The following is a 288358-nucleotide window of genomic DNA, read 5'->3' as shown; positions in this document are numbered from 1 at the left end:
AAGGTGGTGTAATGTGAAGTCTTAGACATGGTCTCAGTATATTCTAAGTATTCAATAATGATAGAAACTGACATTTAAAAAATACATATAATTTTGTTCAAGATTGCACAGAAAATTTCACAGTGCATGGATCTGAGCTCAACTGTAGTGAACACCCAGGGTGACAGTGGTGTGATCTTCCCTGGGTGCTGGCAAGGAAGGAGTACACAGTTAGTGAATTTAAAACTATCATTACACTGAATAAGTATGGGTCTGCTTTTTATTACCTTCAAGCTTAGAGAATTGCAAACAATTTCAGTGATAAAATACTCCTCCCCCAAATACCTTTTGAATTTCTACAATTCTGGTTGTGGGTACTGTTGAGTTTTAATAATACATTTAAAAATGTATAAAACTGCAGTTGCCTTTGACCACATTATAAAGCAAAGACAGTCCCCTGGATCAGAATCAGCTGGGCATAGTTTTTTTTTTTAATTGTAAACAAATGGGGTACAACTTGTTTCTCTGTTTCTATGTGAATTAGAGGCATACCATTTGTGTAATCATACATTTACATAGGATAATAGTGTTTGATTCATTCTGTTCTTTTTTCCTTACCCCCCACTCCTCCCACCCCTCTTTTCCCTCTATATAGTCCCTCTTTCCTCCATTCTCACCTCCCTCCCACCCCCATTATGTGTCATCATCTGCTTATCAGCAGGATCATTTGTCCTTTGGTTTTTTGAGATTGGCTTATCTCACTTAGCATGATATTCTCCAATTTCATCCATTTGCCTGCAAATGCCATAATTTTATCATTCTTTATGGCTGAGTAATATTCCATTGTAGATATACATATATATCACAGTTTCTTTATCCATTCATCAATTGAGGGACATCTAGGTTGGTTCCACAATCTGGCTATTGTGAATTGAGCAGCTATGAACACTGATGTGGCTGCATCTCTGTAGTATGCTGATTTTAAGTCCTTTGGGTATAGGCCAAGGAGTGGGATAGCTGGGTAAAATGGTGGTTCCATTCCAAGTTTTCTAAGGACTCTCCACACTGCTTTCCAGAGTGGCTGCACTAATTTTCAGCCCCACCAGCAATGTATGAGTGTACCTTTTTCCCCACATCCTCGCCAACACCTATTGTTGCTTATATTCTTGATAATCGCCATTCTAGTTGGGGTGAGATGGAATGTTAGGGTAGTTTTGATTTGCATTTCTCTTATTACTAGAGATGTTGAACATTTTTTCATATATCAATTGCTTGTAGATCTTCTTCTGTGAAGTGTCTGTTCATTTCCCTATAGTAACAAAAACAGCATGGTATTGGCACCAAAATAGACAGGTAGATCAATGGTACAGAATAGAGGACATGGACACAAACCCAAATAAACACAGTTTTCACAAACTAGACAAAGGTACCAAAAACATGCAATGGAGAAAAGATAGCCTTTTCAACAAATGGTGCTGGGAAAACTGGAAATCCATATGCAACAGAACGAAACTAAACCCCTGTCTCTCACCCTGCACAAAAATCAACTCACAATGGATCAAGGACCTTGGAATCAGACCAGAGACCCTGCATCTCATAGAAGAAAAAGTAGGTCCAAATCTTCAACATGTTGGCTTAGGATCAGACTTCCTTAACATGACTCCCATAGCACAAGAAATAAAAGCAAGAATCAATAACTGGGATAGATTCAAACTAAAAAGCTTTCTCTCAGCAAAGGAAACTATCAGTAATGTGAAGAGAGAGCCTACAGAGTGGGAAAAAATCTTTGCCACTCATACTTCAGATAGAGCGCTAATTTCCAGAATCTATAAAGAGCTCAAAAAACTCTACACCAAGAATACAAATAATCCAATCAACAAATGGGCTAAGGATATGAACAGACGCTTCACAGAAGATCTACAAGCAATCAACAAATGGGCATGGTTTTTAAATGATCACTCTAGCCACCCTTTCTTCCTATTTTAAAATCTCAACAAACATTCTAAATGAATACACAGGGTAACAGAATTGAAGTGACTCCTTTATCTTTTCAATCATTGTGCATTTATTGTTTATTCTAAATCTATCATTTAAACAAAGGAATATATATTTCCATAGGAGTTGAAAACATGAACAGCACCCAATGTATGCTCAACTAATTCTGAACCATTAGAAAACTGTAAGGATTTCTCTGAATTAACTTCCATGTTGGCAAAATGTTTGTTATGGAATAAGTAATAAAATAGGTTAGCTTTGAATTGCTTACTGCAAATATTTTTTTTCATACAAAGTGTCAAAGAAATTATCTGCTCCTAGTATCAAACACACCAGGGTACCTACCAGACTGCAAGTCTGTCAGACTCCCATGCTTGTGAGAATGTTTCCACTATTCCATCCTAACCCCTCTCCTGCGTCTACTTCTTTATCCTGGAAACCTGACACTCTTACCAGTGGAATCAGTTATTTGGATTAAATTGTGTCCATCTGAAGACTCACAGAATTATATCCTTTCCCCTAAGATGAATAACACATTAGTGCTTAGTGGCCGTGGATTGTTCTAGAGATTTGTGCTCTCTGTAGTAGAGAACTCTAGATGAGGCATTAGCATAGTGGATGTGGGAAAAACCATTGTGCACAGGAGTCAGTGTTTCTATTAGGCAATAGAAACAGGCATCAGGGTACCTGAAGTAAACGGGACACTTAAATCAAATGAAATTGAGATGGACTGGGTTATGAAACACAATGGTTCAAATGACGCTTGTGATGGGACAGTAAGACTTCGTGGACTGCCATTTGGTTGCAGCAAAGAGAAAACAGATCAGTTCTTTCAAGGGTTGGAAATCATGGCAAATGGGATAACATTGACAATGGACTACCAGAGGAGAAGTACAGGGGAAAACCATGCAATTCGCATCAGAGGAGATAGCAGAAAATGCTCTGGGTAAACACAAGGAAAGAATAGGGCACAGGTATATTGAGATCTTCAAAAGTAGCAGGAGTGAAGTCAAAGGATTTTATAACCCACAAAGAGGATTGCTGAGACAGTGATGGGCACCATATTATAGATCAATAGAAGGAAGTGGTGGTTATTATGGAGCTGGGCATGGAAGTATGTATGACAGAATGTGACGAGGAGCTGATGGATATGATGGTGGCTATGGAGGTTTTGATGACTATGTGGCTATAATGATGGCTATGGAAATGATGGCTTTGATGACAATGAGAGATGGAAGAGGTAGGGGAGGTCATGGCTATGGTGGAGCTGGTGATGCAAGTTCAGGTTTTCATGGTGGTCATTTTATACATATGAGCGGATTGCCTTTCACACAACTGAAACTGATATTGCTAATTTCTTCTCACAAAGAAGTACGAGTTCATATTGATATTGGAGCTGATGACAGAGCAGCAGGAGAAGCAGATGTAGAGTTTGTGACACAGGAAGATGCAGTAGCTGCCATTTTTAAAGATAAAAATAACATGCAACTTTGATACATTAATTGAACTCTTCTTAAATTCTACTCCTGGAGGTGGCTCTGGAATGGGAGGCTCTGGAATGGGAGATTCTGGAATGGGAAGCTCTGGCAGAGATGGAATGGATAATCAAGGAGAATATGGATCTGTTGGAAGAATGGGAATGGGGAACAATTATATTGTAGGATGTGGTACTCCTGATAGCTTGGGTGGTTATGGTTGTGCTGGTAGAGGCAATGGAGGTTACTATGGGCAAGATAGCATGAGTGGAAGCAGATGGCGTGGGACGTACTGAAAATGCAATCACCAACATACAAGTCCTAACAATGGCATCTGGTCTACTAGACTTTCTTACAGATTTAATTTCTTTTGTATTTTAAGAATTTTATGACTGAAGAAGTGTGTTTTCAAAATATTATTTTGTAAAGCAACAGATTGTGTTGAGAAAATCTGTTTTCTATAGGTTTTATTTGTTGCATACTTTGATTTAAAAATAAATTTTTATATTAAAAAATAATAAAATAAAACAGTAGATGTGGAGAGAGGAAAGAGCAGGATTAAGAATAAGGGAACTGGTAACCTGGGAGGAATGATGGAGAATTTGATCCAAGAAAAGAGGAAAATCCAGAAAGGAGAGTGGCTGACAGGGTAAAGTTGGGAGGTGGCATCAACAATGAAGTTCTTCCACTTCAGTTTTGCCCAAGGCAGAAGAGTATAAAATTGTTCTTTGTGTTCGGCCGAGTTGGAGAAATTCCAAGGAAAAAAATCCTCACAGTTTTGATACTAATTATAGCAGATGATGGGTGTTTTTGGAAAAGCTCTTTGGAAGGAGAATTTGAGTGAAATAGGCAAAATATTGACTGACAAGATTGTGGTATTGAGGCAGAGATCCTATGATCCCTACTTGTGGAATCCTGTGTGTGTGCCTGGTCTTCCAAGTAATTGGATTTTAGGAGTTGATGGAGATCAAATGAAGGATCACTGCAGAGTTCATAGACCAGATCTAGAGAAAGTCAGTGTACTCTTGTGATGGCCACTGCCACCAGCACTCTGAACTATTTCACAACACAAACACTTAAGCCAATCAGCTAGTCAGTTACCTAGTTGCCTTGTATTGTTGTACATTGACTTTGCCTTGGGTGCTGTCCTTCACTTGGAATGCAGTTATAAATGCAATCCTTCTCATCAAGATTAGAGTCTAGCAATGGTGAAAAACCTCAAACAAATGATCATATATGCAGTAACAAATCAAATGACTTCAAGAGGCAAAGTTCTATGAAGGAAAGTGCAGGGTTTCACCTCATGGGTATCTGATGGGGTGAGGATCAGAGGCCTACCTGACCAGCCTGTGATTAGATGTAACAACTTAGAATTCAACCATGGCAAATATTTTTTGTTTTTTTAGTGGTTCTGGGGATTGAATTCAGGGGCACTCTACCACTGAGCTACATCTCAGTCATTTTTATTTTATTTACTTTTTAAATTTTAAGACAGGGTTTTACTAAGCTGCCAAGGCTGGCCTCAAATTTGTGATCATCCTCCTGCCTCAGTCCCCTGAGTAGCTGGGATTACAGGCATGCACCACCATGTGCAGTTCAACTGCAGCAAATCAAAAGTAACATGAGGCTAGGACTAACAAGGTGGGATCATACATCCCCAAATGAAACCCCTAACATTTGCCACAGGAGGCTCTGTGAAGCTATTTGGCACACTCAGATTAAGTTATATTTAGAAGCGACTTATATAACTTTGTCCTACAGATTGCAACATTTCTGGATAGAAAATATATGTCGAAGTTGCATATAGGCAGTTAATACACATGGATAGCAGTATGTACAGTGGAAAGCCAACAGGGTAAAACATGACTACTAAATAAAATTGCACTAGCCTATGGATGCTAGGACGAGTTAAATGCACTTATAGTGAATGAAGATACAAAGAAGAAACAGACGTACTCGGTAAGACTCATAAATTCAGAAAAAGCCTTACCATACGGGATGTTATTCTAGGAGGAAGGTAGAGGATGCCAAACAATCTGGATTAAAAATCTAGTATTTAAAAATATGGCAACCTCCTGGGGCTCTGATGCAGTCACTCCTAGACTAAGTGACCCACCGTGCTTCTCCTCTTCCTCCGGGCAACCCCCCGGGTGTTCAGAAGCGGTTGCTCTGAGTCCAAACAGCTCACCACGCAGCTCCTCCTCAGGCAGCAGCCCGGAGCCCCAGTGGTTGTTCCGAGACCAAGCGCTGTGCTGAGCCGCCTCCTCTATGATGATCCCAGTTGTCTGTGTTTACCGCTCCAGCGGGGGGAGGGGTGTCTCGCCGAGCAACTCTACTTCACAAATTCCCTGTGTTCCGGGGCTACCGCCCCATCCGGGACGCCTCCCCAACGGGAGAGACTCACCCGGCAGCTTTGAGTTGGTCCCAAGTCCCTCACTATCTCCTCTTTTGAATCCTGCATCCTGGAGCAGCGTGAAATGCAGCCACCCTCTAGGCCGCCATCTTGAAACCCAAAGAAATTAAAGGGATACGAATAGGAAAAGAAGAACTCAAACTATCCCTGTTCGCTGATGACACGATTATATATTTAGAGGAATCTTGAAATTCCACCAGAAAACTGTTAGATCTCATAAGTGAATTCAGTAAAGTAGTGGGATATAAGATCAATGCACATAAATCTAAGGCATTTCTATACATAAGCGATGAATCTTCAGAAAGAGAAATTAGGAAAACTACCCCATTCACAATAGCTTCAAAAAAAATAAAATACTTGAGAATCAATCTCACAAAAGAGGTAAAAGATCTCTACAATGAGAACTACAGAACACTAAAGAAAGAAATTAAAGAAAACCTCAGAAGATGGAAAGATCTCCCATGTTCTTGGATAGGAAGAATTAATATTGTCAAAATGGCCATACTACCAAAAGTGCTATACAGATTCAATGCAATTCCAATTAAAATCCCAATGATGTACCTTACAGAAATAGAGCAAGCAATTATGAAATTCATCTGGAAGAATAAAAACCCAGAATAGCTAAAGCAATCCTTGGCAGAAAGAGTGAAGCAGGGGGTATCGCAATACCAGATCTTCAACTCTACTACAAAGCAATAGTAACAAAAACGGCATGGTATTGGTACCAAAATAGAAAGGTGGATCAATGGTACAGAATAGAGGACACGGACACAAACCCAAATAAATACAATTTTCTCATACTAGACAAAGGGGCCAAAAATATGCAATGGAGAAAAGATAGCCTCTTCAACAAATGGTGCTGGGAGAATTGGAAATCCATATGCAACAGAATGAAACTAAACCCATATCTCTCACCATGCACAAAACTAAACTCAAAATGGATTAAGGATCTCGGAATCAGACCAGAGACCTTGCATCTTATAGAAGAAAAAGTAGGTCCAGAGCTTCAACATGTCGGCTTAGGACCAGACTTCCTCAACAGGACTCCAATAGCACAAGAAATAAAAGCAAGAATTAATAACTGGGATAGATTCAAACTAAAAAGCTTTCTCTCAGCAAAGGAAACTATCAGCAATGCGAAGAAAGAGCCTACAGAGTGGGAGAAAATCTTTGCCAATCATACTTCAGATAGAGCACTAATCTCCAGAATCTATAAAGAACTCAAAAAACTCTACACCAAGAATACAAATAATCCAGTTGACAAATGGGCTAAGGAAATGAATAGACACTTCACAGAAGAAGATCTACAAGCAATCAACAAACATATGGAAAAATGTTCAACATCTCTAGTAATAAGAGAAATGCAAATCAAAACCACCCTAAGATTCCATCTCACCCCAATTAGAATGGCGATTATCAAGAATACAAGCAACAACAGGTATTGGCGAGGATGTGGGGTGAAAGGTACACTCATATATTGCTGGTGGGGCTGAAAATTAGTGCAGCCACTCTGGAAAGCAGTGTGGAGAGTCCTTAGAAAACTTGGAATGGAACCACCATTTTACCCAGCTATCCCACTCCTTGGCCTATACCCAAAGGATTTAAAATCAGCATACTACAGAGATACAGCCACATCAATGTTCATAGCTGCTCAGTTCACAATAGCCACATTGTGGAACCAACCTAGATGTCCTTCAATTGATGAATGGATAAAGAAAATGTGGTATATATATACAATGGAATATTACTCTGCCATAAAGAATGATAAAATTATGGCATTTGCAGGCAAATGGATGAAACTGGAGAATATCATGCTAAGTGAGATAAGCCAATCTCAAAAAACCAAAGGAAGAATGATATCGCTAATAAGTGGATGAGGACACATAATGGGGGGTGGGAAGTGTTAGTGTTAGGGTTAGAGTTAGGTTTAGGGAGGGGGGCAAGAATGGAGGAAGGAAGGACTGTATAGAGGGAAAAGAGGGGTGGGAGGGGTGGGGGGAAGGGAAAAAAATAACAGAATGAATCAAACATTACCCTATGTAAATTTATGATTACACAAATGGTATGCCTTTACACCATGTACAAATAGAGAAACAACATGTATCCCATTTGTGTACAATAATAAAAAAAATTAAAAAATAAAAAAAAATATGATACAACAAACTCAGCAAATAGACAATATGCTAGTAGATGGGAATTATGGTTTAGATATTAGGCACCACCCAAAAGCTCATGTGTAAGACAATGCAAGAAACTCAAGAGATGAAACGATTGGGTTATGAGTCTTGACCCAATGGATGCATTGATCCCCTGAGAGGGATTAACTGGGTAGTAACTGTAAGCAGGTCGGATGTGACTAGAGGAAGTGGGTCCCTGGGAGTGTGCCTTTGGGGTGTTTTGGTATTTTGTCTTCATTGAGCAAATCTCTCTCTGTCTGCCTCTGTGGTGGGTATCCTGAGCAGCTTTCTTCCACCACACTCTACTACCATGATGATGGCTCATCTTGGGCTCCAAAGAATGGAGTCATTCATCTATGCACTGAGACCTCTGAAACCATGAGACCCAGAATGAACTTTTCCTCCTCTAATTCTTGTCAGGTCTGACTAAAACAGCAGGGTGGGTAAAAGGTTGTTCTAGAGCTCAAGAAGGACTAATAAGTAAACTCATTCAGATGGAAACAGAGGTAGCTAGAGGAAGTTGGTCAGAAATGTGGGTATCAAAGCCCAAGGAATAAATTTACAGGAAAGTTATGCTTTCCTAAATATCTGGCAAATCACAAATGGTGATGTACTTTACATAGGTGCCAATGCTAAGATTCCTCATCTAAATAAAAATAAGATTGACTTGAGTGTTGCCTGTAGATTCAATGATATCTAATGAATGGTAGAAAATGATAGTTCTATCTCCAGAAACCCATAGATCTGTCATATTGATGCTCAGTTTTTATTGCTTTTCATGCTTTGGAATGATTCCCATTATTATTAGTTTACTTTTTAATTATAGAAGTCTCCCTATTTTAGTGTTCATAGTTTCTGAGAACCAAGACCCTGGTTCATAGTTTTAGATCCAGTTTTTCACATAATCTTTGGAGCAGAATAGGCATTGAGATAAGTATTTAAATAATGAATAAATAAAATGATATCAAAACTGATATTTGAGAAACAAGCCAGTTTGGCTGGACAATGAAGAAAGCACATACCAGACAAATGATACAGAGTAGAAAGAGACCAGTTCACGTTCTTCCAACTGAGGGAACTTTGCCTATGGAATAAGATCCCCACTGCAGTTTTTTTCCATAAAATTTTTGTTGAACAACTACTATGTAATGCCTAACAATGTGCTTGATATTAGAGTTTCAGGGAGCTTAAATATATATGATTTTACTATTAATATAATCATATTTGAGCATTGTAGTTTATGAAGATGTATCTAATCAGATTCATTTTTCCATATTTTTATGGGTACATTTAGTTACACATAATGGTAGGATTTTTTGTTATATTTTCATACATGCACAAAATATAACAATGTAATTTGACCAATATCATTTCCAACCATTTCCCCTTTTCCTCCCCTTCACTCTCCCCTGGTCCCTTTCCTCTATTCTAGTAAACTCCCTTCAATTTTCATGAGATCTTCCCCCACCTTTTTTTTCCTTTATCCTGTAGCTTCTACATATGAGAGAAAACATGACCCTTGACCATATGAGTTTGGCTTAATTTCCTTAACATAATGTTCTCAAATTCCATCCATCTCCTGCAAATGCCATAATTTCATTTTTCTGAATAAAATTCCATTGTGTATATTCCACATTCTCTTTATCCATTTTTCTGTGGATGGACACCTCTATTGGTTCCATAGTTTAGCTATTATGCATTGTGCTGCTATAAACATGGGTATGCATGTATCACTATAGTATGCTGACTTTAATTCATTAGGATAAATTCCAAGGAATGGTATACTGGGTCTTATGGTGGTTCCATGCCTAGTCTTTTGAGTAATCTCTACAATGATTTCCATATGGGTTGTACCAATTTAAAATTCCACCAGCAGTGTAAAAGTGCTCCTTTCTCTCCATAATCTCTACAGAATTTATTTGCATTCTTGATGGATGCAGTCTAACTGGAATGAGGTGAAATCTCAGGGTAGTTTTGGTTTGTATTTCCCTAATTGCCAATGATGTTGAGCAATTTTTCATATATTTTTAGGATGTTTGTATTTCTTCTTTTGAGAAGGGTCTGTTTAGTTCATTTGCCCATTTATTAATCAGATTACTTGGTATTTGGTATTAAGGTTTTTGAGTTCTATTTGTTATATGTTCTAGATATTAATCCTCTGTTAGAGGAGTAACTAGCAAAAATCTTCTCCCATTCTGTAGGTTCTCTTTGCACTTCTTATTTGCTTCCTTTGCTGTGCAGAAGATTTTTAATTTGATGTTATTCCATTTATTGACTCTTGACATTATTTTCTGAGCTTTAGGAATCCTATCAAGAAAGTTGTTACAAATTATGATATTTTGGAGTGTTAACCCTATGTTTTTTCTGGGAGTTGCACAGTTCCTGGTCTAATTCCTAGGTCTTTGATCCACTTTGAGCTGGTTTTTGTGCATTTTGAGAGAGAAGGGTATAGTCTCACAAACAGTTTTCCCAGCACCATTTGTTTAAAAGCAGGCTGTCTTTTCTCAAATGTATGTTTTTGACACCTTTGTGGAGGATCAGATGATTGTTTCTGTGTAGGTTTGTCTCTGTGTCTTCTATTCTGCACCACTGGTCTATATATCTGTTTTTGTGTTGTTACTATGCAGTTTTTGTTACTATAGTTCTGTTTTGTTACTATAGTACTATAGTAGTATAATTTGAAGTCAAATGTCACCTGATACCTCCAGCATTGTTTTTGTTTTGTTTTGTTTTGTTTTTGACTTGGAATTGCTTTGGCTATTCTGGGTCTTTTGTTCTTCCAAGTGAATTTTAAGACTATTCGTTTTCTAGTTATCTAAAGAATGTGATTGGTAGTTTAATGGGGATTGCATTGAAAGGGAATATTTTATTGATATTATGATCGTTTTAACAATATTAATTCTGTCTATTCATGAACATGGGAGGTCTTTCCATCTTCTTGTGGGTATTGGAGTTCTCTAGAGGAATAGAACCAACAGATGTATGTATGTATATATATATATATATATATATATATATATATATATATATATATACACACATATATGTGATTATCAAAAGGGTATTTACTAGATTGGCTTACATGATCAGAAGTTGGATAGTCCCACAATTGTCATCTGAAGGCCAGAGAATTGGAGGAATCAGTAACTGCACAGTCCAAGAAGCTGAAGTCTCAGAACAAGATGGATCAATGATGCAGCCCCACTCTGGGACCAAAGTCGTGGAAACTCTCTTAAAGAGCCACTGGGCATAATCTACTTTGAAAGAGTGAGGGAGCTAGAGTCTGTCCTCAGGTGATCACAGCAGTAATCACTACCGATTGAAGAAGAATCAAGCTTGCATCCACTGCTGTGTCCTTGTTCTTCTAACTTTTGTTCCATCCAAGCTTCCAACCTATTGGACAGTGCTGCCCACACTTAGAGTGGGTTGCCACTTCAGTTCGCTGTCCCACATGCCAATCATTCCTAAAAATGCCCTCATCAACACACCCAGAAGACTCTTCATCATAGGCATATCTTAATCCAATCAAGTTGACAATTCAGATTAACCATTAAATTGTGTCTTCTTTGATTCTTTTCCTACAGTATTCTATCATTTTCATTGTAGAGGGTCTTTCACCTCCTTGGTTACATTTATTGCTAGGTTTTATTTTGTTTTCGTTTTTGAAGCTATCATAAATGGAATTGATTTCCTGATTTCTTTCTCAGAAGATTCATTACTGGTATATAGGAAAGCTGTTGAGTTTTGAATGTTAATTTTATAACCTGCTACTTTGCTGAATTTGTATATTAGCTTTAGCAGTCTTTTGGTGAAACTTTTTGGATCTTCTGTTTATAAGCTCAGTTATCTGAAAAGAGTGATAATTCAACTCTTTCCTTTCCTCTTTTTATTCCTTTTATTTCCTTTTCTTGCCTAATTGCTCAGGCTAGAATTTCTAGTACTACATTTAATAGGAGTGGTGAGAGTGAACATCCTTATTTTTCTTTTTTTTTTTAATTAATTAATTATTTATTTATTTGGTACCAGGGATGGGACTCAGGAGCACTCAACTACTGAGCCATGTCCTCAACCCTATTTTGTATTTTATTTAGAGACAGGGTCTCACTGAGTTTCTTAGTGCCTCACTTTTGCTGAGGCTGGCTTTGATCTTGCAATCCTCCTGCTTCAGCCTCCCAAGCCACTGGAATTATAGGCGTGCACCACTATGCCCAGCCAACATCCTTATCTTGTTCCAGATTTTAAAAGAAATGTTTTCAGTCTTTCCCCACCCCCACACTGCAGTTCTAAGGCTGAACATGCCCACCTGCCCAGGAAATGAATAAAACAATAGATATCTTACTTTCCAGAAATAGGTTGAACCCTATAGAAAACTAAAGAAAACTCAGGAGTTTAGTTTTGGACATGATAAGTTCAGGATCACCTATTCTCCATTCAGGTGGAGTATTAACTAGGCAGTTGGATATATAGTCGAATTCAAAAGAGAGAATGAGGATTGAACTAAAATTCAAGAAGACAAACGATATTTACTTTAGCTGAATTATAAGTTGTGGGAAAGGAAGCAGTGGAAGATAAGACTGGAAATGTAGTTTAGGGATAATCTGTTCAAGGATTTCAAGTCAAGAATACATTCTAAGGCTTTCAGATGAGGATAATGACAAATAGCTTCCTGGCTAAAGCAGAGCAGATATGAGGGTCAGTGCTCATGATTGAGAATGAGTATCTAAGCCCTAGGCAAGATACTTCCTCACTGGCAAGTTCAAGCTTAATGATGCCTCGATGCCTACAGACCTGCCAATTCCCTTCTACTCTGAAAGGAAAAAGAAGGGAGACAGCAGGCAGGTGAGGTAATAACCAATGCCCAGACGCCCTGACTGTTCTACCTCCTGGTTCCAAGGGACCAGATGTGAAATGAAACATGTAAAAATACACAGCAAGTGATCTTTACAGGGGTATTTAGATCTATTTTCTCAACCATGGATGAGGAACTAAGGGACATGAATACCATTTGGTGTGCCTGCCACTATGACCAAACACCAAGAAGTATGAATGACACAAACACTGGAATCCAGAACTTTCTTTGCTTTAGTCATGGATCAGAAGCAGTATTGGGCAACCAGGTCACCAAAATTCTTCTGCAGTGGTAGGCTCATCTGCAGAGCAGCAGCAAAATGTGCCCTGTCCCCTTAGGAGAACCTCCTGGCATGACTATTTATTAAGCTTTTTCTGCCTGCCAGATCCTGTGCTAAAAACTTTAAATACAGGATCCCTTTTAAAATCTGTAACAAATATTTTTGGGTGGCAGAGCCAGTGGAGACATAACAACTTATTGTCAAGACTCCATAATTGAACTCAAGGAGTATTTTCTAAAGGAAGAACTATAAATTTAAACTTTATAATGACAAAATTTTTCCATTAAAAACTTCTGTGTTTAAATTCTGTTGGAAAAATCCAATTCTACTACTGATTTGTAGTTTTGACCCATAAACCTACAGTTTGCTTAAGAATCCCCTAGGGATATGAAACAAAAAGCTATGCATTTGAAAGATTCAGGGAAATAATTAATCATAATCCTAAAGATACATGAATGTTATTTCACGAGGTTTTGGACTGCTTCTTCTTCATATGGGGTATGGAAAGACTGCATGCTTTCCTTTTTCAATTACCTAGGAATGCTAAGTAGTCTTTCTTTGACTCAATATGCTATACCACTGAAATACTTATTTTTATTTCACATAGTACATAATATTGAATATAATATAATACTGAATAAGCAATATTTTTACCCAAGAACTTTCTCTTCTGTCTGTATATAGTAGCATTGTTATAACAAAGAAGAAACCTACTGCTTTGGTCATTTGTGGTTCGTGACAGGACAGGGGCATCTCTTTTGCAGGTTTTTAATGTTTTAGAAATATGTAGAATTTTACCAGGTATGGCGGTACACACCTGTAATCCCAGCAACTTGGAAGCCTGAAGCAGGAGAATCACAAGTTTGAGTCCAGCCTCAGCAATTTAGTGAAAACCTATCTCAAAATAAAAAAGGGGAGATGATGATGTGACTCAGTGGTAAAGCACCCCTGGGTTCAATCCCCAGTACAAAAAAAAAAAAGGAAGAAAAAAGAAAGAAAATTTAATTTTGAATCCAGTCTCTAAAGGATCCATGAGCCTGCAAAATTATAAGTAATGTGTATTTGTTATGTATGTGGTTTTTTTTGTTTTGTTTTTTTTGTATCAGGGATTGAACCCAAGAGTGCTTACCTACTGAGCCACTTCCCCAGCACGTTTTTATATTTTATTAGACACAGGATCTCACGTAGGGCCTCACTAAATTCCTGTGGCTGGCTTCGAACTTGAGATCCTCCTGCCTCAACCTCTAGAGCCACTGGGATTACAGGCACGTACCATCGCGCCCAGCTCCTATGTACATTTTTCTAGAGTGGGTCAATAGATTTCATATGACTCTTAAAGATGGTCTTGACTCAATGAGTGCTTAAGATCACTACTGTAGAATTTTCTAGAAGCATGACTAACCAAACGCATGCACCGAAGAGACTTTACTGTAGCAATTTTTTTTGGTAAATGTGGTGATGCATACCTTCTTCTTGAGAGTATGAAATGAATCACATGGCTCATGTTCATGATTCACATGTTTCTCTCTCTCTGAGGTTCTCTATTTCTTTATCATCAATATCCTATCTTCACCTTCATATCATAAGAGAATGCTGACTTTGTTGAGATTTAGAGTAGGGGTGGTGGTTTTGTTACCAAAAGCTTGGTTCTTGTCCCTGATGTCAATCCAATAATGAGGACAATTTTTTTTGTTTGTTATTTTTAAACACATATGACAGTACAGTGTATTTGAACACATTTTATATATACATGGATTACAACTTAATCTAATTAGATCCCATTCTTTTTTTTTCATAATAGTGACAAAACTTTTATTTTCCATATTTTATGCATAATGATATACTTAAAATAAATTCTCTTACTTGGTTCAAACATCAATCCATCTTTATTTGAGTAAAATAAAATTCAAAGGGAATAAGTTAGTTGCCCAAAATCACATAGTGAATTCGAGTTTGGAGAAAAACCCAGGCATGTCTAATTTTAAAATCCATATTTGCAATCTATTTCGCATATTCTTTTAAATTAAGTTTTCATTTTAAATATAACAAAATATTCATAAAAACTGATTTTACATCCAATATAGCAAAAATTCAGAGTTCATTTGTATTTTGCATATTTTAGTAAATTGTTAACTTTTTTATTATTATTATTTAGCTTTTAATTTTTTACAGATTGCATTTTGATTCATTGTACACAAATGGGGTACATCATTTTGTTTCTATGGTTGTACACGATGTAGATTCATACCATTCATGCAATCATACATGTACATAGGGTAATGATGTCCGCCTCATTCCACCATTTTTCATAACCCCCTCCCTCTCATTTCCTTCTACATATTCTAAAGTTCTCCCATTATTCTCTCATTCCCCACCCCCCCCCACCCCCATTATATATCATTCTCCACTTACCAGGGAAACATTCAGCCTTTGGTTTTTTGGGCTTGGCTTATTTCACTTAGCATGATATTCTCCAATTCCATCCATTTATTTGCAAATGCCATAAAATTATTCTTTATGGCTGAGTAGTATTCCATTGCGTATATATACCACAGTTTCTTTATCCTTTCATCTGTTGAAAGGCATCTAGGTTGGTTCCACAATCTAGCTATTGTGAACTGAGCTGTTATAAACATTGATGTGGCTCTGTTACTGAAGTTTGCTGATTTTAGGTCCTTTGGGTATAAACCAAGGAGTGGGATAACTGGGTCAAAAGGTAGGTCCATTCCAAGTTTTCTGAGGATTCTCCATACTGCTTTCCAGAGTAGCTGCACCAATTTGCAACTCCACCAGCAATTAAAAGTGTGCCTTTTTCCTCACATCCATGACAACATTTATTATTGTTTGTGTTTTTGATAGTAGCCATTCCAATTGGAGTAAGATGAAATCTTAGAGTTGCTTTAATTTGCATTTCTCTAATTACTAGAGATGTTGAACACTTTTTCATATATTTATTAAATGCCTGTGTGTCTTCTTCTGTAAAGGGTCTGTCCAGTTCCTTGGACCATTTATTGATTGAGTTCTTTGTAATTTTGGTGTAAAGTTTTGTAAGTTCTTTATAAATTTTGGAGATAAGTGCTCTATCTGCAGTGTGTGTGGAAAAGATTTTCTCCCACTCTGTAGGCTCTCTCTTCACGTTCTTGATTGTATCCTTTACTGAGAAAAAGCTTTTTAGTTTGAGTCCATCCCATTTATTGATTCTTGCTTTGATTTCTTGTGCTTTGGGAGTCTTGTTGAGGAAGTCTGATCCTAAGCCAACATGATGAAGATTCGGGCCTACTTTGTCTTCTGTTAGGTGCAGGGTCTCTGGTCTAATTCCTATGTCTTTGATTCATTTTGAGTTGAGTTTTGTGCAGGGTGAGAGATAGAGGTTTAATTTCATTTTACTGCATATGGATTTCCAATTTTCCCAGCACCTTTGTTGAATAGGCTATCTTTTCTCTATTGTATGTTTTTGACTCCTTTGTCTAATATGAGGTGACTGTCTTGGTGTGGTTTTGTCTCTGTGTCTTCTATTCTGTACCATTGGTCTTCATATTTGTTTTGGTGCCAATACCACGTTGTTTTTGTTACTATTGCTCTGTAGTATAGTTTAATGTCTGGTGTTGTGATACCCCCTGTTTCACTTTTTCTACTCGGGATTGTTTGGCTATTCGAGGTCTCTTGTTCTTCCAGATGAAGTTCATGATTGCTTTCTCTATTTCTATGAGGAATGTCATTGGGATTTTAATTGGAATTGCATTGAATCTGTATAGTACCTTTGGTAGTATGGCCATTTTGACAATGTTAATTCTGCCTATCCAAGAACAAGGGAGATCTTTCCATCTTCTAAGGTTTTCTTCAATTTCTTTCTTTGGTGTTCTGTAGTTTTCATTTTTTCATACTGTCTATATATTCTCCTCTAGCAGTGAAGATCAGAGATACTGAAGTTCCCCCGCTGTAGGCTTATTATGACCCTGCAGTTTTCCACTACCTCTCTTTTGAAGGGGAGATCAATACAAATAGCACCAATACAAAGAAAATGTAGCCCTGAACCAGATAGCCTGTATAAAGACTTTAACATTTTTAAAATAAACAAGATAAGTTCAATTACTATTTACAGTATTTCAAGTTGTGAACAAGAGGATGAGGAAGGGTGTAGGATGTGAGTGAGTAAATAGAGGTACCTGTCAAAGGGCCTCCAGTCTCCTGTAGGTGTCCCAGGAAGGGAGCCGCCCTTACAAAGATGGTGGCCTCGCCCTCAGGAATAATTCAAAATGCCTGCACCAGCCTTCAAAGAAGCTGGGGAGCCCCAGTGAGGGTGCACTGAGTCAGCATGGAGGCAGGCACAGTAGCGGGGCAGGCGGCCAGGCTCAGCTACCGGCCTCCGACTTCGGTGTGGGGGGACTGGCTCAGCGATTGGGTCCTACTTTGGTGTGTAGATCCCATTCTTGCGGTTGTACCTGATGCAGAGTTTCACTGGTAGTGTATTCACATAGGAACATAGGAAAGTTATGGAGGATATGGCTTTGAGAAAAAGAAAAAGAAGTTTTATTGTTTTGGTAGCAGAGGAGAAGCAAGGGGAGTCCTGTCCAAGAGGCTATGATTCTGCCCATGAGAGGAAGCAGGGGGTTTTTAAGAGAAGATTCAAAGACTGCATTCCACGCATTCTCTGGAGTTGCATGCAATTCACTTGTTAATTTGGGAGACATTTCTTTGGTCTCCTGGACCATCCCCAAGTCTGAAGTACTTCATTCCTGTGGTGGGTGTATGCTAAGGGACAGATAACTCAGCCTGGGTTGGGGAAGAAAGGTAATCCTGCCCACTCTCACTCCATTATGGAGGAGGAGAGATTATGGAGGGAGAGGGAGCAAGGAAGAGAAAGAAACATATTCATTTTAAAAATCAGTTACAGTGGCAGAGCAGCAAGGGCTACACTCAAAGCATAATGTGGAACACTGTTACAGTTTGATTTTTCTCCCAGAAGAAAGGATGAATTTCTCCTACACAGTTGCTCTTACTTTCTAGTCTCCCTTTAATATCAGAAAGAATTTGTTACATTACTAACCAAGTGTTTTAGTCAGCTTTTTCACTACTATGACTAAAATATCTAACCAGAACAATTTTAAAGGAGGAAAAGTTTATTTGAGGGTTCACAGTTCCAGAGGTCTTAGTTCATAAAAGGTGGGCTCCATTCCTTGGGGTTTGAGGTGAGGCAGAACATCATGGTGGAAGAGTATGGCAGAGGGAAGCAGCTCACATGGTGATCAGAAAGCAGAGAAAGAGGTCTCCACTTGCCAGATACAAATATATACCCCAAACCATGCCCCAATTCCCACCTCCTCCAGCCATACCCTACCATTTCAGTTACAACTCAGTTAATCCCAAACAAGGGATCAATTCACTGATTGGGTTAAGACCCTTACAATCCAATCATTTCTTCTCTCAACGTTCTTTCATTGTCTCACATGTGAGCTTTTGGGGGACACCTCACATCCAAACCATAACAACAAGCTAAATAAATGTGTTTGTACATGAAAGTGTATGAATTGCATATATGGCCAATAATGTTGAAAAAAATGCCTGCAGTTTAGCATTCAGTATATAATCTAATCATGTAAGCCTCAAATATCTACTGACTCCATCTTTGCATGGTTTCACACTGAGAGAAATTTAGTTCTGAATCTAAAGATAATCCAAATGAAATTTAAATTTTTATTAAAGTCTGTCAGAAAACGCTAAATGGGAAATAATGAAAAACAAAAATTGTTTGACATTGTCTTTTCCCATCACATTAACTTTTATTATCTCTTGTACATGATACCTGCTCCAAAGTACTTCTTTTCTCCCTACTCCAAGCTCTTCAAGATTTCCCCCCAATTCAGTCTTCCTAGGCTCCAATAACTCCTCTCTGTCTTAATTCTACATTTTGTGAATCAATTTACTCTATTTTTCTTTCTTTTCTCTGTTTTGTAACTACTCCATTTCTTCCCCAGTCCCCTAACCCCTTTAAAAGTTGATCCAGCAAACAAGAGACCTTTCTTGGGCAGGATTGGGGTTGGGGAAAATATTTTACATTTGCAATTCATTTCTTTTGTCTCTGAAACTGGTGGAAAGAAAAATAGCACATTTGTTTGAAATCTAAACATAAATTTAGATTTTATCTTTCTTGATTAACTTGTTCGATTAAACTGTTCACCCTTGATTTAATTTGTCAAAAGGATCTGTTTATACATGTTAGTCAACACATACTTGCTTTGGATTATCCTCAAAAGTTAATGCACTGCATATAACACACACACACACACACACACATACACACACACACACAGAGATTTTAATTGACCTGATCTTTCAATTTAAGTTTTTTTGGTGAAGAATCTGATCCAGGAAGGAAAAACTTTAAACCCCAGGCAAGTGGAGAACTAATTTGCATAAAAGCATCTCTGCACCAGTGAAAATTTGGCACATTCTAAATCCTGAAAGTGCTAAGTTTCTCTTTTATTTCACTATTAAAATCTGGAAAACAAACCTCCAGGGGAAACATCATGATGGGGCACGTGGAGTAAAGCACAGTGGGGAGCTTAAGTCCTCTGTCTTTGTTCCCACAGCAGGGGAGTCTTACATGCTACCTGTGGACAGGCACATAGATTGCAGAATGTGCCATGCCATGCTCTCAGAAACCAAAAATCCCAGGAATGATTCTGCTGAAACCTACTGGGTTTTAAAAGGTAGGAGAACAACACAGATCTGCAAATATTCCTTGAAATTTTCCATTAGTAGTAAAAACTTGAACTCCAACATTGAAGTACAAGGTCCCCACTTAGGGCAGGAAGTTTATCAGACCAGAAACAATAGTCACCCATTATAAACAGATCCACCACGGATCTGTCAACAGTGACTTAACAGAGATCCTGCCTTGGGACACAGAAGTACCAGACAAGGAGTTGAGAGGAAGCTCTTTTTCTGGCTCTGTCATCAATTACTTGTGTGACCTTGACCTTGAAGAGACCTTCCAGGCCTAATATTCTCTGATATGAGCACTTTCATAATCCATGATTTGGAGCCAATGTAAATGTGAATACTTTATCTAAGCAAGTGCACAATAAAGGTATTTCCTGGTTCTAGAACTTGGTTTTTATCATTTGTAAAATGAGTGGGAGCAGCTTAACATGTACTAGTTTTTACAAAGAAAACACAATGTGAGAAACTTTTAAAAACAAAAACGAAAATTCTACCCTCAAGAGGATTCCAACCTAACTATCAAGAAAATATTCATAAATGCAAGCAATAAAATAATCTACAGATAGGAATTTGACAACCTAATATATTTTAATATTAGCGAGTGTCTGACTTTGAAACAATACTAATAGCAATATATAAAAGCTAAACTGTGTAGAAAAATAGTGTAAAAGATGGTAATCCTTCAATTTTTGCTTGGCTCCCTACTCCCCCTACTGTGCATTGGGTCCTAACTTTTGTAAGTAAATACCACAACTTCCATTTGCTTGTACTTCTTAGCACTGCAATCAAATTTTGGGCTTAGGGAAACATCAGTTGCCCATTTCAGTGGTTTATCTTAGTAAGGTGTCAATCCTGCTACTTGTGTTGAAGTTATTTTGGTTCCTTTGACTTGTACTGTAACAGTGGTTCACTTTATGTGTTGAATATAACACATACTGCTCTGCCAATGCAATTTATTTTTTAAATAGACATGTTTCTTTCTCATCCTCTCTCCATGCTCCCAATCCCTAATCTCAGGGGAAACAGGATTACTTTTCTTCCCCGTTTTAGGCAGATTAATCTGTCCTTGAGTACACAACCATCATAGGAATGAAGTAATCCAGACTTTGGAGAAGGTACCAGAAGATCTCAGAAATGACTCTCCCAAATTAAAAAGTGAATTACAACTCCAACAGAGAACACATGGAATGCCATGCAACAAGTGAAAGGTTGACCAAGTCATAACATATTCATAGCACGTAATACTACTCAGCAATAAAATAAGAATGAACTGTTGATGCCTGCAACAGCTTGTAAGAACTTCAAGAGAGATACAGGGAACACAGGCACTACACTGAGGGATCATGTAATTTGATCTCCTTGTGTAAGTGATATTTTAGTTCGGGCTTATTTTCCTTTGCACTCCCAAAACCCAACAAAGTACTTAGCTGGTCTACTGAATGAACGAATGAGGTACTGTTGCCTAAAGCTCAGTCCTTGTCCCCGATGCCAATCAATAACAAGCATACAGTTTTGAGAAAAAGGAAAAAAGTTTATTGCTTTGCTAGCAAAGGAGAAACCCAGGGATCTCCTGTCCCAATGGTTGTGATTCTGCCCATCAGCAAGAACAGGGGGCTCCTAAAGAGGTATTTCAAAGGGTTCCATTCAATGTGTTCTCTGTTTTAGTTGTAATTAACTTTTTAATTTGGGAGAGTCATTTCTGAGATCTTCTGGTACCTTCCCCAAAGTCTGGATCACTTCATTCCTATGGTGGGTGTGTACTCAAGGACAGATTAATTTACCTAAAATGAGGAAGAAAGGTAATTCTGTTTCCCCTGAGATTAGGGGTTGGAAGAGATTAGGGAGAAGCATGGAGAGAGGAAAAGAAAGAAACATGTCTATTTAAAAAATAAGTTTCAGTGACAGAGCAGCAAGGGCTACATTCAACATAATGAGTGGACTACCGTTATAGGGTTTTTAATTTTAATGAAGTCTAATATGTCATTTTTTTCTTTTAAGGATTCTGCTTTTGGTATCATCTATTGTATCTCTTCACTTAGCCCTAGATCCTAAAGATGCTTTCCAGTTTTTTTCCCAAAGAGTTTTATAGTTTTGTAATTTACATTTAAATCCATGGTCTATTTCTGAATTTATATTTATATATAATGTAAAGTTTAGGTAGAGTTTGAAAGTACCCAGAAACCACTCCAGACATGGGAACTCATGCAAGAGATTTTATTAAATGGACAGGCAGAGTGTCTGCCTGCAGGGTGAGAGAGAGAGAGAGAGAGAGAGAGAGAGAGAGAGAGAGAGAGAATATGAAAGTGAGGAGGGGAGAGAGAGAGAGAATGAAAGTGAGGAGGGGAGAGAGAGAGAGAGAGAGAAAGAGAGAGAGAGAGAGAGAGAGAGAGAGAGAGAGAGAGAGCAAGAGCGAGAGTGAGGGAGGGAGGGAGAGAAAGAATGGCGGTGAAGCCATTTTTAATTAATCAAATTCTATTAACGGACCAATGGCTGGCGAGGAGGTTCACAGGCTAACAATCTGGGTTGTAAAGTGGTATGGGGGAGGAAGAATAATTGTGGCAGCAAAATAGCACATCTGATACCGATATTCCTCCCTTTTTGTTTTTATAGATACCGGGGGTGGGATGATGGTCTTTCTTCTGTAACTTTTTCCTGTTGATTAGGTTCAAAGAGTCTCATTCTACCAGTAGAGGGAAGGCTGGACCAGGCTGGCCATGATGGCGATGAGATCAAAGAAGCCCTCAAAGTGGTAGGGCCAAATCCAGTTGAAGAGATAGAGGTGTGGTAGACACCCAGCACAAACAGGTAGTGGCTTGTGATGGTCTCCACCTCACCAGTCTTGCTCACCATGAACAGCTGTGGCAAGATGGTCACTGACTCCAGGTGCATAGAGAAGGTACAGAGGATCTCCAGAGGGGTGAAGTTGTGGTTGACCAGGAATGCCAGGATGGCCAGGGGAAGACAAGGAACTCCACCCGGAACATATCATGGTTCCCATTGTAAGTGGCTTTGAAGTTGCTGTTAATCGTCCAGACCCTGGTGAAAGAGGAAACTATATAGACCACCTTTATGCATGTGTTGTAAAGTGAGATGCAGTTGGTGAAGAGCTCCAGGTAGTGGGCAGTGAACACCACAGCAAACAGGACCTGGCTCTTCCCTGAAATCCGGGCACAGAAGTGGGACTTCCAGATTTTAAGCAGTAGCAAGATGATGGCTAGAAGGTGGGAGAGGTCTCCCAGGAAACAGAAGAGATTCATGACTGTGGGAACTCTGGCAGGGCTGAGCTGGAGGGAGGCAGGCTGGCAGGGGCGGCCACCTGGGGCTCTGCGGCTGCTGCTCTGGTCGGCAGTGGGCAGAGGGTCAGGAGAGGGACTCTCCAGTAGGTTCCACTCTGGGAAGGGGGCTCTATGAGAGGGAGCCAAGGTTGGAGCTGGTGGCCGAACTAGAGCAGGGAAAAGGGAGGAGGAGGAGGAGGAGGGATTAGGAGGGGGAGAAGAATCCAAAAGGAGGTGTGTGGGTTTGCAGGAAGAGCAAAGATCAGGTTTAGTGAGCAAGAATGAGAAGGCTTGAAGATAATGTATCCCTTTCCATCTGCCTGCTCACTCACAGAAGTTGTATGCCATTACGTGGCCATTTTGGATTGATTATCTAAAGGATAAGTTTTGGTGGTTTTAGGTCGGGGGTCAGGTAAAGGGGTTTAAGATCGACTAGTAGACACCCCAGGGTGAATCTGCCGGAATGGAGGACCCAGATCCCATGGTAGAAACTGATACAGCTGAGTTAGTGTCCAAGGCATCCTGAGGTCACAGACTAGCTGGCTGAAGATGAGAAGGCATGGCAGTGATGGGGGTCGTCACCTGACCATCAGTGTGTGCCAGGCAAAAATCGAGAGAGTTGAGGTCCTAATGTCAGGATTTTTGAGAGAGAGCAAAGAGGAGCCTCAACCCTGAGAGAAAATCTCTACCATAAGGATCGGGGACCCACCCATCAGATAAGGTCAACTAAGAGGGCCAGCCGTAACTGTAAAAGTCATGGCTGTGGGCACCCCTACTCCTCAATAGTCTCCAGGTCACTGGACGATCAACAGTCATATCTCAGGTCAGCAGAGGAGTGTTTAAGTCAACCTAGTGGAAAACTAACCAATTTGAAGCCAGATGTGGAACCGAGTGTCCAGGTGAATGGAAGGTGAGATAAGCCTCTGGAGGAGGTCTGGGGCATCAGATGGGATTCCACTTACCTAAGTGGTGGTAGAAGAGCCCATCCGAGTCATGGCACCAATGAAAGCACCCAGAAACCACTCTGGATCCGGGAATTCAAGCAAGAGATTTATTAAGCAGACAGGCAGAGTGAGAGAGAGAGAGAGAGAGAGAGAGAGCGTGCACAAGAGTGAAAGCAAGGAAGAGAGAGAGAAAGAATGGCAGTGGAGCCATTCTTAAGTAGTCTAATTTTGCAGGCTAATAACGATGGACCAATGGCTGGTGAGGAGGTTCACGGGCTAACAATCTGGACCAATTACTGGCTAGGAAGTTCACAGGCTAACAATCTGGGTTGTAAAGTGGTGTTGGGGAGGGAAAATAAAGGCAGCAGCAAAATAGCAGATCTGATGCCAATAGAGTTCATTTTTTGTTTGTGTGTACCAGCAATATCCAGTTGTTTTAGCACAATTTGTTGAAAATAAAACTGGAGTTTTGAGATGAAACTAGATTCTTTGCCTCACCAATTTCTTTCTGGGTTCTTGTCTCACAAATTTGAAGAATAAAATGCATGGCCAATAATGGAAGGGAAGAGTAAACAGAATAGGATTTTATTTAAGTGAAAAGAGATAGCAATGTGATTTGCTGGTGGAGTTGCAAATCGGTGCAGCCACTCTGGAAAGCAGTGTGGAGAATCCTCAGAAAACTTGGAATGGAACCACCTTTTGACCCACTTATCCCACTCTTCGGTTTATGCCCAAAGGACTTAAAATTAGAATACTACAGTAACACAGTCACATCAATGTTTATAGCAGCTCAATTCACAGTAGCTAGATTGTGGAACCAAACTGGATGCCCTTCAACAGATGAAAGGATAAAGAAACTCTGGTATATATATACAATGGAATATTATTCAGCCACAAAGAAGAATAATATTATGACATTTGCAAATAAATGGATGGAGTTGGAGAATATCATGCTAAGTGAAATAAGCCAAGCCCCCAAAACCAAAGGCCAAATCTTTTCCCTGATAAGTGGATGATGATATATAATGGGGGTGGCAGGGTGGGGAGTGAGAGAAGAATGGAGGAACTTTAGATTATGTAGAAGGAAATTAGAGGGAGGTGTGGTATGAAAAATGGAGGAATGAGACAGACATCATTACCCTATGTACATGTATGATTACACCAATGGTATGAATCTACACTGTGTACAACCATAGAAACAATTTACATTTGTATACAATGAAATAAAATGCAGTCTGTAAAGAATTTTTTTTTAAATAAATAATTAAAAAAAAAGAGATAGCAATGTGGGAGCGGATTTGATAGCAGGAAAATCCATTTTCATGTGCTGGCCTAAGAGCTTATATAGTTTTGAGGGGTATGAGCACTGATCAAAATCTATGTTAAACAAGCATTGGAAAAGTACCAAAGTCATTGGCTATGTTCTTTAGCCTTTGAGTTTTAATCCTTCCTGTAACTTCCATCTGGTTCACACCAACCTTCCATTTCCAGCTCTAGGACAAAGGAATTGGCTGGAATGTTTCCAAAGGTATTAGAGTTTCTACAGGTTAATCTAGTATGGTCTTTGCATTTGAATTACACCTTAACTGGGGCCCATTATTCTGATTGCCTGTCATCTATTCTGATTTGAAAAGACAATAAACTTTCTCCAGAGTTTTCTTACATCAGCAATCAACATATGGAAAATAGACTGGCATGAAAGCTGTGGTCCAGGCCCTCACAGAGCTCACAGCTCCAGAGAGAAACAACAATCATAGCAGCTTAAGACAAAAGTTAAGAGAGGATCTACTCAGAGTAACGGGGAAGCTGAGGAGGCTCTACTCCAGTGACTGGGTTCCTGTTCACATTCCTGCATCCCCCTGTGGCGAAGTGCCTGGGCCCTAAGGTCTACTTACAGGTCTAACCAGTTGCATTGGAACAATGGACCCTGAACTATACTCCCAGATTTTTACCTCAGATCTCTGCACCTTCCCCTGCAGGGCAACTAGACCCTCATTCTAGGTCCACTTCAGCCAACCCAGATTCTGTATTCCAATGCATATACCTGTACTTTCTCCAGTTTTGTTTGGAGTTTCCTACTCAGATCAGGAATAACAGGATTGAGTGACAGTGCTCTGCAGTCTCCAGCAAATTGGTATCATGCAAGTGTTGGTGTTGCCAAAAGCTTGGTCCTTGTCCCTGATGCCAATCCAATAATGAGGACATGGTTTTGAGAAAAAGGAAAAAGAAGGTTTTATTGCTTTTCTAGCAAAGGAGAAACACAGGGGACTCCCGTCCCAAAGGTTGTGATTCTGCCTATCAGCAGGAACCAGGGGTGATTCAGAGAAAATGAGATTATGAAGGAAAAATCAGGAAGAAGATCAGGGAAAAGAAGATCAGGGAGGAAAAGGTTAGGGGAAAAAAGATCAGGGAAGTCAGGGAAAAGAAGACTGGGGGGGAAAAAAACAAAACATGTCCATTTCAAAGCAATAACAAGGGATGTAGTCAAAGCATCAAGTGAACCCCTGTTACATCTGGGCTCAGAAAATGATACCTCACAGTATGACACTTTGGCATGCTGAGTACTTTGAACTAAAAGACATCAAAAAATGTCAGAAGCAAAGTCCCTCTCTGACCTTCTCCTGTTATTCTTTCTGCTGTTCTTCTTTCTCCTGCAAGGCAGAACATGGAAATCAGAATTCCTCTCCTGCAAGGTGTGTTACAGACATTAGAACCCCTCTCTCCCAAAGGCAGTCATAAAACCTACAGCTATTACTCTAAAGTTTCTCCCACCCTTCGAAGAGTTAGCCATAAAGAAATTCTCTCACCTACCTTGTTTTATAGATCATAGGAGCCTCATTCCAGAAAGGGTCTTGCCTTGTACCTGAAAGGAAGGAATGTCACATAGAAAGACCCAGAAGAATCCTAACAGACAGGTCTTGCTGGTTTCCCTTCTCAGCCTATTGCATGAGGTCAGATTCTTTCTGTTCAGTCACATTTCTACACGGCTCTCCATTCTTCATTGAATGGACAGTTTTGCCTGGGTCTTTTGAATCTTCATTTCTGAAGGCTCCTGTGTTTTGTTTTTTGTTTTTGTACCAGGAATTGAACTCAGGGGCACTTAACCACTTAGTCATGTCCATATCCCCAGCCTTTTTTATTTACTTATTTTTTATTTTCAGACAACATCTTGCTAAATTGCTGAAGGCCTCAGTAAGTTGCTGAGGTTGGCTTCGAACTTGCAATCCTCCTGCCTCAGCTTCCCTAGCCACTGGGATTATAGGCCTGCACCACCTGGCTCCTGTGTCATTTAAAACTGATCAAATAAATCTTTTATGCTTTTCTCTAGATAACCTGACTTTTGTAATATGGTGTTGTCTGTGACCCTTATGAATGGGAGTAAGGAAAGGTAACATTACATCTTTCTGCCCTGACACACGCAACCACTCAGCTTTATTCTAACTCTGGATTAAAGAGAAAGTGGGTAGAGAGAAGAATGGATGGAATTCTTGCTACAGTGACACCCTATTCCATTTGAGCATTGGTCCTCAATGCATAAAGTATATATTAATAATAATACAAATAATAGTAGCAATAAATGATAATCCATTATGTGGCCTACATATCTGGAGTGCTGGTCTTTCATGGGTAAGTGGGTTAGCCACAGAATTGCTCCACTTCCCCATCTGAGGATTTCTCAGGCACTGATCACATTTAGCAATCTTTGCTTAACTATCTATGGTCTGAACTCTGAATCAGTGTATGAAGAAAACTCATCCTTGTACAAACAACTTAATGGTGTTGCTGGCATGGGGTAGTTTCTTTTCTATGGTGATAGTGTCTACTAGAAACCAAAGCACATTTTTTTTCCTTCTGTGCTAATAGCTAGAAATGTGATTCATCAATTAAGGACTGAAAACACTGGCCCCTTTCATAAATCCAAATGCTCAGATGTTATTCAACTAAAGCCATCCTATTCTGTAGCAGGCTTGGCATATAGTCAAGACTTGAAAGGAAAAATTCTAAGCATGACCTGTTAGCACTAAAGAACTTTCTCTTTCTGTAAAATGTATTAATTAATGAAGTTCTTCTATCTTGGGATGTCTGTTAATTAGTCATAAACTGAAGAGATGATCCCTGTTAAAGTAACACTAAGTACTGCAACACATACATGTTAAAATATTAACAGCAGAATAAAATTGAAATGTGTTTCTTACTCACTCAAATGTGTGTTCCTACACAATGATTGATTCTGTTCTAAGTAGTAATTAAAGAATCCAGGTTCCTTCCATCTTAGAGCTCCTCCATCTTCAATATTGGCTTTCAAGATTGTTAACTTGCAGAAAGAGCACAGAGGATGCCAATTGGGTTTTCTAGTGTAAAGGTCCACAAGTAGCTCACAGTCTTTTGGCCAGAACCTAATCTCATGACCACACTAATTCTAAGGGTGCTGGGAAATGTCATAAAACTGTGCCCAGGGGTAAGATTAACAGGTTTCATGAACACCTTCTAGAATCTGCTATTGTCCCTGAAGTTAATGCACATGGGTGGTCTAAAACTAAATATGAAATGTGCAAAAATTTGAGATCTTCCAGGATATACAGTCCATAGAGAGTATCTTGCTGAAAGTGATGATAAAAATTAGTGTTAAGTTGTTGATGTTGTAAGTTCCTGATGAACTTGTGAGCTTACCACCAAAATTTTTTAATATTGCTTTTTTAAACTTTTCTTTGTTTATGTTTTTCATTATCTTTTTTGACAGTGATAAATATTTAAAAAATTTTTTTCATACATGTACATAGGGTAATATTGTCTGTCTCAATCTTCTGTCCTTCTTCTATCATTCTTCCCTACCCACCCTCAACTATGGATCAGCATCCACTTATCAGAGAAAACATTCAGTCTTTGGTTTTTTGGGGATTGGCTTTTTTGGTTTTTTGGTTTTTGGGGGATTGTTGATATCCTTTCTTTGGAAATAAAGTAATGATGAGTGGTAATGACTATAATTCACATATATTCACTGAGAATTAATACATTGTCCAGGAATTAAGCAATTCTTTGCCTAGAGAGGCAATGTATAGTGTATTTGCTCCAAATGCAGCCTGGAATTATACCTGAGTTTAAATTATGTCATATGCTAACTGCATTAATTAAGACTCTTTACTTGTAAGTAATAGAGACTAACAAGTAGTTTATGCTAAAAAAGGGAAATTGTCATAAGGATAGAGAGGTTTTATGTGAAATTTAAAGGTATAAATAGAGTAGGGCTCAAGAAAGGACAGAAACTAGGAGCCGGAAGGTCATCATGGCTGTCGTCACCTCTGCTACTCACTTTGGGGTAGCTTCATCATTTTCTCTGACTGCTACACTTCTCCAACCACGCTATTGGAATCTGCCTCCTAAGGTTTTCAAGTTTACATGTTTCAGCCATAAGCAGGGACTTGTAACTTCTGAATCCCATTTTCAAATTTCTAGGAAAAAGAATATGATTGTTTCAACTTGAATAATATGTTCATCACTGGTCCCGAATGATAATGACAGTGGAGACACATTCTGTCTAAAATTAGTTTCCAGAGGCCACCTCCCATAAATGTGGAGTTGGTTCCCAGAAAAGAGACAGCAAGAGAGAATTCTGTTAACAAATGTCTTATCTCTCTGGGCCTCAGTTTCCTCATCTGTAAAATGAAGATAATGCCACCCAACCCAAAGAGGTATTTTGAGGATTAAATGAGACAAGGTGTATAAAGTCTAGTATAGTGCCTGGCAGAAAGAAGATATTCAATAAGTTATTAATGAATGCATGCATATAAACCAATATCTTATCACTTCATTTATCAGAGGCTGTAAGCTCAAGACATAAACCTGGATGAACAGATAGAAGCTTCAATATGGAGAAAATTAGATTTTTATTAGAGCATTTTAATTCTGCCTAAATTTGATTTCAATCCCATTCTTCCCACTTTCCCTCCCCTTCTACCTCCCCCTATTCTCCTTCCTCTACTTTACTGATCTTCCTTTTGCTCATTTATTTATTTATTTTTGGTTGATACTTTCTACATATACATAAGGGTGAAATTCCTTGTGGTATATTAATATGTGCATATAATGTGATTTTTGTTAAATTCTTTCCATATTTCCTCCCCTTTCCCATCCCTTCTTTCTCCCTTCCTCCCTCTCAATCTCTCCTACTCTACTGATCTTCCCTATGTTTTTGTGATATTCAATTCTGCCATTCACCCCCCATACCACCATAATTAGATTTATGTAACTGCAAGTTTTCATGCCGCAGTCCTGAAAACCTGAGTTATGCATGAATGATGAAAATATTAGGGTCTAAAGCCCTAATATACATTTTCAGGCATGCTAACTTCCACATATTAACTTTTAAAAAGCATTCATGGAAGTGCAGATATCCCTATTATCAATAGAAAACTATTGTTGTTAGCTCATATGACTTAATATACAACAGGTCAAGCAGAAGAGGTTTTATATAAAGAATTAACTCCCAGGCTTTCACCTGCTACTGAGTAGGAAGTTTATGACCAGAGATTGTCCTTAATGCCATATTTATTATTCTAAACCTCCTTGCAAACCAAACAGAGTTACAGGGGGAATCCATCAAACCCTATGCCAAACACTTATAGATTAACCTGTAGCCAGCCTAGGTTTTTCCATGGTTCCATCTACCATCTCTTATGGAAAACCAAAGACAAGATCCTTCAAAGCTCTCCAAGTTTTGCCCACAGATATTTCTGAGTTATCTCTGCAGTATTTTCCTATTCATCATGGAGTATCAATGTGGAAAACATATTCCTCTCAGGAAATACCCACTATGCATCTCTCTTTCATGAAACCAACATCTCTAAAGTTCACTTTTCAAAACATAAAAGAGAGAAGGCTGCCAAGCAAATGGTTTCATTGCTATTCCAATGCCAAAGGAACCGGGGCTATTGCTCTCACTCATCCTTATCCTTTGCTGTCAATCTCCCCCATAGAGAGCCCCTATCACATTACTGACACAATCATCACTATGTGAGATGAATGCATAAATGAGAGAAAAGAGGACGACAGATTCCAAATAATACATGTAGATATTTCCCCCTCAAGGACATAGTAAAAAAGTGGTTAATAGGCTTACAATAAAAAATGTTTAAATTACTAAGAAAAAGCATAAGAGTATAAATATGGATATTTGAAACAAATTATCAGTTTATAGAAAAGAAATTGTGAGTAGTCAATAAAAATATAAAAATATTATCACTCAGTTACAAGGAAAGTACAAATTAAGATTTTAATATAGTATTATTTTATTGTTTCCTATTTAATTAAAAAATAGTGAAACTTAGAGCATCATTGTTTTTTGGAGTGAAAAGAAGAACATTTTGTATACCATTGGTGAGAATATAAATTGCTATAACTTTGGAGGGAGTAACAGGATAGCATGTTTTAAAAATTTTAATGCAAATATGCATATTTTTCCTTTTTAGAAAATCATTTTATTTTAATTTTATTTTTAGTTGATAAGTAATAACTATATATGTTTATAGAGTACAATGTAATGTTTTGACACATGTACACATTGTGAAATGATACAATTCACTTAATTTGCATACCCATCACCTCAAATATTTATTTTTTTCTTTGTGATAAGAACACTTAACATTCTCTCTCATAGCTATTTTGCCAATACACAATCCATTATTATTAACTCTAATCATCTTGATGTAAAATAGAACACCAGAATCTATTCCTCCTGACAGCTTTGTACCCATTCACAATCATCTTTCCTTTCTCTACCCCAACCCCTGCCTCCGACAACCACTATTGTATTTTCTATTTCTATGAGTTCAACTTTTTTAGCTTCAAATGTGGATATATTGTAAATCAACACTTCCACTCCTAAGATTTTTGTCATTCATCAGTAAAAGCATGTAAGCCTGCTAATATTGTTTTTAACAGAAAACAATTAAAAATTTGCCATTTCTAATGGTTGAATGGAGGAATAAATTTTATCCAACTTTACTGAGGAATATATGCAGCCATTAAAGGAAAAGGGTAGATCTATCTGTATTGTCTGGGAAAGATTTATAGGACAAAATTTTAAGTAAGTCATAGAGCAATTATTTATGGTATGATTCTATTAGCAGTAATGACCTTATTGGACCATGAAATCAGAATCACAAAACTATGTAATTTTCTTTATTTTTCTGTGACTGAAATTCAGTCCTATCTTGAGTCACCATTCTGCCTGAGGATAAAATGGAATGCTGGTCAATTCAGAGTAAATTCAGTCCACAAGATTTTCCACCCTCCTCTCCTCTTCTCTGTCTTCTCTGAAGGAGGGTATAAGGACAGTCAAGGCTTTAATGTAAGTAAAGGAGGCAGATACAAGGCAACTGGTCCTTAGCCATCGTTGGCTACTGTGTCCTTCCTGCTCTGTGCTCAGGTCTTCAGGTCTGTCAATAGAAAGCATCACCAACAGACTAGGTCACTTGGAAGACAGAACCTCAGACAATGAAGACAAAATATTTAATCTTGAAAGCAAAGTTGACCAAACATAGAAGATGGTAAGAAATCATGAATGGAACCTCCAAGAATTAAGAGATATCATGTAAAGGAGGCAGATACAAGGCAACTGGTCCTTAGCCATCATTGGCTACTGTGTCCTTCCTGCTCTGTGCTCAGGTCTTCAAGTCTGTCAATAGAAAGCATCGCCAACAGACTAGGTCACTTGGAAGACAGAACCTCAGACAATGAAGACAAATATTTAATCTTGAAAACAAAGTCGACCAAACATAGAAGATAGTAAGAAATCATGAATGGAACCTCCAAGAATTAAGAGATATCACGAAAAGTCCAAACTTAAGAATTATTGAGACTGAGGGGGGAACAGTGTTAAAAACCAAAGGCATGAACAACCTATTCAATGAAATTATATCAGAAAATTTCCCAAAACTGAAGAATGAAATGGAAAATCAAATTCAAGAGGCTTACAGAACACCAAATGCACAAAATTACAACAGATTCACACCAAGGCACATTATAATGAAAATGCCTAACATTCAAAGTAAAGATATAATTGAAAAGACTGTGAGAGAAAAGCATCAGATTACATATAAGGAGAAAACAATATGGATATCAGTAGATTTCTCAGTCCAGATCCTAAAAGCTAGAAGAACCTGGAACAGCATATTTCAAGCTCTGAAAGAACATGAATGCTAACCAAGAATCTTATACCCAGCAAAACTAACCTTCAGATCTGAAGATGAAATAAAATCCTTCCATGATAAGCAAAAGCTAAAAGAATTTACAAATAGAAAGCCTGCACTACAGAACATTCTCAGCAAAATATTCTATGAGGAGGAAATGAAAAACAACAATGTAAATCAGCAAAGGGAGGAACTACCCTAAAGGAAAAGTCAATCAGAGGAGAAACCAAGACAAGTTAAAAACTGATAATAAACCAAAATGACCAGGAATACAAATCATATCTCATTAATAACCCTAAATGTTAATGGCCTAAACTCATTTATCAAAAGACATAGACTGTCAGATTAGATTAAAAAGAAAGACCCAACAATATGCTGCCTTCAAGAGACTCATCTTATAGAAGAAGACATCAACAGACTAAAGGTGAAAGAATGGGAAAAATATACCACCCATACGGACTTAGTAAAAAAGCTGAAGTTTCCATCCTCATATCAAATAGAGTAGACTCCAAGTCAAAGTTAGTCAGAAGGGATAAAGAAGGACATTTCATACTGCTTAAGGGAACCATAAATCAGAAAGACATAATGATGATAAATACATCCATGTACGTCAAACAAATCCTTCTCAATTCCAGGAATCAAATAGACCACAACACAATAATACTGGGCAACTTTAACACACCACTGTCACCACTGGATAGATCTTCCAAACAAAAACTGAACAAAGAAACCATAGAACTGAATAACACAATCAATAACTTAGACTTAACAGACATATATAGAATATTGCATCCATCAAGGAGTGAATACACTTATTCTCAGAACACATGGATCCTTCTCTAAAGCAGACCATATGTTATGCCACAAAGCAGCCTTTAGTAAATACAAAAAAATAGATAATACCTTGTATTTTATCATAGCATAATGGAACAAAATTAGAAATCAATGATAGAAACCAGAAACTACTCCAACACCTGGAGACTAAATAATATGCTATTGAATGATGCATGGATAACAGAAGACATCAGGGAGGAGATTAAAAAATTCTTAGAGGTAAATGAGAATGATACAACATATCAAAATCTCTGGGACACTATGAAAGCAATACTCAGAGGAAAATTCATTGCATGGTGTGCATTCAAAAAAAAAATAAAAAGTCAACAACTAAATGACCTAACACTACATGTCAAAACCAAAGAGAAAGAAGAAGAGAACAACACCAAAAGTAGTCAAAAACAGGAAATAATTAAAACCAGAGCTGAAATCAATAAAATGGAAACAAACAGTTCAAAAAATTGACAAAACAAAAAGTTGGTTCTTTGAAAAAGTACAAAATTGATAAACCCTTAACCACACTAATGAAGAGGGGAGAGAAAACTCAAATTACTAAAATTCATTATGAAAAAGGAAATATCATGACAGACATCACTGAAATACATACTATAATTAGAAGTTACTTTGAAAATCTATACTCCAATGAAATAGAAAATCTCAAAGCCATAGACAAATTTCTAGAGATATATGATCCTCCCAAACTGAATCAGGAGGACATACTTAAGTTAAACAGATTAATTTCAACAATGAAATAGAAGACACCACCAAAAGCCTACCAACCAAGAAAAGCCCAGGACCAGATGGATTCTCAGTTGAATTCTACAAGACCTTCAACGAAGAAATAATACCAATACTCCTCAAAGTATTCCATGAAATAGAAAAGGAGGGAACCCTTCCAAACTCATTTTACAAAGTTAGTATCACCCTGATACCAAAAGCAAACAAAGACACATCAAAGAAAGAAAACTTCAGGCCAATATCCCTGATGAACATAGTTGCAAAAATTCTTTAAAAAATCTGGCAAATCACATACAAAAACATATTAAAAAGATAGTGCATCATGATCAAGTGGGGTTCATCCCAGAGATGCAAGTTTGGTTCAATATCTAGAAATCAATAAATGTAATTCATCACATCAATAGACTTAAGGTTAAGAATCATATGATTATTTCAATATATGCAGAAAAAGCATTTGATAAAATACAGCACCCCTTCATGCTCAAAACATTAGTAAAAATAGGGATAGTAGGAACATACCTCAACATTGTAAAGGCTATCTATTCTAAGCCCAAGGCCAATTTCATTCTTAATAGAGAAAAACTGAAAGTGTTCCCTCTAAAAACTGAAACAAGACAGGTATACCCTCTTTCACCACTTCTATTCAACACTGTCCTTGAAACACTAGTCAGAAAACTTCTAGAACTCATAAATGAATTCTGCAAAGTAGCAGGACACAAAATCAACACTTAGAAATCTAATGCATTTCTATTCATAAGTGATCAATCCTGTGAAAGAGAAATTAGAAAAAGTACCCCATTCACAATAGCCTCAAAAAAAAAAAAAAGAAAAAAACTTGGGAATCAATCTAACAAAAGAGGCGAAAGACCTCTACAATGAAAAACTACAGAATGCTAAAGAAAGAAATTAAAGAAAATCTTAGAAGACAGAAAGCTCTCCCATGTTCTTGGATAGGCAGGTATTAATATTGTCAAAATGGCCATACTACCAAAAGCACTATATAGATTCAATGCAATTCCAATTAAAATCCCAATGATGTTCATTATAGAAATAGAGAAAGCAATCATGAAATTCATTTGGAAGAATAAGAGATCCAGAATAGCCAAAGCAATCCTATGTAGGAAGAGTGAAGCAGGAGGTATCACAATACCAGACCTTAAACTATACTACAGAGCAACAGTAACAAAACCAGCATGGTATTGGTTCCAAAATAGACAAGTAGACCAGAATAGAAGACACAAAGACAAACCCACATAAATACAGTTACCTCATACTAGACAAATATGCCAAAAACATACAATGGAGAAAAGAAAGTCTCTTCAACAAATGGTGCTGGGAAAACTGGAAATTCATGTGCAGCAAAATGAAATTAAACTCCTATCTCTCACTCTGCACAAAACTCAACTCAAAATGAATCAAAGACCTAGGAATTAGACCAGAGACCCTGCACCAAACAGAAGAAAAGGTAGGCCCAAATCTTCATCATGTGGGCTTAGGACCAGACTTCCTTAACAAGACTCCTAGAGTGCAAGAAAAAGAAGCAAGAATCAATAAATAGGATGAATTCAAACTAAAAAGCTTTTTCTCAGCAAAGGAAACAATCAAGAATGTGAAGAGAGAGCCTACAGAGTGGGAGAAAATCCTTTTCACACGCACTTCAAATAGAGTACCAATCTCCAGAGTTTATAAAGAACTCAAAAAATTTTACACCAAAAGTACAAATAATCCAATCAATAAATGGGCTAAGGAACTGGGCAGTTACTTCACAGAAGAGGATATACTTGCAATCAACAAATATATAAGAAGTGTTCATCATCTCTAGTAATTAGAGAAATGCAATCAAAAACACCTTGAGATTTGATCTCACTCCAATTAGAATGACTGCTATCAAGAACAGAAGCAATAATAAGTGCTGGCAAGGATGTTGGGGAAAAGGCACACTCATACATGACTGGTAGAGTTGCAAATTGGTGCAGCTACTCTGGAAAGCAGTGTGGATATACCTCATAAAAGTTGGAGTGGACCCACCTTTTGACCCAGTTATCCCACTCCTTGCTTTATACCCAAAGGACTTAAAATCAGTATACTACAGTAATGCAGTCACATCAATGTTTATAACTGCTCATTTCACAACAGCTAGATTGTGGAACCAAACTAGATGCCCTTCAATAGATGAATAGATAAAGAAACTGTGGTATACCTATACAATAGAATACCTCTCAGCCATAAAGAAGAATGAAGTTATGGCATTTGTAGGTAAATGGATGGAGTTGGAGAATATCATGCTAAGTAAAATAAGCCAATCCCAAAGTTCGAATATTTTCTCTGATAAGTGGATGCTAATACATAATGGAAGGGGGGAAAAGGGAAGGGAAGAATGTAGGAATGTTGGATTGTGTAGAAAGAAATGAGGAGAGGGAAGGGGGCAGGGCAAGGAAAGGTAATGGAATGAGACAAACATCATTACCTTATGTACATGTATGATTACACAAATGGTGTGACTCTACATCATATACAACCAGAGAAATGAAACGTTGTACTCCATTTGTATAAATGAATCAAAATGCAGTCTGTAAAAATAAAAAAAGAAGAAAAAAGAATCAATACAGAATGGGAGAAAATCTTTACCACACATCTCAGATACAGCACTAATCTCCAGGATATATAAAGAACTCAAAAAACTTAACACCAAAAAACCAAATAACCCAATTAATAAATGACTAAGGAACTGAACAGACACTTCACAGGAAAAGATATACGATCAACAAATATAAGAAAAAATGTTCAATATCTCTAGCAATTAAAGAAATGCAAATCAAAACTAGTCTAAGATTTCATCTCACTCTAGTCAATTATCAAAATATGAGTAATAATAACTGTTGACAAGAATGTGGGGATAAAGGTGCACTCATACATTGATGGTGTCACTCCAAATTGGTGCAACCACTCTGTAATGCAGTATGGAGATTACTCAGAAAACTTTAAATGGAACCATCATTTGACTCAGCTATTCCATTCCTTGGTTTATACCAAAGGACTTAAAATCAGCATACTACAGTGATGCAGTCACATCAATGTTTATACTCAATTCACAATAGCTAGACTATGGAACCAATCTATGTGCCCTTCAACAGATGAATGGGTAAAGAAAATGTGTTGTATATACACAATGGAATATAATTCAGCCTTAAAGAAGAAAGAAATTATGGCATTTGCAGGTAAATGAACGGAGCTGGAGAATATCATGCTAAGTTGAAATAAGTCAATCCCCAAAACACCAAAGGCTAAAAATTTTCTCTGATATGAAGATGCTAATTCACAATAAAGAGGGGGTACTAGGTAAGAACGGAGGTACTTTGGATTAGGTAGAGGGGAGTGAAGAGAGGGGATGGGGTATGGGGATAGGAAGAATAGTGGAGTGAATTGAACAATATTACCCTATGTGCACATATGATTACATGACGGGTGTGATTCTACATCATGTACAACCAAAAGAATGAGAAGTTGTACTCCATTTTTGTATGATGTGTCAAAATGCATTCCACTGTCATGTATAACTAATTATAACAAATTTTTTAAAAAATTAAGAAAGAAAGAAAGAAAGAAAGAAAGAAAGAAAGAAAGAAAAGAAGGTGGCATTTGTGAAAAGACCCCTCTCCAAGAACCAAATCACGATGGTATTGTGATCTCAGGCTTCCAGGCTTTGGAACTGTGGGAATCACTGTGTTATTTAAGCCATTCAGTCCATGGTATTTTTTTTTTAATAGCAACATGAGCTGACTTAGGTGCCAAAGCATGCAGAACTTGAGGGGCCAAGAACCCTTGAGGAAAGAAGGAAAGTGCAAAAACGTGAGCCCTTGGGGCATTTGTCAAGTCCCAGTCAGCCCCAAAGCTCAGTCTCTGATAGAAGACTGAGTTGCCTCGGTGAGATTTTCCCAGTGTCATACACTCAAAAACCAAGAGTTTAGGGTCTTCTAAAGCAGATGGACACTAGATATTCTAGATCCTCAGTTGGGGAACATAAGTGAACTCGAAGTGAGGACATAAGTGAACAAGAAGTGAGGAAGTTCTTTTTAAAAAGGACAAATTTAGGAATCCCATTTCTTACTTTCTCCTAGGACATTATCTCAGGAATTTGTATCTTTTTTGTTGTAGTCAAAATTCATTTTGAAAGTGTTCTTCCAAATCAGTTGTTCAGGTTTTGTAGGCAAAAATCGCATTCTGTTGATCCTCTTCTTATTTCTGCTATAATAGTCTTACTCTGGATAACCAGTGTCAACGTTGTCTGGATAGAGGAAGGTGCCAGGCTTAAAGACGAAAAAATTAATTGCACAAGTATGCAAATCCCTGTGCATCAGATCGAAATGATAAAGCTCACAATGCAAAGCTCTTGGAGGAACAGAGATAATAGATGTGAAGTATCTAACTCAATGCCTGTGAGACTGCACTAAATTATTATTCTCAAAACTCCTTTTTCACTGGTTCTGTGGGAGTAAAGATAAGAAAGTGTCTTTCCAAACTCAACCAAGTATGTGTTTGAAAGGCAGGACACTAGAGTTGATTCCAAAGCTTTACTTCAACACTGCCATTTGAAATTTTGGACAGTCACCTAACCTATAAGCATTGTTTTCTGGAAGCAGAGCCTTTGAAGTTACAGCAGTGTTGAACACAGCTGGAGCTTTGTCAAAGAATCAGGGAGACTTAGAATAGAAGTTCCTCATTCTCACCATGGCCTCAGACCTTAGGGGTTCTAGAAAGTGAAGCTTTAGGTTCAAAAACAATTTCAGATTTGCATAAACTGAAAGAAGCTTATCACATCAGATATAATAAAAGGTCAAGTTTCTTTAGGCCAAAATAATATCAACTCTGTGTTAACAGGGCTTAGCTCATGCTCATCAGTAGCTTTGATTTCTTGTCAATGACATCATTGGAATTTCTAGGAAACAGTGAGTGGGTGAGCCATGGTTTTACAGACACCCATTTGGTGGTTTCAGTACTCTGATGAAACATGTTCAGAACAGTCATGACCCTGGACACCAGTGTAGAACAATAGCTAGAGTTAGGCCACAGAGAGCTGACTTAATGTTTCCTTCATTATTTTAATTAGTGCCCCAATCACCATGATGTAATTCATACAATTATGTAATTCATAATCCTAAATAAAAATGACATTATTGGTAGTTATACAAAAACTGCCCCCCAAAAAGTATGAACTTTTTCCTAATAAATGCCATTTACTTGGGTAACACTTTTTTTGTTTTGCTTTCAAAAATGGAATTCACAGAAGGAAGAAGTCTTTGGATGTGTGTCAAGATTGGGAACTCACTTGCTTGAAGCCCAGTTCAAGACCTTGGAAATTCTGATAGGACAGATGTACTGAGCAAAACTTGGAGGGTGAAGTGGCAAATGAACTAGACCTTGGAGACATTGGTGAGTAAAGCGTGCTCCAGGAGCAGGTAACTGCTTGAACAAAAGCAAGGGACACCTAGAGAAGCAAGTCTCAGTTACAAAGTGGGAGAGACAGCATCAGGGCATTCCCTGAGCTCTTGCCTCAAATAAGAAACCCCATGAAATCCATTTCAACATGCCCTTTCTCACTGAATCTAAGTTACAGACATGGTGAAAGATGACTATGTATTTGTTAATGCCAAGGCAAATAAAGGAGTCTATTTCTTATTCCACAAGGATATTTTTATTAAATATATTTCTTGATCTTCTTCTGACTATTTTAAGGCATTCACTACTTCAATAAAAATTAAAGCTATACCTACAAAAACACCAATATAAAGGAATAAAATAAACACCTTTTTGCACTGTTGGTGGGATTGTGAATTAGTGCAACCACTATGGAAATTAATTTAAAGGTTCCTCAAAAGATTAGGTGTGGAACCACCATAACCCAGCTATACCACTCTTCAGTATTTATCCCAAAGAATTAAAGTCACTACAGTGATACATGCATGCCCATGATTATAGCAGCACAATTCACAATAGCCAAACTATGGAACCAGCCTAGTTAATCAAAAGATGTATGTATAAAGATAATGTGGTATATATACACAATGGCGTTTTATCCACCATACAGAAAAATGAAATTACATCATTTGCAGGAAAATGAACGGAATTGAGACCATTATGTTAAACAAAGTAAGCCAAAGACAGGTCAAAGGTCATATGTTTTCTCTCATATGTGGAAGCTAAAGAGGAAATAGGGGTCAAAAAGTTTGGGGGTGATCACATAAAAAGCAAAGGGAGCTGGGCACTGTAGTGCACACCTGTAATCCCAGTGACTGGGGAGGCTGAGGCAGGAGGATTGGAGTTCAGAGCCAGCCTCAGCAAAAGTGAGGCGCTAAGGAACTCAGCAAGATCCTGTCTCTAAATAAAATGCAAAATAGGGCTAGGGATGTGACTCAGTGCCAAGTGCCCCTGAGTTTAATCCCCCATATCCAACCCCCACAAAAAAGCAAGGGAGATCAGCAAAGGAAAGGGTCCCTGGATGGGAGCAGAGGAGGGAAGGGGAAGTGTTAGAGAATTATATTGGTCAAATTAGATTGTTATATTGTGTGCATATATACAAATACATAACAACAAATCTCACTATCAAGTACATCTATAGTACACCAATAAAAATGTGGAGGAAACAAAAGAAAACAAAGGAAAAAATAATACATAAATTGCTTATATATCATTTATTTATTTTTCAGCTTTCAAACACCTTATATCCAAAGCACTATTGTTTACATATGCTCAAAGATATAAACAAGTTGTAATCTCATTGCGATAGATAAACTTGGGTTAAGTATATCTGGTGTTAAGATTTGGCTTTTGGATTTCTTTCTAAGATTTTATTGAATCCTAAAAACCAAGAAACAGTTAATTCCTTTATGAAGATCATTGTTGTCTATGATTTTTGAGAAAACCTGCATTGCCTTCCATTTGGCACCTATAGTTTTAAAGTTGAAGCATATATGTTCACCTTTTCTGCTTCACCAATATTAGTATTTGGATGAATGCTGTACTTTCTAGGTACTGTCCTTCTGAGCCAGGCAGGGTTACAAACAAATCTACTTTGAACTCCCCAGTGAACCATGATTGTCTGGGGAAGGCTATGTGGTCCAGGATCCCAGGCACTGTCAGGATATCCAGGGCAGAGGTATCCAGGGTTTTCATGTCTCTGCCAATAACAATAGAGAGCCCACAGGATTCATGCCTGGCATGGATGATTGGATGAATCAGGCATGAGATATATACATTAGGAAAACTTAATGAAAACCCAGTTTCTTGCGCTAAGTAATCTTCCCTAATGCCCTCGTTGGTGTTAAGGCTTAGACATGAAGTATCCCACAAAGATTCATGTGTTGGATGCTTTGTTCCCAATGTTGTTCTAAGGCAGGGATTTGGGGAAGTTACTGGATCATGAGAGCTCTGGCCTCATCAGTGGATACTCCATTGACTGATTCATAATTTGATGGCATTAGTGGGAGGTGGTAGAAACTGGAGGAGGGACCCAGTTGGAGAAAGTAGGTCACTAGGGGCAAGCCCTAGAAGGATGCAAATCATCCTTGGCCCCTTCCTCTCACTGTCTCTGTTCTCCAGCTTCCATGAGGTGAGCACCTTTCCTAAACCACTCTGCTATGATGTTCTACTTCACCTCAGGCCCCAAAATGGAATTAACTGACCATGAACTGAAACATCTGAAACTGTGAGCTTCCCTCTGGAATCTAGCCTTTTTAAGTTTCTCTTATGAGATATTTTGTCATAAGATCCTGATACAGTATTAATGGAATTAAGTACTAACACCTCCAAATTAGACAATAGAGTTCACTTTCTTCCTTATGATTCATGAATTGATCCAAGCCTACTAGGATGACACCTCTACACAATGAGAGAATCAGACAGGTAGTTGCAAAACAGCCTTTCAAATTTATGTGTGTCATTGACTTAAACAATATATCTTCTTGTGGCTAAAATTATCACTCAGAGGGAAAACATCTGGTCCATGAGCTTCAACTAGATGCCTGTGCTCCAAACTTGCTCAATCTTTGAATTTCATGTATTACTACTCTTGTCAATCCTTCCTTTTACTAAATTCTCTCTGTCCTCCAAATCCCTTTCTCCATATCCCTACCATGATTTAGGGAAAAGAAAACATAATAGGTTAATTACACCCAAAATCAGAGAAATGGTATATCTGGGCAAATTATTTTTCTAGTTAAATGAAGGTTCAATGAATCTTTGGGGGGTTTTACACCTTGTTGAAGATGGATTCATTCCTTCTTATTTTTGCCTTCTAGTAACTAAAAGTGATCAAATTAAAAATGAATCCTCACTTTGCAGACATATAGCTATAGGGGTAAGAGGGAAAGGAGTTTGGGTAGAGCAAAATTGAATTCAGCCTTACTATATTATTTTTTTCTTATTGATTTTGATATTACCCTATTTCATTAGTGTTTCTGTTTCCCTAAAAGGTCAAATACTGTAAAAATTACTAAATAAGGGCTTCTAAATACTGATATTTTAGCTTACTGAATATCACATGAATGATCTGCACTGGCTTACCACGAAACTCTTCCTTTGAGCCTGTCTTGTCCCCACAGTTCCTATTAATCCATTCCCAGAAGGCCAGTTTACCAAATGTACACAAGATGCCAAACTACAGAGCTGACATGCTAGATAACACAGTCAGCATTACAAAGATTGCAACTAAACTGAAACCATTAATTGAAATGAGTAAAATTATAATTAAGAGGTATGAAAGAGAAGAGAGGTACGAAGTTTCAAATTTTCCTATAATCTCAAGAAAAGCAACAGTTTAAGTAGACAACTGCCTCTTTGTAGTTCACCTGACCTTCAGATTTCCCCTAATAATGACTCGGTGTAACCAGCAGCATGACAGAACTCTTACAAAGCTGAAGTTACATGAATCTGCATTACTAGAATTTTGGTGGATTGGATTAGGTAATGGTTTTAAAGTATTTTCCTTATCAGTTCACATCTGGAGTTGGTGGTCAGGCAAGTAGACAAGAAAATCTACTATTAAAGAACTTCTTGTTCTCACTCTTTCTACTTAAGTGATTGACATTTCATCCCATCTGATAGATTAGGCTTCCATGGATATTTGTCCCAAACTTCCAGTCCCTTCCTAATATGATGTTCACTGAGAACATGTATCAGCGTGCTTCCCGTTAAATGGTGCTTTTTTTATTAAGAAAAAAAGGAGCAAATTGGAGATCTAATTTTAGAAAGGATAAACGATCATCTAACGTTAGTGTAACTGGTTTATTGACTGTTCTGACTGCCATGGGTTACTAGAGGAGACACCATCTGATCGTTCCTTTCACTGTGTTCAGTTACACTTGGTCATCTCTGCCCTCCACTATCTTCGAGAAAATTGCAGGCAGATCTGAAAACTTTAAAGTCATTTTGAGGTAATAGTTTGGTGAAGAATAATTTAAAGTTCCAATCTCATGTTTATTTCAAATATTCTTCCCCAAATTTGGGCCTGTTTCACATGGAGTGGGAATCTGAGTAGCAGTGAGGATGAGAAATTTGTTCCCTCCTTCCCATGCTCATCCCACTAAATCTGGCCCCACCTGGCTAGAGGAGGAAAGGAAGACAAGGAATGTAGTGGGTTGAATTATAACCTCCCTCAAAATGTGCCTTAATCCCTGAAATTTGTGATTGTAAGCTTATTTGAAGAAAGAGAAAGAAAGAAAGAAAGGATTTTGCAGATGAAATTAAGTTAAAGATCTTGAGTTGAGGTTACCCTGGATTATCCAACTGAGCTCTACATCCGGTAACCTCTCATTATAAGAAACACCAGAGAAAAGGAAGAGGCCATGCGACCACGGAGACCTACAGAAGTGATGCAGTCACAAGCTAAGGAACACCTAGAATCAACAGAAGCTGGAAGAGGCAAGGAACAGATTGTCTTCCGGAGCTTTCAGAGGGACAGCTCTCCTGCTGACACCTTGAGGATGTATTTCTGGTCTCTAGAACCGAAAAAAAAAAATAGGTTTCTGACTTTTAAGTTGCCAAGTTTATAGCAGTTTGTTATAGTGGCCCTAGGAAACTAATGTAAGGGGCCAAAGGGCAAAAAGCCTTTTGATTTAGATTGTGTTCTTTGCAGTTCTCTCATGACTGTCAATGCCCTTTGTGTGGTTGAATGCAACAGCATGTTTTCTTGGAACCCTAGAGGTTTGGGGGTCGAATTGGTCTGACTTGGGTGAAAAGCTCCCTGGTTGACCTCTTGTGGTTCCAGTGGGGGTGATAAACCCCCACAATCTATTAATTTTGTAGTCCTCTTCCTTAAACAGGGTGAGGACTACTTAGGTCCTCATAAGTGCCACACCCTCAAATTGCTCAGCTTCTTTCCATGGTATTCCCTTGGCCTTTAAGAATCTGCCCTTATCCTGGTCATAGTGGAGAGTGGTAGGTCACCCCATCAAGAGGCAGATCACGCTCCTCTCCCATCACTGCCTACTCCAGTCAGCCTCTCCTTTCAGAATTGCCCACCTTCCAGGCTCTCTCCCGAGCTGCCTTATGGTTGTCTGTCCTGACAACTCCAAGTTGGACAGCTCAATAAGCATCTAGCTGGAGACTGAGACACTAGTCTAGACATTAGTCTGCTCTCTTATGGTGGTCTGCATCTCCATGCGTGGGTGTTGCCTTGGAGCCTTCTTTTTCTGTCCACCAACTCTCCCCAGTAATGGGCTGTAGGTTCTGCTAATGGGGTGGAAGTGGGAGATGGTGGATCCCTTTGTCTACTCCTTACAGCACTGGAGATCCAGTTTCTTAATAGAATATGGGAAAACAGCTATGGGCCTTACCTTTGGACTTAGGGTAAAACCCTGACCTAATAAGAAAATTCCATTCTATATACTGTCATATACTATAGAACAGTAAGCCAGATTTTAAATTGCAAACATATTGTTCCAATTGGATACATTTTCTATTAATTCTTATCTACTATCCATCACTTTTCATTTGGGTCTGGGGTTTTTATCTTCTTGGCTTGGTTAGAACTTGTTGGGAATTATGAATAAAATTTTTAAATCCACAAAGTAGAGTCTATTAATTGCCATGAGTCATCTATGATAGCTCTAGTGCTTGGTATCTGAATTATTTATCAGATTTTTAAACTCTCCTTTCTTATTTAAACTCTCCTTTCCTCTCAAAAATGAGAAAATAATCTGTAACATGATGCTTCTTAAAATAAGAGGGGAAAAATAATGTGATCAGTCTGTTTTAATCATAAGAAAAGGTTTTCTTCCTCAAAGGAGAGGGTTCTTCATTTCATCTGGTATCCAGCCAGCACAGGGCTGCTGAGTGACTTCTGGTATCTAGAAAGTTTGTCCCATGGAGCAAAGTTTCTATTCTTAGTACTATCATAAATTTATTATAAAACTTAGATGATTTCTAAGGTCAAGTTTAGGCCTACTGTTAACCTCTGCTTCCTTTAGTCCCTACTTCTAATTCTAATCTATCCTGTAAACTTTCTTCGTTTATTACGGTTTTCCTGGAAGACAGGCATTCTCCCTCTCTGCATTCAAACTAGGCTTACCAGGTCTAACAGAGACAAATATCAGACAATTGTAACTAGGTTCAAGTTTCTCTTCAAAAGGCTCCAAGTCCCCATGTAAATCAGCGATGTACCCAGACAGCCATGCAAATGCTCCAGAGCACCCTGTCATATTTAAGACCTTTGTCTGCCAAGAGAGAATACACAGGATCTCTGAACATGGAAGAAGTTATGTGATCAACAGTCTCGGCCAAGATACCCTGCCACATATCTTTACAAATATTTGCTTTCATAAGATGTATGTGACAGATGGCGGAGTTGGAGTTTCTTTATGAATCACAAGTATTGAAGTTTAGTTGGAAGCAATCTAAAACTCTTGTAATTATAGAGCATATGAAATTACATAATTCTAAAGTTGGGCGGGATATTAGAAATCTTGCAGGTAAGTTCACTCACACCTCAGTTTGCTAAATCAACCTCCCCCACCTATCAAATGCCAGGACCTTAGCTCACCCCAACTTTGAGCACATCTAAGAGTTCAACTAGCAGAGGCAGGTTTTATAATATGAGCCAGACCCATGGTTCCTCTGTTCACCTTCTGCTCACTGCGACTGTGGCCATCTGTTTAGTGCCCATCACTACTGAAACTCTGCTCAGATCTCAGCTGTAATTTCTGAAGCCCTCTTGGATAGCTGCTTGAAACTTGACTGTTTCTACCTATCTCTGCATTTCTGTGGATTCCCTTTGTTTCTCTCCTAATGTGGCAGAGGAAGGTTGAAATAAAGTCTAGAACTCCTCTTACCGTGGGTTTTTTTTTTTTTTTTTTTTTTTTTTTTTTTGTATTTACCACACCCTTGGAAGAATGGCACTAGCCTCTACTGATTTAGCTATTGCATCTCTCACTTTCTCAGAGCACACAAAGGGCCCTGGCCAAAGTAGATTCCAGGACAAGTTGAGCCAGATTAGTGGAGCCCAGGGGACTGTCACGTGACTCCCATAGTACCTAAACTGATATGTGTATGTGTCTGTGTGTCTGTAACCATTTAAATATCTGCCTCAAAATAAAAAATAACTGGAATGTAGATCAGTGGTAAAGTGGGTAAAATTCCCACTACAAAAAAAAAAAAAATCGACTACACTCAATGAACATTCAACCTTTCAACCTCTACCTCTAGGCATTATTTGCCTTCAAGATATATCAATATTTCACATTTAGCCTTTGAAAATTCAGTCAAATGAAATTTAACCAATGTTTATTCAGCAATTATTACATGCCCAGAATTGTTCTGTGGGAATACAGAGGAAGTATTGAAGTGGTAATACTTAATATTTATTGAAGATTTATTATGTGCCAGGTAGTACTTAATACTCATAACCACCCTATGAGCTAAATACTATTATTTTCACCCCCTTTAATTGATAAAACTGAGTTTCAGAAATATTAAGTAATACCCCAGGATCACCCAACTTTTGAGTGGCAGAACTAGGATCCAAACCCAGATTATCTGACTCCAAAGAGAAAATTCTCAGGTACTTGAAGTTTATGTTGGCAGAAATCTAAGATGACAACATTGACTTATATCCCTTATTTTTTTATACAAATTAAAGTGTTAAATAGCATACTGATGGAGCTCAAGTCTCAAAACCTGTTTTGAAATAGCAGCCTCAAGCATGTTAAAAATACAAAAGGGAAAAATAAATGAGATCTGATTTTGATGCCTGAAAAGCATAAAGGTCTCTCTCCAGTCCACATCACTTGTGTGCTGCTTGATTAGTGCCCACTTCTACCCTTTGTAAGTCACTCATTTAGATTTGAGACCAAGCCCCCAGTTCAAGCTGAAGAGAACTAAATACACCTGCTCTTAAGAGCACAGGTATTCCTAATAGTAAGGTGAAGTACCTGTGGTGAGCAATTGGCCATGACCTGGAGCAGAGATATTGGCTTTGTGGTTTCCCAGCCCAGTGAATGCCTGAGCTGTGGGCTGCCTGATGGCACAGAGAACATCCATTACAATAGTAAACTACACAAGCCAAGCTCAAGATCTGGGAACCCACAAAGGAAACAAATTACATCTCTTTGGAGAAAAGCTCAGTGAATCAGGCAAAGAGATTTTAGGCTGAATGCCAGCTAAGAGGAGGAGGTCCATTGGCTAAATCTTGTGAGAAGGAAAACAAAACCCAATTGAAGTGATAACGAGCTGAAGAGAACCCAAGTTCACTAGGAATAGCCTGTTTTAATCTCACCAATTATGCAGAGAGAAAACACACTTTAAAAACACTTAAAATGAATAAAACCCAAACATCAATGAGAAACTCAGGATTCCTACAGATTGCTGATGAGTTTTTTTTCCCACTAAGAAACAAGACTGTCAGCAGGGAAAACTTTTCTCCCCCGTTATGGAAGTGTGTCGGGACTGTTGCAAAGTCAATTAGGAAACTGGAGGATATGCTCATTACAGTTTAACAAGCTCGAGCCAGGGGAAGGAGCCAGGGGAGCAGCCGGTGGCCTGGGTCAGCTGGTCCAGGAGATGCTGAATGGGCCAGATGGGCAAATCACACCATGGACAAAGAGCCCTCCCCTCATCCCGCTGGGCCACTGCCCTGACCTCCAAACAAACTCGGAGGGCACAAATTTGTTCCCCCTTATCAGCTGCTGAGCTCAGCAGCTGCTGCCATGAGTTTCTGTTTCCGAGTCCTGCCTTTTTCCAACAGTTGCCTTTTTGTCTAACTTTTGTGTAAGGAAGGAGGAGGCAGAGGGTTCCCGAGCATAATGGAGAAATGGCGGAGTGGCTGTCAGAGGACCAAGAGCTTGTATAGAGTTTCAAGCGGGGCAGAAAATAGATTTTTAAAATAATCTCTGGGAAATCTGGAGGCCTAGAAAACACACAAAAAGTAGTGGTTATTAGTTTTTTCCCTGTCACTGTGATCAAGGACAACATTTTCTTCTTGAAACTCCTATTGCAGTGTAGAAGTGGGGGCGTGTATTAAATGGATTACAAATTGTTTGTGCCTAAACTAGCCATGAAAATAAGGGCTAGCCTGTCGACCAGCCTGGGAAAGAAAGTAGGTCTGAAGACAATTAGATGCAGGACTAAATGAGAATCAGGCAGGGAGTCTGGTGAGAAATGCAATATATTGTATTTTTTTTAAATCTGGAAGCAATTGTTTGGTAAACCAACTGCTTGAATAGAATGCTGAACGAGTTTGTAAACAACATTTCACAGTGTTTTTGTAACAACAGTGTGCAGAGATGGCTAAGCCTCTATTAGAAATGTGGTTATTTTAAATATAGTCTTTTCTTGTTAAAAATAGGTATTAAAATTATGACGATGAAACAGATGAACAGAGAAATAGAATGTGATGACACAGAAAAATAAGGAACATGTTTTCTTCTGCTACCCAACAAAATTGCTCTTTCATTTCCCTTTGTGGTATTTTTGGAATGTGAGAGAAGTGTCTATTCTCAGTGAATAGAAAGGATGAAGTCAAGAAGCCAGGGTATAAGGGAACAGGGTAAGGGCGGCAAGGAGGTGGGGAGAGGGATAAGAGGAAGAATCAGTTACCCTGGAAACCGCTCAGAATAAGGAGATCAGAGGGAAAGGAAGCAGAGGCTTTGAGTCCCCACTGTCTCCTCCATGTCTGTTTCACCTCAAGTTCACTATGCCACTGTGTCCTCCCATAGCCAGGTCATCAAACTCAATCAGTAGGCATTCATTGCACACACCCTGTGCAAAGCTGTCATGCAGGACACAAAGCTGAAGAGTGACATTGAGGGTGTGAAGACATAGCTGGAAATCAGAGGAACACTGTTCATCCGAGGCTCTCCATGCAGCAGGTCTGGCTAGGCACTTCACAAGCATGAGCTCTCAGTATCCAGGGGCCACCAAGGTGTCTGGAGTCCCGTGTAAATCCTAGTCCACTTCAGGCAATTTAACTTCTCCAGTTTTGTTTTCTCATTTGTAAAATAGGGATAATAATTGTACTAACTCATATCAGGCTGGGTTAAGTACAGAAAACAGAACCACATGAGGCATATCTCAACAGAAGGAAATTAATTGAAAGAATTAACTTCATACATGCTAGAGGGGTGAATGAGAAGTGAATGCTGAGGCCACCACAAGTAGTCACCAAAAGAAGCAGCTCCCAAAATTCCACCTCTATCTCACACCCTGCACAAAACTCAAATTGAAATGGATCAAAGACTTAAGAATTGGACCAGAAAACTTATAACTGCTAGAATAAAACATAGGGTCAACACTCCATCATGAGGTGCTGGCACCAACTTCCTTAACAAGACCCCCAAAGTGCAAGAAATAAAACCAAGAATCAAAAAATGGGATGCCATTAAATTAAAAAGCTTCTGCAGAGCAAAGGTAATGAGTAAGACCTTGAAGAGAGAACCTACGGAATGGGAGAAAATCTTGGCCAACTACCCTTTCAATAGGGGATTAATATCCAGAATACACAAAGTACTCAAAAAACTTAATAGCAAAAAACAAAATAACCCAATCAATAAATGGATAAAAGAGCTAAACAGAAACTTCTCAAAAGAAAAAACACGGGGCGATCCAAGATGGCGGACTAGAGGGTGACTACATCTCCATTTGCTCCAGAATCCAGGAGTCAAGAAGGGGAGGCATTGACAGGCTCGGACTAAAATAGAGCCATGGAGCCAGCCACAAGTCCCCGAGCCAACAGAGAGCTTCGATCCACAAGCAGCCTCTGGGATCAGGGCAGGGCAGCCAGAGACGTCTCCAGGCGGCCCTGCCCCCTCTGGCCACAAGCTCTTTCCACTGGGCGATCCAAGATAGTGGACTAGAGGGTGACTGCATCTCCAGTTGCTCCAGAACCCAGGAGTCAAGAAGGGGAGTCATTGAGAGACTCAGACCAAAATAGAGTCTTGGCCTGGGTGGCAGGCCCGGATAGAGGTGGCTTATTGGAGCAGGGCAGAGCAGCTAGAGTCTTCCACAGGCAGCCCTGCACACTCCGGCGGTGGGCCCCTCCCACACAGCCAGCTTCTCCAGCTTCTCGGAGCAGGCCCCCCAGTGAGAGTCTTTCTGATCAGAACAAGCTCCAAGTCCCGGAGCCAGCGCGGCGTGCTCCGGCCCACAAGCGGCTTCAGGGACCAGGACAGGGCAGCCAGGGACTTCCCAAAGCAGCCCGGCCCCCTGTGGCGGGAGGCGCCTTTCAAGGCTAACTTCTCGGAGCAGACCGCCCAGTGAGAGCCTTTCTACACAGAGCCAGCCACAAGTCCCCGAGCCAACATAGAGCTTCGATCTGCAAGCAGCCTCTGGGATCAGGGCAGGGCAGCCAGAGACGTCTCCAGGCGGCCCTGCCCCCTCTGGCCGCAAGCTCTTTCCACGGGGCAATCCAAGATGGCAGACTAGAGGGTGACTGCATCTCCAGTCGCTCCAGAACCCAGGAGTCAAGAAGGGGAGGCATTGAGAGACTCGAATTAAAATAGAGCCACGGGTGAGTCTCGCCCACCGGGTAAATCTCGGCCTGGGTGGCAGGCCTGGATAGAGGTGGCTTATCGGAGCAGGGCAGGGCAGCTAGAGTCCTCCACAGGCAGCCCTGCGCACTCTGGCAGTGGGCCCCTCCCACACGGCCAGCTGCGTGGTGCAGGCCCCCAGTGAGAGCCTTTCCGCACAGAGCCAACTCCAAGCCCTGGAACCAGTAGGGGGCTAGGGGCAGCTTTCTTCAGAAGCACTGCATTATCAAGTTCCTCCAAGACTTCAGGCTACTGAAGGCTGGGAGGTGATACACTGGAAATCTACAGGGACACTATAAGCCAATAGAGGAAATCTGCAATATCTCAGGGTCCCACTGACATCTGACCAATATGAGAAAACAAGGGAAGAAAATGTCCCAAATGAACCTAGATACTATGTCAATAAAACCCAATGACAGCACAGCAGAAGATTGTCAGAAAGGGAGTTCAGAATGTACATAATTAAAATAATCAGGGAAGCAAATGAGGAGATGAAAGAGCAAATGCAGGCATTGAAGGAGGAGATGAAAGAGCAAATGCAGGCATTAAATGATTGCACCAATCAACAGTTAAAAGACCAAATACGGGAAGCAAGAGATCATTTCAATAAAGAGTTAGAGATACTGAAAAAAAAAAAAACTGAAATCCTTGAAATGAAGGAAACAATAAACCAAGTTAAAAACTCCATAGAAAGCATAACCAATAGGATAGAACACCTGGAAGACAGAACCTCAGACATTGAAGACAAAATATTTAATCTTGAAAACAAAGTTAGCCAAACAGAGAAGATGGTAAGAAATCATGAACAGAATCTACAAGAATTATGGGATATCATGAAAAGGCCAAATTTAAGAATTTGGGATTGAGGAAGGCTTAGAGAAACAAACCAAAGGAATGAACAATCTATTCAATGAAATAATATCAGAAAATTTCCCAAATCTGAAGAACGAAATGGAAAATCAAGTTCAAGAGGCTTATAGGACTCCAAATACACAAAACTACAACAGACCCACACCAAGGCACATTATTATGAAAATACCTAACATACAAAATAAAGTCAGAATTTTAAAGGCCACGAGAGAAAAGAATCAAATTACATTCAGAGAGAAACCAATAAGAATATCAGCAGATTTTTCAATACAGACCCTAAAAGTTAGAAGGGCCTGGAATAATATTTACCAAGCCCTGAAAGAAAACGGATGCCAATCAAGAATCTTATAGCCAGCAAAATTTACTTTCAGATTTGACGACGAAATAAGATCCTTCCATGATAAACAAAAGCTAAAGGAATTTACAAAAAGAGAGCCAGCAATGCAGATCATTCTCAGCAAAATATTCCATGAGGAAGAGGTGAAAAACAACAATGCAAATCAGCAACGGGAGGAACTCGCCTAAAGGAATAGTCAAATAAAGGAGAAACCAAATCATGTCAAAAAACAAAAATGAGTCAAATGACTGGGAATACAAATCATATCACAATAATAACCCTGAATGTTAATGGCCTCAACTCATCAAACAAAAGACATAGACTGGAAGACTGGATTAAAAAGAAAAATCCAACAATATGCTGCCTGCAAGAGACTCATCTCATAGAAAGAGACACCCATAGACTAAAGGTGAAAGGATGGGAAAAAACATACCATGCACACGGACACAGCAAAAAAGCTGGAGTATCCATCCTCATTTCAGATAATATGGACTTCAAGCCAAAACTAGTCAGAAGGGATAAAGAAGGACATTACATGCTGCTTAAGGGAAGCATAAATCAGCAGGACATAACAATCATAAATATCTATGCCCCGAACATTGGCTCATCCACGTACGTTAAACAAATCCTTCTCAATTCCAGAAATCAAATAGACCACAACACAATAATACTAGGCGATTTTAACACGTCTCTCTCACCACTGGATAGATCTTCCAAACAAAAATTGAATAAAGAAACCATAGATCTCAATAACACAATCAACAATTTAGACTTAACAGACATATATAGAATATACCATCCAACAAAGAACGAATACACTTTCTTCTCAGCAGCACATGGATCCTTCTCTAAAATAGACCATATTTTATGCCACAAAGCTACTGTTAGCAAATACAAGAAGATAGAGATACTACCTTGTACTCTATCAGATCAAAATGGATTGAAATTAGAAATAAATGACAGAATAAAAAACAGAAACTTCTCCAATATCTGGAGATTAAATAATACACTATTATATGATGAATGGATAACAGAAGACATCAGGAGGGAAATAAATAAATTCTTAGAAGTAAATGAGAACAAAGAAACATCATATCAAAATCTCTGGGACACTATGAAAGCAGTACTTAGAGGAAGATTTATTTCATGGGGCACATTCAACAAAGGAAGTAGAAATCAACAAATAAACGACTTAACACTACAGTTCAAAGCCCTAGAAAAAGAAGAGCAGACCAACACCAAAAGTAGTAGAAGACAGGAAATAGTTAAAATCAGAGCCAAAATCAACAAAATTGAAACAAAAGAAACAATCAGAAAAATTAACAAAATAAATAGTTGGTCTTTGAAAAAATAAACAAAATTGATAAACCCTTAGCCACACTAACAAAGAGAAAGAGGGAGAAAACTCAAATTACTAAAATTCGGAATGAACAAGGAAATATCACAACAGACACGAGTGAAATACAAAACATAATTAGAAGCTATTTTGAAAATCTATACTCCAACAAAACAGAAAACCTCGAAGACATCAGCAAATTTCTAGAGACATATGAATTACCTAAACTGAATGAGGAGGACATACACAACTTAAATAAATAAATTTCAAACAATGAAATAGAAGAGGTCATCAAAAGCCTACCAACAAAGAAAAGTTCAGGACCAGATGGGTTCTCAGCCAAGTTCTACAAAACCTTTAAAGAAGAGCTCATTCCAATACTCCTCAAAGTATTCCATGAAATAGAAGAGGAGGGAACCCTCCCAAACTCGTTCTATGAAGCCAATATCACCCTAATACCTAAACCAGACAGAGACACATCGAGGAAAGAAAATTTCAGACCAATATCCTTAATGAACATCGACGCAAAAATTCTCAACAAAATTTTAGCAAATCGCATACAAAAATATATTAAAAAGATAGTGCACCACGATCAAGTGGGTTTCATCCCAGGGATACAAGGTTGGTTCAACATCCGGAAATCAATAAATGTCATTCACCATATCAACAGACTTAAAGTTAAGAATCACATGATTATTTCAATAGATGCAGAAAAAGCATTCGATAAAATACAGCATCCCTTCATGCTCAGAACACTAGAAAAAATTGGGATAGTGGGAACATTCCTTAACATTATAAAGGCCATCTACGCTAAGCCCATGGCCAATATCATTCTAAATGGTGAAAAACTGAAAGCGTTCCCCCTAAAAACTGGAACAAGGCAGGGATGCCCTCTTTCACCACTCTATTCAACATTGTCCTTGAGACCCTAACCAGAGCAATTAGACAAACCAAAGAAATTAAAGGGATACGAATTGGAAAAGAAGAACTCAAACTATCCCTGTTCGCTGATGACATGATTATATATTTAGAGGAACCTGGAAATTCCACCAGAAAACTTTTAGAACTCATAAGTGAATTCAGTAAAGTAACAGGTTACAAGATCAATGCTCATAAATCTAATGCATTTTTATACATAAGTGATGAATCTTCAGAAAGAGAAGTTAGGAAAATTACCCCATTCACAATAGCATCGAAAAAAATAAAATACTTGGGAATCAATCTCACAAAAGAGGTGAAAGACCTCTACAATGAGAACTACAGAACACTAAAGAAAGAAATTCAAGAAAACCTTAGAAGATGGAAAGATCTCCCATGTTCCTGGATAGGCAGAATTAATATAGTCAAAATGGCCATACTACCTAAAGTGCTATACAGATTCAATGCAATTCCAATTAAAATCCCAATGATGTACCTTGCAGAAATAGAGCAAGCAATTATGAAATTCATCTGGAAGAATAAAAAACCCAGAATAGCTAAAGCAATCCTCAGTAGAAAGAGCAAAGCAGGGGGTATCGCAATACCAGATCTTCAACTATACTACAAAGCAATAGTAACAAAAACAGCATAGTTTTGTTACCAAAAGAGACAGGTAGATCAATGGTACAGAATAGAGGACATGGACACAAACCCAAAGAAATACAATTTTCTCATACTAGACAAAGGGGCCAAAAATATGCAATGGAGAAAAGATAGCCTCTTCAACAAATGGTGCTGGGAAAACTGGAAAACCATATGCAATAGAATGAAATTAAACCCCTATCTCTCACCCTGCACAAAACTCAACTCAAAATGGATCAAGGACCTCGGAATCAGACCAGAGGCCCTGCATCTTATAGAAGAAAAAGTAGGTCCAAATCTTCAACTTGTTGGCTTAGGATCAGACTTCCTTAACAGGACTCCCATAGCACAAGAAATAAAAGCAAGAATCAACAACTGGGATAGATTCAAACTAAAAAGCTTTCTCTCAGCAAAGGAAACTCTCAGTAATGTGAAGAGAGAGCCTACAGAGTGGGAGAATATCTTTGCCAACCATACTTCAGATAGAGCACTAATTTCCAGAATCTATAAAGAACTCAAAAAACTCTACACCAATAATGCAAATAATCCAATTGACAAATGGGCTAAGGAAATGAATAGACACTTCACAGAAGAAGATCTGCAAGCAATCAACAAACATATGAAAATATGTTCAACATCTCTAGTAATAAGAGAAATGCAAATCAAAACTACCCTAAGATTTCATCTCACCCCAATTAGAATGGCGATTATCAAGAACACAAGCAACAATAGGTGTTGGAGAGGATGTGGGGAAAAAGGAACACTCATACATTGCTGGTGGGGTTGCAAATTAGTGCAGCCACTCTGGAAAGCAGTATGGAGATTCCTCAGAAAGCTTGGAATGTACCCACCATTTGTCCCAGCTATCCCACTCCTTGGCCTATACCCAAAAAACTTAAAATCAGCATACTACAGAGATACAGTCACATCAATGTTCATTGCTGCTCAATTCACCATAGCCAGATTGTGGAACCAACCTAGATGCCCTTCAGTTGATGAATGGATAAAGAAACTGTGGCAATGGAATATTACTCCGCAATGAAGAATGATAAAATTATGGCATTTGCAGGCAAATGGATGAAATTTGAGAATATCATGCTAAGTGAGGTAAACCAATCTCAAAAAACTAAAGGAGGAATGATCTCGCTGATAAGCGGATGAGGACATATAATGGGGGGTGGGAGGTGTTAGCATTAGAGTTAGGGTTAGGTTTAGGGTTAGGGATAAGGAGGGTGGTAAGAATGAAGTTAGGACTGTATAGAGGGAAAAGAGGGGTGGGAGGGGTGGGGGGAAGGGAAAAAAATAATGAATCAAACATCATTGCCCTATGAAAATTTATGATTACACAAATGGTATGCCTTGACTCCATGTACAAATAGAGAAACAACATGTATCCCATTTGTATACAATAATAAAAAAAAAGTGAAAAAAAAAAAACAAAAAAACACTACAGGCCAACAAATATATGAAAAAAATGTTCAATACCTCTAGCAATCAGGGAAATGCAAATAAAAATGACACTAAGATTTCATCCCACTCCAGTCAAAATGGCAATGTTCAAGAATACAAACAACAATAAATACAAACCAGATTGTGGGCAGAAAGGAACGCTTGTACATTGTTGGTAGAACTGCAGACTAATATGACACTCTAGAAAGCTGTATGGAGAGTCCTTAAAAAACTAGGATGGAACCACCATGTGACCCAGCTATCCCACTTTTGCGTATTTTCCCCAAAGATCTAAAATCAGCATACTGCAATGACATAGCCACATCAATGTTTATAGCAGCATAATATACAACAGCTAAATTATGGAATCAATCCAGATGCCTGTCAATAGATGAATGCATTAAGAAATTCTGATATAGATATAGATATAGATATAGATATATGAACACACACAATGGAGTTCTACTCAGCCATTAAAAATAAAGAAATTATGGCATTTGCTGGTAAATAGATGGAAATGGAGAATATGCTAAGTGAAATTAGCCAAACTCAGAAACTCAAAGGTCCAGTGTTTTCTCTTATATGTGAAAGCTAGAGTAAAATAAAGGAAAGGGGGATGGAAGAGTAGGAAAACATAAAGAACCAATCAAATGCAAATTAATAGATGAGTGAAAGGAAGTCTAGTAGAGTAGAGGAAGGAGAATGGGAGATGAGAGGGAAGATGGGAGGGAAAAGGGGGAATCATGAATGGAAATTGATTTCCACGCATGTCTGAGTTTGTCAGGATGAACCCAACTACTATGTATAATCATGGGGCTCTAATTTAAAAAAAAATTACCTATGTCATTGCTGGGGTAGTGTATTTGAATAATATATCAATGAACCTACATTACTATGTTTCTCCCTGTTCCCTTTATTGATAAGTTGGTGTTCTATAAGTTGGCTAAATTTTATTCCTTGATGTAATTACTTATTATTAAAAGAAACATATGTACTTAATTTAAAAAAAAAAAAAAGCAGCAGCTCCCATCTCATAGGCTAGAGGAACAAGGGAAGAGATGGGATCATCAGAAACTGGACATATGCACAAGAGACTTGCTGCTAAGTCTTCAGGGACCTGGTGAGGCTGGTTTTAGCATGTAGAAGAATATTGCAGACTGGGACCAATGGCTGATGCTGGGCAAAGAGCTGTTGCTGGGGTGATATGGAACAGAATCACCAGCTAGCAAGCAAACAAACAAAAAAGGGAAATCTCTCCTCTCCAGCTTTCAATCTTCCTCTATAGCTCCCTGTTGACAGAATTTAATAAGAAATCTGTAGCCAAAAGGACTAGTTTGTATGGTCCAAGCACTAGCCATAAGTTGAAGTATAAAAGTGTAGATCTCAAATTGAGAAAAATCATTTAACATCCAACTCAGTGTTTATAGAAAAATACAAGGTGAAGTGAGTTAGTATATGCTCCTTGACTGATGATGAAGTTATGTCCTGATAAGCCCATTGTGAGTTACAATGCAACGTATGCTGAAAATGCATTTAATACACCTAAACTACAGAACATCATAGCTTAGCAACACAAGACCCTGAAGAGTATCAGTTGTTTACTCTTGTGGTCACATGGCTGACTGGAAACTGCAGCTCACTGCTGCTGCCCAGCATGGCAAGAGAGTGTCCTGCAGCACCTCGCTTGCTTGGGAAAAGATCAATATTTGGAGTGCAGTTTCTACTGAAATAAAATATCTACATCATAAAGTTGAAAATTTTAAGTTGAGGACCATCTTTTTATAAAGTGCTTAGAACAGTGTCTGGCATAGGGGTGAGTGCATTATAATACGTTTTAAACAAATAAGTACACCAAAAAACCAATGTGGGAAGTAATATTAGGTTCTCAGTTTTGTCCATGAGGATGGTGAGGATTAAAGAAATCACATAAAATGCTCACTCATAGTCACATGAGTTAGTCACTGATGGAGTCCTGACCTTATGAATCCAAAACTGCTTACTTCCATGAGCCTCTGTGAGTAGTAGGTACAATAGGTAGCTATTCAAATCTATGTATTCACAATGGAAAGCAAAGGAATTAAATACACTTGGAATATGGAACCTCTGACCAGAGAGGATGGAATGAGGTTCTTTCCCTGATACCCCAAGAAGCAGCATTACAACAATGACAGAAGTCAGTAGATGGGATGTGAAAGGAGAGGAGCCAAGAGAAATTATAGAGATTCATTTGTTTTATCTAGTGCTGAACCAGACCACCAGGTTGGCTGGCTAAGAAGTCAGAGTTGTACAAAGTTGGAAAAAGTTCTACTATGTTTCCATGGTATTAAACTTCGTTTTTGGAATCCTATGTTCAGCTCTAAAAGTAGGGAAGTTGCCTTGAAACCAGAGATGGAAACCACACATGCCAATAATAGCTTCTAGTTTCTGAGCATCTACTACATGCCAAGCACTTTAATGTAAAATAAGTATTGGATCTGGAATTCTAGTTACTAGTCCCTAAAAACCATTCTACCCTTCTTCCTTTTAGCAATAGTCCCCCCTACCAAGATTTAGTAGAACATATACATGTTTTTTCTGCTACAGACAATAGTTTCCAGCCTTCCTTGTAGCTTAATGAGACCACGTGACTTAGTTTTCACCAACAGAATGTGAGTAGAAGCACTGTATACAACTTCCATGTCACCTACTTAAGAGAAATTTCTTTCCTGCATTTCCTTGTTTCCCCTTTCCAAAACTGGTGGAAATGAGATGCTCATGAGCTTCTGTGTAGAGCATGGGAACAGCTAGAGAAGAGCACAGCAGTGAGAAAAGAAGAGCCTGGGTCCTAGGACACCTATGCAGGCCTGAAAAGCCACCTCACCTTCTGTCACTGCACCTGGTGGACCTGTCTTTAGCATTTTCTTGAAATCAAAGAACAAACACATACAAAGAAAAACAATATTGTTAGAATGATGCCTGGCTTAGGGAATATAGACCACAATGAGACATGCAAGAGATTCATAGGCAAGCTGTACAATTTTAGTGATTGATGCTGTAAAAACAATATTTGTTGACTGAAACCTTTATGGTTAACATTCTAGTTGCTAGCTAAGTTTCAAATGACTGAGGTTACCTACTAAATGTCCCCAAGGTGAGGAAAAGTTCATTACATTAAGCAAGGGCAGATTGTTTAGCAGTTTCTGTGAACTGCTATGGGCCAGGTACCAAAGGTGGAAACACACACAATCTCTGCCCTCAAGATGTTTGTAAACTGGTGGAAAGATATGCAAATATGTGAAGCATTAAAAGGAATTAGTTAGTACTCTTGGTTGTAGGCAATCAAAAATCTGACTTGAACTGGTTTAAGAATTTTTTTTAAAGATCATTTACAGTCTAAATACACAGTCCAAGAGCAACCCTGACTTCAGGCATTTAAACTCCCTGGATGGGTACTGGAAAGCTATAATTTCACCCCTGCCTCTATCCCTCCACTAAGTGATTTTGATTCTGTTTTGGAAAGCACAGTTTTATAGAGATCATTTAAGTTACGAAGAGGAGATTGGACCAGAGAGAGCAGAGACTAAAGAAGACAATCATGCCCAAGAAGATGGGGGAATCCTGAACCCAGATGGGAGCTACCTAGACCAAGCACATTATGTACCATGATGTCTGCTTTGTACTTAAAGTATATGACAGGTGGGTTTTGAAGGGAGGTCATTTAACATTTACCTGGCAGTCTGCCTGAGGGTTCATAATCCTTATGAAAGAGGCTATCACTCCCCTTCTTCATATAACAACTATTTATTTTGCAATTATATGCTAGGCACTGAGTTAGGCAGTGAGGATAAATAGGTTTACAAGCAAAGAGCCTCTCCCAGAGAAGTTTATATTCTGGGAAGACCGACAATAAGCATCAGAAAAACTATTTGTTCACAAACTGTTAAGTTCTGTGAAGAGAAAAACCTCTTCACTATTTATCCCCCAGTGGAAGTCAACCTTGGATGAAGTAGGGGAAATGTATTCAGTTTGACAAATCGGTGGAGACCTAAGGGATGGGAATGAGCAATTGTTTGGAAGACTATAGTATGAGCATTTCATCTAAAGGCAACAATAGCAACTGCAAAATCCCTGAGGTAGAGTGAACTGAGTAGGGAGGAGAATCAGGGAGGAGCAAGGGAAAATAGAGCTCAATGAGAGGAAAAGTAGAGTGGGCTGAGCTTGAAGTTGGCAAGAGTGCGGCTGCGGGATAACCAGTAGGCCGCCAAAAGATTTGCATGTTATTCTAAATGCTATGAAGTATTTGCTTAAAAAGGAATCTCCCCACTACTGTGTGGAGAAAATATAAAAGCAGGTCTAGATGGGCATCAAGGTTTGGGGTGACCCCCAACAATCCATGACAGGCTTCATGTGGTCCCTGAGTCCATCCTGTACAAGTGATGTCCAATAGAACTTTTTGCAAAGATGGAAATGTTCTCTTGGTACAAACAAGGGGCTCTTGAACACTAGAAATGCGGCCAGTGTGACTGAGAAACTGGATTTTAAATTTTATTCTATTTTATCTAATTTATTTAAATTTATACACCCTCATGGGGCTGTGTCTATTGCATTGGATAGCACAAGGCAACACTGAGCACTGTATGACACCTGAGGGTTTCTACTCGGAATCCTAAAGCCAGGGCCTTCTCAAATGGTGGGAGGGAAGCGCGTATGTTGATCCCTGGATGCTAACCGATCTGTGCGTTCAGTCTTGTCAGGAATGGAGAGTCTCAGTCAGGGGCCACACTGAGCTTCAATCTTGTTACTAGGGAGGCAAGTGCACACGGTTATGAGGAGCTCCACGCACGTTCTCAGGGGAAGCCTGGCACTGTGAAGGAAGGTTTCGGGAAGGCTCTTTCCTGAACGCACCAGCCCCGCGACCGCTCGGTCCAGCCATTGGTGGGAGAGGAACAACGGACCGCAGCGCCTCGCCCCGCCTGCACCGCAGTAGGGCCCGATAGACACTAGCTTCACTAGCAGCGCAGGTGAGCCGGAGAAGGAGGAGACGGAGGCAGATCATCCTGCAGGTTTGAGCATACAGGGACCCCTAGCTGCACAGTCGCCTCTGCTTCCCTGGGGCGGGGGCGGGGATGGCGCGGGCTGTCACCCGCAAGGGATCTGCTTGCTTTGCTTGCTTTCGCTTTGCCTTCGGTTAGGCCTGGCACACCGCAAGCAAGCACAGAGCAGAGCTAGTGGCTGCTGAGGAGGGTGAGGGTTGGCGTTTTTAACCTTTAGAGAGTCCCTTCACGCTCCCAGAGGACGCGTGCCTGGCTCAGGCCGGTTGCTCTGCTGACGTGTGGGTACTGACTGGCTAGAAAGCACCCCTGACCTTGGTCTCTTCTTGGTGCCAGGTCCGCGCAAGGACAATGGGCGCCGCGCTGGGCACCGGCGCGCGGCTGGCTCTCCTGCCCGGCAGGGCCTTCGGCGCCCTCCCGCGCTGGACACTTTCCACACCGGCCCGAGGCTGCCACTCCAAACCCGGCCCGGCGCGCCCCGTGCCCCTGAAGAAGCGCGGATACGATGTCACCAGGAACCCGCATCTCAACAAGGTAACGGTCTGGGTCTGGAAGGGTAGGACGACCGTGCGATCCTGTGGCTGGAGGAAAAGGGCGCCCCGCCCCCTCGGCCTGGAAAGGATCCTACAAGCGCCCTTCCAGTGGTTTTCTGTTTTTGCCCTGCAGTAGCTTGAGGTATCGGTTTGTTTTTTTCGTTTCCCTCCTTCCCTCTTCTGCAAGGAAAAAGGTGATGGATAATGCCGGGAGTTTAATATCTTCAGCAAAAACAATATAGATCCAGTTAAGATCTTCGTGGTCAGAGTGACTTGGGGTCAGGAGGCTCCCTGATGTTTTCTAATCCTGTTGATGTTGAACAGTTCATTTAACCTCTGTGAACCGGTTTCCTTATCTGTCAAAGAGATATAATTGACTTAGAAAGGCTTAAGGAGAAAACAGGCAGAGTTCTTAGCACAGTACCTGGCACCTAGAAGAGAATAAAAGTCAGCTAAGGTTATGATTATTATTCTGGGGAAAAGATTAATTTGAGAGTGGGGACAGGAAGGTCTAGAATTATAAAATTTTAGAGTTTAAGAAGCATCTGAGATCCCAGTTCAAACCTCTTCTTTAACAGAAAATGGGACAAAGGGAACATGCCCAAGGTCACCACCTAGTCAGTTCTGGCTCTGCCACTGGAATCCAGGTCTTTAATGCTTTGATCAAGTTCATCCTACTGCTAATGCCAGTGCATTAACCTAAGAGCACACTTGTTTGTGTGTGGAGATAGATTGAGTATCTTTGGTTCAGAGGATCAAGTTGAGAGGTAGATTTGAGGCCTTTCCTCTACCTCCCCACCGGGGCAATTCATCAGCTTTTTTTTTTTTTTTTTTTTTTTTTTTTTTTTTTTTTGGGTGCTGGGGATCGAACCCAGGGCCTTGTGCTTACAAGGTAAGCACTCTACCGACTGAGTTATCTCCCCAGCCCCCATCAGCTTTTTGAAGACTGTTTTCTCCAGTCTGAAATGATCATGGCAGACTCGCCACACTTACTTCACTTGGTTATTGTGACAATTGAATGAATTACTGAATTTGAAGTCATATTTTAATGACTATATGAAGTGTCCAATAAATAATTTCTACAAAAGAAAAATGTTAATAATTGCTTTGACTCAGGATTGTGACTTAAGTGAGGTAATCTGTGCACTAAAGTCGTTTTTGAGAAGTAGAAATAACTATATAATGCTAAGTTTTGTGATTGTTTCCTGAAGAATTTTTAGAAGAAGCTAAGGAAAAAAATCTTTCTCTCAACCTCTACCTCTCACACTGACCTCCTGCTCTCCTCCAAAGAGCCCTTACATACTATTTCCCAAAGTATTTAAGGTGTTTGTATCTGTTTAATTACTTTGGTATTACGTGTTAGAAAATGCAAATTTACTTAAGCAAACGAAAATCTCCTTTAACTAAGAAAAGAAAGTCTAGAGGAAGGGCTGAGGGTGCAGGCAAGGCTTGAGTGAGAGTTGAGACGCATTCCTGAAGATGTAGTTTCTCTCTGGCTCACTGTCCTACCTCTGCAATGTCAGCTTCATTGTCGGGCTACATGCAATGGAGTTTCCTCCTCAATACTAACACAGTGCCCTGTCTACCATTCTCACACAGCACCACCCATGGACGCTCCCGTGAAAGAAAAAAAAAAAAAAGAACTTTCTCTGAAGCCTCAGAAATGAAGCTCTTATAGATCCGATTGGATTCTCTTCCCATTCCCAAACCAATCATCAGCAACTTAAACCAGTTGGAGCCCATTCCAAGAGTTGAAGACAGGGTAGGACCACCTACACCAATTAGCTTAGATTAAAGGGGCTGTAGTTTCCCTACAGTAAATTGATTATTTTAATCAGAGGGAGAAAGGGTGGATTCCGGAGAGAGCAGAACATTAAGTTTCCACTCTAGGATCCAACCATTATGACACAATTGCCTTAGAAGTATGGACATCTTACCAACCAGCACTTATTGCCTTGTGGATAGTTGAGAAAATAAAAGAAGAACTTGAATGACTTTTTAAGCTCCAGGTTTTGGGCCCCTAAAAACATACTTGTCCCTGATGTCAATTATTTCCTGTCTAAGTAATATAGTTGGAATGTGATCCATAAATGTATGGGACCTGATCTTTTGTGATGTTAAATAATGTTTTTATAGATCCCTGAAGTTAGTTGTTGATGCAGCTCTGGGGTGAAGAGGGTATCTAGGGTTCTACTAAAAACTTGTGGGCACCTCCTTTCACTGGTTTCTGGAAATAAAGGAAAGCAGCCCAGGCAGCCTTTTCTTCCCACTGGAATGCTTTCCTCTGGTTGTCCTGACCACCTCCAGTGCTCACAATCTCCAAGAAAGATTTGAGGCTTCCTGCATGCTGAGGTCAAATAGAGCTGAGGAAACAAAAGAGAAGGGAAGCTTCTAAAGGGTCTTTGGTGCTGTGGTTAGTGGGCAGTTGTGTGGGTAGATATTTCTCCCCTAGAATATGAGCTATTCCAGGCAAGGATTGAGTTTCATGCACCTATGACAGTGTAGTTCCTAAAGGATCTAGTAGTTAACATTAAATTCTTGGAACGTTTAGCTGAGTTGCATCTTTCATTGACAGATTAGTACAGGCATTTAAGTTGAAGCTCAAGGGAAAGAGGGTGGTCATGAGGTGGAATTCTCTGAGAAAAGATGAGCTACTAACCAGGGCAAGCATTGCTACTGCCATGTGTAATCACTGGGTTCTGGAACCAGCTCTTTTGTGTCCTGGCTGTGTGGTCTGTGATGAATCTCATAAACTCCTCTGCTTCTGTTATGCCCTTGCCATGAGGATCCTAGGCAATAACCCCAGTGAAATCACTTTTAAAAGTGTAATGTATTAAATATTAGGTATTTGTGCAAATGATTCCCAGAATTGAGGTTAGAAGGGTCCTTAGGGGTGATCTAGTTTGGAATTGCTTTGACTACAGGGTCACAAACTGTGGGATAGAATGTTAGCTTAGTAGGACTACCAGTAATTCATTTTTAATAAGAAATGGATCAGAATAAAATAGAAAAAGAGTGAATGCATTAAAGTTAATAAAACAGGTATGTTATCAGATCACCATGTAGAATGTCTATTTTTACTGTGGACTAAAGTAAAAAATAAGGTGGGGGAATTGGAAGCCATTGTTTTCATCCAACATTATCATTTTCAGAAGAAAAGACAGTCTAGAGACTCAAAGGACTCTACAGAGACCTTCTTTGATTGTAGAAGTGGGCAGAGGCAGAACATCTCTGAAATTTCAGTCCATCATGTTGGCAGTTCACATCTGCTCTGGCTGATTCATGTATAGTTCTATTGATGACAAAATTGGTACTAGATGATTCTAAGTTCCCTCCAAGGGACCAGAGTTTCTAAATGATGCAAATTCATCCTAAGTCAACTTCTAATTCCTATTTTTTTCAAACTAACATCTCACTTTTTGTAAAATGCAAGTTTTGTTTTCCATGTAGATTGTGACAGCAGAGTAGATTCTTGACATCAGCCATATTTTGCATACTTAAATAGGCAACTGACAACCCTATTTTGTAAATGTCTCTTCATAGGCGGATGTCATCAAAATGCTTCTGGCCTCAGCTTACCTCTTCTTTTATCTTTTTTTCGCTTTTTTTTTTTTTCAGAGCTGGACATTGAACACAGGGCCTCACATATGCTTAGTGAGTGTGTGTATAGCACTGAGCTATAACCCTAGCCTCACTTATATCTTCTTTTAGGAAGGGCTATCCTATTTCCCACTGCTCAAGCTAGATTTGAGTCCCTAGCATTTGTCTTATCACTCTGTTTCCTTTGGAGCACAATACTGTCATGGCTGACTGGTTTCTGGTTTCTCTTCCACCAGATCTTGAGCATGTTGAGGACAGAGACTGACTTGTCATGTGATGTTCTCTCTGCCTGACTTGAGGCACTCAGTAAATATTTGCTCTTTATCTCCATCAAGTTGTGGCCCTTTTCCTCTCAACCTCATTAGCATCAACGTCACTACCTCACAGCCCAATGCTCATTGCCTAGATAATGCCCATTTTGGAGGAAATGCACCTAATTTGCCCCAATTTTTCAGACTTTCAGTCATTTTTCCAGAGGATCATTTATTTCCCAGAGTGCACTAGCCTCCACCTTTGACTCCCATACCATCACTGACCTATCACCTACTTCTCTGCCTTTTTTTTTTTTTTTAATCTCTTGAGTTTGATGTTCAGGAAAATAATGAATGAAAATGGTGAGGGTCAAATCATGTGATTGTGAACCAGCACATTTCATGCAGTGAATCCTCAGATACTTCTGAGCACAGCAGATGACAGCCCTTCTACATGGAATAGATGCATTTTGATCAGGGAATGTGTGCAGACTTAGAGGCCAACAAAGCAGCTTTGGCTGCACATCTGAGGTGACAGGTTTCAGCTGAATCCCTTCTGCATTCAGTGGTGGTTTGTTAGACTCCCACACAGCAGAACTTTTCTTTGAATGAACTATGTATTTTTGTTCCATGGCAGCTTAGAACTTGATATTGCCTCATTTGGGTGAGGGGAATCTGTCAACACAGACTTGGCTCACCCATCATTCAAGAGATGGTGATGTTTCGTGGGGAATTAGAAGTTTATTAGTGATACCATTTTCTGCCCCCAAGGCACATAACATAGTGTGTGTCCCTGCAATCTCCACTTCAAATATGGTTTAGAATTGGTCCCCGATTAACTGAGAAACAATAGGTTATTAAGTAAACATAAGTTACATATGCAGTAATTTACTCTAGATCTGAACCTCTTGTGCAGTGAGTGACTTGGGACATTGAAGCTCAAATACCATTCAGATATTTTAGGAAAAATTGAGCAGAAGCATGTTGGAATTAAATCCTTTCCTGTTAAACTATCCTAGTTTCATGGGATTGGTAAGCATTTGGTGTTGGGCCTTTGTTCTTGGAACAATTAAACGAACTTGTATTAGACTAAAAGTCAGGCAATTCTAACAAACTGAACCCCAAATACTGAGAATTGAACAAGATGGGATGAATGTCTCTCCTATAAAAAAGTCAGGATAGGCAGTCACAAGTTGACATGGGGTTTGATTTTATTGCTTTGTCATCCTCACTGTGCATTTTATGCTTTGTAGTCTCAGATGACTGCTCTCACCTCCACTGCAGATACTAACAGGAGTCAGCAGGAAGGAGAAACACCTTTGTAAAGGGCATCATTCAGAAGCCATAAATATCACTTCCACTCACATCTAGTTGATCAAAACTTTGCCATGTGCACACTTAGCTACAACAGAACCTGGGAAATGTAACCTTTGGCAGGGCACCCATGTTTCCAACCAAATATTCTATACCATTAAAGAAAGGGAGAATGGATATCTGGGAATACTGACCCAAAATTTTGTCCCAAAACTTGCCTTCTTTTGCTCTGTCAGCTTTACCTAACCTTTAAAATCCATCTGTTTCTCTACATCCCCAGACTTGTTCATACCCTTATCATCTCATATTTACCTATGCAAGGATCTCCTAGTTGGTCTCGCAATTTCCAGTCTTTTTCAATCCACTCCTGTCTCTGTCAACCACACCCTGAGTGGCTAAGACCTTGGACATAGCCCTGACCACTCTCTTTGTATCAGATACCCTATCCAATCCACCAGAAAATCCTCTTGCTCCATCCTCACACTAAATTTGAACCCAACCCCTGTCACTGCAGGTTCCACCTGTTTCAAGTTACCAACATCTCTCTGCTGTATGAGTGCAGCAGCTCTCAGCTGGTCTCCTTGCTTCCACTTTTCTCCTCTCATTTATGATCAACACAAAAGCATGGTCATCAGTTTATATTGTATATTGTTAAACAGGCAAGTTCATGATCATTATGAAGACTTGAGAAATGTTGGCTTGTGTTTATGAAAGCTTAATTCATAAAATCATGTCTCTTTCTTTGCAAAACCTTTCAGAGACAAAGACTATAATGCCTGACATGATTTGGTTCTCTTTGATCTCATCTTTTGCTATTAATCTGCCTCACCCACTGCTCCCACAGCACTGGTCTCCTCACTGTTCCTCAGATTCTCTAGGACAGCTCTTACCTAGAGCCTCTGTGCTGGTCAATCCCTCTTTCCAGAACACACTTCCCTGCATAGCCACAAGTGGCTCCCTCCTTCCTTTCTTCCAGGCTTCTCACTTTCTCAGTGAGACCCACTCTGACCATTCTATATGAAGTTGATCCCCTTAATGTGTTCCCCTCCCCCCATATTTGACACTTTCTAACTTACTATTTAATTCACTTATTTCTGTTCTTTATATTATTGTTCATATTTCCTCAGTATAATGTAAGCTCCATTTAGGCAGAAATTTTCGTCTATTTGTTCATTGATCTGTGCGAGGTATTTAGTTAGCACTCAGTTAACAGATAGTAAATGAGTGAGTCATTCAGAGAAATCCGCTGAGTCTCTCTGTTCTCATCCCTTTCCTTCATCTCTCCTTGTACCAAAACCCTCTTATTTCACTCTAGTGTCTCTCCTCCCCTAACACTCCCATTGGTGGTCCTGCCGACATGCCCGTTTAGGATGTGAACAAATCACACATTAACCCTTTTTGTGCCTAAGGGTCTATCATAGAATGAAGTGCTGGGCTGGGGACAGCAAATGAAATGTTCGTTCTGTGTATTTCCACATTTACTAGCATTAAACAGAGCCCAGGGAAGAAAGAGTTTCTATTCAGAAGACAAAAATGGTACCTTGGAATGAGAGATGGATGAAGACAATTATTAAGGCCCATGAAAAAACACAAAGGGATGTCTAGGGAGTGGACCAGGGGTTGGGGGCCCTGGTTTCTGTCAGCACCTTCAAATTTCTAGAACTCCCACCGTTCAATTTGACTTCTTGGAGTCTCTATTCCTGCTCTGAACACCTCCAGTTCCCCTGTCTCACAGGAGTCCTGATAAAGATAAGGGAAATCGAACCAGAGAAAGCCTCATCTCCCAGGGTCTGAAAGTTGAGCAAGTCTGGGAAGTGCCAGGAACTCTGGGGTGAGATTTGCTGCTCCTGGATCCTGAAGTTGATACTCAGAAAGTATTTTCTCATAAACATGTTGCTATAAATAGTTGAATTGTTCTCCAGAGAAAGTGTATTATGTGTTAAATAAGCATTTGTGTGATCATTATGAAGACTTCAGAAATGTTGGCTTATATCAATGACTGCTTAATTTAAAATGCAAAATACTAAATGGAATCTGTACCCATATGTGTTACTATAAAAAGATGTAACTGGAAAAATGGTTTGGAAGTAAATGTATGAAAATGATTGTGTAAAGGCAGAGGGATTATGAGCAATTTATTTCCCCTTCATATAATTTTCTTTAATGTTCCATTATCTTTTAAATTTTAGGTCACAGTTTTTGTTATGAGTTCAGTTGCTAGACAGAGTGAATAACATTGAGCTTTTGGAAGTTGACCCATCTGTGATACATGGGCGGAAATCTCTCTGAAGTAATCTTACTTCGGGCTTTTATAACTAGCCATCTTCTAGAAGCAGATACATTTAGATGCATATTATAACAAAATGTTAACACAGGAACCTGCTGCCAGTTCTAAAAGCAGCTGTAAATGGCAATATCTAGATTATGTATACAGCAACTCTGGAGGGCAAATCCTGTATAGAAATACATATTGTCTGACTCCAACCTGAACCACCTGGCATCTTACATTGGTCCAAGTCTGAGCCATATATAGAGTTTCTTTGGATGATTTTTCAGGCTTAATAGCTTCCCCCATTCAGTTTCTCTTGGTTGTCTTTGGCCTTTGTAGGTTCTAGGGTTTCTGACTTTATTTTATTTTGCATTTTTGTCAGTTCTACCAAATATTTATTTTCTTATCTGCTTTCTTTTTTCCAAATGCCAGTCTTATGGGGGAGTAAGGGCAAGTTCTTTTGAATTGTATGCCAATTGCAAAAGGATCACTAATGTGCAGCACTTTTGTTAGTAAAGACGTGGATTACCGTCAGCTTTAAAAACCTTCACTTTGATGTGTAGAAAGCACTTTGGGAAATCCTTTGGGTTGGTGTCCAACTGCCTTTCTGATGCAGAACACAAAACATGCTGTATGATCTTGTGATGAAAATCCGACGGACGTCCTACACTCGGGGGTGCCGAGGTCAGTGGTTAAAAGCATTCATTCTTTTCATACTCAGAGGGTTGCCAGGCAGCATGGTTAAAACACAGCTCCTACCAAAAGGACCCAGGAAAGAGTAAAATACACCCAGTCATTTGAGGAGAGGGTTTTTTGATGGAAAGATCATCAGCTTTTGAGGAACCTCAATAAGAGGAAATCAAAGCTGCATTTGCTTTTAAAAGTGGTCACTGAAAACTAGCAGAGATGATAGGGGATACAGTTGAATGATTAGCAACTTGAGAATATTATTTTTTAAAGCATTTAATCTCATTCTGTATTGTTGTTTAGTAGTGAGCTGCATGAAACCCATAACAGGAATGGTCCTGAAACATACTCCCCTGTGGGGTGGAATTCTGGAGAAAACAGGCTCAGTCGAGTCCTTTGTTTTGTTCTGTTTAGCTTTGCTCTCTCAGAAAACAGAAGGAGGGAGTCCACATCTCTAGAGATTAGCCTCTTTTCTGAGTTGTGGGGTTGCCCAAGTGACCTCAAAAGTAGTACCAGGTGTATAGTAGAGCTAGTCTCCAGTCACTGCTCGCAGTCTCCATGCCCTTTCTCTAAGGTTTTGAAAGAGGTATTGAGGATTCCGACCTAAATCCCTATTATTCTGAATTTTCTTTGATGGTGTTTTGGAGGGAATTCAAATAATATACAGAGTGCCAGGTATTGTTCTTAGTAATCAAAATGCATTAAACCATTTAATACAATACCACAACCTTTGGAGGTAAGCACTGTTATTATTCTTTTGTTTAAATGAGAAAACTGAGGCATGAGGAGGATAGCTCACTTGCCTGTGGTCATGCAGCCCATAATGGTGGAGCTGGATCTTGAGCCCAGGCCATCTGGGTTTAGGATCCAAACCAAACTACCATTTCCAGTGTGCAAGGAGGGAGGCTAGAGATTAGCCTCTTTTGTGAATTGTGGAGCTGCATGAAGTCCAATGTACTTTGGCCTTTCTAGGATAGTAACTAGGGTATTCCCTGCACCTGGCTGTGGGTATCTATTATTATCACTTCCACTGGTTCTGCTAAAATCAGAGTATCATGGAGTTGGAGGAAACTTTAAAGATTAAGGACACTTTCAGCTTACCTTTTAAATAGGTGTAATGCTCTCAATACTCATTTGTTTACATATTAAACTTACCAGTAGACATTTGCTGAGTTCATATTTCATTTTGGGCAGCAGAGACCTCATAGTAAACACAGGACTTCTTCTGCCTTTGAGGACCTTAGTGTAAGAGAAGTGTTATGAGGACCAGTGAGCAAGGAGGCAATTTCAAGGCAGTGTGTAGGTGTAATGAGAGGGTCATTCATATGAGTAAAGAAGAATGGAAAAGAAGTGCAGATACATTTCTAATGGCAGTGTTTTCAGAGCCTGGATGAATGGAAGAGTTAGAGTTGGCAGATGAATGTGGCAGAGAAGCTATTAGATCACGAGCAAGAATGATATTCCAAGAATAACCACCCATTAATTTTGTGATTAAATGTACATAAATTGAGCAATAGAGCTCTACAAATAGAGTTAATGTCTCCCATACTTGTATGTGATTTTTCATTTTCTTCTTTTCCTTGATTTTATGTTGCATAAGCCAGAGAATGTCGTTCACACTGAGCCTCTCATATCAAAATCTTCAGTATGCCTCAGGACTTAGCATCTCCAAGGTCACCTCTGCCACCATGTGCTCTTCAATAGTGCCACATAGAAGCAACTTGTTCATCATCTGCACTCCTTTGGTGTGTATAAGTAGTCATGTTTCTTCTCCACACTTGGTCTCAGTGGACATGTGTTAATGTGTGTGTCTGTCTCCATCACTGTGTCATCTTCAGATCCAGGAGACTCTCAGATGCTGCAAAGCCAGCACAATGCTTTCCTCATAGTATCCCCTCAATAAAAATGAGCTATATGAATTACTTCCACATTCCCTCCTCCTTCACCAACCAGAAACTATGAAGATCAGTGACACACAACTGCCATCTGCCTTCCCTTCTGAAAAGATGGTGAAAAACTTGATCTGAAAATATAAATTATTTTTAGATCTCTCCATGCACTTGGAGAATTTCAAATTCCAAGAGAAATCTTTCATTCCGGCCATATAAATTTTGGAAATACATTTCTTTAAAAGAGTTTTCTGCTCTGAAGCTGGGCCAGGTGCACCTTACCTAAAGAATAGCATCTTTATAATGAGATTATTTATTCTTATCCTGGGGCTGTTTTCAAAACATTGAATTTGGACCTGCTGTAACTAGCAACAGGTTAAATGATTTTGAGGTTGAAGGAGAGTAGTCAGCTAGAATCAGTTGTGTATGAGTACCCAAGAGGCATGGCCAATGACCAAGTACTGGGCAGCAGAACACACTGCCTGAAATATAAGGATTTAGAATCAGAAAAGCCTATGCTTCCTGCTTTGGTTTGGATGTGGTTTAAATGTATCCTTCAAGAGTTCATGTGTTGACATTTGCTCTCCATTATTATTAAGAGAGTGGAAATTTAATCCAACTATGTTTTTCAGAGTTGGGGCTCAGTGGACATGAGGTTTTGGAGGTGGTTAGGATTAGACAAGGTCATTGGGGGGAACCCAATAATTGAATATTGGTGACTGTGTAAGAAAAGAGAGAGAGAGACCAGAGGACACACACACACACACACACACACACACACACACACACACATCCATACAGATTCCCTGTCTCTTGCTGCATGATGCCCTGTGCTACCTTGGGACTCTGCCAACAAGGAGGCCATCACCAGATATTACCTCTTAATCTTAGACCAGACCATGAGCTAAAATAAAACTAATACAGTTCTCATATCAGCTCTGTCATTCACTAGATGTGGGATCTTGGGAAGGTCACTTCATTTCTCTGAGCCTCAGTTTCCTCATCTGTGAATGAGGATGATAATAAAATATGCCTATTTGACAGGTTGCTATAATAATTCAATAGTATTGTAAGTGTTCAATTAATTCTCAGTTAATCCACATATCTAAAGCTTTTGCTCCATTTTGAAACCCTGTGTGGGCTGCAAAAGTCACAGCACAGCAGTGTTTGACCTGATCCATGCCCACTTAGAGTATGCAGGAGTGGGGAAGACTGAAGGATCAACCTCATTTCCAAAGGCAGGGACAACATCTGATTTTGGCAGACTTTACTGGAGAGGAGTGAGTCAGGGAAGAAGCAGGCTGAATGGAGACTTCATTGATAATTTCTCTCTACTCATAGAGTTCAAAGTCTGGATAATGTAAGCATTTGTCTGAAAGAACCTTAAGTAATCTCTAGGAGCAGAAGTTCAAGGGTCATTTCAAGAGCTGTTGCTTCTGGAAGTTGAAGCTGGTGTAGAAGATAGTGGCTGCCATCAGGAATCTTGGAACTTTGTCCCAATGTTCTAGAACACTCTAACCAAGGTTTAAAAAACTACTCTAAAAAATAAATCCAAATGTATCCATCTCTCCCTCTCTTTCTCTCTTCACACCTCCCTGCCATCACTATAGCACCCCCTGTCTCATGAGATTATGATAACAAAACAGCAAGATAAGGAAATGTCTGTTATGATAAGTTAGCATGAAAGTTATGGCATTGCTTCGGATTAATCTTAGTGGGTCCTTTCTGGGCCAACTTCCCCAACTAGTAGTCAGACTGTGCAGGGAATTTTAAGATAGTTCTGTGATCTCCATACACTCTACTGTGAGTAATTAATATACTTGCACATGCAATCTTAAATGAACATTTCTTCTCCACTGGATGAGAAAAAGATGAGCATTCCCCCAAAAAACTTAGAGGCCATCTTTTTTTTTTGGGCAGATAATGTCCTAGCATTTGACCACCATATTATAGTAAGACTTTAGAGGCCCAGAGGAGTGGACATTCTTTATGCCCAGGAAATGAACAGTGGGTGGGGACTCTGATTGTATTTGCCTCTTATACCTGCTGCCTTTGAAAAGCACCACTTTGCCTGCCATTCTGATATAGTGCTTAGAATCAACCTCAGTGGATTAGACAGAAGTTCTTTTGAGTCTTTCCATAGAAAGGCAGAGACAATGTTTCAATATTAAACATTGTCATATATTATAAACCTGAGTACCTGCAACATAACTCCTGCCATCACTTCTGTGTCCATCTCTGATGAATGGACATGTTCCCAATTCCCACTTACATTTTAAGTTTCCGTTTATTCCTTGTGGTGACATGATCTCAAAGACAGTCTACACACTGTTTGACAGAAAGCTCAGCTCTCATGTCATAGACTCCTTTCTTATCTCTTTTATTTTTGGTCTCTCCTGGTTCACAGTTATTTGTTTGGTGACAAATCACTTGAGATCACAAGGACAGTGAATAACAGTGCAGTTGCTGCCTTCATGAAACTCAAGTAGACAAGGTTGGTGTGCAGAAAAACTATTAACAGCCATTTTTAGAAACAGCTTTGAAATCCACCCATCAGAGCTGAAAGATTTCCCCTGACCTCACACTCTAAGAGCTGGTGGCAACTTCTCCTCATGTCTGCAGAGCCTCAGGAGCTGCCTGGCCATGCCTGTGGGAGATGATGGCCTGTGTGCCAGTGGAACAGCTGACCAGGTGGTGCCAACTGGGGGACTGCCCAGCAGAGGAACAGTTCCTCAGTAACCACTAGTTATCTCCAGTACCAGCCTCACCTTCAAGGCTAGCGAGTCCTGAGCATCTTACTGCTCTCTTGTTGACTGAACAGTTCAATATTCTATGACCTTCTGACAGTCAACTGGACAGTGCCAGCAGCCTTCTCTGGGACACACAATCACTAGGACAATAACATTAGAAATATTATCAAACCCTTATAATGCCTACCATGCCAGATGCTCTTATAGGTGTTTAGAGAGATTATTTCCAAGCAGATGAAATAGTGTGAAGAAAGTGAACTTGATCCACTGTTCCCTTACCTCCTCTTTCCCTGTCCTCTTCCTTCACATTGCTATGCAAGGCACATCCTGAGAGTCTTCATGATGTCCCTAAGCTACCCAGGACTGATAGACCTTCTCGTCATTCAGTATCCTGCTTCCTCTCCTGGCTCTCATCTCTTCTTTACTTCAATTCTTCTGCATTCATCCATCCTCCATCCAATGTTTATTGAACACCTACTGAATACCAGGCACTATTAGATGTTATGAATAGCATCAAAAATCTGACAATAACATGAATCTTCTCCTTATTTGTCTAGTGAGAAAGATAATAAATAAGAAAACAAATTATAAAGATGGTTCTTGGTGGGAGGGAAGAAATAAACAGGGCACCGTGGGAAAGAATAATAGAAGATGCACTTCAGATGGAAAGGTAAGAGTTCTTTAAAAGATTATATTGGAGCAGAGACCTAGAGAAAAAGTCATCCAGGGGAGAAGCTGAGGAAGAGTGTTTTGGGCAGAGGGAACCGTTCGTATTGAGTCTGAGGTAACAAATAGCTTTACCTGGCAGGTTCTGGGAACTGACAGTAAGCAGGCCAATAAAAATGCAATGAGGAAGAGGGGAACTGCATAAAATCAAGGTGGGGAGAGCTGGGGGGGGTCCAATGGCAAAGGGTCTGAGAGTTTGTGGATGTGAAGTGGATGTCATCTGCTATAAAACAGGACACTATTCAATGGTGTCCTAAGCAAGGAAGCGGCATGAACTGATCTACATTAAGAAAAGATCTTTCTTGCTGCTGTGTGGAGAATAGGTTGGAGAAGAGCAAACATGGAAGCAGGAGAAATCGTGAGAAGCTGGGTCAGTAATGAGAGTAAGGGAAGGTGAGGACTGGAATGTGGGGGCGTCAGGTGAGAGGAGGGAGAGGGGAGAAGTTGTTTACTTGGAAATGGAGTCTGAAGGTAGAACAGTTAGGACAGACCCCTGTGTCCTTCTTCCAGTTCACCAGGACTCCATCTGTATTCTCTGTACTCATATCCCCCACTCGCCCCACACAGCTACCCCCACTGTTTATTGCAATTATTTCTCATTCTTTCTCGCATATTTCATAATAATAAGGATAGAAAGTTCTTGTTTTACCTTTGAAGATTATGGAATGTTTCCTCATTAGTCATCTCATTTGAGCCCCAAAGAAATGCCTGTGTGTCAGGTTGTTACCTTCGTTCTATAGGGAAGAACTCGGATCCAGAGAACTGAGCTGCCCCATAGTCTCCCAAAGAGTAAAAGGTAGAAAAGACACAGTTGCAGATTCCCTGAGACTATTAACTGATTTATTCAAAAAACTGTTGAGTATCTGCTGTGTGCAGAAGATGTGCTGGGTTTGTGGTCATTGCCCCCAAGGAACTTGGAGTCCAAAGAAGACAGATGTGTGAGCTCACAAATGTAAATCAGTATAATAGTTTTCATGTTATATTAAAATATGGGATTAATAAAGTGTCCAACTAATTTTTACCTTGATGGGGAAAATGAAAGGCAAAGAATTTTCTTAAAGGGGGTGATCTTTTGTCCTTATGTTAAATTACACACTGTGTTACATAGACTAAAAAGCAAAGTTAGCTCTGACATCTTTCCTGAGAAGACTACTTCTTTTGATGTGACAGTGCTAAGACCTAAAAGGTATACAGGGATTCTCTGGGAAGACAAGCTGGGGAAAAGAAGTCCCAATCAAACAAAGCAGAACTTCATGGTATGGAAGAACTGTGGATGATTCTGGATAGAGGACAGAGTATGTGGAGTGATTGGGCCAGACAGCAGGACATTGGGTGGGGGAATCGGGGGCAACTCTGTCTGGGTGAAGAGTTTGACCTTAGTCCTGAAGGTGAGGGGGTCACTGGAAAGTGACACCGTGGGATTTGAGTGTTAGACATATCATCTGAGCCCAGATAGGAGACAAGAAGAGAGTCAGGAAATTTAGTTAAAAAGGAATCCAATTCCCATGAGGGAGTTGAGAAGGACCTAATGTGTTTGGTGTAAGGTGGATACAGACAGACTCGAGAGACCGGAGGAAGCAAAAGACTGAGTTCTTTCTAGATTATCCCGAACTGCCTAATAGAAAGTCCAAGAGTTATTGTCAATGTTAAAAAAAAAATTAATGGAAACCCTATATGTATTTGTCATTAATTCACACAACTTAACCAGAATGTCACATTCCTTTGTCTTTGCCTGGAATTAAACAAAATCATCAACACTGTGTTATCTCCTGCTAGTGTCATAAGTTCCTCCTGGCAGTTGTATATCTTAAAAATCAGAAAATAATTAGCAATACAAGATTTTTCAAAACATAAAACTCTTTAAGAGGTACTTTAGGGCTGGTGAACTTGTAAGGGATTATGGACTCAGACCCTTTTAATTTCAAATGTTTATTGGGAATATTGGTGTCATTGGCCCTTCTCTCATTAATCATCCTTGTTATGGTTCTATTCTCACAAAGCAGCACTTATCTCCCTAACGGTAGAGAAGGTATGACTTGGTGAGTACATGGTCACATTAACCCATGATTTCGTCACTGTGAGGGCATTGCTCAGCTCCCCACACTGCACAGTAAACAAAGATATAGGTGAGACTCTCTTAACACCATCAAAGCTCAAGGGACTTCCTTCTTTTTCTCAGGCTCCTGGAAAAACAATAATTCCTTACATTGAAAATGAAAAGAGAATGTTCATAGTTTGGAAAACATATTTTCTATTTAAGAATTTTCTTCTTGTTTCTTATTTGTTTGTTTCTTCATTCTATTTTTTTTAAAGACTTGAATAAAAGTCTTGTAAGGACTTGAAGTTCATACAATACAAACCTTCCACAAAGTTGGCCCTCTATAGATGAAATGTTGTCACTTTCTCCATTGGACTGAGTTTTAGCATGCCTATCTCTTTGCCAAGGCTTAGTTTGCCTTTATGAACCATGATTCCTGGAGAACAAAAATAGAAAATCAGAAACTTGCAGGAATGATTTTCTTGGCTAGTTTGACCCAGCATCAGCCTCTTTTCTAAATAAAATGCTGTTTAAACACTTTTTAAAGGTGAAATTTTAATAGAATCAGCAATAGGAATACCACCTTAAGCCTCCTCTGGTTTCTCATTTTTTGTGGGGGCACTATCTGGGCAAGGTTATTTGTTGTATGATCTGGCTCTGACCCTGAGGCCACAGAGACCGTAGAAAGTCCAAAGATGAGAAATTTTCTGGAATGAAGTGTTCTTGGAGGCTAGTAGCATTAGAATTGTTGCACTATTGTAAAAGATTCTTGGTTTTACACCATGGTCTTCCCAAGTCTTTGATCTTATGATACTCACTCTATGTATTTTAACTGTAGTGTTTGTCTTTAATTCACCTCCTCTTCAAAAGAGTAAATTTGTAAAATGGAGTCTTAACACTGTAAATATTTCATGATTTTGTAGCTTCAAAGAAGGAAGGCTGTATACACATTTGCATCCTTTTAGCTGGTTTATAGATCTGAGGGACTCTTGGGTTTCTACTTTGCAGGAGGAAGCATTTATTTCTTTGCCTTCGCCTCTGAAGTATAGCTCCCATCAGCCTACTCAGAGAGGAAGCGCCATGCTAGCATCTTTGACCAGTAACTTTGTGTGCACTTTCCTTTGGTTCTTGTGCTATGATTCCATTCCTGTTAATTTTGCTGTTGCTTTCTTATTTTCCTTACCAAGCAAGTTAGAAAAAACTTTTCTCCTACTTTCTTCTTTTCTTCTTGACTTAAGTAGAAAATATATTTAAAGGCATGGTATTTAGACCAGAGAATTGCATTCATATTACTAAAAATTATACTTAATATATATTATGCATTCATCTTTTAAAAAGATCTGCTCATATGTGCCTTTTGTTGATACCAGTGAAACAGAGCAGGTCACTTATGTATGCCTAGCTGACTCCCTGGTTGTTTAACATGATGATGTTGCACTCTTGATGATAGGAAATGCCTTCTTTCCAAGTTTTCCTTTTGTGAGGATGGGGGAAAGGACAACATCTTGGACACAAGATCCAAGATCCTCAGGACTGGATGAGAAGGATGGATGTATCTGGGTTTATCAGTGGGGGAAACACCATAAAAGAGACAGAGAGAGAAAAAAAAAAACCTGAACAGGAAAGTGAATCAGTGGTAGAGACCAAGAAATATTGTGTTGTAAATCATGTTGGAGAGTATAACTGAAGGTATAGCATGGCAGATAGGAAGAGAGTTGAAGAAAGAAAAGAATGAGGGCCAGACCCGCAATAGGCAAATTGAGGTAGTTCAGGACTGGAAAGAGTGAATGCTGAGCATCTCTGGGGAGTTGTTTTAGTGCATCTTGGTTCGTCTTGGAGAGGTATGACAATTCCTTAAGAAAATCAAATCAGGCTGCACCTTCCCAGTCAATGTGAGAACCTATTGTTAGGTGCTAATGGTGTTGCCCAAACACTGAAGTTACAGCAGCTCACCTCCATAGATCATGGAAATTGCCCTGCAGTTAGAATGACTTCAGGGCTACTGAGGTTCAAGCAAATAAGATCCAGAGGCCTTCTAGCCTTAGGAAACCCCACATTCTTTTTCTTTCCCTATGGGGACAGCCCTGGGTGCTCTGTGGATTTTACCAAGCTTATACTGTCTTGATGAAAAATCCTTTGTACCAGAAGATACTCCTGCATACTTTCAGCGTAAGCACCAAACTACGGTCAGACAGTCTTATTTTTGTTGTTTCTTGTTAAATGTTAACCTTTACTACTTATTATTTGTAGGGGTATGGTGGAAACTGGGACAGAAACCTGTGGGTGACTAAGGTTTAACGTTGGGGTTATAAGTCAGTTCCAACCTCATGTCCATTTTTTCTGCCCAATAGTAGATGTTGAGATCACATGGGACTTCTCATTCCCATCTGCCCTGTTCCCTCAATTCTCTTGACTCCATCTAACTACACCCTGTATCCATTAATGCCAAACATATTTGGAGGACCATGTTCCAATTATCTCTCCATCTTGGAGACTTTGAACTACATATCCTTAGAGAAAAACTTATGTTCTTAGCTTAATTTGAAAGGATATTCTTATTTCTTTCATCTTGAGTTTTCTGTGTTAATGTGAAGCTTCACTTTTATTCCCTTTAACCTCTCAGATTGAAGAAAATCCAAAGGATTTTTGTCGAAGATATCATTGAGATCTACATAACTGAGTTTGTGAATTATTTTTTCCTTAGAGAGAAAATTATCCTTGAATCCAGACCCAGTAGGAAGCTCAGATCCACACCTCTAAGGCGGGATCTACCACACAAGAGCTTCCTCTGAGTCCTTTTTATAGAAACCATCACTTATATACCAGATGCAGATGCTCAGATGTGTTCTTTTGTGCCAACAGGAACTAGTTATGGCAGCATGTGGGGGACATGTTTATCCTTAGGATAAATATTTGGGTGGGAGCTTTGTGTTTCAAGACACTGAGCACTAATTGTAAATAAGACGATTTTGCTGTGATTTTATCAGTTCTTATTCACTCTCTTGTAGGATCTTGTGGATTCAGATTATGTACATTCATGGAAATGATCATGCATTTCCATTGAATAAATCTGCTAAAGGAAGAGGTATTGTTTCCCCAGCTCCTTTTCAGACTCAGGCAGAAATAGAAATCTCTCAATTAAGAAAACAATTATAACAAACTTCTATAGAAAACAAGTAACTCCTGAAACAGGAGACCTCAGCCTGAAGTAACTGTAAGGACCCTAACTTGTGAGGAGAAAAGACATTAATGACAGAGTGGACTGACACCTGAACTGTGTGTTATCTTCAGTTTCTGAGGGTTTGGTGTTGACCTCTTCTTGGGCTCCTTCTAATCTAATGTTCTTATACAGATATGGAACTGGCACTCTTTCCCCAGCAAGGCTGTGGAGTACAGACACTTGCATTTTGATAAGGAGATGAGCAGGAGAGGGAAATGGAAGGAGTACAGGCCTTGGAATTCAAGGGACTTGAGTTTTCATCCTGACCCTGCCACGTACTAGCTGCACGATCTTGGGAAGACGACTTCATCTTTCTTTCCCAAAGTTTCCAGTCTATTGAAAGAGAATAACAACTCCATCCTCCAAAGGTTGTTTTGAGGATTAAAAAAGAGAATATATCTATTTGAAGTTCTCATTTAACAGTGTCTGATACACAGTGGGCTCCCAATAAATGTTAGTCTTTTACCCTTTTACTAACATTAATTTCACATTAATAAGAGTTGCCGAAATTTGAATGATAACGTGCCACCCTACACTCCACAAGAGTTTCTATCTTTTTTTACTTTTAATGTAGGTACATTTAGTACTACTCATTTCTTTCAGTATGTGCTGTGGGTTATCTGTTTATTGTTTCTTTCAGGGGGTGGTTTGCATTTGTTTATCAGAATCCATCCTAAATGCTGATTTGCCATTCCCTTGGTGGCTGTAATTGCCATGTTAGAGCTCTGACTGCAGAAATGAATGCAGCTGTGCTGTCACCCTCGGAGTGCCCTGGTGTCCAGGCACGTTGCACACCCTGCACTTACACGGTTTGGGAGGAAGTTTCTAGTACCGCAACCTCACAGGCAGTGTTTAATCACCTCAAACTCTGGGTTTGAGGTTAGTCTGGAAATGAAAAGCCATTTTGGTTTACCACAGCGGAGAAGTAAGAGGATGAGGCATATCTAAGGCAAGGCCAAAAGAGCCAGGGCTAGACCTGGGGGCTCCTGTGGGGAGCTGGGAACCAGGTGGGATTCAGGCCAGATGTTATAGTAAAGACAGAACCAATTAGCTGATTCTGCAAGTGAGTGTGCATGTGTGTGTTCATGTATTCACACACAAATATATATTATATATAAAATTTCTATGTCATCCGCCCAGGCCATCATCATCAGTGATGATGGATCTCCTCTTCACTCAGTGAACACTGCTGTAGTCTCCTATTGATTTCTTTATCTTGAATTTCTTTACCCCAAGTCCAGCTTCTATTTCAACCTCCACCTGATGAAAATTTAAAAATAAGAATTTTTTTTTTAAAAGGTTTTTGGGGATCCCTCCCACCCATAGGACAAAGTTCAAACTCCTTACACAATACACAGTGGCCTTTGGTGAGGGGAAGTCTGAATTGGGCCTCACCATCTCTGCTCCCCACTATGTGCCCTATGCCCAGCTACATCAAACTCACAGTTCTCAAATGCAGCCCAGGCTCCCTCTCTTATTTCTGTCATGGTGTGCTCTTCCCCTGCTTCTCCTGGCTCTGACAGTTCTCATGTCAATTCTTTGACAGCTCCAGCCCAAATATGGACTTTTTCCATTGCGTCTCAATGTTCATTCCACTGCCGTGACCTTATCACACCCTGTAGTGCATCTTTTTCTTTTATTTTTATCTAATGCACTGTAATAGGGTCCTCTGAGGACAGTGACTACTCCATCAGCACCTGGCTCGGTGCTTCACACACACATAATATTTTTTGGTTGAATGAGTTAATGAGGACTCGCTAAATGTCCATATGCAGAAACTAGCTATGTGTATAACCCAGCCACTATTAATCTTGAGACCCTTTGGGGATTCTAGATATAGGTACTCTGACCATATCTTTTTTTTTTCTTGCTCTATTTTGTACTTCTTTTCTCCATACATATATCCAAGTGTGACAGGGGACCAACAGCAAATCCTTGCTACCCCTGACCAGAAATTTAGCATCTCACTTTCTCTTTAAATATGTTCCAAAAGTCTAATCTCAAAAGTCTAATCTTAAAAACTCACTCTGCTGCTTACCAGTTACTGGGTAATTCAAAGAAAAACAGACACTAACAATTTTAGGGACATTGTCACATATCTTTCTCATTTAATCCCTGTAATACTTTTTAAGGTAGTTATTTATCAATTCTTCTTCTTTTTTTTTAGGATGAAGAAAATGAGGATCTGAGAAGTTAAGTAACTTGCCCAAGATCACACACACAGCATTCAGAAAAAACACAGAGTAAAATTCAGCTCTGATTCCAAAGCTTGTGCATGCTCTGCTTGACTGTGTCATCTCCAAATCTCAGTTTTCCCATCTAAATCTCATAGGAATAGTGAGGAAAGAACGGCCTTTCAGTTGCTCCTCACAGGTTGCCCTGTGTCTCCAGGTGTGGAGAGTGTGGTCACTCTGGACTTTCACCAGACTAATGCTTCTCCTGAACCAGCACTGGCTGCAGTGGTCAGGCATTGCTCAGCCACTGCTTGCCAGTCCAGGCCATGACCTCAGTTCCTCTCTTTACAAGTGTTTCTGCTATGCCAAGCAGTGTCCTAAAGTACTTCACAGACATTATCTCATTTTATACTTTATAAAACCCTAATGGGCAAGTGCCATAATTATTCCCCATTTTACAGGCCCCTGAGGCACACAGAATGTAGTACACTTCCCTTGGTTTCATGGGGGATTTAACCCAGAAAGTCTAACACCAGAAATCCTTCCCCTATCCCCATCCATTACCATGAACTCACTTCTTCAAACACTCAGAAACTTCAGGCTTCTATGAGAGCCCCAGAGTTCCTTTCTGTGAGCCTCATGGGCTGATGAGTAGTCTCTGCCATATCTGCCTGATGCTAATGGCACTTCAGCCTCAAGTTTGAGACAAGGGGGACCAGGCTAAACAAAGTAGACCCAGAAGAACCAGAGAGGGAAAAGATCAAGCCAAAGACCAGAGTTCCAATCCTGTTTCTGCTATTTAATCAGATTGTGCTTGTTCCTCAGCCTCCATAGGCATTTTCTCATCTGTAAGATGGGTATACCATCATTAAGTTGTTTTAGAAAATGAGCCATGTTCTCTATGTATAAAACCTTCATCTTGGTCAGTTTCATGCTGCCATAACAAAATTTCATACCATGGTCTGGGTGGCACAAACAATACTTCTCAAGAGCTAGAGTCTGAGATCAGGGTGCCAGCTTAGTCAGGTTCTGGTGACCATGGTTTCCCGGTTTGCAGAGGGCCACCTTCTCACTGTTTCCTCATATGGCCTTACCTTGGTGTGTTCAAATAGAGAGCAAGCTCTGGTACCATATAAGCACACAAATCCTACCAGGAGAAGTCTGCCTTTGTGACCTTATCTTGGTCTCATTCCACCGACCCTACTTCCAATTAGGGATTAGGGCTCATTGTAAGAATTTGGGGAGAACAAACATTTCAGTCCACAACAGCCCTCAACATGGCAATATTTACCTTCATGATGTTAACAAGGAATGGGCAGAGGAAGAAGACTGTAAATCAACAGAGGAACACAGGGCCAGTCATTAAGGCCTCCGGTTTTGGAGACATTTTAAGGTCATAAGCAAAGTTCTTGTGCCTCGAGCCCATAGGAAGTTCCTAATTTTTTACAGTGCATGGTGACATCCAATATGGAGCAAAGATACAATCTCACACCTCAAAAATTACCACTTGAGGTTTTGTTTCTTGGTGTTTTTTGGTCTCAATAAAAATGGAGAATTCTGTCTATATTAACTGTTATTGTTCCTTATCAACAATCACAGCTTTGGTTATTTTCTAGGAAAGCAAGTCAAGGATAGTGTTCAAGGAAACCTTCCAAAAAGTTTCCCAGAGAGAAGACAATATACAAACCAGCTGCTATCTATTCCTCCGACCCCCACTGCACCCTGCCATTTTCAGAATAAAAACTAAAATAGAAAGACAAACCCAAAAACCCAGAACCATTTTCAAGCATGGGAATGTGATCTTCTCTAACTTAAGCCTTTGTGAACAGTAGACAATGCCTCAGGTAGGGGACTAAAATGCTACCAGCCGTTCTTTTGTTTTTTGGATAGTGTTCTTTTAGAGACACAATAATTTATTTAAAACTCATGTCTGCAGCTTTGCTGTGAGACCGGTAAGCTGAGTGTCAAGTAAGATGGAGAATCCTGTGATCTGATTGTGAACTAAGAAAACAGGGAATCTAGGGTTTAAGATGCCCTCCCAAGGGGCCTCTGCCCATTTGTGATGTGATCCTCACTGTGAGGATGTCAGATGTGCTGGGAGCCTCATGGCTGCTCAGGCTGCTGGTGGGTTAGAGTAAGAAGACAGTCCTGGAAGGGATGATAGTGGTTTATACGGAGAGACACGTACCCTGGGGCCCATCCCCACACACCGTGTGTCATTTGGGAGGGGAATTTAAATCAGAGTCTCCATTCTCACTGAGCAGGTGGAGACTTCTCTGAATACCTCTTACAGGTTTTCTACCTCTTTCTTCCCTCTTCTCTTCCTCCCTCCTCTTTTTGTTTTCTTTCTTTTTCTTTTTATTGGTGCATTATAATCATACATCAGGGTGGGATTCACGTATTCATATGTGCACACAATATAACAGTACAGTTTGTTTAATTTAATTCCCCAGTACCACCCTCTTCCCTTCCCTCCCCTTCCTCCATCTCCTTCTACTGTACTGGTCTCCTCTCTATTTTCATGAGATTCCTTTTTGTTCTCTCTCTCTCTCTCTCTCTCTCTCTCTCTCTCTCTCTCTGTTTATGTTTCAACATATGAGAGAAAACTTATGACCCTTGACTTTCTGAGTCTGGTTTACTTCACTTAGCATGATTTCATTCTTCTTTATGACTGAATGAAACTTAATTGTGTATGTATATACACCACCTCTCTTTATCCATTTATCTGTTGACAGACACCTAGACTGGTTCCATAGTTTGACTATTGTAAATTGTGCTACTATAAGCATGGATATGCATATATCACTATAGTATGATGACTTTAATTCTTTAGAATAAATACTGAGGAGTGGTATAGCTGGGTCATATGGTGGTTCCACGCCTAGTATGTTAAGAACCTCTGAATTGATTTTCGTTGTGGCTATACTAATTTACAATCCCACTAATAATATAAAAGTTTTCCTTTTCCCCCATACCCTCTCCAGAATTTACTGATACTTATATTCTTATAGTCCTCTTCCTTTCCTTCTTCCTTCTTTCTTTATGTTGAAATAAAAGAAGAAAGTGTATTTTAGGGGAGATTTTGGGGGCTGAATTAATGCAATGTACCAGGGAGAATAAATGAAGAAGGAAATTGGTTGCTTTTCTCTCCTTCCTGGTCTGCAGCAGCAGTGAGGGGGCAGATCTGCCAGTGGTCCTGCTCTCTTCTTCAACTTGGCCACTGAAGATAGGCCAGTCACATAACTGCTTGAAGTCCCAAGTTCCCAGCCTAGGTGATGGACATTTAACCTCACAGCATCACCATGATAAGCCAATCAGATGGCAAATGTAAATATAGCTTGAAAGGCATAAAGCGTTGTTTATGTTGACTTTAATTACACCATCCACTAACACTCACGTAGCAACTCCTGTGGGCTGAGTACTCTTCTAAGCATTGTACATGCATTAATTCTATGATGTCTCATAATGCCTTTTGGAGGCAAATGCTGTTATTCCCATTTTTTTTTAATTGAAACTGAGGCCCAGAGAGGTTAAGTAAATTCCTGAAGTAGAGCACAACAGAGCACTCTGGTTCTAGATTCTGTGCTCTTAATCTCTCTTCTATCAACAGTACTCAATACACAGAAAAAAATATGGGTCCTAGTAGAGTAGAAAATGCCTCAGTGGTCTTTACCATTCCTTGGCTTCCTATAGTCCAGTGACTTCAGTCCAGTCCACTGGGAGCTAGCAGCCCTACACAGCCCACATTCTTTGCTGCATCACTGGATCTGACCCACCTCCAAGATTCTAAACGGTCTCAGAGTAAAATTCAACTCCTTCCTGCCTACTCCCAAAGACACTCAGAGTGGGTGCCTCGATGCTATGACTCTTTCTATTCCTTCCCACCCACATGTTCTCTGTCCCAAAATTCTGTCAATTCTTCCTTCCCAGTGTTTCTCACTTTTTGATTCCTGGTACCACCATGTGGGCCATGTCTCACTGGATGCTACCTGTCAGTGTAGCACTCTCCTATTTGGTCTCCCTGCTTGCTGCTCTGCTCCAGTTTCAGTTGGCCCCACACCCTGCAGTAAGATGCTTCTAAAGACTTTGCTCTGTCCTGAATTGTCCTGTTTGGAATAATGTACAGCTTGCCATCAACTAACAAATGAAATTGTCTCCTTAGGTTGTCATAGGTCTCTTGTGATCAGACCTCTCCAGCCTAGCTCCCCCATTACTTCCTTTCACACTCCTTTGACCCAAAAAAGTACAACTTCTCCCTCTTACTGTCCATGTCTCTTTGCTTTCACTCAAGCCATTCTACCTTCTAAAAGGACCTTCCAAACCCTCTACCTTTATTTGTGTCTAGAAAGTCCTAAAGTCCTTGGTAGATGATTCCATCTTATGAAACCCTTCATGATTTCATCTGATGTATATGCTGTCTTTCTCCTCTGGACTCCCATAGGACTGTTCTTTGTTGCTATCTGGCCTGGGAAAAGGATGCATTTTGGTTTGAGAATGGCCTGCATTTCAGCCCAGATCACTGTGTAGGTGCCTCCCTCTCTCTCACTACCACCCCAATAAGTGTCAACATTCTTCAACAACCTGTCTTGCACCTTGTCTTTCCTTTTATATTCTATTTCTATGTCCTTACTTTCTAGTTATTTCAATGTAGACAGTGGAAGGTGACTGTTTTAGTCAGTTTTTTCACTGTTGTAACTAAAAGACCCAACAGAAGCAATTGTACAGGAGGAAAAGTTTATTTGAGGGTTCACAGTTTTCAGAGGTCTCAGTCTATAGACAGCCAGCTCCATTCCTCCAGGCTCAAGATGAGGCTAAAAATTATGGCAGAAGAGTGTGGCAGAGGGAAGTGGCTCACATAATGATCAGAAAGCAGAAGAGAGAGAGAGAGAGAGAGAGAGAGAGAGAGAGAGAGAGAGACTCCACTCCCCAGATGTAAAATATAGAACCCAAGTCATGCCCCCAGTGACTCATCTCCTCCAACCACATTCCACCCAACTTCTGTTACCACTCAATTAACCCCTATCAGGGGATTAATTCACTGATTGGGTTAAACCTCTCACAACCCAATTATTTCTCCTCTGAACCTTCTTGCACTGTCTCACAAGTGAACTTTTGTGGGGGTACCTCACATCCAAACCATATCAGTGACATTTAACAGCAGGGTCCCTAGAACAAACACCATCTGTATTTCAGTCAGCTTTGTGTTGCTGTGACCAAAATACCTGACAAGAACAACTTAAATTTTGGCTCATGGTTTCAGAGGTTCAGTTCATGATCAATGAACTGCTCAACTCTTGGCCCCAGGTGAGGCAGATCATCATGGCAGAAGGGAAGAAAGCAGCTCAGGACATGTCAATTAGGAAGCAGAAAGAGAGAGAGAGCTCTGCTCACCAGGGACAAAATAGAAACCCCAGTGACCTACCTCCTCCAGTCATATCCTACTTATGTACACTTACCACCCAGTTAATCCATTCAAGGGAATTAACCCCCGGATTAGATTGTAGCTCTCGTAATCTAATCATTTCACCTCTGAACATTCTTCATTTGTCTCACATGAGATTTTTGGGGGACACCTCATATCTAAACCATAACAATTTGGGTTTGAAGTTGGGCCATGTCTACCCAAATTATAGGCCCTTGGGAAAAGTATGTAAGCATGCTGTGCTCAGTTTCCTAACTTATAAAATGGTACACTTCAAGTGGCTGTTACAAGGAGTAAATGACATAATGCACCTGAAGTTCTCAGAACAGTACTTGGTATATGGAAAGTGAATAAATATCAGTTTGTCACTGTGCAATGTCTGTGATCACATCTCTTTTGTGTGACAATAAACTGGTGATTATAAAGTGACTTTAGACTTTGTAGAGATGAATTTCTGTGGCCAAAAGACAAAAAAAAAAAATAAAAAATTAAACCATCAGCCAGGCCACACAATGCTTGATGGTGACTCAGTGGTTATTACTGACATACTTATCAGAGACCCACAGCATTTTCCTGTGGGAACACTCAAAATCCCGACTCTGTGCCCCTGGGCATGGGGCCTCATGTGGTGCTCTGAAAGGACAGTGACTAAGTGCTGCCTCTCAGCCATGGTGACTGACTCACAAATGAGAGGGCTGAGGGAAGTGAACTCTGAAAGTCCTTCTTCCTGTCAATACAGTCCCGCTGCGGGGCCTGGGATTCTGAGAAGGAAGAACGCAGAAGAGGAATTTGTGCAACTGCAGTGCTAAGTTCTCAAAGGGAAACTGCTCTTCTTTACCACCACTTATCACCTGTGCCCAACCAAGGCCTCGGAAGGGCAGTTCTGCCCCTGTGGGTTTCTTAGTACCCTCCTTTACCATGGGTGGAGGTTATCACTGTTTTGACCAGCTCTCCAGAACATGACCAGAGAATCAGTGCATGTGGTGCTGGAATGGGCAGGTATAGGGTAGCTCCTCAATTTGGAGATTTGGAGACTGACTGAAAGTGAGCAGGATAATGAGTAAAGCAGTCAAGACTGGAGCCCTAAGACTGATGCTCAAGTCTCTGTGCTTTCTAGGAAGCCCTGATAAAGTGAAAGAATAAATCTATTGATTGTGCTGTGAGAATAGGCAGAAAGAGGCACAGGGAAGCAAGCCCCAGGTGTGCAGCCCAGCAGAGCCTGCTCTACCCAGCTCCACACACTGGTCTAGTTTTACTTCTTAGCTCCTCCATTACTACCTGGGGTCAGTGAATTTCCCTACTACTTCTCCAGCAAACTGTGAGGCCCAAGTGAAAATGATCTCCCAGAAAAGGTTGGGCACTCTTGCTTCCAGCATCACTTAAATTCATCATTGTTCAAGGTATCCAGTCTACACCACCATGACTTTGGAGTCAGACAGGTCCGAGCTGGAATGGCAACCACGGTGCATCTGTGGGCAAGGTACTTAAGTTCTCCAAGCGACATTCTGCAATAAAGATTAGATGAAATAATTTATAGCCATTTCTCAGAACATTGTCTGGTACAGAATAGGTGGTGCAGTTCCTATTAGTAGCAATAGTACCTATTATCCTCAAGACTATCTCTTAGATTTTATATATTACCTTAAAAGTTCCAGACACATCAGAATTACATGAAGAACTTTGAAAACAAAACACTCTGATTTGGTAGGTCTAGGGAGGGGCTGGGAAATCTTAAAAGTTTACAAAGAGATTCTGATCTGCATTTTGATTTGGGAACTACTAACCCCCTCGTTGTCCATAGTATCATGAGTGTGGTTCTATTTCTTTCACATTGTTTCATTGCCTACAGGTTAGAGGCAGTTTTGTAGGTGATCTGACCTTAGCTTGGGAAAATCCTAATGCAGGTCTCTAAGTTATGAATCCTTCTTAATGAACTACATTTGCTCACAACCATTATCTGATATATGGTTCCCAAATATTTTCTCCCAATCCACAGACTGCCTTGCCATCTTGTTTCCTTGCTGTACAGACACTTTTTAGCTTCATGTGTTCCATTTATTTTTTTATTTTTGCCTGTAACTTTGGTAAGATACTCAAAAAAATTCTCACCAACCCCAAATCAAGGACCTCTTCTTCAATGTCTATTTTTTTCGAGAAGTCTTATGGTTTTATCTCTTTGAACATCTTCATTCACAAAAAAGGGTCCAGTTTCATTGTTTTGCATGTGTACATCTGTATACTTGGGTTTATTTCTGGGTCAACCTGTGTTTTGCTTCTAGTACTATATTGTTTTGACTACTTTTGCTTTGTAATATAACTTGAAATCATGACATACGATGTCTCCAACTCTGTTTTTCTTTCTCAATATTATTTTTGCACCTCAGGTTCTTTTGTGGTTCCATATAAACTTTAGAATATTTCTCTTCTATTTCTAGAAAATGCATTAAGTTTTTTTATAAGGATTGCATTGGATTTATATATTGCTTTTGGGTGTATGAACATTTTAACCATATTAATTCTTCAAATCCATAAATAAACAAACAGAGAATATTTTTTAAAAAATGAACTACATGCCACCAAGACTATTGTGAGAGAAAAGGGGGGCAGGAGGTCAAAAGGATTGAGAGCTGGGATTCAGTATTGGAAATTCCTGTCTTCAAATCCAAGCTGTCAGGTACAGGCTGTGTGACCTCTGGTAAATCATTGAATCTTCCCAAACCAAGTTCAAGGACCACCATTTTGAAACAGATTGTTAAGCATTTAGTTTTACCCAAAACCTACAATTCAGTATATAACAGCCTTCTCCCAAATCCAATTTTCTTCCATTCCTTGTTTCCCAGGGCCTCAGGCCTCAAATCTGGGTTCCTCTGTGGAATGGTCAGTCCTTCATTCCAGTGTCTCCCCCATTCTTGCCCTTCCTGTCATCCCTACCACCTCCATTGGAAATGAGGCTTCCATGAGCACCTTATCACCACCTGCAGGCTTTCACCTTGCTCCTTTCCAGGTCTTGGTTGGTCCCAGATCAGCCTACCTGAGAAGATCATGATTAACATCTCAAACTTCCTTTCAAACCTGCACTGCCTCACATTGCCTACAACCCCCAGCAGCATTGCACAGCACCAACCTCAGCCTTTGAACATCCTGACTCAGGTCTGCAGCATATGACTCACACCTATTAACATGATTATTCAAGAAACAACAATCATTTCTGAAGAGAAATGCTGGAAGATGCCCAGGAGTGCATTCTCTTCAGGCCACAGGCCTGACTTGATCAAATCAGCTTCATCCTGTTGATTTCTTTTAGCATTTGAACTTGTTTGAAGCAAAATACTGCAGGAGGTTTGGTTTTTACCTAAAATTATGTTGCTTTTGGGCTTGGAAGATTGTGTGTAAAGTACCTACTTGCTATTTAAATTCTGTCTCTGGAGCAAAAAAAGGAACACATTCCCAGTGATCTGTGGAAACTCATAAATGGCACAATCCATTGTATTATGAGAGTCATGGAAAACAAAACCCACTCAGATGTCCAGCTCCGGTCACTGTGGTGAGAAACCTGAACCTAGAAAGGCTAGCAGCCTTTGCAAAATATTTCAAGCAAGTGTTGTCAGCCAGGGCCTCCTGATAGAAATCCATAGTCCTGCTGCTTCGTCTTTTTATCTTTATCGATAACAGAGGTAGCTCAAGTCTTTTGTTCATATGCTGTTGGGATGACCATGAACTTTCTTGTAAAATTCATCAAGACAGTGAAAGATTCATCAGGAGACTGAGATCTTTATTGTTGGTGGCAAGTAAGACATTGTTTATGGAGTCTCTGGAGTTCCTCTGGTTCTGGAGTTCTAAAACAAGTGTTTCAGACTCAGTTATTCAGACCCAGTTTCCTCTTCTGTATGCTTCAGACCACCTCATTGTCATGGTTCAGGTTAGCAAAATTGAATCTCAACAGTTCTAAATTAAACTGTTAATCACATGCAATGTCAATCAAATTTTTCACCCATCGAAGCTAGCCAGGAGTCACCAGGCAGCAGTAGGTGGTAAGTTCAGCCAGCAGAGTAAGTTCTACAGGCTGCCTCATTAAGTAAGAATGATTGCTTTGCTCACAACCTCAGATGCTCCTGGCATGTGTCTGTAGGGCCACTCTTAACAAATATTAGACAAATATTAGAACACAAGTCTCAGAAGACACCCAAGGTTGTAAGAACTGACTTTAATATTGGAAGACAGTGTAGACTGGCCAATATTTTTTCTATCAAAGAGGAAAACTTAAATAGTTTTGTCTTCACACAGTGCCTAAGGCTCCAACAGATGAAGGAAGTTAGAACCAGTAAATATACCAGTTTTGGGTTAAAGGAATGTGAAGCCTCTACCCATGGGGTAGGGGAGGGTCTTGTCCAAAGCTTGACATTTAGTCAACCTTTTTTTCTCAGCTGAAAGGATTGTTCATCTGTTTTTAAACTGTATTTTAAAGTTAAGGGCTTCTTTAAGAAAACAAATAAATGAGTACAAGCCTGCCTCTTTTTCTCAAAATGTGTTTTGAAGCCCTACAGACAAAGCCATGCCTCTGGGAATAAATAATCCAGCTGCTCTAAATGTTATGACAAAGAAATACAAGTTCAGGGACATGAACTTGAGATGCTAGACATTCTCATGACCCCAGTGAGAAAGATAGTGGGGCTCCAGTTTCCAGGCCTGGATTTTCTTTCCCCAAAAGACAAATCATCAGTCAGGCCCATTGGTTTCTCTATATCACCAGTTAGCTTTTCACAGGAACAAGGGACATACATGTGGCTCCCAGGTCTCTCTTTGCAGACCCTGCGTAAATGGTAGTGTTCATGCAGGACAACAAGGAATAAGAGCAGACTGACTCCAGGTTTGGGGGTAATCAGATAATGCCCCTCACCTCCTTCATGTTTGATTTTTTCACCCCTTATTTGACAGTGGAAAAATACTAGATCTATAGTCTTCTCTCCATGTGAAGTTTATCCTCTATTCTTATATACTTTTCTATAAGTAGGACTATGAAACTGAGACTTGGAGGCCTTGTAATGTACCAAGTCTATATTTCTGTTTCCTGACTTGGTTATCAAATTCATTTCCTTAAAAACACTGAGATTCCTAGACAGATTACCAGAACAGAACCATGAGTAAGAGCTTCCAGGTAAGACTGATGTCAGGATTAAGAAACAGTCCCCATTACCCAATAGTCTCCAAGCTCAGGGCAGACCCACTGTAGGACAGTGATGTTCAATGGTGACTGTACTTTATAATTACTTGAGGAATTTAAAATAAATACCAGTGAGGTCCCACATCCAGAGATTCTGACAGGATTAGTCTGAGATATGACCTGGGCATCAAAATTTTTAAAAACTTTCAAAGTTTCAAAAATATGTAGCCAAATTTCAGAGCCATTGCTTAGGAAAGACAGAAATAGTGTCATAAAATGTGGACCTGGATGCTTAGATATCTGCTACTCCAAAGGCAGAGCCTAGTACATGCTCCAGTGGCCCCATCTGGATTGGCCCCTCCTGTATTGACAGGAGAATGAGTTAAGGACAGGCAATAGGGCTCAGCCAAGACTGGGAACCAAACCGTAACACCAACTACCCATGGTGCTTGTTATCAGAGTCAGAGTGTTGACTCTTCCTCATATGCTAGCTTGTAATTATTTTGAGTACTTAAATCTTATCTCTCCAACTGAATTACAGTTCCCTCAGAGATCAAGACGCCAGCACCCAAAAGATGCTCCCCCATCTTCCCCATGAAACTATATGCCCTGGAGAGCAGGACCTGAGTTATTATTCTTCATCATTTCCCAGGCCACATAGCACAGGACTAGGCACATGCTAACTGGACATGGAGAGGTGTTGGGAACATTAACAAGAGGCATAGACATCCTGGAAAAGCAATATTTTCATGTTAATTCATTCCAGAAGCCATTCTGTTTTCATGTCTGGAGTTGGGAATGTGCTTTTGTGTGTTGTAACTAAAGCCACCCTTTACTTGCAAGTCCAAAGGCTTCATGCCACACATTCAGCTTCCTATACCTTTTCTTTAGTCCAGGTACACAGGTTTCTGCTGTACATTAAATCTATGAATGAGAATGGCCTTGGTAGAGGAACTGTGAGCATAGTTACTGGGTCCTAATAGTTGTGATTTTGAGGTTGATACTAAATCCTTCAGAGTTAGGAGAGAGGGCAGACTTTACAAGTCAGCAGAACTGCCAAGAATGTGCTTGCCAAATGGCTGTGTACATAATTCCCAGAACCTTGGTAATTTCACTGTGTGTCTGATTGAAAAATTATATTTGTGGTCTTGGGGCAAGGCAAGAATAAAAGAATTTCATTTCATATTTATATGCATATGGGTAGAGAGATTTTCACTGTTTGAAAAAGTCATCCTTCCAAAGTCGAACACCACAAAAGGCAAGCAAATGTGGTTGAAGTTTTGTTAGAAATCCAGGCAGTCCTGATAGCCATGGTAGAGAAAAGGGATAAAAATGGGAAATTGAGATTTGTTGAGCATCTATTAGGTTTATACAAATCATTTTGCAAATAGTAGATCACTTAATCCTTGCTGCACTCTATTTCACCTATAAAAAGATTCTTAAGAAACAATTATGAGCCTATACTCCATCTACATAAAGTCCTTCTGTGACTTTTCATAGCTTTTAGAATAGAAGACTGAATCCTTTCCATGGCCTCCAAAGGCTTGCCTGAGTGACCACATGCTGCCCATGGCTCTGACTGCTCTCACTACAGTTCTCGAATGATCCTTGCACCCTCCCACTGAGAGCATTTAAAGACCTTCCTCCCTGTTTGGAAATGCCACCCAAAGTCCTCAGTGACCTTTTATTTCACTAGTCCCAAGTCTTCCTTTGGATCCCAAGTGCATCATCAGGGTCAAGGCAGGAGGCAGAAACCACACCACTTATCTGAGCAGAGGGGATATAATGAGATTAATATTAAGTGTGAAGTTGTGAACAAAACAACAGAAAGATTAAAAAAAAGAAAAAAAAGAAAAAAGAAAACTCCAAACTGGGGTTGGTAAACTATGGCCTGTGTGTCAGATTCAAATCATGGCCTGTTTTTGTATGACCTGTGGTTTTTATATTCGTAAAGTTTCTTAGAAAAAAAATACAACAAAGATAATATGTGGCCCATGTTTACTATCTGGTCCTTTACAAGAAAAGTTTCCAGATCTCTGCTCTAAGTCATCAGTGGGTTGGGGTGTGTGGGGGGCAACCACAGCAAGCAGTTACCACTTATGGGGCTGAAGAAACAAGTTAGAATTGAAGTGTAGAAACTTAGAGAAGGGGCCCAGAGACTCAGGGGCCTGACCTGTTAGATGGGAGGGTGTCTCTGAGGTAGAATATGATGAAGTTGATTTTATAAATAATAGAAAAACTGCACACTATCCTGAGCTTGCTGCCATAGGAAGGAACTGCCACTGTTCAGTGAAAAAGCACTGCCCAGGTGCCATTCACAGATATAGGGAGCCCCAGAAATCTCTCAGGAAGTAAACCGGAAGGAGCAAGTTCTTTCTCTATCTCCCAGCTTCCAGTCTTCCTCTGTTGTTCCCTCTGGGCACAGCTGAACCTAAAGGTGGTTTGCAAAGCAAAAGTATGATTTGCAGGATCAAAGCCCCTGATATCACAACACAGACAACAGAGGAGTAAGTCTGAAGCAAAGAGATAATAATTTAATAACTAGCACTGGAAGATGTCCCTGAACTTTCTGATCTCGCCAGTGCCCTCTATCATGTCTTAATTGCACTATGTATTTTTTCTCCATTTTATTTACTACAATTATTGAAAATAATAGCAAGTCCCTATTTGTTAGCCTAGCTTTAAGCCCTTTTCAAGATTTAATCCTCACATCTGCACAAAAAACCTGCGGACATAGATACTCATATCATACCCATTTTACAGATGATGAAACAGAAACAGAGAGAATTCAGTCTTGATCCGAGGTCTGTATTCTTAACACTACCCTATACAACCTTCAATTTAAGTTTTACATTACTTATTGATCCTGACCCAACATCTATCTCATTAGACTGGCTCCATAAGGTCAGGGACTGGACCCCTTTCTGGAGACCATTGCATCGCTGTGCCTGCCACAGGGTCTGGCCTGAAGGAGGTTCTTGATAAATATTTTTGAAGGTTGAATAAATGGAGAAGGAATCTGAGTCACAGAAAACTTAACTCAACATTTAACGGTTTTTTTGATCCCAAAGTCCACATTATCCCAGTCACAAGCAAATAGATTAGTACTTTGCCAGAGTGAGGTTCCTGATGATGTACTTGAGGTATGTAAATTCATCACTGTTCTCCTTATTTTGAACAAATCATGGTGTTTCTTATGGTCCTCAAATTATTCAGAATGTGTGATCAGCTATCTACCTTTCTATTCCATGATCATGATGCATGAAAAGATAAATAAATAGACACTGTCCTGTAAGTATAGTCACTAAGCCCAGGGAGTTGTATCTCAGCTACTGCGTTAAGTGTAATTAATGTCCAGAAAGGAGTTTGTCAATCAGGATAGAAATTCCTGTACTTTATTCCCATATACTGTTCAAGTATTTGTATTTCCAATAACAATCATACTAAAAAAATTCTGAAAAAATAATAAGTGTTTATTGTAGAAAATTTGAACATGACTGAATGGTACTCCATGACCTCAGGACAGCGTTCTACTCCTTATAGTGCCATCTTCTAACTCCTGTCCACCTCTTCTTCTCATTTTCTCCCTACTACAGGGTCCAGACACATGCAGGGCTCTTTTCTCTCCACCTCATAAAGCCACCATTCCACAATAGTATCTAAGGCACTCCATGATCTGAGCCTCAGAGCAGCCCATGTGCCCTTTCTCTTCCACTGTCTGATGTCAAAGTAGAAGTTCAAAGACATCAGAGTGAAATAAAGGAAAGCAGAAGAGTGGTAGGTATCACAAACTTTCATGCATTCATTCATTTTACCTTCCAACCAACTTAACCAACTAATAAAATCTCATTACTCAGTGTAGCCAGCTAAGTTTTCCACATGGACTATTTTAAAACCAATGAAATCAATCTTAGGGCAATTTCCTATGACTAGATATTCCAGATGTTCCTATGAACAACAGCAGCTCCAGAAACTCTATACTAGTTGTGGCCTAGAGCAATAATCTGGTTAGATGGAGCATTGGGAGGGGGAGAACAAAGGACTGGTTTCAAAGCTATGTATAAGGTAAACCGATTACTTCTACTTAATTTTATGGTTTTTGGCTTGGAGGGGTTTGTCAGAAAATTGACAAATTTTACAGCCACGGTTGGTGAAAGTAAGTGTTAACTCTGCTGGTTAAAATAAAAACAATGTTGATCTAGAGTAAGCTAAATAGAAATCATAGAAGTGTCTGACCGACCCAGTTAGGAGAATGCAGGCAGGCCCAGGATAATACTAGAACTAGGGACTGGGGAGCCCTCAGAATCCACTGGATTCTCTCATTGCCAATAAACCAACCTCTATTTCTGGAATTTCTGCATGGCTGCCCCCACAGCTCCAAGTTTATGTTAAAATTCTAGCTGCAAAGAGATATAAACCCTTTTCTTGGTCCCAAAATTAAATTATAGAGAAAGAATGGATGGGTGTAGCTTGGGTCAGGTGGCCACTCCTGACTCAGTCAACAGCATGTACACTACAGCCTCTGAGGAGTGAAAGAGCCCATGTATGTAGGCAGGTAGATGGTGGTGGTGATTTTGAAGGGGGAAACACTCCAAAAGATCTCTTCTATATTAAGAAAAAGGCATTTACAACCTCCAGAGGAGAAATGTGTGTTCCATAACATATCTGGGCAACAGAGAGCACTTGATTACTGCTTCTTATTATTGAACTAAAAGAGCCTTCTGAGGACCTGTGAAATGATATATTGATTGGACTAAAAAGTAAGCTGTTATTTCTGTAACATTGCCATTTTCTAAGACAATGCTCTAGTTATTCAACTTGTGACTGTCGGGTAACTTCAGACAGTGTGAAACCAAAAATTACATAAGCAAAGATGTACAGATCACCTTAATATACAAGACTCTGTTTTACGCACTTTACTTTTATTAACTCATCTAAATTAATTTTCACAATAATGCCATCAGGTATTATAATAGTCAGGGTTCTTCAGAGAAACAGAACCAGTAGGATATATATGGAGATATATGAAGAAATTTATTTTGAGAACTGGCTTATGTGACTATGGAAGCCAAAAGTCTCACAACCTGCCATCTGCAAGTTGAAGAACCAGGATATCCAGGGGTATAATTCAGTCTGAACTCAAAAGCCTGAGAACCAGGGGAACTGATGGTGTAATTCTGCAGTCTGGATGCCTGAGAATCAGTAGCTCTGTAATCCAATGGTAGGAGATGGATAACCCAGTCACATGAAGAAATTCATCCTTCTTCTTCCTTTTCGTTCTATTCAAACCGGCCCTCAACAGATTGGATGATGCCTGGCCACATTGGTGAAGGAAGAACTTCTTTATTCAGGCCACTTGTCTCTTTGAGACACACCCTCAAGTCACACCCAGAAATAATGGTTTGCTAGCAGTCTGGGTATAGCTTAACTCAGCCAAATTGGCACATAAATTTAACCATCGCAGGTGGATATAATTATTTCCATTTTACAGAAATTGTAACTGAGGCACAAAGAATTGAAGTCATTTACTCAAGCTCACTTAGTCATTAAGAGCTGGAGGTGGAATTTGAATACAAGCAGTTTAGCTTCAGGGTCCAAGCTTTAAATGCTTTTAACAGGACATGAAAAATGCTTTCAGGGAAGTGGTCGAGAATAGCTAAAAGGATGCCCAGACAAAGCTGCAAAGACAACCAACCAACTGATTTGGTAAATCAATTCACTAAATAAATAGAAGGACTTTTTCATTGGCTGATGATGGTAGCCAGAGCCAGGAACAAGACAATCTGCACCAAAACATGAGAGAAAAAAGAAAATACATTATATATTTATTTGGAGAAAGAGACAAGTAAACAGAAGAGGTGGTGTGAAGGACAGTCTGGAGTGAAATAGTCATGGAACAGAAAAGTCAGGAAAAGAGCACACCAAGTCCATGTTTTACAAACTGTGTTCCACAGACCTAAACTCTGATAAAAATGCAGTGAACTTTGACTGAATCAGAAAACTATCAGATCTACCAGAAAGACACATGTTTCAACAAACACTATCAGGTATTCTCATCTCACAAGAACACTGGGTGTGTAGCAAACAGTCTTTTATTTTGTACAACACCCATGACCCATATAGATATCTCTGGATATGGTAGAGTGTTTTTTTAATCTATCTACAATCAGGACAAGCAATTATCTACCAAGGCAGGAGGGTATGCAGTACAGTTTCTAATGACTCCCATTGATAGGAGGGTCTAAAATAAAAATCAAGACTGATGAATTTTAATTCTAGCTCTGTCACAAACTGTCCGTGTGATCATTGGTAAACACTCAATTTCTCTGCTTTTTAAGGTTTCTCCTCTGCTAAGGTTGTTATGGGTTGGACTGGATCAGTGACAAGTATCTGGAACATGTCCTTCCACACACGTGCTCCCACAAGTCCTGTAACTCCCCACATCATCCCCTGAACATGGCAGACATCATTAATCAATCATGACACTCCTCACTGAGTCCCAATTGCCTTCTCAATATAACTTTAATGCAGCACCCCAGGCACCCACTAAAAATTGCTTGAAGTTGGTTCCCAGTCAAAACTTTCTAAACTAGATGATCCATAAAGTTCCTATAAGTTCTAAAAACATGTAGCTCTCTTAAAAAGAAAAAAGTAATTTCATGTTCTGTTCACTTTCATTGATATGAAAGTTCAATCACCAAATATTTTTATATTCTGACTCATTTCAATTCTCACACAGACCTTCCATCTCTTCAATATTTGGTCTGGATTATGATTTAAATGTTGCTTGTCCTGAAAACTCTCTAAATCTTTGTGATTAAATTATACTATGAGGTTGAACTAACATTACCTTAAACTTATGTCTTAGGTCAGCTTGAATTTTAATATAGCCTCATTCACAAAAATAAGTTTTAAAGTTTGGGAATATGTTATGAAAGAAGAACAGGGAAGGAAGGAACAAAGGAAGAAAGGGAGGATGGATAGACCCTGAATTTAAAAGGACATTATGAAAAAAAAGTAAATAAAAACTTCCTAAACTGATGAAACCAGTCCTGGTCTGTTTATTATTCAAGAGAAATTCTCAGACCAATTGTAAGTAATTCAAAGTTCTACATTTTTGTTTAAGAATTTTGAGAATCATGCTTACAAATTAGCAAAGAGTAAGGGAACTTTTTTTAAATATGGTGCAGTTGACCTTTATTGTTCTTAAGTTCCATGAATTCTTTGCCAATAACAACAATTTTTTCTTTCCATTGGTCTTAGACCTGGATTAAAATTACTGAAAATGGTGAGTTTCTTCTTATTAACCTCAAGGAACACTGTGTCAAGATGGGAAATGAATATCTTAAGTAGGCAAACAATTTTCCCAAATTATGGAGAAATTTGGAGATGGCACAAATAGGTGGGTTTTGATTTTCTGATCTGGACTTGACACAGAAACATTTTGGTCTGGATGCTCTATTGTGAGGTCTGGAAAAATTCCTTGGACATCAACTGAACCCTAGATCCAAACCCAGAGCTTGCTCCAGAGGAGGCCTGGTCAGAATCTTGGACCATGTTGCATTATTTAACCAATCACAGGCATGAGAAACCTAACACTGATGGGAACATGCATTAGGACAAATGCATGGAGGTCAGATGGAGCCTTTTTTGTAAAACCTCAGAGAATTGGACTGAGGCCCTGGAGGACAGAGAGTTCAGCTGAAATAGCAGTGTCTGAAGTTTAGAATATTCAGACAAGAAAAGATACACTACATTAAGGTATACAAATAGCTGAAACTAACTTCTCAAAGTGGGTTACCTGGTGGAGGATCCTGTATCCTGAAGAAATAAAGGCAATCCCTTATAATCAGTGAAATCAATGTGCAAATGAATCTCATGATGAACTTTTTAAAATGGTTGTTCCCTTACATGTGATCAACATTTCTCTACAACATTATGGTGTGGTGGAGAAAGAGCAAATTTTCAATCCAAAGATCTGAGTTCAGATACTTTCTGAAGTCCCTGCAGAAAGCCTACTTACTCTGATTTTTAGAAGTTGTCCCAACCATTTGCATTTCTGGTTTTCCAGCATTTCCTTTAAAGGAAGTAAGATAATAGCAGTGATGGCTGATGCCTTTTCAACAAGATGAGGTAGAAGACTTAAAAAGCAAGCTGGAAATGGTGGTAAACACCTGTAATCCCAGTGTCTCAGGAGGCTGAGGCAGGAGGATCTCGAGTTCAAAGCCAACCTCAGCAACTATGCAGCTCAGTGAGACCCTGACTCTAAATAAAATATAAAAGCGGGGGTGGGGGTTCTGGGGATGAGGCACCCCTGACTTCAATCCCTGGTACCAAAAAAACCAAAAAACTAAAAAACAAAAAGCAGTCTGCAAAGTAAAAAGATCACAGATCTGAGATCTTTTTATGAAGGCAAATTGTGTTGCAGGGCTTCCTTCACATGAAATGAGATACTATTATCATGCTCAGATTAATGACTGAGCACAAAATAAGCCCCAATCACATCCATTAATTGTTCAAGAAGATTAGGAATATGTATCTTAAGTTTGGTTTTAACAAAATACTTCTTGAACATCTAGTAGGTATCAGACGTTGTGCTAAATGCTATTGATTTGAAAGAAGATAAGTCGACTGTAATCTGGAGAATGAAACAGTATGAACAATTTTATTTTTAATTTTTGTCCAAAAATATTGAACTTTTAGCACTAAAAGGGCAAAATTTATTACATCAGAAAATTGACAGATGGAAAAGCTCATTCTCTGGGTAAAAAAATTTGTTGCTGTGAATTAATTTGAATCCTACAATTGAAAGAACATCAGACAATCAGGCTCATACCCAGAAGTTATATTTGATGACCTAATTAATGTATGAAATCTAATCAAAGGCCTTTCTTCTCTCTACTTCCAAAAGGGATCATGTTGGTAGGTAAGGTAGAATTTGGCAGCCAAAAGGAAGCTGAAGCTAATCAATACCATGTTTTTACCCTCAATTTAACACTTTATTATTTTATAATCTTCATATGAATTTTTCACCAACAAAATTGAAAATTCTTTAACACTGAAACAAGTTCATATATGTGACCAGCTTGAAGCTGAGTGTGTTAAGACCTAGACTAAGCTAGCGTTTCTTCTTAAGAAGATTAAGCTAGTATTCCCTCCATGTGAGCTATGTGCAGGCATTTTTCACATACATTATCTCATGTCATCTTTGTATTAAGTTAGGTGTTAGGTAGTCTATGATTCTACATCTTATAATGGACTTGAACTCAAGGCCTAAATTTGAGGTCTAGAGGTACTGAATAGAGACTTAAGCCATATCTATTCGCTGTCTTCTTCTGTAGTATAATAACATATCAGGATATTTTTATATTTTGGGTTATTTCTTTTCCATGTGTCATTTAGAGATCAGATTTCACATCTGCGCTGCAGTTTCTCACCCAAAAAAGAAATTTTATATATGAAAGAACTAAAGTGTATTTTTCTTTATACTTTGGTTATTTTTCCTTTCCTGCTCACATAGCTTGTGGTTAAATTATTTTCCTTAGACTTTCATTCTAAAATAATTTACCTTTGGATAGAGGCCAAGCATACACCAGTTTGATTTCTCTAAAAGATTGTTTGTCTAAGTAGCTCAAATAAGAGTTCCATGTCTCAGAATGAGTATCTATAAGTTGGTTATTTTGGGTAATCAATGCTAAACTGCAGTCTCTTCAAAACCTTGCATCTTCTCACTATACCTATTCTTAAGAAATTACCCAATAACTGCATAGAAAACAAGAAAGGCAATGCAAAAAGCCACATCAGTTGCCATTTCCAGACTCATGTAACAGTTTGTCTCCTTTATGTTGAGCTTAACATTTTAATGAGATTATTTAATTTTTCATTTTTTACATAGCCATGCATTTCTGTTTTATAAAATTTTTAGTTACCTTAGAGGAAACTAAGAAAGAATCCTCAAACTAAATTAGATGAGCGCTCACTTTATACCAGGAATAATGCCAAGTGCTTTATCTGTGTTATTATTGTTAAGACCTTACAACCTCCCCACCCCCCGTAGTCAGTAATTTTCTTCACATATAATAGATGAACTGAAGCTTAAAGAAATAATTTGTCCAAGGCAACTCAGCTATAATAAGTGCCAGACCTAGGACTCAAAACCAAATCAGACTGGCTCCAGAATCCTTCTTCTTCATCTTTTTTTTTTTTTATCTTTTATTTTGAACTATTTTAGATTTACAAAAAAAAAAAAAAAAAAAGTTGCCAAGATACTCCAGTGTTCACATGTGTCCCTCATCTAGTTTCCTCACATTGCTATCATTTCCATGATACATTTTTTTCAGACTAACTGATACTGGTACATTGCTACTAATTAAACTCCGGGCTTTATTTGGATCTCACCAGCTTTCTTTGTTCCAGGATCTAATCCAGAGAACTGCATTGCATTGTTTTCATGTCTCCCTAGCCCATCTTGTTTGGGACCGTGTCACAGCCTTTTCTTATTTTTTATGACCTTGGAAGTCTTTTTAAAATTTTTTTATGTTTTTATTATTTGTTCTATTTAGTTATACATGACAGCAGAATGGCAGAATGCATTTTGATTTATTGTACACAAGTGGAGTACAACTTTTCCTTTCTATGGTTGTACATGATGTAGAGTCACATCATTCATGTAATCTTACATGTACATAGGATAATGATGTTTGTCTCATTCCTCTACCTTTCCTTCTGCTGCCCATTTCCCTCCCCCATTTCCTTATACACAATCCAACTTTCCTCCATTCTTCCCTCACCCTTTCCCCTCTCCCATTAAGTATCAGCAGCTACTTATCAGAGAAAACATTTGGCCTTTGGAATTGGCTTATTTCACTTAGCATGATATTCTCCAACTCCATCCGTTTACCTGCAAATGGTATAACTTCATTCTTCTTTATGGCTGAGTAATATTTCATTGTGAGTATATATATATATATATATATATATATATGTATATATATATATATATATCACAGTTTCTTTATCCATTTATCTATTGAAGGGCATCTAAGTTGGTTCCACAATCTAGCTTTAGTGAATTGAGCTGCTGTAAACATTGTTGTGGCTATGTTACTGTAGTCTGCTGATTTTAAGTCCTTTGGGTATAAACCGAGGAGTGGGCTAGCTGGGTCAAATGGTGGGTCCATTCTAAGTTTTCTGAGGAATCTCCACTGCTTTCCAAAGTGGCTGCACCAATTTGCAATCCCACCAACAACGTATGAGTGTGCCTTTTCCCCCACATTCTCGCCAACACCTATTGTTGTCTGTATTCTTGGTGACAGCCATTCTAATTGAAGCAAGATGGAATCTTAGGGTAGTTTTGATTTGCATTTCTCTAACTGCTAGAGATGTTGAACATTTTTTCATATATTTGTTGATTTACTTTATATCTTCTGTGAAGTGTCTGTTCAGTTCCTTAGCCCATTATTGACTGGGTTATTTATGTTTTGGGTTTCAAGTTTTTTGAGTTCTTGCCTTAGCAGTCTTGAGTACTGGCCAGCTGTCCTGTAGAATGTCCCCCAACTGCATTTGCCTGACTTTTTTCTAATGATTAGACTGGGGCTGCAAGTTCTCTGGAGGCTTATCACTGAGGTACAACCTTTGTTCTTAGCCACTTTCTGGTGCTGCCACATTCAGACAGGCTCACATCATGAGTGGACAGGTTACTTCTGCTTGCCCTCCTATTTCCCATTCTATTTGCCATTCTAACGAAGGACAAGACCTCTGGTAAAATTAAAAAAAAAAAATAGTTTACTCAGAAAGAAAATACATTTTAAAATCTCATGATGACTTGCCCATTTCCAAAATGAAAATTAACAGCTTGAAACTAAATGTCACCATGTGAAGCTAAGTTCCAGTACTTTTATGTTGTAAATCTTTCCAAGAAAAGTAAGTAAATATCACAAAAGGGTTTTTTCAGGGAATCAATTCTTTACTGTTACTTATGATAATGAAACATTTAAAATAGCATAAAGGCTAACCAGAGAAATGTTTAAGAAAATTATAGCATAAGTGCATAATGGTATGTTATCAACCTTTTAAAAGATATTTACAAAAGGTAGATTATAATACAGACAATATTTAGTGGGAAAAGCAGGATATAACATTGCATTCTTTTTAGTCATGGCTAACAATACCCACATTGTCCAAAAGTGACTAGAGAAAAAAATGTAACAAAATGTCAGCAGTGATTATCCTTGGGTGGCCAGATTATAAGTTTTACTTTCTTCTACATTTCCATACATTCCATGCAATTAAGATGTTTGTGTTTTCTTTTTTGTTGTTTTTAAAAATCTTCTCAAAGGAGTATGCTCTTAAACCACTGCAAGAATATTCTGTGACTTCAGAGGTGGTTACACAAGAGAATCCTTGAGGGTAAGACCCATGAATCAGGATTTGTTCTGCCCCAACCCAAGACACCTGTCAAGGTCGGGTGCTGACATGCTGTGACTGGGGGAGTAGAGAACAGGAAGGAGGTGCTGCATGACTACTCACCTCACACTACTGCCAACACGCCGTGCACGTGTGCATGCTACCGTGCTGCCACAGCCCTGCAAAGTCAAGTGCAGACTCCGGCAGAAGTGGACTCTTGCCAGCTCTGTGGTCTGCATCCCACTCAGGGCTCTATTTGTGCCCCGATCAAGAGGCACTATGAAGAAGTGAGCGAGTGGTGTGCTCCTACCAGTGTCTGAGCCTTGGGCAGTTCATTTAACTCTGTGCCTCTGTTTCTTCATCTATAAAATAGGAACGATGGCAGCAGCTACCTCATGAGATTTGGGAAGGACAAATTAAGTTAATACAAGTAAAGTGCTTGCAATTGTAGGTTCATATAGTGGGTTGTCAATGGATGGAACATAAGTGGTGCCTTGATTTTGACCAGTCAATCCCTATTCACCAGGAATTTGAGAATCCTCTACTAAATGATTTATCAGGTCACCTCTAGCTCTAAAATGCCACCATTTCAATTACCCAGAGGCTAGAGTTTCTCAAATTGTCACCCTAAAAAATTGTGTGTAGGGTCCAAATGTAACCAGAAGCTCATTAACATTTAGTCATGTGGAAGAATAGTGCATAAATTTTATTTTGATTTCAGAAATTTAGAAAAACATGAGCAATAGTTCTTGCTCAAGGCCATAGCTCTTGCCTTTTCATGTTGAGAGGCTCTCTCTAGAGAGGAGGAGAGAGAGAGAGAATTTGGTTTTGCTAAGGTGGGTGCACAGTTACAGTCAAAAACCCTAGAAGTCCTCTTGTGGCCACAGGTGACATGATTTAACATTTTAGACATTTTATGAAGTAGCTCAATTTAGTTGAAATAGGAAGTGGTATGTAACTGGGAATACCAAATCCTTAGTATTTAATACAATAATAAGAATAAAGACAGTATAAAAGAAGTGACTAGACCTGTTTTTAGTTTTAAGCTAGAGGGATACAAAGAATATATTGAAAAGCTTAATTTCAAGAGCACTTAGAGTTCATGGAAGCGTTTGGCAAATGAGGTGAATATTTGGTGTTTCAGGATTTACCTATGGGAGACCACACACACACACACACACACACACACACACACACACACTCCTTAGGCACCTTTATGGTGATTATTACCAAGAAGTGGCGAAGATAGGAACCAAGGTCCAAGGTAAGAGCACCCCCTGGGGATCAGGAGACCTGTTTTTCCTTTCAGGAGCCCTTAAAGTCGCTTGGCCCACTAAGGCACAGTCAGAAAGGAAAACAGGTCTCTAGTCTGCTCATGGAGCAAAGGTTCCTGGACCCAAAGTAAAAGTATCGATAGCCCATGAATTTGAGATTTAAATTAATCCTAGCAAGTCAGTTCAGTAGTGGGTGTTTTAACTAGTAAAGTTTATAACTTCTAGAAGAGTAGTGAAAATAGCATTTGTAAAGTGCTTTGCAGCCTCCGGAGCTATAATGGTCCTTGGAACCAGGCAGGCCTGGGTTTGAATTCCTGCTCCACAATTAGTTACATGACTGGAGCAAATCACTTAAGCCCTCTCTTCCCCGGTTCCTTCATAGAGATGCTGGGAATATTATGAGAATCTTGTCTCAAAGTGCTGAGCATGGGGTTAGGAACCCAGTGAAAATAAATGATAGATGTGATATATTGTCCCTGATCCTCACAGCAACACTTTGAGGTGGTTGCCATTATTGCCCCCATATTATAGATGAGGAAACTGAAGTTTAGAGGGCAGAGTGGGTAGTCCAATATCTGACAAGCAGAACCAAAGGAAGAGATGACTATCAGGCCCTGCCTTCAGACTTGACTTCTAGATGTCCCCATTCCCCGAGGAAGCAAAACCTTCCTCTGAATGCAGCACTAACCACAGTCTTCTCTTCTTCTCCCGCCCTAACTTCATAGAGGTATGATTGGCAAATAGAATTATATATATTTAAGGTCTACAATGTGATGATTTGATATATGTATACATTGCGAAATAACAATCAAAATAATTAACTTTTCTATCACTTCTCATAGTTACCTGTCCCTCCCTTTTTGGCAAGGAGTAGGAATGAGATCATTAAGACCTAATCTCTTATCAAATTTCAGGAATACATTTCTTTTTAACTCTGGTCGCCCAGAGTTTTAATGTTAGATTGTCAGAGCTTACTCATAACTAAAAGTGTGGACCCTTTGACCTTCTCCCCAGTCCCCGCCCCATGCTCCCCAGCCCTAACAACCACCATCTACTCCTGTTTCTTTGAGTTTCACTTTTTTACATCCTGCTTATAAGTTAGATCATGGGTTATTTGTCTTTTTGTGTCTGGCTCACTCCTCATAATGTCTCCCCAATTCATCCATGTTGTCACAGATGGCACCATTTCCTTCTTTTAAGAGCTGAATAATGTTCACATACACATACACACAATGGAGGTCTCCTTATCCCATTCATCCTTTAACAGGCACTTAGACTGCTTCCATTTCAGATGTTCATTTATATTTCATTTCTATTAAACAAGTGTTTATGAGCCGCTGCTTCTCTGCAGTAAGCATTTGGGAAACCAGGGAACAGCAGCTATTGTCCCTAGGGGCTCTGGTGAAGTGATCTGGACTCTGAGTTATACCATCCTAGATTTTCTGATCCAGACCACAGTCTGTCAAATAATAGGAACAGATCAGCAAGAGTGTCCAAGTATGGTGAGTCCCTATAGGAGCAGGTAATAAATATGGTGGGGGCAGAGATTGAGGCCCAAGTTCAGGACAGTTATCTGGTAAGTTGGCTTTACTTGAGGTAGTATCTGGAGTTTAGGGCCATCCAGACCCAATGCTGAAGTTGCATGAAAACTGGGTTATCTGTGGTCCTACTCTGTGCCTGGCCTTTCTGGCCAAGGGTTGAGTCTATTTTATTCAGTGAAACTCATATCACTGATTTATTGTCATCCAGTCACTGTCTGGGTTTTGAGTTACAACAAGTTCCCATCATTTCTCCCAAAACTTGGAAGCAGACCCTCATTCAGTCATTACTCATGTTTGTAAAGGCAGATCCTCCACAGCAACCAATCTGCTCTTGAGTAGCAATGCTCCCCATCCACCCGTAGTCTGAAAGAAAACCACAAGATACCAACAGATTCATGACTTCACAGTCACTCCACATAGAAAGGCAAAAGGGTTTCCAGGTATGGCCACAGAGAGAAAATGGAGTAGATATTGTTGCAACTAAATCCGAGATCTGTGTCCTTCTTGGCATGGAAGTGGAATCTCTCCTAACAATCTGAGCCTGGACGCATTTCCACTGTGTGCACAGCATCACTCAGGTGAGCACGCACCAACTGGCACACTTATTTAATTTCCATATTATCCTACCTATCATGTTTAGGCTTAATTTAAATGCCTCTTTCTCCATAAAATCTCAGGAGTAATATTTCTTTCCTTGAGCCCTCAATGTATGTAGTTTCTGCTTATAGAACACTTTATTATGAAATATTTCAGACATAGAAAAAAAATAAAAAATGAAAAAATATCTATGCACCAACCATCTAGCTTAGGAAATGAAACCATATAAATGCATTTGCTGTCCCTTCTATTCACCTCTCTGTCAGGTGTACCTTCCTTTCATCACCCCTAATGTAATCATTATCATAAATTTTGTGTTTAATGATTCCTGTGCATGTTTTTATACTTTTTACTACATTTCATAAGGTTAAGCATTTTAGCAATTATATCACTGTAGGCATCCTTCTTTGATTTCCTCATTTTGGAGTTGGAGTTCGTGATGGTTCCTACACTCAAAATGTTGTTTCAAGGACAAAATGAATTAATACATGCAAAGCACATAAGATAATGCCCTGTATACAGTATGTGTTAAATAAGTACATCATCAATACATTTTTGCTTATTGTGTTTTTAGAGTCATCCAAGTTACACATTTAGTTTTAGACCACTTATTTTAATCATTGTGTAGTATTTATTGTACCAGTGAACTAAAATGTATTTCTCCAGTCTTATTTTGATAAACATTTAAGGTATCCCCAATTTTCAATATTATAAACAATTTCTGATCAATATTCTTGCACATAGGCAAGTCTTTCAGTCTTATGTGAAAATGTGGAATTGCTGTTATGAATTCTTCAGTATATTTTAACTTACTTCTGACTATGATACTGGTGCATGTGTGTGTGTGTGTGTGTGTGTGTGTGTGTTTATGTTACTCTGTTTGTGTGCACAAATTTTATAGTTTCCAGCAGATTGTAAGCTCCTTGAAGACAGGCCTAATGGAATTCAATCTTTCAATAATTCAGCTGGCAAATATTCATTTAGCACCCAGTACAGGCAGCATACGAGTCTAGGTGACAGGATGTAAATATTAAATGGCATGGACTGTCTCCCCAGGAGTACTTATGCTCTTGAAGGCTCACTCAAGACACAGGTAGCCAGCATTGTTGTAGCAGAAGGGAAGTGAGCCAGTTTTCATTGAATGTCCGTAATGGATCAGGTATTATATATATACTTTTATTCACTTGCTAGTTTCAGGCAAATTGCTGGTTGTATTCCTGGGCCTGCTCATTAATCTTGCTGACTTCAGTTTCCATCAATGAGAAAGCACTGTTTTGTGTGTAAGAGTACAAGCCTGAGTTCAAATCCTAGCATCACTACACATTAGTTAAATGAGCTCGTACAAAGGATTTAACTTCTCTAAATCCCTGCTCCCTGGCTTATAAAATGGTGCTAATTTTAGTATTTATATCAAAGAGAGTTTGTGAAGATTATATGAGAAAATACAAGTAAAATGTATACCCAGGACCTGACACATTAAAAGTGCTCAATAATTGGTGGCTATAATGATGATCATGTAGATTCTATCATCTACTTATCAAAAGATAATGTACCCTTTTAGAATTCAGCATATCCAGGAAGTCATTATGGAATTTTTTACTTTCTTGTGCTGTTATAATAAAATCAGTTATAATCAAATTATCTAATTTGAAGTTTTAGAATGTTACCAGTTTACTACCTCTCTTATACAAATGTATATTCACAATGTATTTGTTCTCAGCCTTGCTTTATTTACAGATTGGAGAAGTTTTGTTTTGTTTTTAATGTTTTCAACTAATAGATGTTGTTCTAATTAATGGAAAGAATTGATAACTCCTGGTATTCATCTAGACTCCACTCTGGACACGCAGGATTCTAAGTTCCTGAGCTCCATTGGCAGCTACACATGTCAACCTCTAGAGGGAGCTTAGAGGGTATTTGAGTCCGTTGCTCTGACTCCAGGCAAACTTCATTCAACCCCAACCTGAAAATATCACTATTGGAAGTCAGAGAAAAATTCCAGGATCACTTTCCAAACTCAACTCAGATGTTGCCCAGACTGCTTTCATCTCATGCATACTTAGTTTTCTAGAATTGGGTTTCATTGCAAAGTGATCTCCAGCTCCTCCTAGCAGCCCCTCCTAGGAATTTTTCCTTAATTTACCAAGTGTGGGTGAACTCATTATTTCTTACCTGTCTCTTTGTCCCTCTTCAAGAAATAGGTACAACACTTCACAAATAATAAGCAGCAGCTGAACTTTAATCTGCTAGATCCATTTCAGGATGTTTGGAATATTCCCTAAGAAATGCCTTCTAGATTTTTTTTTTTTTTTGACTGTTTTGTTTTGTGTTGCAACCTTTTATTTAAGCAACATACTGCTTATTCTTGTACTAGAATCAATTCTGTAACACAATGTATTTACCCTCCTCCTGACAACTTCTTGCTGCCAGGCACTTGGGAAGTACCTGAGAGGTACCTTTGGCTTATAGAAAGAGTCATGGCATAATCCTTTTCCTAGTACAACAAAGAATGATTTCAGGACCCCCTCTCTTTTAGGACAGAAGACAGATGAGAACTTTCTCAAATATCTGGAGGATCATCAATTAGAATGGGAACTTACTGTGCTTGGTTCTAGAAGTTGGACCAAGGACATATGAAGTGGAAATTATTGTAAGATCAACTTTTGTTCAGTGTAAAACAAAACAACCCACACGTGCACACATGCGCACACACACACACACACACACACACACACACACACAACTTTGTTCAAAAAACCCTGACTTCTCTATCTCTGTATGCTTGTTTGGAAGTTAAAAAAGCATCTATTGAGAACACTGAGAAGGGGATGGGAATGACTTCCAACTCTTAGATTCTGTAAAACTTTTATAAGAAGGACTTACTTTCCTAACTTGCCCTTCTTTCTAATGATATTCACTTAGCTCTTTTTAGATATGCCCCTTCAGTGAAAAAAAATATATATATGTCTCTTAACTCATTGGTCTGTATACAGTTCTATGGACTCTGAGAGAAGGGAATGGTTAAGATTGTGTATGGTGAGGAAAGGGGGAGAAGATGAGGCTATGGAAGATTTCACAAACCTGAGAGCATTGAAGGCTAAAAGGATTTAGAGAAAGTTGGAGGCTCCCAAAAGGAAGGTATGAAAAGACAAAAGAGTTTGGTTCCTTCAATGCATGATGTATTTTCTAGAATTATTCAATTTATCATAAGGGTAAGAGTAGAAGTAGAGGTTAATAAGAAAGAGTGATATTCAAAGTATCTAATGCCCAGTGTGACATTGATCTACCAACCAAAATGGAGACCAGTTGATTTAGAGTGCTTTGGAATACCAGGTAAATATCAGTCCTGCCAATAAGGTTGAAAAACAGCTTGTGGTCAGAATAAGGAGTAGCACAGTTACATTTGTATTCTAAAAGGATCACTCTACAGATGTGAATGTGTTAATGACTGTGAATGTGTTAAGTCAATAGAATTTATTTAGTAAGTTGATTCAAGAAGTAATGCTGAGTTTAATCATAAGCCCAGCTCTGAAAATAAGCCTGTCCTTCATTCCAGAACAACAGTAACAGCAATAAAAACAAACACCACAATTTGCCAAAATGTAAATCAAATTGTTGACTTAAAAGAAATGCAACCCTATCTCCTTTTCTCATTGTTGGTGACAGCATGGTTTTAGGGCAATGCCTGGTTTGGCATGGATTGCTGAGTGAATTTGCTGAAAACAGCAACCTCGCATATTTATATTTCCTTCTCCTGGTGACACATGGATTAGAAAAAGAATTGGGGTTGATTAAGACAGAAAGGGTGAGCATCAATTGATCCAAAATTGGATGCAAACTTGATTCCAAAGCCAGATTTTCCAAATAAAATACCTCCAAATTAAAACCAGTGAACAACCAAGGGTACCATGTCACTCCACTGAAATCCCTCTACTTTTATGTGTGATGGAGGATTTTTCCATACCCACAGGAGAACATGAGTCCTGAGCAGGATCTGGTAAAAATCAGACACTGAGGTTGTCTGGGATGTTTTATGGAACTGTCAAGCTCATGGAGCAGAGAAGGAGGCCCGTGTTATGGAATGTGAGAGCACCCAAAGCTACCTGAAATAGCTTCACCTGAACTAGGCCACCAATTGATTCTATAGGGCGGGAGCCAGTATTCTGAATGGCACTTGTGTGTGTGGTTATAAGTGGCACCCTCATCCCTTTGCTGTCAACAAAGAAAAACTTCTGCGTGTTTCTGAGATATTTTCCCAAACTCCAGTTCAACCCAGTTCATCAAAATCCCCAGAAGAAAAATGATGTAAGCCAGGTATGTGACCATGGGCAAGTTACCTCTCAACCTCCTCACCCATAAAATTAATCCTCAATTAATTTAGGGAATCACTGTCACAGTTCCATAAGATAATAAATGGGTAGATAAACTGATAATTGCTATGTGAGGGTCACGTGATACTGTTGTTATCTGCTCAGGTACCTTGGGGAAGGAGGAGAGGTGGAGTCTCCTCTGTAACATAGAGCAGACTCCCAGGTTCTTCAATGGGAGGACTTTGGAAGCTCTTAGAAAATGGGTGGAGTGGAGAAACAGTCAATTTTTACGGATAGTCAGTTTTTCTGGGAGACCCACAGGCCTGTATTTGGGGGAGGTAAAATCAGGAAAGAGAAAATCATTAAAAAACAGAGACTTGTCATTCATATTGCAATAATAATCCTGAATGTCAATGACCTAAACTCAAAAAATAAAAGACATAGACTGGCAGATTGGATCAAAAAGAAAGGCCCAACAATATGTTGCCTTCAAGAGACTCACCTCATAGAAAAAGACATCCACAGACTAAAGGTGAAAGGATGGGGAAAAACATACCATGCACATAGACCCAGTAAAAAAGCAGGGGTCTCCATACTCATATCAGATAAAGCGGACTTCAAACCTAAGTTAGTCAGAAGGGATAAAGAAGGACATTTCATACTGCTTAAGGGAAGCATAAAACAGCAAGATAGAACATTTTTAAATATATGCCCCAAACAATGGAGCATCTATGTACATCAAAAAAACCCTTCTCAATTTTAAGAATCCAATAGACCAAAGCACATTAATAGTGGGGGACTTTAACACACCGCTCTCACCCCTGGATAGATCCTCCAAACAAAACATGAACAAAGAAACTATAGAACTAAATAATACAATCAATGATATAGACTTAACGGACATTTACAGAGTATGTCATCCATCATCAAGCTAATATACTTTCTTCTCAGTAGCTCATGGATCCTTCTCCAAAATAGACTATATGATATGCCACAAAGAAGCCATTAGTAAATACAAAAAAAATAGAGATCCTAGCCTGTATCCTATCAGACCATAATGGAATGCAATTAGAAATGAATGATAAAATAACAAACAAAAACTACTCATACACCTGGAGACTAAATAATATGCTATTGAATGATGCAATGATAAGAGAAGACATCAGAGAAGAAATAAAAAAAAATCTTAGAGATAAATGAGAACAATGCCACAACATATCAAAATCTCTGGGACACTCTGAAAGCAGTACTAAGAGAAAAGTTCATAGCATTGAGCTCATACATTAAAAAATAAAAAATCAACAACTAAATGACCTAACATTATATCTCAAAGCCCTTGAAAAAGAACAGATCAACACCCAAAATAGTAGAAGACAGGAAATAATTAAAATCAGAGCTGAAATCAAAGAAATTGAAATAAGAGAAGCAATTCAAAAAATTGACAAAACAAAAAGTTGGTTCTTTGAAAAAGTAAACAAAATTGATAAACCCCTAGGCACCCTAACAAAGAGAAGGAGAGAGAAAACTCAAATTACTAGAATTCATGATGAAAAAGGAAAGATCACAACAGACACCACTGAAATACATAACAAAATTAGAAGGTACTTTGAAAATCTATACTCCAAAAAAATAGAAAATATTGAAGACATTGATGAATTTTTAGACATGTGATCTTCCCAAACTGAATCAGGAAGACGTACACAATCTAAACAAATCAATTTCAAGCACCAAAATAGAAGAAGTCATCAAAAGCCTACCAACCAAGAAAAGCCCAGAACCAGATGGATTCTCAGCTGAATTCTACAAGACCTTTAAAGAAGAACTGATACCAATACTCCTCAAAGTATTGCAGGAAATAGAAAAGGAGGGAACCTTTCCAAATTCATTATATAAAGCTAGTATCACTCTGATACCAAAAGCAGACAAAGGCACATCAAGGAAAGAAAACTTTAGACCAATACCCCTGTTGAACATAGATGCAAAAATCCTTAACAAAATGCTGACAAATCACATACAAAAATATATTAAAAAGATAGTGCGCCATGATCAAGTGGGGTTTATCCCAGGGATACAAGGTTGGTTCAACATCTGGAAATCAATAAATGTAATTCATCACATCAATAGACTTAAAGTTAAGAATCACATGATTATTTCAATAGATGCTGAGAAAGCATTTGATAAAATACAGTACCCCTTCATGCTTAAAACACTAGAAAAAATAGGGATAATAGGAACATACCTCAACATTATAAAGGCTATCTATATTAAGCCCATGGCAAACATCATTCTTAATGGAGGAAAACTGAAAGCATTCCCTCTAAAACCTGAAATAAGACAGAGATGCCCTCTTTCACCACTTCTATTCAAAATCATCCTTGAAACACTTGCCAGAGCAATTAGACAGACCAAAGAAATTAAAGGGATACAAATAGGAAAAGAAGAAATTAAGCTGTCACTATTTGCTGATGACATGATCCTATATTTAGAAGATCCCAAAAACTCCACTAGAAAACTTCTAGAACTAATAAAGGAATTCAGCAAAGTAGCAGAATATAAAATCAATACGTGTAAATCTAATGCATTTCTATTTATAATTGATCAATCCTCTGAAAGCAAAATTAGGAAAACCACTCCATTCACAGTAGCCTCAAAAAAATAAAATATTTGGGAATTAATCTAACAAAAGAGGTGAAAGACCTCTACAATGAAAACTACAGAACACTAAAGAAAGAAATTGAAGAAAACCTTAGAAGATGGAAAGATCTCCCATGTTCTTGGATAGGCAGAATTAACATTGTCCAAATGGCCATTCTACTAAAGGCGTTATACAGATTCAATGCAATTCCAATTAAAATCCCAATGACATTCCTCAGAGAAATAGAGAAAGCAATCATGCACTTCATCTAGAAGAACAAGAGACCTCGAATAGCCAAAATAATCCTGAGTAGAAAAAGGGAAACAGGAGGTACCACAATACCAGACATTAAACTATACTACAGACCAATAGTAACAAAAATGGCATGGTATTGGCACCAAAATAGACAGGCAGAACAATAGTACAGAATAGAAGACACAGAGACAAAGCCACATAAACACAGTCACCTCATACTAGACAAAGGAGCCATAAATATACAATGGAGAAAAGATAGTCTGTTCAACAAATGGTGCTGGCAAAACTGGAAATCCATATGCAGTAAAATGAAATTAAACCTCTATCTCTCACCCTGAACAAAACTCTACTCAAAATGGATCAAAGACCTCGGAATCAGACCACAGACCCTGCACCTAATAGAAGACAAAATAGGCCCAAATCTTCATCATGTTGACTTAGGATCAGACTTCCTCAATAAGACTCCCAAAGCACAAGAAATCAAAGCAAGAATCAATAAATGGGATGGGCTCAAACTAAAAAGCTTTTTCTCAGCAAAGGATACAATCAAGAACATGAAGAGAGAGAAAATCTTTTCCACACACACTTCAGATAGAGCACTTATCTCCAAAATTTATAAAGAACTTACAAAACTTTACACCAAAAATACAAAGAACCCAATCAATAAATGGGCCAAGGAACTGTACAGACCCTTTACAGAAGAAGACATACAGGCAATTAATAAATATATGAAAAAGTGTTCAAGATCTCTAGTAATTAGAGAAATGCAAATTAAAACAACTCTAAGATTTCATCTTACTCCAAGTAGAATGGCTATTATCAAAAACACAAACAATAATAGATGTTGGCGTGGATGTGGGGAAAAAGGCACACTTTTACATTGCTGGTGGACTTGAAAATTGGTGCAGTCACTCTGGAAAGCAGTATGGAGAATCCTCAGAAAACTTGGAATGGACCCACCTTTTGTCCCAGTTATCCCACTCCTTGGTTTATACCCAAAGGACTTAAAATCAGCAAACTACAGTAACACAGCCACATCAATGTTTATGCAGTTCAGTTCACAATAGCTAGATTGTGGAACCAAACTAGATGCCCTTCAACAGATGAATGGATAAAAAAACTGGTATATAGACACAATGGAATATTATTCTGCCATAAAGAATAATAATATTATGGCATTTTCAGATAAATGGATGGAATTGGAGAATATCATGCTAAGTGAAACAAGCCAATCCCAATAAACCAAAGGTGAATGTTTTCCCTGATAAGTGGAGAATGATATATAATGGTGGTGGGGGTGTGGGGAATGAGAGAATAATGGGGGAACTTTAGATTATGTAGAAGGAAATGAGAGGGAGAGGAGGTATGAAAAATGGTGGAATGAAACAGACATCATTACCCTATGTACATGTATTATTACACAAATGGTATGAATCTACATCATGTACAACCATAGAAACAAAATGATGTACCCCATTTGTGTACAATGAATCAAAATGCAGTCTCCAAAAAATTTAAAAAAAAAATAATAATTTAAAAAAAACCAGAGACTTGAAAAAGAACAGTGGTCTTTGGAGTCCAGTTGTCTGAATTTCAGTCCTTGTTCCTTCCCCTTTTGCTGTATGTCTCAGAGAAGTTACTTGTCCATTTCATCTATAAAGTGGGCATGGTTTTTAATAAATAAATATACTTTAAAGAATTGTTACAAAGATTTAAAGTAATATAGTTAAATAGAACCTAAAGTAGATAGCAGCAATGAATAACAACAATTACTGAAGACCACTGACTTCAATGTAATTCAACAAAAAATAATTTTCATAGAGAAAATGCAGGTCTTTGATTGTCAGGACTGGAAGGCACTCAGAGTTAGTAGATGAGGTAGCTGAGACCCAGAGAGACTGGCCCAGAGTCACATAGCTGTTGGTGGCAAAGCTGAGCCCAAAATTTTTTCTAAAGCCAGAGTAATTTCTTCTACCACTTCTAAAATCCTTTCCAGTACCAATACCTGGTCATAGATTCTCAGTTTGAAGCCTCATGGTTCAGAAGCATATTCAGCTTCATGACTGCTATAATAACATATGCAAATGCTCAAGTAGATAATGAGTGATGCAGATGGGACACAGTACAGGTACAGCTGGGCCTATGGACCTGTTCATCAACAGATGGTCCATCAACATGTGAATGAATGGATAATAATATGCTGTATACATATAAGGGAATATTACTCCACCATAAAAATGAATGGAGTACTAGTGAATGATATGACAAGAATGACCTCAAAAACATTGCACTAAGTGAAAGAAGTCAGACACAAAAGCTTACATATTGTGCAATTCCATTCATATGGAACATACAGAACAGGTAAAGCTATAGATACAAAAAATAGATTAATGGTTGTTTAGGGATGGGGCTGCCTAGAGCTTAGGGAACAAGAGAATCAGGAAGCAACTGATGAAAAAGTAGAGAGTTTCTTTGGGGGGTAATAAAAAATGTATTGGAACTAAATAGAAATGGTAAGTGCATTGTGAGTACACTAAATGCTACTAGATCATTTACTTTAAAATGATTATTTTTAAATTAAAATATAGATAAGATATAATGTATTGATTCAGTTTAAATTACAGTCCCAGTATACTTTTAGTGATAATTTTGTAACTGCTTATTAAGATATGATTTCTAACCTAGAGGTTTGTATTTCAAATCACTCACACTTCCTGTGTTTCAGTTTCCTGACCTGTAAAAATGGAAATAATATATGCTTCATTCATTTTTTGGAAAGATTAAATGGGTTATAGATTTAAAGTGATATATATTTTGATATCAATTTACACACATATAAATATTTATAATTAAGTGTGCTTATATGATTACTATTTATCATTTATAAATTCCCCACATTTATCCTTTTTTCAACAAAATAAGCAGTTATAATAGGCAGAAGGCATTAGTTTTATGGGGAAACCTTCCTCGTTCTTGTTTTCTTCTAAGAGATAGCCCCTATGTAGCAGGGTGTACTTTCTTGTTCAAGAGCATTTCCCATGAACTCATTTAAGTCCTCGGGTAAAATGAACATGCTGTGTCTAAGTGAGCATGTGCCCCAGAGTCTTCATCACAGTGCTCAGGCAGCGTAGACAACGAGCTGACAGAGATCTATTCTCTAGAACTCCTAGTGTCTTCTTTCCCTCCCAACAAAAAGTATGTGGCTGTCATGGTTTCTACTTCCCCTAACAGTCCTTTGATCAGAAATAGTCACGTGGCCCCAATCTAGCCACGAGGTATGCTGGGAGATAAATGGAAGTATCTGAATTATTTAGATATCTACTGTCTCTTCCACACTGTTTGGGGATAGTTTAAGGAACTCTAGACCAGAAGTTCACTGCTAGCTGTGCCCTGACCTTGTAAACTTGTTCCTTGGAACTGAGCTCCAAATTTTTTTTTTTCTTTTCTTTTCTTTTTTTTATTGTAAACAAATGGGATACATGTTGTTTCTCTGTTTGTACATGGCGTAAAGGCATACCATTTGTGTAATCATACATTTACATAGGGTAATTCATTCTGTTATTTTTTCCCTTCCCCCCCACCCCTCCCACCCCTCTTTTCCCTCTATACAGTCCTTCCTTCCTCCATTCTTGCCCCCCTCCCTAAACCTAACTCTAACCCTAACACTAACCCCTCCCACGCCCCATTATGTGTCATCATCCACTTATCAGCGAGATCATTCTTCCTTTGGTTTTTTGAGATTGTCTTATCTCACTTAGCATGATATTCTCCAATTTCATCCATTTGCCTGCAAATGCCATAATTTTATCATTCTTTATGGCTGAGTAATATTCCATTGTATATATATATACCACAGTTTCTTTATCCATTCATCAATTGAAGGACATCTAGGTTGGTTCCACAATCTGGCTATTGTGAACTGAGCAGCTATGAACATTGATGTGGCTGTATCTCTGTATTATGCTGATTTTAAGTCCTTTGAGTATAGTCCAAGGAGTGGGATAGCTGGGTCAAATGGTGGTTCTATTCCAAGTTTTCTAAGGAGTCTCCACACTGCTTTCCAGAGTGGCTGCACTAATTTGCAGCCCCACCAGCAATGTATGAGTGTATCTTTCTCCCCACATCCCCGCCAACACCTGTTGTTGCTTGTATTCTTGATAATCGCCATTCTAACTGGGGTGAGATGGAATCTTAGGGTGGTTTTGATTTGCATTTCTCTTATTACTAGAGATGTTAAACATTTTTCCATATGTTTGTTGATTGCTTGTAGATCTTCTTCTGTGAAGTGTCTATTCATTTCCTTAGCCCATTTGTCGATTGGATTATTTGCATTCTTGGTGTAGAGTTTTTTGAGTTCCTGGGTTCCAAATTTTGATTCCAGCTCTGCTGGGCCCCTCTGGCCATATCTCTGCCTTGGTTCTGTACCTCAGTTCTTATGGTGAAGTCTCTTACCCTTTGTTTACCTGATCTGTTTGCTGCACTTCTATGACCTGATGTCAAATTCCCTGCTCTAAATATACTATACAGACTCTGTATAAAGACCTTCTCTGGCTCTCAGTTGTCAGAACCTTCCCTCTATTGCCTGTAATTTCACTGCTCACAACCTTGCCTGCTCTGGTTTGGTCCGTACCATCACATACAAGACCTGGTTCTATCAGAGAAGTGGGAAAAGTAAAGAATAAGGCATGGAAGTGCAGGAAAGCAGAGCAGAAAAGAGGCAAAGTGATATAATGAGTGGACATTACTTCCATTTATCTCCCAGCATACCTCGTGGCTAGATTGGGGCCACGTGACTATTTCTGATCAAAGGACTATTAGGGGAAGTAGAAACCATGACAGCCACATACTTTTTGTTGGGAGGCTCAAGGCTAAACTTGGTCACATCTTGCCTACATAACCTTTGCCAATCACTGAACTTTTCTGAAATTTTTTGTTTCTTCATCTGGAACATGAAAAATGTAGACTATATTTTCTTTAAGGTCCCTTCTGGCCCTGGCAACTTATGACTTTACATAAAGGTAAGAAATTTTCTTAAAATCTTTGGACTCCTTTGAGAGCAAGGGAGAAAGACACCAGCATGAACTCTGAATAGAAGTGTTTTTGAGTGGGAATTATTTAGGTGTAACTAATCCTAATAGTTAAACATTTTCTTGGGTTTTCCTCAATAAATCCTGAAAACTCTGCTTTCAAAATGGAGGAAGGGGAGAATTGATTTTAAATATATTCATCTGAGCATGATGAAAGTATTAAAATTGCACAAGCAGGAAATTTATGGGGCACTTTTCCTTCTGCCCATTTTTGCAATAGTCAAAAGAGACTGAAATTCAGTATGTTCTCAAATTAGCTAAAGAAACTCCTTGTCAAAGCTCTCTCAATCCATCTGGTTAGTATTATTAAAGCATTATGAGGTATATGTGCTTTCCATTGGAAAAAAAATGAATAATCCCTTCAAATATGTCATTTCATAGGATTGAAATATGAAGGCAACTGTTAAGGGAGCTATCAAAGTACAGTGTGAGTTGTCAAGGGGAAAATGTAAAAGAATTTTCAATAACTGGAGGTTCAATAGATTCTAATGCCAAAGGTTGAGATTGTAAGAACATTACTTAGAATCCTTAGAGACTATTACTAGTTGCATGGAGGCATCTGAATCCAAAAGATAAACTCTGAACTACCTGGACCATATTAGAGTGTCTGGGGCCTAGTAGGTGCAGTGAGGGGACACTTGGAGGTGCCCTTTGACATAACAGTCTCCCTAAAGCACAACACACTCCGAGTTTCTCTTCCAGCTTTGGCCTTTTGGTGCAAGGCCAACCATGTCTCATGCACTTCAACTCAAGTGAGAAAACCCTTTCCTTTAAGCAGGATGTGGTAGAAAGAGTGAGGACCTACAGTCAGATGGTTCTTGAGCCAGATTCAAGCTCCCAGACCTCCCACTCATAAACTTGATGACTTTGGGCCAGCACAGTGCCTATTTCATACAAGTCAGTACATACAAGTCACTCAGTACATCCCTCTTGATCTGATCTGTTGAATCAGAGCACTTACAATGCCTAATCACCAGTTTCCATCTTTTATGATAGTGTTTAAGGGTGGACTATAAGGGGAGACAATTTGGGTCAGATCCTGGCTTCACAAGTACTTAACTCTCTGTTTGGTTTCTTCATCTGTCAAGTGGAGACAACTATAGTATCTACTCATAAGCAGAAATACTTAAAACAGTGCCTCATATATAATAAGCCCTGTGTGTGCAGATAGGTAGATGAGATAGATGATAGATAGATAGACAGATAGACACATACATATATATTTTAAAAATAAATGATTATTCTGCATATCAAAGTGAATCAAAGACTTAGGCACTAAAACAAAAACCCTGGCCTAATAGAAGAAAAAGTAGACCCAAATCTTTACCACATCAGCTTAGGTCCTGACTTCCTTAATAAGACTCCTAAAGCACAAGAAGTAAAATCAAGAATCAATAAATGGGTTGGGTTCAAACTAAAAAGCTTCTTCTCAGCAAAGGAAACAATCAATAACATGAAGAGAGAACCTACAGAATGGGAGAAAATCTTTACCACGTGCACCTCGGTTAGAACACTAATCTCCAGGATTTATAAAGAACTCAAAAAACTCAACACCAAAACAACAAATAACCCAATCAATAGATGGACTGAGGAACTGAATAGACCCTTCACAGAAGAAGAAATACAATTGAATAACAAATATGTGAAAAAATATTCAACATCTCTAGCAATTAGAGAAATGCAAATCAAAACCACACAGATTTCATCTCACTCTAGTCAGAATGGCAATTATAAAGAATACAAGCAACAATAAATGTTGGTGAAGATATGGGGGAAAAGGTACAATCATATATTGCTGGTGGGACTCCAAATTGGTGCAATCACTCTGGAAAACAGTATGAGGATTCCTCAGAGAACTTGGAATGTAACCACCATTTGACTCAACAATGCCACTCCTAGATTTATACCGAAAGGACTTAAAATCAGCATACTACGGTGACACAGCCACATTGATGTTTTTAGCAGCTCAGTTCACAATAACTAAACTATGGAACCAACCTAGGTGTCCTTCAACAGATGAATGGGTAAAAAAATGTGATATATATATATATATATACATGATGGAATATTACTCAACCTTAAAGAAGAATGAAATTATGGCATTTGCAGGTAAATGAATGGAGCTGGAGAATATCATGCTAAGTGAAATAAACCAATCCCCAAAAAACAAAGGTTGAATATTTTCTCTGATATGTGGATGCTAATTCACAATAAAGTGGGGGAGGTAGGTAAGAATAGAGGTACTTCATATTAGGCAGAGGTGAGTGAAAGGAAGAGGGAGGGGGTTTAAGGTAGGAAGGAGAGTAGAATGAATTGGACAATATTACCCTATGTGCATATATGATTACATGACAGGTGTGATTCTACATCACGTACAACCAAAAGAATGAGAAATTATACTCTATTTATGTATGATGTGTCAAAATGCATTCCAATGTCATGTATAACTAATTAGAACAAATTCTAAAAAATAAATAAATGAGAGTTCTGTAAGTTTCTATCACTTTAAAACTAATATACACAGAATAATTTTACACATATTTTTCTTATTTTATTTTATTCATTTTTAATATTTTATTAACTTCTTTTTATGTATCTCCCTATATTTTTAATTTTACCATAAAAATTGAATTTTTATGTCTGTAACCCTTTCAATATAAGCCCACATCAAAGTCCTTGACATCCTCCTAAGGCCTCTACAAAAAAGCAGCAAATTCCCTCTATTGTTCAGTGCTTTGCAGCACCAAATATGTTCTTGGAAGAGCCTCGTTGATCCCGACATCAAGATCTTTGCAGAGACCACCTGACTTGGCCTGGTTAATCCCCCAGTGAAGACTGGCATTTGGATAGAGAAGCTAACTGCTGACTTTCTATCATCATCACCTCCTGCCACCTTTGAGGACTACCTAGAAGGGCATAGGAGGTGATACCTCTGGTGCCCTTCCTGCTGTGGGGCTGGGATTGCTTCTCACTGAAGAGATAAAAAGTCTTTGAAACTTGACATTTGGAGAGCAGACTTTGTATTAGAATTCAAATATCTCTTCAGTTTACTTATGTTTTGTGAGTGGGTGAATACATGGGAGTAGAGAGGGAAAGGGGAAAATTCTTAAGGACAACAACATTGCCATTAAATGTACGGCAATAACAAAAAAATTTTTAATTGTAATACTTGGTGAAAATGCAGTAAGACAGCAACCTATGTGCTGATAGTGGAGTTATAAATTACTCCAGTCTTACTGAAAGTGCTTTGGCAACACCCAAAGAGACTTAAAAATCATTTATATATCTACAAAATGTAAGCATTTTGTAAATATATTTTGTTGATATTTTGTTGGTTTTTCACTTTTTTCTTTCTATCATATTGCCAATTTAGAATGACCTAGTACCTAGTGGGTGCTTATTAAGAATTTGTTGAATGAATGAATCAATGAATAAATGAGTCATTAGTCTCTTAAGTCCACTTACAGTGGTTCAACCTAAGAAAAAAGTCACAAATGCAAAGTTGCCTATGTGCTCATCACAACATAACTTATAATAGTGAAGATTTGGAAATACTTATAATACTTATAATCTAGAAGATGGGAACTATTAGATAATAATTTGTAATAATTTTCAGTTTTTAAGGATGCTTTAAGCTGAATTTTTAGTAGAAATGTGCTAATCAGACCATTTTAAGTGAAAAAAGTGTGTGACATTTTGTTTAAACAAAAATTTTCTGAATTTTTTTAAAGCATAGAAAAAGACTGGAAGAAAATGGATCAAAATGATACAATGATCATCTATGTCTGGGTGATTTTAAGGCATGATTTTATTTTTTTTTCCTCTCAATTGTTGTGTGTCATGAGCATATATTAATTTTAAACTTGGGGAAAAATATGTTACAAAGTCCCTCTTGAACTTACGGAGTAGGAGACCACAGTTACTGGTTGTGTGTGTGTGTTGAGGTTCCAAAGCCTTTGTGGGGCTCACATATTATATGTAAAACATTTGTTTTGCAAAATAAGAAGTATGAAACCAAAGTAGGAAGTGGTAGCTTTTATTGCTGTTCTTATTACTATTGTGGCAGGTGCCACTATTTTAGAAAGAGTTCAAAGCATTATCAGACCTTATTGTGATAGGTTTAAAATCCCCCACAGGTTTGGAATGACACCTTCAGTTCGTGTCTGTTTTATATTGAGTGCCTGGCATAGTGCAGGTGATTCTTCACTTTTGCTGAGTGAGTAAAGGAAGGTTGGGGAGTTGCTGATCTTCCACATTCATTTGTCAAGGTAATATGAACTACAGAAGTGAGTCATTGACCATGGACTACAGAAGTGAGTCATTTTCCTGCCAGTGATGGACAAGCACCATCATCAACTCTGTGCAGCTCCTTTGATATACTTTCATACACTGAATCCTGTGTGTCAGCCTATGTTATACCAGGTATATAGATGAGGAAGCTGAGGGATGTTACATAGCTGTCTCAAGGTCATATATTTAGTAACCAATGGAGCCAATTCAAATTCAGGTCTGTTTGACTCCTAAGCTCTCTGCTTTTCCCCCTCACTCTATCCCTTTCCAGAGGAGTGACTAGGCAGTATGTATTCCTCATCTGAATTGGGGACTTCCTTGGATATTTTAGATTGTGCTGTTTCAATGTTTTCTGTCGTTGCTATCCAAAAACAAGGAGCACTAAGGCATCTTCAAATCTGGAGGGGAATTGGTTAAAAGGTTCCTTTGTTTCGGGTTCAAGTAGCAACCCTTAGATAAACAGGTTAGATCTGGAGACCTAGTCACATCCAGCAATTGTCTGTGAAAATCCTGTCTTCCCACTGCTTACAATGAGATTCCTAAACAGCAACTGTATGTTTACCTAATTAAGTCCACAGGCTCACACTTCTCTCTCTTTGGATGTAACAATGAAGTCATCACAGCTAGAGGGAAGCAGGTTTTGTGAAGTCCCCTTGACCTTTTTGATGGCCTTTGCCTCCTTGAAGATAGACTCCATTTATGTATATTATTCTCTTAAGTGGCATTTCCTCAACAAAGCTCAATAGTCATTCCAGTTTAAATCAGAATACCCCCATCCCAGGGTCCAAAGAAACTGGATCTGAGCTAGTATCGGAAACTGAGTTACAGTGAGTTTTTATTTTTTTACTTTTTTTTTAACAAATTGACTGTTCTTTAGAAAAAAGCAGCAGCCTGGACATGATAACCCAGCCACATTCTTGTTTTAGTGACTGAATTCCCCTGACTCACCTGCCCATTGTTGTCATGGTGCCTGAGACAGTAATGATGGAATGGGCCAGTGGAGAAGCTGTATGAGCTGGAGAAACAAAAATGGGGAACATGGTCCCAATTCCCAGAGAATCCATCTATCCCCTGGACCCGGCAGGGGACCCCAGGTGAGATTTTATTCACAGGGAGTATATTGGTTTACTCAGGCTATCATAACAAAATTTCACGGGTTTAAACAAGAGAAATTCGTTCTCTCATCACAGCATAACTTGTAAGAGTGAACTCCAGAGGCTAGAAGTCAAAGATCAAGGTGCCCGCAGACTTGGTTTCTTCTGTGATCTCTCTCCTTGACTTGCAGATGGCTGCCTTTCAACTGTGTCCTCATGTGCTCATTCTTCTATCTTGTCTGAATCATAATTTCCTCTTCTTATAAAGACAATAGTTACACTGGATTGGGGCCACCCTACCAACCCATTACCTTTTTTAAGACCCTAATATCCAAATAAGGTCACACTCAGAGAACTGAGAGGTGAGGACTTCAACTTAAGAATTTTGAGGGTACACAATTTAGCCCAAAATAGAAGCCTGTGGAGAATCAGGATAGAAAAGTATTGCCACATTATAAAGCATGAAGACTGATGCCAGCAACTCTTCTAGTACTGGGATGGCTAATCTCACCCCCAGAAAAGAGATGGCGTCTTAGAGACCCTTTGTACCCCAGCACAGATGCACAGCAGTGCTTGAAACAGAAACAAGGACCAGCTCATCTCCTGGGCTTGAAATATCCAAGGTCTGCACCATCCTTCAACACACAAAGAGGAATCAAGTCTTGCTTTCCCTCCCACTGACATGGAATCTGAACCCATCCCTTCTCTCCACTGTCTCCTCCGTCCTGCCCTAATCTTCTTCCTTCACGTGGACTCTGGCAACAATCTTGTTACTGCCTCACAGCCCACAGCCTCGGCCCCTCCCTAGTCCTCCACACAGCATCAAGGATTCATTTAAGTGAGAATTGGACCATCTCTGCCTGCTGGACTTCCTTCCCCATTGCCTCCAGTGTCATCAGTCTTTCCTCAGCTTGTACTTGACACCTAGAATGATGTGGTTAGTGAAGCTTACAGGGCTCATTTCCGTCTGGTCTGACCTACCTCCAGCCTCCCTGCCTGACACACCACAGCCTTGTCAGCTGCACCTCCCAGATGGCCCAGCACCCCAAACCTCCTCTTTCAGGAGGTGCCCTGAGCCTGGTGCCTCCAGGTGGGACTGCTTTCCTTCTGTCTCCAGTCTTGAAGAATTGTCCAGATAGGGCCCAATTCTAATGTTGCTTTTCTGCTAAGCCTTCCTTGTGCTCTCCCAAGTCCTCCAGGAGATTAAGTATTCCCTCCTATTCTGCAGCCCACAGCACTTACACATTTATGACTGAGCTGCTCATCATCTTGAGTTACATCATTTCTTCACCTTGCCTCACTAGGATGTGAGCTCCTGGACAAAACACTTTCTCTCACCACCTCTATGTTCCAGTGCCCGACATAGCCTCATGCAGAGCTGGTTCACAGTGGGTAGGCGTGAAATAAGCAGGTACATGAAGTTATGGGAGTCCCTCCACTGCCTTGTCGATGGCCCATTCTATGGGATTGTTTCCACACCCTGTTATCATGCAAGGTCCACGCGCTTCAGAATCAGGACATGTGGATGCCAAGCAGCTGCAGCCTAGCTGTTGGAGTTCTAGTCCAGTAGAATGAGCTGTGGACTGTTGATAAGTGAAATCCTTTATTCATATCATTGTTCTGGCAGCCTTCCAAGAAGAGTTGCAGAAAATTTTCCAGCAATGGTCAAAAGTTGAAGCAATACAAGTACTTACTCATCACAGAATGCAGTAAAGCTGCATGAGACCTAAGATGACTCCCCCCCCAAAAAAAAAAAAAACTCGCACAATATTTTTTTGAACAATTCTCTTAGACACAGAACAAAACAAGCAGACAAATTTTTTATTCAAACAAAGTCATAAATAAGGAAGTCTAGTGTATAAGCAGATAGATATTATAAAAGCTTAGGTTAAAACACAGTGGAAGAAGACATGTTGCCATGACACCCTTTTCCCACCCACCACCTGAGACCTCTATGGAACACCTGAGGACCTAATAGACTTCTGAAGTCCAGACTGGCATCTCCTCATCAATTTGTCCAACCTTGGAGCCAATTTTGTTGATTTCTCTCTCTCTCTCTCTCTCTCTCTCTCTCTCTCTCTCTCTCTCTCTACTTATTCAGTACCTACAACAAGCCAGGCACTACAGTAAAAATAAACAAGACACAGTATCCGCCTCAGGAAATCCAAGAGTCTAAATGGGGACACAGTCTTGTAAACAAACACTTGGAGTAAACCTGACAAACTTTTTTAGAGCTCCAGGGCTGTGCGGGTGATAGCAAGGCTACCAAAAAGAGAGAGCAATGGATTCTCCAGTCAGTCTCCAAAATAAGACTGACTGAATTCCCAGACGAGTTTTAGTCACCACCCACTGTTGCTGCTAAAGGAATAACCCAGGAAGCTTTTCTGTTAAGAGCCTCTGCACCCGCTGGGCCTCCGCTCCTCTGTTGTCCCCAGCAGTGTTAAGTGCACAGGGCAAGCCCTGGGAGAGGAGGGAGGCCAGGGGAGGAAATCTCTCTCCAGTATGGGGGACACAGCTGCCACCTCCCTTCACAAGGCGCAGGGCCAGCGCCTCAGCCAGATTCTTTTGTCCCAGTCCACTGGGGATTTAGGGAGGGCATTATGCCCAGAGGTCTTTAAATAATGTTGTCACTCATGAGTAAACCTTCTTCGGGAAACCCAGGCCTTCTTTCACTAGAAATTAAATGAAATGAGGAAAAGGTTCTCCCCTGCCTGCCCTGCGTATTTGAGTGGGCAGGCTGCAGAATAGGTCAGGCTTCTGCACGCTGTAGACGCATTCCCGACTCCACATGTTTTGACTCCACACTACCCAAGTCCTGGGACAATGGCTTGCCTGCCCTGCAACTTGATGTGTTTGTGCTCTCTGCTCCAGTGAGCTGAATGTTTTTTCTTTTCTTTTCTTTTCTTTCTTTCTTTCTTTCTCTCTCTCTCTCTCTCTCTCTCTTTCTTCCTTTCTTCCTTCCTTCCTTCCCTTTCTTCCTTTCTTTCTTTCTTTCTTTTTTTTTTTTTTTTTTGTATTTTATTTAGAGATAGGGTCTCACTGAGTTGCTTAGCACCTTTCTTTTGCTGAGGCTGGCTTTGAACTCACAATCCTCCTGCCTCAGCCTCCTGAGCTGCCAGGATTACAGGCGTGCACCCTGCTCCCTGCAAGCTGAAGGTTTTGAGGTTTAAATATGTGGCTTGATGCTGTCGTTTTCTACTGGGTCTCCTTTGACTTAGGAACCCCAGTAAGAGATGAATTTATCACCTTGTGCTTTTCTCTGTGTGTCGTCTGTATTTATGTGGGCCTGATATTGTTCCTGCCTACAGTGTGAGAGCCCCTGAAAATTTCAGAAATGAGTAACTAATAGGTGTTAGTGAACAGTGCTTGTTGTATTACTTTGAGAGAGCTTTAGAAAGAAAAGGGAACAACGTGTGATAGGAGGTGCATCCTGAAACAGGCACTGTGTTTGGTGCCCTGGCTTCCTGTCATGTTGGCCATGAATTGTGGCTTTGTTTGTCTCTCTCTCTCTCTGGTCTGTAACTTCAGTAGGGCAGGACCATGCCCAACTCATGCATGGTCATATCCCAACTCTGAACACAATGCCTGGCACGTGGGTATGTTGAATGAATCCATGAATGATCTCAGGTGATCTCCTGATGGCCTTGAAGAACTAGTATTACTACCCCCATTTTATACATGAATAAATTAAGGTTCTAAGAGGTTGAGACGCTTCTTACAGCTACACAGCCAATCATTAAGGCAGACAGCATTAAGCCAGGGACTTCAAACAACTCTTGTTTCTATTTGAAGCTGGAGGCACTCATTTTTGACTGTAAAACAGAACAGAAGGAAATCCTTTTTTCCAGTGTTCCAGGAAATACTCAAGTCATGTTCTGTTCTGTCTTCTTTGTAAATAAGAGAGACATTATTCTCCCATTATTACAATTGTGTGTCCCACCTAGTCTCTCCCTGGCTCTGTGAGGGGATGCTGGCACGAATAATGTCAAATGGTGACCATTCCACCTCCTTTGTAACACCATGCGACTAGCTCCCTTCCTCACACCCTAATTCTTTTATCTGCACCCATTTCTCTATCAGATTTTCATGTCTGTGCATCCTGTCCCTGGTCTAGCCTTCCATTCCCTGCCCCATTCCTCTCTACTTTTCAGAAAAATGATATTTTCCCATTTATCTTCAACCCCTTCCATAATGTTCTTTTTAATTCCATCCATCAACTAAAATATACTCTGCACCCCGAGTTTACTGCTTCACTCAAACCCCTCTCACATGGAATTGGTTTCTTTTCACTCTCCTCAGCCCTCCAAGTCAGGACACAGGTAGGTTTCCTTTCATTCCCCAACGCCGCATTCAGAACTATACTTCCCAACAACTACTACCATAACAAAATTTCCACTTCTGTTCCTTTTTACAATTGTGCTACTAAGAGATACTGATCTTTTGTCCTCTTTTATTCATTGAGGACTTAGGCACCAGCAGATTAACTTTCTCCATCCCAATCCTGCCATCATATTGGGTCACCACAGGATCAATATGACTGATTTTTCTAATACCCAACTGTAATCATTTCCCACAGCTACTCTGCAGGAAGACCCTGGACCTTAACATCAGGTGAAATTCCTCCAGGTCAGAAATGAGTGATTCTAATAATACAGTGTGACCACAGATGCTGTTTGGTCGATGTGGCCTCTGAATTCACCACAGTGGTCCTGCCCACTCAGCCTTCTACTTCACCCCCATGCGTTCACTTAATGGAGTCATCATCCTATCCACCCAACCCAGCTGGGCTCCACAGTCCATCCTTCCCACTTTCCCTAACAATACCCTAAACTTTTTGCCCCCTGTGTCTCCCTTCTTGAGGAGACCATCCTGTCAGCCTTTAAACCAGCTCAGGTCTCTCCATCTTAATGTACTCGACTTTAGTAACCAGACATCTTGACTTATGTGCATTTGCTATTTCCATTTCCTCAATTTCCGCTTATTCTTCAAAACACTCTGATATAACTGCATCATCTTTTCCCAGAACCTCCATTTTGCTAAATCCAATAGAAAGTTTCCAGTTCTCATGTTATCTTGACCTCCCAAAGAAATTCAGCAGTTAGCCACTACGTTCTTCCTGAAACACTATCCTCCTTTGTCACCTGGTGACAGTCCTTCTTATGATTCTGCCTTGTGGCTGTTTCATCTCAGTCTCCTTCACCTGCCTGTCCTCCTATCCAGCCTTGAAACACTGGGGTTTCTCAAAGTTCAGACTTAGTCTCAGTGCTCATTCTAAACTCCCCCACACCCAAAGTGTAATATGTCACCACTATGGATTCAATGGCCATTCATTTGCTAACAATTATCAAATTATTTCTCAAACCCTGAGATCCAGGCTTGTAGATACCTACTTCCTTAGTGATATTTCAAGATGAATTTCTCAAAGGCAAGCTCAATGTACATCAAGTAAAGTTTGAGGTAAGTCTCTTTCCTTCTACTCTCTCCCCAAATAATCCCAGTCCTCATCATTAGTGTCCCATCTCAGTAAATGCCACCACCAGCCATCCAATTATGATGACAGCAGTCCTTGACTCCCCTCCCACTCAACCCCCAAGTCTTATCTGTCACCAGATCCTGTGCATTTTATTTCTCCATACGTCTCTTACCCTTCTGTGTCTCTCCATCTCTGTTCCACCTCCTAGGGCAAGCTGCTGACATTACCTCTCACCTGGACTATTGCAAGGAACTCCTAATCATCAGCACATTCTTAGTCTTCTCCAAAAATTCTCTTTACTGCAGCCAAAGTTACCTAGGCATTTTCTATTTAAATCTTTCAGAGATTTCCCATTTCCCTGAAGTTTCAAACCTCAGTCCTCAGCAAAGTCGCACTCATTCCACACAATCTTGGTTTCCGTCTGTGCTCCTTCCTTTTTCCAAAGCTTTTAAGCAAGGTGGCTCTTCTTAAGTTAGAAAGTTTCTCTGCTGGACCCCACCCCACCACTTGACCTAATTAGCTTTGTTATTGTGATTGTTTTATTTAAAGATATTTTGTTAGTCTTCACCACAGAATTTTTATTATTATTACTATTATCATTATTATTGAAAGAATACTTAACATGAGATCTACCCTCTTCATAAATTTTTAAGTGTTCAATGCAGTATGTTATTACAGACACTGTGTGGTACAGTGGGTCTCTAGAATACTTCATTGTGCATAACTGAAGTTTTGTACCTATTGATTCCTCATTTCACCTTCCCTGCAGTCCCTGACAACCACCATTCTATTCTTTGTTTCTATAAGCTTGACTACTTGAGATACTTCATGTTAAGTATTCCATGCCTATATTTACCCTTCTGTTACTGGCTCATTTCATTGAGCATAATGTCCTCAGGGTTCATCCATATAGGATTTCCTTCATTTTTGAGGCTGAATTCATTTCAATTGTATATACATGCTACATTTTTAATCCATTCATTTGTCAGGGGATATTTAAATTGTTTCCACCTCTTAGCTATTGTGAATAGTGCTGCAGTGAACATGGAATACTGATATTTCTTTGCGATCTTAATTCAATTCTTTTGTAAATACCTGGCAATGGGATTTGGATTCCTGGATCATATGGTAGTTTTGTTTTTAATATTTTGAGGAAGTTCCGTACTGTTTTCCATAGTAGCAGCACCATTTTACATCTCCAACAGGATACAAGGGTTCCAATTTTTCCACATCCTGGACTGTATTTATTTATTTATTTAGTTTTAGTAATAGCCATTCTAGCAGGTGTAAGGTGATAACTCATTATAGTTTTTATCTGCATTTCCCTGATGATTAATGATATTGAGTATCTTTTCATATGTCTGTTGGACATTCATGTGTCTTCTCTGGAAAAATGTCTATTCAGTTTCTTTACCCATGTTTAAATCAAGTTATTAATATTTTTGCTTTTTGGGGTTTTGTTGTTGTTGTTGTTATTGAGTTGAGCTCCTTATATGTTTTGGAAATTAATTCCCATTTCAGATAGGTAGTTTGCAAATATTTTCTTCCATTCTCTAGATCATCTTTTAACTTGTTTTCTTTGCTATGCAGAAGAGTTTTAGTTGATGTCCACTTGTCTGTTTTGGCTTTTGTTTCCTGTGCTTTTGATGTCTTACCCAAAAGTCATTGCCCAGACCAATATCATGACTTTTATAGTTTCAGGTGTTATAACTTAATTCTTTAATCTATTTTCGTGTGTGGTGCAAGATAAGGGTTTTGAGTTCATTCTTTTGTGTGTAGATATCTAGTTTTCTCAACACTATCATTGAAAAAAATTAACTTGTTCATCTAATTTTAAACATGGCTTCTTCTGGGAAGCCCCTTCTAATCATAGCATCCTCTGCTATGAAAGTCTATATAGAAATATTACTATATTGTAATATTATTATACTGTAATATTTCTTCCAATGAAATAATTATTTGGGCAATTGTTTATTTATTTTCTTTAAACCATTTATTAATTGTCTTCCCTGTTATGACATGAGCTTCTATTTTTCCAGCTGTAACCCCACTACTTAGCATACTACATCATGCGAAGTATGTAATCCACAAACTTTGTGGAATGAATGATATCCCTTTGGAAATCTTGTTTGAATGGATGAAAAATCATTTTATCTTCTTTTTTCTATATCAGTTTTCTCTATAAAGTGAGAGAGTAGGGCATTTTCATCTCTCTCCCACTGTACCTGTGCATGTCCACAGCATGCACTCATTCAATGAATGGATGAAGAGGAAGAAACAAATGATGATTAGACTGAGTGAGCAGGGCCATCCAGTTCCACCGACACAGGAAAGGAACTCATTCTAAGAGCCATATAAATTTAAGAATTATTGGGATTGAGAAAGTCACAGAGAAACAAACCAAAGGAATGAACAATCTATTCAATGAAATAATATCAGAAAATTTCCCAAATCTGAAGAATGAAATGGAAAATCAAGTACAAGAGGCATATAGGACACCAAATATACAAATTACAGCAGACCCACATCAAGGTACATTATAATGAAAATACATAACATACAAAATAAAGATAGAATTTTAAAGATTGCAAGAGAAAAAAATCAAATTACATTCAGGGAAAAACCAATATGGATATCAGCAGATTTTTCAACCCAGACCCTAAAAGCTAGAAAGGCCTGGAACAAGTTCTTTTTCAAGTTCTGAAAGAAAACAGATGCCAACCAAGAATCTTATACCCAGCAAAACTACCTTCATATTTGAAGAAATAAAATCCTTCCATGAAAAACAAAAGCTAAAAGAATTTACAAATAGAAAGCCAGCACTACAGAACATTCTCAGCAAAATACTCCATGAGGAAGAAATGAAAAACAATGATGTAAATAAGCAAAGGGAGAAACTACCCTAAAGCAATAGCCAAATAAAGGAGAAACCAAGTCATGTTAAAAAATAAAAATAAGCCAAATGACCAGGAATACAAATAATATCTCAATAATAACCCTGAATGTTAATGGCCAGAACTCATCAATCAAAAGATATAGACTGCCAGATTGGATTAAAAAGAAAGACCCAACAATACACTACCTTCAAGATACTTATCTCATAGAGATACCCACAGACAAAAGGTGAAAGAATGGGAAAAAACATACCATGCACATGAACTCAGCAAAAACACCAGAGTATCCATCCTCATATCAGATAATGTGGACTTCAAGCCAAAACTAGTCAGAAGGGATAAAGAAGGACATTTCATACTGCTTAAGGGAACTATAAATCAGCAAGACATAACAATCAGAAATATCTATGCCCCAAAGAGTGACTCATCCATGTACATCAAACAAATCCTTCTCAAGTCCAGAAATCAAATAGACCACAACACAATAATACTAGATGACTTTAACACACTTCTCTCACCACTGGACAGATCTCCCAAACAAAAATTGAACAAAGAAAACATAAATCTCAATAACACAATAGATAATTTAGACTTAATGGACATACATAGAATATTGCATCCAACAAAGTGCGAATACACTTTCTTCTCAGCAGCACATGAATCCTTCTCTAAAATAGACCATATATTATGACACAAAGCTAATGTTAGCAAATACAAAAAGATAGAGATACTACATTGTATTCTGTCAGATCATAATGGATTGAAATTAGAAATAAATGACAGAATAAAAAACAGAAACTACTCCAATACCTGGAGATTAAATAATACACTATTGAATGACGAATGGATAACAGAAGACATCGGGGGCGGGGGGATAAAAAAATTTAGAAATAAACGAGAACAAAGATACAACATATCAAAATCTCTGGGACACTGTAAAAGCACTACTTAGAGGAAAATTGATTTCATGGAGTGCATTCAATAAAAGAAGAAAAAATCAACACATAAATGACCTAAAACTACAACTCAAAGTTCTAGAAAAAGAAGAACAGATCAACACCAAAAGTAGTAGAAGATAGGAAATAGTTAAAATCAGAGCTGAAATCAATGAAATTGAAACAAAAGAAACAATCAAAAAAATTGACAAAATAAATAGTTGGTTCTTTGAAAGAGTAAGCAAAATTGATAAACCCTCAGCCACACTAATAAAGAGAAGGAGAGAGAAAACTCAAATTACTAAAATTCGGGATGAAAAAGGAAATACCATGACAGACATGAGTGAAATACAAAAAATAATGAGAAACTATTTTGAAAATCTATACTCCAACAAAATAGAAAATCTTGAAGACATCAACAGGTTTTTAGAGACGTGTGATTCACCCAAACTGAATCAGGAGGACATACCCAATTTAAATAGATCAATTTCAAGTAATGAAATAGAAGTCATCAAAAAAAAGTCCAACAAAGAAAAGTCTGGGACCAGATTGGTTCTCAGCTGAGTTCTACAAAATCTTTAAAGAAGAGCTCATTCCAATACTCCTCAAAGTATTCCATGAGATAGAAGAGGAGGGAACTCTCCCAAACTCATTCTATGAAGCCAATATCACCCTGATACCTAAACCAGACAGAGACACATTGAGAAAGAAAATTTCAGACCAATATCCTTAATAAATTTTGATGCAAAAATTCTCAACAAAATCTTAGCAAATCACATACAAAAATATATTAAAAAGACAGTGCACCACGATCAAGTGGATTTTATCCCAGGGATACAAGTTTGGTTCAACATCTGGAAATCAATAAATGTAATTCACCATATCAACAGACTTAAAGTCAAGAATCACATGGTTATTTCCATAGATGCAGAAAAAGCATTTGATAAAATACAGCATCCCTTCATGCTGAAAACACTAGAAAAAATAGGAGTAGTAGAAACATTCCTCAACATTGTAAAGGCCATCTATGCAGAGCCCATGGCTAATATCATTCTAAATGGTGAAAAACTGAAAGCATTCCCCCTAAAAACTGGAACAAGACAGGGATGCCCTCTTTCACCACTTCTATTCAACATTGCCCTTGAAACTCTAGCCCAGAGTGATTAGATAGACCAAAGAAATTAAAGGGATACGAATAGGAAAAGAAGAATTCACACTATCCCTATTTACTGATGACATGATTATATATTTAGAGGAACCAGGAAATTTCACCAGAAAACTTTTAGAACTCATAAGTGAATTCAGTAAAGTAGCAGGATATAAGATCAATGCTCGTAAATCTAATGCATTTTTTATTCAAAAGTGATAAATCCTCAGAAAGAGAAATTAGGAAAACTACCTCATTCACAATAGCCTTGAAAAAAATAAAATACTTGGGAATCAATCTAACAAAAGAGGTGAAAGACTTCTACAATGAGCATTACAGAACACTAAAGAAAGAAACTAAAGAAAACCTTAGAAGATGGAAAGATCTCCCATGTTCTTGGATAGGCAGAATTAATATTGTCAAAATGGCCATACTACCAAAAGTGCTATACAGATTCAATGCATTTCCAATTAAAATCCCAGTGACGTGCCTTACAGAAATATAGCAAGCAATCATGAAATTCATCTGGAAGAATAAGAAACCCAGAATAGCTAAAACAATCCTTAGCAGGAAGAGTGAAGAAGGGGGTATCGCAATACCAGAACTTCAACTATACTACAAAGCAATAGTAACAAAAATGGCATGGTATTGGTACCAAAATAGACAGGTAGATCAATGGTACAGAATAGAGGACACGGACACAAACCCAAATAAATACAATTTTCTCATACTAGACAAAGGTGCCAAAAATATGCAATGGAGAAAAGATAGCCTCTTCAATAAATGGTCCTGGGAAAACTGGAAATCCATATGCAGCAGAATGAAACTAAACCCCTATCTCTCACCCTGCACAAAAATCAACTCACAATGGATCAAGGACCTTGAAATCAGACCAGAGACCCTGCACTTTAAAGAAGAAAAAGGTCCAAATCTTCAACTTGTTGGCTTAGGATCAGACTTCCTTAACAGGACTCCCATAGCACAAGAAATAAAAGCAAGAATCAATAACTGGGATAGATTCAAACTAAATAGCTTTCTCTCAGCAAAGGAAACTACCAGCAATGTGAAGAGAGAGCCTACAGAGTGGGAGAAAATCTTTGCCACTCATACTTCAGATAGAGCACTAATTTCCAGAATATATAAAGAACTCAAAAAACTCTACATGAAGAATACAAATAACCCAATCAACAAATGGGTTAAGGAAATGAACAGACACTTCACAGAAGAAGATCTACAAGCAATCAACAAACATATGAGAAAATGTTCACCATCTTTAGTAATAAGAGAAAAGCAAATCAAAACTACCCTAAGATTCCATCTCACCCCAATTAGAACGGTGATTATCAAGAATACAAGCAACAATAGGTGTTGGTGAGGATGTGAGGAAAAAGGAACACTCATACATTGCTGGTGGGGTTGCAAATTAGTGCAGCCACTCTGGAAAGCAGTGTGGAGATTCCTTAGAAAACTTGGAATGGAACCACCATTTGACCCAGCTATCCCACTCCTTGGCCTATACCCAAAAAACTTAAAATCAGCATACTACAGAGATGCAGCCACATCAATGTTCATAGCTGCTCAATTCACAATAGCCAGATTGTGGAACGAACCTAGATGTCCTTCAATTGTTGAATGGATAAAGAAACTGTGATACACACACACACACACACACACACACACACACACACAATGGAATATTACTCAGTCATAAAGAAGAATAAAATTATAGCATTTGCATTCAAATGGATGAAGTTGGAGCATATCATGCTAAGTGAGATAAACCAATCCCAGAAAACTGAAGGACTAATGATCTCTCTGATATATGGATGATGATACATAATAGGGAGTGGGAGGGAGTCAAGAATTGAGGAAGGATGGACTATACAGAGGAAAAAGGGGTGGGAGGGGTGGGGGGAAGGAAAAATAACACCATTACCCTATGTAAAGTATGATTACACAAATGTTATGCCTCTACTTCATGTACAACCAGAGAAACAAGTTGTACCCCATTTGTTATAATAAGAAAAGAAAAAAAAATCTCTATTGAGTTATTTACCATGGATCTTTACTCCTGAATTTGTGTATTGAGGATTACAGTTTGTGCAAATCTTTCGTCTTTCCTTCTAGTACAGTCTCTTAAAATCATTGGGGTGCTTGCGTAAAGTCCTGGTCCTGCTGAAATCAGCATTTATAGATGGGGGCCAAGGATTTGAAATATAAACCAGCAACAAAGGTGCTCCTGATGCGCACTGAATTTTGTGAGTTGGTGTTAAAAAGAAGTTGGAATCAATGTCCTCTCCACTCTTTAATCCACTGTAGTGTTTCACAGACAAGCCCAGAAGTGCATTTTCAACAGAGGAACTTCCATAGCACGCTCAGAGGCAAGAACATGCCTACTTCATCTGGGAACTGGCAAGTAGTTTGCTATGTTGAAGGCTACTGTGGCCAGAGGTGGGGGTGCTATTTAAAGGAGACTTTAAATATTGACTTTACTGATTACAGAATATAGGTTTTAGAAGAGCGTGGTAGCTAAATGGCACTGAAAAAAGTCTCAGGCATGGAGATATGTTTCTATTGAGGCATTTGGAAGACAGATCACCCTGCAGGTCTCTCAGAATATCAACATGGCTTCCTTCAGAGTAGACAATGTCAGTCCAGAATAGCAGAGCACACTTGAAGGGATTCCAGTAATTTTCCTGAAAATCAAGAATGGAAAAAAAGTGATTTAACTAGGTGCAGATAGTCCCTAAGCGTATAGGTCCCAGAGTTTATCATGTTCATGACATGAGAAATTTTTAAAAAGACACTCAAATTCATTAAGTGTGAGGATTAAATTTTATCCCCTCATCTCAGGAAGGAATTTGAAAAACAACTCAATGTTGATTATATAAACCAAGAACTGGTAATAAAAACAATTCACATGGTTTGAAACTCCACGTTTTCCTTCCCTTTTAATATAAATCTAATTAAAATGGAAATGTCATTCAAAAAAGCATTCTTGAACTTTTAAATTTTAGTTCAGTCCCCTTTGAGTTTCTCTCATTAATTTTTTATCTGCAGTAGGTCACCATCACCAGTTAAAATTTATTAAGCACCTGACTAAATTCCAAATAAATGGTATCCCAATTCTGAGAACCAAGGAAGACAGGTCAAATAGACGGAGGATAGAGGCTGAAGAGGGAAGAACCAACAGGATGAGACACTGAAGCCAGAGGGTTCAAGTCACGTGTTCTTCCCAGTGCTCAACACACGGTCAAGACCAGCCAGAGCTGTGTTTATTGGATGCTCGGGTGTGCAGGCCACTAGCCAGGCACATCACACACAGAGAACTCAGCCAGTCCTTAGGACAGACTTTGAAATAGATTTTCTATCTTCTTTCTATACCTGATGAAATCAAGGATGGGAAAAGCTAGGGGAGTTGTTTGTGATCTCTTAACTGGTGAGCTTAAGTCACAGTTTGAATACCGGGACCAACTTCAAGGCTTCGTCTCCCTGCTCTGTGCCCCTCAGGGGAAAGTCTGTCCCTGCACACCTGAGCTCCAAACAAACAACAAAAAACCATTTGTGCAAATCTGCTGAGCACCCCAAACTGCCAGGTCACATAGTTTCAAATTAATTCTTAAACATGACGGCATGTAAAGGACATTGGTTTGAATTAAAAGTTGGCAGACTGAAAATCCATGGAGGCAAGAACCAAATGTATTTTGTCTCTCATTGTATGCCCAGTGCCTGATATGTGGACTTATTAAATGAATGATTTAATACTTATTAAATGAATGATTACTTCATTCATTGAAGTACATACTTATTAAATGAATGATCATATAAATGACTTAATGAACCAACACATTGAAATGAAACTCAAGATTCAAGTCTCATTTCTGCACTTTGCTAGAGCCATGATTTTAGGCATGATTTTGAATTCTCTTAGCTTCAGTATTCTGATCTGCAGAATGGGGATGATATTTTCACAACCTATCTTATAGGGCAGGGGTTATAATAGGTAGCAAAATTTGCTAACCACTATCATAGGAAATAAAACTGCTTTGTAGACCCTAATGAGGCAGTCAAACGGGAACAATTCACTTTACTGTCTTGTATATCTAATAAGAAAAAAGAAAAAAATGTTCTAAATGGAAACAACTATCATAAACTGAGTCCAAAACTGACCCTAGACCTTAGAACTCCTGCCTTCTGGTGTCAAGACAGAAAGAAAGACTAGTCACCCTCATCTGTGCACCACAGTGGTCATGTGTCTCCAGGTAAAATGACCTTCCTGGTTCACCTAGTAAGGTGACAGAGTTGAGGTCAAAACCCAGGAAAACAAGGATTTGGTCAACATCCAGGCTGTGAGAGTGTAACAGCCATCTACTGGATAATCACCCTGTCAGATGAGCTTGCCCTTGGCCATCTTACATCCTGTTCTGGCACCCCACCCACTGATATGCACGCACCAGGCTTGCATGTACAATGCTTATTCTGAGACCCTCCCAAAGCATGTCTGTTTGTTTTATTCCTTCTGGTCCTAGTTCACTTTTTGACCTAATCCTCCTGGGCTTGCCCATCAATGTGCAGTTGTGATGTTGGAGGAAGGAAGCTACCTCCCTTATTCTCCGTTGCTCCCTTGTCTGAAACCTTCCTCTGCTGTTACCCTGTTGAGGTTCAACTGAGTTAAAGGGCCATCAGGGTGCCAAGAACAATATTATCTAAATTTTAAATAATAGGCTCTTGGGACTAGAGGGTCATGAAGCATTTAGACTGTCACAGGGAAATTTGCCAAGAGTGTGATTCATAATCTGTTTGACTATCCACTTCTGTTCCCTTGTTGGGTAAGGAAAAAATCCTAGCGTTGCCAAGTGTTTAAGAAGCATATTCTTCTATTTCTTTTCCATGCTGGTTCTTATTCAACAATTTTGCATAAGCTAGTCTTCCAAAGGCAAAAGAAAACAATTTAAATAGTCACTATTCACATGTGTTTGAATGGCATTTATTAACCACATGCCCTTGGCATGTTATTGACCCATCCAATTTCAATTTCCTCTTCTTTAAATGAGAATAATAACATCTGCCCTGTCTAGAATCAAATGACATAAGCCATATATGAGAGCATTTTAGAAACAATAAAGGAGCAAAAATATGCAAGGTATTTTTATCATTGGCAAAGATATTGGGCAAGGCATGTAGCCACTTGTGTAATGAATTATATTTTTATGAAACACTTGAGTAAATAATGTGGAATGCAAAAAATTGTACATTTTTTAAAAATTATAATTATTTTCACTTTCCCACCAATGGGAAATTCTCTTTGATTAATATGCTACATCAGGCACAACCTTGTTAATACCGATATTTTGCTGAGTGAGGTTTTAGGAGCTGTCTGGATAAAATAGTGGCAGCCCTGGAATCTAGCAAAGTACCTGGCACAGAGGAGGTGGCTGACATTTGTTGAATGAGAAAGAAAATGAATATATAGGCTGCAGGTCTTCCTTTCTGCTGGGAGAGGAAGACATTGGTCAGGAGAGCATCGTGAGCCTACAGAAATCCAAAAGGATGGGCAGTCTCGCTCTGACTCAGCAGAGCACTGTGAAGTCTCAAGTGGGGTGTACATATGGCCCTGGGGTCTCCTCAGCATTGCTTTGCTCATCCCCCAGGTGTGCAATCTCTTTGGATTAAAATGAACCCAGAGTTGTCTGAGTAACCTTCTTTCTCCACGTGATTATTGAAGTCTTTTATCTGGGTCTTGAAGCACAGATGTCTCCACTGAGTGGGAGCAGGGGGGGGAGGAGCAATCCTGCCTAAAAAATAATGGGGTGAGAAGCTTTCCATCCTGGGTTCTGCCATGACAGGAATCTGGGAGATCTGGTTGCCAATTTGAAGGGAAACATGGCAAAATTGGATTCTGAGCATAATGAGATTAAATCAGGTTTAAAAAAAAAAAAAAAAGAGAAGGTGATGATCCAGCCCAGCTGCTAACAAATCTGAACAGTATCAGTATCAGAATCATCTAGGGGAGTTTATAAAGATATAAGGTTCTCTGATCCCCCAGACCAATGTCCATTCTTTAAAGCTACTTTCAAGTACCTGATGGTCTACCTGCTAGGTGGGGACCCTTGGTTACCACACCACAGCAAATTTGAACTGAGGGGTCCTGAATTAAGAGGTGCCCAGTGAGAAGAGCAGCCAAGAGGCACTTCAGATGGGGCCCACATTGAGGGACACCTGACAGCAGTGCAGCAAACCAGCGGGGAGAGAAGAGACTCTCACAGTGTCTCCTAGAAGGGTACATAAAAGAAGGAGGCAGGACCACACAAATAAGTCAGGGCTGCAGGAGACAAAGACAACCTGCCCTACTGGGCTCTGCACTGGCTCAGTTGGGTAGCAACATGGACAAGGCAGCTTTCCTGAGCTTTCCTCTGAGACTTCAGCTGCAGTGGCTCTGGGATTGAAGGCAAGTGGAAGCAGAGCAGGTGGGAGAGGCTGAGTGCTCCAAGCGGTCACCCCTCCTCTCCTCTCCACCTTGGCCTCTTGCCCCCAGGAGTCCAAGTGCACAGAGGTGAAAGGGAATCTACAGGGCAGGTCCGAATGATTAAGATTTGTGTGGTAAATTCTCTCACATCTCATCTCCCTGGTCACCTACTGGAACTTAGTTCAGATTCATTTCCACTGAAAAACCTTGGTCATCTGCCTCCCCATCTACTCTCCTCAAAGTCTCTTATAGAGCTAATCACATCCTCTCCTTTATTTTTAAAAAATTATTTAGTAATGTTAGCTACTTGTTGAGTGCTTCCTGAGCACTAGTACTATGGTTTGAGTGTCCTGAAATAGTCCAGGATGATTAAAGGTTTGGTCTCCAGTGTGCACAACTGGGAGGTGGTAGACTATTGGGAGGAGGGGCTTAGTGGGAACATTCTCTTAAAGCTGGTTTTTAGTTCTGGAGCAGCTCCTCCTGAGAAAATTGTTATAGAAAGATCCAGCATGGCCCCTCCCATCCCTCTGCCTCCTGGCTTGAGGTGTGATCATTTGTTCCTATACCCATTACCACCATGATGTGCCACCATCCACCACACTCACTAGAAATCAAACCAATGGGGCTATCCCTTCTTGGACTTGGACCCACCAAAACTCTGATATAAATAAACTTTTTTTTAATAAGTAAGTCTGTGTCCATATTTCATTATAGTAACAAAAATTGACTAATACAACTAGATACTTCACATCTTATTACATAAAATCCTCAGGAATCAGCATATAAAGCAGGTACGATTCTAATTGTGTTGATGAGCAAACTGCTTTCAAGGAGCTAAATAATGTGCCCAATGTCACATAGCTAGTAAGTTACAGACTTTCAGACCCAGAATTGCCTATTCCAAAACCGTAACTCTTCATTATTGTTGGGGTTCATAAAATGATGCCCAGTGCATGGCACTTTGGCATCCTGAGTATTTTGAACTAAAGGAAGCTGGGAGGCCTCAGCAGCAAGGTCTCTCTGGCTGTTTCCTGCCCTTCTGTCTCTCACCTCTCCTCTTCCCCAAAGAGGGTTACTTTAGAAAACCAGAACTCCTCTTTGACAAGATAGTTTATAGAAACTAGCACTCCTCTCCCCCAAAGAAAGTCATAAACCTAGAAAGGTCACTCTCTCCCTTCTCACTTGAAGACCCTTATTCCAAAGAGGTCCTGCTTCATCTCTGGGAGAAGGGAACACTAAACAGAAAAGCTGAGAACAATCGAAAGATGGGCCTGCCAGGCTTTCTCCCTTGAGTTGATCCCTGTTACATCATTCCCTTTTCTCCAATCACATTTCAACATGGCTGTCCATGCTTCATTGAACCTAAGCGGAAAAACTGGCAACTTTCCCTGGGTCTTTTTTTTTTTTTTTTTTAATTTATTTTTATTGTAAACAAATGGGATACATGTTGTTTCTGTTTGTACAGGGAGTAACAGCATACCATTTGCGTAATCATACATTTACATAGGATAATGATGTTTGAATCACTCTGTTATGTTTTCCTTCCCCCACCCCTCCCATCCCTCTTTTCCCACTATACAGTCCCTCCTTCCTCCATTCTTGCACCCCTCCCCCCCATTATGTGTCATCATCTGCTTATCAGTGAGATCATTCATCCTTCGGATTTTTGACATTGGCTTATCTCACTTAGCAAGATGTTCTCCAATTTCATCCATTTACCTGCAAATGCCATAATTTTATTATTCTTTATGGCTGAGTAATATTCCATTGTATATATATATACCACAGTTTATCCATTCAACAATTGAAGGACATCTAGGTTGGTTCCACAGTCTGGCTATGGTGAATTAAGCAGCTATGAACATTGATGTGGCTGTATCTCTGAAGTATGCTGATTTTAAGTCCTTTGGGTATGGGCCGAGGAGTGGGATAGCTGGGTAAAATGGTGGGTCCATTCCAAGTTTTCTAAGAAATCTCCACACTGCTTTTCAGAGTGGCTGCACTAATTTGCAGCCCCACCAGCAATGTATGAGTGTACCTTTTTCCCCACATCCTCGCAAAAACCTATTGTTGCTTGTATTCTTGATAATCACCATTCTAATTGGGGTGAGATGGAATCTTAGTGTAGTTTTGATTTGCATTTATCTTATTACTAAAGATGGTGAACATTTTTCCATGTTTGTTGATTGCTTGTACATCTTCTTCTGTGAAGTGTCTGTTCATTTCCTTAGCCCATTTGTAGATTGGATTATTTGTATTCTTGATGTAGAGTTTTTTGAGTTCTTTATATATTCTGGAAATTAGTGCTCTATCTGAAGTATGAATGGCAAAGATATTCTCCCACTCTGTAGGCTCTCTCTTCGCATTGCTGATAGTTTCCTTTGCTGAGAGAAAGTTATTTAGTTTGAATCTGTCCCAGTTATTGATTCTTGCTTTTATTTCTTGTGCTATGGGAGTCCTGTTAAGGAAGTCTGATCCTAAGCCAACAAGTTGAAGATTTGGACCTACTTTTTCTTCTTTAAAGTGCAAGGTCTCTGGTCTGATTTCAAGGTCCTTGATCCATTGTGAGTTGATTTTTGTGCAGGGTGAGAGATAGGGGTTTAGTTTCATTCTGCTGCATATGGATTTCCAGTTTTCCCAGGACCATTTATTGAAGAGGCTGTCTTTTCTCCATTGCATATTTTTGGCACCTTTGTCTAGTATGAGAAAATTGTATTTATTTGGATTTGTGTCCATGTCCTCTATTCTGTACCATTGATCTACCTGTCTATTTTGGTGCCAATACCATGCCGCTTTTGTTACTATTGCTTTGTAGTATAGTTGAAATTCTGGTATTGTGATACTCCCTGTTTTTCTTCCTGCTAAGGATTGCTTTAGCTATTCTGGGTTTCTTATTCTTCCAGATGAATTTCATGATTGCTTGCTCTATTTCTGTAAGGCACATCATTGGGATTTTAATTGGAATTGCATTGAATCTGTATAGTACTTTTGGTAATATGGCCATTTTGACAATATTAATTCTGCCTATCCAAGAACATGCGAGATCTTTCCATCTTCTAAGATCTTCCTTAATTTTTTTCTTCAGTGTTTTGTAGTTGTCATTGTACAGATCTTTTACCTCTTTGGTTAGATTGATTCCCAAGTATTTTTTTTTTTGAGGCTATTGCAAATGGAGTTGGTTATTTGAGAAAGTAAACAAAATAGACAAACCCTTAGCCATACTAACAAAGAGAAGGAGAGAGAAAACTCAAATTACTAAAATTCCTGATGAAAAAGGAAATATCACAACAGACACCACTGAGATACAGAACATAATGAGAAGCTACTTCAAAAATCTGTATTCCAACAAAATAGAAACTACCGAAGACATTGACAAATTTTTAGAGATATAAGCTCCTCCCAAACTGAACCAGGAGGACATACACAATTTAAACAGATCAATATCAAGCAATGAAATAGAAGAAGCCATTAAAAATCTACCATCCAAGAAAAGCCCAGGACCAAACGGATTCTCAGCTGAGTTCTACAAAACCTTCAAAGAAGAACTCATTCCAATACTTCCCAAAGTATTCCAGGAAATACAAAAGGAGGGTACCCTACCAAACTCATTCTATGAAGCTAATATCACCCTCATACCCAAACCAGGAAAAGAAACATCAAGGAGAGAAAATTTTAGACCAATATACTTGATGAATATAGATGCAAAGATCCTTAACAAAATATTGGCAAACCGTATCCAAAAATGTATTAAGAAAATCGTGCACCACGATGAAGTGGGGTTCATCCCTGGAATGCAAGGATGGTTTAACATCTGTAAATCAATAAACGTAATCCATCATGTCAATAGACTTAAGGATAAGAATCATATGGTTATTTCAATTGACACAGAAAAAACGTTCGACAAAATACAACACCCCTTCATGCTCAAAACACTAGAAAAAATAGGGATGGTAGGAACATACCTGAACATTGTAAAGGCTATTTATGCTAAGCCCATGGCCAACATCATTCTTTTTTTTTTTTTTTTTTTTGGGGGGGGGGTGCTTGGGATTGAACCCAGGGCCTTGTGCTTACAAGGCAAGCACTCTACCAACCGTGCTATCTCCCCAGCCCCCCAACATCATTCTTAATGGAGAAAAACTGAAACCAATCCCTTTAAATACGGAAACAAGACAGGGATGTCCTCTTTCACCACTTCTATTCAATATTGCCCTTGAAACTCTAGCCAGAGCAATTAGGCAGAGTAAAGAAATTAAAGGGATACGAATAGGAAAAGAGGAACTTAAGCTGTCGCTATTTGCTGATGACATGATTCTATATTTAGAGGATCCAAAAACCTCCTCCAGAAAACTTCTAGATCTCATCAATGAATTCAGCAAAATAGCAGGCTATAAAATCAACACGCATAAATCTAAAGCATTTTTATATACAAGCGACGAAACAACTGAAAGGGAAATGAGGAAAACAACTCCATTTGCAATAGCCTCCCTGGGTCTTTGATTCTCCATTCTGAAGCACCTTGGTCTTATAATAAATGTTATCAAATGAATTAACCACGCTTTCCTCTTATTAACCAGTCTTTTGTTATAGGACTGTGAGTTGTAACCCCTATGACAGGTGAGGTAAGGTATCACACCTACAGCTTTCTTAATAAAGTGGGAATCATAAACTTCATTCATTCATCCATTCATTCCTCTAGTACATGTTATAAAGTACTAGCATTGTGTTGGATCAAAGATGAATAAAAGTAAGTCAAGTTCCAGAATAAGACCAAGTTTCAGACACTCAGGAATAGATACTGAAGCCTGTGGACATGTGCACAGGACTCCTCCTTCTCTTCAGGAACAGGAGATGCTGCAACCACTGGGGTGGAGCCAGGAGGTCATGGGCTGTTTACTAAATCTTCTAAAGTTCTCCAGTAAAAGGCAGTCGAGGCCTCTCAAAACTAATTGCCAAGAAACCCAAGAAAACGGGGCCAATGACGTTACATTAGTTACTCCTGTTATTACAACCAACTTTCATATTTGCATTCCAAATTACTTCCTTGCATATTATTTTTGCCAAATCATCTATATCACCATGAAGCACATATTATACCAGTCTCCCAAATGGATAAAACCATGGCTTGGGAAATGAATTCACTTTTATAATGTGTTAAGAGAGTAGGAAAAATGAGCTGAAGTGGAGCCTCCATATCTTTTCTATGATGGGTCTTATTTTAGGGACTTGGGACCAGAAGCTGAGCTGGGTGTGAGGTGACAGCAAGAGAAGTTCCCCCATGGAACACATTTCTCCAAAGTGGTTTCTTTCCAGTGCCTGTTTATATTGGCATGACAATTATTAAAAGCGTATTTTTGAAATGTTAGAGGGAGCTGTTTGGAGACCTCAAGACACTCTGAAGGCAAAGAGTGATGCCTTCTCACTAAGACCGCTTCACACACACTGATCTCATCTGAGAACCCATAGGTCCCTGTCATGGACAGTTAGGATTGCATGCTGCCAGGGAAAACATCTTTGCAAACTTCAAATACCTTCATGTAGAAGCCTTTTAACTTTATTCCTTCTTTGAAACTCAGAGGCTTTTAAAATTTTTTATTGACTTTTCTTCTTTTCCTTTTAGTTTTACTGGCCATGGCCACAGTGAAATAAAGGCCTTGATAGGCCAGGCTGTAGACTATTTCAGCACTTTTCTACCAGTTTGTGTTTACCAGAAGCCAAAAAGCCCCATTTTGAGATGCTCTGTTTCTGGCATTTGTAGAACATGCCCACAAAGGTTCTTGGTAAGAAAGATTCTTTGTTCCATCCTTCACAGGAATTTCTGACTCCTCCTCATAGGTTAAATTGCATCTATTTTTGCATTCAGCTATTCTTTTGAAAAATTTTCCCATCCTTAATTTTAAATCACTCATTGTAAAAGATGTGCTGCTCTTGGCAAGCTTGCCCATAACCTCCCATCATTCTGTTTTCCTTCTATCACTCCAAGACAAGGATCCTACCCTCCTTAGAAGGCCTCTCCCACCTGCTGCCACCCAGATGTGACTGCAAGCTCTCAGGGCTTGTGCCTTTCTTTAGGTTCATCTCCAGTCCTTATTTCCCCAGCTCTCCCCAGCCTGCTCCATAAAACAAGTGATCACTTTCTGCATCAAGATAAATCAAGGTGTCCCTCTTATGTGGCCCCAAGTAGGACCCAAGGCCAAGGTTCTGATTCCTCAGCTCCTACACTTTACCCTAGGACAGGCTGGGAGTGAGGCCCAATGTGGCAATAATCTACACGGTCCAAGATAGTATGTGCTCTTTGTATTTAAATTAATTAAAATGAAAGGAAATAAAAAGTTCAGTTTCTCAGTTATACTGGCTACATTTCAAGTACTCAATAACTAGATGTGACCAGTGTCTGCTTCACTATACAGAGCAGATACAGAATATTTTCTTCAGAACTGAGCAGACAAAGTGTCAATGAAGTACTGAGGGCAGGTTGCTAATAGCTTGCCAAGGGAATGGTTCATCTGGGGCCTCCAGAGAGCTGGAACTTTCCATGTCTTTTCTCAGGTTCCCCATCTAGCATAGAGGAGACACTTAATAATTTTTGTTAAATAAATGGATGAATCCACTCATCTGCCCACATGTGCGTTTATTAAATACTTACCTCAAACCAGTTACTGTGCCAGGTGAGAGGGACACCATTCATTGAGACTCACTCTGTCTTCAAGGAATTTTCTGTTTTGTAGGAAAAAGGGACAAGAAAGGAAATAAATACCATAAAGTAGTTTTGCTAATTATGCTAATTGTTTATAGTCCTTAACCTACAGCAATCTGAAACTGCCATAGTCACAGCCTTTTTTTTTAAATATTTTTTTAACTTCATCTTTGAATGTACAAAGAGATTTCAAAATCCATGTTCTCATTTGAGACAACAATCCAGTGAAGGTAGTTCTCTCAGAGAAGTGAAGTGATTTCTCCAGAATCATACAGACCATGAAAAATCAAATGTAGAACTTTTGTCTTCAGTTCTCTTCCCTCTCCCCGGCTACTGCCTGTATGAATGCAGCACCTCTACATCCTGGATCCAATTTCACAGATGAAAAATAAAATTGTATCTCCCAACTAGAAGTGAACTTCCGTGTGTATCACAAATGGAAGGTCACAGGCAGTCTCCACACACATGCAGCCCATGACACTAGAACCTAGTTTTTGAGCCCAAGGTTGGGATAGGGTTTGTCTCCTCTCTGGAATTTACAATGTGTTTCTGGATCTGTAATTTTGTACCTGATTGCAGAAGTATGTCTGGGAGGAAGGCCATTCTCAGATCTCTGCCTACAGGGACTTCCCAATACTTGTGTTTCTGAGGCCACCATATATCCATTCCCGGAGTGGGCTCAGGGCCCCCATAAACCTGGGATTCAGAGAGAGAGAGAACAGCAGTTTCAGTAATCCAACTTCCTGTCTCCAACCAGAAATCACATCACCCTAACTCTTTAAACTCCAAAATAAGAGTCAATAAATAATACCCCAAAGGAGCAGGAAATGCCTTCCAGTCAACTAGCAGCTAATCAGCTTTCACTGTACAGCTTCAGTACTGATTGCCCACAGCTCTGTCCCACTGATGGCTACTCTCTATGCTGTTAGGGTTGATTGATGGAGGAAACTGGTTATCACATAAGCCATCAGCACAGAGCATGATGTAATGATGTGTGGAACAGAAACTGCTAATCCTTCCTTCCAGTAATGATGCTGTTGAGAGGAAATGCAGCTATGTATGTGCCATGGGCCATGTGCATCAACTCAGAGGTACAGGCACACCTGTTGGCAAATGAATTGAGTGGCCTGATGCAAATACAGAGGTACACTGGGCAATAGCTGAAATTATTAGGATATCTGGCTCAACATGTAGAAGCAGAATAATCACATCACTGATTTTAAAAAAATCCACTCAGTCAGCATCTTTTTATATCTGTCCAGTCTCAGGAGTTGTTGGTTAGCTCAAAGGAAAAGTATAAATTTAGAAAACATATGGGCCTTGGTCTACTCCTGGTTTTCCACTGACTTGCTATGTGACCTCAGGCAAGTTACCCCTCTAGCCTTATTTTTCCAATCCATGAAATGGGAATAATAATCACAATATCATCTTGTCAGGGTCACAGTTAGGATTAGATAAGATGTCAAGTATAAAGTGTCCATGTCTCAGTGCTTGACCCAATCTCATGGGTGACCCATAAAGGAGAATCATTGCTGTTCTTACAAATGGTGATATTATCATGCTAAACCCTTGTGTTAGCTTCTCAATATGTTTGCTACCTCACCACCTTGACCTTATTATACTCAAGAAATGAAACAGTTTGCAAGTGCTAAACTGTATGACACTGGTTGCTGTGTGAGATGGGGAAGCAGAGAGGCCTTTGGGGGTGGGGGACTGGACTGTGGATTGGAAGGCACAGAAGGGAAACAGTCAGAGCATGGCGGACAGGGTGCTGGTGGGAGCCAAGCATGACATCCAGAATGGGCGTGGCTGTGCGGGGAGAATGCCTGGAGCTGCAGGCTTGGCCTGAGCACATGGACAAGCAGCTCCTGTCTTCCAGCCTTTTTGCCAGCCTAGCTTTTAACTGCCCTCCAAGGCTCTCCTCCAGCATCTGTTAATAAGCTCTCTTCCCTTGAACAAAATGACAATAGGAATAAAGAGAACAGCTAGTGTTCATTGAGCATTTAGCACTCCCTATATGACAGATCTATGCTAAGCATTTCACATACATTATTATTTCATTCAATCCCCCAATATATGAAACAGGAAGCACTCTGTTTTCCAGGTGGGAGAAGTGGCCTGACCAAGGCAGAGGCCCAGGATTGCTTTTCCATGTTAACCCACATGTCTACTCTAGTAGATGTATAAGGATAGGGACCAAAACCTATAGAACTTGTTCTTTTTTGACTCTCCAGTGCCTAACATGGCAGGCCTGGCATAAAGTAGAAACTCATGGATGTTTGTGGAATAAACTAGATTGTCAGGTGCACATCAGGGCTTTCAGCCCAGAGTCCCTAGGCAGATCACTAAGCAGGATAGTTATACTGAGCTTAGGGAAAGCTCAGCCGTAGGAACAAGAGCACTGGGAAACCTGTGTCTCAGAGTAGCAGGAACCTGGGACAGGGGCACAATCTAATAGGTTTGCTGCCTTTGAACCCTGCCATGTGATGGTGGATCTATTCAAATATCCTCTCTCTGATGCCAGTAAGTTTTGTCCTGGGGACTGGGGCAGATTGGTCCACAGGGAGAGTTTAGTGGTTGGGCTGGAGGGAAGGTAACAAAATAGGTAAAGTCAGAGGTGATAAAACTAAACCTGACACAGTCTAGGTACTGACCAGATGGAACTGCCACAAACCTTGAATGCTAAATTGGCAACTTGATGCTCCCTACTTTGCTACAGGTTAATTCATTGGTTGTTGAATCCTGGGGCATCCAGTGGTTCCCTGGCAAAATTTGGAGCAGGTGGAGAGGCACACTTTTCTTCAGGGAGTGGTCAGAACAGTAGCTCTGAAAGGTTTGAAATGTTTCAAACTAGTATCAACTGGTAGGCCCCTTATTAAATTCCATAAGGGTATGAAGTTGAAATTTAATTATGGGAGTTAGCCATGTTTCAAAAGTCACATGTCCTATTTTGAGGGTTTTATTAAAACTAGATAATAATCTGCAATTCTTTTTATGATGCACATGGAAACTAATTTCTCAATGTGGTAAGAATGAGTAAGCGTACCACAGTTGACTTCTCTGCATTGTACAATTCCTATCCCTGCCTCAGGATCCCAGGTATACCTTGTGGAAATTGTGATTCTTTGACATAAAAACCAAAAGCCTGAGTGCCAAATAGCAAAATGTATTTCTTTTGTAGATAAATACAAGTTCTAATACTTTTCCTCTCTGCCTTACTGAATGGTCTTAAAAGTACCTATCCTCTTTTGGAGGCATGATGCCTCTAAATTGTCTGCATTTGTGTTTTATAAATTTGTAAATCTGAAGTTGCCTTAACATTACCTTTGGGATGAAAAGAAGCTTCTAAACATATTTTCTTTAAATCCCTGAAATCACCAGTTGCTAGTCATTCTTTTTCCTCAAATACAAAAGAAGTTAGTGGAAGTTAGCCAAGAGAAACACTTAGCCTTGTAGAAAGAAACCGACTATTATTAAAAGCCACAGTGGTCATTAACAAAGATGATGTCATAATTAAATGTCTGGGCTCCCTGGGGTCCCTGGGGCTAAGGAGAGGTGATGGCAGTTTTTACCAGGACAGTGAACAGTCACCTATAATGGTGTTTGTTGAAAGTGCCCAGTCTCTAGGGCGGAGTGATTTCCTGCTAAAGGGATTTAGTGTTGCTCCTTGCTTGCAAAGCTGGTGGCCAACATAGGGGATTATGAACTGGTGACTTTGGCCTTTCGTGAAGAAAAGATTTAGAATTTTATATGTGTAGTATTTCAAATTGAGTAGGACCTTTTTCATTTTTGGTACCAGGAATTGAACTCAGGGGTACTCAATCACTGAACCACATCCCCAGACTTATTCTGTATTTTTATTTAAAGATAGGCTCTCACTGAGTTTTTTAGCACCTCACCACTGCTGACCTGGCTTTGCACTCTAGATCCTCCTACCTCAGCCTCCCACTGGGATTACAGGCTTGCAGCCACTGCACCTGGCTAAGTAGGACCTGTTTAACAAAGATCTTTAATATAGTTCCAACAGTTCTTCTGGGAGGAGGAACAATTCAAGATTTGCAGAAGTCAAGTTGTCATTATTACTTTAAAAAAAAAGAGAGAGAGTATTCCAATATTAGATATCCCCAAATTACAAAACAAAGACAGGAGATTGGGAGTAGCCAAAGAGTCTTTCATTCTCTTCACTGACCACCGCCTGTTTCTTTTTTTCTATACCTCCCTTGCCATGCCTTCCATTCAACATTTCCTAAAGGTCTTGGGAGGAGATATAATGTAATGGAGAGAGTGCAATCTGTGATCAAATCTTGGTTCTACTAACTCTATCCAAAGAAAATCCTCAGAAAAAAGAATGCCATACATATTTGTTGATTATAAGATGCATTCTAGTATAAAAAGCACTATAGCACCAATTCATAGGTACGGAACCTCAGGAGCATTAGACCTCTCTTGCTTAGCCTTCTCATCTGTAAAGTGGAAGTTGTAACGCATCTCTTGTGAAGGAGTTTTAAGTGAAGTATAGAAATTGGATATGCATTTGAGCTCCCCTTCCTTACTGTCAACATCAGCAACAACTCTAAGGTATGGATGATTGATATATGTATTTTAATCTTCCTGTGGTTTCTAACTCCCTACAAAAGAACTTCTAACAGTTGTAGATGAGATTTTGGTTAGCAGAGAAATGAAGGAAGCTCTGATGCTCCCTACCTTTCCAAGTTTCCCCTCCCCAAGAGAGTCTGGGGAAACCCAGACTTCCAGCATCATAGCTGAGGTCTCCCTTATTATATGTATCACCTTCTCCTCTTTTAGGAAGAAACCTGCATTATTTGACATTCATTACAAATAAAGGACTTAGCCAGCATTGCCCCATATTATCAACCTTGAATACAAGAGTCATTAGTAAACAGAATTAATTATTTCTCAGTTCCCCTGCATAATGACCCCATGGAAATTTTGCTTCTTTCTTCATTAATGTCCACCACCCGTGGAGCCATTCAGTGCTGGCTACTTTGGAAATGGATGGTGGTAATGGTTGCACTAAACATTGTGAATGTACTTAATGACACAATTATATGCTTAAGATGGCAAATTGTATGTTTTATATATTTTACCAAGGCATAAAATTTTAAAAATTTTAAAATTATTAAAACTGACTACTATTGTTGTTGCCAGGCCTTCCAGGAAAGAGTGAGGAAATATCCAGAAGCTTCTAAGCAGAGTTAGGGCAGCCCTCTCTCCAGCAGGGCCACCCAGAGGTCTCCAAGAAAAGATTTCTGTTTTTCAAAGATTTTTGTTTTTCTTTATAATCTAGGCATGTAACCTGGGGACAGCTTGTGTGCCCATGTCCAAAGTCAGTTCCTATAATCTCTGCCAGTCAACAGTCTCCTGTGAACCAGGCCAGGAGACAGATTCTATGATATCTTACTCCCTATCTCTCTCTGCAAAGGTTAAAACTAGAAAATACTGTTATGTGAGAGATAAGGCTAAGAGAATGAAAAGACTAGCAACACACTAAGAAATATTTACAAAACTCATATCCAATAAAAGGCTTGTATCCAAAATATGCAAAGAACTATTTTAAATAAAAGATTTCATTGAGCTATAATATATATATATATATATATATATATATATATATATATATATCATATAATTCTCCCATTTCAGGTTGTATAATTCAACAGTTTGGAGTATATTACATATTAACTTTTCAAAGTTTTGGTAAAATATATAAAAAATTTGCCATTTTAACCATTTTAAGTGTAATTGAATATTGCTACATACATGCATAATGTTGTGTAACTATAAACACAATCCATTGCCAAAATTTTTTCTTACCTCACATAGAGACTCTGTAACCATTAAGCAATAACTCATTACTTCCCCTCCCTTTGGCCTCTGGTAATTCTTATCTACTTTTCTATGAATTTGCTTGGCGTAGCTATTTCATATAAGTGGAATTACACAGTATTTGTCTTTTGTGTTTTGCTTATTTTACTTAGCATAAAACATTCAATGTTCATCCATGTAGTAACATGTATCAGAATTTCATTCTTTTTTATGGCTGAATAAATTTTCACTGCATGCTTATATATTTTGTTCACCCATTCGTTTGTTGATAGACACTGGGTAATTTCCACCTTTTGGATATTGTGAATAATGCTGCAGTGATTGTTGGCATACATGTGTCTGTTCAAATTCCTGCTTGAGTTTACATCCAGGAGTAGAATTGAAGGATTATGGTAGTTCTATGTGTAGCTTTCTGAGAAACAACTAAATTATTTTCTATAGATGCTACAACATTTTTCATTCCCATTAGCAACATATGAGGTTTTCAATTTCTCCACATCTTCACCAACACTTGTTAGCTGGTGTGTGTGTGTGTGTGTGTGTGTGTGTGTGTGTGTTTAAATCACAGCAAAACTAATGGTTATAAAATGATGGCTCATTGTAATTTTGATTTGTATTTCCCTATTGGCTAATAATGTTGAACATCTTTTCACATGCAATTGGTCATTTGTATATTTTGTCTAGAGAAATATCTATTTAAGTCTTTTGCTCATTTTTTATTGGGTTGTGTTTCTTTCTGTTGTGTTGTACAAGTTCTTATATATTCTGGACACTAAAACACTATCAGATTTATAATTTTCAAATATTTCTCCCATTCTGTAGATTTTCTTTTCACTTTATTTATAGTGTCCTTCAGGGCACAGAAGTTTTTCATTTTGACACCAAATTTATCTAATTTTTCTTTGTTAGTAGTGCTTTTGGTGTTATATCTAAGAATCCATTACCAAATCTAAGGTCATGAAGTCTACCCCTAAGGTTTTTTCTAACAGTTTTTGGTTTTCAATCTTACTTTTAGCTTATTGGTTCATTTTTACTTAATACCTATGTAAGATGTGAGTTGGGGTCCAACTTTATTCTGCTGCACATGGAAATCCAGTTGTCCCTGCATTATGTCTTAAAAAGACTCTTCTTGCCTCATGGAATGACCTTTATATCCTTGTCAAAAATCAATTTACCACTGAGCTCTATTCTGTTCTCATATCAATACCATGCTGTTTTAATTACGTTGATTTGGAGCAAGTTTCCAAATCTTCTTTTTAAAACTTGTTTTGGCTATTTAGAGCTCCTTACTATTCTGTATGACTTTAAGGACCAGTTTTTCTATTCTGTACAAAAAAAAAAATCATGAGAATCTGAATAATGATTGTATGGAAGCTGTAGATCAAAGAACTTAAAAATTCAACTATACAGAAAAAAAACATATTTTAAAATGAGCAAAATAACTGAACAGATACCTCACCAAAGAAAATATACAGATAGGAAATAAACATGTGAAAAGATGCTCAATATCATACGTTGATAGGGAATTGAAGTTGAAGCAATAATGACATATCACTACCTACTTATTAGAATGACTAAAATTTTTTTAAATAACAATATCAATTGCTGGAGAAGATGTAGAGCAATCAAAATTCTTTCACTGCTGGTAGAAGTGGAAAATGGTGTACATTACCTTAGAAAAGAATCTGGCAGTTTCTTGCAAAGCTAAAAACATCACCTTACCATATGATCTAGCAATCACAATCCTATGTTATCTATCTACAAAACTGATTTTAAAACTTATGACCACACAAAACCCTGCACAGAATATTTATGACAACTTTATTTGTAATCACCCAAAACTGGAAACAACCAAGATGTCATTCAATGAGGCAAATGGAGAAACAAATTATAGTACAAACAAAATAGCATATTATTCTGCAATTAAAAAAAAGAAATGAGCTGTTAAGCCATGAAAATACGTGAATGAAACTTAAGTGCTAATTTCCAAGTAAAAGAAGCAAGTCTGAAAAGGCTACATACTCTCTTCTTCTAATTATATGACATTTTAGAAAGGACAAAACTGTTCATAGAGTAAAGATCAGTGGTTGCCAGATATTTGGAGAGGATAGAAGGAACAGTAAGTACAGCCTGTGAGATTTTTGTGCAGTGAAATGATTTCATATGATACTGCAGTGGTGGATGCATAACATTGTGCATTTATCAAAACCCATACAACTTTACAGCACAGTGAACTTTAATGTATTTGTTTTAAAAAATCAAAATCCCAGGAATGTATGCAAATGGTATGACAAGAAAATCTGTGTTATGAATGTACATGACAATCTCAATGAAGTGAGTGGAAGGAAAAAATAACTTGGGAAACAATGGGGTTTGTAAGACTAACAGCAAAAGAAATCATGCCTATGTCCTCTAGATTACAAAGTTGCTTCCATGGTGGCACAGTTAATAGTTTTGACACTACTCTGGTGTGTATGCTGGAACTAAGCAATGATTAAATAGATGGTAGATGTTAGGAGTCAAGCTTCTTGCTGTTGGGATGGGAATTTACAGATCAGCAAGGTAATCAGGGCAGAAAGAGCCATGTGGTCATGAATTAGATTTGGAGATGTTATTATGAACTGATATTTGGCTTCTTATAGGTTCATATAGTTGAATACAGAAACATCTACAGATATGTACTTATACCCAGGTTTTAGTAGACATATGTATATCTCCTTGCTCTGTCAAGAGGAAAAAGAAAATGAAACCCATAGCAAGGACCACAGTAGTAAATGTATTGTCCAGATTTAGGTTTCTAATACCATGCTCCAAAAAAAGGAATCAGGGCTTCTTGAAAAAAATAGTTGATTCTAGGAAGAGTTCAGGCAATACACAAGATGAATCTGGAGCATCTTTCAGTGCCAGAAAGTAAGGAATTGTTCAAAAACAAAACACTACAGTATGGGATATATCAAAGGGACACAGAAGCCAACTGAAAAAGCTACCATTGGCCCAAGCTGAAGCAGTTTAAGTATCAAAATAAATAAAGCAGTATTGAATTATAACCCAAAGTATAAAATAAATACTCACGAGTCTATTCTAAAATAAATAAATGGTGACAGAGACAAATTTCCCTTGCAGCATAATTCCAAAACAGTGGTAACTTTCCAGTAGAGAAATCTGGCAAGCACTAACTTGACCAGCTGGTGAAGACCCACATCAACAGTGATAAATCACATTTATTATATGTGTCCTTGATCTGATGTCACAAATCTGGCACTTTACCTCTGTGATCTTCTGAAAAACCCACATCTCCATTGTAATCGTGAGAAAATCATAAGACAAATTTCAGTATGGGGGCCTCGTACAAAACACCTGACCAGTACTCCTCTAAACTACCAAGGTCATCCAAAACAAGGAAAGTCTGAGATACTGTCAGAGACTAAGGAAAGATGATAACTAAAAGCAGTGTGGTTTCCTGGATGAGATCCTAGAACAAAAAAATAAAAAATAAAACAAAAATAACATTAGGTAAAAACTAAGGAATAAACGATGGGCTTTAGTTATACTAATGGATCACTTTTGGTTCCTTAACTCTAATTAATGCATTGCACTAATGTTAAGAAATTAATAATTAATAAAATTGGGTGAGGGGGCTATATGCAAACTCTGACCTGTCTTCTCAGTTCTTCTGTAAATCTGAAACTTCTAAAAAGTAAGTTTAAAACAAAACAAAAACTTGATGATGTAGATATTTTTGTCATTTTTCTAGTGAGGAAACCTCAAAGTAACTGGCACAAGGGTGCTGGCACAAGATTGCACCCTAATTAAATGGCAGGGCCCTTTCTACTGAGTCACACTGACTTTAGACTGTCTGTTCTCAGCTCTCTGCACACCCATTAATGTGTGTGTTTCTTCCCAGGGGATGGCCTTTACACTTGAAGAAAGGCTGCAACTTGGAATCCATGGCCTAATTCCCCCCTGTTTCCTGAGCCAGGACGTCCAGCTCCTCCGGATCATGAGATACTATGAGCGGCAGCAGAGTGACCTGGACAAGTGAGTGCCTGAAGTCTGTTCTCTCTACTTGATTACTGGGCTGAGTTACAGTTTGCTGGTCCACAGAGCATATTCTCCAGCTAGGAAAAGCTAAGAACTCAGAGATCCCAGACCCAGACTATCTTTAGAAAGAGCGATGGTGTCCCTGAGAGAGAATTGTAATGACAAAGTCATAGTCAACATGTTCTTGGAGAACAGAGAAGGGAACATGAACTCAACCAGTAGCACCTGGGAGGTCTTCTTGGAAGTGGCAGGAGATGAGTCAGCCAAGAAGCACAGAAACTTCAGCAAATAGCAATGGGGTTCACTAAGGGCATTTCACTAAGAAAGAAGAGATGATGCAAAGATGTACAGAGAAGGATGTTAGGAAATGGTACATGCAGGATCTTGGAATAAGGGGAACATGGTGGGGGATAAGGCAGACGGACAGGGACACCTTGTCATATGTCGGAGGTTATAGGCAGTGGTTAATAACCTTGTATCTTCTCTGAATCCCCATCAGTAGAAATGTAGACACACAGAGCCTATTTGGGAGAACCTGGTCAGTTTAGCAGCTTTACTAAAGAAAGTACTCATCTCTTAGGTCACATGGCTACAAACTGGCACAGCCAGGATTTTTACACAGATAACTGAATCCAGAGTCTATACTTTTAACTTCTCTGTTACACTCCAACAGCAGAACCCAATATCTATAAGACTAGACTCTAGTTCTAAACTGAGTTCAAATCCACATTACACCACTTAATAACAAGTTACTTCACCTCTCTGGATCATTCTCTATCTATACAATGAGTATGTGAAAGATATCTAACTTGTAGGGATTAAATGAGGCTAAAATGTGTTAGTGTTTATCATGTGCTTGGAGTACTACCTGACACATAGTAAGCACAGTGTAAGAGTTTGTTAAATGCATGTGTCACATTGCTATGGGGTCTAGTAGAAATGTTGGAAGAAGAAAAACTTTCCCTCTATGTCCTTAGAGCTAAATAACCAAGACTTTGGGTCTGATGGTATTGCTGCCCTTAAGTGCAGAGGTCATGGGTGCATGTCAGGGTCATCCTACACCTATCTCCCTGTGCTTTCCACATACCAACCATTGCTTCTAAGAGGTAGTGAACAAACAAGCCTCAGCTCATCCCCCACTCCCAAAGTGCTAGACTCTAGTATCTAAGGATAATACTCACATTAACTCTAAGGCCATACTGCAGTCCAGGTCAAATATTCTCTCCTTCTTGATCATCCCACTCAGGTTGGGTCTAGCCATGTCACTTGGAAAAGCAAAACAAAAATTACATAACAGGGCTGGGGAGATAACTCAGTTGGTAGAGTACTTGCCTCACAAGCACACGGCCCTAAATTCAATCCCCAGCACCACGAAAAAAAATTATATAACAAATTCAACTGATAACATGAGACATGCCCCAACTTTGAACAATCTGAGCCTCCTCCCTCTTCTGTTAAATTCATAAAAGTTAAAATAAGTGCAATATTAAAGATAATGAACTCTAAATATTAAACTCCCAAATCCTTGGTTCTTTCCAGCTGGATGGACTTCACTCATTTGCCTAGGAAGACACTGGAGGCTCAGGGAGGAACGAGAGTGCCCATCGCTGGGAACTCTCAAGGGCACACTCTGAGAGTTCTATGAATACTATGTTAACTACTTTGATCTACTCATTCCCAGGACTCCCTCATTTCCTCAGGTGCTTTGGGAAATGCTAAGAAATCTTCCCAGTTTCCTTTGGGTAAGGGCAGTATGGACTGGTAAACGTTTAATAACTGACTGTCTCTGGGAGTGAGGAGGAGCAGAATGTAGAATTGAAAAAGATGTGCATTCATGGCTACTGGGTGTGGGAATCCTCTACGCTGGCAATGAGCTGAGATCCTGACCATTCCTGAGTATGTCTTCCCTTCCTAAAAAATTGTCCAGAACACAGAGTTTAGTTTCTTTCATGAAGAAGAAGGTGCTGAGGCTCCAGAAAGTCACAAGACTTCCTCAAAGTCACACAGCTGGTACATGGCAGACCTGGAAGTCAAACCCATAGTGCCAATGCCATGTCCAGGGTTAATTCCCCTACAGCACAGGTCTCTTCCCCTACCAGGGCATGTCCCTCAGCCTGCTCCATGCAAGGGCCTTAAAGTGCCCCCACCCTCTCTCCCTAACAGTTGTCCAGAAAGACTAATTCAGCAGCCAGACCTCAATGTGAACCTCAACCCCTGAGTTTACTCTCCCAGAGATTTTTTCATTTTTAGGAGTATGAGTGGAAGGCTCTTTTTCTACCTTAGTGATTTCAGACTTCTGGGAACACGTACAAAAAAGATTATTTTCATAGCACACCTCTTGAGATGGCTTGCTACTGAGTTGTTGTGCACTCTGCTCGTGACAGAAAATAGCCTTGTCACAAGGAAAGGAAAGTTTGTATGTTATTCCTGCCTAGTACTTTACTGGGCCTACTTGACCTCCGGAATGTTTTTGTTCTTTTTTCATTAATCAGTGTTCACGTCGTAATATCACTATTTCACGCATCAATTGGTAGAGGGCACAGCTTAGGTTCAAATCTACCATTAAACTTTGGGTAAATTAATCTCTCTGTCCATTAGTCTCTTTTTCTCTAAAATAACATAGGTTATAGTACCAACCTCACAAGTCACTGAAAGCTTTAAGTGAGTTAGTGTAACCTATTTTGGACAGTACCTACAGGGCGGCTGTAATGATAGGCAACTGCGAGGCAGTTCATATTCTCCACAGTTCTTAGAGGGCAATTCCAGGGCTTAGGGAAGATGGGCGATTTGGCCGTCAATGGGCCATTGCAGCTGAGCAGGAGTAGAGCCCTGGCCTCACACCAACCCTAGTGGCCTTGGCTCTTTCCACAGCCTCAGCATCAAGGGTTTGAGGTACTCCTGAGATCAGCTTGCTGCTTCTCTCCCTTTCCAAGGTACATCATTCTCATGACGCTCCAAGACCGGAATGAGAAGTTGTTCTACCGAGTGCTGACGTCCGACGTGGAGAAGTTCATGCCGATCGTGTACACGCCCACAGTGGGGCTGGCCTGTCAGCACTACGGCCTGACCTTCCGTCGACCACGGTGAGCCAACCTGAGGGGCCGTTCCACAGAGGGCTTATTGACATGTTATTAGGCAAAAATATTGGCACTGCATTTCCTTCCAGAGCTAAAGAATTTGGGTATGGGTTTCTAAAGATACCACATTTTTATCATATTGAGTTCATAATACATATTTTTTTAAATAGGAAAAGTGGGAGGATTTTCAGAGTCCTCAGTGCAAGGTGCCTGATATAGAGACACACAGTTCTAGCATTAATGATTAGTAATTATTAGTGTTATATGTAGTGGAATATTACCAGCAGGTGATTATTAGCCTGTGTTAGGATATGTAAACATACAATGTACCATGTATATATGTGTAATTTACATTTATATAGAATTTCTAAGTCAGGGTTTATAAATCATGTGTTCTATGGGGAACAGGTAATCATGGATCTATGATAGCTTTTAAAATTTGAGTTGTACCATGAAAGGTGAATGCAAAGAATTAAGACAAAAAAAAAAAAGCCTTTTACAGTGATCCAAGCATATCCATTCACCCTGACTAAATTGTGTGGTCTCTGGGACCCTGTAGTGGTGAAACAGGAGAGTAGACAGACTGGGTAGAATTGGCAAGGGATTCTGCCCAATGGGGTAAGTCCTTTGTCTCCACACTACCAAGGGGGTTGGACTAATAGGGGACTGCTTCAGACTGGTTCGAGCCTCACTCAAGGTCCTCCCAGAGGTCAGCAGCAGGCATTGGTGAGGCAGCAGTGAGGGGCTCCATGCAGAAACAGGCCTCTGCCAATCACTTGCTCCCAGAGAACCAAATTATCTTTTGGTGGAGGTAGAGAGTGGACTGTAGAAGCGGGGAGCACAGTATAGAAAACAGGCATGAGACAGACTGAGCAGGGAGCTTAAAAATGAACTGGAACTAGGAGAAAATCATAATAACTGTAAAGGCCAACTATAATCCTAAAATCTGACATATCTTTACACATCTTACTTATCACAATCCTCCAGTAGGTAGGCCCTATTATCATCCTATTTGCAGACAAGGAAGCAGAGGCACAGAGAAGTTGCCCAAAGTCACATAGCTTATAACCATCAAAGCCAGGACTCAAACCATGCAGTCTAAACCTGAGTATAATCAGGTGGACTGGTAAACCATCACACTATTCTGCCTCATGGTTTAGGTCTGTGCACATTTATTTGGTGGGCGTTCAGGTTGAGTGCCACTGAGCTCTATCAATATTTGATGACCCAGGACTCTAAGGTAGGGATTGCCAGATACCATTTTCAGAGCCCTCCTGGGAGAAATGGATCCAGCCAGTCCAGGAGGGTGCAGCTGGGTGAGCCTGAGGCAGGCTAGGGCAGACTGAACCAACTTCTTAGATTAGTCCCTCACCCTCCTGGTACAGACTTCCCACACGTGTTATGCAGAAACCCTTCTTCAGATGATTACCCAATTAAGTCATTTGACGTTTGACATTCTGAGCTGTTGCTCTAGGTTTCCATTTGGCTGCATTCCAGGTGTTGATTTCACACCTGCCTTGTTCCTGGGGGAAAAGATCATTTGGCTTCACCCCAGCCCTGAGGTTCATCTGAGGCCTGGCTTGGAATGGCTTTATGGATTAGCATCTGAAGGGAGGACAGACCTGAGGCCAAGAGGAAGAGAGCCAGGACTTCTCGGTTTCTGAAATGATAAACATTCCTGCCAGGTTCCTGGAAACAATGGAGTCCTCTGTGAAAGGGCCTGGCCCCCCCACCAAAGCTAATTAAGTCCAGCTGATCCTAAAATTAGACCTCCAAATGCCAGAGTATCTCACAGGTACCTGAGGGTCCTGGGCAACTAGACATAGGAGAAGGTTCTGGACTCTGTAGGCCTTCCCTGTCTTATCCTGCCTCTCCCCTGGCACATTCTCTCCATGTGCCTCTATGGGCCTACCTTATAGGAATGCCCTCTGAAGGTCACTAGAATGTGACCTGGAAGTAATGAAAGCTATCTGTGACAGAGGTCAGGACAGAATTCAACCTAGAAGAAGGGCACAGAGAGGAAAGCCTATATGGTGTCCATTGTCAGTGAATACTCTTGCTTCCCAGGCCACCTCCTCTTGATCAGCACTGTCTTCGTTCTTCATCTTCTTAGACTTCAAAGTGCACATATTTGTGGACCTTAAATTTCCAGTTCCAGTGTGAGATCCAATCTGTATGGGTAATGGAGGTATTAAAGAAAAAAATTTCAAGATACCTGTTAAAGGTGGTGAGACAGACTGTATTCAAGGGGGCATTGCCAGAGGTATAGGGACCACTGCAATAGAGTAAGGAAGAAGATTGGTCTCAACTCCAACTCCAACAAGGACAAGTGAGAATCTATAACCAATGAGTATGGTGGGGGTCAGTGAATGGGAAATTACTAAAAGGAAACATCAAGAATAAGGAGTTCCTGGCTAAACTGGCTTGATAGGATTATTGCTGAAGGCAAGCCAGGGTGATAAGATTTCAAAATGGTTAGATACTAAGTGTGCGAAACTTTTGCTGGAACACAAAGTAAGTTCTTCAGAACAGAGAGAGAAGCCCACCAACTGACCTAGTCAAAAAGAACTCAGGATCCTGACTGAAAGTTTGGTCAAAACTGAGTTGTGGTGCCAAAGGAGGTTAGATTTGGAAGCCAGAAAGTCTTGAACTTGAATCTCAGCTCCTGATGACATTGACAATTAACTCAGCACCTCAGTCTCCTCATGTGTAAAATGAGAATACTACCTATTCATGTAGCTTCTTGTGAAGATTTCATGAGATTCCATATGTCAATGGCCTGACCCTAGGAAATGTTCAGCATCCATGAACTGCCTCACCTATATCCCCAGGATGGGGTATCTGACTCGTCACCTCACCCAAAAATGTAAACCATAAATCCACTGAGGGCATCTCAGTCCCCTGAAATACCACCATCCTCTGTTGTTGGATTCAGACCTTAAATTTTCCGTATTTGTGCTTGATTAGTAAATCCACTAGCAAGTACCTGTGAGGAATTAGCAGACTGTACTGAGTTAAGGAGCTCAGGCAAGGAGTGGGACATAGTTTTATATGTAGTTGGATGTTCTGTGGAAAATACCTAAAGAAATATTTGGATTTGGACAAAGCCAGCAGCCCCTGGCCCTAAGCCAAGTTGCTATCTTTCTTATCTACAAACAGGTGGGTTTCTGTGTACAGACCAGTAACCCACCAGTAATAGTTAATACAGGGTATTAACAACTGTCATTTGTTGAATGCTTGCAACATTCGTGGTGGGCCCTAGGCTAAGTACTTCATGTATATTTTATCTGAGCCCTAAAAGAACGTTACCAGGTGCTTTATGGAAAAGAAAAGAAAAACAAACTTGTCTAAGATGTTATAGCTGACATAAATGTGTTTTTCCTGAATATCCAGGGCCAGCTTCTCTTGGCCCTGGTGAACATGATGCCTATGACATAAATATTTGCAGGCTTACCTTCTTATAAACTCCCTTGTTTGGTGGGTCTGCATGGGGAGACACATACACACACACACACACAGAGCAGTAAACATGGTGGACAGAGCAACGGGGCAGGAGTCCAGAGTCCAGACTCCACTGGATCAATCCCTGACTAATAACCATATCTCCTTGGAACCCTGTTACTCCACTTCCCAAGTGGTGTTGCAAAGGTCAAATGAGTAAATGCGTGTGAATATATTGCATCAATTGTGCAGTATATTAAATTTAAAGAGATATTACTTTTTCATCTCTTCTCCCCCACCCTAATCCTCACAAAGGTGTATGGTTAAGGCACATATTCTTCTTGTAGTTTCCTGTCCCCTGGTCAATACATCTGATGAGGCTCATTTTCTTGAAACATGTTTCTCTTCAGTCACCTCCACCACCACTACCCACGTAAATACACACCTACAAAGGGAACCCTGGTACATGAATCATGTGCTTCTGCTTCCTAAATATCCAATGGATCCTATTTCTTGTCATACACAGAAAAAATGGGATGTTAACAAAATGGCTCAACAAAAGCCATTCTGGAAAACAAAGACAACCTCATCTCAGCAAATGGAAATACCCTGGCACCCAAGGCATACAGTCTTTGAGCATATCACTACCTAATTTCTAATCCAGGGATCAGTTGACTGCACATACACACACACACACACACACACACACACACCACAATTGGGAGGCAGGTATAAAGCAAAGATTAGCATCATCAGACCCACCTCAACCCTAACCTCAGAGAACTAAAGCACTGATTCCTTTCACCAAGACTTTTCCACATCTGATTCTACCCAGACTCCTCTGCCAAACTGCTTCAGCTGTCCTGCTAAACAGGACCTGAGAAGAACAAGGTCAATAGCTGGTAGTCAACTTCTCTGACTTTCTTAGTCCTTCAGCATTGGGTGTCATGAGAAGAGCATTGGATTAGGAGTCAGGACATCAGTTTCCACCTTTACCACCCACTTTCTGAGTGTGAATTTTAAGGCAACTCACTTTGCTTATCGGTCTGGAACAAAAGTGGTAAGGTTAGGTTGCATGGCTTCTGTGACTACTTCTATAACCAAGTTAGAAATGAGATCTTTTTTTATTAAAATATTTTTATTTTTACAGACACATTTTGATTCATTGTACACAAATGGGGTACAACTTTTCATTTCTATGGCCGTATACAATGTATATTCATGCCATTCATGTAATCATACATATATAAAGGGTAATACTGTCTGTTTCATTCTACTGTTTTTCCATTCCCACTTCCTCCCACCCCTTTTTCCTCCAAAGTTCCTTCATTCTTCCCTTTCCCCCACCACCGCCCATTGTTATATATTGTCATGCACTTATCAGAGAAAACATTCAGCCTTTGGTTTTTTGGGCTTGGTCTATTTCACTTAGCATGATATTTTCCAATTTCATCCATTTACCAACAAATGCCATAATTTTATTCTTCTTTATGGCTGAGTAATATTCCATTGTGTGTACCCAAAGGACTTAAAATCAGCATACTACAGTGATGCAGCCACATTAATGTTCATAGCAGCTCAATTCACAATAGCTAGATTGTGGAACCAACCTAGATGCCCTTCAATTGATGAATGAATATAGAAATGAGATCTTGAAGGAAGTCATAGTCACATTATGTGGCTGGGCCTAAGTTTCTCATCTGTGAAACTGAAAAGCTGACATTCAAACAGTGCCCTGGCTGTGCATTGAAAGTATCTGGGAAGCGTGCAATCTGAATCCCTGAGGCAGAGCCCAGACATTCATAGTTTTCAAAAGGTCCCTGAGGGATTTTGATGGCAGCCAGGGCTGAGAACCATTAAACTGGCTGATCTCTGAAATTCCTTCCAACTTGGATCTCCCATGACTGGTAGGTGGTTGATAACCTGCATCTCGTATTTTGAAACATATTTAAAGATTAGAGTCATGACAGTATAACAGGCATTTCATCTCCAACTGAGTTCTCTGCAAGCCAAATAGTTGAGTTCCACTTCCAACTTCCCTCATATCTCATTGACAGGATTTGTGGAACAGGAGAGTCTCGTGTCCTCCTCCCTCACCAGGTTTTCTCCTTCAGATCTTGTCACCACACAAGAGTCATGCCCTGCACCCTCCTCCACACACACACAACCTGTACTCCCAATCTCCTGGCTCTCCTGTGCCATTATCACTTTGTAATGGAAATAGTTGCCCACCCATCTGATGCCAGCAATTGATGAGATAGAAGCAAACATACTCAAGGGTGAGTCTATTGTGCAAATATGTGGCTTGGGTGGCCTGCCTCAAAAAATGAACTGGACAGATGGAGTCCTTTTTCAGAACTTGAACTGAGATAGGAAAAAAACTACATAGAAAGAACTTCCCAGTTGGGAAGGGAAACAAAGGCAAAAAGAATGATATGGTTTAGATTTTCCAGTCAGGTCATTCTAGACCAAAGATAAATGCCAGTTATGAAGGAACAGAAAAAAGAGTGAGAAGTAAAGGAGTGGTTTGTGGAGAGAACAGGGCAGATGGGAGAGAAGAGATGGAAGACAGAGGCAGAGACTGATTGGTCCCTAGAGCTGCCTTGGTTCATGATGGCTTTCCACACTAACTCCTGTTCACAAGTTTACCATACATCCTCTTTCTCCAGAGGTAACTTTACCTCTCTGCATTGGGTAACTAGAAGAGTTAAATTGAAAAGCACCTATGATATCAGCTGGATCTGATTAGTTCCCAGTCCACTTGTTAATACATTGTAAGAGGCTAGCAGATTATTATCCAGGGCATTATCTGGAGTACTTGCTAAAATACAGATTCAGCAGGCTGGGAAGATGCCACAGAACTTCATACCTAACAGGATTCAGATGATACTGATGTTCCTGGTGCAAGAACCACTTTTTGAGAAACCCTGGATTAAAGTATGGTGAAAGGAGTTCATTGTAAAATGAAGAGAGCATCTGAAGGAAGCAGAAGAATAGGTACCTCCAATTCCAGCTGCACATTAGTAGAAAAAGCTGGGAGTTAAGTGATATGTGTTCTGGTCCCAGTTCAATTCTCCAACTAGGAGTATGAAATTCCATAAATCCTTCCCCCTTTCTGGGTCTCAATTTCCTCATCTATGAAACACGGGAACTTTACTAAGTGATCTGAGGGGCTCCTTCCAATTCTGACAGTCTCTAATTTTTGGAGCAGATTAGAACACTGTGGCTATAAATTTGCCTCTAAGATTCCTGGCATTTCAGAGAAAAAATTGCAAAAGTGCACAAAAACACATGCTTTTGATTTCTGACAAGAAAAAATGTGCAGGCTTATCTATAGAAGTGTCATTTTTGCTGAGAGCTCTGATTCAAAAAATGGGCACTTTCCCAGGCAGGCCAGTGGGGCAGTTCATTATCTGTTATCGATTGTTTGGTGTTGTGGCTTGGGAAATTGATGTTGGAATAGATCTAAGGAAGGTGGCATGAGGAGCCCTTCCAAAGCAGGAGGTTGTTCAGCTATTATTTGACAGGAATGTCACATGGAGTAAGTTAAATTGTTCCTGGACCCCACTTTGCTGAAGCACATTGGAACAGAAAGAAGGAACATTTATTTTTGTGTCTGAATCATGTGGATTTCAATCACTGAGGGAATTTGCTTGTTCCATTTCAAAGGAAGTTTTGAGATTTACATTCAAAAAAATATGTTTGTATTTAATTGACCTACTCAGCAATTAAGCACCCAAAGGAGCATGTTTCTCTGTGGAGAGGACAGAGGACACTCCCCAGTTGTCCATGAGTTTGGGTGAAGAAGGCGGAGACTGAAGGTGAGGATTGAACTGTTGAGCAGCCCCTCACAGATGCAAAGATTATATTTTCCTGGAGCAGGGATAAACTTTATTAAATAGAACAGGATGTTCTGGGTTTGACTTCCTTTAGCCAGAAGCATATTCCCCTGGCAATTTAAACAAACAGATTTTTGTTTCTTTTTTTTTATCTGGCACTGTCTCTTCCCCTTTGTTCCTGGCAATCCCAGTCATAGTGATCAAAAGAGTAAGTGTGGGGAGAATTTCCTTAGAGAAGGAAATACATACATATAAGCATCAGTTGAGTAGACCTTTCCAAAGATAACCTTGATTTTCCATTGACCTGTAAAATGCACTGAAGGTTGTGGCCACTCACACTGAATTTAGTCCAGCAAGCATGGCTTCTTCAGAGAAGCTGCAAGCAGTGAAAATGTTTTGAAAGTTCTCGGCTAGAGCAGAAGTAAAGGATCACTGGTATAGAACTTAAAGAAAAGTAAACCCCATCACCAGCTGGCCAGTCCACAAAACCCCTTATTATATTCGTGTTCTACTCTTAGTCCATTATACCCATAGAAATCCCTTCAAATTTACCATGTACCCTGTTGGGATAACATTGAACTTGATTTTTTCAATGTGATAACATTGAACTTCATTTCTGAACTTGATTTTTTAGAGATTCAAACTAGCCTTCTGCGAGCCAGTAGGGGTTGGAATTTAGAAAGGACAGATACTATTTGAAATGGAGAGGGACTAGATGGAGAAGGACCTGTCTGGGGTGCTATCTTTTTCAGAAACAAGGCTTGGGTAGTGTTGTCAGCATTGATCCAATGCTGACATTGAGAGGAACAAGTGAAAAGACTAGAAAGACAAAAAAAGAGTGTGGGCGGTAGAAGAATGATTTCTTCAACTTCGACATTTAGACGCTCTCTTCTCCTAGATCACAAGCTTTGTAGGAGAAGGAACTGCATGTTGTTCTTCCCTGAATCTCCCATGGTGCTGAGCATAGTGTACTTGTAAGCACTTATCAGAGAGAGCAACTAAAGACCGTCTTGTGAGTGTGGGGGTGAGCTCAGTGGTAGAGTACAGGCTCAGCATGCATAAGGCCCTCATTTAGGTCCCCAGCACCAAAAATGAACAAAGAAAACAAAACTTCTGTTTAGATTCAACAAGTATCAGTTGAGCACCATCTTTATGTTTGGCCACCATAAGCACCTGGGAGATCCAAATGAAATAAGAAATTATTTTTTGGTCCCTGTCCTTAAGGAGTTTACAGCCCAGCTAACAAATATTTTAGGGCAACATAAGCTAATGAGCAAAGTGGGGTATGGATTGTCTAGTTTACTTTGTAAGTATTGATGAGGTAATTCATTATGGTAAGAAATGTCCCCGCTGAATTGTTTAATTGTTGGTTCTTGATCTACTCCTTGAAAGAAGGATTTTGATTCACATTGGGAAGATGACCCAGCACAGTCACTGGCATACAATAATTTATTAGATGGATTCCAAGCGGGAGGAACTGTGTAAGCAAGGTGTATGACTGGAAAAAACCAAGAACCATAGAGTGTCAGGACTCAGAGTTTGAAGGACACTGCTTATTGAATTTTCTTCCTTCTTTACATCCCCAATTTTTTTCTTAGGTCTTTTCCTCCAAATGGTCATGTAGTTTGAGAGAGTCTTGACCCTTTCAGAACAAAGCAGTGGCTCCAAATTAATCTCAACCTATCACAGTGCTCTGGTCTCTTGCCAGTGATTGAGGTAGGTGTAGATATATGACCCAGGTCTGGCCACAAAGATGTGAAAATGATCTGCCTGAGGACTTTTGGAAAAGGTTTATCTCACCCAAAGAGAGCCCCTCTTCTTCACTGGACAGTCTCATATCTGCTGGACACCAAGAACTGTAACAATCAGCTTATAGCCCTGAGGAAAACAACCCCAGGACCAAGTACAATGCCAGGATGAGTCTGGGTCACTGATGACATTATTGAGCCACTAAGTAAACAAATCTGGAAGCACATACTTCTGAACTTCTTGTAATATGAAATGAATTTTCTATTTTGAACCAATTGGTTTCTGTTACCTACAGCTGAAAGCAATACCCCTCCCTGGTGGGATTCTTGGATAGAGTAGCTCACATCTATTTATGTAGAACTTCTAGTGCAGTAGCACTCTCATACATGCTTTACTCATTCAGACCCACAACATCTTTTGTGTTACACAATATTAGTCCCATTTTCACAAAAAGGATATGGAGGCACTGAGAGTTAACCTGACTTATAAATCTGGTACATGGTAGAGTCACAGCTTACTCCCAGGCTCCAGAGTGTAAACCCTTAGCTGTTCCCCATTGTGTCATTCATTTCACAAGCCTCTCTCTGGTGATCTTCCTTCTCCAGGACAGAGGACTCTCCATGGCATTGACCTTTGCATGTGCAGGGTATGTAAGGAGATCCTTCCACTGACAAGTTTGGGGAAGGTAAGGCTAGATGTAAGGCAAAATGAGGAGTTTATATTGGGCTAGCAACTTTTTTTTTCTTTTTTTTTATTGTAAACAAATGGGATACATGTTGTTTCTCTGTACATGGCGTAAAGGCATACCATTTGTGTAATCATAAATTTACATAGGGTGATGTTGGTTGATTCATTCTGTTATTTTTCCCTTCCCCCCACCCCTCCCATCCCTCTTTTCCCTCTATATAGTCCTTCCTTCCCCCATTCTTGCCCCCCTCCCTAACCCTCACTCTAACCCTAAAACTAACCCCTCCCACGTCCCATTATGTATCATCATCCACTTATCAGCGAGATCATTCTTCCTTTGGTTTTTTGAGATTGGCTTATCTCACTTAGCATGATATTCTCCAATTTCGTCCATTTGCTTGCAAATGCCATAATTTTATCATTCTTTATGGCTGAGTAATATTCCATTGTATATATATGCCACAGATTCTTTATCCATTCATCAACTGAAGGGCATCTACGTTGGTTCCACAATCTGGCTATGGTGAATTGAGCAGCATTGAACATTGATGTGGCTATATCTCTGTAGTATGCTGATTTTAAGTCCTTTGGGTATAGGCCAAGGAGTGGGATAGCTGGGTCAAATGGTAGTTCCATTCCAAGTCTAAGGAATCTCCATACTGCCTTCCAGAGTGGCTGCACTAATTTGCAACCCCACCAGCAATGTATGAGTGTACCTTTTTCCCCACATCCTCACCAACACCTGTTGTTGCTTGTATTCTTGATAATCGCCATTCTGATTGGGGTGAGATGGAATCTTAGGGTGGTTTTGATTTGCATTTCTCTTATTACTAGAGATGTTGAACATTTTTCCATATGTTTGTTGATTGCTTGCAGGTCTTCTTCTGTGAAGTGTCTGTTCATTTCCTTAGACCATTTGTCGATTGGGTTATTTGTAGTCTTGGTGTTGAGTTTTTTGAGTTCTTTATAGATTCTGGAGATTAGTGCTCTATCTGAAGTATGATTGGCAAAGATTTTCTCCCACTCTGTAGGCTCTTTCTTCGCATTGCTGATAGTTTCCTTTGCTGAGAGAAAGCTTTTTAGTTTGAATCTATCCCAGTTGTTGATTCTTGCTTTTATTTCTTGTGCTATGGGAGTCCTGTTGAGAAAGTCTGGTCCTAAGCCGACATGTTGAAGATCTGGACCTACTTTTTCTTCTATAAGATGCAGAGTCTCTGGTTTGATTCCGAGATCCTTAATCCATTTTGAGTTTAGTTTCATGCACGGTGAGAGATATGGGTTTAGTTTCATTCTGTTGCATATGGATTTCCAATTTTCCCAGCACCATTTGTTGAAGAGGCTATCTTTTCTCCATTGCATATTTTTGGCCCCTTTGTCTAGTATGAGAAAATTATATTTATTTGGGTTTGTGTCCGTGTCCTCTATTCTGTACCATTGATCTACCTGTCTATTTTGGTACCAATACCATGCCGTTTTTGTTACTATTGCTTTGTAGTACAGTTGAAGTTCTGGTATTGCAATACCCCCTGCTTCATTTTTCCTGTGAAGGATTGCTTTAGCAATTCTGGGTTTCTTATTCTTCCAGATGAATTTCATGATTGCTTGTTCTATTTCTGTAAGGTACGTTGTTGGGATTTTAATTGGAATTGCATTGAATCTGTATAGCACTTTTGGTAGTATGGCCATTTTGACAATATTAATTCTGCCTATTCAGGAACATGGGAGATCTTTCCATCTTCTAAGGTGTTCTTTAATTTCTTTCTTTAGTGTTCTGTAGTTCTCATTGTAGAGGTCTTTCACCTTTTTTGTGAGATTGATTCCCAAGTATTTTATTTTTTTCGAGGCTATTGTGAATGGGGTAGTTTTCCTAACTTCTCTTTCTGAAGATTCATCACTTATGTATAAAAATGCATTAGATTTATGAGCATTGATCTTATATCCCGCTACTTTACTAAATTCACTTATGAGTTCTAAGAGTTTTCTGGTGGAATTTCCTGATTCCTCTAAGTATATAATCATATCATAAGCAAATAGGGATAGTTTGAGTTCTTCTTTTCCAATTCGTATCCCTTTAATTTCTTTGATCTGTCTAATTGCTCTGGCTAGAGTTTCAAGGACGATATTGAATAGAAGTGGTGAAAGAGGGCATCCCTGCCTTGTTCCAGATTTTAGGGGGAATGCTTTCAGTTTTTCACCATTAAGAATGATATTAGCCATGGGCTTAGCATAGATGGCCTTTACAACGTTAAGGAACGTTCCCACTATCCCTATTTGGGCTAGCAACTTTTGAGGGAGGAATGCTGTCATGGAAGCATTCCTTGAGGACGATAATTCTCAGAAGACTAAAGAGGACAGTCCAGGAGAGGCTATTATGTTAGCTAGCATGAGGACCCTTAGTGACCTAGATGGAGAAATGAAGGGTGAAAACCCAAGATGCCAAGAAAACAGAATCTGCAGTGCATGGAGACTGGTTGGATGTGAAGGTGAAAGTGAGTTTTCAGATTATGAACTGTTTGTGATGAGAGTTGTGGAAAGTTGAACTTGGGCTCCAGAAATGGTACGCTGAACTGGATTATAACAACTACTACCACTTGCTTTTATTGAGTGGCTAGTACTGTGATGGTCAAGTTGCCTTTATTATCTTTGAATCCTACAGTAGTCTCAAGAATTCAAATTGTACTGTCCCAGATGAGGTTCAGAAGTGAAGAGAGATTTGCCTAAGGCCATTGCCATTAGTAAGCGGCAGGATCCAAATCTGTGTGTGTCCTATTTCAAGGTTTCTCCTTCCTTCCATTTCGAAACTCTGGTCCTACATTGTTAAAACTTAGCATTTCTGAATCATGTGTGTTCCCACAAATGTGCCTCAACCCCCTCTGTCCACAACAACAAAAAGCAAACACATTCCTGTACTGAATGAAATTAGCAAAGGATACCTACAGGAGTCCATGTGCATCAGTCTCAGGACTGGAGACCCTTGCAGTCAGATGAGATGAAGAGGGACTGTGAATTGCAATGCAAAGTCAGGGCACTTGGTTAAAGTACCTCAGGAAAAAGTCAGGATTTGCCCAGGTTCTTCACACCTGCTCAGACACAGCCTTTTAGGCACATAGAAAGGATCCTGCAAGCTCCCACAATATTCCTTTGAGTTGGTGAGAGGATGTGGCCTTTACACTAAAAAGACCCCTGCATTGCCTGTGGAGCACTCTAGCCAACACAGATGTTACCTGTGTGTCCCTGTAGCCCACTCCCAAGCACTCCCAGACAACTCCATGCTGGAGTTCCAAGACACGCTGAGGAATTTGCCTCCTAAGGGACCTTTGAAAACAGTAAAATCTCTTCAAGAAGCAGTAGATGGGACCCTGCCTTTGAATGGATGAAATTGGTGGACACTAAAAGACCCTTGAGTTCTGCATTTCTGCAGGCTTGCCTCCCTATGCAGCATGCACTGGCAGAATCACAGAGCTATAAATCAGCCAGCTCAAACCAAGGCCCAAAGAGGAGGTAACACCCTGCCCACCAGGGACCCAAGTCAGTAGAAATGGTAGGACTAAAACTCAGGTCTCCTGCTTATTCCAAAACTCTTTACTTCTCTCCATGTTACACAGAAATATTATTCCCTACACTATTTGAATCCAACTTAATCCACATTTGTTACTTATATAATGTATCAAAGTTGTATAATGAATTCAAAAACTGTCCTTCCAAGTGCCCTGTGATACAGGGCAACCTCCTTTCACACAAAGAATTGAGAACTCAAGCAATTAAGTGACTCCCCAAAGCTTTGTAAATAGTAAGGGAGAGAACCCAACCTAGGGTGGGGTCATCCAGAACTCTTTCCACTCCTGGATTGTAGAATTTCATCAAGGAAGAATCACTACGGTCCTTGTTAGACCGAAGGAAGGATGGATGGGAGGATCCATGGGTACACAAAAGAAATTTAGAATCTTATTTTCCTAAGATTTTTAATAGAACCCTATAGGAGTGAATTTCTATTATGAATGGCTCCACTTAAAGACAAAGAGTTATAATTCTATTTTACTATTTTAAATGCTTGAGTCTTAAAATTTTTAAACATTAATTTTAAAAAGTGGTTTAATTTAGAATTTTCAAAAAGAAGCCTGCATAGGGCATAGTACACATTCAGTAAATGTTTCTGGAATTGAATTATTTAAATGCTAGGATGGAAAAATAAAAGTAGTTAAAAAGAGTTTCTATGCTACTAGGATAATTAAAGAATAGGCTTTACTGATTATTTGGAAAATAACTTCCCCCAAATTCAGGCCTACTAGGAAGAAATAAATAGCTTGAGTGAAGTGAGATCATGACCTGCACATCCAGGATTTTTGGTTCTGGAGGGTTAATTACAATGTCCAATCCTCATCACAAATGAGTGAAGAGATTGCCCTTGCCTGCTGGTGCGCAATGGACCCTGGGTGAGTCGATCCGTGCTTCTCATGTGCAGCCAAGTGGAGGGACATAGAAGTGAAGTTGTCATGGTAACTTTTTTGCTGATTGGAAGAATAGATGAAGCTGGAGTCACACTCTTTGAATTGCATAGAAGTGGAAATAGGGCTATCCAGTAGCAAGGAACAAAGAGAATTCTCTCTAGACAAAGAAGGTGGAGGAAGTTTGAATTCAACTAATAGTAGAACAAAGGCAGGTAAGGTGCTGACTAGAATCACTAAGATGCCAAGTAAATGGTTTGATTACCAAACTGTGGGGGCAGTTCTTGAAAGTTAGTCTCTACCTAGGTCTGTGCTTTTAAAACTGAGAGTCTACTTATGAAAAATTATAGACTCCAGCTCCCTTTCCCAAGCTTCTGATCCATTGTGTCAGGAGAGGAGTCAAGAGAGGTGTCCAAAATTTTCCATCTTAAAACTATCTATACCTCCATTCTCCAGCAGGGATCTGATGGACCTTATTTTCATAAACCCTTGCAGATCCAAGCTGGAGCCCACTCAACTGTTCTCACTTCATGGAAAAACTTAGGGAGAATAAAGCCTGTTTTCTATTTAAGCCTAGTTTTAAAACAAAACAAAAACAGAGTTTGAATAATCAGTAATTCATAACAGTTCCCAAATAACCTACTTTAGTTTATATATTGTATTTTCTTTTAATCTTACATTCTACCTTATACTTTTTTAATTGATGGAAATCAAAAACTGTTCAGTTTGCCCAATGCCATTTCTCTACTTTATCTAAGTGATAAACCCCGCTTGTTCTTTAAAAATCCATCTCAAATGTCCATCTCTTGCCACCTCCATCTCTATCCTCCCTCCCTCACTAAAAGAATACTTTGTTCCCTCTTCTGTGTCTATACACAGCACCCTCTACTAATACCCTACTATGGAATTTACTGCATTATAATTCAGTAGCTACTTAAAGATCTGTTCTGTCACTCTCTGCTCTGTCACCCAGGAATCTCATTAGACAGTACGTGTTATGCACCTTTATGTCTTTCCCTTTTTTTAACTCCTTTGCCATAAGGTAAAATAATGAATGAATGATTATCTGAAGTGGATATAGGTTCCATGAAGGCAGGGATTTTAGTCTGTTTTGTTCACTAGATAAATATCTCAAGAGCTTAGATAAGTACCTACTACAAAGATGGGTTTGTTAAGTAATTATTGAAATAATTAATAAATGAGTGATTTAGCTTACACAAACCAATAGAAACAAGAGACTTGACCTGCAGTGTTCCCAGCATAACAATATGACTTTTTCATTGTGACATCAATATTATCACAATCTCCTGAACAGATTAAGATTGAGAACCCTATTTGATACTTCCTTCATTGACTATTTTGGAGTTTAGCTGGGTAGACCTATGATATTCTAATAGAGAAAAAGCAGTAACATTGAAAGCATTTATCTCATACCCACATAATTTAGAGCAAGTCAACTGTTTTTATTTTCATCCTTAGTTATTACATTCCTTTACTAATGGTAAGACTGGAATGTGAAGAATCCTCTAGGATTGTTTATAAGGAACAGCAATCATAAAAATAACTTCATTTAATAAAAATTTATTAAATATTCCAAGCAGTCCATTTATTTGTGTTATCTTTGACTTTTTTCATCCATGTTTTATAGTTTTCAGCATACATATCTTTTACCTCCTTAGTTAAATTTAATCCTAAGAATTTTGTATGCTACCATAAATGAGATTTTTTTAAATTTCTTTTTTGCAAAAATAGGGATAGTAGGAACATTCCTTAACATTGTAAAGGCTATCTGTGCTAAGTCCATGACCAATATCATTCTAAATGGTGAAAAACTGAAAGCATTCCCCCTAAAAACTGGAACAAGGCAGGGATGCCCTCTTTCACCACTTCTATTCAACATTGTCCTTGAAACTCTAGCCAGAGCAATTAGACAGACCAAGAAATTAAAGGGATACGAATAGGAAAAGAAGAACTCAAACTTCCTATTTGCTGATGACATGATTAGATATTTAGAGGAACCGGGAAATTCACCAGAAAACTTTTAGAACTCATAAGTGAATTCAGTAAAGTAACAGGACATAAGATCAATGCTCATAAATCTAATGCATTTTTATACATAAGTGATGAATCCTCAGAAAAAGAAGTGTATGATTACACAAATGGTACACCCCTACTTCATGTACAACCAGAGAAACAAGTTGTACCCCACTTGTTTACAATTAAAAAAAAACTTTCTTTTTTGCACAGTTCATTGTTAGTATATAGAAATATGACTGATTTTGTGTGTTTGTTTAGTATTCTAAAACTTTACTAAATTCATTGATCAGTTCTACAATTTTTTCAGTGAAGTCTTTAGGGTTTTCCATGTGTAAGAACATGTTATCAACAAAGAAAAATAATTTCATTTCTTCCTTTCCTGTTTGTATGCCTTTTATTTCTTTCTCTTGCCTAATTGCTCTGGCTAGGAATTGTAGTACTATGTTAATTATAAATGGTACATTAGTTAACTTTCTATCATTGTGACAAAATACCTGAGAAAATTAACTTAAAAAAGGAAAGATTTATTTGTCTCACAGTTTCAGAGGTTTCAATCCATGTTAACTTGACTCTGATAATTTGGGCAGAAAGTGAGGCAGTGCGTCATGGTGGAAGTGCATGGTGGAGGAAGTCCATTTACCTCTGCTGGGCAGCAGAGCGGGGTGGAGGGAGAGGAGGGACCAGGGTCCCAATAGTCCCTTCAAAGGCATGACCCTAATGACCTAACTTCCTTCCACTAGGCCCCACCTCCTAAAATATCCATCACCTCCCAATAATGCAACTTTGGGGGCACATTTAAAAATCCAAACCATAACAAGTGGTGAGAGTGGATATCTTTGTTTTATGCCTAATTATAGAAGAAAAGATTTCAAGTTTTCAACATTGAGTATGGTATTAGTTGGAAGCTTGTCATGTGGCCTTTATTGTGTTGAAATTTTCTTCTATTCATTATTTATTCAGTTTTTATCATGAAAGATTGCTGAGTTTCCTCAAATGCTTTTTCTGCATCTTTGTGATGAAATGTGGTTTTTCATTCTTTATTCTATTGATGAAGTGAAACACATTTATTGATTTGTATATGTTAAACCATCTTTGAATCCCAGGGATAAATTTCACTTGATCATGGTAAATGATCCTTTTAAAGCACTGTTGAATTTGGTTTGCTAGTATTTTTTGAAGATTTTTGCATTTATATTCATCAGTGTTTTTTTGGAACAGATTGAGAATAAAATACATAGTAAGTCTTCTTTGTGTTTGATAAACTCCAACAGCGAAGTCATTTGGTCCCATACTTTTCTTGTTGGGAGATTTTATTACTAATTTAATCTCTATACTTGTTATTAATCTGTTCAAAATTTTTATTTCCTCATTATTCAGTCTTGGTAGGTTATACATTTCTAGGAATTAATTCATTTCCTCTAGGTTATCCAATTTGTTGGCATGTAATTGTACTTAGTAATCTGTTATGATCTTGTATTTCTGTGCTATCAGTTTTAACAATTTCTATTTCATTTCTGATTTTATTTATTTGATTTTTCTCTTTTTTTAGCCATCTTTAAGAAAGATAGCTAAGGGTTTGTCAATCTTAGGTTTTCAAAAAACTAATTCAATTTTGTTTATCTTTTCTATTGTTTTTTCTAGTTTCTATTTCATATTATTTCTACTCTGATCTTTGTTATTTCTTGTTTCAGCTAACTTTGGGCTTAGTTTGCTCCTTTTATAGTTCCTTGAGATACAACATAGGTTATTTCTTTGACATTTTTCTTCTTTTTTGATGTAGATATTTATTGCTAAAAAATGTTCCCTCTTAGAACTTCTTTTGCTGCATCCTATCAATTGTAGTATGTTGTCTCTGTCTCCAGATGTTTTTAAATTTTTTTAAATTTATTCTTTGACCCAATGCTTGTTCAGGAGAATATTACTTCATTTCCACATATTGTGAATTTTCCAAAATTCCTTCTGTGGTTGATTTCTAGTTTCATACCACTGTACTCTTAAATTTTGTTAAGATTTATTTGTGACCAACATATGATCTATGCTCTGCATGCATTGAAAAGAATATATTCTTTTATTGTTGGATGAAACGTTCTGTATATGTCTGTTAGGTCTGTTTGATTCAAAGTGTAGTTTAAGTCCAATATTTCCTTATTAATTTTCTGACTGGATGATCTGTCCATTGTTGAAAATTGGGTATTAAAGTCCCCCATTCTTATTATATTGCTGTCTGTCTCTCCTTGCAGTCTCCTAATATTTGCTTTATATATTTAGATGCTTCAATGTTAAACTGCTTGTATATTGACAAATGTTATGTCCTCTTGACGAATTGACTACATATCACTATTTTTTTTTAAAAACCAGGGATTGAACCCAGGGGTGCTTAACCACTGAGCCACATTCCCAGTCTTTTTTATTTTTTATTTTGAAACAGAATCTCACTAAGTTGCTTAGGGCCTTGCTAAATTGCTGAAGCTGTCTTTGAACTCATGATCCTCCTGTCTTAGCCTCCCTAGTCACTGGGATTACAGGCCTGTGCCACCATGCCCAGCAATGACTACCCTCTTTATTTCTTTTTTACAATTTTATACTTAATATTTATTTTGTCTGATGTAAGTTTATCCCTGCTTCCTTTTGAGTTCCATTTTCATGTTAATATTTTTCCATCCCTTTGCTTTCACTACAGAGTGGTCCTTAAAGGTAAAAGAGTCCTTTGTAGGCAGCATGTAGTTGGCTTTCATTTTTTTGCCTACTTGGCCACTCTATGCCTTTTGAGTGGATAATTTAATCCATTTACATTCAGAGTAATTATTGATGGGTAAAGACTTATCACTGCTATTTTGTTAATTGTTTTCTAGGTTTTGTAGACTCATTGTTCCTTTCTATCTTCTTTTGTGCTTTGGTAGTTATCTGTATTTCTCAACCTCATGGCATGCTTTGAATCCTTCCTTCTGAGAATTAAGTGCTTTGACCAGGCACAGTGGTGCACACCTATAGTCCTAGTGACTCAGGAGGGTGAGAAAGGAAGATTGCAAGTTCAAAGCCAGCCTCAGCAACCTAGAAAGGTCCTAAGCAACTTAGTGAGACCCTGTCTCAAAATAAATAATTAAAGGATGTGACTCAGTGGCTAAATGCCCTTGGGTTCAGTCCTTGATTTAAAAAAAAATTATTTTAATCTAAATGAACCAGGCATTGTGCTCACTGCTTTCCATACATTCTCTTTGAATTGTCACATATGACTTCATTAGAAACATTAATTGGCCCTATTTTACAAATAAGGAAACCGAGGCTCAAATATGATCATTGCCTAGGTCACTCATCTACTAATCAAGAGATCAGAAATTTAGTTCAGTCTTTTAAGCCTCTGTTCTTAGGACTTATGACACTGATATTTTGCAGATTGGAGAGGGTCCAGTTGAGACTTATTTCTGACAAAAGATGTATGTATGCATCATTCCCATCATTTCAAAGCAAATACTTCCTTAGCCTTGAAAATTCCTGATCTGAATGTTCTGAGATTTCTTCCCTGAAAGATATTTGTAGTTTGGGGCTAAACTTAGTCAAAACAACAAATTAGGTCAAATGTGTCCTTCTTCCCTCCTCCTGCTTAATTGCATCTGATGAGTGGCCCTTTCAGACATTTAGTTCCAGGCGCTTAGCTGTCTCTTACATTTGCTTCCAGTGATCAGGGTCCCTGTGATTTAAACATATGTTTTCCCAGTGAACTTTTGTCCTCTTTGAAACTGCATTCTGTTCTCTCTTATTAAATTCCAGCTTTCATGACTAATATGCAATGATAGCTCCAGAAATGTTTATATGATAAATTAAAGTGGGCAGGGTCTTCCGCTTACAAATTGCTTCAAGATAGGACTCAGATGCCTGGCCATAGAATTGCCTCATAAATGCTAGCATAAAATGGATTTGAGTTTTTACAACTTCAGCCTTGGCTTGGGGGCCTATTGTTTCAGCATGTCTTCATAGGGTTCTGAACTCCTAGCCTATTTCTCAAATTGAAGCTGTAGAGATTTATGACTCAGTGGGAAAAAAATATGTGAGTACTTCTCAAACCTGCTTTGGAAAAACAAGCAGATAGGATGTTTTCCTCTCTTTATCTTGTACATACTTGTAAACAAGTGACTCACTGGCTATGCCTCTGAGTCAGGGGACAATAATTTCAGAATGATTATTAGCTTTAGATATCAGATATTTGAAACTTTAGAACAGAGAGACTTGTTCCCAAAAACTTACTGCCCAGAGACCCAGATTAACCAAAAGCCTTCTAGGCGGCAGGAAGATGTTTGTTTTATAAAGTGGAGACATGTGTGGGTCTTTGCCATGTTCACAGCCTGAAAGAAAGTAAAGAGTGCTAAGTGTGACTTCTCAGGGAGAAGGAGCTTGAAGCCTCTGTGATTATTATTTCTGGAGGAGTAAATATTTCAGTAGAAAAAGAAACTCCTTTGTACCAACTCTGAGTTTCTTGGCACATTTAAGTATTTCATGTAACAGCTGAAACTACATTAACCTTCTTTGTTCTAATTGGAAGCATCTGCAAGTTGCAGAATTCGAATTTTCAGATTCCAAAGTGATTTTCTACTTGGTCATGAGTGTCAATTTCAGCTAAAATTCCCATCTATGGGGTCTTTTTCTCTTGATTATAAAGTGTTCAGTTGGCTAACGATGTGATGGAGATACAGGGCTTTTCTATGTGCTCATGCTTTTTAATGAAAACTGCATTTCTTTGCCTCTTAACATACCTTATCAGTATCCTTCTTATTCAAAGAGAATAGATGAAGAAATTCCCCCAATGCTTGGAATTGAACTTGACATTTTTTAACTGCCAAAAACCATCTCATAATCAACAAAGCGGCTACAGCAATATATGATATTTGCAAATTCCAGGAATGGGAGAGTAAAAGCAATTAGAAACCTATTCCAGTTTTTCTGTTAATAGAGACCTGTCTTCTAAAGGGTTCTGTGTTTTATAGATTCCCCTTTAACAAGAGACCCAGGAGGGCATAGTGGCTTCTTTCCTGCTCTCCTCTGCTATGGGACACTTCTTACCTCAGTAATATAATACCATCTCATTGAACCTTATTACTGTCAGGTGTAAGTGGGAACAACAATCCTTGCCTCCCAGACTTGTGACTGTGAGTTAATGGTTCAGCGTTTGTGAAATGTTCCCAGTAGGAGCTAAATAAATATCGATTTCTTTTCTTTCTTTTCCACCTTGTAAATTTGACATAAGGTAATAAGGACATGAAGCCAAGGATTAGGACTCCCAAGGAATCAAGACCAGGCCTGAGCTACTCTGATCTAACACCTTTACTACTCCATCATTTTGTCTGTGTTCATAACTGACTATGTAGTCAGGTGTGGTGATGCATACCTATAATCCCAGTGGCTCAGGAGGTAGAGGCAGTAAGATCGAGAGTTCAAAGCCAGCTTCAGCAACTTAGCAAAGCCCTAAGCAACTCGGTGAAACCCTGATCTAATTAAAATACAAAAGTGGACTGGGGTTGTGGTTCAGTGGTTAAGTGCCCCTGGGTTCAATCCCCAGTACCAAAAAAAAAAAAAAAAATCAAAAAAAATCTGACCATGCAGCGTTTGGCAAACAGTGCATTATAGATGGTACTGTTAGGGAACAGACAGATAAGGATGATGGGAGCACAAGGTTAAGAGAATAACTCTGTAAAATGGACTCAGGGTGCTGATCCCCACATGCTTTCTTTTCCAAGAAGTATTTTACCTGCAGCTCTGTCTGGCCTTAGTATACAGGATATATTACATTCCTCAGCAAACTACCTGTTCACTGAAGGAGAAACACAGGCCCAAAATAATGTTGATAAGAGAAACCTATGTTACCCCAAAGGAGGAGACTTTTGTGACCAGATGGTGAAACTCTGGGAGATAGGATAGTTCCTCCTAACCATAAAATCTGTAAGAATGTATGGTTATGAATCCAATTAGACACCTCTCCATTAAAAAATGGGAAAAGCTTGAAAAAAATAGAATCCAATTAGAATCGGTCAGCATGGGCCAAGGTAACCTAGAGTTGCCATGACAGTGGAGACTTGAAAGTCTGTCACCCTTCTTTCAGTAAAACTCAAGAGGTGAACCTGGACAGGACTCTCTGGAAACTTCTCTGGGATCCCCAATAAAATTGGAGAGCAGAAGAGGCACATTGTCCCTCTCTTTTTGAGAGAACCTACTCTCTTCGTCTACAGTGCCTCCTTTCCCTTTTCCTATACCCTCAATAAACTCATTCCTGTTAATCTGAGCAAATTTCTGAAATCTTTCAGACTTGGTTGCAAGAATCAGGGTTTGAAGAGGGGGTCTTCTCAGTGCCTCAGTTTCTCAAAAGGCCCCAGCTCCACAACAGTACCAAAAAGGCACAGAGAGCAAAAGACTTTGGGTGATACACTTTGCATATGTTTTGTGTTATTACTAGGATTGTGATGAATAACTACCCAGGGAAGGGATTCCAACAATGCCACTGAAAGAATGAGCTTGATTTTTTATAGTTGACACCCAGTAAATGTTTGTAGTATTGAATTTAATACAATGGATCTGCAGATCAGCAGGTTCTAGAGAGTAAAAAGAAAACAAATAATAATTGTGTCAAGACCAGGGAAACCAGAATATGAAGTTGCCCTATCTGTGAACCATGACATGAAATTCTGTTTTTCTTGGAGGGGAACTGACGTTCATTCCTTTGGCAAACATTTCTAAAGTTCTAATTTAAATGTGTCAAGAGGCTACTTTATGATTGACAATAAAGTATAGGTACACGTACATGCTCACACAGACTGAGCAAGACTAAGTTTAGTGATGACGGCTCCATCTTAGTGATAAGCAGCTGAAACCCAAGGAAGTTAGGTAAGTTTGCAAAGTGAATAAGAATTGAATCTAGAATGGAATCCCAAGTCTGTCTAGCTCCAAATCTATGTTCTTGCAATGATTCCATGGTTATCTGTTGGATCTGTTCCATGGATTGCTAGATTACAGTCATAGAAGCATACAGTTTTAGAGGTTATCTGATCTACTTATTTCATTTTGGGGATGAGGAAACAGGTTCATAGAGATCTGGTAACCTTCTCAAATTCACATGTCTAGATATAGTGCTGAAAGACTTCTGCTCCATCCTATCTGAACCATTCCAACATCCAGGGAAGACAAGAAAAGAAATGCCACCTATTTGGAAATCCCTTTTTTCGATAGTAGATTTGGTATTTATAGGGCTACCTTAAGGGACCTCAGAAATCAATGGAAGTAAAAGATGAGGTCCCTGCACTTGTAAGGTTTCAGTTCTACTTGGGGAAAACCATCTCACAGCAAGAAGAAAGCAGAGAAAGGGGAAGGCCAAGGGCTTACTGCTGTTCTTTTGCTCTCTGACCCAGCCATTCTGGGCTTGCTTATCCTGGGCTTCTCCTCATTCCTATAATAATGCCTCTGTTATAACCCATTTTACTGTACTTTTATTCTGATCTGCCTAAATAAGAAAACCCTTCATGATCAGACACAAAGTTATATTCTTTGTGTCCAATATGCCCAGCATAATACCTAGCATAAAGCAGAATTCATAAAGACCAAGCAGGGTCAAGGCAATTGTCAACTTTGAGTTTATGAAATCCAGGAAGCCCTGCCCATGCCATTGTCCCATTGATGGCACTACCTGAACAGACATCACTGTCCATACCTTTAAGCCTCACTCCCAAGACAAGGGCACTTCACATCCACTATCACCTGGGAAGGTCAGAAGGAAAGGGGATCTCCAGTGGGCAGGGAGAGGGACATACACCCACTCCCTTTGTAACATTCCACATCAGAGGGAAACAGGATGGGTTGTCCAGAATACAGGAAATTAGCCATGGTGATTCAATGTGTTTAAATAATCAAAATGTTCCTCAAGAGAAAAAGTAAAACCAAAGAATAACTGTAGATGACCAACTACTGTCACAGTGATTGATCTGTGGGCACTAGTCTCCCAGTTTGGTTACATTGCCCTGAGGACATTTCAGACTGCAGTGTGACTTTTCAGTTCCTCCAGGCACGGCAGTGACCTCACTGCAGTCTCCCAGGGCTCTGCCTCTCCAGGTGCTTGGCTTATAGAGCCTTTCTTAGATCTACTTCCTGGTCTTCTTAGACCTGATCTCTCCTGCAATGCTGCTGGCTTTGGTAGACTGCTGTGGGGCTTTAAAAATAGCCTCTTGTGGGTTTTCAGAGGACAGGTTCCCTTCCTGCCAAAAAACGTGTGGAATGATGCTTTCCTCCGCAACAGCAAGCCTTTGTTACAGAGTTGAAAGTGCGTGTCCCTCTTCTGAGCCCTCTGCAGTCATTTGCCTAATGTCGCTGACCCTGTTTTAATTAAGTTCTCCTTTTGTGTTGGACTTGGTGCCAAGAAGCCTAAAGAAACACTATTTCAATGGGTTTTGTTGTTGGTTTTTTTTTTTTTTTTCTAATTCTATTTTAGGAAATTTCTAAGGGTCACTCCTCTGCAGGCTGAGATAAGACCTAAGAGTCTTTTTCTCAAGAATAACATTCTCTTAAGTGAACATTATCTTTGTTTTTCTTTCTCATGTAACTAAGTTCTGAAATTCAAGAGAATTTTTCTGACTCCTGATGGAAACTGGAGATAGTGATGTAATTTACCACCCTTCCTTGGGAGAAAACTTCACCTGCACTTGCCCTTATGAATTTCCAACAGACTTAGAGTTTAAAGGAATGTACAGACAAGGAATTGTGATGACCATTACCAGTGGCTACTACATTAGTAATGCATATTCACTTTCCAGGGATGCTATAACAAGTAACCACAAACTGGGTGGCTTGAAAAAACAGAAGTGCATTGTATCACAGTTGTGGAAGTTAGAAGTCTGAAAGCAAGATGTCAGAAGGGTCAGCCTCTCTCTGAAGCCTATAAGGAAGTTCTTCTCCACCTCTTCTATCTTCTGCTATTTGCTGGCAATTCTTGGCATCCCATGCCTTGTAGGTAATTGCCACCATCTCTATCTCCATCTTCACATGGTCATCTTCTCCCTGTATGCCTGTGTCTTCCTCTTATAAAGAGGAAGATGGCAGTCCTATTGAATTAGGACTCACCCTAAAAACCTCATCTTAATTTGATTACTCTCCACAGGCCCGACTTCTAAATAAGATCACAGGTACCTATTTTTTGGAGGAAGGAAGGACAAATCAAATGGCTTGGTGCATTTGAAGTCCTATGTTATATATCTTCACAGAAACAGCTTGAGATTTTATTATAAACTAGTTTATAGCTGCAAAAAAAGTTTAAAAGGCCCAGATCTGTCTCACTTCAGCCCCACAATCTAGACTTCACATCATACGTAATGCAGATATCGCCTATGGAGTGCCTCTTGTATATTTGGCTCTGTGCTAGGCCTGAGGCTACAGCAGTAAATAAGACAGATGCTCTCCAGGCCTCCTGGAACATACAGGCTAGTGGGAGGAGATATATGTTACAGATCTATTCTCCTAAACCTTAATTACTAACTCCCTGTGCCATTACACTGCTTCCAATAAAGAATTGGTTTCCTTTTCTGTCATTGCCAGAGGTCTGTTGAGGTATTCAAGGGCTACTGGGATGAAGAAGAATGAGAAATCCCTCAAAAAGGGGTAGACTTTGCTTCTGTTTTAGGCAGACACCATTATTTTGTTTTAGATATTGAGCATCTCTGAAAGATTTTGTTGAACAAAGTATACCAAGGTTAGGTTATGCTGTGGAACAAGCAACCCTGAACTCTCAATGCTTAAAACAAAGTTTACTCTGTGCCACCCCTTCTCAGTTTTGGTTAGTGGGTCCTGATGACTATGCATCAGATAAGAGAGAACTTGGGTTCTATTTCTAAGGAAGCACAGAATGAAAATCCAAACTTGAGGAAAGTCATAAATCAGATGTTAGAGTTCTACTAGTGAGCTTTTCATCAGTGTGACCAAAATATTGATACAAACAACTTAGAGAAGGAATGGTTTGTTTTGGCTCATTGTTTCAGAGGTTTCAGTTCATGGTTGACTGACTTCATTGCTCTGGGCCTGAGGTGAAGCAGAACATTATGAAAAAAGGGTATGACAGAAGAAAGCTGATCAGCTCCTGGCAGCTGGGAAGCAGAGCAGTGGGAGGAGAGGAGAGAGAAGGAGCCAGGGACAAGATATATTCCCCAAGAGCACACTTTCAGTGAACTACTTCCTCCAACCATGCCCCACCTTCCTACAATTTGTACCACCTCCAAGTAATGCATTCAAATCATGAATCCATCAAATGGATGAACTCACTGATTAGGTCAGAGCCCTTATGATTCAATCATTTCCTAAAAGTTCCACCTCTGAACATTGCTACATTTAGAACCAAGCCTTTAACACATGTCCTTTGGGGTAATTTTTGGTCTAAATCTAAATCCATTGTGGTTTAAATGGTACCTTTGGCACTATTGAAAGGTAGTGGAACATCTAAGAGGTAGAACCTCTCGGGAGAAAGTCAGGACACTGGAAACATGATCTTGAAGGATTGGGGGATCCTACCCTCTTCCTCTTTCTTTCTTTGCCTCCTGGCTTCTTCTGCCACATGCTCCTGCCGTGATATACTGTGCCACCACACCCCCCCGCAAACAAGTCAACCAACCATAAACTGAAGTCTCCAAAACTTGGAGCCAAAATAAATCTTCTATTCCTCTAAGTTTTCTCAGGCCTTTTGCTAGAGTGACAGAAAGCAGGGGATTGTGATGAATGTTCCTGAGAAATTCCCTACAGTTTCCCTTTAAACAGTAACTTCCCAAGTACACATACAATATAATTTTAGGTCTAGATATTTCATGTTCTTACAACCTTTCAGGGATAAGCTGTGTTTTGTGTAAAGCAAAGCATCTATTCACTAAAAACCTGAGTTCCATAGGTTGGTGGCTGGCCATATTCAATATATATATTCCCCTCACCACCACCTCAAGTTCTAAAATTGCTCCCCTGAAGTAAACAGGAAAAACCTGGGAGAAGTCACAGTACCTAAAATTACTTTTGTCTTTGTCCCATTCCAGTTAGTAGCTATTGACAGTGAGATTCCCATGGGCCCCTCTATCCCATCTTTGCAGCCCCAGGAGTCATGAAGGATGTTCTGTTCTAGTTACTCAGAGGAGCTGCCAGCCTTGATGAGTGCTTAGGCTGCATTAGCTTCCTGCAGGATGTCCAGCACCTGGGGATCCCCAGGCAGCCTACAATTCACTCAAAAGTTGGAGACATCTCTGTGCCTCACAGCCAGGCCTGGGCTTCCCGCAGCTTCCCACCTTCCTGCTTCCCTTCTTGCCTGCAGCAGGATGGTACATCATACTTGAAATGTGTCACACAGCTGTTCAAGACAGGGCTCCCCTGCTAAGGCATCATTCATTCCCAGAGTTTTGGCTCCTTCTCAAGGACGGAAGATTGAAACAGACCCAGCTAGGAAACACAGAGCGCCTCTTAGCACTTAAGTTACTACCCCAAACATCTGTTCGGGACTACCAGGAAAAGAGTAGCAGCATGTGCTCAGAGAGTCTCACATTAGCACTGCTGCTCAGACCTACCATATTGGACAGGGTCAGACAAATATTAAGTTTCATAAGTCTGTAGGGCTTTGCATTGTGTGGGGATTTGCAAACTGCCTCATTTGATCCTCACAGTCATTCTGTAATGAATAACTGGTCATCCTCATTTTACTGATGAGAAAACTAAGGCCTAAAGTGGTGAAGGACTTGCCCCATATCACACACCTAAAGGGGCCATGTTTCTGGGATCCAAGAGACCCGTGTGTGGATCTCAGCTCCACCTTTATGATGCTGCCTCTCCATCTCATCTGTAGAGTGATGATACTGCCCACCTGATAGCACTGCATAAGCAGCATGCTAATGTACACAAAGGGTCTGCCAGCGTCCTTGCAACAGAGACATTCAAAAAGTGTATTGACTGAATCAGTGAATGTTGACATTTTGTGACTCGTTCTACATTCCAAGCTGCCCTTGACTGCATTCTTATTGAGTATTAGCTCTTGCAGGGAACATGGAGAACTTTTAGTCCCAACTATGTATCACTAAAGGCCCTTTTATTTTCCCACCATTCAGTGACCCATATAATGAAAAATTTTCTGCCTACCACACTTTATGACCACCTTCCTCTTTTACCAGTAAAAGTCATATGTAAAGGTCAATCATGTCTTCTGTGATATGCACATTGGTGAAGTAGCATTCCAGTTAAAATACTAATTTATAATTAGGTACTATGAACCAGGTGCCTCACTGGACATTTTGTCAGCCTTTGAATCCACGAGATCTAACTCCTGACTGGCACTATTAAATACTACACTAAGTCAGCAACACAAAAAGCTATCATTTGTTGAGTTTTTATCATGAGCCAGAAGACTCTACAAAACATTCTTTAAACATGCATCACTTTATTTAATCATAATAGTAAATGTAAGAAGTAGGTGATGTCCCTTCCTCCATTTTATGCTGAACTGAAAGACTGTGGTCACAGAGCACATACATTTAACCTTGCATCTATGCTTCTTGCATCTGTGCTTCCATCCCTTTGAAATTTCTCTAAAACTTCACCTGAGTGGCTTGCAACCTCTTTGCTTGTCAGTATTTCATATTATTGGAAATCACTTGAAAATCCCCACTCCAGGCTCAGGGAGTCCTGTGTGTTTGAGGGCTCAGGGTGGAACTAAGAAGGACCAGGAGGGAGCACTTCCAAGGCACCTAAATGTTTTTCTGAAACCACCAAGAAGGAAAGCAGAGGAGTGAGTTTCTGTACTCCTCAGCTGATCAGAACCTCAGGTGTAGGCTTAGGTGTCTTTGAGAAATGGTTAAAAAGCTCTTAATACATTTCAACAGGTGATACTTTTGAAGCATGATCTCTGCAGAGTGTGAAATTGTGCATGCAAAATAAGGGTCTTCTGAAATTATAGTAGCTCAAGTTTAAATTTTAAAAAATGTTTTTTCAAGTATTCCATCCTCCCCCTTGCTCTTAACGAAGATGACTTATTTTAAAGTGCCAGATAATTTCAGCAATCATACTTTTCCTGTGTCTACAATGAACCACAACAAAGTTTTGCTAAAGTCTAAAATAAGACATAGATTTTACCTCTTAATATGTGAGGTTTTTTATGAACATCTTACTGAGTTTTAATCTGGTCTCTGAGCACAGAGGGAATGTTGAGAACCAAACTTTTTTGACTGAGAGATATTTCCAGAATAGGACCAAGTTAAGAGCATCAAGAGACCAGAAATGCAACCAAGGATTGGCTTGTGTTGCTTATGTGACTTCCCCAAGGTCACTCAGGAGGTTATCAGTGAGCCTGGGGCTGAGACCCTGTTCTTCTAACCTAAAAGAATTGGCCTCCTTGTTAGTGTAGAAGAGGAAATCTAATTTTACTCTACCTTCATAGTTCTTAGTTGGGAAGGATCCCTGTAAACAAAGACAGATTAACAAAAGAAAAATTTAACAATATGTATACCTCATGTATACCTGGGAAAAACCCAAGGAATGAGTAATTCTCAAAGAAGTGACTGTGAGTTCAGGCTTCTATATAATTTTGCACTGAAACAAAGAAAGAAGATTGTTGGACAGTCAATCATGGTGAGGTAACTAGGAAACACATTGTAAACAAGGTTAAGGCTGTGACACAGGTTAAATTGATGTTATCTTTATTAATAAGAACGTCTAATGATTTAGAATCATCAATCATCACCCTCCTGATAGAGAGGAGACCTTCTTGCAAATGAGATTTCTTATGTTGATGTAAATTTATCTTTAAAACAAGAATTTTTACTCATTTTCAGAGTTTCTTCTTGTGTTTGTGGTTTCTCAAAATAAACAGCTCAAAATAATCTTTAGTAGCATATTCTGAGGTGGTGTAATCTGGTCGCCTATAGTCACTATGACACCAAGGTCCAGTCACTCACTGCTTGAAAGTTAATATGGGGGAAAGGACAGTTGATGAGAAGGAAATCCATTTATTCACCATTAGGTCCTAAGAAGATGGAGAAGCTTATTATCCTCAAAGCTCCATCTTGGGAAACTCAGGTACATGAAAGGGATTTTATAGGGTGTAGGGACCAATGGATAGGAAACCTACATGCTGGGTGGAGTCTTCCTCATCCAGACTGTGATTCCTTTTCTCTTCTTCTCTGCCTAGAGAATTGCAATGGACCTCTCCCTCTGGAAGCTAGTTCCTATAGTTCTTTAGACAGACCTGTTACTTTTCTGCAGGTTAAACCTCATAGCAGTTGACATGTTTGTGTTAGTTTATGTACAGAACTAAGGATTAAGGAGGGGCATTACATATTCTGATGTAATCCGAAGGTCACCAGATGTCCCAGGTTCTGGAAACCTAGAGTATTTAGCATTTTACATCTTCATCATTTAGGTGCAGCTTCTCTTTAGGATTTAGAATATCAGGCAAAGAGAGAGGGAGTATCCATGCAAAGGACAACCCACAAAGGAGTGGCCACTAATACACGGCCTTGGATATTTGGGGTGCCATATTTTTGATCTTCTATATTAGCATTATTGTCCCATGTGACTATGCTCTAGATGACCTGATGGGGGAGAGATGTTAAAGCCACGGCTATGGGTGAAAATCAAACTCATAGGAGAGGTGTCTCTAGCAAGACCTCCTCAAGTCATACCTCAGAGCGGCAGCTGAAAAGACCTGGCCTAAGAATTCTTTAAAAGGTTTCAGGTTTATAAGTTCAGCTTGGCTCATTTATCCTAATGACACCACTACCCCTACTTAAACTTCAGAACACTTATGTATAATGGTTATTTTCATCCAGGACAATCTTTGAGGATCATTATCCGCACAGTATGTTGTGGGGAGTAACTTAAGAACAGACCCATCACCACCAAGAAGTCCAAATTTGAGAGTGTTTATTAGCTGACCAGCTGACTGTCACACAACACCCAAAATGGCTATTGGGAGAACAGCCCTGAGTGTAGGGTTGCAGGGGTTTTTAATATCATAAGTAAAACATGTCGGTACATTAAACATAAGTAACTGTTGTTACAATTCAAAACTACAAACTAACATCATGAGAACTAAAATCATAAGCAGAATGGGAAGTAGGTCAAAACAACCTTAGTTGGGTACAAGTTAAAGAATGGTTACTAACATCTAGACAATTGCTCTCTGTCCAAGAAAAATAGGAAACAAAAAAAGAACAATTTTACATTATATAAGAATTGCCATTTTCTGTTGCCAAACATGCTATGCTAAGCAACTGTTGATGGGTACAGAGGCGGGGTGTTCCATGGAAGAAGTATTTCCTACATGACATGAAGTCTCAGGGTAAAATGGGATCTGTTTGGTCATTGCCCATATAGCCTGACCCATAAAAAGTGTGATTTCCCAAACTTAAACTTCATAGAGGTCATCTTTAGACACAAGTTCCAATCCAATGCTTAGTTTTTGTCATAACTGATATGATTGAAAACTCCACCATCATTTCCAAATGGTCTGGCAAATGCCTGTAAAGGGGAGGGAAAAAGTATTTTCTGCCACGCATTTTGTGCTCTCCAGCTGAGGCCCTATAAATTAGACTGCCATAGACAAATTAAAAAGAGAAAAACCTAAATTTAACATGTTCATAGTGCATATACACGTTGGAACATTCATAAGTACCCAAAGGGATGGTTGAAACTTGGGCTTAAATATTACTCTAGATTAAAACAAAGAAAAAGGGGATTGGGCCTCTGAAGGGCAGGGATTATAAAGAGGTATTCAGAAAAAGTATGGCAAACAGACAATGTTTAGTAGGTTCTGTTATGCAGACTTAAGTCAGTGCCTTCTTCACAGATGAGTTATTAAGAGTCCTCCTTTTCATATAGGATAGGGAAGTCATCTGTTCAAATGGAAATTTGTTTCATAAATGTGAATTTCCTTTACAAAAAGAAACCTGTGCCCTATTTTTAGAAGTTTGCCCAAATCCCTCATTGAGGCCAAGTATCAGTTAACTCAAAATAATCTCTAGGCCTAAGAGGCATGCTTTTGGGTGGCAGACTCAGATAACCTTCACCTGCAGCTTTCTCTCAAACCTTACAAGTAAGTTAATTCACACACCTACACTGCCCCCTTCATTGTGGTGCATAGGCCTATTTTAGTCAGTTTTTTCATCACTATGACCAAGAGATCTGAGAAGAACAATTTTAGAGGAGGAAAAGTTTATTTGGTGCTCATGGTTTCAGAGACTCAGTCCATAGATGACTGACTCCATTGCTCTGGGCTCAAGATGAGGCATAACATCATCACAGCTCAGGAAATGGCAATCAGGAAATAGAGAGAGAACTCTGCTACTTAGGGACAAAATAAATACTCCAAAGGCATGCCTCCAGAGACCTATTTCCTCCAGTCACCTATTTCCTCAAGTCACACCCTACCTGCCTATAGTTACTACCCAGTAAATCCATTTTGGTAGATAAATTGACTAATTAGGTCATACCTCTCATAATCTAATCATTTCACCTCTGAAAATTCTCATGTGGTCTCAGTCATTAACTTTGGGGGAAACCTTATATCTAAACATAACATGGCCATGAACCCCAAGTATGAAATATTTTCCTTTTCCTTTGTCCATGCACCATCCTCCAGGTATTCATTTCTCTGCTGCAAGCCTCAAGGTACAGCATAGCCCAGGACCACCCAGCACCACCCAGCACTGTGCACATGACCTTTGAGTGGGATACAAGATAATACACACACTAATTACCTTTGCTCCTACTCTCATCCAACTTTATTCAACACTTTTCATCTTTACCCTTCAACCATCATTGTCATCATTAAACTTATTCACCTCCCCATTTATTAAAAAAATTTGTCTTGCACATCTGTTATGGACTGGCCCTGGGGTTACAGTGATGAACAGTATCAAAATAAGTGCAGACCTTGCCTTCATGAAGTTCACAGTCTAATTGGAAGCTACACATTAACTGAGTAACCACACAAGTAAATGTAGTAAGTTTGTATATGTAGGGAAGAGGTGCTTGGAGCCTCTACTTTAGTTTGGCATTATCAAAAGAATGGGTAGGAATTAACTAAAGAAGAGTGAGGAGAGGTAGTTGTACCAGACAGAAAGAATAGTGTGTTAACTGGTCCTGATATAGGAAGAACATGACACAAGAAGGACTAAAGGAAGGCCAGTGTGGCTGGCCAGTGGAGAATGGGAGGAATGAGTCTTTGAGAGGAATGAGTCTTTGTCTTGTCTTGCCTTTGAGTCATAGTGGCGGAAGATTAGATCATAAATTTGTTTTCAGACATCCTAAGTTTGAAGTGCATTTGACACATGTCAGATAGACAGTTAAATACAAAGGTCAAGAGCAATGGCTCTAAAACCAAGGAAGATTTTATTCCCCCAGGGTACGTTTGCTAATATCTGGAGATACTTTTAGTTGTCACGACAGAGTGTGAGGTCCTCCTGGCATCTAGTGGGTAGAGGCCAGAGATGCCACCAAACATCCTACAATGCATATTACAACCTCACTCCTCAAAGCAAAAAATCACCCAGCCCAAAATATCAGTAGTGCCAAAGGTAAGAAATCGTGGTTTTCAGAAATCTGAGAATCATCAGCCAAATGCCTTGATATTGATGAGATCACATAGAGAGAGAATAAGAGTGAGAAGGAAATGTCTCTCCTGATCAGCAGTAACTGAAATCTCTACTCAGTTCTTTCAGATTCCAGCTGCAGCAGGTTTTTTCCAGTCCCCCGTGTATGCATAGTTCAACAGTCAGTCAATGACTTGGGAAGATTTAATACATGGATTTGGGAGCTCATCCTCTGCGGCTTTTTCCCCTTCACCATTTCCCCCTGAACTTCCTGGCTATTATTCTACCTAGACTCAATTCTCTGATACCTCAACCTAGTAAAACCTCGACTTTCTGCTACCCTAAGTTGCTTACAGATTGAACCACACTCAGGCAAAGAGCTGCAAATTCGCATATTTCAAAAGTTTTAATTCCTTCTTTCAAAAGTAGGTTCCCTTTCAGTTTCTTTCTGCATTTGGCTAACCTCTATTGCCATAAACACATGCACAACACACACACACACATACACACACTTCATAACATAGCAATAATAAAACTATTTAGAAATGAGTAATTTTATAATTGTTACCTACAGGAAGGTTATTCTATATTAGTTACTATGTCATTACCAGAAACCAGAAGTCTTGTTTTTGTTTTTAGGACAATAAAGACTTGGGCATGTTGAACAGTTGATGGGAAATCAGTGGGACATCTACTAGAGTGAGTGAGAGAGAAAGAACCCCCCTGCTCCTAAAGATACTCATATTCTCTTACCACTGATTCCCGGGCAGAAGACTCAGATCCACATACTTTATGTCTAAACATTTAACTTTCTAAACCAAGCTAATAAAATATATTCTACTAACCTACATTTAGAAACATAGCTTCCTGATGGTTTGGAAAGCCAAGTTTGAACTTGGAATTCTCAGACTCCAGTGATACAGAGAAAACTGTCCAATGACTAGAACCCCATCCCATTTCCATCCCAGTTCCATTCCCATTGCAGGGATCCCATGCACATGAGTCTGGACATCTGAACCTACATGCCCAAGCTCCACTCATAGCTCCAGGTCAAGGAGTCCAAACACTACAGTGTTATCTGTACTCACCAGGAAGGACCTGGAGAAGAGAATCACAGTTTCTGAAACATCCTTAGGGCCATCTAGTCAGAGAGTTCCAGGGTCCTGGGTACCTGGTATAGCAGGAGGAAAGAGGGTGCAGACTCTGGAGAACATAGACTCCAGGTGGGCACCCTCCTTGGCCCCATGGCCTCTAGACCCTGTAGAGAGGAGCAATAGGCAGAGGGCAAGAGTAGGACCTTCTAAACTTGGGGCTTTAGGAAAAGGGATCATTCTTATCCAGGTCTATGGGCAAAATTAAGTGAAACAATGATAACTAGCACTCATGATCTTTGCTCTGTTCCTAGTCTGACTTGCTGGTTTTTCTGTGTATATGTGTTTGTTTCCCTAGAGGGCTGTTTATCACCATTCATGACAAAGGCCATCTTGCAACAATGTTGAACTCTTGGCCCGAAGATAATATTAAGGTATGATCCTATTTTCATTGCTATTGCTGTAATGTTGAGTGAATCCTTTCAACCTACATCAGTCATTTCCATTTATAAAATGAGGATTATGATGCACAAGGAAACATACTACCCACCTTTTTCCCAGGACCAGACCATAGAAGTGTTATAGCAAAACATAAATGTACCATGGAGCAGAGATTTACATTAACCAGATACCCGTGTGAAAATGCCCATCATCATCATCATCGCCACTATCATCATCATCCAGAATATATATTCATCATATGGTGTTGATTTCCATGATGAATACAGGGGGAAATCAGAACCTCTTTCCAAGTAGCTACCATGTAGTAAGGGAAATAAAACATACACACCAAAGACTAACAAGGCAGAACTTGACCAGAGATAAGAACTGAAGGTCAACACCGGAGAAATCTGGGATGACTTCAAAAGGGAAAAGACATTAGAAGAGGTTCTTGAGTTTGGACCAGTCAGGCATTGCAGAGACTGGGACATAGGTGAGGATCTTCTACACAAAGAGAAAAATCTTCTAGTGAGCAGTACTTCCCTCTCAGGTTCATGTACCCCAGGAGAACACATCAGTAAGGGTATATATGCAGAATGACAAAGCAAACCTGGCACTTATTTCTGGAGTACCAATTTTAATCAAAAAATTTAGGGAGAAAACATTTATATATAAGAAACAGGATATAAGAGGGAATGCAAATGTTGTGTTAATTTTTCAATATAAAATATATACAACTTTGCAGAAATTTATTAGCTAAATCTCCAGATTTCCTCCTGCACAGGGACTTCTACAAAAAAATTTGAGGGTCTCTACCACCAATGGTCATTGTCACTTCTGGAAACAACATGGGTGAGACAAACTGCAAACAACTGCTGGCTGCCTGGTGAGGGTATATCTGATACCTGAGCCAGGAAGGGCTGGAGCTGACCGAGTGTGTGGAACAAGTAGTCCTCAGGGCCAATGTTCACACCAACCTACCTCCATTGGGAGGCTATGACAGTCCAACATTGTTTTCTCTCCAGAGCTTCCCCTGTCTTTCTTTGCCTGTCAGTTCCCGAAGCCCCCTCAACCTTCTACAAAAGATGCCAAATACAGCTTCTTTCTCCTACCTATCTTTGTGTTCCACCCACTTCGGAAACTCTGGGAAGAGTTAGCATTCAGAACCACAACAAGTAGGGGGATGGAGGGGTAGGACCCTAGCTCTCAGGAGCACCTCTGGGTGCATGTGATTTGCCCTGTGCTCCTCTTTCCTGCTTATTGCTTAGACTCCAGTTACATGTAGGCCTTGACCTTGCAGGTTTTGATCTCAGTCCCAGGGAAGCAAGTTTCCAGGGTATGTCTAGGATGAAGCTATAATAAAATCTTGAGAACATTAAGAAGAGCCAGTTCTTTCAAAGAGGAGCAAACCCCAGGCTAACCTGAGTACACATGCTGCTCAGGACCTACAAGCCAATCTTTTTCACATTTCTGAACAGTGCAACCATGGGAAACCTTGGACATAGTAGACACTCAGGAAATGCATTGAGCATCTTCCATACATCAGGCACTGTTCCTGGCCTGTGGGGTCTCCATTTATAAACACTACTCTTTTGCAAATTGCAAGTAAATTGAAAGAATTTCACCCATAAAAAGGTACCCATTCCTTCAGGCTGGCGCTGGGACTGGAGTTCAGGTTTCAATTGCTTCTTCTGAAGGGCACAATTTGTGAAACTGTTATCAGGGCTATGCTGCAGAGATGCAAAATAAAAAAAGCATGAACCCTACCCCAAAAATGTTTTATATTAGGGTTGGAAAACCATGATATGAATTCAAAATAGAAACTTAGGAGCTAAATATCCACTGATTTCACTGAACATATTCCGAGAACTTTCTAAATATGGAGCGCTAATTACCAGAGAGATGGAGACAATGATTTTAGAGGAAGAGAAATGGAGGCTTTGGGATCACCCTAGAAGAGGTAGGACTCAAAACAGGCACAGAGAGACATCCAAACCCTTAAGAACAGTGTAAGTTATGAGCGAATCTAGGCCAGTGAGAGGCATCTAACTCAGTTGCACTTGGCCATCACTTAATAAACATCTTAATAAGACTTCTCTGGGGACTAACGATAATAATGTGTGTACACATTAAGGGCAACTTGAATGGACATTGTCATTGCCAGAGGTGGCAGAGGCAGCTGTAACACACACAGTCATGCAGGGCCTAAGGGCCACCATGGAGGGGTTCTTACCTAGGAATCAGAGGCCACAAATGAGCAGTAGGATGATTTGGCCCTCAATACATTCAATTCGGCCCTGAGTGATAGTTGAAAATTTTGAATTTTTGGATAGCCTTTTTTTGCAGGTTATGAAATTTTTAAGTGACATTTTTAGACACATCCAAAATGCTTTTCAATACAGAATTGAAAACTGGCTAGAATATTCTGCAGAATACAGTTACATAGTGAGTAGAGAAGGCTTTCAAAGTCTTTCCCCTTTTCAAATTTTTTCATTTTTATTTATTTTTTATTGATTCTTTTTAGTTATATATAACATCAGGATACATTTTGACATAACCACAAAAGTATGGAATATAATTTGTTCTAATTCAGTTCCCAGAACTTCCCCCCTCCCCTTTCTCTCTCCCTCTGCTTCCCTCCCTCTACTGATTCCTTGCAATTTTTTTATGGTATTTTTAAATTAGTGTCTTATGGATATACTCGATGTTGAGCTATATTCATAGAGGTACATACGAAAGTTCAGTCAGATTCATTCCATTGTTCTTCCCTTTTCCCATCCCTCCTTCCTCCCCCTCAATTCCCTTTGTCTATTCTACTGAGCTTTCCTCTATTTTGATAGAATTTCCTCTCCCTTTTATATCCTTTCTCTGTCTCTCTTTCTTACCTATTCCCAACTCCATTTTGGATTAGCTTCCACATAACAAAGAAAACATTCAACCTTTGAATTTTGGGGACTAGCTTATTTCACTTAGCATGATAGTCTCCAGTCCCATCCATTTAACCAGCAAATGCCATGATTCCATTCTTATTTATGGCCGACTAATACTCCATTGCTTATATATACCATAACATTTTTAAATCAGAAGATTTCATTTAAAAAATACATCAAAATCCTTGGATTTCTGGGTCCTCTGAGAAAACCAGAAACTGAATATTGAGACTAGTTTGGCATGTAATCAAACCCACTTTGGCTGATTGAATTGCCCCTGACACACCCCAGACCCCTAATCTTCCCCACTCACTGGACTTTTTCTGGATTTCCTCCCTGCTCCCCCAGGGTACCCTTTCAGAGATTCAGAAGATTCTAAGTCAAAGTCTTTCTTGTTTTCTGATGTGTTTCTACAGTTGCCTTTAAAAGAGGCAACAGTCTCCCTACCTTAGATCTCTGCTCATTGTCCCTTGCATGGCACTTTGGAGCTCATGCAAGACTTCACCATTTGAACTTCATAGGCACTGTGATCTGAGTGCAGTATGGACTGCTTCTGAAACCCCCAAGGTGGGTCTTGGAGAATAGAGTGTGCTTTGTTCAGATGAGCAAGCTGAGGTTAAGTGCATGCCCAAGATAACCCATGAGTGTTGATGCCCAACCCAGAGCCTGCTGCTCAGCCGCCTCTCCCCAGCTGTAGAGCTGGAGAGACAGAGTTTTTCAAGGCTCAGGTATCTCTGGCACTGGTGTCACTGGCTGCCTGGTAGAAAAGGAGGGCTGATTTGGAGGAGCTTCTGAATCAACTTGGAAGGTAAAAAATGACTCTTGGAGATTTCTCAGTGGAAAAGCAGAACTGCAAACTGAGATGTAAGAGAGGTAAGCTGTGAGGGAAATGGGGCCAAAGCCCAGGACTGAGGAGAGTATAAGGTTTTGTGACCCCTTCTCATTTAGGGAGGAGGAGAAAGGCCACAACAGGTCACCCAGAACTGTCCAGCATAAATCAAAAAGAGGAGTGAGAATTGCTTTTCTGACTCTTTCCCACAGTGGCCATTGCCTGGAGCCAGAGGAAGGCTCAGCTGAGAATCACTCTCCTCCCCAACACTTTTCCCAAGCTCCTAAATCTCCCCCTCACCCAATCTCAACAGCTTCTAGGGAGGAAGGGCTGAGTGGTAAATGGGTAGGGAGCTGCTAGGCACCAACCACAAAGATATTTCAACTTGGACCAAATTGCTAGAGCCAAGTGCTTACTTGTCATGCACAGATCAGACTTGTGTTAAACTCCATTCTGAGCTCAGTGTCAAAGATTGAGATGTTCCTGGAAACAGTCTCTGAGATAGAAATTTGCATATTAGGAAGTGCTCTTGGATCAACCAACACCTATGGAAAGGAAGGAGGCAAGATAGAACAGGAGAGACTGGACTGCAGTTTGAGAATGCAAGGAAGACTAAGCTGAGCCCAGGAGGAGGCTCTGGAGCCAACATGACCCTTCAAAGTGATCCTAAGCTTGGGCAAGGGAGTGAGTCTTCAGATTCCTGCAGTGATCAGTCATTGGTAGCAGGCTGTCCTTGAATGGGGTGTAGCTTTTGGTAAGGTGGACTGACAGCTGAGAGTAGCACTGGGGAAATAATTCTTTCATTTCCATAGGAAGATCTTGGGCAGCAGCTCACACAGTATTATCCTAAGTAAGTTCTTTACATAGATTAACTCATTGAATTCTCCTGACAACCCTGTGAATGATAAAGGTCATTATTATCTCTGCTTTATAGATATGAAGACTGAGAGGTTAGATTCTTTGCAAGTTGGGAGTAGAACCAAGATTTGAAACTAAAGTAATGCATTGTCTATGTTGTAGAGGTGGGGAGAAAGAAAAAGAAGAGGAAGAGGAGGAGGAGGAAGAAGAAGAGGAGAAAGAGGAGGAAGAGAAGGAGTAGGAGGAAAGGAAAGATGAGAGGGGGAAATGAAACAAAAGGAAGAGAAAGGAGATGGTTGTACACCTAGAGTTGTAGGCAGCCCATGACCATAGCTATAAGCAATAGAAACCCCACTGAAAGCAAGGAATCGTAGCCTCAGGTTAGTCTTGGGTCAATCCCATTGGGTTCACCTAAGCTAAGGCCATAAGTCTGAGGTAGGCAGGCAAAGAAAAAATGCAGCATATCATCCCCAAATCTCCAAATCTCCCACTAGTCATCTGAAAAACAAAGGAGTTATAAGTTATAAAACTTCCAAACAAGTAAAACATGATTCCATCATTCCAGAAAATTACTCCTGGGCTTTGAAACTGAAAGATGCTGCTCAGGTTTTCCCTAAACCTTTTGATAATCTGTGGAAATAGTGGCTCATAACATTTGCTCCACTGTTGTCCTGGAAAATGGGGTGTAGCATGTATTCTCTGAACTTGTTAATCTTTACCAACTCTGAATTCTGTCCAGTGCAGAAATAGCTTTATACTCTATGTTGTATTTATCACATTATTCAACATTTGTTGAGTATGTATCACATTGTAGACTAAGTGTTGAGCTAAGTGCTAAGGAATCAAAGATGACACAACTTATTATTTGTCCCTAAAGAGTTTAGAGCTACTATGAAAGACAAGTAAATGTACATAACTGTAGTACAAGTGAGAGGGCAATAGGTGCTTTGGTCAAGGAAAATGCTATGGGAATTCAGAGGAAAGGAATTCCCAGAAGAGATTCTCAGAATGCTATGAGAATTCCCAGAAGAGAAGCTTCATGGAGGGAGGCACCTTTGAACTATTCCTTGAAACATGCAATGATGATGGATTCGGACCAAGAAGATAAAGAGGTGAGGGAGTAAAATGGCATGTCTTGAAGAAAATACAACCTTGTAGCAATATTTAAGTTTGGATGGAGCATGAAGAAGATGAGGGAAAAATCATAGGACCAATTGGGCTTAGTCTATGAAAAGTTTAAATGTCAGTCTAAGATGTTTGAGATTCGTTTTATAGAAATGTACCTACTGGATATTTGGGGCAAGAATGCGATACATCTAGATGTGTTTTGGAAAAATTAAATGAGATGGAGCAAGTCCAAGAATAGAGAGAGCAGTCAGAAGAACACTGTGTAGCCATGTGAGAGGTGGACAGGCAGGTCCAAGGAAGAACCACTGGTATGAAGACCATGGAACAGATGTCAGAAATATGGAGCAGGTAAAATCAACCCACATGGCTGTGGTTGACTAAGGACAGAGAAGAATCAAAGCAGACTAGATTGTCTTGAACTTGAGATATGTGGAGAAATAGGATGGAAGACAACAAAGTAAAAAAGGTTCAGAACAAGTAAGAAGGAAAAGATAATTCATTTCCTATGAACCTGTGGAATTTGAGAATAGCATTGCACACCCAAGGGGCAATGCCTAGCAGTTAGCTGCAAGCATCATCTGCTTAAGAGAAGACAGCAGAAACCTTTGGGATGGATGAAAATGTCAACTTTCAAATGCCATTAAAATTGCATAGCCAGACTTTCTTAAAAGTTTACCAAGGCCCCCTACTTAGTTCCTCTTAAATTCACTCATTGGACAGATAATTATTGCATGATTTTCTGTGGTAATGCTGAACTAGAGAGGTAAAAAATAATTTGAAAACCTAATTTATAGTCTTTGCCCCAAATGATAATTGTCATTATAACCATAAGAGCAGTGATGATTTGCTAGTCACCTTCACTTTATTCAAGGCACCAGGTTTAAATGAGACATGTATTATTTCATTTAATCTTTATAACAATATGACAAGTTAGATATTATCATTTTACCCATTTTATGGAAAATTAAAACTCAGAAAAGTTATCTATTTACTCAAGATTACATATGGCACATTATCAAGAAGCCTAGGTTCAAATACTGATCTCCAAAGCCTCTTTCATGAACCTTTAGGCTATTTAGTGAGATAAAATTATGCATTCTAAAAAATGTTAAAATACTTTATTAGTCCATTTTCCAATGGTACCCACCTGAGGTTTGATTATGTAGAGAGAAAAGAGGTTTATTTATCTCTTGATTGGAACATTTAATGGCATGGTTCTGGCATCAACTTAGCGTTAGTGAGGACCCCATGATGGATGGCCTCATGATGGCAGGATCATGTGTGGAAGGGAGAGATCACATGAAGAAACAGGAAGCCAGAGTGTGGAGAAACCAGTCTCGCTTTTTTACAACTCACTCTTATAGACACTGAGATCCCAAAAGAACTACTTTAATCTCTTCAAAGAACAGTGGTCCCAGTGACCCAAGAACTTCCCATGAGGCCCCACCTCCTAAAGATTCCACCACTTCTATATTGCCACACTGGGGATCAAGCCTCCAACACATGAACCCTTGGGAGACAAACCACATCCAAACCTTAGCAAATAAGAACTGAAATGTTATCAGATGTTTAAGTAGCACCTTGTGCTGGTCTTGGAACCCAGTAGGTACTTAATAAATACTTGTGGAAGGTAGGCAGGTGACAGGAAGTGTGTAGTAGATATAACAAGTGCTAAGTGTTCAGGGGAAGGAGAAATTGCATTGTATTGGAATGGACTAGATTTGTGCTTCAGGAAAATGGGGAGAAGGACCTACCAGGTGGGAGGAATAAGAAGTCAAGAGGGATATATGGTAGGTGGATTCAGAGTGTATCTGGAGAGAGTGAGGAGCCCACTGGACACAAGATGCAACTGTATGCAGATGCGTATCCAGAGATAAGTTTCAGAAGGTATGTTGGGTTTGGGTCATTAAAGAGTTACATGTTTTGGACTTTACACTATAGACAGAAGACGCTAAAGGTCTGTGAGTCTGGAAATGCCACAGTGAAAGAGTTTTTGATACAATGAATCTTGACATTGATCGGCAAAGAGAGATTAGAAGGAAGGAAGAAAGAATGAGAGTAAAGCAGTCTGTGAAGCTATTGCAACAAACCAACCATTCCACCATAGGACTGAGGATGGACGATAGGTGGAAGTGAGGCATCCCTTCAGAGAAGTCGGATATGCAGCAGAGTGCCCTTGGACACTTCCGAGCTAGGAAGGCACCTCAGCATCCTAGACTTCTAGGGACAATGTCCTGGAGTATCTGAGGTCTTCAGTTTAATTTCATGTCACTCACTGTCCCCTCAGCAGATAGAAGGATTCTGAGAGAATGAGAACCAAAATAAGGAAGCTTTGATTAGGAGAGATGGTAGAAAAAATGCTCAGAGTTTCAGTCCTCAGAGGCAAGCTCCAGCCAGGAGAGCTGCCAAGATGAGGTCAGAGGCAGGCTGTGGGGAGGGTGATACTGAGGCAGGGCACGACTTTGCCAAGAACACAGGTGCTTTAGCCCAGTGGAATGGGGCCTGAACCAGGAACCTAACCCTGATTAGAAGCTTTCCCTGCCACATACACAAGCAAAATGACCTTGATGAGATAACCAATGTGAAAACATCCAGCCCAGTGCCTGGATATGACTGATACCCAGCAAATATGTGTAGAACATTAACCTCTTGAGCTTCAGTTTTATCACCTGTAAAACTATTAATAGTCTCAGACATTCCTACCTGCCCAGGCCATAGGGAGGGTCAGATGGGATGTGGGTTGTGAACACTCTCTACATAGGTCATGGACCACAATGTAATGGTTTTCCTGGGTCTGTTGCACTCTCCAGAACCCCCTTTCCAGAAGTAAAGGAGTGTTTTTCAGATCACCTCAACAATTTCTACCAAAAGGCAGCAGCAGTCCTTATGTGTTTTCACCCCCAGAGAGAGAGAACCAAGGTGAGAAGATGCCATGGACCCTTTGATAATGGATCATAAACTATTTCATGTCAAGAATGGGTCTTCATTTCCTTATCTCTGGGGTACCCAATGTTGTCCCTACATAGATTAAACTAAACTCTGTGAATACCATGCTTAGGGACAACGAGGATATTCACAGCTTGAAGCTAGTCCTATGTCCTGGTCCAAAGTCAGGTTCCAATGGAGGGATAGTGAGGTAATCTAGAAACAATTTCACTGACACTCTGATGAGTTGTTATTGGTCTGGTATTTATGGCTCTTCTCTGTCTGATTTCTGCCCGACTTTCCATTCTTTCCTTTCATGTAATTTATACCCGCTAGTTCCTCCCCCCACATATTACATCCCCACACTTCTACCCTACGTCTCTTTTTATTTTTATTGGCACATTATAATGTTACATATTAGTGGAATTTATTCTACCATATTTGTACCTGCAGATAACATAATTTGCTCAATCTCCTTCACCAGTACTTCCCTTTCTCTCCCTTCCCCTGATTCTTTTGCTCCTTTCTACAGATCTTCCCTCTATTATTATTGTTATTATTATTATTGCCATTTTAATTACTGCATTATCATTTATATATACATATATGTGTATATATGCACACACATATGTATGGGGCTTACTGTGGTATATTTGTACATGAACATAGCATAATTTGGCAGATTTCATTCTGTAGTATTTCTCCATGCCCTCCCTTCCTTTGCCCCTCAATCTTCTTCCTCCTTTCTATTTCTGTGAGATTCCTCCTTTTTATTCCTTTTATCTCTCTCCCTCTCTCCCTCCCCTCTCCTCTTTCTCCTTCTCCTCTCTCTCTCCCCCATATATGAGGGAAAACAATCAGCACTTCACTGAGTCTGGCTTATTTCACTGCATGATATTCTCCAGCTCCATCAACTTACCAGCAAATGCCATAATTTCATTCTTCTTTATGGCTGAGTAAAACGCCATTGTGTATATGTACCACATTTTCTTTATTTGTTTGTCAATGGGCATCTAAGTTGGTTTCATAACTTGGCTACTTTGAATTGCAATGCTATAAACATTGTCTACTCTATGTCTTAACTTGCTTTTGCATTTATTGACCACTCCCCCACCTACATCCTCATATCCCCACCTGTCCAAGGTCAGGCACATGTGTCCCCTTATCCACAAAAGGTTACTTTATGAGGGGTAAATCTCCCATCTCTCAAACTCTGCCCTTTGTACTGGACTCTTTCCCAAAGTCATTATTGTTAACATCCATGTTCCAACTCTCTTTAGGCCCTTTAGTTCTTTAAGGGCTAAGGTGACACAGACTTGTTTTTGTAGATGAACAAACTAAAGCTCCTTCCCCCAGAATCTGGCACAGTATCGTATGCAAAATACATGCTTCATAAATATGTATTAAATGAACAAATAAAAGAATATCCATTATGATCATATAATAATATTTATCATCACCATCAATTTTGTCAGCATAATTTATAGATGAAACCTTGAACCTGCACTAAGACATGGACCAACCTCAGTGATTCTTTACCAAACACAAAAGGTAATCCCAGTACTGCTTCATATCGTCCTGATTTCTCATGAAACAGTGATTCTAGGAGACATCACAAGGAGTTTTGTTCTTCATAAATCGGGTTTATCAGAGCCCAGGAGCAGGCCAGGGAACACTTGCATTTGTCTCTAAACCCTGGAGCCACAGCAGCAACTGAACACTTTTTCGTTTTATCCTTTTATTATGCCCTTCCCTCCCTTTCTCACCCTCCCCCACCAAGTCTCAGGCTGAGAGCATCTGTTTAGTTTCTTTGAGTGACTAGATCTGGTTTCCCTCCAGCTGTTTCTGAAGCCCCCACCCCAAACCTCAGAATGCAAGGCAGGTGTCTTTCTGTCATTTCACCTCAGTGGGGTTCTCATCAGCCTGCCAGAAAGGAGCAGCCACCTGCAGTTGAATGAGGCTTATCCCAGACAAGCAGTTTCAACCCCTGCAAAGTCAGTGGGCATGCAGTCGTCAAGCCTGACATGCTGGGGCATGGAAATGAGCACTTCCTCACAGGAGGCGCTGCCCCTGATTGATGGCACCTGCTGTGTTTTTCAGGCCGTGGTGGTGACTGACGGAGAACGCATACTGGGCTTGGGAGACCTGGGCTGCTACGGCATGGGCATCCCTGTGGGCAAGCTGGCCCTGTACACCGCGTGTGGAGGAGTGAACCCACAGCAGTGCCTCCCAGTCCTGCTGGATGTCGGCACTAACAACGAGGTAACAGGCTGTCTGGGCCAGGAGATTGGGGGCCAGAAAGGCACAGAGGTGGATGTGGGGGACATATTTGCAAGGTGATTCTATCTACATAGCAATGGGCCATTTCTTTCATGCCCCTTCCTTGACCAGGGCCCTCCTCCTACACAGTTGTGGAGTGGAAGAACTTCCTCCTCCCTAGTTACCCTTTCCCCTTCTCTCAGCCCTCTTCCACTTCAGGGTCCTCTACCTCTGTGAAGACTTCTGTGCTCAGCTTGGGTTTTCTTTCATCCCTTACCTCCATGATCCTACCCCTCTATTCCCCATGAGGCCACTGTGACCCATTGGTTGAGAGAGCAGCCCATGAAGTTGAAAGTAGGTGTGGTTTTCAGCATTTTCTAGGTAAGCCACCTCAGTAGAAGGATTAAAATTCAAAGTAGCATCACCAGGAGTTGAAATGCCTGAATCAGGCAGATGAGTGTTCTGCAAGCAAACAGTGAAAGAAACTGAGCCAAGCTGTGGGTGAGATCCACCCACAGGATTCTACGTGGTCTGGGATTGAAGGAGCTCAAACCCCATCAAGCATTTGTCTGCTCTGGGCACAGCAGGACATGGTGTTTGTGCATGTCTATGATTCTCAGCCCTGTGTCTATGTCAGAAAACATGAAAAAGTACCCAAGAATTCTTTCTCAGTGACATTTATTTCCAGTGAGATGGTATGATGCATGCTCGTAATCCCAGCTATCCAGGAGGCTGAGGCAGGAGGACCTTAAGTTTGAAGCCAACTAGGGCACTTAGCAAGACCCTGTCTCAATATTAAAAAACTAAAAAGGGCTGAGGGGTATAGCTCAATGGTACCTAGCAAGTACAAACCCCAGTACTGCAAATAAATTATATTAATTAATTATTTAAAATTCAAATCCAGAAAAGTGTTAGAAAATGAAATATCAGTCACATGATTGGTACAAATCATTTTTAGATCTTTGATATATTTCCTTCCAATCTTTTTCCTCCCCCAAAAAGCACTTATACAACCAAATTTGGGGCCATATTGCATCTACAGTTTTTGTGCGCTCCCTTTGAAGCTTAAAGCATGTCATGAGTTTTTCTCTCAGGTCATTAACCACTATTCCACAATGTTACTTGAATAGCTGCCTTATCTTATCTTTACATAAGAAATCCCCCACAATTGAATTTATTCCTAGGCTTTCTGCAGAGATAAATTGTGCTGATACCCATTTTTCTCAGATCAGTCTTTGTCTCCATATCTGATTATTTCCTTAGGATAAATTCCTAGAAACAAAAATGTTGTGGCAAGTGAAATTGTCACTTTTTAGATTCTTGATTCATATTGTCAAAAAAAAGGTAACACTTATATGCTTTCTGCAGTGATCTTGAGAGAGAGACTTCACGTCTCTAGAAATCATGTCCCCGTTTCTAAACATGAATGAGCACTGTAGCTCCTGGAAACAAATGATGTGTCATCAGGTTTTATCTACAGATACCATCAAAGGAGGGAGTACCTGGCAGACCTTGCATAAGAGCTGGGTAATCATGGCGGTGGGTGATAAGAGGGAGGGCAAAGTGGGGTGGGAGGAGGACTGGACTGTGAAGCAGGGATCCTGATCCTGGTACCACAGATGAGCCAGGTGAGTCACAGCACATATGTAGACCTGATCCCCTTCCAGAGCACTGAGGACCTAGGTGTTGGCTGGCTCTAGCAGATATATTGGAATTCTTTTTTTGTTGAAAAACCGGTGTGTTGAAGTTCAGGGCTGACCCCAATTCATAACAAACCCACCAGAAAAGATGAAACCCACAGTAATCAAAGCCCATGCCCTTATACCCAATTTAAGTCTTACAAAAACCCCATGAGCAGAGCATCTATCGCTACCCTCTTTTTCCAAGTGAGAAAGCTGAGATCCATAGAGTTTAATTCACTCAAAAAGATCCACTAGAAGTAGCAAGACTAGAATCCTAACTAGAGCCTATTTCCTCTTCCTATACCATACTCCTGCTGGAGTTTCTGTTGCTTTGTAAATAAAGATCAACTCTTGACCTTTAGAATTTTATTGCTAAATTTTTTAAAAAATTTATTACTAATTTTAGAACATTATTCAAATTTTTCAAAGATAAAAGAAATGGTATTTCTCCCACAAGCTACATTTATGTGACCTTCCAATATTTATCTATGCATACCTAGTTGCAACCATAATGTACCCGTGACTTTGTTCTAATTTTTTCAATTAAGATTATTTTATAAACATTTTCTCTTTACTTATTTAGTGAAAGTTTATTGAGTGTTTAGTAGGTGTCAAGCACTGTGCTAGACTTGATGGAGATAAATGACAGCCAGACCTGGATGGAATATTCTAGTTGTCAGTGTTTCAACCCTGTCACCTAATTGATTATTTTAATGGGTTATGTGTTACATCTACTCCATGTCTGCTTCTCCCCTGAGAGCTTTCCTCAGAACGCAAGAATTCAAAGTTGCAAAATTATCAACTTTAGGAAGATGGTGATTTAACTCTTTGAATGGATTTACTACATTAGCTCCCATACTACAGTTCCTTTTATAAATGAATCCATTTACAAGGTTTTCTCCCTGGAAGTATTGAGTACATCTCTTGCTCAGAGCAAGACCGAGCTATAGGAGAGAAAAGCTTGGCCTTGAGACTTTTATCTCTCACATCAATGCAGGAAAGGTGTTATTGTGTGGAGTTTTAGTGTCAGAATAACTAGACCATCTGTGTGTATGTCTCTATAAAACTCCTGAGGCAATGGGAGCTTTAATCAGAGTCAAAGAAAACACCCCTCCAGGTTTCCTGTTGAAGGAAAACATCTGCTGTCTACAGTCGTGAAACTGAGTCACTTTTACCTGCCAACAGTGAGAAGGTTTGGGAAAATAAACATTTGGGGCAGTGACCCCATAAAGAGGGGACATCCCATGGAGTCATCCCTCTCAGTGGTGACTATATGTAAACAAAACAAAATACATGATCATCACACTGTCCAAGAGGGATCTAAAACACTATCTGATTCAACCTCCTCATTTTACAAAGGACGAGAGACCCAGAGCAAAAATGACTCCCCCAAGGATTGACTCCCAGTCCTGTGCTCATCCTTCTCTAAGCTAAGGTTCTTCAGGGTAGCATACTGGGACTTGGCTTTACTGTGATGCCCCTGAGTCTTAGAGATCTTCTCCTGACTGAAGTCTTGGACTTCTATTAATTCATTTCACAAGGAAATGCTCTGTGGAACTCACAAATGGACATGTCTGCTGCAAGAGACAGACAGAAGCAGACCATGAGCAGAGCCTCCTAACCATGTTTTGGAGGCTTAGTAGAGCATAGGTTCAGCAGCTAAGCTGGGTGTCTCTAGAGAGATGCACATGAATAAGGATGGACCCTTTTCTCAAAGAACTTGCATTATGGGTGACAGATAATTATTGTCCCTTTATAACAGAGAAGAAAAATAAAGCAGAGAGAAATTAAATATCTTACCCAAAGTCACTGAGCTAATTAAGTGAAAGAGAATGAATTCAAACCTAGGTCTGTCCAATCTAAAGTCCAGAACACCTTCAGCCCATACTGGGTTGCTCAAAGGGAGCATCCTGAGATAAAAACCACCAGGTCCAGCAGCACCTTTCCTCAGCTAGTTAGTGTCTCCTAACTTTAATATTCCTTCAGCCTCTATTGATTGGGTTATCAGATTTAACAAATAAAAAATATAGGACATCAGTTAAACTTAAATTTCAGATAAACAATAATAATTTTAGCATAAATATGTTCCATGCAATACTTGGGACATAAACTAATTCTTTTTTAATTTTTGCCTATGTGAAATTCAAATTTACTTGGGTATCCTGTATTTTACTTGGAAATACTACACACTAAAAACTTCTCTTCCAAATGCTTACATGAGGAAGTCAGGGTAGGGAAAGACTGCGAAGAGGGTCCAAGCTAGTAAATACTCCCACACCTCTCTACTATGATCATTCTTGTATCCCAATCAGCTGGTGAGATACAGAGCAAGTGCCAAGTCAGCAGGGGAGCCCCACTCACTGCTATTCAGAAAAGCCATGTTCACCTCCTGCTGGAGGACATCAGCTACCTAGCAAGGTGGACATGGCCTTTCCCCTGGCTCCATCCCAGCTGTCCCTGATCCCCATCCTGGTCTATAGGATGAGAACTTGAACTCCCGGCCCTTCCCAGCCACTACTGAGCTCTTCAAGAGGATCAGAAAGAGGGCAAGGAGCTGCTGCCAAGTTCCTTGATCCCCACAACATCAAGTGACAGGAGGTGCAGGTACTACCATGAGACCCTTCAGAGTAAGGCTCCACTCAGCTTAGCCACCTTCTGGCTCTGTGGGTTGGGCAGTTTATTTTAACCCTCAAACTCCGACTTCCTTGTCTGTGAAATGGAGATGAGAATAGGCCAGACTATTAGAAGGTTCAAATGAGTAAATTATTTGAAAGCTCTACAAAACATAAATATATATACATGTATATTTATATATAGACATATATACTAATACACACATGCATATATATATATATATATATATATATATATATATATATATAAATTAGTTTCATCTCCATAAGGAAATTGTTTCCATTTTTGTGGTCAGTTTTGAAGTATTTGTGGCGTAGAACATTTTAATATAAAAATAAATATAAGAATTTTTTAAAAAACCTTTTGAGAGTCACTTATATCTCAATATCTCAATAGTATTTCATTGTGGTTGACTTTTTTCTTTCTTTCTTTCTTTCTTTTTGTACCCAAAATTGAATTCAAGGGCACTTAATCACTGAGTTATATCCCCAACCCTTTTTATTTTTTCTTCTGAGACAGGGTCTCACTAAGTTGCTTAGAGTCTTGTTAAGTTGCTGAAGCTGGCTTTGAACTTTAGATCCTCCTGCCTCAGCCTCTCAAGTCACGGAGATTATAGGTGCGCACCACAGTGCCTGGATCATGGTTGACCTTTGATCTTTACTGAGATATACTGAGAAGTTTTTGGAAAATCAAAAAATTCTTTAGTACTGCCAGAGAATTGACTCACCCCAGAAACTGCATTTTTGGTGCTGAGAAATTCATTTTATGCTGTCTGCTGCACTGACTCAAATCTGTGACTTGGCAATATTGCAAGTTATAACTTACCATGAATCCTTTAATCTTTACACAGATTCTAAGAATGAATATTTTCTGCATATGCCAAGAGTTGCACTATTTTCAATAATTTCCGTAGGTGTCCTTCCAGGTTCTGCATGTGCCTGTGCATGTGTTGATGATTGTAATCATGATGCCTGTATGATCTGGGCAATCTTGTATTGTGCATTTTCCTTTTAAATAATCTCATACACATTTGTCCAGTTGGCTGTGTAGTCTAAAAACCACCCATTTTAATGACTGCCAGCTTCCCATGGAGTTGTTACATCATCATTTACTTTATCATTCCTCCTCACTAGGTGTTTACTAAGAGTCCTTTAGATGGTTGTTTTGAAAGTAGCTTGTGGAGGGTGGGCACCAAATATGTCCCACCTTCAACCTTTGCTCCCCACTACACAAACACACACACACACACACACACACACACACACACACACACACACACCTAACAAGGAAGAACCCTAAGAATTTCAAGCATCAATCCAGAGAATGAAGAGAATGAGAGAAGGTTAGGATTTACTTTATTTCTAAATGCAGATCATGATACCCTAAACAAAGTGCTAAACCCACAGATTGTGTGGACCCAGAGCTGGGCACAAAAGGTTGTGAAGGCAGATATTTCCTGTTATTCTCTGTCCCTGCACCTTTCCCCAAACACCTCTTATGGTGATTTCAAAGCAGGATGGAAAGAGAGCAGTGACTTCAAAACTTTGTAAGTCGATTTTTGTTGATGTACCAAAAAGCCACCAAAGCAGCATGACTGAGTGTTGGGACCAGGGATTCAGGGTTTGACTCCTGATCCTCAGTCTTACTAGTCCAAGATTTGGGGCAAGATGCTTAACCACTCTGTATCTTGCTGCTGCATTTGTAATATGAAAGAAAATAATGAGAACGACCTCTCAGGTCGTCTGTAAGAAATTCCCTAGAGAAAACAAGAGGAAGTGGGGAGGAAGCAAAAGCAGTAGGAGGTGGACAGGATCTTCAGGCTACTCTACAGGTCAGACTCCTGTGAAAGGAGAGAAGGAAGGATCTAGAATTGAATAAGAACAGTTCTGACTGCAGTGCAGCACAGGGACTGCCTAGGAGGAATGGTCCACCCCAGCTTGGCAGGGTGACCAGTCATTGAGCATTCTAGGAAGAGTGTGACAGCTTAGGGTTGACACCAAACACCCTCCCCTCAGCAGGTTCACCTGTGAGCTTCACCTTTCCATGGCTGTCAGGATTTCAGGCTGCTCTGGATAGAGCATGTCACACAGGAAGCACTGTGAAAGCCAGAACCCCACCGATACTTTATAGCATGTGTTATAATTCACAAAGACTTTTAGTATTATTTCACTCAATCACCACAACCGCCCTCTGCAGCTGGTTTTTATCCCCACTTGGCAGAGGAGAAGAAGGCTCCAAGAGGTCACATGCTTTGCCAGTCACACAGCGTGTTGATGGTGAGGTGAGACTCCACACTAAGGCCCTTGAGGGTAGTAAGGTGTCACCTTATCTTCATATGCTGCAGTAGCAGCTCAGCTAGAGATGAAGATACCACAACATCTGTCCTCCAGGAACTCTTATTTTTGGTGAGACAGACACAAAAATAGGTAATTTCAGGAGACCATAATTCATGGAATTATTTCCTATTTCCCAAACACACCAGGTAGTATTTTATTCTTAGGCTCCAGTCCCCAACCTTTCTTTGTGCCAACTCCTCTGCCTGGAAGGCCCAGCCCACCTACTGAAACCCACCCATCTCTCAGTACCTGACAATTTTCTCTGTAACACAACCCCACACCCAATACCCGAGGGAAATTACTGCACTTCTCTTTGCTTCCATGTGCCTCACTTTGTTCCAAACAATACTGTCTCCCTGCCCTGTGGTAGAATTAGATTACACACTATCTACCTGCAATAGATCGAGCACGCTGAAGGCAGCAACCACTTGTCACTCACTCCATCACCCCCCTGGGAGACCCCTCATCAGCAGTAGTAGAAGATTAATATGTGTGTCATCTTAATCTTAAGTTGTGAACATTTTAACAAAGTTAGTTCTTTAGTTTCGAACTTTTTATTTTGAAATAATGTGAATTTACTTGCTGCTTTCAGCATGTGAATAAAAGAATAAGAGAGATCTTGTATGCCCTTTATCCAGTTCCCTTAATGGTAACATCTTGCATAACTCTGTACAATGTCATCACCAAGAAATTGACCTTGATGCAATCTACAGGCCTTGTTCAGATCTCACCGGTTTTACATGCGTGTGTGGGGGGGGTGAGTGTGTGTGTGTGTGTGTGTGTGTGTGTGTGTTTAGTTCCATACAGTTTTGTGATATGTGTAGATTCCTTCACCACCACAGCAGTGTACATATGGAGCAGATCCTCCCAGGCATATTCATGCTGTCCTTCTACAACCAAATCCACATTCCTTCCTTCCTCTCCCCAACCTCTGAAAACTACTGACCTGTCCTCCATCTCTACAAGTTTGTCATTTCCGGAAAGCTCTATAGATAGAGTCATGTCGTATGTAGCCTTGTGGGATTGGTTTTCTTTCACACAACATGATTCTCTTGAGGTGTGTATAGATGTTTTATGTGTCAGTTGTTTGTTCCAATAGTTTGTGAGTAGTATGTTCTACAGTATGTATGTGCCGGTTTGTTTAACCATTCACCTTTAAAGGATATTTAATGTTTTTTCCAGATTTTTGGCTCTTATAAAACTTCTATAAATATTCCAATAAATAAATAAAACATGTCATTAATGAATGAGTTTCCAATTCATAGGGGATAGAAAAGGTGGAAACTCTGGTAGGAGAGGTCATTCAGACCAGAGTAGACACAGCAAATGGCCCAGCAGCCTGTGACTGCTTTGATGGCAAGAACTGCGAATGGCAGAGTGGAGTGTTACAGACTAGGGCCTAAGCTGACATTTCTGGTTGTATCATTTTACATTTGTTTCCCATGTGTGAGGCACATGGTAGGTGAGTGTCATTGAATGAAGAATGAATCAATTGATCGATCGATCAATGGTTTCTGAACAAGGGCTTTAGATGAGACCCTATACTTCAATAGAGATGCTGCTATAATTAGCATCTGCCTGAATATTCCAACTTGACCCCATGTGCTTGGAAGACTGGAAGCTAATGGACTCAACCAGTGGCAATCTCATCCCCAAGAAGACCTTTGGCAATGTCTGAGGACATCTTTTTTGGTCACTACTGGGAGTGCTGCTGGCTTCTACTGACTAGAAGCCAGAGATATTGCTAAATATCCTATAATGTACAAGTCAGCCCTTGCACGAGAGAATTATCCAAGCCAAAATGTCAATAGTGCTACTGTTGAGAAATCCTGAAATAAACCCAAAGCCTGCAGCCAGGGATAGAAGACTGTGTCTGAGAGGCTTGCCTCATTCAAAGCATCATTTGTTCCTAAAGTGGGAACCAATTGGGAGTCCACCCTCTGTCAGTGGTTTGGCCTGCAGACCCTTCCAGAAATGACCTCCTGGTGTTGGTAGAAGGACCCAGCCAGCTTTCCTTCTTCCCCTTCCACCCACTTGGTCTTTCCCACTCAACTTTAACACTTGTTTTAAAAACAATAATAATAAATCAGGAACAATAGGAGCAGGCTGAGTAAATGGATGCTGTCTGTTCCAGGAACTTCTCAGAGACCCTCTTTACATCGGCCTGAAACACCAGCGTGTGCGTGGGAAGGAGTATGACGACTTGCTGGACGAGTTCATGCAGGCTGTGACAGATAAGTAAGTGGGCCAAGCTGTCTTTTTTGAAAGAGGGCTCTTAAGAGATACCATGACTGAAGTCAACACTGGTTTTGTTAGAATTACAAACAAGTGTTAGTACAAACTTACTTTTCTGGGTGGTCTGAATATTCCAACTTGACCCCATGTGCTTGGAAGACTGGAAGCTAATGGGCTCATTCACTGGGAGAGTCTCTGGCAGTAGAGAAGGGAGTGTAGGGAAGAGGACTGATGGCAAAAGTCTCCAGAATCTGGAGGGAAAGTATCTGTTTTTCCAGAAAGAAACCCCTCTTGGTCTGAGCTGTTCATAGTTCTTGGCATGAATAAAGATGTTGCAGGTGGTGAAGAAAGGACACTCCCCTTATGACAAAATGACTTGGAAGGCAAACTGCCACATTTGTCATCACCCCACCGCCACCATGTGAAGACAAGGCAGTGTTAATAAACAGACTACATGGACTCTGGGTCAGCCAGATTTATGAGGTGTCATCTCTTCACTGGGGTGCACAATATTGGCAGCTCCCCCCAGTTTGCCTGCCCCATCTGTCTGGCATTGTGACCATACACTCACCCTGCCATGGCTGGCATGTGGCCAGGATGAGTCCTGGTAACACCCCAAACACAAGCTGGGAAAGTCAGGGTGTCAGCAGCTCATCAGGCCTCTGAATATAAAGCAAGTCTCTCACTTGAAAAGAAAATATAATAATATTGTGGTCATATAGGATGGGAATTATCCTAGTAAGAAGTCAATGATGGAGTGCAGGATGGGGTCAGAAGTTCTTGAGTAAGCTAGAAGGCAAGGATCCAATGCACACTTGGAGAGTTTATTTTGAAAAGCACAGAAACCATTCACAGGGAGAGAGGGATGGCATAATATTGGGCATAGATGGGGAAGGTGGATAGATATGGCAGAAGGAGTATTTGGGAGTCCAGTCTAGTTGTAGATAAGATCATCAGTAAGTTTGAGATTGGAGAAAGAAGTGGTGAAGCATTAAGGATGGAGGAGGTATGAGCTAGTTATCTAGGAAAGTGGGGTAACTCCAGATTTGGAAACTAGAATACAGTTCTGGGCAGTTCTGTGCACCCACTTGAAGGTTTTGGTCATGGAATTCCATTTTAACAAGAATCAAAATTAAAAGTATAAAGAAATATAAGACATCTTCTACAGATATGGGATCTGGAAGCCCTATTGGATCTTTTTGGTTTTTTGTTTTGTTTTGTTTTGTTTTTTATTTGTTCTATTTAGATATACATAATAGTAGAGTGTATTTTCACATATTATACATACATGAAATATAACTTAGGATTTTGTGGATGAAATATAACCATTCTTGTGGTTATACATGATGTGGAATTTCATTGGTCATGTATTCATATATGAACATAGGAAAGTTATGTCTGATTCATTCTACTATCTTTTCTATTCTTATCCCCATCTCCCTCCCTTCCCTTCCTTATGCTTTGTCTCATCCAATGAACTTTTATTCTTCCCTCCACCCCACCCCCTATTGTGAATTAGCATTTGCACATCAGAGAAACATTTGACCTTTGGTTTTTTGGGATTGGCTTATTTTTCTTACATGATATTCTTCAGCTCCATCCATTTACCTGCAAATGCTATAATTTCATTCTTCTTTAAGACTGAGAAATATTCCATTGTATATATATACCACATTTTCTTTATCCATTCATCTGTTGAAGGGCACTTAGGTTCGTTCCATAGTTTAGCTACTGTGAATTGATCTGCTATAAACATTAATGTGGCTGCATCAGTATAATGTGACTGAGTTTAACTCCTGTGGGTATATACCAAGGAGCTGCATCAAATGATGGTTCTTAAGAAAACCTATATCTTTAAAGATACCTTTCAGGTAAACCCACCCAATTTTAAATAAAACCTATAAAAGCAAAAAGGAGGAGGAGGAGGAGGAACACTGAAAACTTTCTTGTGAGTTTAGTGTAGTCTTTATGGGAGATAGTCAGGGACCTGAGCTTGCACTCCCAGTGACATTTCTCTAACTTGCTCCAGTGGCATGGGTTTCAATCTCCAGCCTTAAGGACATGTGTGTGAAGGACATGTTTTCATGTTTCCAAAGTATGGTGCAGCCTATGAATGGAAGGTCATTCTGCATGTGCTAAGTGATAACCAATCTTGTTTTAGTTTTAGAGTAATTCCATCTGTTAATTCCTTTCTCAAAGTGTCTTTTCTCAAAAATGTAATTCCACTTTCTAATAATAGAACTTTTGAACAAGTTTGTTGTTTGGTCTTAGATATTTGTTCCCTGGAACAGAGACAAGTACTTTCAAACACCCATCTTACAAATTAGTACAGAGAAACACTTTCAAAATACATTTTTAAGGATTCATAGATATTTCACTTGTACCGTCAGCATTTTTCTGATTTGTAAGTAAAATGACATTCTGTTAATTTGCAATTTTGCCCTCATGGAATCTTTTTTTAATTTATAATTTTAAGGAATATTTTAAGATTTACAACAGAAGAATATGCAATTTGGAAAATAATTTTAATTTGTCAGAATTTCATAAATTGAGAAAGTCACAACTTTTTTATATTTTCATGTTTTCCCCTCCTTAAAGAAGACTGATGATTATTCTTGCCAGCCCTTTCCTTTGCACAGAAATATGTGGTAAATTATCATGCTCTTTATTAAAAGTGGAATCATACTATACATATTGTGTAACCAGCAATTTTCAAAGAGCAGTATATATTTTTGCAGCTTATTTTACTGGAAATAAAGCATTATTTCAATGTGAAAAAAATAAAACATGTGTTGGAACCTTAATACCCTATGCACTAACACATATGTAGATGTGGAGACTAATGGGAGGCATTTAGGTCATGAAGGCTCCAATCTCATGGATGAATTGATTCCTGCTATAAAAGTGCTCAAGAAATTCAATGGAAAGCATCATCAACAGACTAGACCATTGGGAAGACAGAATTTCAGGTAATGAAGACAAATAAATAATCTTGAAAATAAACTTGACCATGCAGAGAAGATACTAAGAAACCATGAACAGAACTTTCAAGAAGTATGGGAAAACATGAAAACACCAAATCTAAAATTTATCAGGATAGATGAAGATATAAACCAAAGGAATACACAATCTTTTTAATGAAATAATATCAGACAATTTCCCAAATCTAAGTGAAATGAAAAATCAACTATACAGGCTTACAGGACCCCAAATGTACAAAATTACAACAGATACACACCAAGTCACATTAAAATGAAAATGCATAACATACAGAATAAGGATAAAATTTTAAAGGCTGCCAGAGAAAAAAGACAGGTAACACTTAGAGGGAAACCAATCTGGATTTCAGCTGATCTCTCAATTCAGACCCTCAAAGTTAAAAGGTCTTAGAATAATATATACCAAGTTCTGAAAGAAAAAGAATACCATCTAAGAATAATATAACCAGCAAAATTAAGCTTCAAATTTGAAGAGAAATAAAAACATTCCATGAAAAACAAAAGTTAAAAGAATTCACACCTAGAAAACCTGCACTATAGAGCATTCTCAGTAAAATATTCCATAAAGATGAAATGAAAAAACAAAAAGGAAAAACAGAAAAGGGATGAACTCAATAAATCAAAAGAGAAACTAATTCAAATTGAAAGTGAGAAATAAACCAAAATGACTAGGAATAGAAATTGTATCTCAATAATAACTTCGAATGTTAATGGCTTAAACTCAGCATTCAAAAGACACAGACTGTCAGAGTGAAATAAAAAAAAATACCCTTCAATATGCTGCCTTCAAGAGACTCATCTCATAGACAAAGACATCCACAGACTGAAGTTGAAAGTTTGGGAAAAAAACATATCACTCACACAACTGCAAAAACAAGCAGGCGTTTCCACCCTCATATCAACAAACTGGATTTCAAACCAAAGTTAGTCAGAAAGGACAAAGAAGGACATTTCATACTGCTTTAGGGAATCATATATCAACAAGACATAACAATCATAAAAATATATGCTCCAAACAATGAAGCATCTACATATATCAAACAAACCCTTCTCAATTTCAAGAATCATATAGACCACAACACAATAATACTGGATGACTTTAACACACCTCTGTCACCACTGGATATATATTCCAAAAACTAAACAAAGAAAATATAGAACTAAATAATGCAATCAATGATTTAGATTTAACGGACATATATGGAGTATTTCATCCATAATCAAGTGAATATACTTTTTTCTCAGCAGCACATGGATCCTTTTCTAAAATAGACCATCTGTTATGTCACAAAGCAACTCTCAGCAAATAAAATAGAAATACTATCCTGTGTTCTATCAGATCATAATTGAATGAAACTAGAAATCAATAAAATAAAAAAATAGAAGCTACTCTAACACCTGGAGACTAAATAATAAGCTCTTGAATGATGAATGCATAGTAGAAGAAACCAGGGAGGAAATAAAAAAATACTTAGAGGTAAATGAGAACACCAATACAACATATCAAAATCTCTGGGACACTATGAAGCAGTGCTAAGAGGAAAGTTCATTGCATTGAGCTCATACACTAAAAGAATAAAAAGTCAACAAATAAATGACCTAACATTACATCTCAAAGCTCTAGAGAAAGAAGAACAAATCAGTACCAAAAGCAGAAGATAGGAAATGATTAAAAACAGCTGAAATCAATAAAATTGAAGCAAAAGAAACAATTGAAAAAATTGACAAAACAAAAAGTTGGTTCTTCAAAAAAATAAATAAAATTGATAAACCCTTAGTTACAGTAACAAAAAGAAAGAGAAAACTCAAATTGCTAAAATTCCTGATGAGAAAAGAAAGATCATGATAATTAGGAACTATTTTGAAAATTTATACTCAAATAAAATAGAAAAATTTGAAGACATTGACAAATTTCTAGAGACATACGATCTACCCAAACTGAATCAGGAGGACATACACAATTTAAACCAATCAGTTTCAAGCAATGAAATAGAAGACACCATCAAAAGCCTACCAATCAAGAAAAGGCCCAGGACAAGATGGATTCTTGACCAAGTTTTATAAGACCTTCAAAGAATAGTTAATACCAATACTCCTCAAATTATTCCATGAAATAGAAAAGAAGAAAACCCTTCCAAGCTCATTCTGTAAGGCTAGCATTACCCTGAAAACAAAATCAGACAAAGACACATCAAGGAAAGAAAACTTCAGACCAGTATTCCTGATGAACTTAGACACAAATATTCTCAATAAAATTCTGACAAATCACATACAAAAACATATTAAAAAGATAGTACACCATGACCAAATGGGGTTCATCCCAAGGATACAAGGCTGGTTCAACATACAGAAATCAATAAATGTAATTCATCACATCAAGAGACTTAAAGACAAGAATCACATGATCATCTCAATAGATGCAGAAAAAGCATTTGACAAAATATGTCACCCCTTCATGCTCAAAACACTAGAAAAACTAGGGATAGTAGGAACATACCTCAACATTGTAAAAGCTACATATGCTAACATCATTCTAAATGGAGAAAAATTGAAAGTATTCCCTCTAAATACTGCAACAAAAAAGATATGCCCTTTTTCACAATTTCTATTCAACATCACCCTGGAAACTCTAGCAGAAAATCAGATAAAAGAAATTAAAGGGATATGTATAGGAAAAGGAATCAAACTATCACTATTTCTTCCCCCCTTAATGGAAAATATGTTTTATTTATTTTTTTATCATAAACAAATGGGGTACATCTTGTTTCTCTGTTTGTACATGAAATAGAGGCATACCATTTGTGTAATCATGCATTTACATAGGGTAACAGTGTTTGGTTCATTCTATTATTTTTTCCTTCCCCTCCACCCCTCCCACCACTCTTTTCCCTCTATCACTATTTCTAATGTTATGATTATTATGAAGATGCAAAAAAATCCACCAGAAAATGTCTAGAATTCATAAATGAATTCAGCAAAGTAGCAGGACATAAAATTAACACCCAAAAATCAAATGCATTCCTATACATAAGTGATGAACCCACTTAAAGAGTAATTAGGAAACCTACCCCATTCACAATAGCCTCAAAAAAATAAAATATTTGGGAATCCAGCTAACAAAAGAGGTGAAAGACCTTTATAATGAAAACTACAGAGCACTAAAGAAGTAATTAAAGAAGACTTTAGAAGTTGGAAAGATCTCCCATGCTCTTGGATAGGCAGAATAATAATAATAAATGTTGACAAGATGTGGGGAAAAACATAGTGTCAAAATGGCCATACTACCAAAAGCATTATACAGATTTAATGCAATTCCTATTAAATTCCCAATGACATTCTTCATAGAAATAGAAAAAGCAATCATGAAATTCATTTAGAAAAATAAGAGATCCAGAATAGCCAAAGTAATCCTTGCAAGAAGAGTGAAGCAGGAGGCATCACAACACCAGACCTTAAACTATACTACAGGGCCATAGGAACAAAAAACAGCATGATATTGGCACCAAAAAAGTCACATAGAACAATGGTACAAAACAGAAGACACAGAGACAAACTCACATAAATACAGTTATCTCATCCTAGACAAAGACACCAAAAATATTCATTGGAGGAAAGATAGACTCTTCAACAAATGGTGCTGGGAAAACTGAAAAGGAAATCCATATATAACAAAATGAAATTAAACTCCTATCTCTCACCCTGTGCACAATTCAACTCAAAATGGATGAAGGACTTAGGTACTAGAAAAGCAAACCTGCATACCTAATACAAGGAAAAGTAGGCCCAAATCTCCACGTCAGCTTAAGAAGTGATTTCCTTAACAAACTCCTAAAGCACAAGATATAAAATCAAAAATCAATAAATGGAATAAAATCAAACTAAAAAGCTTCTTCTCAGTAAAGGAAACAATCAATAACTTGAAGACAGAGCCTACAGAATGAGAGAAAATATTTACCACATACACGTCAGATAGAGCATTAATCTCCAGGATACATAAAGAACTCAAAAAACTCAACACCAAAACAACAAATAACCCAGTCAATAAATTGAATGAGGAACTAAACAGACACTTCACAGAAGAAGAAATACAATCAAGCAACAAATATACAAAAGAAGTTCAATATCTCTAGCAATTACAGAAATGCAAATCAAAACTACACTGAGATTTCATCTCACTCTAATCAGAATGGCAATTATCAAGAATACAAGCAACAATAAATGTTGACAAGGATGTAGGGAAAAACATATACTCAAACATTGCTGGTGGGACTGCAGATTGGTGGAACCACTATGGAAAGCAATATGGAGATTCCTCAGAAAACTTGGAATGGAACAATCATTTGAAACAGCTATCCCACTCCTAAGTTTATACCCAAAGGACTTAAAATCAGCATACTACAGTGATGCAGCCACATCAATGTTTATAGCAGATCAATTCACAATAGCTAAATTATGGAATGAACCTAAGCACCCAGATGAATGAATAAAGAAAATGTGGTATATATACATGGTGGAATATTACTCAATCTTAAAGAAGAATGAAATTATGGCATTTGCAGGTAAATGGATGGAGCTGGAGAAGATCATGCTAAGTGAAATAAGCCAAGCCCCCCAAAACCAAAGACCAAATGTTTTCTCTGATATGCAGATGTCAATTCACAATAGGGGGTGGGGGCTAGGTAAGAATAGAGGCACTCTGGATTAAACAGAGGGGAGTGAAGGAAGGGGAGGGGTATGGGTTGGAAAGAACAGTGGTATGAATCAGAAATTATTACCCTATGCACATATATGATTACACAACTGGTGTAATTCTACAACATGCAAAACCAGAATGAGAAATTATACTCCATATATGTATAATATGTCAAAATGCATCCTACTGTCATGTATAACTAATTTGAACAATTTTTTTTTAAAGTGCTCAGGTTGATTGGGCATGGTGTGGCATACCTGTAATCCCAGCAATTTGGGAGGTTGAGGCAAGAGGATTGCAAGTTTGAGGACATCCTCAGTTACTTAGTGTGACTGTCACAATATAAAAATAATAAAATTGTCTGAAGATGTAGCTTAGTGGTAAAGTGCCCATGGGTTCAATCCCCAGTACCAAAAAGGAAAAGAAAAAGCTGGTGGGGGTCGTGGCTGTGAGTTCAAGCTCTTACTTTCTTACTCTCTTGCCTTTCTGCCTTCTGCCATGAGATGATGCATTATGAAGGCCCCTGCCAGATGTTGGCACCTTGATTTTGGACTTTGCAACTGTACTGTGTGAAATAAGTTTCTTTTCTTTGTGAATTTCTCAGACTATGGTAGTCTGTTACAGCAGCACAAAACAGACCAAGACAGTCAGTTAAACTGTTTCTGTATTTCTCTATCCAGGTTCTATGGTTGCGTATGTGGCAGGAAGAAACAGAGTCAGATATCATCAGGGTTGGGATTTTCCCAGGCAAGATAGAAAGAGTTGAGGGTATATTTAAAGGAATAATTATAATCATGTGTCATAAAGTCTAGGCAGGGTAAAAAGGGACATGTGGTTGTGGACAGCAGGAGGGGTAACGTGGAAAAGGTGATAGGATTGATGGACCATAACTCCTGGTGTGTGGAGAGTAGTGACAGAGGATGACTGAGATTGGGGGTCTTTGATGCCCTCATGGCTGAGGCATGCCCAGTGCCTGGGAATGTTTCCGGGCATGTTAAATGGGATGCTTAGCTGCTATGGCAATGCGCTGCGTGAGGAGGTTCTGCGCAAGAGTCCTATCAGCTCTGACCTTGATCTCAAGCACCCAGCCCCTGGGAATAGAGGAATTCTTATTCTAGACGACCACAATGTTTCACCAACTCCACTTCTGTTCCTTCCCGTTTTACAGTACCTTTTAACAATGGACTTTCCTGAGACTTACACAAAGCTCCTAACATTGCACTTTGCAACTGTAGATTGTAACTGCAGAAAAGTCACATAGATGTCCTAGTTTCTGTAACTTTCCTGAATACAAAGAATATTGTTTGCACAGTCTTTAACCTGATAATGAAACATATATAAATAAAGATTGCTGGCATAACTTGTTAGATCTGTATCTCCATCAGAGAGCGGAGCTCCACCTGATCCCAGCTTAATCTTCAAAATCTGTGTTTGTGAATCTTTATTTTCCAATCCCCCTTCACCCCACACCAAAACCAAGAGTTTGGCCGCACTGGTCGCAGCACTGGTGAGGTCTGAGAATTGATCAACTGGATGTTAGGTGGAATAAGCTGGAACAAAAGGAGGTAGTGATCAGAAAGTTAGGTGTTTGCAGGTGATATTATGGAGGAAGTGCACTGGAATGTGGACACCAGTGAAGCTAATTCAAGGCTCACCTCCAGTAATAGAGACAGAGCATCTAGAAGGGAAGTGAATGCCCAATTCATTCTTCCCCTTTCAGATCATCTTGAATACCACATTCAAGTCTGACAAGATACATCAAGGATCATAATTACCATCTTTGGAGAACCATAACAATGATAGTGCTCTATCTGTATCAGAGTGCAGTACCAACTCCAGACAGCTGAAAAATGTTCTTCTAGAATAGTATTGCACTTGATTCTGTATATCCAGTGAAGAAGAACCGATTGGTGGGATGCCAACAGAGACTGTTTTAAGCATAAAACAAATCAGAGGCATCTCACAACATTCTGCCCTCTGTAAGAATGAGTTCCCTGTCACAGAAGGAATTCCAGGATAGGTTGTATGACTTACTGGTAATGATTCTATAAGGGTGAACTCAAGTATCAGCTGCTTCTTACCATGCCTTCCCACCCCATTATTCTATTCTGACCTCTTCAGATCCCTGTGTGGCTAGAAACACAGGTAATACTATTACTGTTTTTATGGAAGAGAAAACTAAGACCCTGAGAGGCCAAGGTGCCTTCCCCAGGTCACCCGGTACCTGGTGGGACTATAACCTGACCACCAGTGTGCTGGCTCAGGCTGCTTTCCACATGCTGAATTACCTGAGAGAAGGGAATGAAATTGGCTTCACAGCCTGTTTTTAGTTTCCTGTTTCCAGGACTCGCGGTTTATCTAATGAGTCAGTAGTCATTCCATGATTCCCCAAAGAGAAGTCCTGCTATTCATGTGAGAAGGTTAAATAAACTAACATGTAAGAGGCTCTTCAAAGGATCATCAAAATCAGTTCACAACTTTACATACTCACACAAGCAGCCCAGGAGTGCACTCCTGGAGAGAGGTGAGCATCAGCCATCAGGAATGTCTTTAAGAGCAAAAGATGAGGACTGACGGTCGGGTGTTTTAACTTTCTAATAAGCTAAAACAGATGTTCCTGTGGATACTGTGGGTAGTGAATAAGGGAGTCTCCCACAGGCACTCTTGGAAATATAGTAGCCCCAAGATGGAATGCCTGGGCTCAGGGTGACTCAAAAGCCCTGAAGCCAAACACAATGTATTTTAAGGAAGAACCTTGGGAAACATTGACTCCTGCCTTCAACACCCTCATCTCTGTACAAACATCCTGCTAATAAAAATTTTCATCTTCTTAGCCCTCCCCACTCTTTGGCAGATACCTTAAGGTTTGTTTGGCCTAAAAATAAATTCACAAAAATAAATAAATAAATAAAAATAAATTCACTGTGGCTCAGTTCCTGTCCTGGGTTTTGGGCACTAAGGAGGACACAGGACAGCAGAATGAACCTCCATTTAAGTCCGTGATTCACAACAACAGAAAGCTAGGAGCATCCTCCTCAAAGCTGAGACCATGACAGACTGAAGTTCCCTGGCAGAGACTAGTCATTCCATCCTTCCTGGGCGTACTCTTCCTTGTGGGGGAACCAGAGCACTGCGCCTGAGTACCACATCCTGGTGTGGTAAGTTTTCCCAGTGGTTTCCAGTTATGTATTTCATTTCTGTTACTTACGGCACAGTGGTGTTAAGTTTGGCCCTGGACTAGCTCTGTCTAATAATTGACCTGGGTTGGACAGAAGTTTGATGTTACCAGCAGCTTCAGTCTTTAGGCAGGCCAGGAAAGGAAACCACCTCCTTTTACTCTAGTTCCCCAAACTCCACATATAGGAATTCTTAAGCTGCAAAAATAAGAGTGATAAATAAGAAGGGAAATAATAGTTAACTTTACTTCTTAAAAAATGTCACCTCCTTCTTAGCTCCAGGAAAATGTCTTATTTTGTGAGCATTTCTATTTTTCTATATGTTTCCTTCCTGCGTTCTCTCTCTCTCTCTCTCTCTCTCTCTCTCTCTCTCTCTCTCACACACACACACACACACACACACACACACACACACACACACACTACATGAAGTTCACACCATGGAAGTCATTATTTCACTGTATTCTTTGTAGAAGAACTTTTCAAACTAATTTAGACAGTCCTGGATCTCTGTTTCTAGAGCTAGCTACTACATAGGCCCACCCCTTAATGCTACCTTTCAAACTTGATGTGAACCCCTACCCATCCTGAGCCAAACCCATGATCTCCAGCCTGCATTCCTCATGTCCCTTCAACCTAAATGGGACTCCCATATCCCATCTCCCTTCTGCAGTTCATTCCATTGTTTCTGTCCTGACATTTGGAGGGCACCCCAAAGATTTCCATTCATATTTAGTAAAATATGCAACTAAGTATGTCTACTGTACTCTGATCAGATTGACAGGAAGCAAAGAAACAGGTATTTGTCTGGTCTTCATGCAAAGCAGAACACTAAAGTAAAAACTAGAAACAAGGAGGTGTGATTGCAAGACTGTCCCCTAGTCTATGATGTCAAGACACACACCTCTATTTCAATTTCTATGGAACAAACCACCCCAAATCTTAGTAGCCTGATGTTTTACTTGATCTTGATTCTTATAAGCTGAGCTGACTCAACCAGGAGGTTCATCTGCTGGTCTTGCCAGTGGTCATGAATATGGCTGCTTTCAGCTGGCAAATTAGCTGGGAGCAGGCTCAGCTGAGAAACTGGAAATATGCTTTTCCCTGTTTGTATAGATTCTCAAGTTCTGTCCATCTATTCAGGGTCTCTTCATAGGGCTTCTCTTAATAAGGTAGCTGAACTTCTTACAAGGCCGTCCAGGGATCCCAAGAACACAAAGTAGAAACTGCCAGGCTTAAATATCAGTTGACTATTTATGTGGATTTATATCTAGACTTTACACTTTTTCATCGCTCTATTGACCCATTCTATCAACACTACCACCCTGTTGATTACTTATCTATAATAAGTCAAGTAGTGTCAGTCCTCTGTTCTTCTTAATATTATTCTGGTCATGCTGTGTCTTTGGCCTCTCCATATCTACTTTAAAATATAATCTCCAAAGACATTAAAATAGCCAATGGGTTTTTGAAAAGTGCTCAATGTCACTAATCATTAGGATAACGTAAATTTAAATCAATATAAGATGTTACCTGATACCTGTTAGGATGGCTATTATCAAAAAAAGACATGTTGGCGAGAATGTGAATAAAAAAAGAAACCTAAGTACACTCTTGGTCCATTGCAGACTGGTGCAGTTATTATGGAAAATAGTATGGATATTCTAAAGAAATTAAAAATAGAACGATTGTAACCCAGCAATCCCTCTTCTAGGTATATAACAATGGGACTGACATTATTTTCTTATAATGACTATACTCCCACGTTTATTGCAGCATAATTTACAGTAGCCAAAATAGGGGGACAACCTAAGTGTTCACTGATGGATGCATGGAAAAAGAAAATGTGGCATACATATACAGAAAAACATTATTCAGCTTTAAAAATGAAATTCTGCCATTTGCTACTATATGAATGAACTAGGATGACAATAGGCTAAGTAAAATAAGACAGGCACAACAGGGAAAATATTGAATGATCTCACTTATATGTGGACCTTAAAATTTTTTTATAAAGGCCAAATATACAGAGATAGAGGGGAAAAGGTATAGGAAGGAAATGGGAAATGGGAGATATAGTCAAAGAAATAGTAGTTGTTTATGATGCATAAGTATAGACATCTAATGTATGACATGAAAACTATAGTTAATACAGTTGTATTAAGGATATTTGCTCAATAAGTAGATTTTAACTGCTCTTATCCAAAAAATGTGAGTTAATAGATATGTTGATTTGATTCACTATAGTAACTATTTTATCATCTATATGTATCCCATAATGTCATGTTGTAAACCTCAAATATGTACAATGAAATATAAATATAAAATTGATTTGTTAATAACCACAAGAAAAAAAAGAAAGAAACTGCCAGGCTTTCTTAAGCATGACACCCTAGACTAAAACAGTATAACTTCCACCACATTACACACTGGCTAAATCAAATCACAGGTCTATATTGGACTCCAAGGGAGGAGGACACAAGGACATAAATACCAGGAGGCATGGTTCACTGGGAGCCATGTACAACAGCCTGGGAGGGACAAGAAATGAGAGCACCAACATTATAGGAGGTGTACCCTGGAAATTCAAGAAGAGCAAAGAAAAGAATAACATTATATGTATACATATGTGTGTGTGTATTTACTACACAAAGGGAGAGATATATTACGTAAAATCAAAGGACATTTTAACCTAGTACCTGCTATATGCCAGATAACTGTAGTAGGCATGGTGAGAAATCCACAGGGGGAAAAAAACAGTCCTGTTCTCAAAGAGTTTTGCAGTCAAAGATATTTCTTGTATATCTACTGGAGTTTAGGTAACCTGACTTCTAAACTTTCTTTGCCTCTGAGTATCTATGTAAATCTGGAGCTCAAGAAGAGTTTTTGAGGTAGAAATATAAAAAGTTGGGAGTTTCCATCCCATAAATGTTATTTAAAGTTGAGAGAAAGATTGAATTCACCTAGGAAAAGAAGGTAGAAGCAGAAAAGAATATGACACAGCACCATCTCTGACTGTGCCCTGTGGGAGACTGCAAGGCCCAGTGCTCAACAAAATGTAGGATTCAACTGGGATGTTATTGGTAGAAATGGCAGTAAGGGTAAAAGATTTCATTCTTTGTGCTGGTATGTGTTAACCATGAACCTGCCACTTGAACACCTTCCTTCTAGTCTGGAAGTTTTCCAAGCAAGGCTGTGTCCCTCTTTTCTGCTGGCATCCCTTTGCTCCAAGGAACTTGAGCTGCTTTTATGCCTGACATCACTGCATTTCCATGTTTGGAGAAAGCACTCACATCTGGGCACCCAGGCTCAGAAGACATATTGTGGGGTAGTGTCAGGCCTGCCTTTCCTGGCAAGTGGGCCCATTCATGGGCCTGATTTCCTGGCCTCATCCTTGACTTGATGACAGCTAGCGAGCTTGAAAAGAGGAAATGGTAAATGTGTACATTTGACAAAGACAATGGCAATTGCCTTGTTCAGGGAATTTCTTCTAAAAAGCTTCCTGTGGAAAAATAGAATATCACATCACTCTCCCAACATTTGCCAATTTTCTGAAATTTGACTTTTCAAACTGGAAAGGGTAAATTTGTTCCATGAAGTCATGGATGTATTTTGCTGGCAAAGAGATAAAAAAACAGTAGAAACTGCTGCCAGAACTCTGAGAACTGAACTTTATTTTCACCATTGAGGTGAGAAAACTCACAGAATCTCTGAGAAACTGAAAATGACAAAAGTTAATAGTGTATCTCATCATATATTGCCAGGACTCTTAAATAATTATGATGTGCCTACCACTCTTTTAGGGACTGTAATGAGATGCAAAAGAAGGGTTGTGCCCTTAAGAATTATATGGTCTTTCTGAGAAAACAATATTTTTAACAAAAATAATTAAAGATTTAAGTACTTTGCTCTTTGGTATTGATCTTTGGTTCAACGTAAATTCAGAAAAGAAATAATCAGTGATAACTAGGGAGAGATAAACATTGTTCAAATTTGGAGCCAAATTTAATAAAACAGTAGGAGAAAGAATGGTGTTCCATGTAGATGAAACATCATAAGAAAAGCAGACAGAGGAAAGGCAAGGTGTGCACAGAAGACTCTAGAAGAATGGCCCAACTAGAGGTGAATGCTTACTGGTTGAAAATAAGGTTAAGTAGAAATGGGACAAACTACACATATTATTCAGGCTTCTCCAGAGGAACAGAATCAATGAGAGAGACAGATAATGATAAATAAGAAGAAATTGGCTCATTCAACCATGGAAGCTGTCCTATGATAGACCATATAACTGGAGATCGGGGGAATTGGTGACCAAGTTCAGTCCAAATCCAAAGGCCTGAGAACCAAGATAACCAAAGTGTAACTCCCAGTCTAAAGCCAAAGGTCTAAGAACCTGGAGTGGGACTGGGGAAGGGAAGAGGTGCCACTAGTACATGTCCTATGATCAGAAGTCAGGAGAACCTAAAGTTCTGATGTTCAAAGTCAGGAGAAAATAGGTGTTCCAGCTCCAAATTTACCTTTCCTCTGCTTTTTTGCTCTTTCTTGACCCTTAACTGCCTGGATGGTACCTGCCCACTTTGAGCAAAGATAAATCTCCCTTATTTGGTCACTGATTTAAATGCTAATTTTTCTGGAAACACCCTCACAGAAACACCCAGAAATAATGCTTTACCAATTATCTGGGTAATAAGTTCCTACCCTTTTTCCAGGTAGACTGATACCTAAAATGAATCATTGCACTATGATTGGCCCTGAAGCCCACAGAGAAGGTCATAATTTTCCAAAGTGGAAAGGGCTTCAGTCATCTAATTCAGTGTTTTTAAAACCAAGCTTCCTTGAGCCCAGGACTCTACATGTATGCATCAAGGATGATAGAAATAAAATATTTTCCACCAACCAAAAAAGATTTAAACCACTTGAAGAAACACACTACACTACCTTGGTTTTAATTCCTTTCTGTATCAGGTTTCTGCTCAATATTTCATTAAAGAATTTTGCTGAAAATGCTTGAGACCTACTGATCCACACAGTATTGTATGTGGGACTTGATACAGTGAGCAATAAGAAGCTAAAGGATGTTCCTGAGCAACAAAAGTATTGTATTAAAGTTGACAGAATGTGAGCTGGGTTGTGACTCAGTGGTGGAGCCGTTGCCTAGTGCTGGGTTCGAGCCTCAGCACTAAATAAATAAATAAATAAATAAATAAAATGAAAGTATTATGTCCATCTACAAAAAAAATTTATTTTTTAAAAATTGGGAGGAGATCAGAAGCAGAACACAAAGCAAGTTCCCAACTCAAATTCTGTCCAACATACGGAAATCAACCCTGATCAACATGGCCTAAAATTTTTTCCCTATTTGTAATCTGATGGACTGTATATTTCACTTACTATTTATTCATGTACTGCATTGTGACACCTCTAATTCTCAAGTAGTTTTTTTTCAGATTTTGGTTTTTCATTTTTATTTTTTGGTACTTCAATTTTTCATAGTCAGAGAAGAGGTTGGGCACAGATGTGCCTGAACAAGCATAAAAGTCTGAAGTATTGATGTGGTCTGGAGTGGATGGCCTTTATAGATCATTCCTCGCTCAAGTCCTATTACACTATAACATCACGACCAGTCTGGTACTTCCTAGGGCACATGGCTTCCCTCACAGAAACTGGTTGAAGGTGGGGTTGGTTGACTGGTTGGTTGGTTAATGGGTCAAAAGACTTTGCCAGGCTAGCTATCAATCAAAATGGACAGAAGGCTATGAATCTGACCACATCTGAGGAAGCTCAGAGGAAGGAACTCTGGAACTCATTCTGGCTCGTCTGGCCTCTAAGAAGCAGGACAGTCTTATCCTGACATGGCTAATTGTTGACAATTTAGCTCCTACATGTTCCCATCAGAATGGGACCCAGATGTTGCGGGGTGACAGACTCCCAAGCCTGTAAGGAATCTCTTGGATCACGGAAAGGGCTAGGAGACTGTATCGAAATGCAAATTGGCACCAACTCTGTAGGATCTATTCATATTCTCGGTGGCCAAGCAGAGTGAATAATTGTGAGGGTTTGCAGTTCATTAGTTAAGGTCTAGCATCAGGACTGAGGCCAAATGTGCTGGAAGAAACCCACAGACCAGGCAGATGGACTCAGTGACGCCAGCTGACTGTTTCCTTTTCATTTTCTTTTAGCAGCCTGATTTTATTGAGTAGTTTCAAGAATAGGAACAAAATCGTGTCCAGACCTGGAACTTTCAGATTATGGCAGAGGAGATGAAGTAATAGAAGGGTGTGTTTTTGTGTATGGAGAGGGTGAAAGAATGGCAGTTCTGATTTCCCTCAATGGATTAATAATAATAACTCTTAATTGCTTACTATGTACAGACACATACTATGTATTAAGCACTCCATACAATATTAACTCAACTAGTTCTCACAACAACCCTATGAGGTAGGTACTATCACTAGCTTCATTGTAAGAGATGAAGAAATTGAAGATTTGAAAGTATAATTGTCTTACCAAATACAGGGACCCTATGAAGACCCCACCAATAACCATAGTTGCTAAAAGCATGAATTCTAAAGCTAAATTGTCTAAGTTGGAACCTCTAATAACAAAGCACTTATTAAAACACTACTTAACTGATTTGTTTCTCAGTTTCCTCAACTTGGAAGTGCATTTTTAAGAATAACTTACGGAGTGCTTATGATGGATAGCTGAAATCATACACACAAAATACTTGACATTCACCTAAATGATTGTAAACACATTGTGTTTACTACAATTTATTGTTATTGTTATTGTTAATTCAGGCAAATTCCCAAGTCCCCTTTTAGGCAGTAGTTTAGTGCTATCCACATTCCTGTGTCTACACATCACTGCCTTCCACAGTGCCCCACCCATCCATTCTCTCCATTCCAGTATTACTTTCTCTCTCTTTCCCAGTGATGAACTTAAGGAGGGAAAAAACAAAAGCAAAACAGTCCTGAGTATAACTCATCTCCTTTTTAGATCCCTGGTATGCACAATTAGTAAATTTCATTCCTTCCCTACTGCCCCCCATCCAGTGGAGAGGCATCGTGTACATCTGTGTATACCTAGAGACAGGGAGTGTTCATGTGTCCATGGGGGTGAGGTCTTCTCACACTTTCAACAGTTTTTCCAATGAATGTTATCTGAACCTTGCAGGCCTACCAGTCTGAGAGTATTGTCATCTTGCATAATCAAACATCTTTTTTTGACACAGACACATTTCTAGGTACAAAAATGAGAAATATAAACTTGCCCAACATAAAGTTACTAACATGCCCAAAATCCACCCACTGCTACTGAATTACTAAAAGATTTCACCTACAGCAACCTCATACTGTGCTCCTAGATCTAGAAGGATACTTTTGACGACTTCTCCTCCTACCACCCTCTCCGTGCTCCCTGGGCTCCAGTCAGTGGTCTTTGTGCTGCTTTTTAAATACATCATCATTGTTACATGCTGTTAACTCTCCAACCTTGAATGTCCTTCCATTTCCATGTCTGTTTCTCTCTCATCATTCCAACCTGAGGATGGGTCCACAACCAGGCAAGATCAAGTGTTGAGATCTGAACAACATGGCACACTGAAACGGAGTCCTGCCAATAACTGGGAGCCTTGCATGGCTGTAACCAACTTCAAGAAGAAATAGGCCCTGGTCACCAAGCTAGGGAAGTTACAAGGAACTGTGGAGAAAAACAAAATGTGAAGGAAACAGGAGAAACCAAAACACCAAACCTCTACCACATGGGGATTTGGAGTCCACATTTGCAACAGCTACGTGGAACAAAAATTCCTGTTAAGAAATAAATATAAAATATTGTCTCTTGCCAGTGATGTTGCTGGGAAACCTGGCAGCAAGAAAAGTAAAACTTTTCCTTAGGGATACTCCCACAGCTCATGCTGTGTAGAACTTAATTCCCCAATGAAAGTGAACACATGATTCACAATAACCCACAGGCAAACCATCCACGATATGGGAAAATCAGATATGCAACCAGTACAGAAATTAGAATCCCAAGAAATTGGAATGTTTCATCAGGAAAACTTGATAAAACAAAGTGTTTCTGGAGGGAAAGAAAGTATACATAGGTTCAGGGACCCCCAAATCCAAGCCCAAATTTCATGCAGAAAGGATGCAGCAACCTCCACCCACCCCATGGCATAGTGTTTATTCTCATCTTTTCTTTATCTTTCTCCATGTCTTGCTCACCCATACACAGTTTATTCTTATTCTGTTTTGTTGATTTTATTAAGATTACCAGATGCTTTTTTAATAAAGTTGAATCATGAAAAAATAGTTCCTAAAAACAAATGATTTAATCAAAATAAGTTATGTAAGGGAAAAAAATATCTAGATGTGTATAGACCAAACTGTTAATAGTGATTACAGTTAAGGAATGGGACTGCCAGGAATGTTTGTGTTCCAAGTCATTCATTTTTGTAACGTTAGATTGTTTTTGCAGAGGCATTTCTTTTGTAATTAGAAAAAAATGTATTTTTTTTACTTTAAAAAAATGTTTCAATTTTATTCACATTTCTAGGATATTGATTATTAACTATGTACTAAAAGGAATTTCCTCATGCTTCGCAAGAAAATATATTCTGTATGCAGCCAAACTGCCAACATTTATGTAAAAATGTTCTGCAGTTTAGAATCAATTCTATAAAAACAATGGATTTTTAAAATAACGTGTTAAGTAGTAACTTTTGCTCAGAGATAGTTTCTTGCATTAAAGAAAATTAAATCACTAATATAGCAACCAAGAAAGCATCCTACCCTTCACCCTGTGGTGAACTGGGTACTAAGCTAACATAGGCATCTATGGACAACAAGCTACTCACATACATTAACTCATTTAATATCAACCACAACACTGTTAGTCAACTCTTTGTCACCATAACTAAACACCTGAGATAATTAACTTATAAAGAGAAAAGCTTTGTTTAGCTCATGGCTTTGGTGGTTCCAATCCAAGATCAGATAGACCCATTGTTTTGGGCCTCTGGTGGGGACAATGGCAGGGCACATGTGGTAGAGCAAACTACTCATCTCATGACTAGAGATAAAGAAGAAAGACTGGAGTCCCACAATCCCTTTTGAGGGTACAACTCCAATAACCTAAGGACCTTCCAAAAGGCCCTTCCAAAAGGCCCCACCTCTTAAAAGTCTACAGCACCTTCCTATTATTCCACCCTGGGAACCACCAAACCTTTAACACAAAGACTTTTGGAGGATTCTCATCCAAATCCTGTGAAGTAGATGAAATTATCATCCTTTCCCACTAAAATACATTCTGGGGATTTTTATCTTTTGTGTTTACTGTTTATCTCAAGGCCCTAGAACGATACCTTGTGCCATGTGAGTTTTCAATAAATATTTATTGAACGAATGCACATTTTACAAATGAAAGAACTAGGGCACAGAGAAGTTAAGGAAGTTGCTCAAGGTCATGACTTCATTAAACAGTGGACCCAAACTGTGAACTTAGGTGATCTAACTCCAGAACTCACCCTCTAAATTGGATATTCTCTGCCTCTGTTTCTCTTCCATAGAAAAAAAGATACCCCAATACACTTGAGACACCTTCTTGATAAAGTAGACAGTGAGGATAAATGGAAGGAATATCTTTGGAAAGCATTCTACTTAGCTTTTTTATATGTCTTCTCTCTGTGTGTCTCATCCAAGGGCAAGTAAAATGCCCCACCTGTCCTTACTATAAGGGAACAATGGAGGATTGGTCATCAGTTCCCATTTTCTAGTGATGAAGGAAGCATCCTCTTAATTAGCCATTGTTCAGGTTACCTGACTGGCTCTCCTGGTTCTTCCTTCTTGATTACTTAAGGGCCAGTCGTCCAGTCACCCTATAATTCACTAGAGCTAGGAATTCCCTTCTGGACTCTCAACAAACCTCAAACCCCAGCCAACTCAGCCCAGACCCAAGGGAAAAACTGGAGTTCTTGAGTTTCAAGTTCCTCCTGTTGATTTTAAAGCAATATAAGCAAAGTAAAACCCCTAAGATTATAGTATCCAGGTTACAATGAAAGTCTGAGGATTTTATTTTAATTTTAAAAGACTGTAAAAATATAGCTGTTAGCCCTAAGCCCTGATTGCAATGTTTCAAGGAAGAGTTCACATTCTGAATCTCTTTTAGCAGAAGGGTTCACTATTCAGTATTTCCATATACACCTAAATTTTAGGAATTCCTTTGTGATTCAATCTGTATGCTACCATTCTATTTTCCCTACCTGGTCCTCCATAGGACTATAATCTAATGGTCTTGGAATAAATTAGCAAGAAATAACCTGCTTATTTGATCCAACTCCCTTACATTATAGGTGAGGAAACTGAAACCACAAGAGAAAACTATTTCCCCAAGACCAGATAATGAGAAAAGCAGTGGGATATTAAGGGGAACCTATCTAGCTCTTTGCTCTCACTTACATAAATCATGAAATTTCCATTCATCCTGAATTCAGTACGTGCCTTCTGTATGTCCTACAATATTTACCAAAACAAAGAATTCAGTTTTCTTTGATCGTGAAGAATTCAAATTTCCCTGGGATTGTAATATGGACACATAAGGTAATCAGAAAATAGTTCAGGACAGCATTCCATTATTTGAGTTTTTCTTTTATTCATGTAAATAATATCCATCCATTCATCCATCGGATCAACATTTATTGAATGTAACAAGAACTCAAAAAAAGACTTTGCTGTCAGGGAGCTTACAATCTACTTGTGAAAAAAAAAAAAAAAAAGAGAGATGCCCAAATAATTAATGTGGAGTTTGTGTAGATTAATATGTATGTAACTAATATCCCTATCTGCTGTGTTGTCAAGGGACAGGGGACACTTACTTAGACTTAAAAAGTCACAGTCTTATTCCCAGGAAAGAACTTTTATAGAGCACCTACATTTTGCTGGGTGCATTACACTTAATTATCACGGCAACCCTGAAACCAAAAAACTGAAGCTCTAAAGGTTATAAGTAATCTTTCCCAGATGACCCAGTTAGACTCTCAAATTCACATGACTACAAAACCCAAGGCTTTTGACCATAAAGGGTCCATAGACCCACTGCTGGCCAGGAAGATGTGCCCTGCAGGTGGCACTCATTCATGTTAACTTGAACCCTTTAGGCACAAGGAAGAAGCCACAGATATTATGATATAGTAATACTTTGCCATCAGAAGAGGAGAATTTGGCTTCAGGGGTAGCTGGTGATATCATATGGGATGGACACAATTGGATACTCTTGAGAGAGACTGTTCTGCAGCTTGCTTGGTTGCTTACTTGCTTTATTTTGTTCAATAAATATTTACTGAACCAGGAAAGCATAGGATAGCAGGTATGCAGCAGCATGTTTTGTCCTCAACATGGGTGTCCTAGACTGACCTGTCTGGAGCATGAGGTAGAAAAGGGAGTTCATTAAACTCCCTCTTCAGCTACCAATCAACACAATAGAAAGTAAGATAGCACCCTTGTCTTCTAGGACTGTCTACTGCCTGCTTCAATCCAGTGCATTGCTTAACCTGGACTGGTCTTTTTCCCTTCTTCCCCTCTCTGACTTTGCTTTACATGGATGCTAAAAGCTCATACCCACAGACGAGGTTTCCCTACTTTACCATCTTTTATCCCAAGACTATCTGTCATAATTCAAAGTAGAGTTTGGCCAGGATCCAGAGGATCTGGATATGATAGCATCACAGACTATATGGTGCAGATATACAGTAGTAAACTGAATAGAGAGATACAAATGGGCCAGACTAATCAGAGAAGCTTCATCAGTGGCTACATGACAACTGGACACACACAAATTACATGTAGACGTGAGTTGGTTTAACTGAAGCCAGTTAACCAGTGGGTTAATATCTGAAGAAAGCACCTGAGCTTCATGAGCAGAAGTTTTAGAAGTGAGTTCTTGTGCCCTACAGGGAAAACTCAGCACTGGTCACTGACTTTAGAGGGGTTGAGAGGTCAGCTGACTAGCTACCACCCTCTTCCCAGCACTGGGACTCCTGACGCCACGTATGTACTTGCCCCGGAACTCAGACAAACAGGGAAATTCAGGAGGAAATCCTAATGTTCTGAAGTCTTTTCTGTCTGGCCTGAAGTTGCCATCAGAACAGTAACTGAGGAATGGCCACATTATTCTGGGACTTTTGTTTAGAAATCGCTACTTCCTGTGACTATCTTGCTAAATTAATGGGGTTTTCCCCCCAAAGGTCAAAATGCCAGTCACAGGAGCCTGCCAGTCTGGCTGCCAGGCAGGCATGCCAGGGAATGTCCCAGTCCAGGGGCTGGGAAGGGAAGGCCCTCAGAGGTCTACCCTCACACCCCGGGCTGGAATCCCTTCTACGACTTCCTTGCCAAGTGGAGTTCTGGTGACCACAGGATGACCTCCAGTGACGAGTAGCCTCTGTCCATTCAGTGTTTGAATTCTCTGCTTTATATGGTGCTGAAATCTGGGTCTCTCTGTCTTCCACCCCTCACTCTGCTTTTTCCCTCAAGATTATGCAAAAATAAGTTCACAGAACAGCCTTTCTATGTTTGAAATTAATCACTGTGCCTCATTCCACTTTGTCTTCTCATTTTCAGACTCAGTATCCTCTCTCTCCAATCCATGGATTCCAGCTTCCTCACCAACAGAGCATTCTTGTGGATCCCTCCCCAACACCCACATCCCTACGTCCCCCCAGCCCCGATGAGTCGCTCCCTCATACACATCTGTGGCTGAGCTGGGACGTGACCGTTCATGTCTGTCCCATGAAATCTGACCACATCTTCACATTCCAGCTGTGCTCTAGCTCTCACTGGCTCCCGGTTGCTCGCTCAGGGTCTCCCCCGTCCTCTCTTTCCTCATCCTTCATGCCTCATCTCTCAACTGTCCTCCACACTGGTTCCTTTATCCTATATGTACCCTTCTCATCTCCAAAACAAATCTGCCCTTCGATCCTATGTCCCCCAGTGGCTGTCACCCTACTACTACTTCAGAGCCAGATGTTGAGATTCATAATCACTGACAATTCCTCCCCTTCTGTTCACACTTTAACTTCATGCAGTGTGGTTCCCTTTCACCACTCCACTGAAAGTAGTCTGCAAAGATCACCAGTGGTCTCTTAAACATTGTCTTTGGCAAACACTCTTCAACCCCTATTTCACTCAACGACAGCATTTGACACTCCTGCCACAGCCTGCTACTTGGGTCCTGTGGCAGCTGTTCCATGGGCCTTCTCTCCACTCTGTGGTTTTCCTACTCACTGTCCTTTGCTGAATTTGCTTTCTGTGCCTCTCTCTGATCCTTGAATGTAGGTGTGCCCAGGGGTTCTGTCCTGGGCCCTGCTCCCTGCTCACTGCACACACTGCTGCCTGAGGACCCTCATCCAATCCCATGACTTCAACTATTCCTGGTCCCTTGAACTGCAAGTTCCTATCCCCTGAATCCCAGGCTTAGCCTGCTGCTTCTTGAACACGTCTATCCACACAGCATCTCAGGCTGAACACATGCCACACTTGTCTTACCTAGTAAGTTTGCCTGTCTATCCTTATCACCAACCTGGGAGAGTAGAAGGCACCACCATCCACTGAACTGGGCTCCACCTTCTTCATCTGCCACATTTGGTCTGTTATTAAATCCTCTCCTTAATCATCAGGGCCTCTGCATCTGCAATGCACCAAGATTTTTATATACTTTGTCTCATTTAATTCTCACAAAAGGACTATGAAAGAGTTATCTAGCTTTTATCAGGGCAGACTGAAAAAATTATGTTAAATAACTCACCTATGGTCACACAGTACTACGTGATGGAGCCCAACATGCTGGATCTCAAAGTTCTCTCCATCCTCTGTGCTCTGTCTTTCTTCTGAGCTCCTCTTTTTACCTCCTTATCATCTTTCCCCAACCCCTTCTCCCTTCTCTCGTTGGTGGCTCATTGCCTTATGCCAGGACTCCACAGTCTTTCACTGTGGTCACATGCTGCCTCATCTCCAGCATGTTCTCCCAGCTATCTGTCCACCATCCACTCCACTGCAGAATGAACTTTCTGACACACAGGTCACCTTCCTGCCTCAGTCCCTCAGTGGGTCCCCATGGCCCTCCAGACTATTTGGACTCCTCACAGGAGATACTAAGAGGTGGCCCCTGAGTTCCACCACGCCTCAACTCCCCCACCTCCTCCCCTTCCTCACACCCTTCTCCCAAGTTCTAGCTCTACCAGTTTTCCCAGGAAGGTACCATACTCTTCATCCACACTTATATGCTGCCCCTCTGCCTGAGACCCTTGTCCCTCTCCTGTCAATACCCATGCAGTCTGTCTAGGAACCTATGCTCTTCCTTCAAGCTCCAACTCTTGAGTCCTGCCCCATGAAACCCTCACTCCTCTCCCCCTAGCAGAGTTGCCTGTGTTCCTTAAGTTTTCCTGCATACCTGGCACATACCTTTATTATTACTCTTGCCATGGTGTGTTGCAATTGCTTTTTAATTTTCTTGTGTCCCCATTAGACTAATGAGATCTTTGTATTCCTCTTTGTATACTGGCAACTAGGACAGTGCATTATTCATAGCAGACACTGAACCATGTTAGTCAAATTGAATTTTTATGTCATACCTAGCAGGGTTCCTGGCACAAAGAAGATGCCCTGCCTAATACATTTAATTGAATTAGAAGAAAAATTTCAATAAATAATTGTGATACAATGTGACATATTATTATAGATAAGTTTAGAGTATCATGGGAGCTCATAAAGGAGAATTTGCACTGTCCTAAGGGTCAAGAAAGAGATGGCTCAAGGAAGACTTCTTAGAAGATGTGCCATTTGTGCAGTGCCGTACAGTTTGAGTAGGAGTTGGTCTGGGCAAAAAGAAGCCTTTTAGACACAAAGAATCAGCAACTGGAGCAAAGACATGCAAGAGCCCACAGTGGCTGAAAAGCAGCAAGATATGCCTAGAGTATCAGAAGACATGGGCAGGTGTTGAGCAACTGAGCCAGGGCCAAAGTGAACACCAGCTGTAGAATATTGGATTTTGGAAGCCCTCTCAGGATTGTCCAAAAATAAGTGGCCTACACAGACTCGTGTATAGGAAGATATGAAGAATGGGTTAGAGAAGTGGAGATAAATCTGAAGGAGATGAGATCAGTCACAGGAGGATCCTGGCCAGAAATAGCAATTACAGTAACCCCCCAGGAGAGATGGCCTCACCCTGAATCCACTCAAATCCACCTGGATAAAGTTCTTTCTGCAGAATCGTGTCCCTCAAAGTGTGCTCTACCATAAGTGGGGACGGGGAATAGGCAAAGATGCAGCAGGGAAAGGTCTCTGGTCACATAAGCTTAGATAATGCTGGGTCAAACAGGTTTCTTAATGCAGACTTTTCAGAGCCTTAGAAATACATTATATAAGCTATGTGTAATATAAAGAGTGTTTAAACTTATTTAATCTCTTTCTGAGTGTATCTCAAGGGCCCAGAGTTTAATGGAATATGTAAAATAAAAATGTAGGAAAAAAAGACCTAGAGTTTCATGGTTCTGTTAGCTGTAGTTACTGAAAGGAAAGAAAGAGAAGAGATGAGAAGAAAGAAAAATAGTGTTCTGGGTGTGTTATTCTCACTTTACACACTGCTGTGGAAGTCTTGCATGCATTTTGCATTGGAAGAATGGAGCAGACGCCCATGGAAATCTCAGTGGCAACTTTTAGTCATTCTATTTGGAGACAGTCTAAGCAATTTCACCTGCTCCTCCCAGGTCCCTTGTGTTTATTCAGGCCTGAACAAGGTCAGACTCAGGTGTTTGAAAGAATGGCAGGTCCTGACCTCTGGAACAGAGAAACCAGGTTTGTAGTCCCTGGAATGTTCTATTCTTGCCAATATCCCTCGCTCTGCATTTGGTCAGCTTGTAAGGGGAAGGGCAGATCACCTCCTTACCCCAGGGGGCTGTATCCCAGATGCCAGGTGTCCAGTCCTGTTGGCCCTGGCCTAGGTCCCATCACACTGTCACACAGCTTGCTAGGACACCCAGGCACAGGTCACCATTTGCAGACTTTCTCTTGCCTGAGCACTGTGGGGGTGGGGGGAGGTATCAAACATTCATCCATCATCCTCTCTTTAAGTGAGCCCTAACTTTTCTAACCTTGGAATGCCTTCCCTGGCAGATCCAAGACCATTTCCCAGCTGAATCCCTGGGGTCAAGAGGTCTGGACTGCTCCCAGGTGGCTTGGGGATGTGCCCCTTTCTCCATTGCAGGAATTATTCACTGGAGAATCATCAAATGTTCCTCCACTGCTGCCAGAGATACAGGGTGAAGAGTTCAAAAGTGGAAAAGGGGACAGATACCCTGGAGTCTCCCTGGTCAGGGGCAGCTTCTGACAGGACAGAAGTACAGCAGTACACAGCCAGTACTAAAATCAGGAAACTGCCCAGAACCCTGGGTAGGGGTCCCTGAGCAGGCCTCTTGGGAGGGAGCCCTCTGACTGCTCCCACAGCCCTGGAAGGTAGCCACCTGCTGATCTGGTTTGTGTAAGCACAAAGAGAACTCTGAAACACCAATTCTCCAGATATTCCTGCCCCCTGTTGCTCATGCTAAGAAGGATCAGACCTCCCACTAGTCTCCTAGAACTATCTGAGTGAAGCTCCTTGAATGCCCACTCCAACTCCAGACACTAAGTAGCTTATGTTCCTCCTCCAGCACTGGTAGATCAGGAGGTTGATAGAAGACCATTTTCTGTCTCCCTGTTTGATGTATGTTTTTCCCAATGGAGAAAGAAATCCAGTTTTATTACCTGTTTAATTTTATCTTCTACAAGTCTATATTGCTTTTTAAAATTAAACAAAGGCAGATTCTGTAGTCAGATTAGAGCCAGATCCAAATTCCAGCTTCACCACCTACCAAGTGCAATAGTGTAAACAGCCCCTAGGCAAATAACATTCCTTCCCTGGAAATAGCAACTACTTCATAGGGTTGCAAAGACTAAAAGATTGATATGTAAAGAGCTTAGTGTAATGCCCAGTAGGTAATAAATATTCCATAAAGATTAACTTTTTTTTACCATTGTTCTTTGCATTTTAGCAAGTGTATAAACTAAATGATAATCAACATTTAAACTTATGTTATGGAGAGAACCAGTATTTGCATATACACAGATAAATGGAGAAAAGTTTTTTTGACCTGAGTCATTAAGATTTTCACTTTAAATTTTTTTGTTCTTAATTAACTTTTAATTTGTTTAACAAACTCACAATGCTAAATTTTCATCAACTCCTTCATTATCCAACTTTCCTGAAACATTGTTGAATTATAGCATCGGCTCATCACCAATGCTCAATAGATGTGGATGGATAGAAGAACAATGGGTGGATGGACAGACAGTGGATGAACAGTGCTGAGACAGTGACTGAAGCAACCACTCTTGATTCAGACTGACCTTATAGCATTCATGAAATGCTATAAGGAAGAGGTCAAGGGACTGGATGATGTGGCCAAGGGCCCAAAGATCTTGATGCAAAGAGCAGAAGTAGCAAAAGTGAAGGGACGTGGAAGGAGAGGCTACAGCCAGAGACTGAAGGAGACAGTGTGAAATCCTATCATAAGTGTGTCCTGGTAGTGAAAGACCCAGGGAGCAGCCCTGAAGGTGTGTGTACAGGACAGGGTGCTAGAGGTCCTAGAGACCTAGGAACTCAGTCCAGGTCATTGGATGGTTGGTCCCTATGACCTTTTGTGCAATTCCAAGTTGGGATTAAAGTGGACTGAGTTAATGAGGTTTCTACTCTATTCTATCAAATTATTCCATGGGAAGGAGAATTTCTTATGTAGAATTGAATTAAATATGAAACAATAACCATACACTAAACAAAGGTATTTATAATTCTTGCCGAGGCAAATGAGTGATGGTGTTGCTTACAGGTCATGTGTGTGGTGTGTTGAGAGAACATGCACCACCTGCTTTGTTGTCTGACCTTTTCAGCATTTTAGCCCCAGGCTAGTTGTGAAGCAATGCTGGAAGTCTTATGTACACTCATTTGTCGCCAACAACCAAAGACACTCTGTTCCCCACTTCCAGTTCAAATACTTGAAATTCATACAGTGAACAAAAACTCACAGTAAATTTTGTTCAGCAAGCATGGCATTAAATTTGTGCATGGGAGGTTTTATTTATCATTTCTATTCATAGTACAGTTTTCCTTCCATATACTGTATCATATAGGAAATAATAACAATGAAAAAGTCTGTACATGGTCAGTACAAATGCAATCTTTAAAAAATATGTCCAGTGTGGGATTGATTGAATCCACAGATGCAGAATCTGCAGATAAGAAGGTATTGTATTGCTGAGCATTTATGTGTCAGGCACTGTTCTTGGTACTGATTATTAAAGGTTTGTCAAACCACTGAATGTATTCTTGAGAGAAATGAGATGACTTTCTCTTGTAAAACATTTTAAAAATGACAATCTATATTTAGTTATTCACAGAGACAAAGAGATGGAAATGTAGATAATTGTACTTAATGATTCCAAGGTGACCCCAAAGGGGGACATATTGTAACCCTCTCTATTACTGTCCCATTGAGGTGTCCAGGGAGGAGTCATAAAGTCAACTCAGGAACTCTCAGAAGTTCAAAGCAGGTACTCTGTGCTTTCCATGGTCCAACCCAATCTCTCACACCTCATTTCCCCCCCACACACACTCTTTTCTAGAGTCTTCTGAAACTAGACCTGTGATTTAAAAAAAAAATACCCAATATTCTCATTACTCTGACCATTCCATGTCCTCCTGGTCTTGTTGAAATTTAGCTTTTCCCTGGGGCCACTACTTTCGCCACAACCTCTCAAGACTGTGTTCCCTCTTGCTCCAAGGATATCTCAGGCCTAGGAGTTGGGTTGAGTATCCTTTATGCTACTGTTACTAAACCATCTGTGACCTTTTCTCTCTCAAAATCTCCTGTACGAGGATAAAAATAGCTGAATGGTAGATCAGGAAACAGCAAGCACCCCATCACCACCACATCCTACCTACTGTCCCACCACCAACCCTCATGAGCACTTACTCTTCATTATTGATAAGAATTGTGACCAGAATGATTTCAGTCTAAACTCACTCTCACACTCTATATAGCTTATGGTATTATACTGTATACTTGAAATGTGCTAAGTGAACCTTAGCTTTCTCACCACAAAAAAATTTTAAAAAGATAACCATGTGAGGTGAAGGATATGTTAACTAGCTTGATTATGATACTTGAACAATGTATACACACATCGAATTATCATGTTGTACATCCTAATATACACCATTTATTTATCAATTACACATCAATAAAGCTGAAAAAAATACCCTCAGCTTTTAATCCTCAATCAGGCCATAGAAATTGATCAGGTAGATATCATTGTGCCCACTGGCAAATGAGAAACTGAGGCAGAATAGAGGGTGATGTGACAGGTACAAGGTCACTCAGTTGTCAGGACTTCAAGCCTCCTGATTAAAGCCTGGCAATCTTTAGCACTGGTGTAGCAAGTCACCCCCTCTCCACTTCTGCCATTGTAACATGACCCGGTTTCCAGTGCCCCCACCAGCAGCTCTGCCCAGCTAAGGATCTGGAAAACCCATAGCAGAAGCGAATATTTACCCACTCACTGGCATTTATGCTGGAAAGGGTAAGCCATGCCAAAATTATGAGTTTGGAAAAATTGATTTCTATTTCATTTCAGTGCTGCCCATTCCCCCACAGGCACTAACCTCACCAGAAAGATGTCTCAAAAGCATGGGAAGCTCGCCATGTTAGAGTGCCCACCCAACTCCAAGGTAACAAAGCTGGCTTCAAGAGGGCCTCAAGCTTGTGGTTCACATGAGGTTGGAAATAGCCAGTCACTTCTCCCTGTCACATGCTCTGACACTCCTGAATTTAATGTGGATCAATTGGGACTTTTTCTCAATGAACTTGATCTCAGATATCACTACTCAATCACAAATTGACCCATGAGATGAAAGTAATTTTTAGGAATCATACCATGTCTTCTCTAGAAGGACTGAGATATCATCGAAATTGCCAAATATCAGAATCACAGAGCAGGCATGCAGTGAAGGGAAAATCTGTGGGCAGAAATCTCAGACTGAGGATGCCTGGTGTAAATGGACAGGAAATTTTGCTCTCAGGTTCCTGACAACAACAAATATTAAAAGGAAAAATGAGTTATGAAACCTTAATGAACCAAGCCCCCTTCCCCCTTTTAAGGAAGATGGGAAAATGTAGGCAGCAAGGCCTCACAGATTTCTAATAAGGCCCATCAAGCAACTTATTGGGCATAGTTTTCATCCACAACACTGTTCCCCAAAGTTCCCTAGACTGGCAGAATTAGAGCCATCTGGAGTGCTGGTTAAAATGCAGATTCCTGAGCCTCATCCACCTTCCAGGTAAGATTGTGAGATGGGCCTAGAGATCTGCATGTTAAATGTACTTCCTGCCCAGTTCTCTTCTACTTCTGCAAGTTGGAACACAACGTTACCGAGATGTGAGTAGATGACAGTGGTTTCACATGCTAACCTTGCCCAACCTTCCCTGTGTCATGTCAGGGAACAATGACTGAACTTAAAGGAGTCTCTAGTGGAAGAACTCCTAGCCTCAAGGTCTGGTGAGGGAGATATTTAGAGGCTGCAGAAGCTCCCCAACCATCTCTGGTGGGGAAACCTGGCTCTCTTCATGCACTTGAGTTTAGAGTGAGCTTTTCTGCTGAGATGCCAGATGGCAACAGGCTACAGAGAAGGCAGCTCCATCTCAGCCCTCCTGGCATGCCCAGGGTCTGCCATGGAAGCCCAAGGAAGCCACCAATCCACCTTAAATACAGTGATACTGGCTTGGCTGACAAGTAAGCCAGGAGCCCCTACTCTCTCCTTTCCCTATTCTCAGCTACAATGGGACAGGCAGAACTCCAAACCCAGAAGTTCCAGATCCAGCCAGATGGCAAAAACCCAATGAAGGAGCCATGCTACCCCACCTGCTGTTTGAGCCTCCCCACTCTCTACTGCAGGCTGTGACCTGCAGGGATCTGTCTTAGGGAGGCAGTCATGTGCTCCTTCCTCTCTCTCCACAGGTTTGGAATAAATTGCCTTATTCAGTTTGAGGACTTTGCCAATGCCAACGCCTTCCGCCTGCTCAACAAATACCGCAACAAGTACTGCATGTTCAACGATGACATCCAAGGTAGGCTTCCACCCACCCAACAAAACCACTGGGAACCAAAGTTTTTCCACTAGGCTCACCTGGATGCCAAAGTAGGGCAGAGGTGTCACCTCATAGCTGGTTCACTGCCAGCAGTTGTTGAAGATGGAACATGACTTGGATTCAAATCCCACTTGGCTAATTCTTGACTTTATGACCTTGAACAAGTCTCTTAGCTTTGCTAAGCTTCAGTTTGCTCATCTACAAAATGGAGATCATTCCTACTTCAGAGGTAGGTGAGAATGATGTGATTTAAATGTATGTAAGAAATTCCAAACAGTGCTGTCATTTACTAATACTTGAACTTAAATAAATCCCTTCTCTGACCACGCTTTTATTCTCTAATCTATGGAGAGGACAATAGTCACCTTGGAAGAGTTGTGTGAAAATTTAAAGAGCTGATATATAGAAAGTACTAGTACATAGGACTCCATCAGACCAAAACATCCATCACCATAAAAAAAAAAATGGTCTTCTACAACAATAATGACCTTCTCTTAGATCTTACAAATACAAGGAGCCTTCCCATCAAGGAGTCAGGACTATTCCTTCCCTGAACTTGACTGGAATATGTGCTCCTGGAAGCATAAGCCTGAGAGACACTGGCACCAGGGATCTAAACCACTTCTAAATCAATGTGAAGCACCTTCTCTTTCAGGGTTCAGTTGGCCACCTATTGTAGGGGCCAGAAATACTTGAAGGCACTTGCTTCTTGCTGTAGAGGTGCCAGTATCTGAAGCTGGAGCAGGAAGGGTGGACTCCCAGGGATTATCTCATCCGACAGAAGTTCCTAGTGAGGAGCACTGGGAGCCATTCCTAGCATTTTGTAAGGTCCAAGAGAAAACTTGATGGGTCCATATAGGATATTATTTAACAAATGAAATTTGGCAAGCAAAATCTATTAAAACCCAAGACCCACATCAGATAAAAAGAATGAGTTGGTGGGGACAGGTCTTGGTCCCTGAGAGTAAAAGGTGGGTCAACATCGCATTAAACACGTGTCCTCTAGAGTCCCAAAGAGTTCTCAACTTTTCATCAATCGAATTCCCTAATTCCCAAGACTTGAGAGAACCAGCCAAGACTAGCTAGTAAAACTAGTTGAGGTTTATAGTTGAAGATTTATGATACATCAAGCACTGTTCTAGGAACTTTACACATTTAATCCTATGGTGTTTTAGCATCTGTGTCTCGTGAATGAAGAAGCTGAGGGACAAAGAGAATAAGTAACTTAGCCATTGAGTATACAATTGAGGTTTTGAACCCAGACTTTAAATTCCAAGTTTCTAACTACTTACTATACCATTCTAGAGTTTATATTCCTATTACAAAACCAAGAGCCTCTTCCTTTTTTTGTGGTCCATACTATGGGATATAAGAAATATGATAAATTAGGTTTTTTTTTTTAATTTGTCATGAATTTGTCAAGGAGTAGGATAATACAGTTATAGTACATTGTTATATAATTAAGCTCAAATACATGACTTCAGTGCCTAAAGAGTTAGTGTCCTGAAACAGGGAGACCCAGAAAGGGAAAGGTGGGCCATAGTTATGCCCATGTCCTCACAGCCTCTCTATTCTGTCTGTCCCTCACCATGATGCCTGAGCCTGTGTCAGGTACTAGCTGGGCAAGCCCAGTGTCATCTAGACAAGCCAACACCCTGCACAGATAGGAGAGCCCAGTCCAGTCCCGGAAAGCTGACTAGGGGCAGACGCCATCCTCTCGTGCCTCCCCATCACTTCACTGTCAGTCAGTGGGAAGGAGTGTGCTTGTGGCCTTGGAGGAAGCACCTGCCAGCTAGCCCTGTCATGGTGCTCACCCATGAGTCAGCAGCAGGATAGCCATCCCCCTGAGCCCTTGAGCTGCCAAAACCAGAAGAGGGAAGTGGAAAACAAGTTCATGTGGGCGGCACAGGTGGTACACAGACTCCAGATGTACAGACACGCAGCCCCACGTGCATACATCCTCATGCACAGGAACATACCTGGCCAGCCCTGCAGTCCATCAACCTCCATTGCCCCCACACTGCTACCAGAATGTACCCCTAAGATGGGAACACTACTCTGCTATCCCTTCTTTGTGTGAAAGCTCACACTCCTTCACTGAAGTCTATGGCTGAGGGGTCTCTCCTGTGTCCTCTGACTCTCTCTTCATTTCACTCCTGTGATCTCCTTACCAGTCATTCTCTCAGCCACGTGAAAGTCCTGCTCACCCTTTCCCACATCTTTACCTAAGTAACACCTTTATCCTTCAAGACGCAGCTCGAGGTCTCCTGCCCCTGTTTCCCCTGTCTGATTTGGGTGCCCACTCAGGTGCTCCCTCTGTCCACTCTCTTCCCTCACTGTACCTGAGATGCCTATATTGTACTGTCTCCCCACAAGATGATAAACTTCCAGGCAGCAACCAGATGTATCTATTCTTGTTCCCCAGCTCCCAGCACAGAGCCTGGCACATTATAGATGTTACTAAATGTTAGAAGAATGAGTGAATGATGTCTCCACATACAAATGACATTCTTATAATTTCACCGACTCATTCATATGGGCATGTCTACAGTGGACATCTGCCCCTGCAGCCTCTTTCTTGTCCCAGTCACCATATTTGTACTCATGTTTAAATGCACCCCCCATGTGCTATCATGTTTTGATATATGTGTACGTTCACATGTTACACCAACATGCACACATAGGGAGTTTTTTAAGATTAAATCAATTCATTTGTTTAAATTTTTTGGTTTTTATGTCTTACCTATGAACTCCAAGGCAAAACCAAATGGAATAGTTTTCTGGGTCTCACAGCAAATGAAAGAGAATTTACCATTCTTTTCTCAGAAATTAAGACTGAAACCACTTATCTAGAACTCGAGGAGAGCTGTTGGGGAGAGAGTTGTTGAGTAGAACTGGATGGGCAGGAGCTCTGTATTATTACTCCAGCCTTTGATGAACACAGCCTGATGTTAAGCATAACCATATAATTAACAATAAAGAGGTGGTCATGGAGATACACCACCCAGATACTCCTTCAAGGAAATACTTGTTGCCCCAGCTCATGACAAGGTTGCCAGCACATCAGACAGAGGCTCAGCTACTTTGCCTATGGTCCTGCCTGGCCAGAAGCTACCTTCCTCCAGTAATGAATGAATACCAAGGCCCAACCATTTCAGTCCAGTGCAGGTAGAGCTCCCAGTGAGGCTGACTGAGGTGCTGGGGTGTACATCCCAACTGAACTTCTCTCTCTGTCCCATGTTTCTTCCTTCCCTACCTTTCCACCAGGACACTTCTTAAAAACATCCTGAACACCCATGATGTCTCAAAATCTGCTTCCCAGGGGATACAAACTATGCCACATAATAAGATTTTGCATGGACATGGAATTTCAGGTTTCAGAGTGTTTCTTGTCCATACTATATCACAAATTCTTGGCCATGCCTCGCTTCTCCTCATTGGCAGGACAGATATTGCCATTCCATGTCACTGACAAGGACACTAAACTACAAGGGGTTCAAACTTGCTCAAGGTCACACAGCAAGACGAGCACAAAGTTGGGACTAGAACCCAGATATTTCTGACGGAATTCTCCACTCTCTCCATGACATCAGACTGCCAATTGATCCCACACATGTGAGGTGATGGGACAGATCCTCTTGCTGAGGCTTAAATTCCAGACCCACATGCTGCTGTGATCTTCTCCTCCTCATTGTTCCCATTCTGTCCTCTAACGCCCACAGTTTGCAGACCCAAAGATGAGGCCCAGAGAGGGGAAGGGACTCATAGTCAGAAGCTGGTTAATTATGGGATCAAAACCACAAGACTGTGATGTGTACTCCCATCACTAAGTGACAATGACTGGCAAGGAATTCCAGGATGAGTAGGCCAACATGGGGGTTGACCAAGGTTGGAATAGTTTCCCTTCAAAGTAAGGAGAAATGAAGTATAGAACCACATAGTGGGTACTCAAAAATAGGAAAGGAACACCTCCATACACTGAATTTAAGAGGGTTAGGATTGAGGGGGAGTGAGAGGGAGGAAAGGAGAAAGGGAGAAGTAAGCATGAGAAATCAGAGTGGTAAACAGAAACCAAACTCACATTGAATGTGTGAACTAGGACAGACCTAGTTCACCCCTTATAGGACCTGGAGACAGATTCTCAGAATCTGCCAGAAACCCACACACTGCAGGGATTAGAACCAAGTGGCCCCATGAAAATGAGACCATGCTGACTTCTCTGAACACCAATCTAGACTCACATCCTCAGTGGAACAAAGAAAGCACCGAGGTTCTCAAGAGCACCCAAGGCTGAGCTCCATGAGGGCAGGACTGTGGCTTGGTGCTGTACAGGAGCTGAACTGTCTCCCACCAAGTCCCACTGCACCATTCATCTCAGAAGCACTACCTCCAGGGGGCTGGCTACAAGGCTGGGTCACTGCACTTGGGGCTTTTTGTTTTCTCCTCTCCCCCTACCCCAACTCAGAGTCATAGGAAGCATCAGGCCAGGCCAGGCTGGTCCTTGGCGAGCAGGGCTGCTGATGCTCTGACTCATCGCTGGCAGCCTCTTCAGGAATTTTGGAATAGGCAGAAACTCGGGTGACTTTTGTTGTTTCAGCTGGAACCAAAGAAGCATCTCTGCTCTTCTGGGAGGAAAGAGGCCTGGAAGGGGAAAAGCAGTGAGAATGGTCCTGCTGGGGGGAGGCTAATTTTGACCTTGGAAAGGAGAGCATGCAAGGACCCACGTACAGAATGCTGCTGGCCTAGTGACCTTGGGCTGCCAGCCTCCGTGGGCAAGCTGACTACCCAAAGTGGCTGGGGACCAGAAAGTCCAGTTGACTTATCTGCTCCAGAGCATCCTCTATCCCATCAGCTTTCCCTGAACCTGCCTTGGCCCCAGTCCTTCCGAATGCCTGGAACCAGACACCTTGTCAGAATGTCCTTTGCTACATCAGGGCTGTGTCACTCCCCTTCACACTTTAAGCCTTAATTTGTGAGCCTGAATGTTCAACAGTCAGACATGGACAGAGACAAGCCTAGGTCTGAATCCTTTCTGCTTGATGATTTTGGCCAAGTGGCTTAAATTCTCAGAGTATTCTTTTCCTTACCTCCAAAATGGACAAAATGATCTTAACAGCCATGACTAATAATCAGTTGGTACCACTAGAATGGCCCAGATGCTTTCCTAAGGCTAGCATCTGTTCTGGTTAGTTGACACTATGCTAATTCATTAAGTATTTAAAGTATCACTCCCCACTTATAGTACTGGTTGTGGTAGGATTGTAGGCGTGTATAGGCAGGGGCAGGCATGCAGTGATACTCACCTGGGGTGCATAAGAGACTCTCAACATGAGAGGGAGAGGGGATGGATGAGAGCCCAGAAAGGGGTTCTGAAGGAGATGAGGAGAGACCCAGTGTGTGCACAAGACAGGGGAAGCCTGAGGGAAGAGCTGGAGGGTCCAGCTCACTTTTCTCTACTTCCCACATATGCAGTGTTCTTCCAGCACATGACACTACTCACAGATCTCTAAGTTTTCTGCCAAGTCTGTGATTTTGAATGTGCTGATCCCTCTGCCTAGAATTCTCTTCCCACTCTTGGCCAATTTGGGTTTGCCCTTAGCAGCTCAAGTATTATCTCCCCACCCAAGGTACTGTATCCAAGGCCAAGCCACAGTTGTCTGGATGACCCCATCTTCTCCATCTTTCAAAAGTGGTACCAGATGGTGGTTTCCCAATTTGCAGGATGTTTCACAGTTCCCTAGGGCCACGATTGGGGATCTCATCCAAGAGATGTGAAACATATCACTGAAAGATGACAACCTGAGTAGGGATGGGAGGGGTCCAATTGGCTGCAGATGCCATGGCAGGAGCAAGCAGAGTGTCATGAATGGCCCAGGTCTGAAGATTTTGTTCATCTGGTTTGTTCTGTTTATGATACTAGTAGTTATTTTTAGCTGTCAGGGGTCTACTGCCCCCCTTTGATCTCACCTCACATATCACATATTGAGCAATAGTTCCAGGCCTCACCTTGGCCTTTCCCACAGTGAAAGTCCCCATGGTCCCCCAGTCTTACCTACTGTCCAGTCCCCAGAGCCTTCTTTTCACTAAGTACTGTATGCCAAGGTAGTTCTCTGCTTCCAGAGCTGCCCTCACCCTAAGGTTCACATGGATATCTGAGCCTGGCTTCTTGGACACCTCTTTTAGCCTACTGAGAAGCTGAGATGATGGCAATTCTGGTTCCTTCCAGACTGTGGCAGAATAAGCCTACCCCTGCCTTCTCTGTGGGCCAGGAACTGCCATCTAGAGAATCCAAGAGCTCTGGAAAACTCCTTCATGAGACAGAGATAGTGTTGAAGTACTCTACAGGCCTTTGCTTGGTGTCCAGTAAGGAAAACAGATTTTTCTAGACACTTTTGCTGGCATCTCCTTGAGAACAAGCCTGTTTCATTCTCTTTACATATTCAATACTTTGTCCCTTGAAGGCCTAGAACAGGTGATAAATAGGCACTACTAAATAAATGATGGCAGTAGCTGGCTGCTGTAAGAATGACTCTTGCAGAGTCATTGCAGGTCTAGCTTTATTGCAAGGCCGTCCCGGGCAGCAGGGACCCAGGCCTCCAAGGCCACATTGGCCAGACCCTGGTAAACTAGAACTCTTCCCGTCCTTGCTGCCGGGCTCGGCAGTGTTGCCTTCACCTGATAAGGCAATGAGTTCTTCCATTTCACCCAATAATCAGTTGATCAGCACAGAAACTCCTTTAACTTTGTCAAATGTAACTATTAAAAGCAGAAACTACATCCTCGGCTTGTCCTTTTGTGCTATTTCCTGAACCTACAACCTCAAGTATTCAGTTTACAGGAAATGTAATTATGGAAAGCTCTCTCTTTAAAAGAAAATTTGTTTTTCTTTCATCACAAATGGGAGCAACCAGTCATGCTTTCAGCTGCCCACGACTTTTATGAGCACAAGTCATGTTCCTGTACATCCCTGGACCCCCGGGCTTCTCAGGGTGGTTACCTTCAAAAAACTAAGCAATTTCCTTCCTTTGCATTTTTAAATTCTTGGCAGGCAGCCCAAGAACCACCCTGCTGCCACCCACATTCAATGAAAGTTAATGATGGATATGATAACTTTATTATTTGCTAAACTTTATAATTTGGGGCTTAACAGCTGCAGTTTTGCCTGATAAATTCTGGTCCATAATCAGGATGACTTGCCATGTCAAAGGATGTCCTCAAAAAGGACTCCAGAAAGGAGATTAGGATGAAGTGGCCCCAGGGTAACCAATGAGTGTGGGGTTTCAGAAACCAAGTGCAGAAAGAGTTCCCCAAAGGAAAGAATGGGCAACAATGTCAAATGCTGCTAAATTTGGCAAGGTGACCACTGACCACTGAATTTGGCAAGGTGGAGGTACTTGGTGACATCAACAAGAGGTGGATCAGTCGTTTGATTAGACTCATTTTCACAGAAAAAAAAAAAGAAAGAAAAGAAATCGAGGCAGTAAGTATATTCTGCTATTTAGAAAAGTACGACTATAATGGGCAGTAAAAAATATGGTGGAACCTACATGAGGTCAAAGGAAGGTTTTTTAAAAACAGAAACTTTCCAACATATTGATATGCTGATGGGAATGATCCAGTAGAGAGAGAGACTGAGGATGCAAGAAACAGAATAGAATCACAGAAAGAATTCTTTGAGCAGACAAAAATGAAGGGATCCAGTGCACCAAGAGTGGTGGCTTTAGCTAGGAGCAGCGACAGTACCTCTACGGTCACAGCAAGAAGGGCAAGGTATGTTGACATGAAAAAGTTTACAGATTTGATGGTGAGAGGATCACAGGTTCTGTCCTATTGCTTCTATTTCCTTTGAACCTCACTGTCCTCTTCTGAGAGAAAGAAAAAAGCACAATTGTGGGAACACAACAGTACCTAGTTGTTAGGAAGATTATATGAGCAAAGGCAGGTAAGCACCTAGCACAGAGGCAAGGTCATGATAAGAAGGATCAATAAATGGTAGCTGCCTTTGTGATCTTGTACAGAAATGTGCAACTCCTTCCTGTCATATATTCCATTGTTTTGTGTTCCCCACCACTTCCAGAGTCACAGCTGAGCATCTAAGTGACATCTCCTGCCTAAGTGCCCTTCTCTCTGCCTCAACTTTACCACTCATCCTATAGTTCTCCCCCAGAAAAACCATAATGCCCCTTCACTGCCTCCAACTCTGGCACCCTGAATGGGCAGAAGCACCTCCCCAGGGTTCCCTATTTGACTTCCTACTAGGTGACTGAGCAGGCCAAGCCACCCTTTTCTCTGGCCTCAGTTTTCCCATCCAAACACTTATAGAATGTTGCAATCTCTAATTCCCATCCAGCACTGAATTTCTGCAGCTAAGTCCAGTTATTAAACCTTTAGATTCTAACCCCCAACTGATATTTGACACCCAAAAAGGAAAAAAAAAAAAAAAAAAAATGAAGGAAGTGGGGGTCTGAGAGAATGACTCTGACAGAATATCTTCAGCGCCATCTGGTGGTGGGTGCTTTCCATGTTGCCTCTTCTCAGGAGGCAAAAGGCTTTGCTGATGTAGAAGAAACAGATGAGAAGAAAATTCCTTCTTTCCAAATGACAGGAAACTTCACCAAGAGAAGACATCTAGTTCAATGCATCTCGAACTTGAATTGGCATACAAATCATTCAGATATAGCTTGAAACACTGATATTGATGTGGTAGAACTAAAATGAAAGCAGGTTTTGAGGAGCAGGGAGAGTACGACACAAGATAGAGTTGTTTGCAGGGAGAGGCAAATGGAAAACAAAAACCACAAATGGACTTTCGAGAAAATGTGGACATGGGATTTGGAAAGAGGATCACATAATGCAATACTCCTCACCACCTCTTTAAATAATTGATTTGATTAATTTAAATAATTATTTAGATTTGCTTTGTTGGATGTGACTTTGGAAGGGTTTTGGTTGCTGTTTTCTTTCTTTCTTTGTTTTATTGCAGTATAATGCTGAAATCCTGGCCATCTGATAGCCTAGCTTAATTTGGATTGGATAAAATATAAATATGGGAGAGGAAGGGGTGGCTAATGATACCTGGAGGAAGCAAAGGGATCATTTAAGCTAAGTTTTAAGGAATAACTAATGAACTACAGGACACCTTACGGATTGTGGGAACAGCATGAAAGAAGCTGGGTGGAATGTTTAAGAGCCATGAATAATGCTAATGGTATATGGAGGAAAGACGCTACCAAAGTAACTTGATAATATACTTCTCTCTAATTAACAAAAAGTAGATCACAAACAACCTCTTTAATACACTTTTCACATTTGTAATTGTTTAATGACTTCTTTCCTTACAAATGAAAGTGAACCTGGAAAACAAAAAGAGTGAACCTGGCCTATTTGTGTACCCATGGTACCCTTGTTGCAAAGTCTGGTCCATATGTGCTTCTCACTAATTAAATGAATGCAACCATTTCCAAAGATCTCTGATCAATGATTGTTATAGCTATTGTACCAAAGCCTTGGTAAGCAGGGTGTTCCCTGATGGTAGGGACCATGTTGGAGTCTTCTCTGTCTTCCACGGTGCCTGGAACCATGCCTGCCATCTGGTAGGCACACTGAGCACCCTGGTAACCTTTGGAAGGACATTAGGAAATCCCACTAGTCCTCAGCCATGCCTCTGGGACCTGCTGACAGCTCAATAGTTTCCCCAGGCCGCAGCCATGTGAAGATAGGGGAGCCTACATCCCATCTTCTAGGGAGTGTGTTCCTGGTTAGAGTTCTACTTCCTGATGTCCACAGTGATGAACATGCACTTACTAGACTACAACTGCTTAGTAAGCCCCTTATCTCAGCCCAACACAGAACTTCCAAGCCAGGTATAAATCTAACTCATGTTCTAGAAGAAAATCCCACTCCTGAGTCAGCAAAAAGCAAACCATCTGGAAAACCGGAAATAGAATACAGAAGATTCACTTAAACCCCCAGTCTGCAACCATATATTTTTGTAGTTCCTTCTGGATTCTATATGTGTGTTGTTACAATTAGAATCATGGTATGTGTGCTGTTTAAGGTTCTCTTCTTTCCAACAAACCCAATAAAGCAAACTTTAGTAGTTAAGGGCACGGGCCCTTATAGTCTGATTCCCTGGATCCAAATCCAATTTGTGTTATATGATCTAGAAAAACTCAGCAAACTGCACTGTCCATTTTCCCATTCTGTAATATGGGGATGATTGTAGCGAGGATTAAATGAGTAAATATCTTTATATCAGGACATGTAAGGCACTTAGAAAAATCTCTGATATTACTTACTCATAGTATTTTTCATGTCACTACACAATCTTCATTTTTTAATAGCTGCAAAATATTCTACTGTCTACACTAGTCAATTTAATCATTATTTCTTTGTTAGATGTTAAGGTTTTTCCAGCCACTTTGCATTACAAATAACATTTTCACAAATGTCTTAGAACACATATTTCTGAGTTTTCCATACACAGATTCCCAGAAGTAGAACTATGAGGTCAAAAATCATGAAAATTTTATGTCCATGGTCTGCACTAGGAAATAGTTTTCCAAAAAAGGATTGTAGCCCTTTAAAATGCAAAGTGTGTTGGAACATTTTAGTTTTTATTGCTCCCTCACCAGCCCTAGAAAACATCAGTTTTTTAAAATTTGTACATATTGAACAAGCCATAAATAGTTCCACTTTACTTTCCTTTTCTTTGACCATCATGGGATTTAACATTACCAACTGTGATTATGTTTTTATTATGAACTCTGTATCAATCAGGGTCTACACAAGTTGCTTTGACAGAGAAAATTAAATAAAGAATTGTTAATTATGTATTGAGGAATTGAAAAGCAGAAAAGAATCACTAAGGATCTGCTACCACCCCTGAGGCTGAAGGAACAACAGAAAGAGGAGGTGGCAGGTGGCTGGTGTTGGTATCTTGGGTTGGGATGGGGGAGGCTTGCAGTGAGTGTAAGTAATGGACAACCTGCAGACTGGACTCAACCGCTGCTATGGAGGTGCAGAACCAAGGTTGAGAGGCTGGGCCTGATTTAGCAAAAACAAAATTCAGGATGTCAAGTAATTTCAATTTCAAATAAAGAAATGCTTTCTTAGAATATGCATGCTAATGTTGCAAAGAAATGCTTGTACTAAAAAATTACTTGTTTATCTAAAATTCAAATTTTACTTAGTCCTACATTTTAACCTGTCAACTCTACAGAACTAAAGTGAAGCAGAAAAAGGGTTCCAACCACCCCACATCTAGCTTTCCAGTCTCCTTCTAGTGACCCTATTGGCAAATCCCAGCACAGAGCCCACTTGGCAAAGTTGAACAGGATTTGCAGATCAAACAATGTACAAAAAGGGTAGAGATTTGGAAGCTGATAAGTACCCAATTACCCAATAAGTGGCACAGTTCACCCTTTGGGTCTTTTTAACACCCATGCACATTATTCTACACATTTGTACTCAGACAACAAAAACTACTCTAACAAAATGCAACTTTCTCCAATAAATGAAGACATTTCACCTTCTCCCCAAAATGGAATGAGACAGTCCCAATGTCATTTTATTCATCGCTAGAAGATAGTCATACTATCCATCTTATGGGTGAGATTAACCACTCTTTTAAAATTCAGTTATAGTCACACTTCAAAATTCAGTTACTCAAAAACTAAAGCAAAGAATTAACCTCTAACCAAATGTGCATAACATAATTAAGGGGAGGGAGAAGAAGAAGAAATTAGCTAATGTATACCATTATATAAAGTTATGTAACAGTGAATGAAGAAATATGCATGATTGCTACATTCCTTATTCATTTTAACCAGTGGTGAGGCCATAGCTGATATTTACAAATTTCTTCCTCAATCTCCTATTCCATGTTTTCTTATTCTCAGAGAGGACTTCAGCTAGCCAGGGTCCTTAGTCTTTACCCAGTAGGGTGACCTATACCTTCAGTTCTGAGGACTGTGAATCTTCAGTAGTCCTTCCTTTCTTTAGTTACAATAGTATTCATTGATATTTACTATGGAGCGTGGAAATTCTAAGATACACCCCAGAGGATTCCCTCAGTGCCAGATATACTCCTTCTTGCCCCAGATTTCCTGTTGGTTATCAGGATCAATCACTACAGCCAGAACAAAAACCCTCTTTACCCACTGGTATAAAAAGTCCCGAATGGTCAAGGGATGATCTCAACTCCTAATTCAATAGAAACACATTGTGTATCCTGGTAGAAATATTTCTGTCTTGGAAACTAAAAGTTTCAATCCAGTGAATCACAAAGGTGAAGAGATAGGAAAAAAATTCTGCTAGTGGGTTATTAGGCAAAATGGTGAGAAGGGTCACTCTCACTTCCAGACTCATGTATTCTAGCTACAGGAGAAAGAACCCAACATATTGTTTGCTAAATCGGATTATATATTGTATCTTTTAAGCTAGAACATCTTCCATGTAGGGTGTTGCCTCAACCCAACTCTTTTTATCCTTGGTCAGCTGGCCTCTGTATGATCTATTAGGCCAGCTGCTCCTAAGTGGTTGAGTAACATTAAGACCAGTGAATTCCTTGCGTACAAGCCTTCTGTTGCACTTCTTTTACTGTGAAATTAATTTCTTGCTGATTAGAAGCCTTGTTATCTGGATGGTGAATAGGTATTCCAAACATCTACAGATGATGGTGCTGGCAGCAGTATGATAGACAAAGAGAGAAGTTCCTATCTGGAATAGCTCTACAGTCCAGTGAAGACAGAGCTCTTGCTTGTCTACGATGGAAGGAGTCCAAGCTATACGGCCATCCACCAGATGGATATCAGAAATTCAACATTGGTCTCTGCTGTTCCAAGTTAGTCATGCAGCATTATCGGTAATAGATTCTCATTGGTAAAAGGAAGTCCATGCATAGACTCCATCCTTGGCCATCAAGTCTACTTTGTATGCAAGCCCACTAGGCAAACCCTAGGTGGCTGGGGAAAGATGCTGGCTAGTTGACATTCAGAGGACATAACATTTTATCTGCTTGGTGATTGAGAACCTGTTCTTATTACATTTTTTAGTGATTTTTCACATGAGGCATAGGTATCATCACACTCTGTACCTATTCCAAGAGGTCACTATCATGCCACTTCTCAGAACCCCTCATCACCAATCTTATTTTTTTAATATTTGAACTCATATTTATTTGATTATAGAGTCATCACCAATCTTATAATTTTGTTCTCTCCAAGTTCCTGACCACTCCTCTCAACCATTAAAAACTGATCATGAATCAAAAGAGATCCAGGAGATGGGGATGTAGCTCAGTGATAAAGCACTTGCCTAGTATGCATGCAGCTGGGGTTCAATCCCTAGCACCCCCCAAAAAAGAAAAGTAGAACTAGTCCACTTCCCTTTGCCATTATCCTTTATATCCACCTGCAAAGCTGCAACCTGACACTTAGTTGATGCCAACATAGCATTAATAATGATCTATAAACAGCCTGAGGTTTTTTCTCCTTGGACTATGGTCTAAACAATTCTCAATAAGTCCTTAGATGTAGACTGAGGGAGAGAAAGTTATACAAGAGTGGCTTTATCAAGTCTCAACCACCTGCTCATGCAACTTACTTGTCCCTTCTAGACATACTCAAGCCATTTGTTGATGGTATACTACCAGGTACAACCAACCTTGTGACTTGATGGAGAAGATGGGCAGCTCAGGACATATGGTCTCTTGGTCAGGTCGTCCTCTCATTTTAAAAGATGTATTTGTCCACTTACCCTTTAAATAAAGCATTCTGGGAGCTTACACTTCTTTTCAGCATCTATTAAATTGTATTTATCCTGTCATTTCATTTATGGACAATGGCAGTAGCAGAACCTGGGGCCAAGAAACAACTAAGTATCTGCTCATCAGAAGAAGAATGGCTATCTACAAAAGGCACGGATTTGCTCTAAAACTTTCAAGCCTATAGGCTTGTGACTTACATAGAGCTAAAAAAAAGTTGCTTCTTCCTGCACAGGACCTAGGTGTTTTGTTTTGAACTCTGCCAAGGGTCTTTCTCTTGGAGGTTGGGAGCTAATGGCCAGAACTGATCACAGTCCACCCTCTTGCAGGCACAGCCTCTGTAGCTGTGGCAGGGATCCTGGCTGCTCTGAGAATCACCAAGAATAAGCTCTCCAATCACGTGTTTGTTTTTCAAGGTGCAGGTGAGGTAGGTACCATAAGGGGGTCTCTACTGTTGTTCCAGTTGAAGAATAAAAATGGGTGGAAGAGAATCAAGAAGGGAGGTGTTCTGTGGTTCTGAGAAGAGGAAGCAGCACAGTGTATTCTGATCATATCGGCTGCCTGAGTCTCAACAATTGAGTTTGTCCATATAAGAATTTATCTGGGACTCCTGGGAGTTGTTGGGCTATGGGATAAATAAGGGTTTATTTTGGTGAGACATCCAATCCATGCTGAACAGTTATTTCCCCTGTGTCTAAACATTCTTTATTGTACCTCTCAGGCAGCTATGGGCATTGCCCACCTTCTTGTCATGGCCCTGGAGAAAGAAGGTGTACCCAAGGCAGAGGCCACAAGGAAGATCTGGATGGTGGACTCCAAGGGACTGATTGTCAAGGTACTGTCAGTCTGGAGACCCAGAAGTTTCCCAAGAACTAAACTTGAAGAATTCCCTAAAGGGTGAAGTTCTCAGATAGAACAGAGGAAGAGAACAATGGCAATGGTCTAATCTCCAAAGCAAGATTCATCCCAAAGTAACCTTAATTGCTCCTGTCCAAAAGTTCTGAATGTGTGTGTGAGTATGTATGTGTGTTCCTTCCAGTCTTACCTCCCACTACTCCTGCTTTTCACTAACCTTCAGCTATATTGAATGATATTTCTCCAAAAGTCACACATTCCCTCTCTTCTACACCTTTGCACATTTTGTTCTGCCTGAAATGCTCTCTCTCCTTTTTTCCAAATACCCATTCTGAATCCTCAACCCCTTCCCAGTTTCCTCCTTACCTTCTGATTAAATTAAAATATTAGCTGCTCCAAGAAGCTTTCTGAGAACATTAAGTCTCAGTTTCTTACACTATGTTCACATAGGCATCCCCCTTCCATAGGCTGCATCCACCACTTTGTAGACAGATGCCTTTTACTTGTCTGTCTCCCCACTAATCCACACAGTCTTGATGCCAATGCCTGGCACCTGGTATGCACATAATTAATGTAATTAATATGTGAGGTATGAGTGAAATAATGATAGAGAAACAGCTCAGTTTCTAACTAGCATGTGGAGAGGGACACAACTGGATGACCCCTCCCCTTAGAGTTTGACTCAGAGCCTCATCCTTTAATATTCAGAATTCCACTAGCATAGAATGTCAGTGAGAGATGGAAAACAATGAGAGATGTAGAAATGGAGAAGTGCACAGGATCGTATACCAATAATAGCAAATACCCTCATCAGAAACTGAACTTCCTATGACTCTATATGGAGCCAGATCACTGCCAGTAGGAACTTAGATCTGAAGATTCCAGATTCCTCCTCCCACTCTATGTCATTCCAGAGCATAATCCAGCCACAAGTAAAGCTTGTCATTCTTGCCCAATTTTCACCATCATTTTGTTCACCCCATGGAATTCATCCCTACTCAAGGAACTCTAAAAGCTGACAACATCACTTTGGTTCTCATGGGGCCAAGCTGGTCCAAAGGAGTCATAAAAAATGTTTGTACTAATTTATTAGCATTCATACCAGCCTGTCACCCAAGGACTTCTATTTGGAAAAATGGAAGAAATATAGAGCTGGTCAGCTATTCCAAATCTGTTCTGGAATTCAGCTTAGTATTATTCACAGGCAGGTTAATGACTCTTATAAAATACATTCATATTAGCTCCCGGGTCCTGGATGGCTCAAGTCCCTATTCCTCAACTGGGCCTGGGTGCTGAATGTCTTGGGGTCAAAGGACTTGGTCAGACTCAGGTATTTCCTAAGAAGCTTTTTGTTCTGATCCAGCTCAAAAAAAAACAAAAAAACAAAACAAAACAAAACAAAAAAACCTTATGGATCTCCTGATGTGGTTTGGGTTAAAGAAACGCAGACACACACAGGTTTCATCCTAAGCTTTCCTGGGAAATTTGATCAAGAGGTCAGTCCCAAGACTTCTAGAAGATCAGACAAAATTGTGGGGCTCAGTAGGGAATGCTCTTAGAGTTTCCAAAAGCATTCTTGCCCCTGCCTAACAGGTTCTCAGCACCACAACTTTTTCAATAAGCCTTTTTTTCCTATAGGGGAGGAGTCACCTGAACCATGAGAAAGAGATGTTTGCACAAGACCATCCTGAAGTGAACTCCCTGGAGGAGGTGGTGAGGCTGGTGAAGCCCACAGCCATCATAGGTAGGAGGATGCAGGTGATATGCTGTCTAGCCCAGTTAACTCTCTTGACTTGCAGATGGAGAGACTGAGGCTCATCCAGGAGACATAAGTAACTTAAAGAAATTTAGCTCTATCCCCTATCTAATGTCCAATTCCATGTCACAAACTTCTATGGAGTAGCTACTAAATCAAAGCCATAGAACTAAGCCACCACAGTAGGAGCTTACATAGTATAGTGGAAAAGTGCAGGCTGGTATCTCTAACCCAGATGAGATGAGCATTCCCTCGACCAAGACAGACCCAGCATCTCTCCCTGTACTAAGGGAGCAGCCCCTTTCAATGGCAATGCCCAGGAACATCTTCAAGATGCATCTAACTGGCAGGAACATGAAGTAGACCAGTGGTCCTTTAAGGATGAACAGGAGGCCTCAGGCAACTCAAGAAGACCCTCTTTCCTTCTTCTCTCTCAATCCCAATGTCAGATGCCATCCCCAAGACTCCTGAGCCTTTCACAGTACACCTAGTTTCCCCAGGAGAAGAATGGGTTATTTACAAAGAATAGGTATCCCCACTACCCCACTTTTCCCTGTAGGTGTTGCTGCCATCGCAGGAGCCTTCACGGAGCAGATTCTGAGGGACATGGCCTCCTTCCACGAGCGCCCTATCATCTTTGCCCTGAGCAACCCCACCAGCAAGGCCGAGTGCACAGCTGAGAAGTGCTACCGGGTCACCGAGGTCAGCGGGGAGTCCTTCCTTCCCCCAGCTGAGAGGACATAGTAACAATAACCATAAGTAACCTTTTGAGGATAAAAAAATCCTCATCAGTAAACTGAGGTACAGAAAGATGAAGTAACTTGCCCACAGTCACAGAGTTAATAAGGAATAGAGCTGGTCCTCAAACCCAGCTCTAACTCCAAAATTCTTACCATTAGGCTATGCTGGTCAAGTTTGCCCCTAAATAACATGGAGCTTTGGCCAGAATCCAAAGCTCTTATAAATTCCAGGATGCTTCCATGCCTGTCATGTCCTGGGTTGGCCTTCTTAGGAGATGACAGGTAAAAAGAATATGATGAACTCTATCATCTGTCAGCAGTTCCTTGGCTGTCAGATAACTTGGGTGGGGGGGGACTGAGCTTTCTGGTCATATGAATAAATGCACTTTGAGTACTTGCCATATTCTCAGCACAATGCTGGGCATTTAAGAGAAGATGAAGAAGGGTTCAACATTTGGAAGACAGGAACAAGCTATCATCAAGCCCCAATCCCATCTCCAAACTACAACCTCTGGTTTTCTTCCTGGCTCCAGGGCCGAGGGATCTTTGCCAGTGGAAGTCCTTTTAAGAGTGTGACTCTGGAAGATGGCAAGACATTCATTCCTGGGCAAGGAAATAATGCCTATGTGTTCCCTGGAGTGGCACTGGGAGTCATCGCCGGCGGGATCCGGCACATCCCAGATGAGATCTTCCTCCTAACAGCAGAGGTATCATGTCCCTGCTCCCTTGAATGCTTTCAACAGAGCCTGTGGGTTAACACTAGGTCCTACATTGAGTCCCTAAAGATTCTTCCTCTTTTTGTCTCTTCTACATGTCTGGTCCCAACCCTGGCAATGGATCCCCAAAGTACTTAAGTCTCAGGCATCTCTCTAGATTATTATGGGTTTGACCTTCTTTCCAATTGCCTGCAGGCTTTTGGTGGGGGGTTGGGGGGAAGTAGTTAGAGGAAGCTAGTATTGTTAGGAGGAACTAGCAGTGAGAGCACATATCTAGTACTGCTCCCTACCTCCAAGCAGTGTCATCAAAGCCACCTGAAACTGAGAACTTATGGACCATGACAGGTGATGAATTTTTCCAGCCACAAGCATTGGCTACATCACTGGGATAACGTGACAGGCAGCTCCATGAGGACACTTTCCAAAAGGAAGCAGGTGGAGTGCATGTCTGGCTTTGCCTATTCTGAGCACTGTTATGGGAATGTTAGGGATATACCTGTTCTGGGCATCATACCAGAAAAGGTCACAGAAGTGTTCTTTCCTGGAAGAAATGGTTTATTTACAATGAGAAAAATCATTAAGAATGACAATTTCACATTTATAATAAGGTTATTAACAACAATTACAGTGCTGGCATTATCAAATGGCAGGCACTTGACATATATTCTCATTCTGAAGAATCCATTGCCTAGAAATGTCTCTTTTCAGGGGTGATTAAGCTAATCAAAGTTATATATGAATAGTAAATATATTTATACCTCTAACCTCTAAATAAATGTGTACTTCTAATCTCCTCCTAGAATTCCTCCTCACTATGGCACTGGTGAGAGCTCAAGCCAATGAAGCATGAGAATTGCTTCTGTAAAGCCCTGCCCAGATCCACCTCTATGAGTCCCACAGGGAACTGTCCCATGTCCTAGGTCCCGTTTTATTGTGTCTTGTCATTGATCACTGGTTCTGCAAGGTCATAAAATAATGTTCCCTGAAGACTTTTAAGCTACCCTCCACCCTATGCACACCAGTTATGACCTTGTGCCACAGCCCTCTGTCCATCCTGAGTAATCTGCATTCATATTTCTTCCTATTGCTGTGATGGGTGTTCTTGTGACTGTGAGGAGAGCTGTTTGAAATTCCCATCAGATGGAAAGAGTCACTTCTACTTAAAGCAGGCTACAAGTAAATTTCCCTGTTGGGCAGAAACACAGCTGCTATAGCCCTTCCTATGTGACCCTATGAGACATCTGCACACCCAACACCCTGTGCCATGGAATACTTCAGCTCCATCATTTCATGAAGAGTGTTTCCATTGATTACACAGGAAACTCTTCTCAATCTACTAATTAAGCATCTCCTGTGAGCAGGATAAGGTTCTTCACTTTTCTTTTTTTTTTTTTTTTTTGGTACCAGGGATTGAACCCAGAGGTACTTAGCCATTGAGCCACATATCCCCACCTTTTTTGTGAGACAGGGTCTCACTAAGTTGCTCAGTATAGCACTAAGTCACTGAGGCTGGCCTTGAACTTGGCCTCAGTCTCCCAAATAACTGGGATTACAGTCATGCACCACCATTCCCAGCTCAGGTCCCTCACTTCTAGGAACTGACTATCTCATCTTCAAAGGCCCAATAGCTTATATTTCTGAAAAAAAAAAAAAAAAGGCGATTTTAGTTAACAATTTATGTTGAATTTTATTTCCGTATGGAAAATTAATATAGATTTTAGGAGATTTATATGCATTACCTCATTTCATGGTAAAAATTCTGTAAAACTAGGTATAGAGTGTATCTTTATATTATAGACAAGGAACGTGAGGCATTGAGAATTTAAGGTACTTGCCCAAGGTCTCTAGGCTTATGAGTCACAGCATTAGGATGGCCAAGGCTACTTGAATTCATGTTGCAAGACATAACCAGTGCCCAGCACCTTAGAAGTGACCATAATACCTTGATTCATCTCTTCACAGCACAAGTTTTCTAGATGCAGATCTAATCATGGTAATCCTGTTTCTCTCTAACCAATTCATCTTCTATACCTCCACAAAGAGAAACTTTCGAAACACAGATCAGGCCAAATCTCTTCTAATTTCATACCTTTGTATGGCTCTGTTTTAGTCAGCTTTTTCACTGCTGCAACTGAAAGACCCAACCAGAACTCTAGAGGAGGAAAAGTATATTTGGGGGTTCACGGTTTCAAAGGTCTCAATTCATAGACAGCAGACTCCATTCCTTGGGGCTCAAGGTGAGGTAGAACAACATGGTGAAAGAGTGTGGTGGAGGGAAGTGGCTCACATGACAACCAGGAAGCAGAGAGAAAAGTCTCTATTTGCCAGATACAAATATATACCCTGAAGCCATGCCCCCAAATCCCACCTACTCCAGCCACACCCTACCACTTCAGTTACCACTCAGTTAATCCCTATCAGGGGATTAATTTACTGATTGGATTAAGACTTTCACAACCCAATCATTTCTTCTCTGAACCTTCTTACATTTTCTTACATGTGAGCTTTTTGGGGACACCTCACATCCAACCCATAACAGGCTTCTTAAGTCTGCAGAATAACATCCAAACCCCTTCCTGTGGTTTCCTTACAAGTCACCAGACCCACCTTTCCTCTCCAGTCTCACTTTTAGCCTCTCTCTATCATCAACCCATCCAACATGACTTTTTCAGTCTCAGGTCCTTGCTCTCTCACATCCAAGTATTTGTATATAATTTATACTATCATGCATCTTCTCTTCAGTTAATTCAGATTTAGTCCATCAGTTGTCAGTCTCTGACACTTCCTCTGGGAAGCCTTTCCTGAACAGCACATGAAAGCCTGTCTTCCTCTCTGTCTTTATGTCCCCTTCTCATTGCACTTCCCCCTATAATTGTTAGAAGTGTTCCTATTTGCCCTCTGACAGCAGTCTCTGTGAGGGAAAAGACAATAACTTTTCACCTTGGGTCCTCAGCACCTAGCACAGAGCTCATCATATTGGAGAGCTCAGTGAATGTTTGAATGAAAGGGAATGGGAGGGGGAGACTCACTTCTTTGGAATAATGTCTGCAAACTCTGAGGTGAAATCAACTCCATTCCCTGTCACTTCTGGGACAAACAGTTCTCAGAGAGCACCAGTGGATCTTCTCAAATTTGTCTTCTCATATTTAAACTGGACACAAGAAGATAAGGTAGGAGTAGTTTCACAGACACCACATCTAAAAAGCTGACCTGCAAGGCTGGCTGGGCACCAGCACCTGAGACTGGAAGACAAGGTTTGCAGAGGTTATGTGCCATTCATTCACTGGAGAAAAGGCCTTTCTCAGACTGGGACCACAACTAGGAGAGGTCATGGAGCCCTAAACACAGGAATGCTTCTTAGATGGGCACCCAGGATGGTTCCAAGCTTGGGGAAGGGGCTGGAAGCAAAAAGTGAGAGATGTAGAATCTCTGTGGAACAGACTGAATAAACCAATAAGAAACCCCTTAGTCTTAGTGATTTTCCTTTAGAATTAAAAAATCCCCATGTTGTTTTAATCCTCATGTAGTCTCACAGCATAGAAAGGATGTGTCCTTGTTTAAGGCTAAGAGATAACAGTAGGAACTTCAACATTCGATCATGTGTGCAGGGCTGGGGTAAAGGGTTGTCCTTGTTTTTGAAGGCAGAAACTCAGCTTATTACTCTTGGTTCTCTCCCTCTCTCCAGCAAATTGCCCAGGAGGTCTCTGAGCAGCACCTATCCCAGGGAAGACTGTACCCACCACTCAGCACCATCAGAGATGTATCTCTGAGAATCGCCATCAAAGTAAGAGTCATCCTACACCTATAAATGGGGAGCAATACTCAACCACTTTCTCTTTGTGACTTTAGAAGGACATGGAGACAGCAGCTCTGGAGACATACTCAATTCCTTGGGCTGCATAGTGTGCAACCCAGAGGGTAGCTGACTAACTCCTGTCTGCAGCCTGCCCAGGCGAGTTCTGGGAAAACTCCTGGATTTCCCCTCAAAACAGCAGGCAGAAAAGTCATCAAAGTCCATGGTCTTGTGTGCCAAAATGTGGGTGGAATTTTTTAAAAATGAATCATAATCACCCATTTATAAGAAAGGTCAGCTTGCATAACTTTATGGAAAGGGCTCAGGCCTCAGGGTCCCAGCACTGCCAATCAGGTGGAGCAAGCTTGGCCCAATCATTTCACTTCCCTCAGCCTCAGTTTCCTTCTTTTCCAAAGAGGCCAGTAGTACCTGTCTCCCAAAGTTCTAGAGAAGATTGAAAGAGAACAGAATAAAGCTCCATACCCAGTGCCTGCCTGGTAGAGGAGATGTTCATTCTTCCCCTCTCAGAATGACTGGGCCATAGGGTGATCATGTTTGTGGAATATTCCAGACTGTGAGACTATGCAGGGTGATGGGTTTTCAAAGAATCAAAGCATGGTGCCATAAAGACTGGCCCCAAATGATAGTTGTTGACATTGGATAGTGACATATAAGGATTTACTATGCTTTAATTTCTGTTAGTGCATATGTTTTTCTATAACTTTTTTGGGGGGTTGGTACTAGGGATTAAACTCAGAGTCATGTGACCACTGAGCCACATCCCCAGCCCTATTTTGTATTTTATTTAGACACAGGGTCTCATCTCACTGAGTTGCTTAACACCTTGCTTTTGCTGAGGCTGGCTTTGAACTCACAATCCTTACAACTTTCTATAACTTTTAAAATGCATTGCATGACAGTACACGATCTTTAAGTTGTTCTCTGCAGGGTTTTCCCCCACTTAGTTCCTTCCTTTGGGGGGATATTTAGATTCATATTCTCCTGAAGCCAAATCTAATACCCAGAGAAGAATGTTCAGGATGTTCATCCAGTTCAACCCGCTTCCAAAACAAAATTAGGTACAGAACATTTTTACTGTTCTCTAATTTTATCTTCACATCACTCCAGAGAAAGGTATATTCCCTCACTCTACAGATAAGGAAACTGAGGCTCAGCAAGGATAATGTTATGGCTGGGGACTTGTGGGCAAATGGAAGCAGGCAGAATTTAGGCTGGGCCTCTTAACCCTGGCCCAGTATTTTTTCCATTATGTCAAAGCTGCCTGCTTAGGCAAGAAAGCTAGTCAGTGGTTTCATGGGCCAAACTCATACGAGGAACATGACTGGCTCATCAGAATGTATTCTGCCACTCCAGTCTCTCAAGCAAGGGCCTTTAGGTGGGTTTTTCCTTAGATCCAGTTCTTTAGTCAAACATGTTTTTCCCTAGGTTCTCGACTATGCGTACAAACACAACCTGGCTTCCTGCTACCCAGAGCCTGAGAACAAGGAGGCTTTCATAAGATCCCTCGTCTACACTCCGGACTATGATTCATTTACATTGGACAGCTACAGTTGGCCCAAGGAAGCCATGAATTTTCAGACAGTCTGATGAGTCTCAAGGGCTGGTATGGGGTTGGATGAAACCCAGAGTAACACCCACAATATAAATGGGTTCCAAAATGGCCATCCTTGTCACTGTGTGTGTGTGTATTTTTCCTCTGAGTATTCTCATATGAGGGGAGATGCTGAGGCATACAATGAATGAGAGCCTTATTCCTGAAGGTCCTGGGAGTTCACTTTCCTATCACCCTTTTCTGAGTTCTTTCCCAAGCATTTCTTCACCCATTAATTGCCAACTATTGTCTAGGCTTGTGGGAAATACTGAATCCTGCCTAGAATCCCATGTTTTTAGAGATCAGGACTTAGTGGACGAGATTGGATGTCGGGGTTTCCGGGACCCCCAGCCTTGGGCACGGTCAAGATGGCGCCTGGCGCTGAGCCAAAAGTGGCCAGCTATACAGTAAACAACCAGCGAATTCCAATGATTGGCTAGTTGACGATGTGATTAGAGCATGCCCCCCTCGTGTACCTATTCTATGCCTGCAGCTGTCCGCGCGTTTACCTCGTGTGCTCTCCCCTGATTGGTTGAAGTGTATATAAGCTTGATGGGTGGGGGAGTAGAGAAGAAGCTGAGAGTAGGAGTAGAAGCGAGGAAGAAGAGTGCGAGCGAGGGCGAGAGCCGAGTGGGAGAAGCGGAGCGGCCGAAGCAGGTGTGAGCCGAGCGGGAGAAGCGGAGCGACCGGAGCAGGCGAGAGTTAAGCAGAGGGAAAGAGAGCGAGAGAAAGAAGAGAGAGAAAGGGATAGAAAAGAGGGAAAGAAAGGAAGACTGTGCACAATAAACTCCCAAAGCTTCAGACGTTTGTCGTGTCTCTCTCTGCGGGCAGAGGGAACGCGATAATTGGACACAATTCATTTTGCCATAAAAGAGAAAGTACTAAGTCTATGAGAAATATGCAGGTAGAAGTTAAGGGTGCTCATAGAAGGGAGAGGATACTTTCTATGAGCACACAGGCTCAGGGGGAGAGAGGCGGTTTTTGGCACTGAGTTCCAACAGTGAAGGATGGGTGGGAGTAGTGGTGAGATGAGGAATTTGAGCACAGTCACTAGCCAGAAAAAGTGGCCCACCCATAAGGGAGTTCAGTCCCAGGCAGAGGAATACACTCCTTTCAAGACTCAGCAGGGTGTGAGGGTTGAGTGGCTGGATGTAGTTCACTAGCTAGTCAGGAATGATCACCGCCCAGTGGGCTATTGGGTATTAAACATTCCTTTTTGGTTTACTAAAAGAAAAACCAGAGAAATGTGGGTGGGTAGGGTCAGCGTGCCAGTGACTGAGGAGGAAGAGAGCCAACGAGGGGAGAATACCATGGGGAGTTCTAAAGAAGACTTTCATTTTCCTGGCTCTGGAATGCACACTCTCTTCCATCCCTCACACTGAAGTAATTGAGCAATCCCTAGTGGCTTTCCTGTAAAGGTGATGTCAGTCCATCCTAGATATTTTTTAGACCAAGTTCAGCACTAACCTTCACTTCCTTATGTCCAGCAAAGCCCTCGCATAGGAGGTAAGGGTGGGATAAAAGTTGCGGCCCCTGCTAAGACCTATAGGGACAGAGGCTTCCAATCTCTAATTTATTTGTATAAATCATCTTTAGGAACCTGCCCCTACTACCAACTCTGCCTCAGGATCCCCACTGCCCACAAGGAGTAGGTCCTAACCACCTCTCAGTGACAAGTGGACTATTAGGTTCCTAGAGGAGTAATTAGCAGAGCTATCACTCACCTCTTTCTCAGGTTTTATTCTGCTTAATATCTGCTTCCTTGATTCTGGTGCTCAGCCAAGAATGTCCTGAGAAATTATCCCTCCTCCATGATTCCTGAGCTCACACAGAATGAGAAACTATTCAGAAGAGGGTTTAAAGAATGAAACTGAAATCAGAATAGCCAAGAACTATTTACACTATCTCTTTCCATCATGTCCCAAACATCCACAGGGTGGTTGTTTGTTTTATAGAAATTGACAAGATGATCCTAAAACATACATGGAAATGCAAAGAACAGTCACATTTAAAAAAAAAAAAAAAACAAAGTACACTATTCAATTTCAAAAACTTACACAATTATATAATGATCAAGATTGTGTGGTCATATAGATAAATGAAAAAGAACTGATAGTTTGCAAATAAGTCCTTGTGGTAAATTGATTTTTCACCAAAGCTACTAGGATAATTAGATAAGGAAAGGAGAATCTTTTGAAAACCTGATGAAGTTACACAGAACATCCAAATGAAAGAAAGAAAAACTTTAGACACTTCACACCATAAACAAAGATTAACTTGAAATGGATAATAAACCTACATGTAAAAGCTAAAACCATAAATTTCTTGAATAAAGTAGAAAATCCTTGGTACGTGAGTTGAGGAGTGTTCTTAGATGTTATTATAAAAGCATGATTCATAAAACAAAAAGTTCATAAAACAAAAATATATTTCACCAAAATTTAAAACTTCTGCACTTTGAAGTATACCATTAAGAAAAAAAGACAGCAGATTAAGAGAAAATATTTGCAATTCATGTATCTAATGAAGGCATTAGATCCATAATATGTGAAGAACTCTTACAACTCAATGATAACCCAGTTTTTAAAATGGGCAAAATATGTGTATGGCTAACAAGCACATGAAAGATGCCTAACATCATTACTCAGATGAAAACTAAAACCATAATGGAATACCACTTCACACTCACCACAATGGTTATCATTTTAAAATAATGTGTTGAAGGTTGTGGAGAAATTGGAACTTCTTCCAGTGTTATCTCTTAAGCACTATGAAATTAAGGGAATTTTCATTCTAACTCCTCAGCTTTCCATACATATCCCCAGAACTCAACAAGTGTTGTGTAATATAGTGGATGCCATGGTTGCACCACTCAGGTCTGAAATCCTTATAACCCCAGCTGCAATGATCATCTGAGGGTTCACAGTTGCATCCCTCTCTGGGAATTGCTCTTAGCTAAAGTAAGATGTTTCACACCCAAGATTATGCCATCATACCCAGTTGCCTACATCCGATGATGGGATTATTCTAAAATTCAAAGGACCTCAATTGCAGACATCTCTAAATAGCCATCCCATCTTCAGAGCGCACCATGAAAACAAATGAAGCTACTACTGTAACCATATAACACCATTTAACTTCCTATGCCCATCCTACTTCTCTTGATCCCTTCACAGGTATTGATCCCTGAGAAGCCTCCCCAATAAATCTCTGAACGCAAATTCAGATTTAGTGTCTGTTTCCTGGGGAACTCAACTAAGAACAGATGGAAGAAACCAGTCAGGCTTTTCAATTTTCCAATTTTTTTTGCACCCACATAACCACCAAAATTTTTGCTGGGTTTATCTCTACCTCAGGAAAGACCTTCTGCATAAACCAAGACTGATTCTTTTTAGTCCATGTCTAGAATCAGTAAATAGCACAGAAAAGAAAATTTTTCTGAGGCTGACTACCTCAGGAAGGTTCCTCCTTCTCTGGAATTCCTATTCACCTAGTCCTTATTGCTTTCATAGCTCTCACATATCTTTAAAACTATGACTTTTGTAATTTTACCATATTTTTCTGGTTGTTGCAGTGTGTGTCTTGTGCTCCCATGACCTAATAAATCCTGACTAGAAGTGAAAGTCTCTAAACATAGATTTTTACAAATTATGAATGTATGGATTTTTTCCTTATTTAATTGAATTGTGGTCAGAAAAGTTGTTCTGAATTATTCAAATATTTTAAAAATTGCTGAAACTAACTTATGATCAAATTTAATAAAATATTTCATATACTCTTAAAAGAATGCATTCTCACACTATTGAATGCAATGCCCCTTCAACATTCATGGGATCACACTTATTGTTTTGTTCAAATCTACATCCTTACTGGTTTTTGTCTACTTGTTTCTGAAATAGAGTTATAGTAAAATTTCCCATTGCTGTGGTCAACTTTTCTATTTTCCCAAGATTTTGTCATTTGCTTTATATACTTTGGATTAATGTTATTAGATGCATAAAGTTTAGAACTGTTGTAACTTCTCATGAATTCAAACTCTTGAAGCTGTCAGTAGTGATTTTCCTTATATGTGGTAATGCAATTTGCTTCTACTTTTACCACTTTTAACATACCTATGTCATCTTATAGTCTCTTGCAAGTCTTTATTGAGATATACGCTCTTGTACTAGCTGACAAGTTATTTCTTCCACATAACTCTAACCATTTATTCTGAGATAGTATGAAAATACAGTTGTACTAACATAAAAACATATCACCATTTTATCAATTTCATAATAAAAATAATTATCAAGTATCCCAATATTATAGTTCAAAAAAAGCATATAAATATTAAAGTTCTAATTAATTCATTAATAGAAACCAACTCCTTTTTTGGTTGGGAAGGCAAAAATATCATACTTAAAACTAAAATAATAGTTAATAAGTAACTTCCAAAGGGTATAGGGAAGAATAACAAGATTTTCAGAAATTTTATAATTAAGCATTGTTCAACTTTTCTATTTACTAAAGAGCCTACTGTCTACTCCCTGTACAAGACAAAGGCAACATTTTACTAGAAATTTTTCATAGTCTCCTCCCATTCTCCCTTAAGGTCCCCCTTACAGGCATCCCAAATGTAAACATTTACTGTAAAGCTTCTTTATCTGAAAACATTAAACACATATGTTCGTACAATGTGAATTTTACATGAACTTTTACCCAGAAGTTGATTTTCCAAAATGGAGGTTTTCATAAAAAAACATAAAATGATATCCAGAGAGACATAAAATAATCCACCATGAGACTTGGTAATAATCAAACAAAATCAGTTGTTGCACAAACCTGATGTATACCCATACAGGGGTGGTAAGCATAAAGAAGCAGGCAAAATAACTACATGGGCCCTACTTGGAATATTTGAAATGACTGAAGGAATAAATCACATAAGGTCTAGTGTGCTTATAGTTCCTGGGATTTTAATTCTGTATAACTAAAAATATACAAGTATCATGCTGGGTATCTTGGCACCTAATCTCACTAAATTTCTTATGTATCTTTCTGGTACGGGATAGCAGTAAGAAAAACAGAGATTGCAATTTTGTCAAGCTTGTGGCTTTTCAATTTTCCTATGGAAGCTTCATTAGACTTATATTTACTAAGTCTATATGTTGACTAACATGTACGATAAATTAAGTCCTGTCTCAAGCTCCACTTTCAAGGCAATAGCATCAGCCAGCCAAGTTTTATTGAACGCAACAGTTGTTTCTGTGACCACTGGAGTCTTTGAAGCGCAGCCGCATTTTAGAACGATATTTCTCCAAATATAAAAGTTGCTTGCTGTTAAAAGCTCCACGCCGCTTTTGTCTTATAAACTGTACTGCATCTTCATTTTTCATTCCACTTTCAATTAATGCTAGGGCAACAAGCACTGGAGTTCTCCCAAGACCTGCAACACAGTGAACAGCAATACAACAACCAGGTTCTTCACGAAATTTAATGTTTACAAGACTCAACCAGTCATCAACAATCTGGTTGGATGGTGATGAACCATCATCAAAAGGCCAATCTAGAACCTGGATGCCTTCTTTCTCCACAAGAGCAGTGTCATAAGTTGCTTCACACACTCTTACTATTGTGGTAACTCCATATTTCTTAAGTTCCTCTATAAATCTGTTTAAGGTTGCACTGGTTGGGTTGTGTGTGATAAGAAATCTCATGTTCCTGTATGTGACTTCCACAGGAGCTGGGCGATTCATTGGCGCCATGTTAATCTAGTTTTTAAAAAGTTACGGGAAAAGTTAAGATGTTTGAATACAGTAATGGTGTCAAGAAACTGAAGACTACTCAAACGTACTCCAGATCAAAGTCTCAGCGCTCAAAATATGAAGTTGGGAGTGACAGGAAAGGAAGGAACCTCCTAACAAGGCACAGCAGCTCTTCAAGTCCCTAAAACGGAGTCAATAGAAAGGAAGTGCACGGAGATTTACCCCATCCAGTCAGAACTCTCGTAAAATGCTCAGATGACTTCGGCACTTCTGTGTTCGGGTCACTCGCTCCCACTGGGGCTTCCTGCCGGAGTGGTAATGTCTTTCTACAGTTCACTTGTCCTCATAAAGGTCGTGCTGTGCCTGGCAGTAATCTCCAGGGCCCTTCAGAAACTCCATAAATGCGTGACCAAGAACACCACAGAAAGGAATATGTTTACTCATGAAAGATTGTGGCCTAATCATACAGCCAGTCCCGTGGCGGCGACACAGGCGGCGGCGGCGGCTGCAGGCCCAGGAGCGGTAGTGGGCGTCGCGGGACGGCGGTGGCAGCGGCGGCGACGGCGGGACACCAAGCTCTACCGTGGCCGAGCGGCTCGGAAGAAAAGCCTCGAGAGAGGCAGTGAGCGCGCGCCCAGGCGGCCCTGCGTCACAAGCCCTCCCTTTTATAGCCGGCGCGACGTGCGAATGCCCGCACCAATCGCGGTCGAGCGGACCGAGGGCCAATGAGCGAGGGCGTGGGGCCCGCCCCGCCGCAGACGTCACGGCCCCCAAGGCTCCGCGAAGCTGTGCGGAAGGGCGAAGCGCACCCTCCGGGCAGAGAAGAATGGCGGGAGGCACACGGGGCGATGAGGCGCAGTCTGGAAGAGGCTGAAGAGAAGCATGGGTGGACTGGAACGGGGAAGAGGAGGCAGCAGAAGGTTCCTGGCCATAATAATGTTTTAACAGTATCTCTTGGGAACAACATATTGTGTGGCATGCCTATATATATATACATATTTTTTTTTTTTAATCCAGTGTGACAGACTTTGTGTTTAAACTAAACGATTTAGATGTCATTTTTGCCTTTTTATTCTGTGCTTTGGGACCCAAATGTTTAGTAGTGGTAGCAGCGGCTGCAGGCTGTCAGAGCCCAGGGGGAGTAGACAGGGTATGTACATGGAGGAGCAGCAGTGATCAGAGATTACTAAGAGTTCTTCAGGTAAAACATCGAAGATAATGGGAATCCGATTTCTTACTGCCAGAGACAGGAGTTACAGATATGGAAAGGAGAAAAATTAATTCCAGGATTTTAGATGGGAATCCGTGGTGTCAGTGTGGATTCACCATTTTTGATATATGGAAATTGGAATAGAAATAGAGTGTGTGTGTGAATTCCCTAACTTCATCTACAGCAAGTAGAGAGGGCCTGAAGCAATGACTGCCCGATAGCAATGAGCACAAGGACTACCCCATCATGATTTTTAAATACCACTTTCTATTAAAAAGCTACAAACCTCTGTGGAGAAATGGCTGAGTCCAGAGTGGGGGCAGGGAAAGTACAAGAGTAGCCCTGAAAATCTTGTTATGACAGAAAGTAAGGAAGTATTCAAGAATGAAAGGAACACGATAAAGGTACATACAAAACAGACCACAGGAAGCTAAGGAGACACGACATCAAATGTAATGTGGTATACTGGATGGAATCTTAGAACAGAACAAGGACATGAGGGCAAAGTAGTGAAATCTGAATGGAGTGTGAAATTTAATTAATAGTGAAGTACCAGTGTTGGTTCTTTAGTTGTGACAGATGCATCACAGTAATGTAAAATGGTAACAATAGGGAAAAATAGATTAGTTTATGGGGAAACTCTCTTAATATCATTGCTACATTTCTGTTCATCTAAAATATCATACAAGCTAGCTTAAAGGGCTCCCTTTGGCCAGATTTCTATATAAAAAATGATAGGAATAGATTATATTTCATCAAAAGAACAAATCCATGAATCCATACTGATATAAATAAGTGGGAAAAGCAAAAACTTTGCCTTATAGTAGAATGTCAACTAAGTATAGCAGAAATGGTGGAATCAGAAAAATGTCTATTTAGCAATCATTAATAGTGTCATTTGTTTAGCAAGGAGGCATCACTAGATATAAGACTAGTGGGTGAAAATTGATGTGAAATTGAATATTTACTTTCAAAACTACTTACCACAAAAAAAACTAATTCATCACCAAAAAAAAAAAAAAAAAAAAAAAAGCAGTAACAATGGAAAAACTTGCAGTCACAGACTTAATCAAATGATCAAAGTTAAGGTGACTAGTACTAAGTCAAATTGAATTGTGTACCAGCAGAGAGGATGGATTACAAGGAACATAGCATCACATCTGTGATATTCCTGCCAAAAAAAATGTTACTGGAATTTATGGGGGAAAATCAGATAAATCCAAATTAAAGGACTGTAATCTTCAAGAGTGTCAACCATGAAAGTTAAGGAAAAGTTGAGGAACTGTTCCAGGTTGAAAGAGATTAAAGAGCTATGACTACTAAATGTAACATGTAATCCTTTTGCTTAAAAGACATTATTGGGACAATAAGCAAAATTTGAATGGACTCTGGATTATATAGTAGTAATGAATAAATGTTAATTTTCTGATTTTGATGTTTGTTTTATGCTTTATAGGAGAATACCCTTATTTGTAAAGCATGTATCGTGAAGTATTCAGGAGTAATGAAAGATACATCAGACACCTGCTCCTATATAGTTCTGAGGAGGGAGTTATTTTTACTACTCTTGAATCTTCTCTGTAAGATTGACATTATTTCAAAATGAGAATTTATCTTTTAGCAATAATTTTTAAAAAGGTCTAGGTCCAATAGAATAAATTGAACATAACTTCCCTATGTTCATATGTGAATACACAACTAGTGTAACCCCACATTGTGTACAATCACATAAATTTTAAGTTATACTCCATGTAACTATAATATGTCAAAATGCCTTCTACTGTCATGTATAACTAAAAAGAACAAATTTTCAAAAAGGTCTAGGTCTTAGGTAATCAGCTGAAACTATCTTCTCTGGACTCTAGCTCTCATTTTGTGGTTGTCTCTGGAGACTATTTTTTGAAGCTTTACATTTTTAAAATATTTTATCCAACATTGTTAACTATTTTTGTAGCTCCCTTTCCCCAAAATTTCACAATTTGGTAGATGGACAGTTCCAACCACAAGCTACCTTTTCCTAAATTTAACTTGAATTTCCTAAGTATTTCACTGGACACATGCTACTGAGCTAAAGACTTCATTTCCCAAGCTTCCTTTGAAGTGTGGTGTGGTCATGTGATTCTGACCAAAGAGACAAAGTAAGAAATAGGGGGACTCCTTCCATATCATACCCCTAAAAGAACGCACACGTGCTCTCTAGCCCTCTCCTCTCTTTTGCTTTCGACAGCCATGAAGTGAGCAGCTTTGTTCTGCCATGCATGCCCTACCATGATGTACTGCCTCACCATAGGTCCAAAAATCAATGGAACCAACCAACCAAGGAAACTGAGCCAAAATAAACCTTTCCTCCTTTTAAGTTACTTGTTTCAAGTCTTTTGTAACAGTAACAGAAATCAAACACAAATGGACTAAGAAAATGTGATATATATATATATATATATATATATATACACACACACACACACACACACACACACACACACACACAATGGAGTATTATTCTGCCATAATGAAATTCTGTCAATTGCAGTAAAATGAATGGAAGTGGAGGAGAGTACATTAAGTAAAAAAAGCTAAACATGGAAAGACAATACCATATGTTCTCTCTTATATGTTGTGTAGAAGCTAAAAGAATGTAGTAGAATACTAATTACTAGAGATTGGAAAGGGGTGGAAAACAGGAGGTAGGATTGGATCAGTGCATGCTGAATGCATATATGAAAATGTCACACCGAAATCTATTACTTTGTACAATTAATGCATATCAATCAAAATTTTGAAGTTGGGTATGATGGTGCATGCCTGTAACTCCAAAACAGTAAGAAGGCTAAGGCAGGAGAATCATTTGAGCCCAGTAGTTCAAGGTCATGGTGGGTAACAACAAAATACCATCTCAAAAGTAAATTTAAAAAAAAAAAAAAGATCAATAAAGTTGAACACATAGTTCACACTGCTTTCCAGAGTGGCTGCACCAATTTACAACTCCACCAGCAATGTAAAAGTGTGCCTTTTTCCCCATATCCTCGTCAACATCTATTATTGTTTGTATTCTTGATAATAGCCATTCTAATTGGAGTAAGATGAAATTTTAGAGTTGTTTGATTACATGAATGGTATGAATCTACATTGTGTACAACCATAGAAACAAAATGATGTACCCCATTTGTGTACAATGAATCAAAATGCAGTCTGTAAAAAATTTTTTAAATAATTAAAATAAATAAATAAAGCTGAACACAGATTAATAGAAATTATATTTGAAAAAGAGAGAAAAGGGGGTGAAAATAATGAGTAAAACCTCAGAGACCTGTCAGACTATATTAAAAAGTTTGCAATGGATCACAGTCCCTAAATGAGGGGAGGGCGATATTGAAAACAATTTTTTTTTTTTTTTTTTTTTTTTTTTTTTTGGTGCTGGGGATCGAACCCAGGGCCTTGTGCTTGCATGGCAAGCACTCTACCGACTGAGCTATCTCCCCAGCCCCAGTAATAAATATTTTTGAAATAATTCCCAAATTTAGTAAAAGCCAAATATACTAATTTTAAAAATTCAGTAAACTCTACACATAATTAACTTTAAGAAAGTCACATGCAAAGATTCACCATAATCAAACTGCTGAAAACCAAAAAAGAAGAAAAACATGAAAGCAGACAAAAAAAAAAAAAATTACAAATAAGGGACAATAATTCAAATGACTGGATTTTTCATTATAAATCATGGAACCAGAAACTGTAGGCTAAAAGCTTTAAAGTACCAAAACACAAAAAGCAAAAACAAAAACAAACAAACAAACAAAAAAACCTGTCCACCTAGAACTCGTAACTCATATACCCAGTAAAAATCGTCTTCAGTAATAAAATCAAAATAAAGGCATTCTCAGATGGTGAAAACTAACAGATTCTGTAGTCACCAAATCTGCTCTGCCCTAAAAAAAAATGCTGAAGGAAGTTCTTCATACTGAAGAAGAAATACCACTAGAAAAATTACTGGACCTTCGGGAGTGAAGGAAGAACAAAAGAAATAATAAATATCTAGGCAAATATAATAGACCACCTTTTTCCTTTCATTTTTTAACTGAGTTTTAAAACAAAATTTATAACATTGCCTTTTGGGTTTTCAGTGTTATGTAGTTGTAATACACTTTAAGTGGATTCATCACTTATGTATAGGAATACATTTGATTTATATATCCTGCTACTTTGCTGAATTCATTTATTAGTTTTAGAAGTGTTCTGGTGGAATTTTTTGCATCTTCTAAATAAAGAATCATGTCATCTGAAAATAGTGATAGTTTGGGTTCTTCTTTTCTTATTCTGTATCCCTTTAATTTCTTTCATATGTCTGATTGTTCTGGCTACAGTTTCAAGGATGTTGTTGAATAGAAGTGGTGAAAGAGGGCATCTCTGTCTTGTTCCAGTATTTAGAGGGAATGCTTTCAATTTTTCTCCATTTAGAATGATGGTTGGCCTTGCATTTAGCATATGTAGCTTTTACAATATTGAGGTATGTTCCTACTATCCCTAGTTTTTCTAGTGTTTTGAGCATGAAGGGGTGCTGTATTTTGTTAAATGCTGTTTTCTGCATCTATTGAGATGATCATATGATTCTTTAAGTCTATTGATGTGAAGAATTATGCTGATTGATTTCCATATATTGAACCAACTTTGCATCCCTGGGATGAACCCACTTGATCATGTACACTACTTTTTAATATGTTTTTTATGAGATTTGCCAGAATTTTATTGAGAATTTTTGTGTCTATGTTCATCAGGAATATTGGTCTGAAGTTTTCTTTCCTTGATGTGTCTTTGTCTGATTTTGTTACCAGGGTGATACTAGCCTCACAGAATGAGTTTGGAAGGGTTCCCTCCTTTTCTATTTCATGGACTAATTTGAGGAATATTGGTTTTTATTATTCTTTGAAGGTCTTGTAGAACTTGGCCGAGAATTCATCTGGTCCTGGACCTTTTCTTGGTTTGTAGGCTTTTGATGCTGTCTTCTATTTCATTGCTTGAAACTGATCTGTCTAAATTGTTTATGTCCTCCTGATTCAGTTTGGATAGATTGCATGTCTCTAGAAATTTGTCGATGTCTTTGAAATTTTCTATTTTATTTGAGTATAAATTTTCAAAATTGTTTCTAATTATCTTCTGTATTTCAATAATGTCTGTTGTGATATTTCCTTTCTCATCATGAATTTTAGTAATTTGAATTTTTTCTCTCTTTCTTTTTGTTACTGTAGCTAAGGGTTTATCAATTTTATTTATTTTTTTCAAAGAACCAACTTTTTGTTGTGTCAGTTTTTTCAATTATTTATTTTTTTCCAATTTCATTGATTTCAGCTCTGTTTTTAATTATTTCCTGCCTTCTACTTTTGGTGCTGATTTGTTCTTCTTTCTCTAGGGTTTTGAGATGTAATGTTAGCTCATTTATTTGTTGACTTTTTATTCTTTTAGTGTATGAGCTCAATGCAATGAACTTTCCTCTTAGTACTGCTTCACAGTGTCCCAGAGATTTTGATATGTTGTATTGGTGTTCTCATTTACCTCTAAGTATTTTTTTATTTCCTCCCTGATTTCTTCTACTATGCATTCATCATTCAAGAGCTAATTGTTTAGTCTCTAGGTGTTGGAGTAGCTTCTATTTTTTATTTTATCATTGACTTTCAGCTTCATTCCACTATGATCTGATAGAATGCAGAATAATATTTCTATTTTTTTTGTATTTGCAGATAGTTGTATGTGGTATAACATGGTCTATTTTAGAAAAGGATCCATGTGCTGCTGTGAAGAAAATGTATTTGCTCAATGATGGATGAAATACTCCATATATGTTCATTACGTCTAAATCATTAACTGTATTATTTATTTCTATAATTTCTTTGTTTAGTTTTTGTTTGGAAGATCTATTCAGTGGTGAGAGAAGTGTGTTAAAGTCACCCAGTATTATTGTGTTGTGGTCTATATTATTCTTGAAATTGAGAAGGGTTTGTTTGATGTACAAGTATGCTCCATTGTTTGGGGCATATATATTTATGATTATTATGTCTTGTTTATGTATGATCCCTAAAGCAGTATGAAATGTCCTTCTTTGTCCCTTCTGACTAACTTTGGTTTGAATTCCAGTTTGTCTGATATGAGGATAGAAACCCTGCTTTTTTATGCAGTCCATGTGAGTGATTTTTTTTCCTGTTCTTTCACCTTCAGTCTGTGGATATCTTTTCCTAGGAAGTGAGTCTCTTGAAGACAGCATATTGTTGGATCTTGTTTTCTAATCCAATCTGCCAATCTATTTCTTTTGATTGATAAGTTTAGGTCATTTACATTCAAGGTTAGTATTGAGATATTATTTGTATTCCTGGTCATTTTACTTTATTTTTGGTTTTTA

The 288358-nt window shown here is 39.7% G+C and overlaps 2 protein-coding genes and 2 pseudogenes across 4 annotated transcripts; 2 read left to right on the top strand and 2 right to left on the bottom strand.

Moving 5' to 3' along the window:
- The first annotated feature begins 2699 nt into the window (after nucleotides 1-2699).
- LOC124959974 (heterogeneous nuclear ribonucleoprotein H3-like) lies at nucleotides 2700-3745 on the top strand (annotated as a pseudogene).
- An 18826-nt stretch (nucleotides 3746-22571) lies between these two features.
- On the bottom strand, nucleotides 22572-23148 carry LOC124959612 (ER lumen protein-retaining receptor 1-like; annotated as a pseudogene).
- A 39044-nt stretch (nucleotides 23149-62192) lies between these two features.
- On the top strand, nucleotides 62193-275450 carry Me3 (malic enzyme 3). Of its 3 annotated transcripts, none has more exons than XM_047519453.1 (15): nucleotides 62193-62476; nucleotides 62801-62998; nucleotides 161350-161483; nucleotides 164420-164569; nucleotides 199784-199859; nucleotides 210637-210798; nucleotides 219582-219685; nucleotides 251649-251758; nucleotides 265874-265971; nucleotides 266266-266379; nucleotides 268038-268143; nucleotides 268715-268857; nucleotides 269429-269602; nucleotides 273297-273395; nucleotides 274851-275449. In XM_047519453.1, exons 2-15 carry the CDS (start codon nucleotides 62816-62818, stop codon nucleotides 275010-275012), a joined length of 1815 nt encoding a protein of 604 aa, XP_047375409.1. In that variant the 5' UTR covers nucleotides 62193-62476; nucleotides 62801-62815; the 3' UTR covers nucleotides 275013-275449. The 3 variants fall into 3 exon arrangements, with proteins under 3 accessions (XP_047375409.1, XP_047375410.1, XP_047375411.1); XM_047519454.1 differs by having other exon boundaries at nucleotides 62219-62434; nucleotides 274851-275450; XM_047519455.1 differs by lacking the exon at nucleotides 62193-62476 and adding an exon at nucleotides 62544-62657 and having other exon boundaries at nucleotides 274851-275450.
- A 4084-nt stretch (nucleotides 275451-279534) lies between these two features.
- On the bottom strand, nucleotides 279535-281395 carry LOC124959725 (protein tyrosine phosphatase type IVA 1-like). Its single transcript, XM_047518063.1, has one exon. The coding sequence runs from the start codon at nucleotides 280758-280760 to the stop codon at nucleotides 280239-280241; it is 522 nt and encodes a 173-aa protein (XP_047374019.1). The 5' UTR covers nucleotides 280761-281395; the 3' UTR covers nucleotides 279535-280238.
- Nucleotides 281396-288358: the final 6963 nt, after the last annotated feature.

The sequence above is a fragment of the Sciurus carolinensis genome, chromosome 11, assembly GCF_902686445.1.
Source record: "Sciurus carolinensis chromosome 11, mSciCar1.2, whole genome shotgun sequence".
NCBI classification, from domain to species: domain Eukaryota; kingdom Metazoa; phylum Chordata; class Mammalia; order Rodentia; family Sciuridae; genus Sciurus; species Sciurus carolinensis.
Note: the sequence above shows the minus strand (reverse complement) of the source record. Positions and strands in the feature narration are given on the sequence as shown.

What these genes read in the sequence shown, in the direction of transcription:
- Me3 (XM_047519454.1), top strand. Translation starts at nt 62,816, where the DNA reads ATGGGCGCCGCGCTGGGCACCGGCGCGCGGCTGGCTCTCCTGCCCGGC. An exon ending in ATGTCGGCACTAACAACGAG is followed by an intron (nt 210,799 to 219,581) that starts GTAACAGGCTGT and finishes TGTCTGTTCCAG; the next exon opens with GAACTTCTCAGAGACCCTCT. An exon ending in GAAGCCCACAGCCATCATAG is followed by an intron (nt 268,144 to 268,714) that starts GTAGGAGGATGC and finishes TTTTCCCTGTAG; the next exon opens with GTGTTGCTGCCATCGCAGGA.
- LOC124959725 (XM_047518063.1), bottom strand. Translation starts at nt 280,760, where the DNA reads ATGGCGCCAATGAATCGCCCAGCTCCTGTGGAAGTCACATACAGGAAC.